The sequence below is a fragment of the Meles meles genome, chromosome 3, assembly GCF_922984935.1.
Source record: "Meles meles chromosome 3, mMelMel3.1 paternal haplotype, whole genome shotgun sequence".
Classification (NCBI taxonomy): domain Eukaryota; kingdom Metazoa; phylum Chordata; class Mammalia; order Carnivora; family Mustelidae; genus Meles; species Meles meles.
The window spans coordinates 79,225,019-79,513,376 of NC_060068.1; the positions used below are offsets into that span (position 1 = coordinate 79,225,019).

General features: G+C 37.0%; 2 protein-coding genes across 2 annotated transcripts in view; one reads left to right on the forward strand and one right to left on the reverse strand.

The window, feature by feature from the left end:
- Nucleotides 1-1,015: 1,015 nt before the first annotated feature.
- SCAMP1 (secretory carrier membrane protein 1) lies at nt 1,016-142,277 on the reverse strand. The gene is made up of 9 exons (XM_046000136.1): nt 142,083-142,277; nt 108,257-108,334; nt 83,470-83,568; nt 81,974-82,082; nt 79,216-79,344; nt 74,694-74,853; nt 31,866-31,967; nt 29,219-29,336; nt 1,016-3,832 (listed from the first exon to the last, which is right to left on the reverse strand). Exons 1-9 carry the CDS (start codon nt 142,137-142,139, stop codon nt 3,668-3,670), a joined length of 1,017 nt encoding a protein of 338 aa, XP_045856092.1. The 5' UTR covers nt 142,140-142,277; the 3' UTR covers nt 1,016-3,667.
- A 64,192-nt stretch (nt 142,278-206,469) lies between these two features.
- AP3B1 (adaptor related protein complex 3 subunit beta 1) overlaps nt 206,470-288,358 on the forward strand; it is a 284,643-nt gene continuing 202,754 nt past the window's right edge. Inside the window, exons 1-7 of the mRNA XM_046000421.1 lie at nt 206,470-206,757; nt 237,640-237,715; nt 249,164-249,238; nt 269,061-269,156; nt 270,012-270,172; nt 272,897-272,963; nt 281,249-281,431. Coding sequence (XP_045856377.1) covers nt 206,630-206,757; nt 237,640-237,715; nt 249,164-249,238; nt 269,061-269,156; nt 270,012-270,172; nt 272,897-272,963; nt 281,249-281,431 — 786 coding nt within the window. The 5' untranslated portion in view covers nt 206,470-206,629. The remainder of the gene's footprint in view (nt 206,758-237,639; nt 237,716-249,163; nt 249,239-269,060; nt 269,157-270,011; nt 270,173-272,896; nt 272,964-281,248; nt 281,432-288,358) is intronic.

Here is a 288,358-nt window from a genome sequence, read left to right on the forward strand (position 1 = left end):
GTAAGGCATTTTTTTATTTTTAACCATTATTTTTACATTAACCACTTTTATTTCACTCCTAAAGGTCTTAATCACATGGAATCAAAAAATCCCTCTAAACATTTTCTTTAAAGGAAAAAATGGAAGGAAATACAGTGAAATGGTGTTTGATGGCCACAGTACTTCTAATGGGGGAAAATGTGCAAAACTGTTACAAACTCGGCATATAAACAGTTTGAACATAGATTTTTACCAGTAAAGACATAAAATTAAATGTTAATGTGTCAGCATTTTCAGAAAAAGATATAGCAATAACTATGAGAGCATTATACTAGTACAAAAAAATTACAGAAACAGCTAATAAACTCAATTTAACATAAATTCCCCATAAAATGTTAACTATACATTAGCTCAGCATGATTTATAGAAGATATACCCAATGAAAATCCAAACTCACTTAGATAACACCCAGAAAATTAAAAATGCTGTTCCTACTTTAATTTAACACATATTGCTCAAAATAAGATTCACCATGAACATTTTAGATTTTTACATCCTCTTTAGATACCCCAAGTGAAAAATCCAACAATACACAAATAGGTACTTTCATCAGTACATAAAATAGCAACAGGTAGCTAGGTTAGGAAACAGAACACAAGTTTAAGCTAATCAATACAATACTAGTACAGAGGCATCCATTTTAACACACAGGAAAAACCTGAGCCACAAAACAGGTTTTCCATTTTGAATCTCACTAACTTCTAGATGGTATGTGTATTTTGACCTTAAAGTGATCAAAATATGAGTGAAGCTCATGTTCTATCACCTAAAAAGTCTAATCCAACAGAAAAACTGTCATTTCATGTTGCTCTGTTTTTAATGAAGCCTTTTACATTATTTATTTTGTTCAGCACATGATAGAATTATACAAATATTCTTTAAAAATCAAATGTGACATTTCTATATACATTAAGCCCACAGCATAATCTCTACCTCTGAAATGCTAATATCGTGTTTAAAATTAGACAAACTAACATCCAGTAAACAGCATTTTATTTTATGACACTCTGTGTTAATACAATAAATATACAAAACTTCCAAACCACTGAAAACATGCAACATTAGAGGGACAGATGGAGGGCATTTATAGAGAACCATGACGCTCATTATGATGGCAGCGCAATATTACTCACTGACAAAATATACAAACATCCCTAGATAAATAATCCAAGTCCCAAATTACAAATCATTGAGCAATGATTTTCCAGTGTTCAAATTTTAGTTTGAAATAAAGTAGCCACAATTTAATATTACAAACTGAAAAAAGACACGAATGCTTACACCAATGAAGACCAGTTCATGACTGTGATACTGGGTCATGTTAGTACTGAATATAAAATATTAACAAATGCCAATCTCTTGCCGGAAAAATGTGACCATTTACCCATTATTGTCAGGAGAATAGAGAATGTAAGAATTTAAAAGTCCTATACCTTATCAAACTGTTAGTACTGCCATCATTTTAATGCACATTTGTTTTTAAAAAGCAATTTTCTCTCATAAGCGTGTATGAACCCAAGGAAATAGATTTTAAAACATCTCTATCCACACACCAAAAGGTACTGTTGTTTTTAATTATTTGCTACTTAACAATGCTAGCTTTGGGGACTTCTACAAGACAGAAGCCTTTCTATTTTTGAAGGAAAGTATCTCAGTATTTTCCAAGTCTCTATATTCATTTGTAGTTAAAAAAAAAAAAGAGAGAGAAATGGATTTCAGATATAAATTAATGATGAACATAAGTACTCCTATTATATTTTGTGGTTAATGTTTTGAATGTTTGTAAAATACACACTCAGTAAAGCACACTGTGATAAAACAGATTTTCAGTAAGATTATAGAATCTGACAAACTTGAACTGGCTTATTTGAGAAAACAGGGAGATTACCACTGATCAGAAATATTCATAAAAACAGCTTTAAATTCATATTCTGAATCCTATTTTAATCAGAATAAAGGAAATATCTTCTAAGTATATTACTTCAATAAATCCCAAATAAATCAAATGTAAACACCATCTAGATGAATCCCTGTGACCTAGTATCACACAAAGTTTATCTCATAAATAGTGAGAACTCATCATCCCACCCCCATCATGAAATTCATTCATCTCCAGATTTGGGGAAAACAATTAAAGTGATTTAACCATTTATGCCCATTTGATTCTTTTTAAAAAGGTTCTGCAGTCTCAAATAATATAATCCAATAGACTATCCTTACTTAAAGTCAAGTTGAATAAATCACTGATTATTCTGCAACCTTAAGTAGCTAATGACTTCCAAAACACAGTATATAATGACTTTACAAATGTCTTTGAGTCATTTAATCAGTATTAAAAATGATTCAAAGTTTCAAACCAAGTATACTGTAAGAATTATATCCTATGGTGCATAGTAACAATTTTAATGTGGTTGTAGTCATAATTAATGCATTTAACTATATTTGTATTTTCTTGTTTGGTGCAGGTTAAATGTTTCTTCTATTGCTGAAAAATTTTAATGTATTCAGTCTGTCTCAAAAACTGAAAGACTGAGGTTCATTAGGGATTCAAGTATATGTGAACCAACAGCGTCTTTTTCTTTTTAATCCCACTACAGATGAGAGGCTAAAAGAAAAATTCCCTGAAATACTGTATGTTCTTTTTGGACAAGAAGTTAGTCTAGACTTTAATACCTCTGTTAAAAATTACACACTCCCCAAAAAAGAGCTGCCAAACACAATCCCAATTCAGTTAAAATGAGTAGCCACAAGAATATACCAAAATTTCCATACAGTAATATTTTACTATGACACGAATACTGAAAATTAAAAAAAAAAAAAACAGTATTATCATTACTACATTCTATTCCATTTATTATCTACCCTTTTTTGGATAATGCACTGCACATTATGTTCTCACATCGCATCCTGATAAATTTTTATTTAAAAAAAAACTACTGCAGAAAACCACTTCTTTGATTCTACCAGCACTCCCTAATCCTACAACCAAAAGCAGTGCAGAAGCCAAAATACTAATTCTTTTAAGAAATGTGGTGCCCATGCAAGATCAGAGATTGATATCAAAATATCAACTACTCTAAAAAAGAAAAAAGGAACAAAAATAAAAGGATAAAATTTACATGATCTACTACAAAATGCACACAGGCTCTTCACTGGTGACTAAAACTGCTAAAAAGCAAGCCAATTTTTAAGATCCCTAAGTCCCTGATGGCCTATTTCTTCCAATATAAATGGGGAAAACAGAATGAAGTATCACTTTAAAGCTCCAATATGTAATCCTTAAGTCTAAGATTTTTGAAATAAAGACTGCAGCTAGTACTAAATGCATTTTTAATCGTAAGTACCATATTAATTTCAGTGTGTCAACACTGAAATAATTTGCTGAACATTCATCCCCCAAAAAATATGGAGAATATTTATTTAGCATGTGATATTTTTTTCTGCAGGAGGCACCAAAATATTAAATTGCTAGGTAAATAATAAGACAAGAAAGTTTTTCTGGTTTTAGCCCATGCACAAGTGAACAGGAAATATACATGCCGTGTGTACTGTTTTGAACATAAAAATATTTATAGAATACAGTAACTAGAGAAAGTCGGAAGGTACCAGTGTGTTTTAGGAGGGCTCTCTAAATCTGGTTACCCTTGAAAGCATTCTGAGCCGCACTAGTTGCTGCACTTGAAGCTGCATTTGCAGCTGCAGTCTGGACAGTTTTGTTGGACATCACACCTGTTGCAAATTCTTGTTGGGCTTTCTCAAAACTAGCACCTGTTGTGCGGTATAGTCCATGTACCTATGGAGGCACAAAAAAGTGGGACAAGGTAAGTGGTAATCTACACAGTCATTTTCAGCAACTCTTCCATTAATCTCAACCTTACCCAGAAATAAAAGGACTAGACTGTAGTCATGATTCTTAAGGTCAAGAACATCAGCCACCAACCACACTGGCATACCATATTGTATTAAAGTATTTTCCTAACGCAGTCTTTTCCATTTTATCCTCCATGCAGAAGAGGTACTTATGCTTATGCCAAACCAAAAATAGTTTTTAAAACTTCTTAACCAAGTGCAAAAGGTTATGTTTCCCACCGTACCTACTTATTTAAGATATTACAGAAAATGGTTTAAACACAACAAGAGACATTCAGAATTTATTAATTTACTACCAAAGACAATTCAAAAAGAATAATACCTTATCTATTTCTATGTTGGTTACATGTAAACTACTAACCCTATTACAATCAAGTGATATCATTTTATCATTTAATGTATCAAGCACTACTCATGTTCTTAAAGATACTTCTGCTATCCTCTCTCACTCTGTATACCATTTTACTTTTTTTTTTTAAAGATTTTATTTATTTATTTGACAGATAGAGATCACAAGTAGACAAAGAGGCAGGCAGAGAGAGAGGAGGAAGCAGGCTCCCTGCTGAGCAGAGAGCCCAATGTGGGGCTCGATCCCAGGACCCTGGGATCATGACCTGGACCGAAGGCAGGGGCTTTAACCCACCGAGCCACCCAGGCGCCCCACCATTTTACTTTTTGTGTACAGTGAAGTCCTAAAGGATTTACATGGAAAAACTTTTGGGGGACACCTGGGTGGCTCAGTTGGTTAAGCAACTGCCTTCAGCTCAGGTCATGATCCTGGAGTCGGGGGATCGAGTCCCGCAACGGGCTCACTGCTCATCAGGGAGTCTGCTTCTCCCTCTGGCCGCCCCCTTCTCATGCTCTCTCTCTCATTCTCTCTCTCTCTCTCTCAAATAAATAAATAAAATCTTAAAAAAAAAAAAAAACTTTTGGGACTGTCCACCCATACTGATTTATCACTTAAATCTTCGGGATTTATTTGCAAGAGCAAGGTTAAAAAAACTCAATTAGCATATGTTTCAAGATGCATAAACTATGAAGTGCAACAATACAGAACATCAGCCAATTTAATGTAAGTTTGGGAAAAGAAATAATAAAACAAATTAGAATATTTATTTATTACATGCCTACAAACTTGGGAGAGGCAGGAAGAGACAAAGGGAATTTATATTATACTGCATTTTGATGAGGTCTAAATAAAGCCTGCCTGAAATGCAATTAAAGCAGATTTGGAACATTGGGGCAGCACCCAAGTCAATCTTTTTCCCAATCCTGGATAGGGACTCATACTTGTGGAGTAAATATGTAATGAGGAAAACGAGAATGAATCAAAGGCTTTCAAGTCAAGCTTAGATACACTGAAGTTGTTTCAAGAAGACAGAGAATAGACAAGACAGGTTGGCTTAGAGGGGAAAGGAGATGCTAAGTTCTAAACATTTGTACATTCATTCCACAGATGTTTACTGGACACCTACTCTAGAACTGGTACAGTGGGCAGGGGAAGATTTGGTTTGAAGCTCAAGAGAGGAATGGGCAGGAAACAAGGACTTGAAAATCAACGCCACATCAGTAACAGCCACAACTCTGTCTGACATAAATAAATAAAACGGTCCATGGAGGAAAAAAAGAAGAAGTGTCAAGGACCAAATAAAGTCTGTTAAGACACCAATATTTAGGAGGTGCCTACAATAACAAGGAATAATTAAAAGAGGAATGGGAAAAGCCAAAGACTTTTTCCACAGGTGCCATGGGAAGAAAGCCACATTAAGGAATGAAAAGCTGTCCAGGGTGGAAGATAAAAAATATCCAGACAGCCCTAAGTTCTTCTGACATAGTGGTGAAGGCAAAAGCCATCTTACAGTGGGACAAAGTGTAAAAGGGTCAGGGAGTAAAAGAGAGCAATGACAAGTACACTTTAGATAAACCCTAAAATTCTTTTCTTCTGGTACTATAGCACTATCATAATTTAATTCTTTTAATACTTTGAGAGAATGATGAGAAAATGACTTTTTTCCTTGTTGGTTAACTGAATGTTATAATGCATCTCTTTTGTATTCCCTTCTCTCTCCAGGGATAATCTTTATGCATTACTCAAACTTTGTGTGTTATGACACACAAAAATGGTTCCAAACAAAATTGCTGATCCTTGCTTATAAACACAAAGGGATCTGAAATATTAATTTTGATAATAGTCCAGTTTGTCAAACGTCATTCCATCACATGATCACTTCCTGTTCTGTAACTGTGATCAGCATCTTCAAAAGCATTTCCTCATGTTGGGAATTTTCAGAATCATAAGTAATTATTTTAATTCTTTTTTAAAAATTATTTAAAAGATCTATTTATTTGAGAGAGAGTAAGCGAGTGGGAGTAGTGGCAGAGGGAGAGAGAGAATCTCAAGCAGACTCCTTGCTGAACAGAGCCCAATGCAAGGCTCCATCCCACAACCCTGAGATCGTGACTTGAGCCAAAACCCAGAGTAGTCTAGACGCTCAACAGACTGAGCCACCCAAGTGCCCTAATCCATTTTTAAAACCAAGTTTTCTGTGGAACATAAAAGATACAGGTAACTTACCACTCCTCTGTTCAAGAAAATGATCTCAAAACAGAGTTCATATGATTACGTCCAAGAAAATGAAGTATGTTATAGAAATCTAATAAACCTTTACTTACTGGACCCTGTTACAGTGCAAAGGCACTACAGTTTCGTCTGTCTCTCCTCCTTCCCCCCAAAGTTTTTGGGCATGTAATAAACAAATATTTGTTCTAACTTGCTTTGTTATTTCCTTTCCCAAATGTGTTTTAAATTGAGTGCCTGCTGTTACATAGCCAATGGATTTCATATTTCATTACTTTATAAACGTAATGCATAGCCCCAGAGCAGGAGGGCAAAATAAAGGTAGAAGAGCACACATTTCTCAGTAGTCCAAATCTATACAGACTCAGCCACCTAGAGGGAAAAGATTACATGTGTATTCAGTGCATAATGCTCAAATGCTGTATGAAATCCATTATATCCATGTGAAAAGGGTGATTCTTTCATCAGTGCTCCAACAACATGACAGGCTAATTCTAAGTATCACCATCTCAAAAAGCTCATCATTTCCCTGGTATGTTTCAGGAGTGATATCTACTGATAGCTCACATTCCTTATGAAATCAGAGATAAAGCTTTAAGATAAAATATTATAATTTTAAAAAACCAAACAGCTTAAGTACTTGCTATCCTTCCAGTTATGAGAACTGCATTAACCTAAATATTAGTTCTAGGAGCAACACACAAAGAACACTAGATTTTGTATCTACTGTTTCCACTACTTTCCACCTGGCTGGTCACCACTAAAAACCTCAAGTTTAGGGGTTCCTGAGTGGCTCAGTTGGTTGAGGGTTGAACATCTGCCTTGGGAATCCCAGGATCCAGGCCCACTTCGGGCTCCCCACTCAGTGGGGAGTCTGCTCCTCCCTCTGACCCACCCCCCTCTCAGGCTCTCTCTCTCTCTCTAATAAATATTTTTTAAGAAACAAAAAAACCCCTCAATTTTACTTCCCATGAAACAAGAGTATTTGTTGCCCTGTCTCTCAGTGTTTTCCTAAGGATCAAATGAGAATTATGTAAATACATAATATGTAAAATGTAATAAAAATTAGAATTTATATTTAAATATTTGTAGAAGTGTCATAGCCAACACACAACTTCAGAAGGGAATCTTGCTTCCTTAGTGTATCTTCAAAAATATTCCAGTATATACTGTGGTAGTATATGACACAAAAAATTATGTACTATATACTATGGAAAGTAAAGAACCATGGTACAGTACTTAAAATAGTCCAAACATGCATTTCCATCAAAGCTTACAGAATACAATTTCAAGAAATAATGCTTTTATAAATATAAGATGCCTGCTATGCCAGAATTATCTTAACTTTTTTAAAGCCTAGGGAAAAAAACAAAGAAATGAAATTTTGAAATTTTGATTCTTGTTTTGAGTTTTTAAAAAAACATCAATCTCTTAGTCTAACATTTTCAATTAAACCATTTCCTATAAACCATCTGTGAACTGCCCATAGATCGGGGTCAGATACCCCTTTGGGAACCTCCTGAATTAATGGTCTAGTTTCATACTATTGAAATTCCACTCATCCTTCGAGGCCTATCTCTTTACTGCTGCCCTTCTTCTACCTGACCTAGCTCTGGTTCTCCCTATTACGAGCACCTCCAATACCATGTATAGCATGCTTTTTGTTTTATAGGGTTTGTAAGTATACATGTCTTATATGCCACATGACTTTGGTTCCTTGAGGGGAAGGGCTAATTTCCACTCACTACCATATACCCTGTAAGACACAGTAACTTGCTGGGGGACCTGTCTGGCTCAGTCATAGAGCATGCAACTCTTGATCTTGGGGTCATTAGTTCAAGCTCCACACTGAGTGTAAAGCCTACTTTAAAAAAAAAAAAAAAAAAAGACATAGTGACTTGCAGTAGAAACCACTATATAATTACTTACTTATCTGTTAGGGATTAAATAAATGGCCCCAAATTACCCTATTTACAAGTTACCAAAGAAGTACAATACTGCTCTAGCAGGCTGTACCTGTGTTACAAAGTAAATTGCACATACAGGCTGTTTTAAAAGTGAACATACTAGGGAACTTTTAACAAATCCACTTACATCAATGATCAATAGATAGATCATTCAGGCAGAAAATCAATCAAGGAACGAATGGCTTTAAGGACACATTACACTAGATGGATTGAATATACACAGAACACCCATCAAGAACAGCAGAACACACATTCTCTTCAAGTATACATGGAACAATCTCCAGGTTTACATATTAAGCCATAAAACAAATCTCAATAAATTTAAGAAAACTGAAATCATATCAAGTATCTTTTCTGAATACAATGGTTTTTTTTTTTTAAGATTTATTTATTTATTTATTTATTTATTTATTTATTTATTTATTTGACAGACAGAGATCACAAGCAGGCAGAGAGGCAGGCAGAGAGAGAGGAAGGGAAGCAGGCTCCCTGCCGAGCAGAGAGCCTGACGTGGGGCTCAATCCCAGGATCCCGGGATCATGACCCGAGCTGAAGGCAGAGGCCCCAACCCACTGAGCCACCCAGGCGCCCCCTGAATACAATGGTTTTAAACTAGAAATCAATTACAAAAACTAGACAAAAACACAAATACATGGAGGCTAAGCATGCTACCAAACAACCAATGTGTCAACAAAGAAATCAAAAAGGAAATAAAAAAAATACATTCAGACAAATGAAAATGGAAACAAAGCAGTTAAAAACCTTTGAGACAAAGCAAAAGAAAACCTCAAAAAAAAGTTTAAAGCTATTCAAGCCTACCTCAAGGAAACCAAAAAAATCTCAAACCATCTAACCTTACACCTAAAGGAAGTAAAAACCAACCAAGTAACAATGCCCAAAGTTAGTAGAATCAAGGAAATAATAAAGATCAGACTGGAAACAGACAAGGTAGAGACAAAAACAGGAAAAAAAATCTATGAAACTAAGAACTGATTCTTTGAAAAGATAAACAAAATTGATAAATCTTTACCAGACACATCAAGCAAAAAAGAGAGAGGACTCAAATAAATAAAATCAGAGACAGGGCGCCTGGGTGGCACAGTCAGTTAAGCGTCTGCCTTCGGCTCAGGTCATTATCCCAGGCTCCTGGGATCAAGTCCCATTATCAGCGGGGAGCCTGCTCCTCCCTCTCCTTCTGCTGTTCCCCCTGCTTATTCTCTTTCTCTGTCAAATAAATAAATAAAATATTTTAAAAAAATAAAAAACAAAAGAGGACAAATTACATCCAACACTACAGAAATAGAAGGGATTGTAAGACTACTATGAAAAATTATATGCCAACAAACTAGACAACCTAGATGAAATGGATAAACTCCTAAAAACATACAAATCTTTGAAGACTAAATCAGGAAGAAATAGAGGATCTGAACAGACTGATTACTAGTAATGAAAATGAACCAATAATAAAAAACTCCCAACAAACAAAAGTTGAGGACCAGGTGGCTTCACAGATGAGTTCTACCAAACATTTAAGAAAGAGCTAATACCTAGTCTTCTCAAACAGTCTGAAAAACTGAGGAGAAGGAATGCTTCCAAATTCATTTTATAAGGTCTGCATTACCCATTTGGTATCCAAAACCAAAGACACTACAAAAAAGAAAAAAGAAAACTACAGGCCAATATTCCTAATGAACATAAAGGCAAAAATCCTCAAAAAAAATTAGCAAACTAAATTCAGCAATACATTAAAAGGATCATTCACCATGACCACATAAGATTTATCCCTGAGATTAAAGATGGTTCAGTATCTTCAAATCAATCAACACGATACACCAGATTAACAAAATGAATGATAAAAATCATATGATTATCTCAATAGATGCAGAGAAATCACTTCACAAAATCCAACATCATTCATGTTAAAAACTCTCAACAAAGTGGGTAAAGAGAGAGCATACTTCAACATAATAAAGGCCATATAAGACAAACCTGCAGTTAACATCATACTGAGTGGTGAAAAAGTGAAAACTTTTCCTCTAAGATGAGGAACAATACAAGGATGTCCATTCCTGCCTTTTTCATTTCACATGGTACTGGAAGTCTCAGCCACAAAAATCAGGCAAGCAAAAGAAAAAAAAGGCATCCACTCTGTTACTACTCAAAAATAACATGGTAATATATATAGAAAATCCTAAAGACTCCAACAAAAAACTATTTTTTTTGCAAGTTGCAAAGACAGAAGTTGCAAGACAGAAAATTAATATATGGAAATTTTACACTAATAATAAACTAGCAGAAAGAGAATTAAGAAAGTAATCCCATTTACTTGCAAGACAGAAAATTAATATATGGAAATTTTACACTAATAATAAACTAGCAGAAAGAGAATTAAGAAAGTAATCCCATTTACTATTACACCAAAAAAGAAAAAAAAAAAGGGCGCCTGGGTGGCTCAGTGGGTTAAGCCGCTGCCTTGGGCTCAGGTCATGATCTCGGGGTCCTGGGATCGAGTCCCGCATCGGGCTCTCTGCTCAGCGGGGAGCCTGCTTCCCTCTCTCTCTGTGCCTGCTTCTCTATCTACTTGGTCAAATAAATAAATAAAATCTTTAAAAAAAAAAAAAAAGAAAAAAAATACCTAGGAATAAACTTAACCAAGGAGGTAAAAGACCAATATAATGAAAACTGTAAGACACTGATGAAATGAACTGATGCTGATACAAAACAAATGGAAAGATATAACATGCTCATGGACTTGAAGAATACTGTTAAAATGTCTAAACTATCCAAAAGGCAATTTAAAAATTCAATGCAATCCCTATCAGAATACCAACAGTGTTTTTTACAGAACTAGATTAATCCTAACATTTATACAGAACCACAAAAGAACCCAAATAGCCAAAGCAAACTTGAGAAAGAAAGAAACTTGTGATAGTGTAAGTATCACAATTCCAGATCCAAGGTCTACTACAAAGCTATGGTAATCAAAACAGTACAGTACTGGTGCAAAAAGACACACATAGAATAATGGAACATCATACAGAGCCCAGAAATAAACCCATTTTTATATGGTTACTTAATCTGTGACAGAGAAGGCAAGAATATATAGTGGGGAAAAGACAGTTTCTTCAATAAATGGTGTTGGGAAAACTGGACAGCCACATGCAAAAGAATGAAATTGGACCACTTTCTTTTACCATATGTAAAAATAAATTCAAAATGGATTAAACACATAATATAAGACTTGAAACCATAAAACTCCTAAAGGAAAACACAGGTAAACTCTTGGACATTAATCTTAGTAATATTTTCTTGGCTATGTCTCCTTAGGAAAGTGTAACAAAAACAAAAATAAACAAATGGGACTACATCAAACTAAAAAGCTTTTTCTCAGTGAAGGAAACCAACAAAATGAAAAGGCAATATCTACTGAATGGGAGAAGATATGTGCAAATAATACAAATGAGAAGAGATTAATACCCAAAATATATAAAGAATCAATACAACTCAAAACAAACAAACAAACAAAAAAATCAACTAAAAAAACTGGCAGAAGAACCTGAACAGACATTTTCCCAAAGACAACAAATAGCCAACAGCTATATGAAAAGATGCTCAATATCACTAATCAGCAAATGCAAATGAAAACCACAATGAGATATCACCTCACACCAGTCACAAAGGCTATCCTTGAAAAGACGAGAAGTAACAAGTGTTGGCAAAAATGTGGGGAAAAGGGAACCTTGCTGAACTATTGGTGGGCATGTAAACTGGTATAGCAACTTTTGGAAAACGTATAGAGTTTCCTCAAAACACTAAGTCATTCCACTTCTGGTTATTTACCCAAGGAAAACAAAAACACTTATTGAGAAAGATGTATGAATGCCTGTCATTCCTGTTGTATTATTTACAAGAGCCAAGATATGAAGAAATCTAAGTACCTGCTGATAAATGAATGGATGAAGAAGACATGGTATATATATACAATGCAATATTACTCAGCCAAAAGAAGAATGAGATCTTGTCACTTTCAACAACATGGGTGGACCTAGAAGGTATTACACTAAGTGAAAGAACTCAGAGAGACAAATACCATATGATTTCACTTATATGCAGAATCTAAAAAAACAAAACAAATGAGCGGACAACAAAAACCCAAAAGAGACTCAAATACAGAGTACAAAATGATGGTTGCTGAGGGTGGGGAGTGAGAGGGGTGGTACAGAAGTGAAGCGATGGGAAAAATAGGTGAAAGGGATGAAGAGGTACTAACTTCCAATTACAAAATAAAGAAATCATAGGGATATAAAGTACAGCATAGGAAATAGTCAATAACATTGTATAAACTTTTATGGTGACAGATGGTTAACGACTTATCATGGAAAGTATTTCATCATGTTTTTTTCCCCCCAAGAGAGAGAGAACATGTATGTGCATGTGAGCTGGGGGTGGGGCAGAAGGAGAGGGAGAGAATCTTAAGCAGGCATTACATGCAGCTCAGAGCCCAAAGTGGGGCTCAATCTCATAACCCTGAGATCGTGACCTAAGCTGAAATCAAAAGTCCAACACTTAACCACTTAAGCCACCCAGGAGCCCCCATAATGTTTATAAATGTCTAATCACTATGTTGTATACCCGAAACTAATATAATATTGTATGTCAACCATAATTCAGTTAATAGAAAAATAAAAAGTATTTAGAACAGAAAAAATTTTAGTGTCCTCAACAAATGTTAAAAATATTATTATGCAAAAATATATATATATTATTATGCTTGGGGCACCTGGGTGGCTCAGTGGGTTGAAGCCTCTGCCTTCAGCTCAGGTCATGATCACGGGGTCCTGGGATCGAGCCCCACATCAGGCTCTCTGCTCAGCAGGGAGCCTGCTTCCTCCTCTCTCTCGGCCTGCCTCTCTGCCTACTTGTGACCTGTCTGTCAAATAAATAAATAAAATCTTTAAAAAATATATTATTATGCTTATTTATTTTTAACTCCTTATTTATATTTGTTTCATTTCATTGATTATAAGTCTCAATGTTGAGTGCTCTGCCTTTTTTAGGATTTAAGTTTATATTAATACATACACATGATTTCATATAGATGATACAAAATATGAATACCTATCTCTGTAATAAATAAGTTTAGAAGACAGCATAACCTATTTGTGGAAACCCTGAACCTATATGTAATCATTTGTACCATACTGAAGTGATTTCAGTTTTGGAAAAAAAAAATTGAAAAATTAAAAGTGATCATACTATACTTCACACCTACTCAGATTGCTATTATCAGAAAAAATGGAAAATTACAAATACTGGCAAGGATGTGGAGAAATTAGTAAGTACACAATGCTGACAGGAATTTACAGCCACTGCAGAAAATAGTTTGGTAGTTACTCAAAAAACTGATTGCTGAATTACCATTTGACCGCCAAGTAATTCCTCTTAAGCATAACCCAAAAGAATTTGAAGCAAAGAGATTAACATGGGTCCCGTGCACCAATATTCAGAGCAGCGTTACCTACAATAGCCGAAAGGTGGAAACAACCCAAGTGCCCATCCGCAGATTAATAAAAGCAATCCAGTATATACATGTCATGGATTATTACTCAGCTATGAAAAGGGAAGGAAATACTGATACATACAACATGATGAACCCTGAAAACTTCATGTAAGTGAAATAATCCATATACAAAAGTAAAATATCCAACAATTCCACTTATATGAAATATCTAGACTAGTCAAATTCACTGGGGCAGAAAGGAGATGAGAACTTACCACAGGCTGGGTATAGGGGGAAATGGAGAGCTATTGCTCTATGACTGCAGAGCACTGCTTGGCATGATAAAAAAGGTCTTAGAAATAATGGTTTCAGTTATTTATATCATACAGAAATATGAATGTAATTAATGTCACTGCACTGTACATTTAAAAATGATTAAAATGGCAAATTTTATATTATATATATAAGTATATATATTTTGCCACATTTTGAAAAATTATCAAAAACCATGAATTGTATATTTTAAATGGGTAAATTACATAATATATGAATGATCTCTGGACATGTTAAAAATTAATATATAGAGATTACTTAGATAAAATATCCTATGTATAGCATTATAAATATTAGCAGAGCCAACAAATTTGAACATGCCTATAAAGATGGTTTTCAATCATTTAGACATATCAATCTTGATTCAGGATCTATTAAGTACTTATAGAAAAGAATAACAAAAAAATAGGGGGCAATCAGAAAAAAGTGAATATACTAAGGATACCACTTGAGGGCAGGATATAAACAACTTACTCAGAGTGCCAATTTTTCTAGGGATTCAAAGGTATCACTGTACCTACTGTGTATCCCTTGGGTGAAGATAACTAGTATGTGGACCTGCATTTTAATAGGCAGTGTGAATCATCTGAAATCAATTTGTAATCAGGAAAAATTATAGTGTTGGATGATTCAGAGAAAGACAGAGATAAAAGAAGTATACCTATTTGTGACTATAAAAAAAAGTGTAGTAAAATTATCAGCATTCTGTCCTAGATCCAAATAAAGCAGAAAGAAAGAAAGAAATGAAAAAGAAGAAAAGAAAGAAAGAGGGAGTGAACAATAGCAGTGCTTTCAAGGAAAGTGAAAGCATCAATTTTAATCTAAGAAGACTATTACTTAAATGTAAGCTTATGTTTACAAAGCATTTACTATAAAACACCAATTTAACAATCAATGAGACGTCATTATTCTGGACCAATACCCAAATTCTATAGTCTCACACAAAAGTATTTTCATAATGGGAGCACCTGGGTGGCTCAGTGAGTTGAAGCCTCTGCCTTCGGCTCAGATCATGATCTCAGGGTCCTGGGATAGAGCCCCGCATCGGGCTCTCTGCTCAGCAGGGAGCCTGGCTCCCCACCTCTCTCTGCCTGCCTCTCTGCCTACTTGTGATCTCAGTCTGTCAAATAAAGAAATAAAATCTTAAAAAAAAAAAAACTTTTCATAATGGACAGATTGCCATTTAAAAAAATTTTGAAGGATTTAGAGAAACGTGTGTGTGTTTTTTTTCTTAAGATTTTATTTATTTGAGAGAGTGAAAGACAGAGAGAGAGCATGAGCAGGAGGAGTGGGAGAAGGAGAAGCAGACTCCGATTGCGCAGGGAGCCCCAATGTGGGGTTCAATCCCAGGACTCCGGGATCATGATCTGAGCCGAAAGCAGATACTTAACTGATTGAGCCACCAAGCACCCTGGTAAACTTGTTTTTTTTAAGTGAAATAAGTTTTTTCTTTTTTTGTTTTTGAAAGATTTTATTTATTGGGACAGAGTGACTAAGAGAGAGAGAGATAGAACACAAGAGCGGGTAGGGAAAGAGGCAAAAGGAGAAGCAGACTCTGAGCTGAGCAGGGACCCAAGCTGAAGGCAAATGCTTAACCGACTGAGCCACTCGGGCATCCCAAAGTAAGTTTTTTTTTGTTTTTTTTTTTTTTAATTTTTATTTTTTTATTTATTTGACAGAGAGAAATCACAACTAGGCAGAGAGGCAGGCAGAGAGAGAGAGGAGGAAGCAGGCTCCCCGTGGAGCAGAGAGCCCGACATGGGGCTCGATCCCAGGACCCCGGGATCATGACCTGAGCCAAAGGCAGAGGCTTTAACCCACTGAGCCACTCAGGCGCCCCCAAAGTAAGTTTTTTCTAAAATTCTTTTGAAATGTTTAAAAAACCACTGTTAGTAATTACTTTGTTAATGCGAACACAAATGTCTATGAACAGTTTCTTAAATTTCATCAGAAAAATCATTCAAAAGTAAGTCCCCAAAGGAATACAAATTAGGTATCATCTATTTATCTCTTCCATACTAAGTTATTCTGGCTCTTATACCAATGAAAAGAAGGAAATTTCTGGATTCCCCATTATGACCCATTGAAAATTCCTACCCTTTAGTCCAAAACTATTACTTAATTCTATTTGGTTCCTAAAGAAGACCTTTTTAAAAAATAAGTAATTTCTAGAAACAATCAAAGTGAAAGATTAAGAAATCTGTGAAAGGTAAGAGGTGAACTGTTCCTTTATCTGTGAAGAGACAGATATTCTTACATTTCAATTTTTTCAAATGTCAATTATAAAATGACATAGGAGGAAACAAAGATACCATAGCACTCAATGCTTACTTTCTCCAATTATGCAAGACCAAATCAGAATGCCAAAAGAATTCTCAAAATTGTATTCATTATAAATTGAAATAAATATATAACTACCAAGCATGTTTAGCTGGGGCTGGAGATACTGAGTAGTCTAACAAACTGCAACAATTCTAGAGTCAAATAGTGTGCATTGGGAACTTTTGGAGGGTATTAACTGTTTATGAAGAGCCTGACCCCTAGTGGCTAGCAACTATGGCTACATACACACAGAAGAAACAGCCAGTACTTTTTCAGCGGTTTGTCTGGTGTTTTTACTGGATCTCAATTTCTATCAAAAGTAAGAGAAATCGGGGCACCTGGGTGGCTCAGTCAGTTAAGTGTCTGTCTTCAGCTCAGGTCATGACTCTAGGGTCCAGGATTGAGCCCCATTTCAGGATCCCTACTCAGTGGGGAGCTGCTTCTCCCTCTGACTATGCCACTCCCCATGCTTGTGCTCCTTCTCTCTCTCAAATAAATAAATAAAATCCTCTAAAACAAACAAAAAAAGTAAGAGAAATACTTGCTACTGCAAGTATGAAATCTGAGCTCAAATTATATTTTAGCTTATTATATTGTCCCCATTTATTGTACTTCATAAAGTCATATAGAAAATTAACTCATCTAAATTCCTATTTCATTAGAATATGAGATTCAGAGAAGTTCAGGGACTTGTACTGTACTGACTGACAGTGAACATATATAAAAGGAGTTAACTGGTAATGTCTTCAACAATGAGGTTAAAAAAAAGAATGGTCAACCAAAAAAGAGTATGCTGCACAATTCCCATATAAATACATTTATTTAGGAAGCAGTCCTATTTCTTTTGAATGCCTGGCATACAATCAGCACAGCTCTAAAACTCTTCCTTTCATGGGTTGGATCTTACAGAATTGCGTACCTGGGGGGAAAGCTGCACATCAGAGACTTGAGTGCTGCACATAGCAGCAGGAGAATAAACACTGTCTCCACACTCTGACTGTATTAATCATCTGTGCCACACACGCCTCCATCACCCACCGGTTAAAAATCCCTCCACATTCTTTCCTCAGCAGATCTGCAGTGTGTTCTACCCTCACCTCATGACCACAACCACTTTCCAGGCTTCATTTACATCAAGAAGTCATTACTTCCCAAGTCCAGAAATCAGCCTAAAGCTCTTTCCTTTGCTCCCAACTCATACATCCAAAAGCCTATGTGTATTTATACTTTGATGCTCCAGCATTATTTTAAACTCTCTGGATTCAAAGCTGAAAACAACTTGATGCCCACATATCTTCTCTCTCTCTCTCTCTCCATATACATATCTGGAGAGAGATATATATATATAATATATACTTACATATATAATATTTATGTACATATGTATGTATGTATCTAGGCTCCATTCCCAATGTGGAGCTAGAATTCACAACCCTAAGAGTAAGAGTTGTGTGCTCTAGTGAATGACCCAGCCTGGTGCCCTGATGCCTATATTCCTCTTCCTGTACTCTCTTCCTGAATGACCCATCATCTAAAAAGCTCTGTGTAATCCTTGAGTATTCCCTCAACCTCCAATCCTAGGCCCAGGTCCAATCAATACGAATTGCTCATTTTCCCTTGACTATAGTGACTTCACACTGCCACTTCATTAGTTCTGGCCACCATTACTCACCAGCTTCTTACTTTGTCTCCCAGTCTTCATTTCTCCAAGTACCACATCCCTGCCCTACAAATGCCAAATCTATTTGAGAACACACTTTCTAAAGCTCAAATTGACCAATTCAATTACTTTCCTCTTTAAACCTCTTCTTTGGATCACCACCACTCTGTAGAGAAAGTCCAACTTCTTTTTTTTTTTTTTTTTAAGATTTTATTTATTTATTTGACAGAGAGAGATCACAAGTAGGCAGAGAGGCAGGCAGAGAGAGTGAGAGGGAAGCAGGCTCCCCGCCAAGCAGAGAGCCCGATGCGGGACCCGATCCTCTTAATAAGTTTTCCCAGTTTACAAGACTCTGCAGAATGTAACTTATGGGCGCAGCCTCCTCTTTCCCTGTCCTCCACAAGCAACACCCTACATTTCTCCCTGCCCAACTCATACCCCAGGTTTACCTCCCATCTATTCTGAGCTATTTTTAATTCCCCAAATACACAACATTATTTCCTGCAACTAGATAAGAAAACAGTATTCCTGCTACCTGGTACCTACTTATCCTCTTCCTTCCTTTACTTAGATAACTCTTGTTCATCATGCTATCTCAGCTAAGATAGTATTTTTAAAAAACCTCAGGGGCACCTGGGTGGCTCAGTCAGTTAGGCATCTGCCTTCGGCTTGGGTCAATAATCCCAGGGCCCTGGGATCCAGCCCCGTGGTGGGCTCTCTGCTCAGCAGGGAGCCTGTTTCTCCCTCTCTCTGCCTGCCTCTCCCTCTCTCTGCCTGCCTCTTTCTCTCTCTCTCTCATAAATAAATAAAACCTTAAAAAAAAAATCCACCTCACTACTAAAAAGATCACCAAACTTAGGTGTCTCTCCTCTGTGATCCCTATACTTATCCCTATAAATAGCTACTAAATCAATGAACTGTGGGGCCTAGCCACTTGTTTCTCTTTCAGGCCAAAATGTGAGCTCCTTGAGCTCATGTATAATATAGTACTTGACACATAACACATGCTCATAAATGGTTAAGAAGTGAATGGAATCTGCAACATATCACAAAACCCTCCACTGTACTCTGAACTTACTACATTTCTAGTTTAATAAAGCACCCCCAATGATACATTAAGTAATAATTAAAGAAATGTTCAAAGAGATGTTGTCATGGTCACATTTCTCTGGCTGGCTATAGTCTATGGATCAAACACTAACCTAGATGTTGCTGTAAAGGTATTTTGTGCACGTGATTATTAATCAGATGACTTTAGGAAAATGAGTGTTCTGAATTATCTGGGTAGGCCTCATACAATCAGTTGAAAAGCTTTAAGGGGCGCCTGGGTGGCTCAGTGGGTTAAATCCTCTGTCTTCGGCTCAGGTCATGATCCCAGGGTCCTGGGATCGAGCCCCACATCGGGCTCTCTGCTCAGCAGAGAGCCTGCTTCCTCCTCTCTCTCTGCCTGCCTCTCTGCCTACTTGAGATTTCTGTCTGTCAAATAAATAAATAAAATCTTAAAAAAAAAAAAAAAAAAAAGAAAAGCTTTAAGAACAGAACTGAGGTTTCTCTGAAGAAGAAGAAATCCCACCTTGGACTGGACTTCAGCTTCTGCTTGAGATTTTCAAACCCTGTCTGACTGCCTGCCTGATGGATTTTAGACTAACCAAGCAAGCTCTCACAACCATATAAGCCAATTCCTTTCAATAAATCTCTTCATTCTGTTTCTCTGATACAACACCGATTGACACAAGCATCTACTAAATAAAAGGAGACACTCAACCAGATTCTGCAATAAACTGATAAGGGGCTCAAGAAGACCAGAAAAAAACAGTTAATTTTAATTGAGAAAGCCCTTTGCTCTGGAACCTATGTTCCCTGTCTCACTCAATCCTCACCCCAGCACTATGGTCATAGTTATTATTTCCATTCCTTCCTTCATTCAACAAATACTTTGAATCCTTATCGCAGCCTATTTCTGTCAGTCACTGTTCTAGATGTAGGAAATATAACCTCAAAGAAAACAGACTAGGTCTCTGCTCTCATGGAGCTTAGAGGACAGGTGATGACACTGAACCTGAGTGGTTACAGAAGACTGCCTCAGCTCACAAAGCACTAAGTCATGGCACCAGAATTTCAACCTGAGTGTATGGTTCCAAAGCGCTTGCTCTTCTAATTCCAATGCTAAAAGACATGTTCACCCAGAGGAATTTTAACAAGTTGGGTACCCAGAATATAAGGTATATAAAGTGGCTTGTGCCCAGATGCTTCAATGAGTAATGCCTACAATACGTTCCCCAAGAAAACAGACGATGACCTAATCCTGTAGACATGGGTAATGAGAAAAATTCTGTGAAAGAGGTATGAAGATTTGAGCTAGATCTTGAAAGAACACTCATAGGTCTTCAACTGGCAAAGAAGATGAAGCAACCCAGGAGTCAAGAGGCCCAGCAGGAACAAAAACGGGGACAAAGGAACATATGTGATATATATAAAGAAACTTAGAAATAGTTTGGCTAGAGGAGAAAGTCTGGCTCCAGAAGCAGTAAAAGGTGACTAGTAGCCTACTTCCCACAACCACCAAAATCCCATTCCCAATCCAGTCCACTTCAAAAATCTTCAGATTGCTGGGTTTGGGGTTTTTTATATTAACATAGTAACTACAAACAAAATGGACAGAAGGAAGTTGGGAGTGTGAGTGATTTACAAAACAGTTCTGGGCTAGCTGAGACTGGGAATGGAAGGGAAGAAAAAGATTCTAAGAAATTATCTAGGAAAGTGACTTAAAAATTAACGGAAACACTGACAAAAGCAGTCAAAGTGCTGAAATAAGTTTAAATGGAATCACCAGAAAATACTTAGGATCACCAAATTCATAGTAGGTACTTAACAAATGTTCCTTTTTCAAAAAAACAGCTTCCCTGAGATAGAATTTGCATAATGAACTATTTGCCCTTTTGAAGTGTAGAATTCAATGGGGTTTAGTATTTATTTATAGTGTTGTGAATATATCATCTATAAATCTAACTGTAGAAATTTTCATCACCACAAACAGAAATTTTCTAACCATCAGCAATCTTCTCTGCCCTAACCCTAACGGAAGTCAACCAACAATCTACTTTCTATTTCTAGAGAGTTGCCTGTTTGGGACACTTCATATAAGTGAAATCATATAATATGTGGTATTAATAAACATTTTTGACTATGAATCAGAACTTCTAGTAAAAGCTAGTTCTGAGAAGGAACTGACAAGTCGCGGCTGCATTACTGTGAGATGATACTGACCAACCGGAGACCTAAACACTCACCTGATCAAGCAAGTAAATTTTTTTTTTAATTTGTTTATTTTCAGCATAACAGTGTTCATTGTTTTTGCACCACACCCAGTGTTCCATGCAGTACGTGCCCTATTACCCACCACCTGTTCCTCAACCTCCCACCCCCCCCCCGCCCCTTCAAAACCCTCAGGTTGTTTTTCAGAGTCCATAGTCTCTTATGGGTCATCTCCCCTTCCAGTTTCCCTCAACTCCCTCTCCTCTCCATCTCCGCATGTCCTCCGTGTTCTTTGTTATGCTCCACAAGTAAGTGAGACCATATAATACTTGGCTCTCTCCGCTTGACTTATTTCGCTCAGCATAATCTCTTCCAGTCCCGTCCATGTTGCTATAAAAGTTGGGTATTCATCCTTTCTGATGGAGGCATAATACTCCATTGTGTATATGTACCACATCTTCCTTATCCATTCATCCGTTGAAGGGCATCTTGGTTCTTTCCACAGTTTGGCGACCGTAGCCATTGCTGCAATAAACATTGGGGTACAGATGGCCCTTCTTTTCACTACATCTGTATCTTTGGAGTAAATACCCAGCAGTGCAATTGCAGGGTCATAGGGAAGCTCTATTCTTAATTTCTTCAGGAATCTCCACACTGTTCTCCAAAGTGGCTGCACTAACTTGCATTCCCACCAACAGTGGAAGAGGGTTCCCCTTTCTCCACATCCTCCCCAACACACGTTGTTTCCTGTCTTGCTAATTTTGGCCATTCTAACTGGTGTCAGGTGGTATCTCAATGTAGTTTTAATTTGAATCTCCCTGATGGCTAGTGATGATGAACATTTTTTCATGTGTCTGATAGCCATTTGTACGTCTTCATTGGAGAAGTGTCTGTTCATATCTTCTGCCCATTTTTTGATATGATTATCCGTTTTGTGTGTGTTGAGTTTGAGTTCTTTATAGATCCTGGATATCAACCTTTTGTCTGTACTGTCATTTGCAAATATCTTCTCCCATTCCGTGGGTTGCCTTTTTGTTTTGTTGACTGTTTCCTTTGCTGTGCAGAAGCTTTTGATCTTGATGAAGTCCCAAAAGTTCATTTTCGCTTTTGTTTCCTTTGCCTTTGGAGACAAATCTTGAAAGAAGTTGCTGTGGCTGATCTCGAAGAGGTTACTGCCTATGTTCTCCTCTAGTATTCCAATGGATTCCTGTCTCACGTTGAGGTCTTTTATCCATTTCGAGTTTATCTTTGTGTACGGTGTAAGAGAATGGTCGAGTTTCATTCTTCTACATATCGCTGTCCAGTTTTCCCAGCACCATTTATCGAAGAGACTGTCTTTTTTCCATTGTATATTTTTTTCCTGTTTTGTCGAAGATTATTTGACCATAGAGTTGAGGGTCCATATCTGGGCTCTCCACTCTGTTCCACTGGTCAGTGTGTCTGTTTTTATGCCAGTACCACACTGTCTTGGTGATCACAGCTTTGTAGTAAAGCTTGAAATCGGGTAACATGATGCCGCCAGTTTTGTATTTGTTTTTCAACATTTCCTTAGCAATTCGGGGTCTCTTCTGATTCCATACAAATTTTAGGATTATTTGCTCCAGCTCTTTGGAAAATACCGGTGGAATTTTGATCGGAATGGCATTAAAAGTATAGATTGCTCTAGGCAGTATACACATTTTAACAATGTTTATTCTTCCGATCCAAGAGCATGAAATGGTCTTCCATCTTTTTGTGTCTTCTTCAATTTCTTTCATGAGTGTTCTGTAGTTCCTTGAGTACAGATCCTTTACCTCTTTGGTTAGGTTTATTCCCAGGTATCTTATGGTTCTTGGTGAATGGAATCGATTCTCTAATTTCCCTGTCTTTCATTGTTAGTGTATAAGAAAGCCACTGATTTCTGTACATTGACTTTGTATCCTGCCACGTTACTGAACTGCTGTATGAGTTCTAGTAGTTTGGGGGTTGAGTCTTTTGGGTTTTCCATATAAAGAATCATGTCATCTGCGAAGAGAGAGAGTTTGACTTCTTCCTTGCCAATTTGGATACCTTTTATTTCTCTTTGTTGTCTGAATGCCGTTGCTAGGACTTCTAATACTAGGTTGAACAAGAGTGGTGAGAGTGGGCATCCTTGTCGTGTTCCTGATCTCAACGGGAAGGCTGCAAGCTTTTTCCCATTGAGGATGCTATTTGCTGTGGGTCTTTCATAGATAGATTTTATTAAGTTCAGGAATGTTCCCTCTATCCCTATACTTTGAAGTGTTTTAATCAGGAACGGATGCTGGATTTTGTCAAATGCTTTTTCTGCATCAATTGAGAGGACCATGTGGTTCTTCTCTGTTCTCTTACTGATTTGTTCTATCACATTGATTGATTTGCGAATGTTGAACCAACCTTGTAACCCAGGGATGAATCCCACCTGGTCATGGTGGATAATCTTTTGAATGTGCTGCTGGATCCTGTTTGCTAGGATCTTGTTGAGAATCTTAGCATCCATATTCATCAGGGATATTGGTCTGAAATTCTCCTTTTTGGTAGGGTCTTTGCCTGGTTTGGGGATCAGGGTAATGCCGGCTTCATAAAAAGAGTCTGGAAGTTTTCCTTCTGCTTCAATTTTTTGGAACAGCTTCAGGAGAATTGGTGTTGTTTCTTCTTTGAAACTTTGGTAGAATTCCCCAGGGAATCCGTCAGGTCCTGGGCTCTTGTGTTTTGGGAGGTTTTTGATCACTGCTTCAATCTCATTACTAGATATCGGTCTATTCAGGTTGTCAATTTCTTCCTGGTTCAATTTTGGGGGTTTATAGTTTTCCAGGAATGCATCCATTTCATCTAGGTTGCTTAGTTTATTGGCATATAACTGTTGGTAATAATTTCTGATGATTGTTTCTATTTCCTTGGTGTTAGTTGTGATCTCTCCCTTTTCATTCATCATTTTATTAATTTGGGCTTTCTCTCTTTTCTTTTGGATTAGTGTGGCCAATGGTTTATCGATCTTATTGATTCTTTCAAAAAACCAGCTTCTAGTTTCATTGATACATTCTACTGTATCTCTGATTTCTACCTCATTGATCTCTGCTCTGATCTTGATTATTTCCCTTCTTGTGTGTGGAGTTGGTTTGATTTGTTGTTGATTCTCCAGTTCTTTAAGGTGTAGAGACAGCTGGTGTATTCTGGATTTTTCAATTTTTTTGAGGGAGGCTTGGATGGCTATGTATTTCCCCCTTAGAACTGCCTTTGCTGTATCCCATAGGTTTTGGACCGAAGTGTCTTCATTCTCATTGGTTTCCATGAATTGTTTAAGTTCATCTTTGATCTCCTGGTTGATCCAAGCATTCTTAAGCAAGGTGGTCTTTAGCTTCCGGGTGTTTGAGTTCCTTCTGAACTTTTCCTTGTGATTGAGCTCCAGTTTCAAAGCATTGGGATCTGAGAATATGCAGGGAATAATGTCAGTCTTTGGGTATCGGTTGAGTCCTGCTTTGTGACCCAGAATGTGGTCTATTCTGGAGAAGGTTCCATGTGCACTTGAGAAGAATGAGTATTCTGTTGTTTTAGGGTGGAATGTTCTGTATATGTCTATGAGGTCCGTCTGGTCCAATGTTTCATTCAATGCTCTTATTTCTTTATTAATTTTCTGCTTTGATGATCTATTTCTGATAGAGGCATATTAAGATCTCCTACTGTTATTGTATTCATATCAATATGACTCTTTATCTTGATTAATAGTTTTCTTATGTAATTCAGTGCTCCCATATTGGGGGCATAGATATATTTACAATTGTTAGATCATCTTGGTGGATAGTCCCTTTAATAATTATGTAGTGTCCGGGACACCTGGGTGGCTCTGCCTTTGGCTCAGGTCATGATCTCAGGGTCCTGGGATTGAGCCCCGCATCGGGCTCTCTGCTCAGCAGGGAGCCTGCTTCCCCCTGTCTCTCTGCCTACTTGTGACCTCTCTCTGTAGCAAATGAATAAAATCTTAAAAAAAAATAAAAAAAAGAATTATGTAGTGTCCTTCTGTATCTCTGACTACAGTCTTTAGTTTAAAATCTAATTTATCTGATATGAGAATCGCTACCCTGGCCTTCTTTTGAGGCCCATTGGCATGAAAGATGCTTCTCCATCCCTTCACTTTCAGTCTGGGTGCATCCTTAGGTTCAAAATGGGTCTCTTGTAGACAACATATGGATGGGTCCTGTCGTTTTATCCAATCCGCAACCCTGTGTCATTTTATGGGCGCATTTAGGCCATTCACATTGAGAGTGATTATTGAGAGAGAGGTTTTTATTGACATCGTGTTACCTTTGAAGTCTTTCTGTCTGTAGATTGTTTCTATATTTCTGTTCAATGATATTCTTGGGATTTTTTCTCTTTTATAGGAAATATTTCCTGCAGTGTCAGCTTGGTGGTTGCATAGTCTTTTAAGCCTTGCCGGTCTTGGAAACTCTTTATCTCTCCATCCATTTTGAATGTCAGTCTTGCTGGATAGAGTATTCTTGGCTGCATGTTCTTCTCATTTAGTACTCTGAATATATTTTGCCAGCCCTTCCTGGCTTGCCAGGTCTCTGTAGACAGGTCTGACGTAATTCTAATAGGCTTTCCTCTGTATGTAAGGAGCTTCTTTGTCCTAGCTGCTTTTAAGAGGGTCTGTCTTGAAACATAATTCCTCATTTTAACTATAAGGTGTCGCGAGGACTTTCGAGAATCTAAAATCTTGGGGGGAAATCTCTCTGCCTCTAGTACATGAACATTGTTTCCATTCGTGAGATTGGGAAAATTTTCATAGACAACTTCTTCCACTATATCTTCTAGACTTCTTTCTTTTTCCTCCCCTTCAGGGATTCCAATAATTTTGACATTGGAACATTTCATGGCATCATTTATTTCCCTGATTCTGTTTTCATGGCTTCTGAGCTCTTTGTTCCAGGCTTCCTCCTGATCCTTTCTCTCTACCTGTTTGTCCTCCAGATCACTAATTCTATCTTCTGTCTCAGTTACCCTAGCTTTTAGAGAATTTAGATTAGATTGGAACTCATTGAGAACATTTTGAACATCATCTCTGGTGGCTTTCAGTTCTGCCCTAACATTGTGAACATCATCCCTGGTGGCTTTCAGTTCTGCCCTAATCAATTCCGTTTGGTCATCCATGGCTTTCTCCAACCTAGCTATTGCCTGGATAATTGTTAGTCTGAATTCCTTTTCCGACATATTGTCTATGTCGATAGCCATTAGCTCTGTTGCAGAAGGTCCATCCTCTGTATTTTTCTTCTCTTGGGTATTCCTCCTCCTAGTCATTTTGGTAAGAGGTGACTGAACAGATGCAGCTGGATGTATCGACTGTGGTGCAGTCAAGGTGCATCCTGGAACGCTTCTGTGCAATGAGGGTTCCCCACCCAAATGAGAGAAAAAAAAAAAAAAAAAGAAAAAGAAATAGAGAAGAAGAAAGAAGAAAAAAAAAAAAGGAAAAGAAAAAAGGAAAAAAAGAGAGAGAGAGACAGGAAAAAAGGGAAGATAAAAGAGAAGGCTCAGCCCAAAAGGGCCCCAAGGTAAGATTTATGAAGTATACAAACAAAAACAGACAAACAAAAAGACTGCCACTGGCGTCTTCTGCTCCTGTAGAGATCCAGATGTGTATAATTCTGATCTCAGGCTGATTTCATGGGTGGTCGGAGTTCCTTGGTAGGTAATCAGCTCACTTTAGGGTAAAGGTTGAAACAGCGCCTCCTCCTACTTCCCCACCATCTTGACTCCTCTTCTCTTTGTCCTCTTCCTCTTAAGGTCCAGGGTCCAGTCTGTTCTGACACAGACACTCTCAGGTTCTGTGGCTTAAGATGTCTTCCATACACTCTGGTCCAGCTCAGACTGGCCTCCAGTCCTCCAGTACTTGGTTTCCCTGGTCTCCTATCCTCTCATTCACCTCCGTCTACCCAAGTGCTTTCTCCAGACCGCGCACCCGCCACGTGGTCTCCCCCCCCACAGAGCCTCTGCTGTATCACATCGAACGGGAAAGTTTCAAGTCCCAGGTAAAAAAGAATGGGTTCTCTCTAAGTGTATAACATCCATATCTCAGCACAGACTCTGGCAGAAATCACCACTGAAAGAGAACTAGGGTAGGAAACCCCGAAGTGTAGTCGCTCAGTTTCTACAGGCTCAACACAACACTGAGTTAAAAACTCCCGGAGAGCAAGTAAATTTTTATGTAAAGCATTATGTCTTCCAACTCCAAGATTCTAGGTCACCCATGATAGAGAAGAGAAGGAATTTAAAATTGGAGAAATTAAAATCTCCAAGGAGAAAGATTATATAGCACAAAGAGCAGAGAGCTGATTTCATTTAAGAAGACCTGTACACAGGAGTTGGACAAAGAAATGAAGAAGAAAGAACAGCCTCAAAGGCAGGAGAATCAGAACGAAGACTGAGGAAGAGGGGCCACCTGTAGTGTAGAAGACTGCAGAGTTGAAGGAAAAAGGTAACTGCAAAAAAGGCTACAGAATTTAGTAACTTTGGGAAGCTGAGTTTCTATAGTACATGTGTGCAGTTCAGAAAAGAAGTAATAGCTTTTGAGAGAAAATGAGTAGCAAAATATGGACAGAAAGAACACAACGTGGTCTTCAGAGTTTTGAGAAGATAAAAGGCAAATGCACAAGTAAAATATTTCAGGAGTGCAGAGTGTTCTTAAATATAAGGTACAGTTACTTCTAAGTATTCCTTATACACATTCTCAAGTTACCAGACAGTAAAAAATAAAGAAAAAACTGTTCTAAGGAATTATCTTCTTTAAAGTGAAACCCACCAAAAGGTCTTTATCATCTTGAAACATAGGGTTTATTCCCATGGTTTCTGTATCATGTAGAATCTACGTTTGAACACACGCAGAATATCAAAAATATGTATCTGAGACACAATTAAAACTTTATATAAACAGGGGCGCCTGGGTGGCTCAGTGGGTTAAAGCCTCTGCCTTTGGCTTAGGACATGATCTCGGGATCCTGGGATCCAGCCCCACATAGGGCTCTCTGCTCAGCTGGGCACCTGCTTCCTCCTCTCTCTCTGCCTGCCTCTCTGCCTACTTGTGATCTCTGTCTCTGTCAAATAAATAAATAAAATCTTTAAAAAAAAAAAAAAACTTTATATAAACAAATGAAACCACTGATTTCTCTCTCACCCTATGTATTTATTTTTTTAAGGCGATGAAAACAGCCATGGGAATCTTATACAGAGAAATACAGCCAAGATAACTGGGAAGTCACTAAAAACAAATTCATGTTATAACTCAGCCCAAATCTGTCATCAGCTTATAGTCATAATTTCATGCCTTTCAATTTTAAATACAAACAAAACACACATTCCATACAAATTTACTTCTATGTATTAATCAGGCTAATATGCTTTATATTCAAAAAAAGAAATTAGATAAAATTTTTTAACTCCAAAAATTTTTAAGTGAGATTGCCTATTTATCAAAAAAACCTTGAGCTAACAGGATTTATAAATATTTCCTTTTTACAGAAGTTAAAAATGTGATGACATTTTCTTTACGCTTAACTTACAATTGTAAAAGGTAATCCTCAGAGAGCACAGTTGCTCAAGAAGAACAACAGAACAGCTTGAGGTTACACTGAATTAAAAGCAAAATGGGAAAGATGGGAACTGAACGTGATTAAGTACAAAAATTTACAGATGTAAAATTCGCTTACCTTTTTAAACATAACTAGTGAGATGACCGCTGATGCTGTGAAAAGTGCTGCTATGATTATCATCATAATTCCAACAGGAATACTTTGGTTGAGACCAGTAAGGGATGATATCCAACCACTAAGAAGTAATTACAAAAAAAAAGTGTGATTAGACAAGTAAGTGAATGACTGCTTTAAAAAAAAAAATAGTAACCAATATATTTTCAGCACTTATAAGCCAGGCAATATTCAAGTTATTCATATTAACTCACTTAATTTTCACAATTCCATAAGACAGATGCTGTTTGAAATTCCTATTTTGCAGATGAGCACCTGAGTCAGAGACACTCATTAACCTGCTCAAAGTCACACAGCTAAAAATGCCATAGTCTGAATTCAAATCCAACACTAAGTACCAGAGCCTTAAGTGTGTACCACCAGATTTTGCTTTTTTTAAGCAAATGTGCTCATTATTACTTTCATTTCTTTTTAAATTCTGCTTAATTACGAAAGAAAATATTTGCAAACTGTATACCGAACCAAGAATTAGCATCCAGAATATATGAAGAACTTTCAAAGCTCAATGGTTAGAAAAAAAAATTCCATTAGAAAATGGGCAAAAGACATGAAAATATGTTTCATCAAGGGGATATAAAGAGGCAAATAATCAAAAGAAAAGAAGTTCAACATTATGAGTCATTGGAGAAATACAACTTAAAAACCTCAGTGAGCTATCACTATACATCTATCAGAATAGCTAAATTTTTTAAAAATGGTAACACCAATCCTGGTCAGGATGTGGAGACTGAGTCACTCATACATTGTTAGTGGGGTTGTAACCTGGCAGGGTCACTCTGAAAAACAGTTTGTTAGTTTCTTAAAAATGACTATATATGCAACTTCCATATGAACCAACAATTATACTCTTGGGTATTTATCACAGAGAAGTGAAAGTGGAGTTTCACACAAAATTTGTTCACTAATGTTTACAGAGGCTTTATTTATAATAGCCTAAAATTAGAAACAGTCCAGAGTCCTTCAAATGGTGAATGATTAAACTGTGGTACATCTACAGTTTTACTCAGGAATAAAAATGAACAAACTATTGATACACACAGCAACTGAGATGAATCTCTGGAGAATTATGCCAAGCAAAAAAAGACAAAAATTACATACCCGGTGATTCCACTTATATAACACTCTTGAAATGACAAAATAATAGAAATGATGAACAGATTAGTGATTGCTGGGGTTAAGAAGTAAATGAGGATGGGAGGAAGTGAATGTGCTATAAAAGGGCAACATGGGAGATTCTCTGGTGATGGAAAGGTTCCTTATCTTCACTCTACGAATGTCAAGATCCTGGTTTTGACATTACACCATGGTTTTGCAAGATGTCACCAATGAGGAAAACTGGGTAAACAGTATTATTTCTTGTAACTACGTGAACCTGCAATTATCTCAAAATAAACAAATTTTTTAAATTTTTTTTTAAAATCTGCTGAATCATATGAGGTCTAGGTATCTTAAAACATGTCATCCTATATGCCCCCTCACTAGCAATCTCCTTTGCTATGAAGCCACTACACAATGTTATGCTTAATTTTAACACATTTTTCTAAATTTGTGCTAAAAAGCAAAAGAAATTACTTTAATTTCATAAGAATAAAAAGACTGGTTCTGTTAACATAAGCAGTCTATTTTTTTAATTAAACATTTAAAACATTTCCTTTCCCTCATATGCCAAAGACTAAATACACTATTTGAAATGAGAATGTATTTTTTAGAACTAATTTAAAGTATCCATATAAATTCTCTGCATGTATGCATGACCACTAGAGGATCCACAAAGCTACCTATAGTCTGATAGGTAGTCTGATAGCTGCCATTCTCCACTGATTCAGAACTAGCACACAAAATTTAAGTCCTCTATGTACTCTAGTTATATCCTTAATATTTATAAACATTGCAGCAAAGTTGCCTTGTACATGCTTTTGCTTACAAGAATTCAACTGTATGCAACTCAATTAAAATAGAAAAGAAGAAGGTTAGTTTCAGAGATCTGTACTCTTCACCCACCATTTCATTCAAGGAATGTTTGCTCCAAAGTGTATGAAGAGAGATACCAATCTGCCATTATCTCCTAGCCTGAGTCTAAATAATTTAGTTTCAGTTTCTGAGTGTCTCCTACAAAGTGAACACTGCACTGATCCCATTTTCCAAAGATAAGTATCCATGTGCATATGTGTGTATTTGTGTGTGTATGGAAATATATGTCACTATACCTAAACAGTGCTTTACACATAACAGATAACTTTTTCCTTAAGTCCTAGAAGTTCTTTTCTCTCCCTTTCACAATCCTTGGCCCTGCTATTTGACAACTCTTCGGTATTCTTTTTACTCTTCCTCTTAGTGCCCGTTACATACACATTTCATTTAAACTAGATACAATATGCTATTTTTAAAAATGACAACATAATTTTCAGTAGAATGGTTTGCCCAAAGGTTATGCCTTTGACATTTTTTTAAATGCATTTTTTACTATTTTCACATTTGTTTACTTTTGCTAATCTGGCTTTTCTATGTCAACTATTTTTAGGAAGCCAAAATTATGTAGAGATACTAGATAAACAGATTAAAACTAAAGTAATTAAAGTAAATGACTTACCAGTTGCCCCAATTATGAAATCCTGCAGCTTGGAGTACATGAACAGCAAACTGACAAATATAGACGAAGAAGAATACAAAGAATCTGAATGAACTGTCACTCCTTTAAAAAAAAAAAAAAAAAAAAAAGGAGGGGAAAGAAAGAAGAGTAGTGTCATTTTTCTCAGTAACTTTATATTACATGAAGAAAGACATTCAAACACTGAGAAATAACAGTATTTTTTAAAATACCACTGGCAACTATTTAAGGTTATCAAGATAACGTATGTGATCCCTTTTTCCAAATACTCAATAACATTTTAACTCATTTTTTGGTCCTTTCACTTTTCAACTGTAACACACATACTTTGGCAAAAAAGTTTTTGTTTTCTTCTAAATTATTAAACAGTTTCCTTGAGTTTAATTAACATACAATAAACTGCAACTATTTAAATACACAATTTGATAAGGTTTGACATATATATATATATTCATGCATCTATTTCAATCAAAATAGTAAGCATTTCCCAAAAGTCTCCTTGTCCACCTTGATAATCCCTCCCTTTTCATCCCACCCACTGCTTTCTGTCACTATAGTTTTCATAGTTTAGAATTCTAAATAAATGAGATCATACAGTATATACTTTCCTGTCTGCCTTCTTTCACTCGGCACAATTATTTTGAGATTTGCTCAAATCTTGCAACATATCAAGAGTTTCATTCCTTTTCACTGAGTAATAGTCTACTGTACAGATACACCACCGCCTGTCAATTCATTCACCTACAGATAGACTGTTAGGTCATTTGTAGTTTTTTTACTATTACAAATAAAGGTGCTATTAACATTCATGTATAAGTCTTCCCATGAACGTAAATTTCCTTTTCTCTTGGATAACTACCTGAAAGTAGAATGGCTACATCCCATGATGGGTATATGTTTAACTTTTTAAGAAACTGCCAACTTTTCCAATGGGGTTATTCTATTTTATAGTCCCAGTGGCACTGTAGGAGTATGCCAGTTCCTCCACATCTCACCAACACTTGGTACGGTCAGTCCTTTAAATTGTAGCCATTCTAGTAGGTATATACTACTATCTCATTTGATTTGAATTTACATTATCCTACTAGCTAACATTGAGCACTTTTTCATTGCCTTTTGCCATCCATCTTCTGTGGTGAATTGTTAACAATCTTAAAAAAATCTTTTCCCAATGTTTTAACTGTTTTTTTCTCTTATTGTTAAGTTTTGTGTGCTTGCATGTATCAGTCCTTTATCAGATATATGTTTGGCAGGATTTTTCTCCCACTCTCCGGCTTATCCTTTCATTCTTTGCAGAATGTCTTTTAAATAGCAAAAGTTTTGCCTTTTTATGAACTCTGATTTGTGAATTTTTTCTTTTATGGATCTTGATTTATCTGAGAAATCTTTGATAAAGCCAAGAACACAAAGATTCTTTTTCATGTTTTTCTCTAATAGTTTTATACTTTCAGTTTTGCATTTAAATCAATGTTCCTTTTTGAGTTAATTTTTTAAAATATAGTATGAGGCATGGATTAAAGTTTTTTTCTCATTTATACAACATCATTTCGTTAAAAGACTGTCCTTTCTGCACAACATTACCAGTGCATCTTTTTAAAAATCAGTAATCTGTATATGGGTGGATTTATTTCTGGATACCCTCTTCTGTCCCATTGTTCTACCTGTCTACCTATATGTCAGTATCACACTATTATGATTACTGGGGTTTTCTAGTAAGTCTTCAAATTAAGTAATGTTAGCTCTTCAAATTTCTTGTCCTTTTTCAAAGTTGTTTTGGTTATTCTAGGCTTTTACATTTCTATATGCCTTTTGAATCATCTTATTTAATTCTATAAAACAACCTGCTGGGATTTTTATTGGAATTGCATTGCATTTACAGATCCATTTTGAGAGAATTCATATCACAGTAACATCAAGTCTTCCCAACTATTAACAAGGTATATTTCTCCATTTATATTTTCTACACAAATGGCCAAATGATCTGCAAATAAAGATGGTTTTACTTTTTCCTTTCTAGTCTAGGTGCCTTTTATTTTTTCCCTTGCCTCTTTATACTGGACAGAACTTCCATTACAATGGAAGTGTTGAGAATGAACATCCTTATCTTGCTCTTGATCTTAGGTAGAAAGACTTAGTCTTCACTATTCCGTATTGTGTTAGCTGTTACAGTTTTTCATAGATGCTCTTTATCAAGTTTAGAAAGTGCTCTCTTTTTTTAAAGATTTATTTATTTATTTTAGAGAAAGGGAGAAAGACCATACACGGGGGAAGGGGCAGAAGGAGAAGGAGAAATAGTATCAAGCAGACTGGATGCTGAGCGCAGAGCCAACACAGGGCTCGATCCCACAGTGTGAGATCAGGACCTCAGCCAAAACCAAGAGCTGGACACTTAACCAACTATGCCACCCAGGTGCTGCTAAAGTTCTCTTTTTTCTATGTTTACTGAGTATTTTCATCATGAGTTTTATTTTGTCAAATGTTTCTTCTACATTAAGATAATCATACGCTTTTTCTCTTTTAATTTATAATATGGTGAATTATGCTAATTAATTTTTAAATGTTAAACCAGGAATTGAATTCCTGGAAAAGCTCTACCCACTTGATTATAACATGGTATCCTTTTAACAAATTATTGCATTTGATTTGTTTGTCAAGATTTTCCACTCTCTTTTCATTGCAGTGACCATTCCAACCCCAAAACACATTTTTCAAGGCCCTTTAACATTTCAACTTTCTCAGAGTCAACATAAAATTGTTTCCTTCCCCAGAGATAAAAATAGAAGCCATAGAAATAAACCTCAACTTTCTTCTCCATATAATGACTTTCGAAATTTATATATACCGCCAACCTTCCTTATTGCTTATCTGTGAGGAGGCAGTATCACTCATTTCAAAATTAACACTTGCATAAAAATCTTCAGTCCATCATTCCAGTTCCTCTGGAACACTCTCCTTAAGTAGTTACTTAACTTCTCCCCTAACACGTGTCTTCAGTTCTTCCACTAAGATCTTTTCAGTGTATAAACACAGTTCTCATCTTCAACTAGCCCTCCTTTAACCCTATCTCCCATGCTAGACTTCCACCTACTTGATCTCCCTCCTTCCCATCAATAAGAAGTCTTGATTTCCTCTCCTTCCCTCTTCTCATTCACTTCTCAACCCACTGTAACTTAGCCTTTCCTCATCTATTCCTCCAGAGGTACTTCAAAGTCACAGGCAGTCTATGAATTTCCAAACCAAATTTCTCAAGTCTGTCCTTATTGTGTGTGTGTGGGGGGGGTTCTTTTCTTAAAGGAATCTCCCACTGAAGATCTTCCTTAAACACTCTTTGACCTTGGCTTTTATAATATTACTCAGTTCTACTTCTGTTTCTTCTCTAATCTATATTACTTCTCAGTCTCTTGTTTCAAGATCCACCTTCATGTCATATTGTAAAACTGTCAGGAAGTTTTGTATCCTCTAATGTTTGACCCACCAAGAACAGGATGAAATCCAAATAATGTAACCCAACATACGTATATCTTCGTAACAGAAACTGAAGAACATGCTTTGCTATCTCAATGCTTTTATTTACACTGTGTCTAAAATGCCCCATACAGTCCTCTTTTCTGCCTGGCAAACATGTACTCAGCTTTCAAGATGAGTTGCTAAGTGTACCCCACACTAAAATAAAGGACAATTAAGCTCTATCCCTCAAGAGTAGACTCCACAATTATATTTGGAATTCTGTATGTAAGATTTGTCCTTTCAGCTCCATCTGTTTATTCATCATTTGTTTCCATCAGTATGGACTCATGGATATTTATTTTATTCTTTAGGTTAAAATTAAACACTATCATTATTTCAGTTTTAGCCTTTTAGAATCTATTTGCTTAAGCATTTGGTCTCTGCTCATTTTGTATTCTCCTTGCTTTAGAATCACCCATTTCTCCGAAGTGCAAGAAGGCAAACTTTAATAGTTCATGAATAATGTTTTCTATACTAGATTTAAATCAAATGGTTCCACCTTTCACAGTAATTGATCAGTAATATATTACACCAAAGTGGTATTACTTACTGACCATAAAACTCAGAAAACTTCAACAACAAAATACAAACAAGCAACAAAAAGTTCACAATATAAAATTCTATTTTTATTAATACCAAATAGAAATACCATGTATGCTTCATTTCTCCAGGCTAATATATGGTAAACAAATACCATTTTTAATAAATCAATTTCTTTACTCTTTTCAAATAGGTACTCCTGAAATATATTTCTATTTCCCTATCCCTTTAGTAGAAAAAGATTCTAACTTATAATTTTCTTGTTCTTAAGTTTTTACTTCATTACCTGTGTACCAAGAAACCATATTATCAAATGGTTAAAATTATATATGGAATATATACTCTGAAATAAAAGCTTCCTACATAATATTTAATGGCTTCACAACAGTGATTTCAGTTCCGTAAGAAGGCTCTTTCTTGGTTCCAAACTCACAGATAAATTCTAGAAGCTACAACTGCCTAATAACCACCTCTGGTTAAGAAATCTATTAGAAAATACAGAATATGTTTTCAAGTCCTATGAAAGAAATCCTACTAAAAAGCAAGTATTTCTAAAATACTGCTTTCAGATAGAAATTGAAGAATGTTAAAACTGGTTCACCTTTCTCTTTTATACATACAGTTAGCATGTATAAAAGTAAAGTTAGCATTCTAAATTGATCAAATAAAACCCCAAAGTCTTTGAAACGCATTTGGTCTACTTCTACTTTTTGAACAGACTAGACACCTTTCTCAATATATCTTGTTTGTTTTATGTGATTAACCCATTCTTCTGTTTGTGGACAAGGAGACAGTAAAATTCATGTCATTGTACACCTACCAAATAAATATGATTATGTTAAGACACTTCATATTTCTCTGAGATATAAACTCCATACACCAGCAATTAGTTAACTACCTAAACTCTTACCTCCAAGAATACATAAATCTTCTATATAACCCATCCAAATTATTACAAATGCAATATTAGTCAAACTCAATTTTTAAAAAGTTGCCTCATTTTTAAAAAATATTTATTTAAGAGAAAGAAAGGGAAAGCAAGTAAGAGAAAGTGAGAATAGGGGGAGGGGAAGAGGGGGAAGTGAGGGAGAGAGAGAGAGAGAATCCCAAGTAGACTCCCCACTGAGCAGAGAGCCTGATGCAATATGGGTCTCAATACCACAACCCTGATATCACAATCGGAGCTGAAATTAAGAGGTGGACGGGCAATCCACTGAGCCACCCAGGTGCCCCAGGTTGCCTCATTTTTAACTAAACAAGCAGTCACTGAAAATATAACTCTTTATATCAAAGGGACATTTAAACATGTGAGTCTGACTATCCTGTGAAAATAATTTTACAATACAGGATTACATTCCCTGCCAAAAGCCTAAAAATTATTAAAAATTCATATGCAAAAAATTGAGCTAATCAGTTTTAAAAGTCTATTAAGTTTAAATAACTTCCCATATACTGAAGAAAGGAAAACTCTATAAAGTGTAAATTAACAAATCTGACCAATACAATCATCAGATGAATACCAAGTTCTTTTGAGATGCTTGAGGGAAAAGTCAGGTAAGGCTGCCAGAAGACACCGAGGTGGAGGGCTGTAAAGGGACAGAACCAAAATGAGAAGTCCAGGAGAAAAAAAATCATCAGGGGTATAGAAGAACTTCTACTGGCACCCAGAACCAAAAGCAGTAGGTCTTATATAATAGGAAAGATTAGGAAATAAACTGCTCAAATAACCCAGCTTGTATATAGCTATTTCAAGCCAAAGAAGAAAAAGTACAAATACACTTGAAAAAACTGCTATCAATTGATTTAAGCTAAGCACTTTTAAATTGTAATCTACTTCAGTTTACAATAAACTATTTATGGTACTGTGAATCTGTTTTTATAATAAACTCACCTACAGAATCTATTTCCTCATCAGAATCAAATAATAAAAGCTTTCTACTACTTGTCATCCTAGCACTTCCAGATCAAAGTCTACTAGAAAACTGCATCTCAAATAAGTCAGTTGGCTTTGGCTTAATGTCTTCAAATAATACACTGCCAAGTTACAACATACTTTTTTTTTTTTAAGAAGTATTTATTTGAGAGAGAAAAAGAGAGTGGGAAAGCACACAAGCAGAGGAGGGGCAGAGGGACAGAAGAGAATCCTAAGCAGACTTCCCCCCCAGGGTGGAGCCCAACCATAAGGCTCAATTCCACAACCCATGAGATCACAACCTGAACCAAAATCAAGAGCCAGATGCTCAGCCAACGAACCATCCACGGGCCCCAGAGAGTGAGAATCTTAAGCAGGCTCCATATCCAGTGCAGAGCCCCACACAAGGCTCAATTTCAAACCTTGGGATCCCAACCTGGAGAGCATGACCTGAGCCAAAATCAGGAGTCAGATACTTAACCAACTGGGCCACCCAGGTGCCCTGTTACAACACCTTAAAACAAAAAAATTCTCCCCTAAATTTTCATAATAAATTCTCAGAAAATAGATTTATATGATCTTAAAAGTTTATCTCACATTACCTATCAGTATCAGAGATATTAATTACAACTACAGTTTGGGAAGCAGAGAAGAAAAGGTATTTCATCATTTCAAAAGAGCAAACAAAAATTTTACATTTGTAAAATGTATAAAGGAGCTCCCATGATAAGGGAAGACAGCACAGCTTAACTAAAATACTAAACATTTTACATTCGGTAACTTGGCATAGGAGGTAAGAGCGTGTAGCTTTATAGACAGACTTGGGTTTGAATCCAAAAGCCTCCCATTAAAAGTTGTGTAACCTCAAGCAAAATCTAAGCCTAAATCTGAGATTTTCTATTTACAAAATGGCATTAAGAGTGGAATCTACTGGAGAGGAGTCAAGATGGCGGAGAAGTAGCAGGCTGAGACTACCTCAGGTAGCAGGAGATCAGCTAGATAGCTTATCTAAACATTGCAAATACCTACAAATCCAATGGAAGATCAAAGAGAAGAAGAACAACAATTCTAGAAACAGAAAATCAACCACTTTCTGAAAGGTAGGACTGGCAGAGAAGTGAATCCAAAGAGACGGGAAGACAGACTGCAGGGGGAGGGGCCGGCTCCCAGCAAGCGGCGGAGCAACGGAGCACTAAATCAGGACTTTTAAAAGTCTATTCCACTGAGGGACATTGCTCCAGAGGCTAAATCGGGGTGAAGCCCACGCGGAGTCAGCGTGGCCCCAGGTCCCACAGGGTCACAGAAGGATCGGGGGTGTCTGAGTGTTGCAGAGCTTGCAGGTATTAGAAAGGGGAAGCCGGCTACAGAGACAGAGCCCAGGAGTGAGCTCTCAGCTCGGGGTTACCTTGAACCGGTCGCAGGCTAGGTGAGCTTGGAGCGCAGCCAGAGGCCAGGGACATGGGAGTGATTGGGCACTATTCTCTGAGGGCGCACTGAGGAGTGGGACCCCGAGCTCTCGGCTCCTCTGAGCCGGAGACTGGGAGGCCGCCATTTTCATTCCTGTCCTCTGGAACTCTACGGAAAGTGTTCAGGGAACAAAAGCTCCCAAAAGCAAACCCGAGCGGATTACTTAGCCCGGCCCCTGGTAAGGGTGGTGCAATTCTGCCTCGGACAAAGACACTTGAGAATCACTACAACAGGCCTCTCCCAGAAGATCAACAAGAAATCCAGCCAGGACCAAGTTCACCTACCGAGGAAAGCAGATTCAATACCAAGGAGAACAGCGGAATTCCAGAGGAGGGGAAAGAAAAGCACAGAACTCATGGCTTTCTCCCCATGATTCTTTAGTCTTGTGGTTAATTTAATATTTTTTTCAATTTTTTTTCTTTTTTCTTCTTCTAAATTTTTTTCAACGTTTACCCTTTTCTTCTTTAACGTTTTTTAACTAGTTTATCTAATATATATATTTTTTTAATTTTTTATTTATTTGTTTTCTTTTTTTATTTTTTTTTTCCCTCAAACTCTTTTTATTCCCTTTCTCCCCCCCACGATTTAGGGTCTCTTCTGATTTGGTTAAAGTGCATTTTCCTGGGGTCTTTGCCACCCTTTTAGTATTTTACTTGCTCCTTCATATACTCTTATCTGGACAAAATGACAAGGCGCAAAAATTCACCACAAAAAAAAGAACAAGAGGCAGTACCGAAGGCTAGGGACCTAATCAATACAGACATTGGTAATATGTCAGAACTAGAGTTCAGAATGACGATTCTGAAGGTTCTAGCCGGGCTCGAAAAAGGCATGTAAGATATTAGAGAAACCCTCTCTGGAGATATAAAAGTCCTTTCTGAAGAAATAAAAGAACTAAAAATCTAACCAAGTTGAAATAAAAAAAGCTATTAATGAGGTGCAATCAAAAATGGAGGCTCTCACTGCTAGGATAAATGAGGCAGAAGAAAGAATTAGTGATATAGAAGACCAAATGACAGTGAATAAAGAAGCAGAGCAAAAGAGGGACAAACAGCTACTGGACCACAAGGGGAGAATGCAAGAAATAAGTGACACCATAAGACGAAACAACATTAGAATAATTGGGATTCCAGAAGAAGAAGAAAGAGAGAGGGGAGCAGAACGTATATTGGAGAGAATTACTGGAGAGATTTTTCCCTAATATGGCAAAGGGAACAAGCATCAAAATCCAGGAGGTGCAGAGAACCCCCCTCAAAATCAACAAGAATAGGTCCACACCCCATCACCTAATATTAAAATTTACAAGTCTTAGTGACAAAGAGAAAATCCTGAAAGCAGCCCGGGAAAAGAAGTCTGTAACATACAATGGTAAAAATATTAGATTGGCAGCAGACTTATCCACAGAGACCTGGCAGGCCAGAAAGAACTGGCATGATAGATTCAGAGCACTAAATGAGAAAAACATGCAGCCAAGAATACTATATCCAGCTAGGCTATCATTGAAGATAGAAGGAGAGATAAAAAGCTTCCAGGACAAACAAAAACTGAAAGAATTTGCAAACACCAAACCAGCTCTACAGGAAATACTGAAAGGGGTCCTCTAAGCAAAAGAGAGACTCTAAAAGTAGTAGATCAGAAAGGAACAGAGATAATATACAGTAACAGTCACCTTATGGACAATACAATGGCACTAAATTCATATCTCTCAATAGTTACCATGAATGTTAATGGGCTAAACGTCCCAATCAAAAGACACAGGGTATCAGAATGGATAAAAAAAAAAAAAAAAAAAAAAAACCATCTATATGTTGCCTTCAAGAAACTCATTTGAGACCTGAAGACATCTCCAGATTAAAAGTGAGGGGGTGGAAAACAATTTACCATGCTAATGGGCATCAGAAGAAAGCTGAGGTGGCAATCCTGATATCAGATCAATTAGACTTTAAGCCAAAGACTGTAATAAGAGATGAGGAAGGACACTATATCATACTCAAAGGGTCTGTCCAACAAGAAGATCTAACAATTTTAAATATCTACGCCCCTAATGTGGGAGCAGCCAACTATATAAACCAATTAATAACAAAATCAAAGACACACGTCAACAATAATACAATAATAGTAGGGGACTTTAACACTCCCCTCACTGAAATGGACAGATCATCCAAGCAAAAGATCAACAAGGAAATAAAGGCCTTAAATGACACAGTGGACCAGATGGACATCACAGATATATACAGAACATTCCATCCCAAAGCAATAGAATACACATTCTTCTCTAGTGCACATGGAACATTCTCCAGAATAGATCACATCCTGGGTCACAAATCAGGTCTCAACCGGTATCAAAAGATTAGGATCATTCCCTGCATATTTTCAGACCACAATGCTCTGAAGCTAGAACTCAATCACAAGAGGAAAGCTGGAAAGAACCCAAATACATGGAGACTAAACAGCATCCTTCTAAAGAATGAATGGGTCAACCAGGAAATTAAAGAAGAATTGAGAAAATTCATGGAAACAAATGATAATGAAAACATAACAGTTCAAAATCTGTGGGACATAGCAAAGGCAGTCCTGAGAGGAAAATATATAGCGGTACAAGTCTTTCTCAAGAAACAAGATCTCAAGTACACAACCTAACCCTACACGTAAAGGAGCTGGAGAAAGAACAAGAAAGAAACCCTAAACCCAGCAGAAGAAGAGAACTCATAAAGATCAGAGCAGAAATCAATGAAATAGAAACCAAAAAAAAAAAAAAAAAAAAAAAAAAAGAAAAAAGAAAAAAAAAATCAATGAAACTAGGAGCTGGGTCTTTGAAAGAATTAATAAGATTGATAAACCCCTGGCCAGACTTAACAAAAAGAAAAGAGAAAGGACCCAAATAAATAAAATCATGAATGAAAGAGGAGAGATCACAACTAACAGCAAAGAAATATAGACAATAATAAGAACATACTATGAGCAACTCTACGCCAACAAATCTGACAATCTGGAAGAAATGGATGCATTCCTAGAGACATATAAACTACCACAACTGAACCAGGAAGAAATAGAAAACCTGAACAGATCCATAACCAGTAAGGAGATTGAAACAGTCACCAAAAATCTCCAAACAAACAAAAGCCCAGGGCCAGAAAGCTTCCCAGGGGGAATTCTACCAAACATTTAAAGAAGAACTAAATCCGATTCTCCTGAAACTGCTCCAAAATATAGAAATGGAAGGAAAACTTCCAAACTCATTTTATGAGGCCAGCATCACCTTGATCCCAAAACCAGACAAGGATCTCATCCAAAAAGAGAACTATAGACCAATATCCTTGATGAACACAGATGCGAAAATTCTCACCAAAATACTACCCAATAGGATTCAACAGTACATTAAAAGGATTATCCACCACGACCAAGCGGATTTATTCCCGGGCTGCAAGGTTGGTTCAACATCCACAAATCAATCAATGTGATACAACACATTAATAAAAGAAAGAACAAGAACCATATGATACTCTCAATAGATGCTGAAAAAGCATTTGACAAAGTGCAGCATCCCTTCCTGATTAAAACTCTTCAAAGTGTAGGGATAGAGGGCACATACCTCAATATTATCAAAGCCATCTATGAAAAATCCACCGCAAATATCATTCTCAATGGAGAAAAACTGAAAGCTTTTCCGCTAAGGTCAGGAACACAGCAGGGATGTCCATTATCACCACTGCTATTCAACATAGTACTAGAAATACTAGCCTCAGCAATCAGACACCAAAAGGAAATTAAAGGCACCCAAATCCGCAAAGAAGAAGTCAAACTATCCCTCTTCGCAGATGATATGATACTATATGTGGAAAACCCAAAAGACTCCACTCCAAAACTGCTAGAACTTGTACAGGAATTCAGTAAAGTGTCAGGATATAAAATCAATGCACAGAAATCAGTTGCATTTCTACAAACCAACAACAAGACAGAAGAAAGAGAAATTAAGGAGTGAATCCCATTTACGATTGCATCCAAAACTATAAGATACCTAGGAATAAACCTAACCAAAGAGGCTAAGAATCTATACTCAGAAAACTATAAAGTACTCATGAAAGAAATTGAGGAAGACACAAAGAAATGGAAAAATATTCCATGCTCCTGGATTGGAAGAACAAATATTGTGAAAATGTCTATGCTACCTAAAGCAATCTACACATTTAATGCAATCCCTATCAAAATACCATCCATTTTTTTCAAAGAAATGGAACAAATAATCCTAAAATTTATATGGAACCAGAAAAGACCTCAAATAGCCAAAGGAATATTGAAAAAGAAAGCCAAAGTTGGTGGCATCACAATTCTGGACTTCAAGCTCTATTACAAAGCTGTCATCATCAGGTCAGCATGGTACTGGCACAAAAACAGACACATAGATCAGTGGAACAGAATAGAGAGCCCAGAAATAGACCATCAACTCTATGGTCAACTAATCTTCGACAAAGCAGGAAAGAATGTCCAATGGAAAAAAGACAGCCTCTTCAATAAATGGTATTGGGAAAATTGGACAGCCACATGCAGAAAAATGAAATTGGACCACTTCCTTACACTACACATGAAAATAGACTCAAAATGGATGAAGGACCTCAATGTGAGAAAGGAATCCATCAAAATCCTAGAGGAGAACAAAGGCAGCAACCTCTTCGACCTCAGCCACAGCAACGTCTTCCTAGGAACATCACCAAAGGCAAGGGAAGCAAGGGCAAAAATGAACTATTGGGATTTCATCAAGATCAAAAGCTTTTGCACAGCAAAGGAAACAGTTAACAAAACCAAAAGACAACTGACAGAATGGGAGAAGATATTTGCAAACGACATATCAGATAAAGGGCTAGTGTCCAAAATCTATAAAGAACTTAGCAAACTCAACACCCAAAGAACAAATAATCCAATCAAGAAATGGGCAGAGGACATGAACAGACATTTCTGCAAAGAAGACATCCAGATGGCCAACAGACACATGAAAAAGTGCTCCACATCACTCAGCATCAGGGAAATACAAATCAAAACCACAATGAGATACTACCTCACACCAGTCAGAATGGCTAAAATTAATAAGTCAGGAAATGACAGATGCTGGCGAGGATGTGGAGAAAGGGGAACCCTCCTCCACTGTTGGTGGGAATGCAAGCTGGTGCAACCACTCTGGGAAACAGCATGGAGGTTCCTCAAAATGTTGAAAACAGAACTACCCTATGACCCCGCAATTGCACTACTGGGTATTTACCCTAAAGATACAAACGTAGTGATCCGAAGGGGCACGTGCACCCGAATGTTTATAGCAGCAATGTCTACAATAGCCAAACTATGGAAGGAACCTAGATGTCCATCAACAGATGAATGGATAAAGAAGATGTGGTATATATACACAATGGAATACTATGCAGCCATCAAAAGAAATGAAATCTTGCCATTTGTGACGACGTGGATGGAACTAAAGGGTATCATGCTTAGTGAAATAAGTCAATCGGAGAAAGACAACTATTATATGATCTCCCTGATATAAGGAAGTGGAGATGCAACATGAGGGGTTGGGGGATAGGAGAAGAATAAATGAAACAAGATGGGATTGGGAGGGAGACAAACCATAAGTGACTCTTAATCTCACAAAACAAACTGAGGGTTGCTGAGGGAAGGGGTTTGGGGGAGGGGGTGGGGGTTATGGACATTGGGGAGGGTACGTGCTATGGTGAGTGCTGTGAAGTGTGTAAACCTGGCGATTCACAGACCTGGACCCCTGGGGATAAAAATATATGTTTATAAAAAAAATTTTTTAATTAAAAAAAAAAGAGTGGAATCTACTTTTACATGGATGAAATGGATGTAAAGGGCTTACCAAGGAACGTACAGGCACATAGTAAGTAATCAATCAATAAATGTCTTGTTGGTACCTCTACTTCACTAGTACAATACTACACTAAAACGGTTTTGTTCACAGAATATTCTTCTCATACAAGTGATATCTGGCCTTTGACAAGATCCTGGGCATTTCTGGGTCATGACTGGTAACTTCATTACTACTAAGAAAACAAAGTAATATTTAAAATTCTTACAGACGTAAAGACATTGCAATAAAAAGCAACCTACAAATTACAGCTACTTCCCTTGTCTTAGTTACTTTGGGATGCAACCCCATCTTCCTTCTAATAATTTTGGGCTGAAATCAATTCTTTCTCCAAGAACAGGTATTACACCGATAAGCTTTAAAAGGATACAGCATGAACCCATCCAAGTTGTGTGTAAAATTTTGCAAACGTGTATTTTCTTAAAAAGAGGACTCAAAAATTTTAGATTCATAATGGAGTCTGTAACATAAAAACCATTAAAAGCCACTCACTAGGGGCGCCTGAGTGGCTCAGTGGGTTAAAGCCTCTGCCTTCGGCTCAGGTCATGATCCCAGGGTCCTGGGATCAAGCCCCGCATCGGGCTCTCTGCTCAGCAGGGAGCCTGCTTCTTCCTCTCTCTCTGCCAGCCTCTCTGCCTGCCTCTCTGCCTACTTGTGATCTCTGTATGTCAAATAAATAAATAAAATCTATTAAAAAAAAAAGAAGCCACTCACTAGATTAGTCTAAATGAAAAAGCATAGAAATGGGATGAAAGAGACCCTAGACCCCTAGACTTTGTCTTCCTCCCATCTATGCTATGCCAAAAGCAGAGGTGCATAATAAAAGGTTCACATGTGGGGCGCCTGGGTGGCTCAGTGGGTTAAGCCTCTGCCTTCGGCTCAGGTCATGATCTCAGGCTCCTGGGATCAAGCCCCACATCAGGTTCTCTGCTCAGTGGGGAGCCTGCTTCCACCTCCCTCTCTGCCTGCCTCTCTGCCTACTTGCGATCTCTCCTCTCTGTCAAATAAATAAATTTAAAATAAATAAATAAATAAAATAAAAGGTTCACATGTAATGAAATTTCAAACCTAGACCTGGGTTCAAGGTCTATATCCTCTACACTTAATGTTCTATCCTCTACATTTAACTGACTCTGTATTTTGTAATAATAGCTAACATTTATTGAACATTATGTGTCAGTGGCCATAGCAAACACATGCATTATCCATTTAATATTTACAATACCCACTGTGAGGAGGCAATGATATTGACTCCATTTTACTGATGAATAAACAGATTTAGAGAGGTTAAGTGATCCAAATGCAGAGCTGGTAATAGAAATGCTGAGACTCCTCTGTGTAACTGTGAAGCTAATGTTTTTAACCATGGGATAAATCTATCCCTAGGCTATTATTTCAGTTCCATTTTGCACAAGAAAGTCAATTATCTATCAATAGGATACCACTCTCTAAATTAACTTCAAATCCTCAATGTAGTGTTTTCTATATAAGGGGAGATTATAAATTTTCTTTCCATTTGTAATAATTTAGGTGCTTTAAAATACTCCCTTTTAAGAAAAGTTGGGGAGGTTACGACTGACAAAATACTATTTTGTAGCTAATCAGAAAATAAGGATTAAAATTTACTAAAACTTTTACTTGATTAAGCAAAAATTTTTCTAACAACTAAAATTTCACAACTGAATTGCCATTCAATTTAGAAAGCATAAACAGCTAAAATCAGCCAGGAGTTAACCATTTAAACAACTTAATATTAATGCCTATAGTCCTATTATTTCCACACTATAAGTTTCCTAACTACTTAATTTACTTTGAAATATCCTTTTATCCCTTCAAGTACTTCCTTAAATGTTCACATATACTTAAATTCTAAATCAATTATTTTAATTTCATATTGCAAGTTAATAAGTATGTACTGCTTCTTCCTTATAGTAAAATGCCAGAGAAAAATAATATATCTCATAGAGTATTACCCAAAGCAAATAACTCTTTTATTAAAAATAAACTAAAAACCTTATCACCAATATCAATTCATCCTGAATTTCTTATTAAAGAGGTTTTACCTATTTTAATATAAATTATGTATGTTACAGATACATTACATATGTTTACTTATATACATAAGTAAATATATGCACATGTATCATTCTGCTCTGTTCTATATCTAAACTACTCTTAACTATACCACATATAAATGTCTCTTACCTGCCGGTTTTTGCCTTTTAAGGAACAATGTTACTCAATTTATTTCTGTTCTCTCTTATTATCAGGTGTGTGCAAAATAACCAGCTAAGAGAACAAAGAATCTAGAACTGACCAAAAGATATTTTAAAAACATTTGTCTTACCAATCTTAAATTATTTACGTATTTACTGAAAATCTCTAGAATTAAATACAGTGCTAGGGATTTTAAAACTCTACAGCTAACACCACCTTCTGCATCTCAGCTGGACTATAAAAGGCACATTTGAAAGTACACTTGACCCTTGAACAACACAGGTTTGGCCTGCGTAGGCCCACTTATACATGGATTTTTTTTTCAATAAATGTATTGGAAATTTTTTTTTGGAGATTTGCAACAATTTGAAAACACAGACAAACCACGTAGCCTAGAAATATCAAAAAAAGAAAAAAGCTAGGTCACAAACACCAACTAAAAGTAAATACTAAAGACATTGCTTTAGAAGCAAAATTATTTTGCATATTTTTATGGTAGTAAATGACAAATCTATTATAAAAAGTTATCACAACTTATACATACAACACTTAGACTGTACATGATACCATTTATAGTCAAGTGACACATAAACAAATGTAAAGATATGGCATTAAGTGATAACAGCATCTAATTAACTGTAGTACATACTGTGCCACTGTAACAGTTTCATACCCACCTCCTGTTGCTACTGCGGTGAGGTCATGTATTGCCAGTACCACTTAAAATACCATGTGACATTAGCATCTCTGGGTAAGCAGTTTATCTCTCTAGTAAGCAGCATACTGCAGTAAAAAGTGATCTCTCACAATTCTTGCATATTTTTCATTATGTGTAGTACAATATAGTAAACTTGAATAACACCATAGGACGCATACAAACCGCCTCTAGTGATGCTGGAAGTGCTTCCAAGAACAGAGAAAAGTCATGACAAGAAAAGTTGAATTGCTTGATATGTACTACAGCTTGAAAGGTCTGCAGTTATCCATCATTTCAAGATAAATGAATCCAGCATAAGAAAATTCATGAAGCCATCATTGCACCTACACTAGCAAGTGCAAAGACCTTATATTTTTTGCTAAATACCTTTTCATCTCATACTGAAAAGCAGCTTTTATGTGGGTGCGGGAATGCTTATAATAAAGGCATATCTATCTAATACGATCAAGAAGTAAAATAACTTGAAGCAAAAGGAAAGTCAAGGATCTAAAAGCTGGAGAATCTGACGCTAGCAAAGAATGGTTTGATAATTTTAGAAAAAGGTTTGGCTTTAAAAATGTCAAGATAACAGGAGAAGCAGCTTCTGCCTACCAAGAGACAGCAGACGAGATCCCAGATGCCATTAAAAAAAAAATCATTGAGAAGAAAAGGTATTTGCCAGAATAGGCGGTTAAGGCAGATGAAAGTGCCCTATCAAAAAAAAAAAAAAAAAAAAAAAGCCACAAAGTACATATATTAGTAAGGAAGAGAAGCGAGCACCAGGATTTAAGGAAGGAAGGGACAGACTAACTCTACTGTTTTGTGCAAATGCCATCAGGTTTATAATCAAGACCACCCTTATCTATAAAGCTTTTAACCTCCAAGCCTTCCAGGGAAAAGATAAACACAATTGCCAATACTTTGGTTATACAACAAGGAGACCTGGACAATGAGAACCCTTCTTCTGAATTGGTTTTATGGATGTTTTGTTCCTGAAATTAACAAATATAGTAATTCTAATACAGTATTATGAATATGACTGTAATACTGTATGCCAATAAAAATATTATGATTCATTCATTAGCACACAGGCTAGGCTACTAAAAGCAACCATCCTGCTGCTTCCTCAGTATCAATGCATGAATTATTATACCTATAAATAAATGTGAATTTCATTTTCATTACCTTTTCATTTTTGATACCTAGTGTAATACATAAAACATCTAGAGTATTTTCAATCATGTAAGACAATATTGACATATACACTGACAGACAATTCACCTTGTCTAAGGTCATGTTTCATGTCAAAGAAGGAACTTTCCTATATCTCAAATTAAAACCAAAATGTAGTGGGGAAAGGATTCTGCTTAGTATACAGAAAAACGGAAAGAGCACTGCTCTCAACCATAAGAATAAAACAAAAGCTGGATGATGTGCAAAATCACAGTTGTATTACAACTTACCAAAAGGCAACCAGCCAACTAGAAATCTAACTCAAGGAGAAACAAGAAACTAGCAGTTATTTACAGAGAGCAGACCATGAGTGACAAAGTCAGGAAAGAACTCAGCAAAAGCTTAAAAATGTATTATTGAAGGCTGAAAACTGGCTTGAGTAATGAACCCCTAGGAGCCAAAACACAGAGGGATTCACAACCACCTATAGGCTCTTCTCCATACATTCCCTTTGGGGCTCAGAAGAAAGCCTGGAGGCAGGCCTCACTCCACGTACAAGCCTGAAAGAAAGGAGCAACAGTACCTGTAAATTCCTCTACCTTTCCTCAACACAAAACACTTCAGTGGAGGAAGAAGGAAAAGAGCAAGTATCATCTTCCTCAGGACGGGGAAAGAGAGCAGGTAAGGAAAGAGCACAGAAAAAATATCCTCTAACACTGGAGGAAGGACATGGGTATGTCAGAGTCCAGACTATTACAAACACCTTACAGAATGGAGAGAGGGAGGATCATTGGTAAAATTGAACCACCCCACCCACCCCACCTCACCACAGAGACAAAGCCTGCCCTCAGACTGTGGCTGAATCAGAACCAGAAGGAAGAGTATCTTCCACTCTTTGACTAGACTCCACCCCCTTACCACTAGGCTAGCCATTAGGCTAGCAAGCAGAATCAACAATTCAGTCCCATGGAGGAGAAAAAAAGAGTGCAGAAAATCCTTCTCAGAAGGACAGACACAAAGAGGAGATACAAAGGAGCAGATGCTAAAAAAATGACTCTGGGAAACTAGGCCTCACTCCAGACATAAAGTAACAAAGGAATTTGAAGACTGTGAGACACCTGTGAGCAATCATAAACCATACCAACAAAAAAATCCCCAAACTTCAACCAATTCTTGACTGAATTGCCTAACTGTCCCCTCTACACAAATACACTAAAACGCTAACAGAAAAGACATATGCTTGTTTCCATACATAAACCCTATTTATCTCAGTCTCTATTGTCTTTGATACATACTCAGTTTTTAATTTTCTTTTCTTCTTTTTTTTTTTTTAGGAATTGCTATACCCAACATGGGGCTCAAACTCATGACCCCAAAATCAAGAGATAAAACTCTGTCCAACTGATCCAGCCAGACTGGATGTATCCAGATCTGAGTAAGAAAATTGTAAGGTATAAAAAGAAACAAGAAAAAACATACTGACAAGAGACAAAACAATAAAAAAAAAAAACTCAGATATAGCTTAGATGTTAGTGCTATAAAAAATTTAAAATAACTATGATTAATATATTCAAGACTAAAGTCACAAAGGTGAACAACATGAATGAACAAAAGAAGAACCTCAACATATATATGTTATAAGAAATAACTTATTTCTTCAAACAGACATGTCAGAAAGAAAAACATGAGAGCAGACAGAATACCTCTGACAAGCTCATCAACACATTCAAAACATCTGAGGGTGAACTTGTAGAAATTATACAAAATGAAATGCAGAGATAAAAAAGAGTGAAGAAAAAAGTAACAGAGCACCCAAAAGATGTAAGGCAGTATCAAACAGTCCAAATTATGCATAGTAAAAACTCTGGGAAGAAAAGAAGCAAAACAATTATCTGAACAATAATGACTGAGAATTTTCCAAAGTTAACAATAGACTCCAAACCACATCCAAGTATATTATGGAACAGTAAGGATGCAAAACAAAAAATACATACCACCGAACACACATAGGCATACCACACACAATCACATTCAAAATGCCCAGAGCACACTGGGCATTAGACACATTAAAAAAAAAAAAAAAAAAAAAAAGAATAAGAATTACAGGAAGACTTATGAAAACATTTACAAGCCAGAACATAAAATGATGTGTTTCGAGTACAGAATAGACAAAACTGTGAAGCAAGAATTCTACATCCAGTGAAGGTATCTTTAATAAAATGAATGGAAAATAAAGATTTTTTTTTTCCAGGCAAAAAACAGAGAACTGGTTATCAGTATGTCTATATTAAAAGAAATATTAAATAGAATTCTTTGGACAAAATAATTTTAATGAGACAGAAATAGGGATGGAAATTTTAAAAAGAAAAATAAAAAGCAGGCTTCCTGGGTGGCTTAGCTAGCTAAGCAGCTGCCTTCCATTCAGATCATGATCCTGGAGTCCTGGGATAGAGCCCTGCATCGGGCTCCCTGCTCAGCAGGAAGCTGGCTTCTCCCTCTCCCACTCCCCCTGCTTGTGTTCCCCCTCTCACTGTATCTCTACAGCGAGATACTTTATTTATACTTTATTTATATTTATACTTTATTTATTTTATACTTTATTTATTAAGTAAATAAAATATATATAAATCACATATGTATTATATTTATGATATATATCATAAATATGTATCTACCTAACATAGTATCAAACTACATGAAACAAAAACCAGTAGAACTAAAAGAAGAAACCAGAAAATCCACAAATAAATTGGAAATTTCAACCTATCACTCTTGGGAATTAACATAACAAGTAGACAAAAAATTAGGGTGGTTATAGAAAACTGGAGCAACACTATCAATCAATAGGACCACACTTATATTTACGTAACATTCTTCCCATCTAAAGCAGAATATACATTCTTTCAAGGGCACACAAAAGAGGTGTTCCTTTCAGAGTTTTAAAATCCTTAGCACTGCTACATTTTATATGAGTTTTCAAAATAGCTTCTGCACTCAATCTGTTACAAGGTATGTTATTTTGGTTGAAAATTAAGAAAATTAACTCCACACCTATAACTAGAAAAGGATAACCTTAAGCTCCCTGAAAGAGACTCAAGTGTCTTAACATCACACTTACAAAAACTATTATGAAATCAGCTGCATAAAAAGTAACAGGTCATTTTTCTTCTCCATACTCTCAACATTTAGCTGGCAGAGATCTTTATAATGAATAGGAAGTTCTTAACTATCTTGGATAAAAAAACTATTCAAGAAATAAGCACTGCTAGTCAATATATATATATATATATTAGATTTTTATTTATTTGACAGACAGAGACCACAAGTAGGCAGAGAGGCAAGCAGAGAAAGAGAGGAGGAAGCAGGCTCTCTGCTTGAGCAGAGAGCCCAATGTGGGGCTCGATCCCAGAACCCTGAGATCTGCCCAAAGGCAGAGGCTTTAACCCACTGAGCCACACAGGCGCCCCACTGCTCGTCAATATTCTAAAACAAATTAACTCACTGGGTGAAGATCACTGAAATACTTGGATTCACCACAAATTAAATAATAATGTAAATGTAACAAATTAGGAACAAACTCATGAGCCCTATTTAGTCTGAAGGCCTAGGTGGAAAATTTCAGCAACTAACTACCCATTCAAATGCTTGTAAATATTAAACATGACTTGTAGACTATAAAGCACCATATATTCACATACAGATGTAAGAAAATATGATAAACAATAGGTTCTCCATCAGGTACAGAAAGAATATTTTCTTTCCATCAGATAAGTTTAACGTTATACTTCACTCTGTTGTCAAAAAAGAAAAATTCTCAAGTAAGACCTAGAATAGTCAAAGCAATCTTTAATAAAGAAAAGCAAAGCTGGAGACATCAAAATTCTGGACTTCAAGTTACATTACAAAGCTACAGTAATCAATATACTATGGTACTGGAACAAAACAGACACACAGATCAATAGAACAGGAGAGAAAACCCAGAAATGAACCCGTAACTGTATGGTCAATTAATCTTCAACAGAGCAGGGAAGAATATCCAATGGGAAAAACCACAGTCTCTTCAACAAATAGTGTTGGAAAAAATAGAGAGCAACACACAAAAGAATGAAACTGGACCACTTTCTTACACCATACACAAAAATAAATTCAACATGAATTTATTAAGACCTACATTTGAGACCTAAAACCATAAAAATCCTAGAGGAGAACAGAGGCAGCAGGTAACCTCTTTGGCATTGGGCACAGCAACTTCCTTCTAGATAGGTCTCCTAAGACAAGTTGGGAAACAAAAGCAAAAATAAACTATTGGGACGTCATCAAAATAAAAAGCTTCTGCACAACTCCTTTTGCTCACATATGATTATGGCTTGAAAGCTGGCCCAAAGAGTCATTCAGCTATTTCTGACTGTTTCCATGGGCACGGGATAAATCTCTGGGTGTTCGTCTTACTTGAGCTTTTCCTCTTAATCGTTGCACTGTTGCTCCTGCCCTATTTTCATCATGGTTTACTGCTCTTCTGAGCCCTTCTTTGTTCACTGCCACCTTCTGTGACCCTACAACTATCTTTATGTATTTACACTGCTCATGTCTCCCACTGGTCTGGTCAGCACTGCTACTATCTGGGAGCAAATAATTTGCTTTCTGCTTCTATTAGAAGACTAGCAAAACTTCCTGAATTTGGAGGGTGGCCCTATCACTTCCCAAAGCTTCACCCCTCCCCTCGCCATCATCCTCTGCTCTTCTACATCCACAGATTCCTGCCTTCTCCCTCTGTAAGAGCTTACTTTCAGCAACAGAACTCCTCTGAGTGTCTCTAAACATAGGATTCTATTCCAAATGGTTTTACAGAGAGAAACACTTATTCCCATAGTCCAGGCTTCAGCAAACTATGACTCATGGGCCAAACCCGTTGTCCATCCATTTTTGTAAAGAAAGCTTTACTGGAAAACACACACCCACATACACAAAAAGCTTCTGCACAGGGAAGTAAACAACCTACAGAATGGGAGAAGATATTTGCAAATGACATCTCTAAAAAGGAGTTAGTATCCAAAATGCATAAAGAACTTATACAACTCAACACACCTGGGATGCCTGGGTGACTCAGTCCAGTAAGTGTCTGCATTTGGATCGGGTCATGATCCCAGGGTCCTGTGATGGAGCCCCACACAGGCTCCCTACTCAACAGGGAGCCTGCTTTTCCCTCTCCCTCTGTTATTCCCCCTGCTTTTGCCCTCTCTTTCTCTAATAAATAAAATCTTCATAAAAAAAAAAAAAAGGGCAGAAGACATGAACGGATATTCCTCCAAAGAAGATATGTAGATGACCAAAAGGCACAAGAAAAGATGCTCAATATCACTTCTCAGGTAAATACAAGTCCAAACTACAATGAGATATTACCTCACATTAGTCAGAATGGCTAAAATCAACAACACATGAAACAACAGGTGTTGGCAAGGATGTGGAGAAAGGGGAATGCTCTTGCACTCTTAGTGGGAAAGAAAACTGGCAAAGCTACTCTGGAAAACAGTATGGAGGTTCCTCAAAAAGTTAAAAATAGAACTACCCCATGATCCAGCAATTACACTATTAGGTATTTACCCAAAGAATACAAAAACACTAATTCAAAGGGATACATGCATCCAAATGTTTACAGAAAAAGCTAAATTTAACTTCCTGGCTCATTCTTTATTAAAATATGTTTTTCAAGATATTAAAATGGTGTTATAGTTCAATTATATTTAATGTCTAATCCCAATGAGCGAAATAATCCAGTGTAAAAGGTAAATAACCCCATGCATATTAGAAAGAAAGAAGACAAATATAACAAAACAAAACTCTGTCTAATGCCCAGAGACAGCTTACTTTTAAAAAGTATACCTGGAAGCAAGTTAGAAATAGTCAATCTATCCTAACAACAACTAAAAAGCCAAACAAACTGAAAAATCAGCAACTCTTCTTAAATCCCAAAGAAAGTGAGGTCACAGAGCAAACTGCTACCCCAAAACTGGAGAGACAGGTAAATACAGAGGATCAAACCTTATATGAGCAGAAACCTCTGCAGGAACCAGTGCCAGGGTAGAAAAATCTCAACTGTAAATGAATTGCTAGATGCGCAGAACAAACAACTCTTGGAGTTAAAATCTCCAGGGAGACCTAGTCATGGAGGAGCCCCACATGTTTGTTTTACCAACAGCCCAACCTGGTTCTACCAGTGAAAACTGGGGGAAATCCCCTCATGCTTGTGGCAGGAAAAGAAAAGGAACCATTTGAAAATTCTCCAGGGCACTCTGTTCTTAACAAGGTCTGCCCTCAGCAGAAACTAACCAGAGCCTAATTTGCAGAGGGCTGTACTAGAGCCTAACCCACATTAGGAAAGGGAAATACCCAATTCTGGCCAATTCTAGCCATACTGTTCCATCTAAGGGGGTAGGGAGCTTAAGAAGCATCAGTGAAGTTCACAGTCTAGAGGCACAGGCTCCCTAAAAGACACCTAATCTTAGGACTAAAGAATATTTCCCCTCCCCCACAACCATAAGTCATATTACTAAAGGCAAAATTTACAGCAGTTCCTTTTACCTAGTGCATAAGTCTAGCACAAGTAAAAATTACAAAGTATACAAAAATGCAAAAAATACAGCAAGCATCAGACCAGAGTCAGATATGGCTGGGATGTTGGAATTATCACAACAGAAATTTCACAACTATGATTAATATGCTAAGGGCTCCAATATATAAAGTAGACAGCATGCAAGGTGAAATTAGCAATATAAGTAAGCAGAAAGGTGGAGAAACTAAGAGCAAGCAAGCAGAAACTATCAACTGTAGCAAAAATAAAGATTGCCTTTGATGGGCTTACTAGTAGACTGGACATGGTTGAGGAAAGAATGTGAGCTTGAGGACATCTTAACAACAACCTCCAAAAATAAAAAGCAAAGAGAAAAAGACTTTAAAACAAATTAAAGGATATCCAAGAACTATGGGACAACTACAAAAGTTGTAACATATGCAAAACAGGAATGCCAGAAGAAAGGAGGAGAATATTACAAACAATTATGACTGAGAATTTCCCCCAAATTAATGTCAATTACCAAATAACAGATCCAGGAAGTTCAGAGAACACCAAACAGAAGTACATCAAGGAAAATTACATTCAAACCAAAAAACTCAAAGATAAAGAGAAAATCCTGAAAAAAGCCAGAGGGGGAAAAACACATTAGCAATAGAGAAGCAAAGATAATAATTACATCCAAAATGTCCTTAGAAATCATGCAAAGAAGTAGATAGTTCAGTAAAATATTTAGAGCTGAGGGGCACCTGGGTGGCTCAGTGGGTTAAAGCCTCTGCCTTCGGCTGGGTTCATGATCCCAGAGTCCTGGGATCAAGCCTGGAATCAGGCTCTAGCTCAGCGGGGAGCCTGCTTCCCTTCCTCTCTCTCTCTGCCTGCCTCTCTGCCTACCTGTGATCCCTGTCAAATAAATAAATAAATAATCTTTTAAAACATATATTTAGAGCTGAGAGAGAAAAAAAGTCACCAACCGAGAATTCTGAACCCTCTAAAATTATTCCTCAAAAGTAAAGTAGAGAAACTGACATAAAACAAAAAACAAAAACTGAAGGTATTTGTTGTTAGTAGACCACCCTTGCAAGAAATGTTCAGGTTTTCAGAGGGAAGGAAAATAATGTCAGAAAAAGAGATCCACATAAAGGAAGAGCATCAAAGAAGGAGTAAATGAAGGGAAAAGACTTAACTATGTGTAGATAAATGCTTATATATAAGTGACAAAAATGACAGCAACTGATAAGAAGGAAAGGAGGGAGAAATTAGGATTTTCTTTTTAAAGATTTTATTTATTTATTTGACAGAAAGAGAGATCACAAGGGGAAGCAGGCTCCCCACCATGCAGAGAACTGAATGCGAGGCTCGATCCCAGGACCCCGAGACCATGACTTGAGCAGAAGGTGGAGGTTTTAACCCACTGAGCCACCTAGGCGCCCCAGGATTATTTTGATATTATACAGTACTCCCAGGAAGTGGTATATGTTACTTAAAAGTGGATGTGGATTAGTTGTACATGTATATTGTAGACTCCAGGAACCAACAGATTGAGAAAAAGCAGTGAAAAATCCAACATTCATTCATGATACAAGCTCCCAGTAAACTGTCTACAAAAACCTACAATTAGCAATCACATTTCATGGTGAGAAACTAGGAAGCTCTCCTTCTAAGATGAAGAATAAGACAAGAAAATCTCTCACCACAACTTGTCAAAATCAACCGAAAGTCCAGGTTAATGCACTAGAACAAGAAAAACAAACAAAAGGTATAAAGACTGAGAAAGAAGGAATTAAACTATTTTTTGTTTGCAGATAACATGATCATCTACATAGAAAATATGAAAGAATCAACAAAACCTCCTAGAACTAATAAGCAATTAATGTAAAGTGGCAGGATACAATGTTAATATACAAAAATCAATTGCTCCATTACATAGCAGCAATGAACAAGTGAAATTTGAAATTAAAAACACAATACCAGGGGCGCCTGGGTGGCTCAGTGGGTTAAAGCCTCTGCCTTCGGCTCAGGTCATGATCCCAGGGTCCTGGGATCGAGCCCCACATCGGGCTCTCTGCTCCGCAGGGAGCCTGCTTCCTCCTCTCTCTCTGCCTGCCTCTCTGCCTAGTTGTGATTTCTCTCTGTCAAATAAATAAAATATTAAAAAAAAAACACAATACCATTTTTTAATATCACCCAACAAATGAAAACCACAGGTATAAATCTAACAAAATATGTACAAGATCTATACGAGGAACATTACAAACTCTGATAAAGAAATAAAGGAAATAACTGGAGATATATTCCATCTTCATGAATAGAAGAGTCAATAATGTCCAGATGTCAGTTCTTTCCAACTTTTCTGTAGATTTCCTTACTTGAAGGAGTTGAAAACTTTTATCAACACAAAAACCTACACACAAATGTTGACAGAAGTTTTATTCATAACTGCCAAAAACTTAGAAGCAACAAAGATGTCCTTCAGTAATTGAATAAGTAAATGAACTGTGGTGCATCCAGACAAAGTAATCTTATTCAACACTAGAAAGAAATTAGTTATCAAGTCATGAAAAGACGCAGATCAGGGCGCTTGGGTGGCTCAGTGGGTTAAAGGCTCTGCCTTTGGCTCAGGTCATGATCCCAGCCCGCATCGGGCTCTCTGCTTAGCAGGGAGCCTGCTTCCTCCTCTCTCTCTCTCTGCCTGCCTCGCTGCCTGCTTGTGATCTCTGTCAAATAAATAAATAAAATCTTAAAAAAAAAAAAAAAGACACAGATGACATTTCTAATAAAGAGGCCAATATGAAAAGGCTACATACCACATGACTCCAACAAAAGGACCTTCTGGAGAAGGCTAAACTATGGAGATAATAAAAAGATCAGTAGTTGCCAGGCGGTGGTGGAGAGGGAAGAATGAAAAGGCAAAACACGTAGGATTTTTACAGCAGAGAAATTAATCTGTATGAAATATATATAGTGGATATGTTATTATATTAATTCAAACCTCTAAAAGGTACATCAAGAGTGAACCCTAATATAAAATATAGCCTTGGAGTGATAATAATGTGTCAATGTCAGTCTGTCAATTTTAACAAATGTACCTCTCTAGTGGTGATACAGGTAACAGAGACAGCTATGCATATGTATAAGCAAGAATTATATGGGAAATCTCTGCACCTTATTCCCAGTTTGGTTGTGAATGTAAAATTGTTCTAAAATATAAAATTAATAAAAAATTAAAAATAAAGTGTACCTGGATCTCCAGTTAAACATACACGTTTACCTCTACTCTCTCGCAAAGTGCCACTAAAATTACAGTAAATAATTTTCATTATTTTGGGTTTTTTTTTTAATAAAACCACAGAAACAAAAACAAAGAGAAGATGATGGTAAACAAAATTTTATAAGCTGGAAAGGAGATAAGCAAGTAGTAACTGATCAACAGACAAAACTGAAATTCAAGTCAACAAGAGAAAAAGTTAAGAAACATGCTGCCTGAAAAGGTATTAACCTAAGAAAACCTCAAAAATTAGAAACAAGCTATTGCTGCAAAGTAACATGCAAGTAGAGGTAAAGACTTCAAGAAGACTGGCTTAAAGTCTATATAAAAGGCAATCTGACCTCAGGTTCTTGTTCCCCGTTCCCACAGAGCAAGTACCATTCTAAAACCAAGGCAGAAGACTGGACACTTACTTCCTAGAGAAACTGAACCAAAGGGAATCTGAAACCAAGATACCAGAATCAGAGAACCATAGTCATACTGAAAACAGAAATTCAGTGAACATTCATAGTCTGAATGGCAAGAGGATCCCCAGTCACCTTCTCACCCTACTCTGATAACAACAGTAGCCAGATTAATCTCATGTTAGAGAGTAAAAAAAGCATTCTGAAACAATTATTTCTGAGGAAAATAAGTCACTGCAAGAGGCCAAAAAAAAAAACCCCCAAAAAACAAAAAAAACAAACCACCTACCAATATAGGCAGCACATGAATGGAATGGTCCAACTCTATCATCCCACTTTACAGAGGCTACTCAAAGGTCCTAGCCACACTCAAAGAACTTGTATTAAACTTCATAGTGCAACTTTTTTTAAGTTTTTGTTTTTGTTTTTTTTTTTAAATAATTTGAGGTTATATGTTTAATAGTTTAAAGAGTCAAATAATCTACTGGTTGTTTCAAAAAACAAGTTATCTTCTAACACCTCCACAACTCTTCCACAATCCATTGCCCTTCTTTAGATGTAACCACTTTTAATTCTTAATTTGGATATTTACCTCCATAACCTTGAGCAGTATACTCATATTACTACTACTTGATTTTTCTTTTGAACATTAAATAGCAACTTATTATTCCAGAAATAAGGATTTTGCTTTCTTTTAAATCCTTCTTCTCTACCTCTAGCCCCACCCTATACACAGACACTTTGTTTCCATTTTCTAAATATAGCTATAACTTAGCTCACTTTTTATGACTAAGTAAAGGTTATTCACAGCTGAGACAGGAAATAAATCTACTCTGCACAGCCATTTTAGATTTCCCTAGAGTTAGCAACTATCTTTTATATATATATATACATATTTATCAGTAATTGATCACTAATTTCCCCTTAATTTGTGAAAATCTGCTCTTAACACATTCAAATTTATTAAAAATTCTATCAATCTTATCTTCTTTTCAATATTCTTAAAAATATTTCTCTTAAAATCTTCTGATCAGGGGCACCTGGTGGCTCAGTCATTAAGCATCTGCCTTCAGGTCAGGTCATGATACCAGCATCCTGGGATCGAGCCCCACATCGGGCTCTCTGCTCGGTGAGAAGCCTGCTTCTCCCTTCCCGATTCCCCCTGCTTGTGTTACCTCTCTCTCTGTGTCTCTCTCAAATAAATAAAAATAAAATCTTTAAAAAAATCTTCTGATCAGCTAAAATATGAATTGATAAAGCCTCAGGATGGCCACTAACTTCTATCTTGAGACCTCTCTTCAACATTATCTTGGGAATAAAGTAGTCCTCTCTCTTGTATTACAAGTCCTGTTTTCTGGACCCCATGTTTTCCTTTTTCATGCTTTACTCTCTCATTTTGGCAGGGATCATCTTATTCCAGTAGAGTCCTGAGAAATGATACAGGAAAGATATGCTTTGTGAAATTCTGTTGTCCACATTATCAGACACTGAATTTCATAGTTTATTTAATTCCAGCTCAGAAATTATTTTTCTTTCAAAATGACAGCACTATTCAACTGTCTTCTAGTTTTCAGTGTTGGTATTCAGAAGATTAACGTCATCCTGATTTTTAAAAAAATTCTAGAAAACAGAATAAAACAAAAGGATGAAAAATACAAGAAAAAAAAAGAACACCAGATTCCCAATATCTGATTAACTAGATATTTTATTAAAAAGAACACAAAACAGAAAGGGAAAAAAAAAATCAATGAAACAATGTAATAAATTTTCCCAGAAATTAGGCCCTAAGTCTCCAGAGTAAAAAGAATCAAAGAGTAACTAGTGTAATAAATGAAAAAGATACCTAGGGATAAAAAGAAAATCTTAGACACTTCCAAGAAAAGGAAAAAAGAAAATGAGCTTCATGAAAAGATTAAGAATCAGAATGATATCAGATTTCTCGATAGAAATAATGACACTAAAAGCCAAGGAAATGATGCTTTCAAAATTCTGAGAGCTATAATTTCCAACCTATATCCAATTAAACTATAAGCTGAATGTGCGGTAATAAATAAGCACGTCCATAGGTGCTGAGACTCAAAAAAAAGAACACTTTTTCGTATACCCTTTTCTCTGATGAAGATGTATTAGGCCAAAAAACAAAACAACAACAACGGAGTAAATGGAGAGAGACGGGTTGGGTTCGGGGGTAGTGGCGAGAGGTAGAGGGGGACAGGGAGAAAGAGTTGGAGAGACAGGAGACAGGACCCTGGTATAGAAATATAATACTGAAGACAAAGAAAAGAAAATACAGGATTACACAGAAACTAACCAGTTCAAATGAAGAGAGGAGGAACAAGAACTCTAAAAGGAATGTCTTCATGGCGGCTGGGGGAGTGATGATGAAACAGATCACCTAATATATTTGAGCACTGTTTTTCAATTATGCCAGGAAATCCACAAAGATTCAGAAAAAAGAAGTGTGTGTGTGTGTGTGTGTGTGTGTGTGTGTGTGTGTGTAAAAAGAAGACACCAAAACAAGGCAACTCTTTATTGCAGTAATGGTAGTCGTACAAAAAAAAAAAAAAGTCCAGTTGTAAATACTATTTACATAGCAGTAAGCAAGGAACTTCAAATATCAGCCTAACCTAAAATTATCTTACATGTAATGGAAGGACTGCAGGGAGACAGGGTAAATATAGGAGGGTGAAAGGGGGACCCTACAAGCTATGGAAAAGTTGAAATATCATTATGAATAGTAGGAAATGAGTGCAGGACACCTGAAACTTAAAAATCAAGAAGCAGAAATTCATTTCTAACATGACAGAGTGACAAAGTCAACAAATCCTCTCCTCAAAAAGTTAAAATTTTAAAAAGCTGGATAAAACAAAAAACAATTTCAATACCCTGGCATACAACTGAGAAACAGTTTTATTCTGGTTAAGAACAGCATGAGTCTGTAGCATTTTCATTGGAACTGTTCCCTTCCCTATACTATGCTGGGATGACATTTCAACCAATGTAAGGTAAGGCATGAAAATCAGCACCTTCACTGCAGCCGTCAGAAGGGATTCGCAAAACTAAATAGGACTTATCCCCAAAAGCAAGGTTGGTTTAATATCTAATAATCAATGTAATGTACCATATTAATAAAGGAATAAACCACATGATTATCTCAACAGACACACAAAAAGCATCTGGAAAAACACACTATCATTCATGATTAAAAACTCTTAACAAGGTACAAATAAAGGAGAGGTTACTCAAACCAGTAAAAGGCAATTATAAAAACTCTAGAACTGTATCATACTTAATGATGAATGCTCTCCCCCTAAAAAGGGGAACAAAGCATACCTTTCAACTTTCTACTTCTGCTCCCATTTTACTAGAAGTATAATCAACAAAAGGAAGGAAAGAAAGGTACATTGATCACAGATATCCAGTTAGGATATTAAAACACAAAACCTTTTATCTGCATATGATATAATCCTACATATGAAGAAAATCTCAAGACTATACTTGATGAAGGAGTTCAGCAAGGCAGAAGAACACAAGATCAATATACAAAATCCCATTGTATTTCCAACTACATATGACAAACAATCTTAAAATATTTTCACTCAGAATGACATACAAAAGATAAATGACTTAGGAATAAATTCAACAAAGTAAGTTAAAAATTTGTGTAATTAAAACTTAAGAACAATGCTGAAAGAAATTAGAAGTATTTAAATAAATGGAGAAATATCGCATATTCATGGATCACAAAACTCAATATAGTTAAGATATCAGTTCTCCCCCCAAAGAGGCTTACAAATTTAACTCAAGCCCTATCAAAATCCCAAGGGGCATATTTATCTTTTAGTAAAATAGAGAAATTGATTACAAAATTTAAATGAAGTCAAAGAATCTTGAAATAGCCAAAATAATCCTGTATTCATCAGGGCTATTGGTCCCTAATTTTCTTGTAAAGTAACTTGTCTGATTTTGGTATCAGAATAATGTTGGCCTCATAAAGTGAATTTCAAAGTGTTTCCTTCTCTCTCTCTCTTTTTTTTTTTTTTTAGAAGAGTTTGGTACTTTTTGGAAGGATTGGTATTAATTCTTCTTTAAATGTTTGTTAGAATTCGCTAGTAGAGCCACGTGGTCCTAGAGTTATGTTTGTTGGGAGGTTTTCGATGACTGATTTAATCTCCTTGTGAGTAATGGGTCTGTTCAGATTTTCTGTGTGTTCATGATTCAGATTTGGTAGTTGGTATGTTTCAGAAATTTATTTCTTCTGTTATCTAATTTGTTGGGAGTAGAATCTTATGTACTGACTTCTTAATTTTGTTAGTTTTTCCCAATTTTATCATGTATACTAGAACACTTTAAAAAATATTCTTTAGGGGCGCCTGGGTGGCTCAGTGGTTTAAGCCGCTGCCTTCGGCTCAGGTCATGATCTCAGGGTCCTGGGATCGAGTCCCGCATCGGGCTCTCTGCTCGGCAGGGAGTCTGCTTCCCTCTCATTCTCTCTGCCTGCCTCTCTGCCTACTTGTGATCTCTCTCTGTCAAATAAATAAATAAAATATTTAAAAAAATATATTCTTTAGTGAAATTCTGTTGATTTGTTTGTGTGCACATTTTGAATCAAGATCACTCTGTGGGTCTGTTTATTTGTGTTTTTTTAAGTGAATTTATAGAGTTGTGCAATCATCACCATAATCAGTTTAGAACTTTTTTTCATCACCCTAAAAATTTTCCTGGATCTCATTTGCAATCAGTTCCACTACCACTTCTTAGCCCCAGGTAACTACTGATATGCTGTCTATCTCTCACATTTCTGTTTTCTGGACAGTTTATGGAAATGGAATTAGAATATGTAGTCTTTTGCTGTATTCTTTTACTAGAATAATGGTTTTGAGGCTCATCCAGTTCGCAGAAATAAATAAAATATTAAAAAAAAAAACCAAATTCAACTATACATGAAAAGGATCATAAACCATGATCAAGTGGGATTTATTCCAAGGATGAAGGGATCCACATATCAAAGTGATAAACCATGTTAACAAAATGAAAGATGAAAATCATATGATCATCTCAATACAGAAAAAGTATTTCACAAAATTCAACATACATTTATTATTAAAAATCTGAACAAAGAGGTGCCTGGGTGGTGGTGCAATTAGTAAAGCATCTGACTCCTGGTTTCAGCTCAGGTCATGATCTCAGGGTCTTGAGATCAAGCACCACATTGTGCTCTGTGTGGAGTCTAATTGAGTCTCTAGAGAGACTCCCTCTCCCTCTGCCCTTCCCACCCCCAAAATAAATAAAAAAATCTTCAAGAAAAAAGTTCCCAACAAAGTGGGTGTAGAAGGAATATACCTCAACATAATAAAGGTCATATATGATAAGCCCATAGCTAACATAATATTCAGTTTATTAAACTGAATGAAAGCTGAAAGCTTTTCTTCTAACAAGACAAGGATGGCCATTCTCACCACTTTTACTCAACACAGTACTAGAAATCCTAGTCAGAAGCATCCACAACAGAAGGAAGAAATAAAATTATCATTATTTGCAGATGACATGATTTTATATAGAGAAAACTCTACAGACTCCACTGAAAATGTGTTAGAACTAAAAAATTCAGTAGAGTTACAGATACTAAATCAATACACAAAAATCTTTTGTTTCTCTACATTTACAACAATCTATCAGACAGAGAAATTAAGAAAACAATCTTATTTGCAACTGCATAAAGATAAAATACCTAGGAATAAATTTAACTTAGGAAGTAAAAGACCCTTACACTGGAAACTGTAAGACACTGATTAAAGAAACTGAAGACACATAAAACTAAAAACACAAATAAATGGCAAGATACATCATGCGTGTAGACTGGAAAAATATTGTCAAAATGTCCACACTCCTCAAAGCAATCTACAGATTCAAAAAAATCCCTATCAAAATTCCACTGGCATTTTTCACAGAACAATCCTAAAATTTGTATGGAACTACAAAAGACCTTAGCAATTTTGAGAAAGAAGGACCAAACTGGAGGCATCACAATTCCTGATTTCAAACTATTATTACAAAGCTACAGTAATCAAAACAGTATGGTCATGGCATACAAACACAAGATTAATTAATACAAGATTAATTTGACAGAAACATAGATTAACTGAACAGAACAGAGAGCCCAAAAACAAACCCATATATATTTGGTCAATTAATGTACCACACAAAGGAGCCAAATATATACAATGGAGTAAAAGAGTCTCTTCAATAAATTGTATTGGGAAAACTGGACGGCCACATGCAAAAGAACAGAAATTAGACCACTATCTTACATCATACACAAAAACTAACTGACAATAGATTAAGGCGTGAATGAAACACCTGAACTGAATGAAACACCATACAACTCATAGAAGAAAACACACATGGTAAGCCCCCTGACATCATTCTTGGCACTATCTGGATTTGACACTAAAAGCAAAAGTGACAAAAGCAAAAACCAAGTGGGACTACAACAAATAAAAAGCTTTGGCTTAGCAAAGAAAACCATCAAACAAATGAAAAGGCAACCTACTGGATGGAAGAAAATATCTGCAAATAATTTATCTTGCAAAAGATTAATATCCAATATATACAAAGAACTGATACAACTCAGCTGCAAAAAAAAAAAAAAAAAAAAATCCAATTTAAAAAATAATGGGCATAAGATCTGAAGAGACAAGGGCACCTGGGTGGCTCAGTGGTTTAAGCTGCTGCCTTTGGCTCAGGTTATGATCCCAGGGTCCTGGTATGGAGCCTCATGTGGGCCTACCTGCTCAGCAGGGAGCCTGCTTCTCCCTCTCCTTCTTTCGCTTCCCCTGCTTGTGTTCTCTCATGTACCCTCTCTCTCTCCCTCTCTGTCAAACAAATGATAAAAATCTTAAAAAAAGAAATCTAAATAAACATTTTTCCAAAGACAGAAAGATGACCAACAGATAGATGAAAAGGTGCTCTGGGGCGCCTGGGTGGCTCAGTGGTTTAAGCCGCTGCCTTCGGCTCAGGTCATGATCTCGGGGTCCTGGGATCGAGTCCCGCATCGGGCTCTCTGCTCGGCAGGAAGCCTGCTTCCCTCTCACTCTCTCTGCCTGCCTCTCTGCCTACTTGTGATCTCTCTCTGTCAAATAAATAAAATAAAATCTTTAAAAAAAAAAAAAAAAAGAAAAGGTGCTCAAAATCACTAATCATCGGGGAAATGCGAATCAAAGCCGCAATCATTTAACACCTCTCACCTGTTAAAATGGCTATTATCAAAAAGATAAGAAATAACAAGGTTTGACAAGGATAAAAAGCTGTGCACTGTTGGTGGGAATGTAAATTGATACAGCCACTATTGATAACAGCATGGAGGTTCCTCAACAAATTAAAAATATAACTACCATATGATCTAGCAAATCCATTTCAGGCCATTTATCCAAAGATAACAGAATCATATCTCAAAGAAACATCTGTAATCCTATGTTCACTGCAGCATTAATCACAATAGCCAAGGTGTGGAAACAATCTAAATATCCACTGATGACAAGAATGGTTTATATACAATAGAGTACCATTTCAGCCTTAGAGGGAAATTCTGCCATGTGGGACTATATGCATGAACTGGAGAGCATCATGCTAAATGGAATAAGCCAGACAGAGAAGGATAAATAATGGTATCACTTATATGGGGATCTTAAGAAAAATAGGAAAGTTGAACTCACAGAACAGTAGAATAGTGGTTGCCAAGAGTTGGGGGAAATGGACAAATGTTGATTAAACGGTATGAACATCTAAGGGCGCCTGGATGGCTCAGTGGGTTAAGCCTCTGCCTTTGGCTCAGGTCATGATCTCAGGGTCCTCGGCTCGAGCCCCGCATTGCGCTTGCCACCCTCTCTCTGCCTGCCTCTCTGCCTATTTGTGATCTCACTGTCTATTTGTGATCTCTTTGTCAAATAAATAAATAAAATTGTTTTTAAAAATCCTTTTAAAAAAAGGTATGAACTTTTATTACAAAATCAGGAAGTTCTGAGGTTCTGACATACAGTATAAAGACAATAATTGATAATACTGTACTATATAATTGAAATTTGCTAATAGGGTAGATCTTAAGAGTTCTCAACAACAGAAGAAAAAGGTAAATATGTGAGGTGATGGATGTGTTAACCCACATGTGGGAATTCTCTCATGTGTATGACTATCAAATCATTACATTTAAAAAAATCATCATATTAAACAATTTAATGTATTATAACTTTGCCAATTAGACCTCAATAAAGCTAAAAAAAAAATGAAGGTGAAATGAATATATTTTGGAAAAAAAAAAAAATCTGAGAGAATCCGGTGCCAGCAGACCTATATAAAAACAAATGAACCATAGGGGCACTTCGGTGGCTCAGCTGGTTAAGTAACTGACTCCTGATTTCAGCTCAGGTCATGATCTCAGGGTTGTGGAATTGAGCCCTGAGTCAGACTCTGAGCTCAGCAGCGAATCTGCTGGAGACTCTCTCCCTCGGCTCCTCCTCCTATACACACTTAAGCACGCTCTAATAAATCTTAAAAATAAAAAAAAGAAAAGAAAAAAAAAAACAGAGAAATAAATTAAAATATATTTTAAAAGTAGAACTTACTGATCCTAAAAGCAAAGAAAGAAAAAGGTATATAACAGGTATGTTTTATACAGTAATTAGTACATATAAATAGAAGGCAGAACTCTGGGAAACAGTGTGGAGTTTCCTCAGAAAGTTGTAAAGACAGTTACCATATAAGCCAGCAATTGCACATTTACCCCAAAGATACAAACGTGTGATCCAAAGGGGCACCTGTACCCTAATGTTTATAGCAGCAATGTCCACAACAGCCAAACCAGGGAAAGAGCCCAGATGTCCATCAACAGATGAATGGGTAAAGAAGATGTAGTATACATACAACGGAATACTATGCAGCCATCAAAAAATGAAATCTTGCCATTTGCAATGACATGGATGGTACTAGAGGGTATGAGGCTAAGCAAAATCAGAGAAAGACAACTATCATGTGATCTCAGTCATATGTGGAATTTAAGAAACAAAACAGAAGATCATAGGGGAAGAGAGGAAAAAATAAAACAAAACCCAACCAGAGAGGGAGATGAACCACAAGAGATACTTAATCCTAGGAAACAAACCGAGGGATGCCAGAGCAGAGGGAAGTGGGGGGATGGGGTAACTGGGTGATAGGCATTAAGGAGGGTATGTGATATAATGAACACTGGTTATTATATAAGACTGATGAATCATTGACCTCTACCTCTAAAACCAATAATACATTATATGTTAATTAACTTAAATTAAAAAAATAAATTCAATAACAAAAAAAATTAAGGTACCCTCTGGATGAGTCAAGAAAGAGGCACTAAGAAATTTTCTGGGGTGATGGTAATAATGTATTATATATTGATAGAGTTTGTGAATTCAGATTTTACACTAAAAAAAAACACACAAGAACAAATCAAAACTGTAAACAATTACTGAGCTCTAGTTACTAATGTCAATTTACCTTATAAAGCATCTATATGTTACAGATAGAATTTAGACAGTGTATATATGGTGTTTGATGTTAAATTCTTTCAACTTTGCTATTTTTTGAAACTTTTCATAATTAAATATAAGAATTATTCCTCTTCAATAAAAATAGAAGCAGATATAAATCCATATAAATAATTATATTAAATATAGACAAAAAACCTCCAATTAAAAGACTAGATTATCATACTGGGTTTCTTAGTGTTTATTTTTATCTCTCAACACAAGGATATACATACACCCTAGCATAAATTATGATTTCCTCTAGCTCAGACTGAGGCATTAGAGGACAATGAACTAAAAGCAGCAAAAGATGATTTATAACAAGTAACATTTTAATGGACTAAAAGTAAATAATAAAACCTAACACAAAACTAAAACATTAATTCCAGCTATCATTGACAACCTATAAAACATAGTATTTTGCATATATTATCTCTAATCCTTTTATCAACTCTGCAAATATTATCCCCTATTGACATTCAACAAACTGAGGCCGAAGTTTTGTTCTGCATGATCCTAGGAGCTCAATGCTTTTAAGCAGAGAAGCCAGGATTCTTACCCGTTTTCAGTCTATTTCCAATAAATACTGCCTCATTAATAATGACTTAATATCTTAAAGTATTTACATAATGCTTAGTCATTTGCAGAAACACAAAACTAAGATCAAAGTTATAATCTTTTTAAAATATATAAGTGACAACATAACAACTGCAGACTTAATTTTGAGCTATTTAACAGCTATTAAACTTAACTTTTAAAAATACATATCTGAAACTTCTCTACATGGTCCTTCAGATTCTGGTGGAGGGATAAACTTATGAAGGACAAAGTCATATAAGCCTAACAGTAAAACCAGTTTCTTGGTGGAAAACTAAAAATAACTCATACAGAACAGTATTTTACACAGTTTGAAAACCATCTCTTTTTTTTTATAAATACATGCATTTTTTTTTTAAAGATTTATTTATTTGACACACAGAGAGAGAAATCACAAGTAGGCAGAGAGGCAGGCAGAGAGAGAGGGGCAAGCAGGCTCCCTGCTGAGCAGAGAGCCCGATGCGGGACTTGATCCCAGGACCCTGAGATCATGACCTGAGCTGAAGGCAGAGGCTTAACCCACTGAGCCACCCAGGTGCCCTGAAAACCATCGTTTTCATGAACATTGTGATAGTTCAATGGTGCCAATAAAAGCAGGGTTTTCTTCCCCTGATTTCAGAGAAAAATATTTACTAAAAACTGAAATCTTCAAAAAGGTAATGCAAGAAGACTAATTTGAAGGTAGCTGATCTACCTTGAAATAGAACACAAGGTATGTCACCAATATTATATTCCTTTGGAATTCAAATATTCTGGGTGTGTCTGAATATCATCCAATTTTTATATATAAATTTTATGAGCCAAAGCTTCAGAAATGCCTATTTTCAAATCAGTTATATATTATACATTTCTAAGGGCAAGTACCATGTATCCCTTGTATCTCCAGCTTAGTATATGGTCATTGTTCAATGAATGATTCATTTAACCTTAGGATACTTCATGATTGTAAAGCAGTTGGAAAATGTAAGTTATTTATCCTAATATTAATATTCCCCTGAAAGACTCCAGTGAACTCAATAATGAGCATGCAAATACTTCAACAGAAACTCAGATGACACTGGAAAGCCAACTTCTCATTCATAACTAAAAAAATTATTATTGCTAAATAGTCTACCTTTATTACATTTTAAAATTATGTTTAGGGGCGCCCGGGTGGCTCAGTGGGTTAAAGCCTCTGCCTTCGGCTCAGGTCATGATCCCAGGGTCCTGGGATCGAGCCCCGCAGCGGGCTCTCTGCTCCACAGGGAACCTGCTTCCTCCTCTCTCTCTGCCTCCCTCTCTGCCTAGTTGTGATTTCTCTGTCAAATAAATAAAATATGAAAAAAAAAATTATGTTTAATTATCATTATGATGTGTTATATGTGATTACTACATATAATCACTTAAATGTATATTTAAATTTTCCATTGGGCTTTAAAAGCATTACCAAACACTTTAATTCAATCTAAAGGCATTTTATAATTCAGTTAAAACAATTATATTTTTCTTCTCAGATTAGAGTTAATATAAAAAAAGGTTTACTCAGCCATCATATTATTAAGCAAATTACAACAAATTCGTGATAACAAAGTAAACTGTTAAACTTTAAAAAGGAATTTCTTGAGATACTGAATTCATTTATTTTTACTCTGAGTTGAAAGGCCAAAGAGATAAACCACATATGGCAATTAAAAATACAACTCCAAATGACTAAGGAACATTTCCATTGCATTCTAGAAACAAAGGCTTCCTGATATATCCTCTAGTTATTTTTAGCACTCTACTACAAAGCTAACAACTACTCCAGAAACGTGAAATTACCTCCATCTATAAGAAAAAAATAAATTCACTGAACTAAAAGAGGAAAAATCTAATCACATTCTCAAACCTAATGCCCCCCTCCAACTTCTATGTTTGCAATGACCAGTTTATTCTAAAATCAATCCAGCCAAGTTTTTCTTACTGCTTACCATTCTTTTTCTTTTTGGGGGGGGGGGGCACGAGAGAGAAGGAGAGAGAAAATCTCAAGCAAGCTCCCTAACCACAGTGTGAGCTTTGAGCTGGAGGCAGGGCTTGATCTCACAACCCTGAGATCACGATCTGAGCCAAAATTAAGAGTCAGACGCTTAAACAACTGAGCCACCCAGGTGCACCTTACTGCTTACTAGTCTTTTCTTCACTTCTAGAGGGATACCTGGAGAAATAAAATTCAGGAAATATTTAAATAATTCTATGGCAGAAGAGCCAAATATACCATTAGCCAGAGAAGAGTAAAACTTGAGAACTGTGAGGGGCACCTCGGTGGCTACTACTCTCCCTCTGCCCCTCCCTCTGCTTGTGCGCTCTTGCTCTAAAATAAGTAAGGAAGGGGAGGCACCTGGGTGGCTCAGTGGGTTAAAGCCTCTGCCTTCAGCTCAGTCATGACCCCGGTGTCCTGGGATTGAGTCCCATCCGACTCTCTGCTCCATGCAGAGCCTGCTTCCTCCTCTCTCTCTGCCTGCCTCCTGCCTCTCTACGTACTTGTGATCTCTGTCAAATAAATAAATAAAATCTTTACAAAAAAGAAAAGTAAGGAAGGGTCACCTGGGTGGCTCAGTCGGTTAAGCATCTGCCTTCAGCTCAGGTCATGATTCTAGGGTCCTGGGATCCAGCCCTACATAGTATGTTCAGATGCTTGTTTTCATTTCTTAATCACCAGTCTTGAAACAAAATATGAAACACTTGCATATCCTGACTCTGCCCTTTCTCAAAGGCAGTAATCCCTATCAAAACTGATCTAAAATAAAGCATTTATGTGAATAAGGCTATTTAAAGCCCTATATTTAATATCAAGAATCACACCCAATGTATCTGTGTTTGAGGTTTTCATTTAAAGGAAAAAGCTGTCGTCAATACAGGTTTAACAAACTACCAGATACAGCAGGAAAGACAGGCTCAGAAATATGTGCAATGTGGAAAAAAGAAATGCCAAAGTTACATACTGAGAAGGTACAGTAATGATGTAACACACTTTAATTTCAACTTTCCCCATTAAACATTATTCCTCTCAGTTCTGCTCTGAACAGGGAAACCCAGAAAATTAATCATTTGTGATAAACTCTAAAGGACTGAGATGCAGCTAAGCACTTAACTTACAGATTAATAATGACAGAAGTAAAAATGTTCCACAAAGCATTTTTATTTCAACTGGCAAAGAAAGGAAATAAAAGGAATGAAGCGACTTCAAGTAATAAAAGGCAGAAAGCTAGGTTTTTTAGTGGTTTGTTTTGGCTACATTAGTTATAGAAGGTTTAAAATCAGGTCATTAGTCTTAGGTCACTATATTTTTTAAGATTTTATTTAATTATTTGAAGAGAGAGTATGTGAGAGCAATAGAAGGTGCACACACACCTCCACAAGTGGTGGAGGGGGAGGAGGACGTACAAAGAGAGACGCAAGCTCCCCACTGAGCAGGTAGCCCAATGTGGAGCTAGATCCCAGGATCTCAAGATCATGACCTGAGCTGAGGGCAGACGCTTAATTTAACAATTTAACCAGCTGAGCCACCCAGGCGCCTCCTCTCGTCACTTTTAAAGTCTCAAGAACAACCCCATTCCTACCCACCAGCATCATTACAAATATATTAGTAACATGATGGAAGCAGGCAGGCAGAAGCCAAAGCCAGATGTCAAAAAAATTTAAAAACCTTGTACACCAGGCTTAGATGACAAGCAAAAGAGCACCAGTAACTGTCTTCCTAGATCATGGAAAGAATAAATAGGTCCTTTTTATTCCTCTCCAACCCACATCCAAAGGGGACACCTCTTCCCATTCCTTCATAACTAATCTCCATATTGTAATATATCCAAAGATTCTTTCCTCCTTCCATCCATTTTCTTGCCTTCATTACAATTTTAACCAATTTAGTTTTCTGTTGAATGACCACTTTTCTCCCCACATTCCCTCACCTTTGCCCCTTTCCTTCTGGGTTGGTTTTTTTTTTTTTTTTTTTTCATCTGTTTTCATATCTGGGTTCCTAATTCCATGACGAAGGAATACACACTGTGATTAATCAAAGAAATTCTATGTTGAAATGGAAAAACAAACAAGCAAACAAAAAACAACCTGAATGTGGCCCTCTAATTTCCCCAATATAACATCTGCACAATACATACCTTTTTCCTAGTAATGCTGCCCCTCACTCATAAGAGTTGAAAAAGGTTCATTACTCATAAACAAGTTTACTCAAAAATAAGTTGATAAATGATCGAATATATGGATTCATAGAGAACTATTATTTAAATCAGCACCTTCCAACATTTATTTCTTAAAACAATAGTCCAACAAGGTGTTCCACAAAAAAATGGTTTCAGTCAAATCACAAATCACATGAGGCTCTTAAAAGAATCTAAGCAATCCTGAATTGAAGAAATTTAACTTTACTGTCCAGCTTTTTCCAAACTTAAGCTCATGAGTCCCTTTTTCAACAACATTTATTAATACCTCATAGAACATGCATTTAGGAGATATTAATCCTAACCACTGATTAAAATATATCATGCAAAATATTACCTTATAACCTTAATAGTTCTCAAATGCAAGACCATTTGAAGAGCCAAAAATGAATTTACATAGAAAATAATTACCTTGCTAGGTGAAAGTGACTCACTTTAAATATCATAGGTATATTGATCTTACCTAGGTTCATTTAAGAATTAGACTGTAATCACCATTTGTGATTTTTTTGTTTGAAAGGGGAATGAAGAGCAAAATTTTCCTTAATGTCAAGTGTATCATACAAAATGGAAAATTTATTCTACAAATATTAAGATATAAGACTACTGTCATTTCTCTATTTTCGTGTTTGATCCTTCTCAAGTGGGAGAAAAGAACGAGATTCTGTGACTTACAAAATCTAATTACTACAAAGATATGTTACATATGATTTATCAGAATGTATGCCACACAATAACAAAAAATTTTAGTAAAAATGTATCAATTTCCCCCTTAAGGTTAATTACCAATTATTTACTTCACAGGTTTTAAAGAGTATATTTCAAAGTACACACATTTTACCTGAAAGCTCCGTAAAGTGGTCTGTACCAACAGACAAATGAACAAGGAGTAAAAAGCAAGAACCACAGGATACTCAATCCAAAATCAACCCCTCTTGAAGCATCAACACAAAACCAAGCCAAGCATCCGAAGATATTTAGAAAGAGTGTTACAGCGTGGACTGTGGAATCAAAAAACAAAATAGAAATGTTTACATTCAAGTTATGAATTCATTCAACAAAAATTGTAAATGAAAAATTTCTTCCTTAGAGCAAATGTATTCTACCCCTTGCTTCCAGCTAGTATCTTTCAAAAAACATTGCTGTTTCTTACACATTTGGTTTGAAAACAGTAAATACAGGAAAATGAGTCCTAACTTGTGCAGTGTTTGGCAACAATTTGTTTGGTCCTCTCCTAATGGGCCATTACCGGAGAAGCAGTACCTTAAGGGATTCCTCCTTGAGAAGAAAATACTTGATGTGGCCCCTGATTCAAGGCCCTGCCAGGGAAAAGAACCAGGGCTTGGGAGGAAAAAGAGCCTAAACACTGAATTACATTTTTACAGAGTAGCTGCTGACTCCTCCCAGAGTGGACTATACAAGGAGGAGAAAACTGGAGAAGTGCTCTGTGCAATCTCATTGTAACATTTTTAAGCAATTAATTAGAATCATTGAACTAAAAATACTAATACAGTAGTAATTTCACTCTCTCAGGATTATTCATTCTCATAAGGTTATCATTTTTTAAATTTTTTATTTATTTTTTATTTTTTTCATAAACATATAATGTATTTTTATCCCCAGGGGTACAGGTCTGTGAAGGGGTTATCATTTTTTAAAGTGCTGGGATAAATACAGTGTTTTGGTAGAGGATCAAACTTACTTTCTTAAAGAAAGAAAATAATGCATTTCAGCTGTTGTGGCGGACCTTTCATTTAATTAATGCACACAGTTAATGGGAAACTCTTCATATGTTGTTAATAATTACATATCCAGAAAGACCTAAAACAAAAAATCTGAGAACCATCTAACTATACTTTGATCCTAAAGAACTACACTTACTCATTATAATTAGTAACCTTTTTAAAGGATTTTTTTAAAAAATTATTCATAGGCTGAATTAAAAGAACGTTTTCAAAAGTTAAAATAATGTTCAATGTAAATACAAGAAAAATATACCAACTCCTACTTGAATTAAAAATAAATGAAAAACCTAGCAAATCCAAATACAAAAATCTCAACTTACATTAAAAACTTTAAAATCTTTTCAACTTATAATATAAAACTAGTAATTAACAAAACAAGATGAAGACATACATTATAGGGTACCTCTAAATTTGGTGTAACGACTAGCTAAATATACAAACTCTAGAGAGTAAGAGAAAGGGCACCAGAGGAAGAAGGATTATAGAAATGTACTACTGAGCTAATCAACCTCTACATTTCAATTTTTCAGCTAAAAAATACAGGAGCTCTTCCACGTTTAAAACTTCATTCCATTATATTACACAAGGAAGAATCTTCCTTATTAAATTTATTTAGAATTAGGATTTCTAACTTTCACAAAAGCCAGTTTACTAATAAATTTACTCATGATCTTTTTGCCTCAGAATAAAAGTAGTTTTTGTAGAAAGTTATTATTTTTTAACGTTAAATGGGATCCAACTGCCTGAAAAAGTTTTATGTATTCACAACATTATACTTCAAACTTCAACCTTAAGAGAATTTTTAAAGGTTTATCTCCTAATTTGCCTAAGGAAAGAAAGAAAAATATGGATATGTGTATTAAGGTTCATTAAAAATTCCTCCAACAGGGGCGCCTGGGTGGCTCAGTGGATTAAGCCGCTGCCTTCGGCTCAGGTCATGATCTCAGGGTCCTGGGATCGAGCCCCGCATCGGGCTCTCTGCTCTGCAGGGAGACTGCTTCCTCCTCTCTCTCTGCCTGCCTCTCTGCCTACTTGTGATCTCTCTCTCTGTCAAATAAATAAATAAAATCTTAAAAAAAAAAAAAATTCCTCCAACAATTGATAAAAATATCAATTTAATTTTGTGTAATCTATTAAAATTCCTTTCACATGTTATCATAGTAACCAAAAACCATGATCAATAAGTAATTTATTTGTACCCCAAAGAAAAGTATAATGTCCGGGCCTACTTACTAAACTATCAGTCCACTTACACACAGATCTAAAAATACACAGAAAGGCAAGGTAATATGAAACACATGATTCTCTCTGTTAGTAATATCAATCCTGTTCTAAACTGCTTGGATTGGATTCCAGGTGTACATATAACACTGAAGAAATTTTTAGGGCATTTTGTTTACATGATTTGTAAACTGAATGACTCAACTTCACAGGAACTTTCCATCTGCTTTATTAAGCACTCAAATCTGTTATTAGTGGACCTAAATTTGCAACTATCACTATAATATTCTTCTTGATAAGCTCTGCATTACAACACAGACACCTAACATAAACAGATTTTAAACAATATAACTATCTTCTTCACTAATTCATCTTTAAATGGCTTGTTTTTCTTTAAATTCAAGATTATACTCAAAGAGGTTAAGATTCATTTGACAGTAGATAGTACTAATTGCTTCAGTTCCTTTACAGAGTAAATTATTTATTTCAAGTAAGGTACCTTTGAAAGTATATCTTCATCTTATTTGGGTTTAAAGCACAAATTACTTCTTCATTTTGGTACTCTGTAGGTTGTACAACATGGAAATCTAGACTCTGGGCTCTGGAGCCAAGCTATCCAACTGCAATCCTAATTGTTGTGTAGTCTTGAACAAGTTACTCCAATTCTCTAAGCTTTGGATTCCGTATCTTAGGTAATATAGTACCTGCTCATAGTGTAGTCAGGAGTTAATAACATCATGTATATAAAGCGATTAGTACTGTGCCTGGCACAAATAAATCCTCAATAAATGTTCTCTTCCATCATAATTATTACTACAGGGTGAAAGCACTCATCAACTCTGAAATCATTAACAGGTTGACACTGCCTGAAAATAACTTATTAAAATAATCTCCATTCTATGAAATTTAGAAACATCACCGAGCTAGATCTTACCTTATTCCAGGTAATGTTTCTTTAAATATTGAGACCTCTTTAAATACTTTAAATCTGTCAATGCAACAGGATTAAGAAAAACTATATTCTAAAAACCTCAGAAAGTTATATATTTCTAAAACAAAACAGACCTATTTTGAAACAATTAGCAATAGTAACATAGCCATTCAGTTAAAATTAATTACCTTTCCCAATCAATCTTTATTTACTCAATTCCTTGTAGAATTTTCTTCCAACACCTATCTCTCCCATACAAAGCCTATTTTCCCACTAGGTCAAAGGATTTATACTTAAAATGCTAGGCCAGGTCTGCCCATTAAGAAATAATTACTATATATATGCACATATTATATATTGATTAAATAAAATATATGGCTTGTTTACCTGTACAAATATAAAATCAAAACCTTTAGTGTTAAAAATATACAATACTACCTACACTGGAGTTTAGCAAGATACTAGACGAACAACAAAATCTCAAAGAAAAACTAAGAGTTAAGAATGTACTATCCATCACTTCTCGGCCTTTTGGCTAAGATCAAGTGTAAGAATGTACTATCCATAAGAAATCACTACACACATTCTAAAGTAGCTTCACATATGTGAAGAATGCTCTGGAAAAATTTGGAGGAAAATAGTCCCATTTATCTAGGAAGCGGAAAAAACGGCTCCCCAAATATACAGTAACACATATAGATTTCCTCCATCAAGGATGCACTACAAATTCTTCATTTCCCAGCAGTTACGCAGGTGAGAAGTCATAACAGCTACACCTCTCCTACTAACATAATAACATTAAAAGGGGCTGAGACTACTGTTTGGAATAAAAGTGAAACACACAGTAAGCTGGAATTCTATGTACACAGAACAAACTGTTAAAGAGCTTTACATTTTATTTTAGTTATTACATGAATTGTAATTATACTCAAAACAATGCAAGCACCACAGCCTGACTATATGTCCTAATGTTCTATTTAGTTAAATATCCTAGATTAACTAGGTACTTCCAGTAATAAAGGTACTTATCAACCACTTGAAAATGAAAACTAAATTGTGCTCAAAGCTTTAAGAAAATTATAATACTATTTTATGGCCATTTTAAAAAGTCATAATGCTTTAAAGAATTTTTAAACAGCCTTCATTGCATAAAAATAGAATAATTTTTTCAAAACAAATATAACCTAGATAATATTTTACAACTATTCCTTTTTCCTCAAAAAATACTATATGTGACAAAGAAGTCCTTTCCTCAAGAATGCCAGTTCTCATATATGCTTTCCTCAGTTTAGATTGTCACATAGTTTAATTCTGCAATACCTAAATATGTTTCACTCTGAAAATTAAGAGCATACAAAAAAAAAAAACCATTTGTGATACTATCCTTAATATCTGAATTCCAAAAAGGGTGGTTTTTGACAATAAAACATACACTCTGTTGAATATACAATTTATTTTATACTTACACATCCACAAGTAGTACATAATCTTTACTGTCTTCTGGAACTCTACAGGAATGTCTACAGAAAAATCCTGATAAAAACAAGGTCCCACAGGAAAATTGCCAGGGAGAGGTGGCCAATTATTTTTTCTTCCTGCAAATTAAAAAAAAATTATATTAGGACCAATATGGGCTATTCTTATTTTTGGTTTCATTATAAAGAACATTATTTGTTCTTTTAATAGATGTTTTATAAATCGAATGCTGTATCTCTACATTCCTGCTGTATCTCTACATACATTTTTAAAAATTTTCCCAAAGTAGGGCCATGGCTGGCTCAGTTGATACAGCATGCAACTTTTTGATCTAGGGTTGTGGGTTCAAGTCCTACCTTGGGTGTAGAGATTACTTAAAAATAAAATCGTTAAAAAAAAAAAAAAAAAAATTCCCCCAGAGTATCACTTTAGAAAACATTGGATGGTAAAATATTTTTCCAGTGTCATATAACGCTTACCAGGAACCATATATGTACAGTTGATACAAGAAGCAAAAAAAGAGCACAAAGACATACCCCTGTGACTCTACCCTAAAAACAGACTTATTTCTCAAAGTCCCAAGAGCCTGCATGAGAAGGTCATGCAGTTTTTAAGTATCTACAATTTCCTCTTCAGCATCTTAAGTCTTTGAATATAATTCCTAGCCCATGTGGAGAGGGAAGACCAGCTTCTGAATCTTGAGTTTTCTACTGCTAACTACACGAAGAAACACATGATTAACTAATACCAAGGAATCAAATTTGGAAATCCCAAAGTCTGAAAAAATAACACTCTAAATATCCATGTAAGAAAACCATAAAACTAGGAGAAAATATGAAACAGTCAGAAGAAGGAAGCTAAGGAATTATAACACTTCAAAAAACCTACAGGAAAAATAAATTCAAACTATCAGAAGGAAAAATGTGTCATAAAGAAATGAAACTGAAAATAGGGCTTTGGAAGCAGTGGAAGCAATAAAATCACTAAAGTTAAAGAAGTCAAAACATTAAAAACAGAAGGTAAACACAACACTTAAAGGCCACTTCTCATTTTGGAAATGATATGCCACAATTTTTGAAAATTCAAATTTATATACTTTGTATAGAAGAAGAAAACTTTATAGTGGGAGAAAAAAAATGACATATGTCTGACTCTTCCCAACATGTCTGCGCTATTTATAATTCTTTTCGAATTTCATATTCATTTCTCATACAAGTCCCATACTATCTGAGAAGAGCAGAGAATAGCAATGTAAGAATCAGGATCTGAAAACAGAAGTGCCTAGCCATTTATTGGCTAGGGGGCGCCGGGTACCTTAAATTCTTGAAGACTTGGTAAAATCTGAAGACGTCTATAAAATCTTACACTTCTTCATAAATTTAAGAGTGGAAATAACAAGAGAATAACAACTATACCACCATTCAGGGAATTATACTGATAATTAAATGAGTTAATAGATAAGTACTTATATGTGTAACGCACCACAAAGTCTAACTCTTAATTTCTCACTGTTTGTTACTATCTTTACTTCTAAAAATATCTCCCATAGAAATAAATTATATTAGTCAATACTAAGGACATAAGACAGATTTTATTATAGGTATTTCAGTAATACTGATCTCAAATAAACCTTTAGTTTCTCCTTTTACTGATGTTGTCTCTGATGTCACAAGCCAACAAAATAGCCAAGGATGAATGTGTCCTCATGAGGCCCTAGGCTTACACATTTCTTTTAATAGTCTTTGAATATATAAATTTTATTTTTCATTTTTATTTAAATTCGCTAGTTAACATACTAGTAATACTAGTTTCAATGGTACATTATAATGGTTCAACACTTCCATAGAATACCTGATGCTCATCACAGCAAGTGCCCTCCTTAACCCCCAGCACCACCCACCTCCCCCTGGTAACCAGCAGTTTGTTCTCTACAACTGAGTGTGTTTCTTAGTTTGCCTCTCTTTCTTCCCCCATTTCTCCCAATGATCATTGGCTTTGTTTCTTAAACTTCACAAATGAGTGAAATCATGCAGTATTTGTTGTTCTCTGACTTAGGCATACACAATCTAAGATAAGGAAAAAATAGTTCAGTATATTGTTGCTGACCTAGCCCTGTCATTCCATCACTATCCTAGATAGAGTAACAATGACTTGTCTAGATCTTTAATCCCTTAGCCAGATACTGCTATCTTTCTTTAAGATAAACCCTGGAAGTGGCCTTTGGTAGTCACAGTCTAAACAGATGTCAAAGCAAATGATCAATTCAGTACTTATTTCTTTGATATAATTGAGAAACCCGAGGCTTCCCAGAATCATGCCACACATTTTTTTAATATGATTTGACGGGTTGGTTATATTTCTGAGGACAGGGGCAGATAATTAGAAACTGGGCTGACTAAACAAAAAGAGTCAAATTTAGGGCACACTGCCATGTACTCTTAAGGCTTCAATAGATTCAAAGAGGGCCCAAGTGCAGAATCAAAGGCTCCCGGCCAAACCCCAAAATTATCATATTCACATTCACTTTCTGTGTGATAAGGCTAACACTGTCATAATCTATCAAAAGACATGCAAATCAGCCAAGATCAGAAAGCTACAGAGTAACAAGTAGGATATCTGCTGTCTGATCTTGCTAGAACAGGAAAAAACAGCATGGCTTTATCCATAAACCAAATGAATCAGAGCTAGCACAGGCGTAATTTAAAATGTTTAAAAGTTATTTTTATTTCAAACTTCTTTGGATACTACCATGTTGACTGAGATTTTGCATTTCCCGTTCTCGACGATCTAATTCTGCTGCTTTTCTTTCTAGTTCTTCTTGACGCTTAAGAAGCTCAGCTTGGGCCAAAGCATGTTCCTTAAACAAACAAAATACCAATGAATGAATAGGTTGTCAGAGTTGGAAAATCCTATAACATGACTATGCTATCTACCCTCTCTCTCCCTCTACAATGCCAGAAACTTTAAGTTTATTTATTTTTTAGTCCTCTCTATACCCAATGTGGGGTTTGAACTCACGACCCTAAGATCAAGAGTCGTACACTGTCAGAATCTCAATTCAAATGCTCTTCCAAATTACAGGAATTCAGGGGCGCCTGAGTGGTCACTATCACCCGGCTCCCTGCTCAGTGGGGAGCCTGGTTCTCCCTCTCCTCCCTGCTCATGCTCTCTGTCTCTGTCGCTATCTCTGTTTCTCTCTGTCAAATAAATATATAAAATCTTAAAACATATATATAGGAATTTACTCAAGGTTACTGTTTCAGAAGATATTATGGAGCTATTTGACTGATTTTGGTTTTTTGGTTATGAAAACCGTCAGTGAGAATACTGGGTACATTTAGAACAAGACAAAATTCTCTCGGTAAGAGTAGTCAGAGTACTATTTGGGAAAATAAAATTAAGGTGACTTCTGTGCTAAATGAGGAACAAAGGGAACAAAACAGACAAAGGTAGAAAATGACAACTCAATTGACTCTTAAGAATTGGTTTGGGGGCACCTGGGTGGCTCAGTCATTAAACATCTGCCTTCAGCCCAGGTCATGATCCCAGGGTCCTGCGATTGAGCCCCACATTGGGCTTTCTGCTTGGCGGGAAACCTGTTTCTTCCTCTCTCTCTCCCACACCCCCTGCTTGTGTTCCCTTTCTCTGTCTCTCTCTGTCAAATAAATAAATAAATCTCTTTTAAAAATTGGTTTGAATGGTACCTAGGTTTCCAATGCGAGAATATACAGTATCTTCTATTTTAGAAGATAATAAGATGAAAGAAGAATACAATTAAGAAATTCTGGTTTGTAACTTCATCTGCCCTTATGTAATACAAGGCATCCTATTCATCTCCTTTATTGTCATATTTTTACCACCTGCTACTTCCTACCATAGTCCTTTGCTTAGCCATTACAACCCTTTTCCAATGTTTTCTATTGGTACTATAATAGCATTGTGCATTAAAGAGTGAAACCAACAAAAGGCAACAAAAATTTCAGAAAACAAATTGTTCAAGAGGATAAGTGAATTCAAAAACTTAATAACAGAATAAATATTATAAGCTGAAAAGAACTATGCTATTAACATAGTTAATATTAACCCTATTAAGGTTGAAAACTAGCTAACTCAGACTCAAAAGTAAGTTAAAAATTAAGTAGGGCAAAAAAAAAAGTTAAAGCAACGTATAAATAATTCTACTCTGAAGATCTTATTGATAATATAATTTCCAATACAAATTTACACATATAACATCAACTAACCTTTGCAATCTGTGTATAAGCTGGATGTTCCTCCGTTGGTTTCATTATTGCTGGTTGTGTACTGGGTACATTAGGCATTTTCACAGTGCCTGGTGGAGGCTAGGAAAATTAAGAAAAGGACAAATTATATAACATAGAGATCCAATTTTAACTTCTTTCAAAAGGCCTAACCCCAATAAAAAACAAAACACCAAGAACTCCTCTCTTCCTCTGCTCATATGCAGTAAAGTGCTGCTTCAGCTCTCCATCTCCATTTTCTCAAACTCACTCATTCCTCAACTCTCCAATTTGGCTGCTACCTCTACCACTATAACACAAACACTCTCCTTGAGTGTTCCACATGTGAAAACACACACACAAAAAAAACAAACCTTGAAGGATTGTTTTTTAGTAAGATAAAGATAGTGCCAAATCGAAGAATTTACATCAAGGTTAACTGTTAATCTTTCCACCAAAGAGAGGTACGTCCACCATTGTTTCCACCTAAAAAGTTAATAGGAAAGGTTGGCTGGAAAGATGGCAGAGTAGGAGGACCCTAAACTCAGCTCTTCCCACAGATACAACTAGATAACACCCACAGCAGCGGAATTAACCCTGGAAACAGCCCAAGGACTTCCAGAACACACTCCACAACGAAAGGCAGGGAAGAGTCCACATCAGAGGTGATATGAAGGGCGAAGACACAGTCTAGGAGCAAAAGGGACCACAGTCAGTCGCAATGGAGAAGGCGCCAGTGGCACGGAGAAGACCGGCAAACAAACCTTCGGACTGGGGAGGCTGCTAACAGGAAAGATGAATCTCCATAGTTGCCTCTGAAATTTCATGAATTCTTAAAACCACCAGGACTTAAAACCTAGAATTTTAAAAACCAGCATGCTCAGCTCTGGGTGAGCCCAGAAGGTGTTAGGAAACAAGAGTCCCTCATCTTTTAGAGACAGCATGAAAAACAACCTATGCAGATGCAGGCAGAACCAGCAGTTCAAAAAATGCCATGGGCAGACAAGAAGGAGAGAAACTTGCTCACTCAGAACATGGCCTGGAGAGACAGGGATCATGCGGAGACCCTTCCAGGTACAAAGGAGCTGGGAGGTGACATTCTCCTCCCTTGCTCCCCGGCATAAATAACAGCCACCTGCGGAAACTATCACCGTGCAGACACATGCTGCTTAACTTGCTCACACCAAACCAACCCTGCCACATGTGCTTTGGCAGATCAGCCCTTCCCAGCCATGCTCCCCCGAGTCCTGGTGCTGTGGAGTCCCTCCCCCAGAAGATCACCCTGCCAATACCACATCTCGTGAACTGCTTGTTTTGTGGGTGAACTGCGGACTGCAGTTCCAGCAGTGGCAGGTATTGTTTCAGAAGTAGACCACTGTACACCTTGCTATTCACCATGTTTGTTAATGCTAAAGACAGCATTAGCAAACATCTGGCCTGAAGGGAAAAGATGCCAGAACTCATCAGCAGAGTACACACAACATAACCTGGGGAACATGGACACTGCACTACAGGGCACTATAATACCTCTTCTTCAACGGCTACTGTTAAAGAGTAAGGTAAGTAGCTGACTTCTCTAGCACAGAGAAACAGACACAAAGTCAAACAAAATGAGAAGACAGAGAAACATCTCCCAAGTGAAAGAACAGGATCAAACCACAGCAAGAGACCAAATTAAAATGGATATAAAAAAAATACCTGAAAGAAAATTTAAAATAATGATCACAAAGATACACACTGGACTGGAGAAAAGAGTGGAGGACATAACACAGTGAGACCCTTAACTCAGAGATTTAAAACAAACAAACAAAACCAGAGGTCAAGAACACAATAAGTGAAATTAAAAATACACTTAATGTAATAAATAGTAGGCTTGATGCAGGAATGAATTAATACCTGGAAGACAGAGTAATACAAAGTAACCAAGTTGAGCAAAGGGAAAAAAAGTATACAAATTGAGAATAGTATTAGGGAACTCAGCAACTCCATCAATCGTAGTTACATCCACATTACAGGGATCTCAGAAGAGTGGGGCAGAAAATTTATCTGAAGAATTAGTAACTGAAAACTTCCCTAATGTGGGGAAGGTAACAGATACCCAGATTCCAAAGGCAGAAAGATGCCCCCAAAAATTCAACCCAAGAAGGCCCACACCAAGACACAAAGCAATTAAAATAACAAGAAATAGGAATAAAGAAAAAATGTTTAAAGCAAGAGAAAAGACAACAGTTACATACAAGGAAAATCCCATAAGGCTATAAGTGAATTTTTCAGCAGCAACTTTGCAGACCAGAAGGAAGTGGCATGATACATTCAAAGTGGTAAAAGGGAAACATCTGCAGCCAAGAATACTCTACCCAGTAAGACTATTATTCAGAATAGAGAGCTGAAGAGTTCCTCCAAAAAGCAGACCACTAAACCAGCCCTTTAAGAAATTTTAAAGAGGGGGCGCCTGGGTGGCTCAGTGGGTTAAAGCCTCTGCCTTCGGCTCAGGTCATGATCTCAGGGTCCTGGGATCGAGCCCCACATCGGGCTCTCTGCTCCGCGGGGAGCCTGCTTCCTCCTCTCTCTCTGCCTGCCTCTCTGCCTAGTTGTGATTTCTCTCTGTCAAATAAATAAAATATTAAAAAAAAAAAAAGAAATTTTAAAGAGAACGTTGAGTTAAAAATAAAGACCATAAGTGAGAGTATGAAAAGTAAAAAGCACAAAAGCAGCAAAAATAAATATTTCTGTAAAAATCATTGAAGAGGTTCATAAAATAAAAATATGTGAAATACGACAGTATATACGTAAAAGGTGGGAGGAAAGGAACAAAGAATGAGTTTAAACTTAAGCAACCATCAACTTAGTATAGACTGCTATATGCAGAAGATGTTACAAACATAATGGTACCACAAATCAAAACCCAATAATAAATATACAAAGACTGAAGAGAAAGGGATCCAAGCATATCACTAAAGAAAGCCAATGAACCATGAAAGACAGCAAGAAAAGAATCAGGAAATCTATAAAAACAACCACAAAACAAGTAACAAAATGGCATAAACACATATCTATTAATAATTACTTTGAATGTAAATGGACTAAATGTTCCAATTAAAAGACACAGGGTGACCAAGTAGATATACAAGTAAGACCCACATATATGCTGCCTACAAGAGACTCATTTCAGATGGAAAAACACTTGCAGATTGTAAGCGATGGGATAGAAAAACATTTATCATGCAAATGGATGCCCAAAAAAGCCAGGGTAGCAATATTTATATTGGACAAAATAGACTTACAACAAAGACCACAAGAGACAAACAAGGACGCTATGTAATAATGAAGGGGACAACCCAACAAGATAGAACTGTAAATATTTATGCACCCAACATGGGAGCACCCAAATATATAAAACAGTTAACAAATATAAAGGAACTAATCAACAGTAATACAATAATGGGGATAGTAAAGGGCTTTAAGACCCCATTTACATCAGTGGACAGATGACCCAAACACAAAACCGACAAGGAAACAGTGGCTTTGAATGACACACTGGACCAGGTGGATTTAAGACATATTCAGAACATTCCATCCTAAAAGAGCAGAATACACATTCAAGTGCACCCTGGACATTTTCCAGAATAGATCACATAAGAGGCTACGAAAAATATATATATATATCAACAAATTAAAAAAAAAAAGTCTTACCATGCATCTTTTTTGACCACAATGCTATAAAGCTAGAAATCAACAACAAGAAAAAATAAGGAAAGAGTACACATACATGGACATTAAATAACATGCCATTAAACAATGAATGGGTCACCAAGAAATCAAAGAAATCAAAAATTATATGGAAACCAAAGGAAATGAAAACACAGTGGTCTAAAATCTTCAGGATTTTAGATGTCATTTAGGCGCCTGAGTGACTCAGCTGGTTGGGTGTATGACTCTTTTTTTTTTTTTTTTTTTAAAGATTTTATTTATTTATTTGACAGAGAGAGAGAGAGAGAGGTCACAAGTAGGCAGAGAGGCAGGTAGAGAGACAGGAGGAAGTAGACTCCCTGCTGAGCAGAGAGCCCCATGCGGGGCTCGATCCCAGGACCCTGAGACCATGACCTGAGCCGAAGGCAGAGGCCTAACCCACTGAGCCACCCAGGCGCCCCTGGGTGTATGACTCTTGACTTCAGTCATCAAGTCAATGGTCATGGTCTCAGGGTCATGGGATTGAGCCCTGTGATGGGCTCCAGCCCTGTGATGGCTCCATGCTCACCATAAAGTGAGATTCTCTCTCTTCCTCTGTCTCTCCCTCCGCCTCTTCCCCTCACTCATACGCTCTCTGTTTCTCTTTCTCTAAATAAAGAAATTAAATCTTCCAAAAAAATAAAAATAAAATCTTTGGGATGCAGCAAAAGTACTTCTAAAAGTTTAGAGGAATACCAGCTTACCTCACGAAGCAAGAAAAATCTCAAGTAAATGACCTAACCTTACACCTAAAGGAGCTAGAAAGAGAAGAACAAAACCCAAACCGAGGAAAAAGAAGGAAGTAAAAATTTGACCAGAAATAAATGATAAACCAAAAAAACAACAGAACAGATGCATGAATCTAGGTAGGACCTGGTTTTGTGACAATATCAATAAAACTGATAAATTCCTCAAGACTCACTATAGGAAAAAAGAGAAGAGAACCCAAATAAAATAATGAAAGAGGAGAAATAATAACAAACACAACAGAAGTACAAACAATTTTAACAGAATATTATGAAAACCTACACGACAAAAAAAATTGGACAACTCAGAAAAAATAGATAAATTCTTGGAAATATATAGCCTGCTTTAAAACTAAAGCAGGAAGCATTGGGGAGGGTATGTGCTATGCTGAGTGCTGTGAAGTGTGTAAACCTGGCGATTCACAGACCTGTACCCCTGGAGATAAAAATACATTATATCCTTATAAAAAAATAAGAAATAAATAAAAAATAAAATACAATAAAATAAAACACTAAAGCAGGAAGAACTAGAAAATCTGAACAGACCAATCACTAGCAATGAAACCGAATCAAATAGTAGTAGCCAAAAAACCAAAATCCAGGACCAGAAAAATCTCACAGGCGAATTCTACCAAACATTAAAGAATTAATACCCATTCTTCTCAAACTTTTCCAAAAAATGCAAGGGGAAGGAAGACTTCCAAATTCATTCTATGAGGCCAATATCCCCAATTCCAAAACCAAATAAAGACACCACCAAAAAAGAGAACTACAGGGGTGCCTGGGTGGCTCAGTGGGTTAAAGCCTCTGCCTTCGGCTTAGGTCATGATCTCAGGGTTCTGGGATCGAGCCCCGAGTCGGGCTCTCTGCTCAGCCAGGAGCCTGCTTCCCCCTCTCTCTCTGTCTGCCTCTCTGCCTACTTGTGATCGCTCTTTGTCAAATAAATAAATAAAAATATTTCAAAAAATAATAAATAAATAAAAATAAAAATGAGAACTACAGGCCAGTATCTCTGAGGAATATAGATGGAAAAGTCCTTAACAACTACTAACTATGTATTTAACAAATCATACACCATGATCAAGTGAGATTTACTCCCAGGATGCAAGAGAGGTTCGGTATTTTCAAATCAATCAAAGTGATACATCACATCAATAAGAAAAAGGATAAAAACCACATGATGATTTCAACAGATGCAGAAAAAGCATTTCGCAAGGTACAATATCCATTCATGGATAAAAACTCTTAAGAAGGTAGGTCTAGAGAGAATATAACTCAATATAATAAAGGCCTTATACTAAAACCCCACAGCTAACACCATACTCAATAGGGAAAAACAGAGCTTTACCCCCAAAGTCAGGAACAACACAAGAACGTCCACTCTCAACACTTCTATTCAACATAGTATGGGAAGTCCTAACCACAGCAATTCTACAACAAAAAGTAAAAAAGGGCACCTGGGTGGCTCAGTCATTAAGCATTTGCCTTTGGCTTAGGTCATAATCCTGCAGTCCCAGGATTGAGCCCCACATCAGGCTCCCTGCTCAGTGGGGAGTCTGCGTCTCCCTCTGCCCCTCACCCTGCTCATGCGTGCTCTCTCTCACTTAGTCACCCACTCACTCTCTCTCAAATAAAATATTAGGGCACCTGGGTGGCTCGGTCAGTTGAGCATATGATTGATTTTGGCTCAGGTCATAATCTGAGGGTTGTGAGATCAGCACACATCTGGCTCCACACTCAGGGTAGAGTCTGCTTGAGATTCTCTCTCCCTCTCTCCCTGAGCCACCTAGTGCCTCTGTTGCATTTCTCTACACTAAAAATGAAGCAGCAGAAACAGATATTAAGAAAACATTCCAATTTATAATGTACGAAAAATAATAAGATACCTAGGAATAAACCTAACTAAAAAGGTGAAAGACTTATACTCCAAAAACTATAAAACGCTGATGAAAGTAAGTGAAGATAACACAAAGAAATGGAAAGATATTCCACGCTCATAGATTGGGAGAAGAATTATTGTTAAAATGTCTATACTACCCAAAGCAATCCATACATTTAATATAATCCCTATCAAAATACCAATAGCGGGGCGCCCAGGGTCCTGGGATCGAGCCCCGCGTCGGGCTCTCTACTCCGCGGGGAGCCTGCTTCCTCCTCTCTGCCTGCCTCTCTGCCTACTTTTGATTTCTCTCTGTCAAATAAATAAAATAAAATACCAATAGCATTTTTCACAAAACTAGAACAATCCTAAAATTTGTATGGAACCACAATGACCTCAAATAGCCAAATCAATCTTAAAAAAGAAAAACAGAACTGGAGTTATCACAATCCCAGATTTCAAGTTATATTATAAAGTGGTAGTAGTTAAAACAGGATGGTACTGGCATAAAAACAGATACATTAAATCATAGAACAGAAAATCCAGAAATAAACCAACAATTATAAAGTCAATTAATCTCTGACAAAGGAGGAATGAATATACAGTGGGAAAAAGACAGTGTCTCCAACAAATGCTTTTGGGAAAGCTGGACAGCTGCATGCAAAAGAATGAAACTGTACCACTTTCTTTCACCATACACAAAACTAAACTCAAAATGGATTAAGGACCTAAATGTGAGACCTGAAAGAATCAAAATCCTAGAAAAGAGCACACGTAGTGATCATTCTAACATCAGCTAGGAATATTATTCTAGATACGTCTTCTGAGGCAAGGGAAATAAGAGCAAAAATAAAATATCATCAGCATCAAAATAAAAAGCTTCTGCTGAGCAGAGCAAACAAAAAAGCAACCCACACAATGGGAGAAGATATTTGCAAATGACACACCCAATCAAGAGTCAGCATCTAAAATACATAAAGAACTTACACAACTCAACACCAAAAAAAAAAACAAGTAATCTGATTAAAATGGGAAGACATTAACAGACATTTCTCCAAAGAAGACATCCAGATTGACAATAGGCACATGCAAAGGTGTTTGAAATCACTCATCAGGGACATGCAAATCAAAACTACAATCAGTTGCGACCTCACAGAGGTCAGAATGGCTAAAATCAAAACCATTAGAAACAAAAAGTCTTGTGGAAGATGTGAAGAAAAAAGAACACTTTTGCACTGTTGGTGGGAATGCAAATTCATGCAGCAATTGCGGAAAACTGGAGGTTCCTCAAAAAATTAAAAATAGAACTACTCTACAATCCAGAAATCACACTACTGGGTATTTACCAAAAAATACCTAAACACTAATTCAAAGGATACATGCACCTCTATGTTTATGGCAGCATTATTTACAATAGTCAAATTATGGAAGCAGCCCAAGTGTCCATTGATAGATGAATAGATAAAGAAGATGTGTATACACACACACACTGCAGTATTATTCAGCCATAAAAAAGAAGGAAATCTTGCCATTTGCAACAACATGGATAGAGCAAGAGAGTATAATGCTGACTGAAGCCAAAAAGAGACAAAGATATTATGATCTCACTTGTATGTGAAATTTAAGAAACAAATAAGCAGATTTTAAAAAGATAGAAATAAACCAAGAAACAGACCCCTTACCATAAAGAACAAACTGATGGTTACCAGAGGGGAGGCAGGTGGAAGGATGGGTGAAACAGGGGATGGGCATTAAAGAGAACATTTATCATGATTTTTTTTTTAATGATTTTTTTAAAAAAAGTAAATAGGAATGCTTTTGACAGAACTCCACTAATACCCTTTGGAAAGACTAAGAGGGGAGTCATTAGGGAGATGGAAAATAAACTGCAAAACCTCCACTTTTCCAGTTGGATCCAGGAGTATTTGAAAGCAGCTGCAAGATCAAAGAGCAAATAGATACCCACAAGTCTATCAAAGGGGAATTGGTTAAATTACTGTATAAACATACCATCCAGCCATCAAAAGGAATGATTTAGAGTTACAGAAGACAGCCTTTTAAATAATTAAATAAAGTGAACTACAGAAAGCATACGACCATTTTTTTGCTATAATAAACACATACTTGTACACACCCAGAAAAATATCTGGAAGCTCTTAGCAAACTGGTATCAGAGAAATCTGCACCTTTTGCTTTATACATTTCTATTACTTACCTACCCCCCAATATATTACTTGTTTTTTAAGTTAAAAAATATACTTCTAAAAAAAACCACCTGGGTGGTTCATTCAGTTTAACGTCTACCTTCAGCTCAGGCATGATCCCAAAATCCCAGGATCGAGCCTGCACCAGGCTCCCAACTCAGCAGAGAGCTTCCTTCTCTCTCTGCCCCTCATCCTGCTTGTTGCTCTCTCTCTGAATTAAATAAAAATCTTCTTAAAAAATTAAAATACATATTTTTAAGTATTCTTTTAAGTGGCCATAGGAAAAGGAAAATAGAAAGGAAAAAAAAAGGAAAAGAGAAAGAAAGCACATGAGCAAGTGGCTGCGAAGGGAGGTTCAAAGATTGAAACTGTCAAAGCCAGAAGACCCCACCAATGTATCAGGATTCTACCCCGACACAACAAGTAGCAGTCCTGAAAAGGAAGCCAGGCACAACTGAAGAAATAACTGAAGAATACAGCTAATTATAAAATTCATATGAAAAAGCCAAGGGCTAAGAATAGGTCAAACAATTTTGAGGAAGAATAGAGCAGACCTGTGATATTAAAGCTTATTGTAAAGATAGTTATTAAGAGGGTGGTACAGATGGCAAAGATAAAGAAATATACCAATAAACAGAAGAGACACAGAAATAGACCCACACAAATGCAGAAACTTGATACCCAAGAGAGAGGACACTCACTATACAACAGTGGAGAAATAATGTATTAGTCAATAAATGATGTTAGGAAAACTGACCACCCACATGTAATAGTGAAACTAGATTTCCTACTTAACACCACATGAAATAAATTCCAGGTAGATGATCTAAGAATGAAAAAGCAAAAATTACACACTTTTGAAAAAAAAAATAGGTGAATATTTTTATGAACTTAGGAGACATAAGAGCTTCTTGAATGTGAGCTCTAGGAATCACTATGTATTTTGTCAATAATGTATCTCCAGTGCCTAAAACAATGCTTGGAACACAGTAAATGCTCATTAAGTGCTTGTTAAGTTAACATGAGAAAAACATACAAACAATAAAGATAGGTAAGTTCAACTATACGTATCCCCCACTTTCTGAAAGTTTCCTTTACACCGCTTCAGAAGACCTACATTAGTACGGTGACAGCTTTTTTCGTAAAATCAAAGAAAATCAGATTTCTTTAGGTTAGCGAAAACAGGTACTAATGTAGGTCTTTCTAAAAGTAAAGTGGTGTAACATCAAGTTTGGGAAAGCAGGGAATACCTTTTACTTTATGTCTTTTGGGGTTACAAAAAGTTTCATAGGTGTGCTCTACTTTTCAATAATGGGGGAAACCTGTATAATCAAACTTAACATTGAGTGAAAAGTCAAATCACAGACTAGAGAAAATTGGTTATAATGCATATATAATGCCACCCAGAATCCAAAAAGAATTGCTACAAATTCATAGAACTCTAAACTACTAATAGAAAAATAAGCACAAGATCTGAACAGGCAATACAAAGAAGAAAACAGGAATGGTAAACAAAAATATTAAGTAATGGTTCAAGCTCTCTAGTAACATATTCTCAAATCTCAAATGGGTATTTTTTGTTAAACTATAAAAACACTAGAACATAGCATAGTTCTATAATATAGAGGACATAGATGATATATAGATGACTTTTTGATCTAGGGTTGGAGCAAAAGTATTCTAAATATTTAAAAGGGATGAGGGGAAAGAAATCATAATGAAAAGGTAATATATCTAGTAAATACTTAGAAGCTGGATGATATAACGTGCTTCGTAGCCAAGATTAAAGGGCAAAATCTAGTAAGTAACACATATAACTGTCAACTGATTAATACACTTCATTACATACAAATCAGTAAAAAAAACCCGATGAACATGTTACTGAGGAAAAATGCATTTTAAAAAGCCTTCAACAAGCAGGTTACAAAATACATACAAAAAAATAGACATATTAAAAATGTTAACTCCTCATTAGTGATCCATAAAAATGTAAGCTTCTAATTATTTTTTAGGTTACTACTACCATAAGATTATCACATTTTGGAAAAGATGTAAAATGGGTGTAAATTTATACACATTGATAATAGGTACAAACTTGTTCATATAATAATCCTGGAGCTTAATTTAGTATTATGTACAACAGCCATAGAAGTATTTATACTCTATGACTCACAAATAGTGTTAAAAAAATATAAGGAAATGATCAAAGATAGGCACAAATGTGTGTCTGCCAAGGACGCTTACCATAGCATTATTTACAAAACCAAAAAGCTGGAAATAACCCAAATGTCCAAATAAGAAAATAAACTGTTTTATCCATAGGAGACCATTTTAAGCATCTATTTAAAAGGCTTGAAAAAATATTTAATGAAACCAGAAAAGCTGGTACCAATAATAAGTGATAAAAGTTATAAAACTATGTCAGTTTTTAATTTTAAAATTTATTAAATTCATCAAAATATTAATAGTGATTATTTCCAGATAGTGAGATTAAAAGATCTTTGGGTTTTTTAAAAAATCTCCATGATAGGGGCGCCTGGGTGGCTCAGTGGGTTAAAATCTCCATGATAATCTTTTGTTATCACAAAAGTTATAAATTCTCTGTTCCAATTTCTTGTTCCCCTCACTCCAATAGCTCTTAAAAAGCAGCAAAACTGAAGCTGATCAATCTTAACTGTTCTTGACTAGAAAAGATTGGCCCTTAAGTTTCACTCTCTTGGTTTAATATGTTGAGACAACAGAATAATGACCCCCAAAAAAAGACTGGCAAAGTTAGTTTGGCAGCACGCTTCAGAAAAACTACATAAGAAATTATCCAAAAATTCACTCAAGTTGAAAACTTACTATAAATTCTTTACTGTTTTAAATAACAAATGAGGCATTAAGTATAATCAATTCATAAGATAAAGATGAAGGCTGGACTAGAGATAGTAATTTGATATATGTGAGGTCATAGTTGCTTGCAGTATAGCAATGATGAGAAAGGTTGGAAAGATACAAATCTCTGGGAGCAGTTATATTAACCCACTAGCTATTTACCTAATAATTTTTTTCAAATCTGTAGATGTTAGCTAGATCATTGTCCATTTCTGGGACCCAGTATTTTCTTCAGCCACAATTTACTTGATTAGCCATCTCCAAACAAGTAAAGCTCTAGACACAATTTTTTTTTTTAAAGATTTTTATTTATTTGACAGAGAGAGCACAAGTAGACAGAGAGGCAGGCAGAGGGAGAAGAGAGGGAAGCAGGGTCCCTGCTGAGCAGAGAGCCCAATGAGGGGCTCGATTCCAGGACCCCAAGACCATGAACTGAGCCAAAGGCAGAGGCCTAACCCACTGAGCCACCCAGGCGCCCCTAGACATAATTTTTAAAGACCTATTTGATGATGGCTCCTAATTCTATTTCTACTTTTCACCTTCGCATATACAGTAAAAAGAAAACTAATGAAACCATCCACTCAAGACTTTCATTTCTGCAAAAGGCATCCAATTTGGAAAGGAAGAAATAAAAATATCATTTTTATTGATGTTATGATCTTACACACAAAAAATCCTAAAAAGCCTATCAAAAACTGCTAGAATCAATGATTTCTATAAAGTGATAGGATAAAAAATCAACACATAGAAATCAGCTGCATTCCTTTACATTCATAATGAAGCAACAGAAAAAGAAAACCAACCCATTCACAATAGCATCAAAAACAATAAAATACTTGAAATAGGTGATGGGGATTAAAGAGTACACTTATCATGATGAGTACTGAGCAATGTACAGAAATGCGGAATCATTATATTGTATACCTGAAACTAATATAACACTGTATACTAGGTATCCTGGAATTAAAATTGTAAAAACAGAAGGCCTGGGTGGCTCAGTGGGTTGGGCCTCTGCCTTCGGCTCTGGTCCTGGTCTCAGGGTCTTGGGACTGCTCAGTGGGGAGTCTGCTTCCCGCCCCACCTCTGCCTGCCTCTGCCTACTTCTGATCTCTGTCAAATGAATAAATAAAATCTTTAAAAATAAATTAAATTAAATTATGGGGTGCCTGGGTGACTCAGTGGGTTAAAGCCTCTGTCTTCAGCTCAGATCATGATCCCAGGGTCCTGGGATCGAGCCCCACATCAGGCTCTCTGCTCAGCAGGGAGCCTGCTTCCTCCTCTCTGCCTGCTTCTCTGCCTACTTGTGATCTCTTAATAAAATCTTAAAATAAAATCTTGTAAGTAATAAGATCTTAAAAAAATAATAATACAATAAGATAAAATTGTAAAAACCTCAATTTTAAAAAACTGGTGTTTTAATTGGGACTTCATCAGGATAAAAAGCTCTTGCACAGCAAAGGAAATAGTTAACAAAACTAAAAGGGAATGGGAGAAGATATTTGCAAATGTCTTATCAATAAAGGGCTAGTATCCAAAACATATAAAAAACTGAACAAACTCAACACTCAAAAAAGCAAAAAATCCAGTCAACATGGGCAGAGGACATGAACAGATGTTTCTCCAAAGAAGACATTTAAACAGCCAACAGACAAATGAAAAAATGTTCAACATTTTTCATTTCGAAACATACTTTAGCTCAACAGAATCAAAAACAGTATAACAATCATGGCAATAAATAGTATAGAGATTCTTCTGTAACCTAATGAGTTCTCTGCACTGAAAATTCTCAAGATGTTTCATTATTAAATAAATAATATATAAGATCCCTTCAAGGCACTGGTCCATGAGTTATCTTTCTGATGCACAATTGTATGTTCTCCTTTCTGGTTTTCTTCCATATTCTAAACACCTATTGAAGAAAATTCCCCCTTGTTTTTTCCTGTTCTTTCTCTTCCATCTGTGAACCAACAAAGTTCGTAAATTTACTCAGGGTCTAAAGCAAGGGTTCTTAACATGTTTATATCTATAAACATGTAGAAAACCCTGATGCTTATTGAATACACAGACCCTGGGGCACCGGGGTGGCTCAATTGGTTAAGCATCCAACTCTTGATTTTGGCTCAGGTCATGGTATTTGGCTCTTTGCTCAGAAGGCAGTCTGCCTGAGATTTTCTCTCTCCCTCTCCCTCTGCCCCCAACCCAGCTCACTCATTCTTGCTCTAATAATAAATAAATAAATCTTTTAAAAAATGCAGCCTCTGGTCCCCACTCTGGACACGCAGGTTCAAAAACTCAGGGGAGGGGCGCCTGGGTGGCTCAGTGGGTTGGAGCCTCTGCCTTCGGCTCGGGTCATGATCCCGGGGTCCTGGGATCGAGCCCCGCGTCGGGCTTTCTGCTTGGCAGGGAGCCTGCTTCCGTTCCTCTTTCTCTGCCTGCCTCTCTGCCTACTTCTGATCTCTGTCTGTCAAGTAAATAAATAAAATCTTAAAAAAAAAAAAAAAAGATTTAAAAAAAAAAAAAAACTCAGGGGAATGAAAAGATGTGCATTTTTAAAATAGCTCTCTAAGGCAACAAAGTTTAAGAGACTGCCAAAAGAAACCTAAAACTTTTGCAACTTTCATTGACTTTTTCAGTCTCTAAGCAAACAAGAATGGACTGTAGCTATGCTTAACATAGATTTTCTTGTTATTAAGAGTGGTGAAAATTACACACATTAATGGCAGAATCAAGACAAATAATTTTATCAGAATAGATAACCATTTTAAAACAAGGTTTTTAAAGATTAGAATACTTGGGGGAAAAGGTGTACTACAGGAGGAAAGAAGGAATATATATGTGCGGGAGTTTCCAAGTAAAGAAGGGTAAATGAAGGAAGAGAAGTGTGACCATACATATTCATACATACATCAAATATTTATTGATGAACTACAACATCCAACAGTTATAGTCACTTGAGATACATTCATGAAGAAAACATGTAAACATCCTTACTCTCATGGAGTTTACATACTAGCAATGGAAGATAAATAATTTACATAATAAACACATTTTAGAATAAATGTTATGGAACAACAATAGCAACAAAAAACAGGGTAAAGGTATCAGAATAAAGGTTGAGTGGATTTAATTTTACAAAGGTGATCAGGAACTCGATATCTGAGTAAACACTTTGAGGAAGTGAAGAAGTCGAACCCCGCAAGTATCTGGGGGAAGACCATCTTAGGTAGAGGGAATCAACAGTCAGTACAAAGTGAGGAGAATGCCTGACATATATGACCAAGACCAGTGTGCTGGATACAGGAATATATGAGGGAAAGAGTATGAGGAGATAAAGAACAAAGAGTTGTTAAGAGCCAGATTCTTTTAAGGACTCTTGGTTTTATTTTGAAAAAAATTAAAAGCTAGTGAAGAGTTCTTGACAGGAGACTGAAATGGTCAAATTCAAGGGGTCATGTGATTACTGAGTTGAAAAGGGACGAAACAGGGCAAAGGTAGAAGGAGAGAGAGTAATTAGGAAATCACCCCTGCAGTAATCCAGGCAAGGGATGATCACAGCTCAAGCCAAGTGGCAGCTATGGAGAAAAAGGATCAGATCAGGATGTATTTTTAAGGGAGAGCCAACAGGATTCCCTGACAGAAAGACATGAGATACAAGGAAATGCAAACAGTGAAATTTAAAACCTTAGGCCAAGGTTTTGGCCTAAGTAACTAGTAGGATAGAGAGGAGAAAGACTGAAAATGAGCAGGTTCACAATCAAGGGATTCAGTTCAATTTTCATGACACTGAATTTGCAATTTTTCAGACATCCAGGTAGACATATCTAGTAAGCAGTTAAAATATGAACCTGGTGTTCTGAAGAGAGATCTGTACTGGAGATGTAAATTTGGAAGTCACCCACATGTATTTAAAGCTGTAAATACAAGTTAAAGCTATAAAACTGGATGAAGTCACCATCTGAGCAAACGCAGATGAAGAAGAGAAGCAAAGCCTAATTCCAGGTGCCCTCCAATACTGCAAGTGAAAATGCAGACGGGAGGAGACAAGCCAACAAAGGAGACTGAGAAGGAAAAACTGAACTGCTCTGAAAGCCAAATGAAGAAAATGTTCTAAGAATCATATAATGAAGGTTCCTGGGTGCCTCAGTCAGTTAAGCGTCTGCCTTCAGCTCAGGTCCTGAGTCCTGGGTCCCGGGATTGTGCCCTACATCAGGCTCCCTGCTCAGTGGAGAGCCTGCTTCCTCCTCTCCCTCTGCTGCTCCCCTTTCTTGTGCTCATGCATGCTGTCTCTGTCAAATAAATAAAATTTAAAAAAAAAAAAAAAAAGAATGAGATAGTGATCAACTCTCAATGCTGCTGATTAAGGTTAAGAATGAAAATTTAGGGGCGCCTGGGTGGCTCAGTGGATTAATCCGCTGCCTTCGGCTCAGGTCATGATCTCAGGGTCCTGGGATCGAGCCCCGCATCGGGCTCTCTGCTCCGCAGGGAGCCTGCTTCCTCCTCTCTCTCTGTCTGCCTCTCTGCCTACTTGTAATCTCTCTCTCTGTCAAATAAATAAATAAAATCTTTAAAAAAAAAAAAAAAGAATGAAAATTTACTATTGAATCTCGCAACATGGAAGACTGGCTACCCTGACAAGTACATTTTGGTGGAGTGTTAGAAGCAAAACCCTTACTAAAGTATCTTTCAAGAGAAAGGGCTGAGGAACTAAAATAAGTAGAGTATCCTTCAGAAGATTTCTGCAGCAATGGAGAGCAGAAAAAGTTTTGCAGGAAAGAAGATGCCATAAATGAACTGGACAGGGAAATAAGATTAAGTTTTACTACAGAGTTATAGTAATCAAGACAGTGTGTTATTAGAGTAAGGATAGACATGGGTATCAATAGAATAAAGTGTCCAAAAATAAACCCCTAAATTATCAATTGGTTTTCAGCCTGAGTGCCACGATAATCCAATAGAAAAAAAAAATAGTCTTTTCAACGAATGTTGATGGAACAAGCAGGTGTCCAATGCAAAAGAATGGGGTTGAACAACTACTGCATACATACCATGTGCAAAAATTAACTCAAAATCAATCATTAACCTAAATGTAAGCACTAAAACTATACAACTCTTAGAAGAAAACATAGGAGTAAATCTTTAGGACCCTGAGTTAGGCAATGGTTTCTTAGAACACCAATAATAAGAACCCAAGAAAAAATAAACAAATGTGACATCAAAATTAAAACTTCCATGCCAAGAACACTATCAATAAAGTGAAAAGACATCTCACAGAATGAGAGAAAATGTTTGCAAATCACGTATTAATAAGAGAGTTGTATTTAGAATATTTAACAAACTCTCACAATTCACTATTAAAAAGACAATTCCTGGGGCACCTGGGTGGCTCAGTGGGTTAAGCCTCTGCCTTCGGCTCAGGTCATGATATCAGGGTCTGGGATCGAGCCCCACGTCGGGCTCTCTGCTTGCCAGGGAGCCTGCTTCTCTTCCTCTCTCTCTCTGCCTGCCTCTCTGCCTACTTGTGATCTCTGTTTATCAAATGAATAAAAAAAAAAAAAAAGACAATTCCATTAAAATATGGGCAAAATATCTAAACATTTCTCCAAAAAAAAAAAAAAAATACACACAGGAAAAAAATGGTCAATACTGGGATGCCTGGGTGGCTCAGTTGGTTAAGCAGCTGCCTTCGGCTCAGGTCATGATCCCAGCGTCCTGGGATCGAGTCCCACATCGGGCTCCGTGCTCGGCGGGGAGCCTGCTTCTCTCTCTGTCTCTGCCTGCCACTCTGTCTGCCTGTGCTTGCTCTCGCGCGCTCTCTCTCTCTCTGACAAATAAATAAATAAAATCTTTTTTAAAAAAAATGGTCAATATTATTAGCCATCAGGGAAACAAAAATCAAAACCACAAGGAGAAATTACTTCACAACCACTAGGATGGTTTTAAGCACAAAGTCACAACAGCCAATGTTGGCAAGGATGTGGAGAAAGTGGAACACTTACACACTACCAATGACAATGTAAAATGGTACACCCACTTTGGAAACCAGACTGGGCTACATACGACACTACAATTACACTGCGATGTGTTTATCTACAAGAGGAATGGAAACACAGGACTGCAGAAAAAGTAATAGAAGCTCCTGGGAGCCAGAAACTGGAAACAACTTAACTGCCGATCAACACATGAATGCCTAAATAAAATGTGGTATAAAAATCAAAAAAGGGGAATAAAGTACTGATGCTACATACCACCATACAGTTGAATATTTAAAATATTATCCTAATATCCTAGTGAAAGAAACTATTTACAGAAGACCACATACTATATAATTCTATTTATATGAAATGCCCAGAAAAGACAAATCTAGAGAGACAGAAATTAGTAGTTGCCTATGGCTGGAGAGGGAAAGGATATGTGAAGTGACTGCTGAAAGGACCGACTTTTGGGATGAAACAAAAATATTCTAATTTTTTTTTTTTTTTTTTGACAGAAATCACAACTAGGCAGAGAGAGAGAGAGGAGGAAGCAGGCTCCCTGCGGAGCAGAGAGCCCAATGCTGGGCTCGATCCCAGGACCCTGGGATCATGATCTGAGCTGAAGACAGAGGCTTTAACCCACTGAGCCACCCAGGCACCCCACAAAAATATTCTAAAATTAGAATTTGACAATGGCTGGGCAATCCTGATAGCACCATAATTATATACTTAAAATGGACATATTAATTTTATCTCAATGAAGCTGTTAAATAAATTTTTGTGATTTTTTTTCTAATATGGGAGAAAACACAACATATTTTTATGAAGATATGATGATCCAATAGAAGGAAAAACTAATGAGGTAGGAGGGAGCAATTAAGCAAAGTTCCAAGGTGAGAATGCATGGATTACCGAGACATAGAAGGATGACATCAGACAGAAGAACAAATAGGTAGCTCATTTATAAATAACAGGCAAGCAGAAAACATGGGTAAAATGCTGATAGGTAGATATGGTGATAGGAGTCTGTGGAAGTTCTCTATGGACTGTTTCAAGTTACTTAGTGAAATAAGCAAGGTCATCATCTAAGAGTGAGCATAAAGGAAGAGATTTTACAGATGAGGAGAGAGGAAGAAGAAGCTGGACAATTACATAACCAGAATATTCGGTGTTCTAGTACTCTACTGAGCTGGTCAGTAACCGAAAGTGAGACCCTCTGGCACACTTTCTCCAGCCATATTTAGTTGCTAGGGTAGGGTAGAAAGCAGAAGTAGACAGAACTGTATATAACCAGCACTTGGGTTTTAGCCCAGAAATTATGTCAAAGTAAGGGAGAGAAGGGAAGGCAAGGGAGTGACAATAATGACTGAATGTGGGGCACCTGGGTGGCTCAGTGAGTTAAAGCCTCTGCCTTCGGCTCAGGTCATGATCCCAGGGTCCTGGGAGCCTGAGCCCCACATCGGGCTCTCTACTCATCGGGGAGCCTGCTTTCTCCTCTCTTTCTCTGCCTGCCTCTCCCCCTACTTGTGATCTCTCTCTCTGTCAAATAAATAAATAAAATCTTTAAAAAATGGGGTGCCTGGGTGGCTCAGTGGATTAAGCCGCTGCCTTCGGCTCAGGTCATGATCTCAGGGTCCTGGGATCGAGCCCCGCATCGGGCTCTCTGCTCCACAGGGGCAGGAACTGCTTCCTCCTCTCTCTCTGTCTGCCTACTTGTGATCTCTCTCTCTGTCAAATAAATAAATAAAATCTTTAAAAAAATAAAAATAAATAACAAATAAATAAATAATAATAATAATGACTGAATGTAGAATTTAAGCTGAAAGGAGAGAAACTGGAGAAAGGTAAAGTAGATAGGCCATTGTATTATTTCACACTGAGTACTTGAATTAGGGTGGTTTAGTAGGAATGAGAAGGACAGACAGGTAATATCTCCTGAAGATACAAGTGACAGGATGTGGCAAATAGAGATAGGAAAAGAAGCTATTTGAGCCAAAGAAGACTCAGATATTTCTAGCCAATGACACTTGGCTAGATAGGAGGATAGAAGGCAATAGTTAACATTAAATAAAAAGAAAAACAAAGAAGATTGGTTCCATAAGGGACAGATAATCAGCTCCAACAGAGACAAGACAGTAAGAAGCAAAGGAGAAAAGATACAAAAAGAAACGAAGAGCAAGAGAAAATACAATTATTACAGTGTAGAAAATGCTTTTGCAGTATTAAAGATAGGTAAACTACTGTGTACAAATATATTCAGTTAGTCCCTGAGCTAAAAGTTTCATCCATTTTCAAGAGAAACTGATCTTAAAACTATTTACCTCAACATCTTCCTCTCCCATCATTACCCATTTAAAAAAAAAAAAAAAGGATTTCCAAAGACACTAGGTGGTTTGCCTAAAGTCACCAACTTACCAGTGGTAGGGTCTAGTTTAGAATCCAAGTCTTACGACTCTCAGTCTAACTAATGTCCAGAATTATGTTAGAAGCAATTCTTATATAAACCAATTATTTACTTTTCCTTATGGTCGGAAATATCAGCATGCCGGGGTGCCTGGCTGGCTTAGTCAGTACAGCATGTGACTTGATGTTGGTCAGAATGGGGAGTTCAAGCCCCATATTAGGCACAGAGCTTACTTTAAAAACTAGCCTTTAAAAAAACAAAAAATGTGGGGCACCTGGGTGGCTCAGTTATTAAGCGTCTGCCTTTGGCTCAGGTCATGATCCGTGTCCTGGGATGGAGCCCCATATTGGGCTCCCTACTGACAGGGAGCCTGCTTTTCCCTCTCCAGTTCCCCTGTGCTTGTGTTTCCTCTCTTGCTCTCTCTGTCATAAATAAATAAAACTTAAAAAAAAAAAAAATGTGGCCATGCCAATACTCAGAATTTTTTTCTCTGTATCCAGAAGATACAGATCCTGTTGCTGGTTTATGTGATTGAAATCATATATGGCAACAACTGGCAGAACAGAAAGGAGGCAACATATTCCTGAAGGAAATAAAAATGTTACAGTATACTAGGCTCTGAGATATGTCACTCAGAATCTATATTAAGGAGCACTACACTCCCCTCCACACACACACAGGTGACCCTAATTCCTATGTTTCAATACCTACCAGAAGATATTCTGTTTGAAGCCATAAATGCCATTACCAGTGGCTGAAACTAGTGACAGTCACACTGTAGTAGACATTTTAAACTATTACCTTGTTTCAAAGGAAAGCATTCCCCCATAAATACATAACAGTTCTCAAGGATGAGCCAATTTTTCTAATATTTTATTCACTAAATTTTAGAAGGTAGGCAAGGGAACCTACCCACCATGTTCAACATAATTTTCAGCAGGAAAATGCATTTTGAGTTCACACAAAAAATTATTTTGTAACTCAAGACTGCACTCCATTTTAAAGCACATTCGATTCAGACTAGCCACATTTCAAGTGCTCAAGAGCCCTCCTTTATACTGCCAACACAATGGCCAGTCTATATTGTAATGTATCTTGGGACAACTCCTTTCTCTGAATTTGTAACATCAAGTGAGTATGTAAATTATTATTAAAATATTAACAGGATGCCTGCGGTGGCTTAGTTGGTTGAGTGTCTGCCTTCAGTAAAGGACATGATCCCACTGAGCCTGCTTTCCCTTTCCCTCTGCTTCTCTCCTAGACTTATGTTTTTCCTCACTGCACTCTCTCTCAAATGAATAAATAAATGAAAACTCTTTTGAAAAAAATTATTTGTTGGGATGACTGGGTGGCTCAGTGGGTTAAAGCCTCTGCCTTCCGCTCAGGTCATGATCTCAGGGTCTGGGATCAAGCTCCACATCCCGCTCTCTGCTCAGCAGGCAGCCTGTTTCCTCCTCTCTCTCTCTCTCTGCCTGCCTCTCTGCCTACTTGTGATCTCTGTCTGTCAAATAAATAAAATATTTTTTTAAAAAAAGTTATTTGTTGGGCGCCTGGGTGGCTCAGTGGTTTAAGCTGCTGCCTTCGGCTCAGGTCATGATCTCGGGGTCCTGGGATCGAGTCCCACGTCGGGCTCTCTGCACTGAAGGGAGCCTGCTTCCCTCTCACTCTCTCTGCCTGCCTCTCTGCCTACTTGTGATCTCTCTCTGTCAAAATTAATAAATAAAATCTTTAAAAAAAAAAAAAAAAGTTATTTGTTGCCTCCATTAAATACCTTAGGTTCCATTCAAACATAAAATTATAAAAGGAGACATAAGTAAGAAACATAAAACAGGAACTTTTTCTTTTTAATATTTAGGTTGATTTTTTTTTTTTAAAGATTTTATTTATTTATTTGACAGAGAGAGATCACAAGTAGGCAGAGAGGCAGGCAGAGAGAGTGAGAGGGAAGCAGGCTCCCTGCCAAGCAGAGAGCCCGATGCGGGACTCAATCCCAGGACCCTGAGATCATGACCTGAGCCGAAGGCAGCGGCTTAAACCACTGAGCCTAAATCTTATAGTTTAGACATTCAATCTGCTGATGGATCTTCTTTCCTGACCTTAAATAGTTCACCACACCTTTACGCAACAATTCAGAAGCTTGATTTTCACTAATATTTTTCTAAAACAAATATGAATACCACTAATCAACTAAAACAGTATCTGGATTGAGTTCTAACATATCATTTAAATCAATTATCCAAATATATCTAAACTGTTTTGGAAAATAGTCACAACAATTAAAAAAAAAAGAAAAGAAAAAACAGACAAGTTTCTGATACCATAGAGAAAACAAATGAATTTTTTTTTATTATTCCAATTACAATTTCAATTGTAAAAAAGTTCAGTGGAAAATGCACGTGTTACAATAATTTACATTTCCCTGGTTCTGATACTCTCTCAAATCTAAGTGTTTCATTTTAAATTGGCTTAGTCCGTATTGCCTAGCTACATACATAGACTATTCTCTTTCAGAAAATCTTTTCTTCACTGCAAAAATTCTATGTTTCAAACTATATTTTACACTTTTGTGTTTTATTTTTCCTGGATCTTCTTTGTGTAATTGTTTTAAATTCCAATTAGGTGAGAAATTTTTCGTAGATTAGGACTGTACCTTCTATTCTTAAGCAACTTTCCTAAAGACAGAACTAGCAAAATGTAAAAGGTAAAAGTTTTAGAGAAAATAGATAAGTCAGTTAAATCAATTCTGCCACTTACTATCTGGATGACCAGTGTCTCAGACTCTTTATCAATAAAAAGGAAATTAAAAATATCCATTTGAAATAGGAATTCAGTAATAGGTAAAGCACAAGACACAGAATAGACATCCTGATATAAAGGACTAATACTACTGATAAGAACAACCCACAGTTGCTACTTCAAAAAGGTTTACAACACTTCTTGCTAGTAAAATCTTACAAAAAATTACATGAAAACATCTTTTCATTCTTTACCAACAAATTTTAATGAGTCTGGTTCCCATCTCCAATCCACAAAATCATATTAAGAGAACTACAGATGGTGGAATAAAATATACAGCTCTTCTTTTTCTCCCTTTCAACTACAACCAAATGCACTCTCATACATTCATAGCACAAATTTACTATATGGTTGAATCATATGAAATTGCCATTTTTACATGTCAAAACTGGTCAACTTATTGGCTATCTCCAATGGTTCAATCTGAAATTTACTTGTTCAATGAACAGTTTAGTAAACCCAGGCTGGGGTGTAGTTGCTATATATAAGCAAAGTCTGTTAAATAAGGGCTTTGAGGGTGCCTGGGTGGCTCAATTGGTTGAGCAACTGGCTTCGGCTCAGGTCATGATCCTGCCACATCAGGCTCCCTGCTCAGCAAGGGGTCCTCTTCTCCCTCTGACTCCCCCATCTCATGCTCACTCTCTCTCATTCTTTCTCTCTCAAATAAATAAAATCTTTTATAAAAATGGGGGGGAGGGCTGTGAAATAAAGTGAAATGTAAAAGTTCATTCTTATTTTATTATTTTTTTTTTTAAGATTTTATTTATTTGACAGACAGAGATCACAAGTAGGCAGAGAGGCAGGCAGAGAGAGAGGAGGAAACAGGCTCCCTGCAGAGCAGAGAGCCTGATGCGGGGCTCAATCCCAGGACCCTGGGATCATGACCCGAGCCGAAGGCAGAGGCTTTAACCCAATGAGCCACCCAGGCGCCCCGTTCATTCTTATTTTAATGCTTTTACTTTGTACAAAGCTCTTCCTAAACTAAAATGTTAATATAAAACATTTTGAATAAATTTCTAAGCTAAAACCTACAATATCTTTGAGAATTATTTTCCAGACTATGGAAAACACACATCAGGAAGAAATGATCAAGTAACAATAATTACACTGATCTGCAAAACTAAGCATACAACTTAAGAACTTCAGTATCTTGGGGTGCCTGGGTGGCTCAGTGGGTTAAGCCTCTGCCTTCGGCTCAGGTCATGATCTTGGGGTCCTGGGATCGAGTCCCGCATCGGGCTCTCTGCTCAGCAGAGAGCCTGCTTCTCCTTCTCTCTCTCTCTGCCTACTTGTGATCTCTCTCTCTCTCTCTCTGTGTCAAATAAATAAATAAAATCTTAAAAAAAAAAAAAAGAACTTCAGTATCTTCACCAGAATGAGTTATATTTCAAAAGCCAATGGTGTTTAAACTATGAGACCTCTTGAGTGTATGAATTACACTAAAGACTCAAAATACAGTAACAAAATTATTTGCCAGAGAAATTTTGGGGAAGAATTCTCAACAGAACCTACCTCAATAGTTCTCAAAACTGGTTCAGTTTTGAGTGAATAAAATCAGTTTGAATTCAGTTTGGTGAATAAAATCAGCAAAACAGCTACAATAAAAAACACAAGTGTCCTAATAGTGAGAGAGTAGGGTCCTAATGAGAAATGTAATAAAATTCTCCAGGTGCTTCTAATATGCATCCAGGATGGAGGAAACCTGTTTCTTAAGGCTTTTTTTTTCATACCCCTACATAAATCAAGACTAAATTTTGAGGAGAGTATGTTCCTAAGCCAGGTAAAGTTCCAGAGGTTCTAGTCTGTCTACCACAGAGTAGAATGTTCTGTTTTATAAGAAAACATCACCCCTACTTTACCATGAAGACAACACTTATACCAAAAAGTAGCTTCCTCTCCTATTTAAAGAACTGTAGTAATATTGACTTATTAGAGGGAATAGTAGCAATGTAGAACATAAAAGAAAATCTGTAGTGTTTCACTGGGACCATCATGGTAATTTCCAATTATTACTGATATTCCTTTCTGTTTAAAAAAAATTTAACTTTCTAAATTATAAGTTAAACACTAATAGCTTATTTGATACAAGTTTAATCCATTGACTAAAAAAAGAAATTATAACCAAAATACAAATTTCTATTTAATTTCAACATTTAAAAGTAGTCCAATTAAGATAGTCTTACTGTTCTAGAATCCGAGAATGGATTATATTCATCAAGTCCTGGTGGAACATTTCTTGTCACTTGTGTAACTGATGGATCCTGGAATAAAATTCAAAGGAGAAAAAAGATTACTTATCCTTTAAGGCACTGTTTTGATAGTTACAAAGCACTTGCTCTATCTGTACTTTTGGTCAACGAGCAAAGCTAACAGAGGAGAACAAAGAAGATTATCAGATTTACTCAGTCCCGTTCCAACAAGGTTGAAATTTATACCCACAGCCCTCATACCCTCAGTGAAAAAATGGGTTAGATACAAATCAGCTGCTATTATATAAAGAATGAAAACAGTTATGTGGAACTGACTGCACAGCGTCTTAGCAAATCTTGGGCAAACCCACCATCCTTTCCTTTGGATTCCACAATGAGTTCGTGTTCCCCCCAACCCCCCTCCTCTTTTACAATATCTTCTATCAGTTTTCCCTACTGCTGATACAAACACCATATTACAAATCAATGTCATATACAGGCAACATCTACCACATCCAAGATTAAGCACCACTTGTATTCTACCCAACAGTTTTGTTTGACTATCGTTTACTTTGCCCTGTACTGTTTCCCCTTTTCCAACTATAATATATTACCATACTATCCCAGCTTTTCCAATTAGGCTTTCAAATAAGCAAGTCCCCAAATCATAGAGAGTTCATCTACTTTTCTTGTGAATAAATGTAAGACACAAACATAATGGACATCTCAACAAAAACCAACTATATAATTAACATGAAAAAGCACTGCAAACTTTAATACAGCCTCATTGACTTTTCAATCCCTAGGCCCAAGCTTTGGCATGCATCAGAACTAAATACAGATTGCTGCACCCACCCCCAGGGTTCTGGAATGGGGCATCAGAATGTTCATTTTTAAAAAGTTACCATGTGATGCTACTTCTGCTTGGAGAAGCACTGCTCTCTCACCTATACTGCACCTTCTCCAATCCATCTTCCTCAACACAGTCATCAAAATTACCTCCCAAAATGAAAACCTTATCTTGTCATTCCCCTCCTCCAACCCCTCTCCTCAGTTCCCCACCCATTTCAGGTTTTTTAAAGGCTCTCTCAAGACAAAATACAAATTCCTCAAAATGAGATACAAGGCAGTTGACCACCTAGCTTTCCAGAATAATAAACTTTCCAGACTAATAAACTCTGCCACAAGGTCCTTCCCCTAGCCAGATCTTCACTCTCTACCAAGTCAAACAAGCTATTGCATAAGGAGCCTTAAACTTGGCAAAAAGGAAGATGTAATAATAAATTTAAAGTATGGCACAGACAAAAGTAAAAACTTTAAGCTTGCCAAAAAAGGAGGGAAGGAGGGAATGAAATCACTCTACTTCCCAGCATTCTCTTCCCAAGTTTATTCAAAAACGTGAGGAGCAGGAAGATTATCAAGAGACAATGTATGCCTCAGGGAGAAAATTAATAGAAACATGAATATTTGATCTCAAGGTTTTGCGTTTGAGCCCCATGCTGGGTGCAGAGATTTCTTAAAAAATAAAAAGTAATTTTAAGAAGTGGGTTTAGGATCAACAGGTAGAGACTTACTGTGGTAAGTCTCAATTGTCCCATTGGTCCCAAGTCCCAAGTCCCATTGGTCCAGATGCAGTCTCAATGCCCATACCCCTTATCCCTACCCGCAAAACCAGGTGACCTAGGAGTCCTCAGCATCATATTCTTCCTTGGCATTGCTTCCTCTGGCAGGAATACACAAAGGTAGGATAACCCTAGTGATCTCCTCTTCCTTAAAGATTCAATCTGAAGAACACTTCACATGCTAACTAATAAAATTGCTGATACCGAAGTAATTGCATTCCACTCTAAGTGCTTCCAAAGCGCTTGGCATTTATTTTCACCAGCATTTATTTCACTGACTCATGATGATCTTCATACAAGTCCCCTTTCCCAAACTAAAAAGGTCACGTCTTTAAATACAAAAAATACATGAATAGGTCCCGTTTATTTAATCATACATGCATAGTAATACTGTTTGAGTGATAATTGCCATTCCCAAAGAGGAAAAAAAAAAATCCAAAGAGTAATTCTTCAGGATAGTAGCACCAGTATTAATCAAGAAATACTCCCTGAAGATATTTGCAAATGACAGTACAGACAAAAGGTTGATATCCAGGATCTATAAAGAACTCCTCAAACTCAACACACACAAAACAGATAATCATATCAAAAAATGAGCAGAAGATATGAACAGACACTTCTCCAATGAAGATATACAAATGGCTATCAGACACATGAAAAAATGTTCATCACTAGCCATCAGGGAGATTCAAATTAAAACTACATTGAGCCACCTTACACCAGTTAGAATGGCCAAAATTAGCAAGACAGGAAACAACGTGTGTTGGAGAGGATGTGGAGAAAGGGGAACCCTCTTCCACTGTTGGTGGGAATGCAAGTTGGTGCAGCCTCTCTGGAGAACAGTGTGGAGATTCCTCAAGAAATTAAAAATAGAGCTTCCCTATGACCCTGCAATTGCACTGCTGGGTATTTACCCCAAAGTACAGATGTAGTGAAAAGAAGGGCCATCTGTACCCCAATGTTTATAGCAGCAATGGCCACGGTCACCAAACTGTGGAAAGAACCAAGATGCCCTTCAACGGACGAATGGATAAGGAAGATGTGGTCCATATATACTATAGAGTATTATGCCTCCATCAGAAAGGATGAATACCCAACTTCTATAGCAATATGGACGGGACTGGAAGAGATTATGCTGCGTGAAATAAGTCAAGCAGAGAGAGTCAAGTATCATATGGTTTCACTTATTTGTGGAGCATAACAAATAACTTGGAGGACATCGGGAGATGGAGAGAAGGGAGTTGAGGGAAATTGGAAGGGGAGGTGAACCATGAGAGACTATGGACTCTGAAAAAGAACCTGAGGGTTTTGAAAGGGGAGGGGGGAGGTTGGGTGAACCAGGTGGTGAATATTAGGGAGGGCCCGTATTGCATGGAGCACTGGGTGTGCTGCAAAAACAATGAATACTGTTACGCTGAAAAGAAATTTTAAGAAAGAAAGAAAGAAAGACAGACAGACAGACTCCCTGAGGAGCATCTGGGTGGCTCAGGCCATGATCCTAGTATTCTGGGATCTACCAGTCCCCCACCCCTCAACCCCCCACCCCCACATCGGGCTCCCTGCTCAGTGGGAAGCCTGCTTCTCCCTCTCCACTCCTCTGGCTTGTGTTCCCTCTCTTCCAAATAAATTAAAATCTTTACCAAAAAAAAAAAAAAAAAAAAAAAAAGAAGAAGAAGAAAGAAAGAAAAAAAATACTCCCTGGGGGGAAAAAAGTGAACTAATATGAAGCTAGTTCAAAAATGTAAGGGAAAAGGTGATCTTACTCATAAGGGAAATACTAATTAAAGCTACCCTAACATAGTATTTCTCATCTATCAGACTAGAAAAAATCTACAAGTCTAACATAGCCAAGTGACAAAAGTGTAAGAAAATAAGAATTCTCCTACATTACTAAAGGAAAGAGAAATTGTTACAACTCTATGGAGGGACAGTTGGCAATAGTCAGCAAAATTACATCTATATTTATACTTTTTTTTTTAAAGATTTTATTTATTTGACAGACAGAGATTACAAGTAGGCAGAGAAGCAGGCAGAGAGAGAGGAGGAAACAGGCTCCCCGCCAAGCAGAGAGCCTGACGCGGGGCTTGATCCCAGAACCCTGGGATCACGACCGGAGCCAAAGGCAGAGGCTTTAACCCACTGAGCCACCCAGGCGCCCCCTATATTTATACTCTGACCAACAATCTCACTTCTAGGAATTTAGCAAAAGACTGGAAACAACCTAAATATCTATCAATAGAATATAGTTGAATAAACTATGGTACACGCACATGATAAAGTACTATGCAGCTGAGCATTACACGGTTGTAAAATACTATAAGAACATCTATACACTGCCATAGAATGAGTGGAAAAGGTGCCAAACAATATAAATAAAATGTTACTTCTTATTCTTATTTAAGAAGAAAATTAATGTGTATGTGTTTACGTAAATGGTTAACAAGATGAAAAAATCAGAGGTGCCTGGGTGGCTCAGTCATTAAGCATCTGCCTTGGCTCAGGTCATGATCCCAGGGTCCTGGGATACAGCCCCGCATCAGGCCCCGTGCTCCTCAGGAAGCCTGCTTCTCCCTCTCCCACTCCTTCTGCTTCTGTTCTCTCTCTCCCGGTCTCTCTGTCAAATAAATAAAATCTTTAAAAAAAATTTTAAAAAAAGATGAAAAGATGTCATTCTTTCAATACTAGCAAAATACAGTGAGTCCAAGGAGTCCAAATTCTCATTTTATAAATACACAGAGCAAATTATCAAGTGTCCTAAAATTCACATTAAATTTTTTTAACTCCTACCTAAGGTATAACTTAGCTCCAAAGAGATTTAGAATGAAATCATTCTTCCAATTTTCTACTTTTAACTACATACTGAAAATGTACTTGGTTTCCCTCTAGATTCTAGAAGGGTTTAATCCAGGCTGAGAGTTAATGGGCAGTTTAACAAAATCACTGTCAAGTGAACTGAGTTCACTTCTAGTTGGTCTGGAATTTCTCCTCAATGTAGTATTACGTGACAAAGCAATAGAATACGTACAGGATTTGCCAAGAATGATTTAGGAAGAACTGTTATCTCTGAATTACTACATGACTATCATTTTCAAATTTGTTTTAATACATGTAAACAGTATTGAGGAAGCAATAGTCTGTAAACTGGAAGAAAACAACAAAGCTTAAGATTTAATAACGAATAATCTTTTTTTTTAAGATTTTATTTATTTATTTGACAGAGAGAGAGATCACAAGTAGGCAGAGAGGCAGGCGGAGAGAGGGGGGAAAGCAGGCTCCCTGTTGAGCAGAGAGCCCAACTAGGGGCTCGATCCCAGGACCGTGAGATCATGACCCAAGACAAAGGCAGAGGCTTAACCTACTGAGCCACCCACGTACCCCTAAGCTAAGGCTATTCTGCTAACACCTAGGTAAGACAATTACTTCATAGTCGTATTTCATTAAAAACTAAGATGCCTGGGTGGCTCAGTGGGTTAAGCCACTGCCTTTGGCTCAGGTCATGACCCCAGAGTCCTGAGATCAAGTCCACAATGGGCTCCCAGATCCACAGGGAGTCTGTTTCTCCCTCTGACATTCTCCCCTCTCATGCTCTCTTTCACTCACTCTCTCTCAAATAAAGAAATAAAATCTTTTTAAAAATTCCATCTTCTAAATCATGATATTAAAATATAAGGACGAGAGCACACCTGGGAGCGGAAGCTGGCCTTTTTTCTACGAATGCACTACGTTAAAGATGTGTGACACGCAAAAAAAACAAAAACAAAAAAAAACATTTAGTTACTCTCTTTGAAAAAACATTTATAAGGCAGTTATAATGTTATAAATGTTTTTTCAAAGAGAGTAACTAAAATTTCACATGTAGTATAATTAGCTATTTTACATCTTTAATCCGGGGTTCTTTACCAAACCTTCTAAGGTAGTGTGCCTTCATTATATTTCAAATTATTTCACCCACCATGCATTAAATTGGACATTTCTCCATCACTCCATACATAACACATAACACCCTCCTGAGAGGTTATGTGTGGAGTGATGGAGAAATGTCCAATTGAGGAAGATTCTAAGCTAGCAGAAAGTACACTCACCTTCAGCTAGATGCAAGGAGATGAAGTAAATAAAAAAGTTTTGTAGCTAATCAACTTCAATACCCTGCTTATTCTTCTCTTCTCCATATATATACTATCTTCAAGCTAAATAGTCTAATAACATAATAGCCTAGATGGACAATTGTGTACAACCATGTATTATGTATCCACCCACTTTATCTGCTAACACTTAACAGGTTTGAGTTTCAAGATCAACACTAAAAACCTCATGTATCGTAGGTACTTGCTCTGTAATAGAGTACTAGTCTAGGAATTAGAAACTCTGAGCTCCTAACAATGACTAGACTCTGTGACCTTAGGCAAGACACCTAACCTGTCAATTTTCTCATCTGTAAAGTAGAGAAAAATTCTGATAGATACTGTCTGGTCAGCTGAAGCTCTGAAATGTTAAGCTATAGATTTTAAGTCTTTCCCATTTGGAAAAAAGCTGCCTATATTCAAATCCCATTCACACTAAAGAAAAGCTGTAAACTTTGAACAAGGCAATTCATACATCAATGTGACTCAGTTCCTTCACCAGTAAAACGTATCATAGAGCTCATGAGTTGCTACATATAAAATGATTGCTACTATTCCTGCACATAGAAAATCCTCAGTGATAGTTGAGACTATTATCATTACCACTACTACCAAGCTAAAGATAAAACAAAAATGGTTTCCATTTATAATTAACTGAGATATTAAGAAAGTATAGCACATCATATATGGTGAACAGGCCAAAATACCCACAGACACCTTGTGAGGAAAGCAACCAGACATTCTTTGCTCACCTTTGTGTCATGTGACCCTGTTACCTCAGCTGCATGTTAAAGGATGAGGAATAGGCTTTTGTGCCAAAGGCAGCCATTTTCAGAAGTGGAGGGGGAAGCCTGACAGACCCCAACAGAAGTGACTCTATATTGGACAATAGCTGATTAATTAGATGCTATTTCTTGAGCTACTTGAATAGGATACATAAAGATTGGTAATTAGTAGCAGCAGAAGAAGCTAACAGTAGTCATGGTAAAAAGACAAATAGAAGCTAAAAAGGTGACCAGAAAAGGGAACAGCAGGAACAGAATCTGAGGGGAATGTCAATTACCAGGGTTGCCAGTGGGTGAACAAAGCAAAACAGGGCCAGCAGAGTTACTGCTATTCCAGTTGGTGAGGAATGACTTGGTGTTACAGGAGTTTTCACTGTCCGGAAGATCTCAGAAGGGCCTCAAAATGAAGGAAAAAGAAGTAGGAGAAGAGCAGAAGAGGGAAAAGAGGATGGCAGAGATCAGCCCCCTAACCTTCACTTAAACCAGTACAGTGCAATTTTTATGTTTTATAAATGCTGATTTCACATGAAAATGACCTCCACTCCTTGGTGGGAGGGAGGCGAATCGTGGGGGAGGAGAAGAGGGTATTTGAAGAAACACATGGTTAGCTTCCAGAGACTGTTTCACTACCACTGCAGAGATGGACTCTGTTGGGGTACCTTTCCTCCCGCAACAATCCTTTCAATAAATCTCTGTTACCTGAGGTAACCTGAGCATGTCTCCATGTTTTAAAACAGAAACTGGTGGATATCAATGTTCTCTGCCATTTCATGTTCCTGCTAAAACTATGTAAAGACAGTTTACTGCCACTAACTATATTTCAATAAAATCTGCTATAAGAAAAAGATTTTTTTTAAGCATGAACATTTATCGATCGCTAGTATACATGACTCTTGAAACTAGTCCAAATTGATGTTGATGTATATATATATACATGTGTATATGTACATATACAAATGCAGTATGTATAGAACATACCATGTTTCTGATTTCAAAGATCTGGCACAAAACAAGTACAATATCTGATTAATGATTTTTTTTAAGATTTTTTTATTTATTTGACAGACAGAGATCACAAGTAGGCAGGGAGGCAGGTAGAGAGGAAGGAAAGTAGGCTCCCTGCTGAGCAGAGAGACCCATGCGGGGCTCAATCCCAGGACCCTGGGATCATAACCTGAACCAAAGGCAGAGGCTTAATAACCCACTGAGCCACCCAGGTGCCCCTCGTTAATGATTTTTATGCTAATTATGTATTGAAAAATTATTTTGTACGTATGGAGTAGAACAAAATATTATTAAAATGAATTTCACCTGGTTTTTCCCAAATGGCTACTAGGTTATTTTAAATTACATACATATCACAAATTATATTTCTACTGGATAATTTTTTTTTAAGATTTATTTTAAAGAAAGAGCACAAGAGAGCACACCAGTAGAGGAAAGGTAGAAAGAGACTCCCTGCTGACTGGGGAGCCAGTTGAGGGACTCTCTCTCATGACCCTAAGATCATGACCAGAGCCAGAATCAAGAGTTGGATGCTTAACCTGAGCCACCCATGCACCCCTCCACTGGACAGTTCTGAGTGAAGCAGTGCAATTTATTCAAGATTGGCTTATAATTTCACTTTCACCCATTTGGACAAATTCAATTGTGTTAGTCACACAGAAAACAAGAAACTCGTATTTAAAGCCGAGTTTCCTGTAAGTTTTTCAAAATCACAAACGATGACAAGAGCGGCACCTAGGTGGCTCAGTTGGTTAAGCATCCACCTTCAGCTCAGGTCATGACCCCAGAGACCTGGGATCAAGTCCTGCATCAGGCTCCCTGTTCATCAGAGAGTCTGCTTCTCCCTCTCCCTCTACTGCTTACGTTCTCATTCTCACTAATAAACAAATAAAATCTTAAAAAAAAAAAAAAGACAAGAGACCTGATCAGAAGCTCCCCAATCCACTGTCTTCACATAACACAGCAGTAGACTTTTACTACACTTTTTCACTTACCTCACACCTTTTTATACATGAGATGCTAGAAGACAATAATTTGAATATTAAAAACATTTAGAAGAAAATGCATATTTTTAATTCTATCAAGCATGCCTGTGAAAACTAAAGGCTAAAGCAAAGACAGATTCAAGGAGAAAAAGAGAATTCATCTATTTTAGCACACTACTAGACTATTTAATTATGTCATTTAATCCTCAGAACAGCCATATGACTTAAATTCTATATCCTTTCCTTCACTGCTAACAATACTACCTCACACATGTTAAAAGTAATTTGGCCAAAGTCATATAACTTTCAAATTCAAATCTGACCCCAAAACTGAGTTCTCAGGGGGCGCCTGGGTGGCTCAGTGGGTTAAAGCCTCTGCCTTCGGCTCAGGTCATGATCCCAGGGTCCTGGGATCGAGCCCCGCATCGGGCTCTCTGCTCGGCAGGGAGCCTGCTTCCTCCTCCCTCTCTCTCTCTCTGCCTACTTGCGATCTCTCTCTCTGTCAAATAAAAATAAATTTAAAAAAAAAAAAAAAAAAACTGAGTTCTCAGAAGAAAATGTAATAAAGAAAACAAATTTATGTTTAAAACAATATCTCCTCAAAAGAAAAAGGCTGACTTAAACTTGGCATTGCTCCACAAAACTTAATTAAAATACTCTTCAATAGCTCTACTTAATCCAACCAATATTATACACTAGACTAGGCAACTTGATTAAATAAAAGTCCCAACCTAGGGGCTCCTGGGTGGCTCAGTGGGTTAAAGCCTCTGCCTTCCGCCTGGGATCGAGCCCTGCATCGGGCTCTCTGCTCAGCAGGGAGTCTGCTTCCCTTCCTGTCTGCCCATCTCTCTGCCTATCTGTGATATCTGCCTGTCAAATAAATAAATAAAATCTTTAAAAAAAAAAAAAAGTCCCAACCTAGAGGTTATGAGAGGCCCTGCCTTCAGAGAGTTAATTTTTTTTTTCCTACTTTGTACTTCTCAGAGCTACTATAACCACATGAATTTAACAAATACTGAGAATTTCACTTACCTGGAGAATTACTTATTTCTAGATGCCCCAATTATTCTTTAAAAACCAAAGGAACTATAAGAAGCCATTAAAAATCTCAGCAAGACTATAAAACAACATGTATTTGGCAAATCTTTTATAAGAGATCGAAAGAAGTGCTTAATAATTACTAGAAATTATTCAGTAAGTCATAACTTAAAAACTGGTTGCCATTTTCATTACAAGTCCTGACAGTCTTCGTCAAATCTAAAAGCAACTCACAGACTAATTTTTGTAAACCCAAATCAGTACTTAGTAAATTTAAATAACTGAAGCAATCACACCCAAGCAGATTTAATAAGATACTACTTCACACCTACTAGAACGGCTACAAACAAGGCAGAGACAAGTGGTGGTAAGGGTATGAAAAAACTAATGTGCTGGTGGGAATGTAAAACGTTACAGTCATTTTGGAAGTTACCAAAGTACCTAGCAATTCCACTCCTAGGTATACAACCAAGGGAATGAAGACATGGGCCCACACAAAAACTTGTACACAAATATTCCTAGCAGCACTATTCCTAACAGCCAAAAAGTGAAAATAACCCTCTCATTTATATCAACTGACAAATATACTGTATATCCATGCAATAAAATTGCTATTTGCTAATAAAAAGAAATGAAGTCCTGCTACATGCTACAATATGCATAAACCTTCAATACATTATGCTCTGTGAAAGCTGCCAAAGACTACATAGGGCACGATTCCATGTATAAGAAATCTCCAAAAAGCATATTAGTGGCTTCCGAGGGCTAGTGGAATTGGAGGAAAATGGGGAGTTATTGCTGCCAATGGGGTTTCTTTTTGTGGTGATGAAAGTTTTTAAAGTTGATAGTGATGACTGCACAACTGCAAATATACTAAAAACCACTAAACTGTATACTTTAGGTGGGTGAACTATGCAGTATATGTATTATATCTCAAAGCTGTTTTTTAAAAAGGTAATCAGATGTAATATTTCTTAGAATAAATGTTGCCAACCAGCTATAAATCTCTAAGTCTTCAAAATCTAAATACCACATCATTCATTAAAGAGAAATACTCATTAGTCAAGAAATCAGGATAGAGGGGCAGGGGTATTAGGCTATCAGAGACCAAAATAACATCAGAATTTCCTGTTATACTAAATCACCAAAATTTCTTCTGATATTTGAGAAACTGGGTAACTAATACAGCTATGTGCCCCAGTACTAATGCACTGAAATCTAGAGACCTAAGAAGAAAAAAAGGTAATCATGAAGAACATGATTGGTCATATATCTGTCAATGACCTGCAAGTTCAATCACCTTTGACTATGATAGCCTTGTAATCAGAGAACAGCACTCTTCCCACAAAAATAGCCCCCATTTTTCAGTGAACTGTTAGATTTTTGTACGGAAAAAGTTGCTTTATCATACACAGTAGTTCTTCACAAAGACTAATGAGTTTTTGATCATTATCTTTTAACATACCAAATACTGAAATTACCAGAACAATTTACCACTAAACATGACAACCAAAGACCTATGAACAAATTTTAAAAGGTCTTGGGTTTTGTTTTTTTTTTGTTTTATTTTTTGGGTTTTTTTGTCATATTATGGGCAGTGAACTTTTAAATTAATTTTTCCATCTGAAAATAAATGTATACTTCATAGAACACTACCTTATGAAACAAAATCTGGCTAAATTAGCTTCTCTTGTTAACCACCAAGTTAACCACCAACTTGGTAGTTAACAAGAGTACTTAAAACCCAGTACAAGTACCCAGGCCAGTACTTAAAATCAAAACACCACCAAAGCCAGGCATTCTGTACAACAATATTCCATGGGAGGTAAATGTTTGAAGTTCAATTGTGACATAAGGGATTCATCTCCTGCTAGCTTCCCATGACTTCAAAAAGCAATCATAAGCTTTCAAAACTATTAGGTCTTAATGTAATAAAAAATAAAAAATTAATAAATAAATAAAACAGATGACCTCTCCAAAAATCAACATTAAGCAAACAAATGCAAAACTTTCTAACATTTAAACAAAACTTAAGTCATAAAAATACAATGACCTTTCCTTATTACCCTCAGTTCATGTTCTGATGTATAACAACCTCTAAAAGGTCTAAGCTTTGTAATACAACCAGTAATTTGTATGTTTTGTTTTTGTTACTATTTCTGTTAAAACAAAAAGTTTAAAAGTTAATAAAAATTCATCTGAGAAAAAAAAAAAAAAAAAAAATAAAAAAAAAAAAAAAAAAAATTCATCTGAGAAAATATAGGCAATTTAGGGATAAAATAAAAGAAGAATAAATCACATGCTATAACCAAAGATAATCTTGCACCATTACTTCCTCGGTTATTTTAAGACCTTCCCATGTTTGCCTTGATTCAAAAGAAATATTCCTATAAGAAATATTTTTTAAAAAATCAAATATTGAAGGCAGAAAAATTCAGTAATTCGTCTAAGGTCACTCAAGGAAGAGATAGAGAAGCAAACCTAGACGGCCTGGTTCCGGACCCACCCTTAACAAGTGAGGACAAACCTCCGCAAATTTGATTTACCCCTTCCCCTAATGCCCCTAATACCAGGCTAAAAATACAGAAATGCCTGTCTGTAATATATGTACTTCACAGAACATTTTCTTATGAACTCAATGCTAAATGGTGATTAAGTTCCCCTGAGACTCAAACACAAACGTTTCCATAAAAAAAATTTTTTTAGGGGCACCTGGGTGGCTCAGTGGGTTAAAGCCTCTGCCTTCGGCTCAGGTCATGATTCCAGGGTCCTGGGATTGAGCCCCGCATCTGGCTCTCTGCTCAGAGAGGGAGCCTGCTTCCTCCTCTCTCTCTGCTTGCCTCTCTGCCCACTTGAGATCTCTGTCTGTCAAATAAATAAATAAAAATCTTAAAAAAAAAAAATTTTTAGGGGCACCTGGGTGGCTCAGTGGGTTGAGCCTCTGCCTTCAGCCCAGGTCATGATCTCAGGGTCCTGGAATCGAGCCCGGAATTGGGCTCTCTGCTCAGCAGGGAGCCTGCTCCCCACCCCCACCCGCCACCTGCCTCTCTGCCTACTTGTGTTCTCTCTCTGTCAAATAAATTAAATCTTTAAAAATTTTTTTAATCAAATACAAGTATATAATACACTTCTTTTAACCTTGGGGAATACATTAATTTGCATTTTTACAATACACTATTGACTTGTAAACAATTCACTAAAATTTACGATTACTTCAGATGCCAAAAATTAAGTGTGCTATGCCATAAATAAAACCACAAGACTGATGAAATCAACCTAAGACAAGCCTCAAAAGCTTTAGTAAAATTGCTAAATGGTGGTAACATTATACTAGAATACTAGCCCTTGGCCGTCTCTAACCAAGATTCCTGATGCTCTTTTCCTATACCTCCTACTTTCATTTCTCACCACTTTCCACATGTATTCCAAATCACCACATGAGGATTCTAACCACCATTAGAAGATAGCCATAGGAAGGGGCACCTGGGTGGCTCAGTTGGTAGAGGGTCTGACTCCTGGTTTCAGCTCAGGTCATGATCTCATGAGTCCTGGGATTGAGCCCAACACTCAGCATGAATTCTAATCGAAGATTCTCTCCCTCTGCACCCACCAACCCACGGTTGCTCTTGCTGTCTCTAAAATATAGAAATCTTGGGGCGCCTGGGTGGCTCAGTGGGTTAAAGCTTCTGCATTCAGCTCAGGTCATGATCTCAGGATCCTGGGATGGAGCCCCACATTGGGCTCTCTGCTCAGCAGGGAACCTGCTTCCCCCCTTCCCACACCCCCCCCCACTGCCTGCCTCTCTGCCTACTTGTGATCTCTGTCAAATAGATAAATAAAATCTTTAAAAAGAAAAAAAATAGAGGGCAAGATCAAAGTCTACTTTATCTTTGAGTCCAACCCCCTCCACCTTCTTCCTAGGGTCCACTTGAGACTTTATATATACTAACTGCTCGACAGAGAAGGAAGTCCCTCGTGTAAACTGTCCATACTTTGGAATATTATTGTCTCCCTGTGTCCCCAGGTAAAGTCACTTTACAAATACTCAAAATGCATCTTATCATATACACTCCTACTTTAGTAGTTAAAGAGGCTAATATTTTTGCTTATCTGCAAAAATAAATCCAGTAATTCATCTATATTCTGTAAAATATATGTAAGAAGTATCAAATTGATAATATTGATAATGTGTTCCTAACTGCATTCCAAAAACAAGTATAAACCCATTACATTAAACTTTTTTATATATATAAAAACATACTGATGCAAGCACAGATTTACAAGCAATTGCAACACTAGCTCTGGCAACTCTGGAAGGTAGGCAAGCTAATATATATACTCTATAGACACTCAGGTAATTGGGAGCAATTCTGCATAAAGTATGAGGGCTTTCTTAGATAAAAGTATTTCTTATGCAAGAAGATTAAGAAAGAATACAGAAATTTTTGAAGAGGGTGCCAAGATCATTCTATGGGAAAAGAACAATCTGTTCAACACAACTGGATACCCACATTTTCAAAAGAATGAAGTTCAACCTTACTTCAACTTTGCTTCACACCATATACAAAAATTAACTCAAAAAGAATCACAAACATAAATTTAAGAGTTAAAACTATAAGACTCTAAGAAAAAAAACATAAGGATAAATCTTCATTACCTCAGATTTGGCAAAGGATTCTTAGATACAACATCAAAACACAAACCACAAAAAAAAACATAAATTTTGATTCAGTCCAAATTATAACTTTTATGCTTCAAAGAACATTAACAAGAAATGTCATTGACATTGACAAGATCATTGACAAAATAGGAGAAATTATCTACAAATCATTACAGTTGACACATGAACAATGCAGGAACTTAGGGGGGCTGGTCCCACCCCCAGGGGCAATAGAAAGTCAGCATGTAACTTTAGACATCCCAAAAACTGATAGCTTAACTACAGAAGCCCTACTGGTAACAGTCAACTAATACATATTGTGTATGTTATATATATTATATACTATATTCTTACAATAAAGCTAGAGAAAAGAAAACATTAGGAAAATCATATGGACAGGCAAATACATTTATAGTAACAGTATATATAGTATTTAATTAAAGATAAGTGAACAGGGGCACCTGAATGGCTCAGGTCATGATCCCAGGGTCCTGGAATTGAGCACTGCATTGGGCTCTCTGCTCAGCATTGAGCCTGCTTCCTCCTCTCTCTGCTTGCCTCTCTGCCTACTTGTGATCTCTGTCAAATAAATAAATAAAATCTTTAAAAAAAAAAAAAGATAACTGAACATGTAGTTCAAACATTGTTCTTCAAGGTCAACTGTACTTCAGTAAAAGACTTGTATGGAGGGGCCCCTGGGTGGCTCAGTCGTTGCCTCAGGTCATGACCCCAGGGTCCTGGAATCAAGCCTGCTGTTGGGCTCCCTGCTCAGCAGGCAGCTAGATTCTACCTCTCCCATTCCCTGTTTGTGCTCTATTATTGTATTTCTCTGTCAAATTAATAAATAAAAATCTTAAAGAAAAAAAAAGACTTGTATCAAGAATGTATAAAAATCTCTTACAATTCAGTGGTAAAAAAGACAAAAAACTGAACTTAAAAATAGGCGAAGGATCTGAATAGATATTTCTCCAAAGAAGATATACAAATGACCAATAAGCACATAAAAAAGCTCAACACCGGGGCACCTGGGTGGCTCAGTGCGTTAAAGCTTCTACATTCAGCTCAGGTCATGATCTCAGGGCCCTGGGATGGAGCCCCACATTGGGCTCTATGCTCAGTGGGAAGCCTGCTTCCTCCTCTCTCTTCCTGCCTCTCTGCCTACTTGTGATCTCTGTCAAATAAATAAAATCTTTTAAAAAAAAAACCACAATAAGATATTCCAAACCCACTAGGATGGCTAGAATCATAAACAAATAATAACAAGTGTTGACGAGAATGTAGATAAAGCAGAATCCTCATCTGCTGTTGGTTCCAATATACAATAGAGTACCCGTGTGGAAAACAGTCTCGCAGTTCCTCAAATGATTCAACATAGTTACCATATGACCCAGAAATTCTGCTCCTAGTTACATACTCAATTTACAACAAGCATCAGGGCACCTAGGAGGCTCAGTCCTTAAGAATCTGCCTTCAGCAGGGTCATAATCCCAGGGTCCTGGGATGGAGTCCCATGTCAGGCTCCCAGCTCCACCGGGAAACTTGCTTCTCCCTCTCCCACTCTCCCTACTTGTGTTGCCTCTCTAGCTGTGTCTCTCTCTGTCAAATAAATAAATAAAAATCTTTAAAGAAAATAATAAAAAGAAAAACAAGTATCAAACGAAAACTTGTACAGAAATGTTTACAGCAGCAGTATTCATAATAGTCAAAAGGTGGCAACTACCCAAAAGTCCATCAAATAGTAATGAATGGGCATTACTAATTTTTTTTAAGATTTTATTTGGCAGAGATTGAGAGAGCACAAGCAAGAGGAGGGGAGTGGCAGGTGGGGGAGAAGGAGAAGTAGACCCCCCCCCCCCGATCAGGAAGCCCGAAGCGGGGCTCGATCCCAGGACCCCAGGATCATGACCTGAGCTGAAGGCATCCACTTAACCAACTGAGCCACCCAAGTGCCCCTGGCATTACTAATTCTTAAAAGCACTCAAAACCAAATGCCAGAGAGATTACTGGATTGCTCTCTTCGTACAGGTTGACAAAGAGTTCTTGTGGCAATTCTTGCACAAGGAAGGGGAACACAGGCCTCCAACACTTGTCTATAATGTGAAGGCAAAAGCTATATAGCACTACAGGCTGTCTTGGTAGGAACAGATGAAATGGAATAAAAGTGGTAAGGGGACTTGGTACAAAGTCAAATCCAACCAACCTTTACACATTTTTTTTTTTTAAGTTTTATTTATTTGAGAGAGACGGAGTGTGTGAGTGAGAAAGAAAGACCACAATCAGGGAAAGAGGAGAAGCAGACTATCTGCTAAGAAGGGAGCTTCGATGTGGAGCTTGATCTCAGGACCTGGGAACAAGACCTGAGCTTAACCACTTAACCAACTGAGTGGTACCCCTACAAATCATCTTTTAGTTCCTTCACGTATTCAAAGTTGGAAAATGCCCCCCTCGTGATTTAAAAACATCTCCTTGTGTTTGGGTTTTCATTACCTGTTACCAAAAACTAAGCACAGTTTTAATTATATCATGTAGACCTGTATTCTCTCATTTACCATACTGTCCTCACTTGACTAATCTTAGCAAAGTTACTTGGCCCAAGGAAAGCTAAATATAGCTTTAGATCTATATTTGATCTAAATACACGTTTAACTCTATCATGCTTTTGTCAAGAAAATATAACTTTGCAATAACCTTTTGGCAATTATGACTGAAAAAAACAGACTCAAGTCACATAGAATGCTGGGGAAAGGAGGATATTTTAAAGATACATACAGGAAAAAGGGTGCCAGGTTTCAAAGACTAGAACTCTTCAAAATGTGGTAACCTTTCTTGTAGTTCAAGAGCAGCTCTAATAATACACAAGAATTATAGAAAATTAACCTCAAAAACCCTGGTCAATTAGTACTCCAGTCTTCTATAATTAGTTAATTTGGCCCCTTCCCCTTATCATTCCATGGTTATTCCCACCATAACTACGGGATTTTTTCTCTGTGCTTTCAGCTCAAGTCCCTGAGACAGATAGTTCACTTAACTATCACCATTATTGTTGGAGCAAAATTTTGCACCAAGCAATCTTATCTCTTCCTGATCATCTCAGAGAAAGGCTTTCCTTGGGCCAAGTAACTTTGCTAAGATTAGTCAAGTGAGGACAGCATGGCAAGGGTCACACAACAGAGGACATGATCATCTACCATGTTAAGCAACCACTTGAGCTGCTTCCTCAGTGGACTGAGGCTCAGAGTATAGCACGCTCCTAAAATATAAAGCCACCTCTCCAGCTTTTATGATCAGATGCAATCCCAATATCTAACATATTACAACAGGAAAGAATTTATGCGCTCACAAAATGATCCACACAGGTATAAAAATTCAACAACTATATGGTTTCAAAGTAGAAAAAAACCTTGCAACACAAAAAACTCTACATTAACATCTCTGGTATATCAAATCCTGCTTGAATTCCTTCAAATGCTGGGAACTCCATACCAAAAAAAGCATCATCAGGCTATTCTAATAGATATTTAAAAATCTTTATGTTAGGAGCACCTGGGTGGCTCAGTCGGTTAAACGTTAGCCTTCTGCTCAGGTCATGATCCTGGAGTCTCCAGACAGAGCCCCCTTTCCGGCTCCCTGCTCACCAGGGGTCTTGCTTCTCCCTTTCCTTCTGCCCCTCTCCCTGCTCCTTCTCTCTCTCTCTCTCCCTCACTCTCTTTCAAATAAAATCTTTTTTAAAAAAATTTTAGGATGAAGTTGACCTTCATGTAAACTCTGCCAATTAACTTAATTTTTTTTTTCTGAAGCAAAAACAGGTTATTCACCCCCATAAGAACCCTTCAAGTATCTGAATATCTCATACTTCTCTTTAGCCTTCTGTAGACTACACCCCAGAGTAATTTAATTACTCTGATTCCAGAGCCATGGACCTAGGACCTGATTCCAGACCCATGGCCATTCTCACTTCTTTGGGCACATCCTGTTTTGTTCAAGCCACTCTTTAAATACACATTTGGAACTGAAGACAAAACCTGTGGGTTGGACAAAAACAGAATATTGTTGATTCATCGTTAGAACCATCACTTATTTCATTAATCCAATAAAAATTTTTCAGAAACTATATGATTCCAGTGATTTATCTTAAGAAAATACCCTGTAAATTTCCTGGATCTGCATTTCAGCACTACTAAATATGAACTGTATGCCCAAAAAATCATTTTTAATATCAGCAACTGTTTACTTTCAAAATTTTTACCATCACCATCTCAATTACGATTGTTAAAATCATGATACCAAAATAAAATCACATTCAAATATTAGTTTTGCCATGTAGCATCTCTAAGAGGTACTCCACTACACTAACAGCCTCCCACTGAACCTGCCTGAGAGCCTTCAGTAGCCAAAGGAGATGCTCAAGCTGGACAAAAAGTTTCCTACATGGTTAAATAATACTGATGCAGGGACGCCTGACTGGCTCGTTGGTTAGGCGGCTGCCTTAGGCTAGGGTCATGATCCCGATGTACTAAGATCAAGTCCCACATCGGGCTTCCTGCTCAGCAGGGAGCCTGCTTCTCCCTCTGCCTCCACCTACCACTCTGCCTGCCTGTGTGCTTTCTCTCTGACAAATAAATAAAAAAATTTTTTAAATATATTTAAAGCAATTTAAAAAAAATAGTACTGATGCAGAGCACCCTAACACTCTACTTTAAGTAAAAAAAGATGGTCTCAAAATGAATTACAGATGTGTTTTAAGGGATCCTTTGACCCTGGTAAAATTAACAAAAAACTGTTAAGAGAAATGGACCACACTGGACTAAAAGGAACAGTGATACTTCAAAATGAAAAGAAGCTTCTGGACTCCCAAATTCCAGTGCATAAGCAACACCATGAAAACACTTCTCCTCAGCTGCAAACACTTCTATAAGTAAAAAAGGACTTACTAGTGAGTGGAACCAAAACCAGAAGAAAATAATAGATTAGGGAAAGACCTCCAGGTAGCAGACAAAACTGGGCCCTATTCAAGGAACACTCACTGTCCCAGTTAGGAGACCCTCAAAAATGGGCCTGGATGGGCCTGGATGGATTTCAGACTTGCCACAGACCAGCAACTGCTAACTGTTTCCCATTCCTCCCCTACTTGAATGGGAATGTCTATTGGGGTTATCCTGTACTTGTCTCACCATTTTATGCTGGGTATTATCTCTTCAGCTCTTACGTCTGTATCAGGAGGAACATAACCTCCTCCCATCAAGGAGTACAATCTAATCCGTCCCATTCTTTTTTGAATATGGTCTGGCTTTTTGTCTTGTTTCACTAACACAATGTAGCAGAAAAGAAATGACTCAAGAAGTCTTTAGCATCCCTTCTTGACCTCTTCAAACACTACTCTCACTTTGTAAAAAGTCCATGCTATTCCTAGTAGAAAGGCCATGTGGAAGAGAACCAACTGCTGCCCCGAATGACAACTCCAGATAATTGCCAGATACTTGAGTTGAGGACATCTTAAACTATCTAGCCCAGTCAAGCTGCCAGATAATTGAAGAGACATAAGTGATTCCAGGCAATAACATTCAAAACCAAACTACCCAACTTAGTCCAACTGGAATAACAATAGTGAGCAAATAATTGTTGTTTTAAGCCACTAAATTTACAGATTATTTGTTATACACCATTAGGTAACTGAGACAATGATAAATAAAATAATGATGCATCTTATTTTGATGAAATACAATAGGCAGCTAAACACATGCTTTTTAAAAATATCAACTTGAGGAAGACAAGGAAATATATACTGAAGTATTGGGGGGTAAAGAGGCATCATATCTGTGATTTAGTCTCAAATGGCTGAACTTATGCAGTTGACATTACCATAAAATAACACAGACCACAAATTACTACTACTATGTCCCAGATAAATGTTGAAAGATAAAGTTTGCAATGTTAGACTACCACAGAAGAAATCCTCAAAATTCTTTCCTAGTGCTGTCCAACCTCCAGTCACAAATTTTAAACGGATGAGGCAAGACTGACATCAACTAACTAATATTTATTATAAATAATAAAAACAATTTTGATAACATTCTTGAACTATGGGTCAATTTTTTTATTAACATATAATGTATTATTTGCTTCAGGGTACAGGTCTGTGATTCATCAGTCTTACACCATTCATAGTACTCACCATAGCACATGCCCTCCTCCTCAATGTCCATCACCCTGCCACCCCATCCCTCCCATTCCCCCTCCTCTCCAGCAACCCTCAATTTATTTCGTGAGACCAAGTGTCCCTTAAGGTTTGCCTCCCTCTCTGGTTTCATCTTGTTTCATTTTTCCTTCCCTTCCCCCATGATCCTGTCTTCTTTCTCAAATTCCTCAAATCAGTGATATCATATAATTCTCCCTCTCTGATTGACTTATTTCGCTTAGCACAATACCCTCTAGTTCCATCCACATTGCAAATGGCAAGATTTTGGTTTTTTGATGGCTGCATAATATTCCTGTGTGTGTGTCTGTGTGTCTGTGTATAAATACACATATATGTATACATACGTATATACATACATACTACATCTTCTTTATACAGTCATCTGTTGATGGACATCTAGGATGAGTCAATTTTAATGATGAGGTTTTCAATTTTCAACTCCAATTAAACTCTTAGGATACCATTGGTATTATTCTAACTTAAATATCATAAATAAGAATGGTGAACTGTAGCCCATTTTTAAGAGATTATTTTTTAAAAGAGTAGAATTTTTGAGGCCCAAAATAAAAGAACAGAGTTATTAGGGAGGAAGCCTTTGCAGTGACAAAGCACTAAAATTCAGACAACCAGGGTCAGGTCTAGGGCAAACCACTTATGTTTGGCCTTGACTTCTCAACTATGATTGGCCCAACAGATAACAGCACCCTTGAAGAATCTAAAGGAACACAAAGTTTTATGAAATGAGTAAGTCTTGGGCAAGTACAGCATAGGGAATGTAATCAATCATATTATAATAGTGTTGTATGGTGAAAGATGGTAACTTACACTTGTGGTGAGCATAATATAACATAGACTTGTAGAATCACTATGTTGTACACCTGAAACTAATGTAACATTGTATGTCAACTATACATCAATTAAAAAAAAAACAACCATGAACTTCACTAAATTAGTAAGCTAAGAATATGGTTCACTGTAATTAAATCAATTTCTTGAATTACTATTAACACTACTTACTATGATCTAATTAAAGCCACCATGCATCAAGCACTTATTACATGCTAAATATATGATTATCTAATCCGATTAACAACCCTGTGGGGAAGGTCCTATTATCCTGCTTTACAGAAGGATAAACAGACATATGGAGAGGCTAAGTAACATTCCAAGGTCTTACAGCAAGTTAGTAGCAAAGCCAGAATCAAATGCAGGATTTTTTTTTTTAACTCTTAAGCAGATTTTGTAAGAGAATGTTCTTGTTTTTTAGGAAATATATACTGAAGTATTGGGGGGGAAAGAGGCATCATATCTGTGATTTAGTCTCAAATGGCTGCAAAATACAAATGTGTGATATGCATATATACACACACACACACACGTGTGTGTGTGCGTATGTGTGTATGTTGGAGGGAAAGAATGATAAAGCAATATGATAAAATGTCAAAGTGGTAACTTTCAGGGAATCTGAATAAAAGATACATGCGGGGAAAAAAAATGAACTTCTGAGCAGAAACCTTTAACTACTACCCTCTGCTGTCTCTGTATGAGAGCCTCAAGTCCAAAGTCCCAAAACAAAACAAGAATTTGGTGTCAGAAATGCAATCAACAAGCAAACAGAGTGCCATCAGTAACAGACTAGGTATAAGATTTAAATTTTAATGCCAATTCTGTACCACCTACACCTGGGTATAAGATACTGAGCAAGATAGCAATGAAAATGAAATAGTTTTTAATCAAGAAGAAATTATTTCACATTTGGCAATCATCCTATCTCTGGGCTTTTTTCATACATAGAATGAGTCTGAATAAATCCATTATAAGATTTTTCCTTTCCCAGCTACAAAAATTTGATTCCATTTTTTAAAACTACATAAAATATTATTTCCAAAATGAATTTCCAATCCAATCAATAAGCATATTAATATGCTAAAACATATTAAAAAGGTATGAAGGTTTTATCACTTATTGATTTTTCTATCCTTTGAGTAAACTGCACTCATTCTGGCACTTACTCATATATTTACACTGACTTGTAAAAGCCATATTATATAACTAATGTCTGATGATTATTCTACTTTTTACTTTCCAAACATTTTTGTCTACATGTTAGATGAATAACCTTAAGGATATAAATTTCTTCAATATCTACTGAATAAATGAGTAAGTGAATGGAACAAGAGGCATAAAATAATTAATAAATGTTGGCTATGTGAAAACTATTTTTTCCTCTCTAGCTTTACAGCCAACTAATAACTCAAGAGTGGATCTCAGAAACATTCACATAACAATCTATTTTGCAGATTATTATATATTTCCAGTTATTCCAAGTTTCTTGATACACAATAAAAACTATTCAAATTCCATAAACTCTTTCATTTAGCCTATCACAACCACTAGAATCAAGCAGGAGCTAAAACAAACAAACAAACAAACAAAAAAAACTGAATCCAGCAAAATTATTTTACAACAGCTGATAAAAACAAGTAAGCCATTACAGTTAACATTATCTAAGAAGATTATCCTCAGAAATTATTTTCATGAGAGTTCAAATGAAGATGCTGGCAAAAGTGCTAACATAAAAGTGAAGGAAAAGAAATGTTGAAGACTAAAAAAGCAATAGAAACCAAATAGTTTTTGATCATTTACTTCATTCCGCCTACCCTATGAGATGAGGTTTGGAGAGCTTCCAGGTTGAACCTATGGAGGTACTGGGAGACAGCTAAGCCTGGAGGCCAGATGTTCACCTCAGGCCTTGCTCTAGGCATCTCCTCTGTTGGGCCATTCCTGAATTGTAGCCTTCATAATTAACCGGTAATCTGATCATTCATTAAAAATGGTAAAGCCGGGGGCACCTGGGTGGCTCAGTGGGTTAAAGCCTCTGCCTTCAGTTCAGGTCATGATCCCGGCGTCCTGGGATCGAGCCCCACATAGTTGTGCAAAGCTTCAGCTGGAGTGGATACAGCATCAGGTCTTTTTTAGCAAACAGACCAGAGCACACCTACTTAAAACTCACCAGATGCTGGCCCATGTCCAAACACTCCCCACTGCAGGCAAGGAAAAACACTGCAGAGGACTGACCTCAGGGAAAGAGCAAGCAAAACACAGCAACACAGCACACACAGCATACACCGGAGACACTTCCTGAAGCGCCAGGCCCTGAATAGTATATGACCTCTTCTTTATAAAGTCAATACTCTCAGGAACAGGAAACATAATAGGTTTTCCGAACACACAAAAGAAGATGGAGATGAAAATGCCAAGACAGAGGAGGAATTCATCCCATAGAACAGGAAAAGGTCACGGCCAGGCATCTACTTGAAATAGACCTAAGTAATATGCTTGATCCAGAATTTATTTTTTAAAGATTCTGTTTATTTTAGGGAAAGAGAAAGTGTGAAAGCACAAGTGGGGGAAAGGAGCAGAGGGAGAAGCAGAACCCCCACACCCCCTGAGCCCAATGTGGGGCTCAACTCCAGGACCCCAAGATCATTACCTGAGCTGATGTCAGATGTTTAACCAACTGGCCACCCAGGTGCCCCTTGATCCAGAATTTAAAGCAACAATCATAAGGATATTAGGTGGGCTTAAGAAAAGCATAGAAGACACCAGAGAGTCCCTTATGCAGAAACCAAAGACCTAAAAACTAGTCAGGCTCAACTAAAAAACACTGGAAACTGAGATATGAAACCAACTGGATATAATGGATGGAAGGATGCAGAGGAATGAGTAAGTGACACAGAACATACAATTATGAAAAATAATGAAGCTAAAAAGAAGAGAAAAGAAAAATATTAGATTGTGAATGCAGACTCAGGGAACTTAAAGACTCCTTAAGGCAAAGTAATATTCCTATAATAAGAATCCCAAAAGACAGAGGGAAAATGGGGCAGAATGTTTAATTGATGAAATTATAGCTGAAAACTTCTCTACTTTGGGGAAGAAAACAGACATTCAAATCCAGGAGGCAGACAGAACTCCCACCAAAATCAACAAAAGCAGGCCAACACCAAGACAAATCAGTTAAATTTGCAAAATACAGAAATAAAAAAAAATCCTAAAAGCAGTAAATGAAAAGAAATCCCAGATCTCTCCACAGAAACTCGGCAGGCCAAAGAAAGTGGCGGGATATATTCAATGTGCTAAATGGGAAAAATATGCAGTCGAAATACTCTATCTAGGAAGGCAGTCACTCAGAACAGACGGAGAGATGAAGTGTTTCCCAGACAAACAAAAACTAAAGGACTTCGTGACCACTAAACCAGTCCTGCAAGAAATATTAAAGGGGATTCTATGAGTGAGAGAGAACGACCAAAAACGACAAAGACTAGAAAGGTACAGAGAAAATTTCCAGAAACAACAACTTCACAGGTAATACAATGGCACTAAATTCTTATCAGTAATCACTCTGAACATAAATGGACTAAATGCTCCAGTCAAAAGACACCAGGTACCAAAATGGATTAAAAAAAACAAGACCCGGGGCGTCTGGGTGGCTCAGTGGGTTAAAGCCTCTGCCTTCAGCTCAGGTCATGATCTCAGGGTCCTGGGATCGAGCCCCGCATCGGGCTCTCTGCTCAGCAGGGACCCTGCTTCCCTTCCTCTCTCTCTGGCTGCCTCTCTGCCTACCTGTGATCTCTGTCTGTCAAATAAATAAATAAAATTTTTAAAAAATTTTTAAAACTTAAAAAAAATAAAAAAAAACCAAGACCCAACTACATGCTGCCTACAAGAGACTCATTTTAGACCTAAAGACACCTGTAGATTGAAAGTGAATTGATGGAGAAATATTTATCATCTAATGGAAGTCAAAGAAAGCTGGAGTAGCCATCCTTATATCAAATTAGATTTTAAATCAAAGACTGTAACAGAAGAAGAAGGGCACTATATCATAACAAAGGGGTCTATCCAACAAGAAGATCTAACAATTATAAATATTTATGCCCCCAACTTGCAAACACCCAAATATATTAGACAATTAATAACAAACATAGGCACTCATTGATAATAATAATAATGGGGGATTTCAACACCCCACTTAGATCATGAACAGATCATCTAAGCAGAAAAGCAAAATGCAAACAATGGCTTTGAATGATACACTGGACTTAACAGATATATTCAGAACATTTCATCATGGGACATTCTCCAGAACAGATCACATACTAGGTCACAAATCAGGCCTTAACAAGTACAGAAAGACTGAGGTCATAACATGCATATTTTCCCAACCACAATGCTATGAAATTTCAAGTCAACCACAAGAAAAAAATTTGGAAAGACCACCAATACATGGAGGTTAAAGAATATCCTACTAAAGAATGAATGGGTTGACAGGAAATTAAAGAATAATTAAAAAAAAAATACATCGAAACAAATGAAAATGAAAACATGACAGTCCAAAACCTTGGGATGCAGCAAAAGCAGTCATAATAAAGAATTATATAGCAATACAGGCCTACCTCAGGAAGCGAGAAAAATCTCAAATATACAACCTTACACCTATAGGAACTACAAAAAGAAATGAAGCCTAAAGCCAGCAGAAAAGTGAATAAAGATTAAAGCAGAAATAAATGATAAAGAAATAAACAAAAAAACAGAAGAACAGACCAATGAAACCAGGAGCTTGTACTCAGAATGAATAAAACTGATAAACCCCTAGCCAGACTTATCAAAATGGAAACAGAAAGGACCCAAAGAAATAAAATTACAACTGGGTGGCTCAGTCAGTTAAGCATCCAACTCTTGATTTCAGCTAACGTCATGATCTCAGTGTCAGGAGACTGAGCCCTTTGTCAGGCTCCGTGCTCCACCTGGAGTGTGCTGGAGATTCTCTCTCTCCCTCTCCCTCTGTCTCTCCCCCTACTCATTCTCTCTAATAAATAAATAAAATCTTAAAAAAAATAAAACCACAAGTTAGAGAGATCACAACCAACACTGCAGAAATAAAACAATTCTAAGAGAATATTATGAAAAAGTATATGCAAATAAACTAGGCAATCTGGAAGAAATGGATAAATTCCTAGAAACATATAAACTGAGCCAGGAAGAAATAAAAAAATTAAGCACACCAATAACCAGCAAGAAATTGAATCCATAATCAAAGTCTCCCAACAAACAATAGTCTAGGACCAGACAGCTTCCTAGGAAATTCAACCAAACATTTAAAGAGTTAACACCTATTCTTCTCAAACTGTTCCCAGTAATAGATGTGGAAGAAAAACTTCCAGACTTATTCTATGGGCCAGCATTACCTTGATTCCGAAACCAGACAATTAAAAAAGAGAATTACAGGCCAGTATCACTGATGAACATGAATGCAAAAATTCTCAACAAAATACTAGCAAACTGAATCCAACAGTACATTAAAAGAATCATCCATCACAATCAAATGGGATTTATTCCTGGGTTGCAGGGGCGCTTGGATATTCACAAACCAAAATGATACACCACAGTAACAAAAGAAAGAGTAAGAACCATATGATCCTGTCAACAGGTGTAGAAAAAGCATTTGACAAAATACAGTGTCCTTTCCTGATAAAAAGTCTCAACAAGGTAGGAATAGATGGAACATACCTCAACATCATAAAGGCCATATACAAAAGACCCACAGAGAATATCCTCAATAGGGAAAGACTGGTAGCTCTTCTTCTACGGTCAGGAACAAGACAGGGATGTCCACTCTTACCATTGTTATTTGACATAGTACTGGAACTCCTAGTCTTAGCAATCAGACAATAAAAAGAAATAAAAGTCCTCCAAATCAGCAAGGAAGAAGTCAAATTGTCATCATTAAAAGAAGATACGAGGGCGCCTGGGTGGCTCAGTGGGTTAAGCCACTGCCTTCGGCTCAGGTCATGATCTCGGGGTCCTGAGATCGAGTCCCGCATCGGGCTCTCTGCTCAGCGGGGAGCCTGCTTCCCTCTCTCTCTCTCTGCCTGCCTCTCTGTCTGCTTGTGATCTCTCTCTGTCAAATAAATAAATAAAATCTTTAAAAAAAAAAAAAAAAGAAGATACGATACTCCCTCCATATAGGAAACCCAAAAGACTACCAAAGAAATTTGCTATAACTGATACACAATTCACTAAAGTTGCAGGATACAATATCAACTTACAGAAATCTGTGGAATTTCTATACACCAATAATGAAGCAGCAAAAACAGAAATCAAAGACTCAATCCCATTTACAATTGCACAAAAAAACCTGAGATACCTAGGAATAAACCTAACCAAAGAGGTAAAAGATCTGTACTCTGAGAACTGTGGAATATGTATGAAGGAAATTGAAGAGAAGACAAAGAAATGGGAAAACATCCCAAGCTTATGGATTAGAAGAACAATTATTGTTAAAATGCCTAGGATATCTAAAGCAATCTACACATTCAAAACAACCCCTATCAAAATATCACCATGGTTTTTCACAGAGCTAAAACAACCCTAAAATTTGTATGGAACCAAAAATGACCCCAAATAGCCAAAGCAGTCTTGAAAAAGAAAGGCAAACTTCAGAAAACAGTGTGGAGGTTCCTCCAAAAATTAAAAATAGAGCTACCCTATGACCCAGCAATTGCACTACTGAGTATTTACCCCAAAAGATACAGATGTAGTGAAAAGAAGGGCCACATGCACCCCAATGTTCATAGCAGCAATGTCCACAGTAGCCAAACTATGGAAAGAGCTAAGATGTCCTTTAACAGATGAATGGATAAAGAAGATGTGGTCCATATATACATTGGAATATTACTCAGCCATCAGAAAGGATGAATACCCACCATTTGCATCAACATGGATGGGACTGGAGAAGATTATGCTATGTGAAATGAGTCAAGCAGAGAAAGAGAACTACCATAAGGTTTCACTTATATGTAGAACGTAAGGAATAGCATGGGAAGGCATTAGGAGTAGGAAGGGAAAAATGAAGGGGGGAAATTAGAGGGGGAGATGAACTATGAGAGACCATGGACTCCAGGAAACAAACTGGTTTTACAGGAGAGGTGGGGGGGGGGGGGTTGGGTTAGCCCAGTGATGGGTATTAATGAGGGTATGTGTTGTGATGAGCACTGGGTGTTATACGCAAACAATGAATCATGGAACACTACATCAAAAACTAATGACGTGGGACACCTGGGTGGCTCAGTGGGTTAAGCCTCTGCCTTCAGCTCAGGTCATGATCTCAGGATCCTGGGATGAAGCCCCGTATCGGGCTCTCTGCTCAGCGGGGAGCCTGCTTTCCCGCCCCCCATCTCGGCCTGCGGCTCTGCCTACTTGTGATCTCTCTGTGTCAAATAAATAAATAAAATCTTAAAAAAGAAAAATAAAACTAATGATGTACTGTATGGTGATTAACACAACATAATTTAAAAAAAAGAAAAAGAAGGGCAAAGCTGAAAGCTTCACAATTCTGGACTTCAAGTTATATGACAAAGCTGTATTGATCAAGAGAGTATGGTCATGGCACAAAAAACAAAGATCAATGAACAGAATAGAAAATCTAGAAACGGATCCACAACTCTATGGTCAACTATTTGACAAAACAGAAAAAACATCCAATGGAAAACAGTCTCTTCAACAAATGCTGTTGGAAAACCTGGACAGTTACATGCAAAAGAATAAAACTGGACCACTTTCTTACACTATACACAAAAATAAATTCAAAATGGATGAATGACCTCAATGTGAGAGAGCAATCATCAAAATCCTAGAGGAGAACACAGGCAGCAACCTCTTTGACATGGGCTGTACCAACTTCTTACCAGATACATCTCTGGAGGTAGAGAAACAAAAGCAAAAATGAACTATTGGAACTTCATCAAGAAAAAAAGCTTCTGCACAGCAAAGGAAACATTCAACAGAACTAAAAAGCAATCTTCTGAATGGAAGAGGATATTTACAAATGACATATCTGATAAAGGGTTAGTGTTCAAAATCTATACACAACTCATCAAACTCAACACCCCAAAAATAAATAATCCAGTCAAGAAATGGGCAGAAGTCACAAATAGACACTTTCCCAAAGAACACATCCCGATGGCTAACAGATACGTGAAAAGATGCTCGCCATCACTCAACTTCAGGGAAATACAAATCAAAACTCCTATGAGGTTATCACCTCACACCAGGCAGAATGGCTAAAATTAGCAAAATTAAAATTAACAGGAAACAAGTGCTGGCAAGGATATGGAGAAAGGAGAACCCTCTAGTACTGTTGGTGGGAATGCAAACTGGTGCAGCCACTCTGGAAAAACAGTATGGAGGTTCCTCAAAAAGTTAAAAATAGAACTATATTATGACCCAGTAACTGCACTATTAGGTATTTACCTAAAGGATCCAAAAGTACTGATTCGAAAGGACATATGCTCCCTGATGCTTATATCCGCGTTATAAACAATAGCCAAATTATGGAAAGTGTCCAAATGTTCACTAAATAATGGATAAAGAAACTATAGTACATATATATGATGGAATATTACTCAGACATCAAAAAATGAAATCCTGCCACTTGCAATGTGGATTGAGCTACAGTGTACTATGCTAAGTGAAACGAATTAGTCAGAAAGAGACAAATTCCATGTGATTTCACTCACATGTGGAATTTAAGAAATAAACATTAACATAGAGGGAAAAGAGACAGGCAAACCACAAAATGGAGTCTTAACAATAGAAAACAAACTGAGGGTTGCTGGAGGGGAGGCGGGCAGGGGGATGGGTATTAAGGAGGGCACTTGTGGTATTGTATTTAAGTGATAAATCATAAAATTCTACTAATGAAACTAATATGACACTATATGCTAACTAGAATTTAAATACAAAACTTTAAAAAATTTAATAGGTTTTGTTTTATGGTTTCGGGGGTTTGGTTTGGATTTTGTTTTTTTCTTCAGAGAAGGAGAAAGAAGAGTGGGGGAGGGATAGACAAAGAGGGGAAGAGAGAATCCTAAACAGGCTCCACACCCCGTGTGGATGCCAGGCTCAAACTCCCAACTCTGAGATCATGACCTGAGCCAAAATCAAGAGTCAGATGCTTAAGTCAGGCACCAGAGCCACCTAGGTACCCCAAAAATCGAATAACTTTTAACCAAGAAGAAATTAGGAAGGTTGCCAAATGTGAAATATCATAGTTTGAAAATATGAAATTTTTCAATACTGCGATACTGAAAATGAGAACAGGTCTGAAAAGAAAGGACCATGAGTTAACAAAAAGATAAAGCCAGGCACTTTTTTTATTTTATTTTATTTTATTTTAAATTTACAGACAGAGATCACAAGTAGGCAGAGAGGCAAGCAGGGTGAGGGGGGTGGGGAGGAAGCAGGCTCCCTGCTGAACAGAGAGCCCTATATGGGGCTCCGATCCCAAGACCCTGAGATCATGACCTGAGCCAAAGGCAGAGGCTTTAACCCATTGAGCCACCCAGGCGCCCCAAGTCCAGGAACTTTTATATTTAAGTACAGAGGACGGGAAATGCTATTTCAAAAATCACATATAGGAAAGACTATGCAGTAGATGTAAAGCTTCACTTTTTTTTTTTTTCTCATTTTATTTATTTTTTCAACGTAACAGTATTCATTCTTTTTGCACAACACCCAGTGCTCCATGCAAAACGTGGTAAAGCTTCACTCTAAGTAGCAGGGCAGATAGACACAAAAGGAAAGATAAACGGTCATATATACAGTCCTGTGACAGTCACCAAAAACAGGGTAAGGCCATAAACAGGAATATGTGTACAACCAAATCTTTAGGCCTAGATTATCCATCCCTTGAAACATTTTATGGATTTAATAGTCATTGTCCTCTGAGTGCATCCACCTTATAAGCAACAAAAAAGTTTTGTAATTTTATGCCACCACAAATGAGTACTTAAAACTACTTTTGGGGGGCACCTGGGTGGCTAAGTCTGTTATGCATCTGCCTTAGGCTCAGGTCATGATCCTGGGTCCTGGGTTTGAGCCCCACCTTGGGCTCCCTGTTCAACAGGGAGCCTGCTTCTCCCTCTCCCTCTGCTGCTCCCCGTTTGTGTTCTCGCACTGTCAAATAGAAAAATAAAATAAAACTAGTTTTGGAGGGGCACCTGGGTGGCTCACATGGTTAGGTAGTCTACTCTTAAATTCAGCCTAGGTCATGATGTCAGGGTTGTGGGATTGAGCCTCACATCAGGCTTCACTGAGTGTGGAACCTGCTTAGGATTCTTCCTGTGCCTCTCCCTCCTCACATGCTTGCCCTCCCCCTCTAAAATAAAAATAAATAAATCTTTAAAACTACTTTTGGGGAAAAAAATTAAAAATGAAACCACTTTTGAGTTTAGAATTACTACAAAGACCATACCTATGGCAGAAAAGCAAAGTGTCATGGTAACATCACATCACAAAAAAGCAGTCCAGGTTAAGAAGAAAACAATGTCTTGTCCTAACAAGGGACTCAGCTACACAAAATGAGTCATGAAATGGAATGACCAAATAGAAAAGAGCCAAACTGTCAGATCCTGAATAAATAACATCAACAAAGTATCTGAATTAGGAAAAGCTAACAGGTTCTCAATATTATACCTTCAAAATATTTTAAAATGACACCTATTTTGCAAGTTATGAAACATGTATTCAGAATGTCTATAATTAAAGAATAATCAGATATTCCACAACATGGAATGATCGAATACCAAATACTAAATGGGGGAAAGAGGGGTGCGGAAGGGAGGAAAGTACTCTCCTTAAAGTGCAATCGTATCAGTTATAAAAGCCTGAAAAATTTCAGGCCGTTTGCACAGAATCTTCTTAAAGGACACTAGTAGCAAAAGTAGACTGAGTTGATTCTACATTCCTACACAGTGAATCAAGTTGTCAAGAACCATCACCATTTAATTAAAATAATCCCCCATGAAATTAAAAGGCCAATAATAAAAAAAAAGATATTTTTCCCTTCAGAATTTTTTAAGGTTTTATTTATATTTTTTAAAAAGATTTTATTTATTTGATAGAGATCACAGTAGGCAGAGAGGCAGACAGAGAGAGAGGAAGGGAAGCAGGCTCCCTGGTGAACAGAGAGCCCTATGCGGGGCTCGATCCCAGGACCCTGAGATTATGACCTAAGTCGAAGGCAGAGGCTTTAACCCACTGGGCCACCCAGGTACCCCTTAAGGTTTTATTTTTAAATAATTTCTACACCCAACATGAGGCTTGAACTCACAACCCCAAGATCAAGAGTAGTATGCTCCACGGACTGAGCCAGGCAGGTACCACCCCCTTCCAGGATTCGTAATAAGAGACAAAACCAGGAGTAATGAGATGTAAACTCAAGGCAAAAGTGACACTTGTGAGACCACAAAATAAAGTTACTCTTTCCTATTGTTTGACTACAAATTAAAGTTACTATTGCACATATCCAGAAAAAACAATTAATAAACTTTGACCAGCAGTTGGAAACAAATTATACTTGTAAGCAGCTGAGGCTCACTAAGAAATCTAGACTATTATTCTTTAAACAGGTATTTACTCAGATGTTGCAGGAGTTTAAGAACTGACCATAAACATCTTAGCCTCCTCCCTCATTGCCCGTCTCTGTGCCAAGCCCTTCCAAAGCCGGGGTTGATAAGGTTCACTCCAAGAAGGAAAGAAGCTCATGGACGAAATGCTATCCTCACACAGCCTAGAGAACCGGTGACGCACCAGGAGCTTGGAAAACATCCCGTCGTTCACCTTACTAAGAGCAGTTAGGTAAGAAGATGGTCTTCCACGTGCACTATTGTTTCCCAGGTGTGTTTATTTATTTTTCACTTCGGCATCGATATCAATACTCTCAACCTCAATCAAATGGGGGAGGGGGGAGCAGCGCCGCTGGTGGTATGTGGACGCAACACAAGTTTAAAAAATAAAAACACAAGCTTTTTTTTTTTTTAAATTGCAGCATACTCGACGCCCTCACCTCTCTTCTACACCTCTGCCATCACCCCCCACGCAGCTCTTCGCAGCCGCTGCGGGTCCCCATGACAACCCCACCCGAAGGCGATCCCCTCCGCTGCCTCCCGGCCCCCGGCCCTCGCCCGGGCCCGGCCCGCCACACTCGCCTGTCAAGTGACAACTCCACCTGCCCTGAGCTCTACTCTCCTCGCTCCCTAGAGACGGGCCGGGAACCCTCCCGACGCGCGGGCCCACTCCCGGGCGAGGGCACGACCGTCCCCAGTCGGCAATGTGCGGAGGGGGCGGCGGGAGAGGGAGCGGAGGACGTTCCACTACAACCCCCAAACGAGCGGTGCGAGGGCCCGGACGCGACCCCCAAATGGGGAGCGGGCCGCCCCGAGCCCCTGTCCAGGCGGCTAAGGGGAGCCGAGGGGCGGGCTCGGTGGGCGCGAAGGAACTTGCCGTTTTCACAAACAACAACGCGTCGCGGCGGCGGAAGGCTGCTGGCGACCACACGCTCACCTTGAAAGGGTTGTTGAGATCCGGGTCCGCAAAGGGGTTACTGTCGAAATCCGACATCTCTCTGGCGCTTGGCGTCACCCACCGGACCCAGGCGCAGAGAGGGAGACGAGGCGAGGCCGCCGCCCCCCTGCGCGCTCACGTCGCCGCCGCCGCCGCCGCCAAGCAGATCCGGGTGCAACTCTCGGGGCCACCCAGCCGGCCGCGCCACTGAGCATGCCCGGTGCCACCGGCTCCCGGCCGGCGGCGCCGTTCTCGTTCGTGATCCCGTTCTTCCGGGCCTGGATCCATCGTTCCGGGCTTTGGCTGCGACCGAGTGGGGACCAGGGGCGGAGGGAGTTGGGAGAGGAGAGGGTGGTGACCCGTCGCACGCTCCATGGGCCCAAGATTACGTGTCTTGCTGAGTTTGGCTAGAATTATATTACTATCCATTTAGGATAGGCTGCCGGTGTGCGAACGTGACTTGGGGAAGAGGTAGTATTCTATGAGCAAGACACACACTGACCCCATTTCCCCAGGTTGGGAAGGCAGCCTGAGAAGTACGCCGCACACCATGGGAGGGGGCAGCTATTTAACCACGCTTCCAGCACCTGGCTGGAGAAGCTCCGCACCGGCTCCAAAGACAACGTCCCATGGGGACCTGACCTCGCTAATGAGTTCTGCACACACACCCCACCTAACCCCACCTGGGAATCGCAGCCTCTCGCCTTCCGGTCCCTGGACTCTAGGTTACTAATAAATCACGGAGACTCGTCTCGCGTTACCGATCTGGAATGGCTCCACAGGGGTTTCGGAAAGTGAAAAGATCCAGTACTAGGTTCCAGCCCCTGCTCCCATTCTCCGGAATCTGCAAAATGGCTACTTTTCCGGAAACGAATGGGGCTGGGATGAGGGTGAAACGAATTTAGAAATCAAGGTCCTCAAGTTAATGTTGGTGGTGATAAAAGGATGTTTTTGTTGTTGTTTTTACTTTAAGGCATTTGGGCGCAAAATATACACCTCTGGTTTTTTTCCTTAACAGCCCCCAACAGCAGGGATGAGAGCACAGAAAAATGGGTACGTGTAAAGAATTTTTGTACTATTTGTTATCCTACCTCTGAAGTTAATGAGAGGGCATCCCCTTCCCCACTTTCATCTTTCTGCTCTAACAGAAAAGCACTTAGCAGATGAAGCAATGACGAGACAGAATTCTCACTTGGTCTGTCCCTAGGATCTGGGGAAAAAACTAGAATTATTAGTCTTACTAGCTTGTGAGGGGGGCTGGGGGAAGGGGAGCTTGCACTATGCAAAGTCACCTGGGAAATGATACTTCTTCCCCACTCTGAAAACACTAGTTATAGGAATGATGACAAAAAACCATATTTATTATAATCTCTTGGCAGGATCCTAGTTGAAATAAGGACAAAGAAGCTGCTTCTAGGCATCTGACTAGGAGGGTCAACTGATAAGTGAGGACAGAGAAGATCATGGCAGAGCTTCAAGATTCTAGATATAAAAAAGAGCTAACGGATTCACCACCCTAACCTCCGCAGCTGCCTGGTGTTTGGTTCATTAGTTTAGTGCTCAAAACATGTGTGGGGTTCAAATCCCGGTTCTGATGGGACTAGTGTTATCCCTTAATATCTTTGAATCTGTAAAAGGTTATTTGGGAATTATGTAAGAGTTAGAAAAAGTGTCCTGCGTGTATTTAGTGCCTCACAAATATTGGTTAAATGTCTGAAAATGGCAAGAAGGCCCAGTCCACTGTTGTCAGATGCTTTTTTCCTCAACTCTCCTAAGATTGACTTTGCCCACCTGATCTGCTTGTCTCACCACTTTGGACCTTACTCCCTCCACCTGTCCTCCAAATGACTCAAATAATCAGAAGCTATTTATTATGCATCTACTATGTTCCAAGACAATGAGTATCAGCTAAGCCTGCATTGCAGGATGGAAATTTCCAATATAGTGTGTTTACAGCTAATGATATTATCACATAATGCAAAGACTTAACAGACTTTATTGTTACAGAATCCTGTTAATGATGCAGACACCCACCTCTGCACATCTTTTATCTTTTAAATTCTGCTTTAAGGAATCTCAGATAGGGGGCCTGGATCTGCATACATACTGGTGTTCTCAATTTTTTTCTCTTTATTCTTTGTTTTCCCTTCTCTCTTCCCCTACTTTAACAGCCAGTATGATCCTTTCAGCATTCTTATAACATTGTATATCTACATGCACATAATACATGATCATACACAATACATAATACATATTCATGTAGACATATTGCACATACAAAGTTTTAGCATTGTCTTGAAAATGGATCACATATAATATTTTCCTGAAACTTGTTTTTCACATTCAATGATATTTCTGGCAGTTTCTCAGTGAAATGTGCATTAGCAAAGAGACAGTCTAAGCTTTCTTACCCCAATACACCTCATAAATATTACTACTTTTTTAAAGTTTTTATATATTTTAAGTAATTTCTACCCCCAAAGAGGGGATTGAACTTTGCATGATCTTCTGGCTAAGCCAGCCAAGTATTCCAGTATTCTCACTTTTTATGTGTACCATGACTATAGAACTGAAAAGCCCTGGGAAGCATTGCCTGGTGGAAATCCCTCCAAATCAACAACTATGTGTCTATTTTAGTCTATTTTAGTTGCAAGATCAGCATTTTTAAATGACTGCAGGTGACTCTGATAGAAGTGATATGCTAGGGGCACCTGGGTGGCTCAGTGGGTTAAGTAAGCCTCTGCCTTCAGCTTAGGTCATGGTCCCAGGGTCCTGGGATCCACGCATGGAGCCCCACATTGGGCTATCTGCTCGGCAGGGAGCCTGATTTCCCCTCTCTCTCTGCCTGCCTCTCTGCCTACTTGTGATCTCTCCCTCTCTCTCTGTCAAATAAATAATTAAATCTCAAAAAAAAAAAAAAAAAAAAAAGAAGTGATATGCTGACCACACTTTAAGAACCCTGATATAAGGATGTTCAGACACATGGTCCATGGGTGAGCTTATTGATTAACTTTCATGAAATCTAGACTCCTAGGACATGAGAAATGAAAGGGAGCTGAGCTCTTTCATGACAGGAGAAGAAACTGTCTTTGGTCAGGTTACGTAATTTGCCTCAGTGGCAAAGGGAGTGAGGGAATAGAGGAACTAGGAACAAAACTCCATTCTTGCAGCTCACATTTCAGACATTAAATTGATAGATTTGGTTAGTGGTATATTTCATAAAGGAAGACGAAATGCTATATGGAAGACAAAGTCAGCATGTGGGAGGCTTCACTGGTTAGACTTGTTCATTTTCAAGCAAGTGCCCCTAAATTTGGTAGAACAAAGAATGAAGAATTAAAACTAGTTTCTGGATCCAGATCTGCCATAAACCAGCTGTGTGACCTTTCTCAAATCAATTCCCCTCTCTGATCAGAAGTTTTACACTAATCATTCAGCAAGTATTTATGGAGCACCTACTAACTGATAAACAGTGTTTTAGATGTTAAGGATAAAGCAATGAATGAGATAAAAAATGTAGAGACTGTTCCCAGGAAACTTCCTAAAAGGCCTACAACATAGCTAAATGATATTTTGGGTCCTTTGAACAGCTCAAATATTTTATTAACCCGTGGCAATGTGTCACCCCTCCCTAACTCTGTTTTGTTTTTGTTTTTCCTGTAGGGTATGCCTCACACCATTATGCTGCTGCTTCCTCAGTCTAACAAATTAAATTTGAGAATCTGTTGGACGGGGTTTATAAGCTACATTCCATGTTTTCTACACTGCTAACATATAGCTGGTAAATGCTGATAAAATGTCAGGTTAGAAATTTACATTTTTTACTTCAAAAGGTTCATTGGGCTCTGGGTTCACTAATGTGTTAAAACTGAAATTCATCATCTGTCACAGTGGACCCTGTCTGGAGATTTTCTGCTGTGACTGCTGCTATTAACAAAGTATTCAAGAGGGGCACCTGGGTGGCTTAGTCATTAGGCATCTGCCTTCAGGTCAGGTCATGATCCCAGGGTCTTTTTTTTTTTTTAAAGCTTTTTTTTTTTTAAGATTTATTTATTTATTTGACAGAGAGAGATCATGAGTAAGCAGAGGCAGGCAGAGAGAGAGGAGGAAGCAGGCTCCCACTGAGCAGAGAGCCTGATGTGGGGCTCGATCCCAGGACCCTGAGATCATGACCTGAGCCGAAGGCAGAGACTTAACCCGCTGAGCCACCCACGCGCCCCTCCCAGGGTCTTGGGTCAAGCCCGGCAGCAGGTTCCCTGCTCTGTGGGAAGTCTCTTTGTCCCTCTCCCACTCTCGTTGCTTGTGTTCCCTCTCTTGCTCTGTCTCTGTCAAATAAATAAATTAAATCTTTTTTTTTATTGTTTTTAAAAAAAGAAAAAAGTATTAGAAATGATTATTTACAGTTAACATTTCTTAGTTTATAAAAAGAAATCCCACATAACATCTTTGCTCAGAATAAGCCCAAACACAAGATTAAGAACAACCATTTTAGTAGTCAATATAAACAGAGTTGTACAAGTACTATGATAAAATCTTCTGGATTGAAACTCTAAATTCCAAACAATGATGTCATAGAAACATTGTAATGGTAGGCCAACGAAATGCAGAAACTAACCTGGGTGGCTCAGATGGTTAAGCGTCAGAGGAGAGCCTACTTCTCCCTCTCTCTCCACCCCTTCGTGTGCTTCTCTCAAATAAATAAATAAAATCTTTAAGAAAAAAAAAGAACTAACTGTAGAGTTCATTTTATTGGCTAGAAGAGTCTGCATAAGAACATTATGGTGAAATTATCCTCATTTTGCAAGACAAAATGCATTTTGCAAAACATTATTATACATACATGTATGGGCACCTGGGAGGCTCAGTCTTAAGCATCTGTCTGCCTAAGGCTTAGGTCATGAACCCAGGGTTCTGGGATTGAGCCCCCATTGGGCTCCCTGCTCTGCCAGAAGCCTGTTCTCCCTCTCCCACTCGCCCTGCTTGTGTTCCCTCTCTTGCTGGTCTCTGTCAAAATAAATAAACAAATAAATAATACATAACATGTATGTTATACACACACACACACACACACATATATACCTAAATATTGAGGCATTAACCAGTGATCATATTTAAAACAGTATAAAAAAAGGAAAATAAAGTAAATTGTGTTGTAGTAAAATATATAAACTATATAGTAAATTCTGTAGTATATAATATGTGCTATATTATATATTATAGTATATACAGTAAATTATGTAGTACTATAGTAGTTATATAATAGTAAAATATATAATACATAGTAATATATTTAGTAATGATTAGTAATGTATATATAGTAATATATAAATATAGTAAAGTAGTAAAATAAGTGTTACAGTCCTACAACTCCTTTGGACATTAGTGTGAGAAGCAGAACTAGGACTACTGTTATTTTATTCTAGGTACGTGTTCAGAAAACTGATCTTGGTTTTTTTTCATGAACAATTAATTTTATAATTACACCTGATATTATCTAATGTCTGTGCAGTTTCATAAAAGTCTTCGAAGTAAGGGCAGTTTACAATTCTTAAGCTGCAAATTAGGCATAAATCTTCAGGGAACTCTTGTAAAAGAAGAAATAATCACAGCAATCTAACCCATTTTCTAATCTCCCAAAATAAATACCCCAAATCTGACTATTGGGCTTGGTTGTTTTTTTCTTTCTTTTTTTTTTTTTTTTTAAGATTTTATTTATTCATTTGGCAGAGACACAGCGAGAGAGGCAACACAAGCAGGGGAGGTGGGAGAAGCAGGCTTCCTGTGGAGCAGGGAGCCCAATGAGGGGCTCAACCCCGGACGCAGGGATCATGGCCTGACCCAAAGGCAGACGCTTAACTACTGAGCCACTCAGGTGCCCCAACTATTGATTTTTTTTTTTAAGATTTTATTTATTTATTTGACAGATCACAAGTAGGCAGAGCAGCGGGGGGTGGGGGGGGAAGGTGGGAACATGCTCCCTGCTGAGCAGAAAGCCTGATTGGGTGGGAGGGCTTGATCCCAGGACCCTGAGATCATGACCTGGTCAACGGCAGAGGCTTAACCCACTGAGCCCTATTGAGTTTTTATAGAAAGAAAATTTACTTTAATTTTCTCCCTCTTCAATTAGCTAAGAATTTTGAAAAATAAATCAGTTTTATTTAGAATAGCTATTGTAGGGGCGCCTGGGTGGCTCAGTGGATTAAGCGCTGCCTTCGGCTCAGGTCATGATCTCAGGGTGCTGGGATCAAGCCCCGCATCGGGCTCTCCGCTCCACGGGAGCCTGCTTCCTCCTCTCTCTCTGCCTGTCTCTCTGCCTACTTGTGATCTCTCTCTCTGTGTCAAATAAATAAATAAATAAAAATCTTTAAAAAAAAAAAAAGAATAGCTATTGTAAAGAGGGAAAAGAATATAGAGACAGTTCAGATTTCTTGTATGTCTGGCATTGGTCAAGCCCTGAAATTCTAGAGGCTCAACATACATTTTCTCCTATACAATACATCTTTGGGAAGCAAATATTATTATCATCAGTTCACAAATGAGAAAATGAGAACTCAGAGTGGAAGTGAATCTAAAAGTTGTTTTTTTAAAGATTTTTATTTATTTATTTGACAGAGAAAGAGATCACAGGTAGGCAGAGAGCAGGCAGAGAGAGATGGGGAAGCAGGCACCCTGCTGAGCAGAGAGCCTGATGTGGGGCTCAATCCTGGGATCATGACCTGAGCCCAAGACAGAGGCTTAATCCACTGAGCCACCTAGGAGCCCTCTAAAAGTTATTTTAAGAATTATGTGAAACAGAGGCCTCATGTCTAGGGTTTCGTATTGTTTGTTCTTGCATTCTACATGAGGCTTTATTATATTGCCCAAGGATAGAATTCCACGTTGGGTTTTGTTTGTTTGTTTGTTTGTTTGTTTGTTAAGAGAAGGGGCAAAACCTTGTTGGTTCATTATGTATGCCATTGTAACCCAATGCCCAACTACCAGTTGACTGGGGAGAAATACTGACAGGGATGTGGATAACTACGTCCATTGTCTCTAGGTCTGAGAACCAAAGCTCTCCTCCATCCCCACCACATCACCTCCCTTCACTGAAAGAGTCCTTGGGGCAGCTGCCACAGCTGGTTTCCCTCCACTTTCCCCCTTGCCAGTTTTCTGCCTGTCTCTTGGTATGGTCTTAGGCCAGGGGGCTGAGGCAGGATATTTTTTCCTCCCACAAATCCCAGTACAATCCTGCTCAAATCTCATAGTCTTTAGACATCTTAGCCAAGGCACTGGGTTCACCTAGGGGAGGGCCTTACACAGGGAGGTTTTCATGATTTTAGTTTTTTTAAATAATGCTTTGATGAATCACAACTTTATCTTTTGGCCCTCTCTTTACATTTTCACAGCCCCTCTCTCATGGAACCTGACATACTGACCTAGGAGCTTGGTTACAAGACAATAGAAAGCCACCACACAGTGGTGAGAGCAAACACAAAAACGGAGAGCAAACTCTCCCTTTATCTTTAAGCACACCAATATCCCTGGACCAACCCTGGCCATCATGACATTCTTTTACCTTGAGCCATCCTCATGAATCAAGAGATGGTTTCAAAGGTCAAAGCATAGATTTGTTCATATTCTTGGTTCTAAAAACTGCTGAATCCATGGGGCGCCTGGGTGGCTCAGTGGATTGGGCCACTGCCTTCGGCTCAGGTCATGATCTCAGGGTCCTGGGATCGAGCCCCGCATCGGGCTCTCTGCTCTGCAGGGAGCCTGCTTCCTCCTCTCTCTCTGCCTGCCTCTCTGCCTACTTGTGATCTCTCTCTCTGTCAAATAAATAAATAAAAAATCTTTAAAAAAAAAAAACTGCTGAATCCAAGGCCCAGGCATTAGCTCCAACTTGTCTCATTGACTCCTTCCAAAAGCCATAAGGTCTTAGGCAAATATCATTCATTCAAATAACAAGAGATATGCAATTTAGCCTCCATTTTTATTAAATAAACATCTCCTATTGAGCAATAGTTAAGACATTGGAGAGCCTTACCTTTCAACTATCAATTTCAAACTTCTCCCCTTCTTTTGGCTTCTGCAGTTGACCTATAGTCTCTCCTGGCAGCTCCTACTCAAGGAATTAGTTGATCCATCTTCTATAGAACCAGAGAACTCTGTTTCTATATTTATCATGCATAGAAATCACTACTTTATATTGGTAATGCAAAAATCAGATTTTGCCAAAATCAGGACCTTGATTTTGGTGAAAGTGACAAGGAACTTGGGTATAAATAGCTTATTTGAGTGGTGTTTCCTGGAACCCAAAGTGAGGGAGAGGGAAGAACAAAACAGCTAGAGAGGAAAATCCAATAAATGAATTTTTTTTTTTTTTTTTAGAGAGAGAGAGAGGTCACAAGTAGGCAGAGAGGCAGACAGAGAGAGAGGGGGAAGCAGGCTCCCCGCCAAGCAGAGAGCCTGATGCGGGCCTCAATCCCAGGACCCTGAGATCATGACCTGAGCTGAAGGCAGAGGCTTTAACTCACTGAGCCACCCAGGTTCCCCAAATGAATTATTTTTTAAAAGATTTTTAGTTGAGAGAGAGAGAGAGAGAGAGCACACAAGCAGGGGGGAGGGGCAGAAGGAGAGGTAGAGAATCTTTAGCAGACTCCAAGCTGAGTGTGGACCAAGTGTGGGGTCCAATCCCACAACCCCAAGCTCGTGACCTGAGCCAAAACCAAGAGTTGGACACTTAACCAACTAGGCCACCCAGGAATCCCTCCAATAAATGAATTATTAAGAAATTTACAACTAGGGGCGCCTGAGTGGCTCAGTAGGTTAAAGCCTCTGCCTTCGGCTCAGGTCATGATCCCAGAATCCTGGGATCGAGCCCCGCATCGGGCTCTCTGCTCAGCAGGGAGCCTCCTTCCTCCTCTCTCTCTCTGCCTGCCTCTCTGCCTACTTGTGATCTCTGTCTGTCAAATAAATAAATAAAATCTTTTAAAAAAAAAAAGAAAAGAAATTTACAACTATAAGTAATTGGGGCTCATTCCCAGTGGGGATCCTCTGAGGAACCATGTAGAATATTCCTTATAATTGTTCTCCAAAGGACAGAGGCATTTATCCACCAACTCCTAGCCCTTATTGGTAGGGAACTTCCCAGGCACGTTAATCACACACACACACAGAGGCAATCCCTGAGGCAGTAAAGCTCAGAAACTCAGTGAACACTAGTAGTGAGAAACCATCAACATACATGGTTACTGTCTACCAGAGCTCAAGTCAGAGGTTGCCAAAGGAATGCAACCATGGGCTTCAATGATGTCTATCACCCCTTTGGCATACTTCTGTCTCCCTCCAGAAGATGCTGGGGCACACACCATACCTTGATTATTTTCACATTCTTGATACCCAGCATAACGTCTGGTATAACGCTGAAGATGAATGATTTCATGGATGGGTGTAGTTAAAGCCAAAGAAATTCCTTTCACATCAAATTTGCACGCACCTAACAGTTTTCTAACCTCTTGTAATTACTTCCATTGTTTGTTTATTTTTAATATTTTATTTATTTATTTGGCAGAGAGAGAGCAAGAGAGGGAACACAAGCAGGGGGAACTAGAGAGGGAGAAGCAGGCTCCCAGCTGAGCAGGGAGGCTGACCTGGGGCTTGATCTCAGGATGCTGAGATCATGACCTGAGCCAAAAGCAGATCCTTAATGTCTGAGCTACCCAGGCGCCCTCTGACTTGCATTGTTAATAGTAGTTTGTACAATGTATTCTAGATTTTTGTCCTTTAATGCTTTATTTTATCATAGCACATAAAACCTATAACAAATGTTTCTAAAAAAGATTTTTTTAGGAACGATGAAACTTCTGTATAAAGACAAAATTGGAAAACAACTTGCCTTCCCTTTGCCTGCTTTGTCACCCACTTTTCACCATAAAGGGCACAAGAAGGTCAGTGACAGAACCATAAGAATAGAGAACATCTTTGTTGTCAGACAAGATTCTGAAGAAATTAATCACATTTTCACAAGGGTATTAGACCAGTTTCTTGATTAAATTGTACTTTGGTATACAAATGAATTTGAAACGTAAAGTCAATGGAGATTTGGTGATGTGAATTTTTTAAAATTAATGTTAACACAAAAATAATCAAGTCCAATAATTTCTAAATCAATGGAGTGAGGGTCCCAGAGCATTAGTTCAAGTTAAGAAGTTGAGAACTCAGGCAGGTCTAAACATGTCAGGGTAGCCGGCAAACAGACTCACCAGAGCGCAGCCGTAATAGGACTGAGAAACATAATGGGAGGGACAGTAGGAGATGCTGACAGCCAGCTCGAGGCCTGAGGCCCTGAAGCCACTGGGGAAAAAAACCTCTTCCTTTATCCTCTCACAGACAGTGTGCTTGGTGGGAAAAGAGTTTAGTCCCAGAGGAGAGAACGAGAGAGCCCAGGCTTATTCTATGGACAGGGGCTAAAGCCTGAGAGAAAAGATAATTCTGGATACAGCATAAGATGCATCACTCATTTGTCTTCAGGTCTAGCCTTCAGGAACTCATGCCAAATTCCTAAGGACCAGGAGGCCGTAATAGAGAGGAAACGAAATAAAGAGATATTATCATTAGAAGCACAGTGAGGAACTGAGAACAGATAACTCTGCTTCATGTGAGGAAAGAAATACCTCATTTTAAAACCAATAACTGCCAGTATTGGGAGAGTGCAGAGAAGAGGTTAGGCTGAGCAGCAGAGGGGCAACGTGGCGTACTTCCAGTTTCTGGGCAGAAGAACAAGGAGGTCATGATGGAAACTACAGAGAAAAGTAGTAACATCAAGTGGAGAGGGCAGAGACGTCAAGGCCACCATCAACAAAGGGGCAGAGTTGAAAGTAAAACCATACTTCATGCCTTCTGGTCAGCGGAATCATAAAGGACTAATCCTCCAACCCTGTGACTACACATCTCAGGCCAAACCACACAGACTGAGACAAATTTCGCCGATCCTTACTAGGCAACGCTGATTTCTCTTCCTTCCTCAGGTGCAGAGTTTCTGGAAATTCAACTCCATTAAACATACACATGAGACATAGTATTAAATATGTTATAATATTTGTCAAGGTTAAGAAAATTATAAATTAAAAAAATGACTCGATTATTAAAATATTCATACATAAATGTGTGTGTTTGATCATACAACCATCTGACATCTGTTAGAAGAAAGGTTCTGGAATACCCTATCAGCTTGTATAAATTTGAAAAAAAGATTCTGGAATAACATGAAAAAATAAGATAATGTGAATGGGAAGAGGCAGGCTATTTAGGGTGTAAAGAATAGAAGTATAGGGGCTGGGTCAGTCAGTATAGCGTGTGACTCCTGGTCTCGGGGTTATAAGTTTGAGCCCCATGTTGGACATAGAGATTGACATAAAATCTTTAAGAAAAAAATACATATTTTTAAGCCTAAAATCCAAAGATAGATAAGACAATGGACAATTTTTCTTTTTTCTACTTATTTTCCATTTATTTAAAGACCATCCATTTCACAAACTAAAAATAAGTTTAGAAGAAAGAATATGGCTTAGTTTTTACTTAAATGATGTGTGTAAAAACCCCCAAATTTTTACAGGACTTATAACAGATACTGGCTTTACAAACTAAAATAAACTGTTCTGAAGCAAATGAATCTGTGCTTTAGCTTATTTATCACCTTTGTTCTCTCTCATGGTCCAGAACAGATAAGTGAAACATTGGAGAACTGTGTGCCCAACAGTTACTTTGCAGAAAGGAGACCCTCTGTAAAAGTGTATTGATGGTATTAAATCCCCTTACTATTGGCTCCAAATTTGGTCACCTCACTTGGTGAAAAACAACCAACATAACATCCAGAGGTTTAAATCCAACCCCAGCCAGAAGATCTCATAGATATTATCCTTTCTCTTCCCAGTATAATTTGTCCCTGAATGTCTTAGGACTAGACATTGACACTGACATTAACTATATTTTAAATTTGTAACTAACTTATATTTGATCAACAGGTGCAAAAATGCTTCTGGCAGGTGATCTCTGCCATAACGAATAGCAGTGTCTTTGTTTAGCATGCAGGCTGGCCATACCAAAAGACCAACCACAGGATTTAGGGTGAGGGTTTTGAGTCACATGGTATCAATCTGGAGATTTGAGTTCAACTTTGTAGGCATGCATTAAATCAATCAATTATTCCTAATGAATGAAATTCCAATGAAACTCTGGACACCAAAGCTCAGGTGATCTTCTCTGGTTGATAATAAAATTATTATTATCAAACATCACTTATCACAGATAAATGGGCCATTACTTCACGAGAGAGGACGAGGAAAGGTTTGCTTTTGGAACTTTCCCAAACTGTCTTCTGTGTGTCTCTTCCTTTGGCTGATTTTAATCTCTGTCATTTCCCCCTAATAGACCATAATCCTGAGTATAACTTTCAGTGAGTTCTATGAATCCTTCTAGTGAATTACCAAACCTGAGGATAGTTCTGGGAATCTTTCTAACTTACAGGGGTTGCAGAAGTGATAGTGGTCTTGGGTACTCTGCCCTCAAACTAACTCAGAGCATATAGAGAATATGTAAATGAACACGAAATGAACATCTCTAGTATAATTTAGTCTTCAGGCCATAGTTTGCCAACCCCTGCTCTAGCTCATTAAAATATCTGTCCAGTGTAAGTACACATCTAATTTGTTGTATTGCACATAAAATTCGTAATTGTGTCCAAACAACCTGGAATATTCTACCAATCAAAACAGAATCTATAATTATAAAAATCTATAGATGTTTTACTTATATTTTGGTGTTTACATATAATTTATTATAGTCTCCATGTCTGAAAGGTCTATTTCAGGCAAATTTCAATCTAAAACTGTGTACTACTTCCTAATAATTGTGGTGGATTCTTAATTTCTCTCTCTCTATTTTTTATATCTGATTTCTAAATTCAAATATAATTAACATAGTGTTATATTTCAGATGTACAATATAATGATTCAACAATTCTATACATTTCTCAGTGCTCATCATCATAAGTGCACTCTTGATCCCCTTCACTTGTTTCACCCATCCCCCACCCACCTCCCCACTCAACTACCAGTTTGTTCGCTGTATATAACGGTCTGTTTTTTGTCTACTTTTTCTATTCTTTTTTTTTCCCTTAATTTCCACATATGAGTGAAATTCTATGGTATTTGTCTTTCTTTGACTAATTTCACTGCAGTTATTTTATATATACATAGAATCAGTTCACTTCAGTGAACTGCAACATTTTGTGACAGAATCAATGCTGAAAACAAATACATATGTGTGTGCTTCCCTCTTGGCTGCTCATCTCCAATTAGATGTTTTCAATGTTTGTGTCTTTAAAGAACTGCAGTTCTTTGTAAATCAACTGAAGTTTCCTACAGTGCTATTGTAGTAAGCAAATAATCCCCTCAGCATGCATTTAGGACTAGAGAGCACCATAATAAGAATCCTAACACATCAAAAAAAAAAAAAAATCACAGAAAACACTGTGATTAATAATTCAAGATTAACAATCTTGAATGCTTTCTCAGGAAGGAGGAGGAATTTATACCTTTGGCCCGTAAACAAAGAAATGACAATCAACATCTGTTTATAACATATAAATATTTGCTCCATGTCTTGATGGTCCACGTGTTCCTCTAGTCTTATCAAAGGGAAAATGTCATATGGGGAAACAGGCTGCATTCATTTTTGAATCTGGTTTCCTTTTAGTATAAAATCAATTTTCTGTTCTTATCATATTCTTCTCAATACTAGACATTTTAAGAAGATAATCTTTTATTTTATAATTAATTATTAACCATGGGTAATTTATTTCTTCCACTGAATTTTCTATGCTTTTTATACAGTACCACAAGCTACCATGATTTGATTACCAAGTTATCTTAGCAGGCACTAATGACTCTTTCTGTGTGATTGATATGCTATAACGAAAATATCTACTGATCAGATTGTCCCATCTATAAAATATCAGAATATGTCTGATCACCTAACCAAGTTCCTCCCTTTGTAATATTGATGGGTGAACTGTGTCATGCTGGCAAGAGTGTCCACTTGCACTCAGCTATTGCCTGGCATGGGACAAATACTCTCTACTCAGCCAGGATGTCCATTCAATTTTCTGATATCTACCACCAAGCTGATTCCACAGAAGAAAGCAGAGTGGGGGAAAACTTCATTCCTACACTACTTTGTTTCAGCTACACATACAGGCTTATTCCTAAGACCCCACAGCATGGATAGCACTGGACTGTAGCAGTTAAAATTTTACCAAAAGCTCAACAATATTAAAGGGGAATCAGAAGAAACAAAAGAAAAAATATAAAATGGGAATTTAGATATTGGTTCAGAAGTCAATCAGCCATTACCTTGCACTGAGCCATTTCCCTCCTCACTCCTTGGTATGTCACAAGTAGCCAAGGTCATCTTATCTTCCACAGTCGTGTATCTTTACCATGTCCTCCTCTACCAGAGTCAGGTCCCACTGCTACTAACCAAGTGAGAGAACAAAGTTCTTCCTTCCCTTAATTCAAGGCCATCTTTATTTTTACTCCAGGAAATTGGTAATGGGTCTACCATTTTCTTGAGGAGAAATATTCCTACCCTCACCCTCAGAGATCCTTTGGCCCCCACAACCTATCTGCAAAGTAAGTGAGTAGTTGACAGTGCACTTTCCAAACTCTGCCTGATTCAGTTATAAATGGCATCCCATGGGAGACACAAATTATCCAGTACAGGGTGGGCTGCAACAATCCAGTGCAGTTTCACTTCACAGTCTTAACGTGTGCAGAGAGGAAGAAATTAGACCTATGGGATTCTCTAGTTTCATGATTTTCTGTGAGGAAATAACTGAATAAAAAGGCACTCAGCTCACAAAAACAATTATTTCTGAATTAGTAGAAAGATTTCCCTCCTTAACCGCTTCATTCTAGAAAGACTTAACACAATTTAAATTGCTAAACAAAATTTACTATTTCAGTCAGGATTTCCATAAAAACAATGGCCAGGGGGCTCCTGGGTGGCTCAGTGGGTTAAAGCCTCTGCCTTCCCCTCAGGTCAGGATCCCAGGGTCCTGGGATCAAGCCCCTCCTCCCCCATCACATCTGCCTCTCTGCTCAGCAGGAAGCCTACTTCCACCTCTCTCTGCCTGCCTCTCTGCCTACTTGTGATCTCTGCCTGTCAAATAAATAAATAAAATCTTAAAAAAAAGAACAATGGCCAGGTACTGGTTTACAACAAAATCATTGTAAAAGTTCATCACAGTAGCCACACCCAGAACAAAGAGCAAAGAGTTTCCAGGTTCAAGGACAAATTCCACTGACAAGAAAGCAGAAACTGCTCACACCAGAGTCATATGATTTTCTAGTTTCAACAATTTCCCTGAGGCACCAGTTACTCTAGTGTGTGGTTATAGTCCATTTTTGCCCTGGCTGGTTGAATTCTCTGGTGCTTTAAGTTGCCAGAAGTTCAGTTAGTCTTATAGCATCCAATGTCCAAAAGCCCCATTTACACTGAGAAACATGTTTGTTTGTTTGGTTTCAAACAATGCTTCTTTCTTGACAGTATTTAATTCATTCTGCTATGGAATTGTTCCTAAACACACTCCTACCTAGACATGACTGAGAATGTAGGCACACTGCCACTGTATGGGTTATTCAAACATATGGGTGTGAATGAAATAGAAATGCTATCAAGTAAAAACTATTAAATATCAATCATTATTACATAAGGAGAACAATTATTGTAATATAGCCTATGTAAGGCCTTTTATGGCGTGGTTTGTCTATGAAAGATGCCGCATGAAAGAACCACTGACCAAAATATCCTAATTTTATTGGTCCTTATAAAGAATCAAATCGAAAAACAAAAACACAAGATACAATTTTTAAAAAGTACATTCTGGAGTTTATAGATTGTCTTTTTTTTCCCTTTCTAATTCACTAATGTCTATAATTTTCATTAATTCTGTTTTTAAAATTTATTTTGCATTTCTGTTCTTAGATTCTTAAGATAAATGTTTTGTTTATTTGAAAAATTTTTTAATGATAAAATCACTTACAACTATAGATTTGCCTCTAAATATAGGAACCACTCCCATGTGTTTTCAGTGTCGTATTCTCATTATCATTAATGTTCAAATGATCTTTAACTTCCATTTTTATTTCATTTTTTGAATCCAATAGTTACTTAGAAGAGTGTTCTTTCATTTTAAAGTGATTAATTTTTACTGTATTTTGTGATCTGAGGATGTAGCCAATATAAATTACATAAATTAAATTTCAATATTCTCTTTTTGGCCTAAAATATAAGCCTGTTTTTTAGTAAATATTTCAGGACAAAGAGAAAAAAGTAAGTGTCCATGTTACATATGTATCGATATATTTTTTTTAATTTTATTTGTTTATTTGACAAACAGAGATCACAAGTAGGCAGAGAGGCAGGCAGAAAGAGAGGGGGAAGCAGGCTCCCCGCTGAGCAGAGAGCCTGATGTGGGGCTCGATCCCAGGACCCTGAGATCATGACCTGAGCCGAAGGCAGAGGCTTTAACCCACTGAGCCACCCAGGCACCCTGTATCGATACTTTTAATAAAATAAATTTTATTAGTCATGCTCAACGGATTCAAAAGCAGATTTGAGCTGGCAGAAGAAAGAATCAGTGAGTTTAAAAGAATGAATCATTCAATTAAGATTTTCCAGTCTGAGGAATAGAAAGAAAAAAGAATGAAGAAAAATGTCCACATCCCAGGCATCTGGGTGGCTCAGTCAGCTAAGTGTCTGCTTTCAGCTCGGGTCATGATCCCAGGGTCCTGGGATCCAGTCCCAGTCAGGTTCACCACTCAGCAGGAAGTCTGCTTCTTCCTCTCCCTTTGCTCCTCCGCCCCATGTTCTCTCTCTTTCTATCTAACTTAAAGAAAGAAGGAAAAATGTCTACATTCATTTTTTTAAGTTTATCTATTTATTTGTTTATTTAAGTAACCTCTACACCCAGTGTGGGGCTCAAACTCAGGACCCTGAGATCAAAAGTCTAATGCTCTTCTGAGTGAGCTAGGCAGGTGCCCTCCAAAAAGAACAGATTCCAAGAGACCGTCAAAATATCATAAAGCAAACGAACACATGCATTATGAAAGTTCCAGAAAGAAGGGGGAAAAAAACCCAAAAAACAAAAGAAACAGAAAAAGAAATATTACTCTAAAATTAATCAAATTTGATGAAAATCACTAATGTACTACACATAAAGATATACAACAAAAGATAAACTCAAAGAAATCAAAACCTAGATAGTTTAGACAGTTTAGACAAACTGTCTAAACACAAAGACAAAGAGAGAATCCTGAAAGCAGCAAGAAAAAAAATGACTTATAAGTACAAGGGCTACTCAATAAAATTTACAACTGACTTCTCATAGACACTGTGGAGGCCAGAAGACAGTGAGATGGCATAGTCAAATGTTTGAAAGATTCAATCAAAAATGTTATATCCTACAAAACTGTTCTTAAAAAATGAGAATTTCAGACAGTCCAAAAACAAAACAAAGCAAAAAACAAAACAAAACAAAATCCAGCAAATTTTTAATAGCAGGCTTGCCCTACAAGAAGTACTGAAGGGTGGAGTGCTAGGGTGGCACAGCTGGTTAAGCATCTGACTCTTTTTTTTTTTTTAATTCATTTATTTGACAGAGATCACAAGTAGGCAGAGAGGCAGGCAGAGGGGGGAGGGGAAGCAGGCTCCCCACTGAGCGGAGTGCCTAATGCGGAGCTTCATCCCAGGACCCCAGGATCATGACCTGAGCCCAAGGCAGAGGCTTTAACCCACTGAGCCACCCAGGCACCCCAAGCATCTGACTCTTAATTTGACTCAAGTCATGATCTCAGGGTCATGAGATCAAGCCCTGCATTGGGCTCTGCGCTCCGCACGGAATTTGCTTGAGATCCTCTCTCACTGCCTCTCTCCACTTGTGCTCTCTCTCTTTCTCTCTCTGGTACCAAAGTTACTCTGGTACTAAGGTACTAAAGGGACTCCAAGCTGAAATGAAAGAACACTAGATAGTAACTTAAATTCACCTGAAAAAGTAAAAGAACACTAGTAAAAAGAAATATAGGTAACTATAAAAGTCCACAAAAATGTATTTTTGTTTATAATGCTTTTCTTCTCCTACTTAAATTAAAAGGTAATTGCATAAAGCAATTCAAACACTAAGTTTTTACTCATTCCTGAAATTAAGTTGTTACTGATCCAAATTTGATTGTTTTGAGCTAAGATACTAGTTATCATTTACTACAATTAGTGTCTTAGTGGGCGGCCACTAAGAAACTAACTCAAAAAAGATACAGTAAAAGAAACAATGCATGAAATAATGTTCATCAATAGTCATTGGGGAAATGCCTATCAAAACCACAATGAGATATGACTTCAGATCCACTAGGATGACTGTAAGGAAAAAGATGGGCAATAACACAAGTATTAACAAAGATGTGGAGAAGTTGAAATCCTCATACATTGCTGGTGGGAAAGTAAAACATTTAGAAATGTTTAGAAAACATTTTGGCAGCTCCTGAAAGGACTAAACATGGAGTTACCATATAGCCCAGCAATTTCATTTATAGGTATATAACCACAATTGTTGAAAACATATAGCCACCCAAAAATTGCATGAATATTCATAGCAACATAGTATGTAGCATTCAAAAACCAGGAAATGTTGAATGCGGTTTTTGAAATCATCCTCCATTACAAGCCCTAGGTACTGCTTTATATATGAAGCTATTGAACAACGCTGGGCAGAACTTAAGGGGTTAGTGAATGAAGGATGGAGAAAACAGAAAGTAAGAGGTAGAATGAAAGAAGGTAGAACGGAAGGTGAATGATAACTAGTTAGAGAAGATAAGTGAAGAAATAGAGGAGAAAAAAAAGATGCTCATGTATTTCTTCATCATGATGTCTGTGTCCTATACTCTCTTCTCCCACATGAAAAGGGATATTTAAACATTTAAATCATGGAAACATAATCAAAAGAATGAAGCTAACATGCTCAATAGCTCTATGGCTGTTCTTACCCCACCACTGGTGTTAACATACGAAATACATTCTCAGACTTTTTGTTTAAATAGGTATGAAGATTCCTTGTCCAGACCCTCTCCAAGAAAGGACTTGATGCCAGAGCAGTGGGGAATGTAGCCAGCAGACAACTAACTTCTAGCTGTGAACTTTTTCCAGAGAGCTGCTTTGCCTGAAACCTTTATCTTCCTAAGGTATTCTGGATCTGGTGATTGAGCAAGGGAAAGCTATAGTCTTGGTCATTTGGGATACCATTCTTCCAGTGTTCCTTGCCATGTCGGATGAATTTTTTGGACCTGCACAGGAGTTCTCCTTCTCTCTCTGCCCAGTTCTGTTTCCCTCCCTACTTTTCACAAGTATTGATCCTAATGAAACATCTTGCTCCTAAAGCTCTACCTCATATTTTGCTCCTAGAGAACTTAATGTGTAAGATAATCATTTTCGTTTACCTTCATGCCTGAGGGAGAAGGAAGAAAGCTAGTAATTCTCTTCTGGTCAACAAAGAAAATTCACAAGTATTTCTGCCTTCTGTAAAACAGGGACGTCAACGTAAGTATTTAAGTTAGGCAACACATTATAAAGACAACCAGTTTATAACCTTTTAAGAATTAAAATTACTTTCACAGGCCATAGCAACAATTTTTGGAGTCCCGATGTCTAAGAGGAGTTGGCAGGTAATAGGGTCAGCAAACTACTGCCCAGTCCAACTTCCTGTTTTTGTAATAAAGTTTTATTGGAACACAGCTATGCCCATTCATTTGGCTGCTTTCATGCTTCAACAGCAGAATTAAGTAGTTGTAACAAAGGCTACAGACCTGCAAGTCTCAAATATTTACTTTCTGGCCACTTAGGAAAAGGAGATTCTTTTGATGGAATTAATTTCTGCAAGAACAGTTTCATGATGCAAAGTACTGTTTGATTTTCTCTTCAGCTGCATTGAGAGGGAGTAGCCACACATGCCCCCCAGTTTTTAAAGGCCAAGCCCTAGGATCCCACTAATTTTGGCATTGAGGGAAAAAAGGCAATTTCAAGAAATCCAACATGATATCGAAAGAATAGGGCAAAACAGTACTATTAACAAATGAAATAAGGAGTGTATAATATTTTGAATCAACATAATCACAAGTTATAAATATGAACATGGTTTTTAGAAGTCTCAGGTCCAAGACTGACAAGATCAGGTTTGGGAATGGAATGATAAAAAGGAAATCCATGTATAATGAGTTGTTCTATCATAAATTTTACCAAAAGTCTAAAATGAAATGCAAGCAGTGTAAACAAAAATCCATTAGAGTGAGCAAGACCTTCTGGTGACTTCTTTCTGGTCCTCTTTGGGATGTGCTAAGGCAGAGGCACAAGGTGAGGAATTATTTGGGTCCAGTGTGGCCCTGACAAAGTAACCCTAAGGAGAATTATGGTCTCTCTGACCACAGAGCCACAGCTGTGCCTGTTAACAATTTATACTACACCCAGGCTCCATGTCTGGACTTGCCCAGTTCTGAAATTCTTGCTACCCCACACTCATTCAATCCGCCCATTCTGCTCCTTTGGTATGGAACCTATGAATGTTCTATGTATTGCCCATTTAGGGTCTCTACCACAGCCAGGTATCATGGGAAGAGACAATCAGGGCTTGCAGCATGTTCTGAAATCTCTGTTTGTCTCACTTAACTGCTGTTCTTTTGAGGTTCCCAGGCTCCCTTCTTGCTCTAGGACCTGAGTCATCTGTTCTCTTTCAATTGCTCTTTGCAGATACAGGAAAAAAAATATATCACTTATTTATTTATTTTCTTCAACTGTTAGTTATTGCAGACAAATGATAGTTTGATACTTGGTACAAAACCTTTGAAATACTTTCAAATCATACCTAGAGCTGTCCCTACCAACTTTCCTGTGCCTTCCAGTAACCGCTGAGATTCAGCCTGATCAAAGCAGATTACCAAATACCATGTCTTCAGTGTGTGTGTTTTCCAAGATACAGGGTTAAAAAATCTTGATTTGACCTGTGACCTGTGCCACTTCAGTCCCATGTCATGTTTTCCTGGCATTATTCTCTTTCATTCTTTGAGGCAGCATGTATCCACCATTTATAATGATCTCACTTTTTAATGTGATACCTTCCTTTTCCAAAACCTATTTATGTACTACTAAATCAAGCTGTGATAAGACACTACTTTTTCATTCCAGTCCGATTCTACATAATAATTTCCCATTTGAAACAACAATTATTTTATCAAGAAGAAACAGCTGCAAACACAGCAATTGCCCTGAACTACCTATTAACTGAATGTTCCCTGCTGTCAAGCCAGATGTTTAACTCTAAATACTGAGCTTTCTGTTTAAATGGGTAGGAAGCCTGGAGATGAGTAGATGCTGGCTGTGTTCCTCTGAGATGAGGATACGGTCCCTCTGCCAGGCTCCCTAACACTGGAAAAGATGCCATTCCCCTCAGTCCTTGCCTTTTGACCCTATTCTAATTGGAACGCCTGCCCTGACTTCCTCAGTAAGTTCTCAAAAGCCAGTTGTATCCTCTAAGTTCTACTGCTCTCATCTGTCATTCCAGAGAATTCTAGTGTAGTCAAAATTATTAATGCATTAGGGTTCACGGTCTCTTTCTCTCTTCCCAGAAGCTAAGTAAGATTCAGGAGTTGTTCATTCTCTAGGCATTTTCTCACTTGTTTTTCCTCTTGGGCCTTATTAGAGAGATGGGGAAAGGGAGAAGAAAGTCTATAGCCTTTGACATGAGTTACATAGATGTTTTGATTGGGAATTGACAGTGGGGGTGAGAATTTTCAGAAGCAACTGAGTCCAAGTTTGAGAATGACTGAGGTATAGACAGAGGATTTTTTTAATACATTAGGTGCACCTGCTGAAATTTATGAAAATTATGATTATAAAATAGGAGTGACTATTTTAAACTGAGAGAAGGATGAAGAGTTGGGTAGGAGTGTGAAGTTGTTAATGCTCTCATCTTTTTTAAAAGATCTTATTTATTTATTTGACAGACAGAGACACAAGTAGGCAGGGAGGCAGGCAAAGAGAGAGAAGAGGAAACAGGCTCCCCGCTGAGCAAAGAGCCTGATGTGGGGCACGATCCCAGGACCCTGGGATCATGACCCCAGCCAAAGACAGAGGCTTTAATCCACTGAGCCACCCAGTGCCCCAATGCTCTCATCTTTTAGAGCAGGGAGTCATTGATGACCATACACAATCAAAATACATGTTTGTTTGTTTGTGTGTTTTTAAGCACATTGAGCATAGCCCTTTAACATTTTAGAGTATTTAAAACCCTTTAGGAAATAATATATCTGGTGCTAGAGAAATGTTTGGAGTTCAACAATTCCTTTGAATTTTGAATCCTAGTTTCTCTTCAAATTATCCTTTCTTAAATTCAAGTAAGTAGGGGTGTTTGGCTGGGTCAGTCAGTAGGGCACACAGCTCTTGATCTGGGGGTTGTGAGGTTGAGCCCCATGCGAGACCTAAAACTTACTTAAAAATAATTAAATAAATTAAAGTAAGTTTAAGTTAAATGTATTTAATATAGTGTGATCCCTTTTTTATAAAAATATTTCTTCTGTGTGTATACTTAGGAAGATATATATTATAACCTAAAGCTAGTAAAGGACATCTCTACGTGTTAAATTTGAGGTGGATTTTTGAACTTTTTGCGCAATTCTATCCTTGGAATTCTTACAGTAACTATGAGAATAGACCAATTTTTCTTTTTTAAATATGGGAGGAAACATGCCAACATGGTAATAGTGATTAGTTCCACGTGCTGGGAATATGGGTGAGTTCTTTTTCTTTGTGCTTATTTAAATCTGTGCAGGTTGCTATCACAAAATACCAAAAACTGAATGGCTTATAAACAACAAAAACAAAGAATAAATAACAAAATTCTTGCAATTCTAGAGGCTGGAAGTCCAAGTTCAAGGCATCAGCCTGGTTGTCTTCTGGTGAGGCCTTTTTCCAGGTTCATAGTGCCTTCTGGCTGGTGCTTACATGGGGGAAGAATGAAGGGAGTGCTTTGGTACCCTTTAATAAGAATACTAATTCTACGCATGAAGTCTGTACCATCACAACCTAAGCACCTTCCAAGGCCGCACTTCTAACACCACTACCCTGGACGTCTGAAATTCAACTTATGAATTTGGGGGGGACACAGGGATCCTTCTCTATTATATTTGTTTACTCATTCCATGGCCATTTTATGAAAATGCTAATAACAGAGCATTAGGTTTTTACACAGAACTCTCCAACCAAAGATGTTTTTTATAGACATGCTTTAGAAAAGTGCCACTGATTTTAAGATAAATCATTATTTATGTAAGGACTGGTGTGTACAGGTTGAAAGAAATAGCAGCAATAATTGCTGTGTCTAAGAAAGAAACTTTGAGAAGGGCAAACTTAGTCCAGGAGAAAGAGAACTAGAATGTGAGGGGATTCAGACCTCTCATGAAAATTATCCCAGCAACCAAATAAATGACTAATAATGAATAGCTAAGACATTCAGATACCTAACTGGTAACGTGTACAGGTAACCTTTTCATACGTTTATATTTATATTTCATGCATCTATAAAAAAGAGATAATGATTTCTTTTCAGATTGAATAACATCAGGAGGTTAAGAGAGTGCTACATGGGGAAATTCAGGTTCTCAAGAGAATTTAACAGGCATTACTAGCAGTTAGCTGTCACTTGGAGATTTTATCATACATACTGTTCAGAATCTACTGTCCCCCATGAATTAATGCTCTATTTTTCAATACATTCTTTTCAAAGCTTAATGCTAGTGTGTGTAAAATGAGCAGAATAAAAATAAAAATTTAAAATCCATTGATATTTTCCTCTACCTCCTCTTACTTTCCTTCATCCATTTTTAAAAATATTTTTCTCTTATTTTTCCTTGCAGATACATTTATTACTGGCTCTTTTTTCTTTTTTCTTTTGGCTACCGCCAAAATTTCTTGGATGATCATTCATACCAATACACTTGATGGAAAACTGACTCTCAGACTTCTGGCTTCTTGCTTCCCCATCATGACAGACAAGGCAGAGACCCTGCCATGGTTCACATCTTTCTAACATCTCTGCTCTCCTCCACCTGTGGATCCAGCATGGCTGCCTTCACTTGGGTAGCCACCACAGTTCTCTCAAGTTGGCTCACTTCTTTTCAGTCTCTGCACTTTCACCTTAATTCACTCTTCTCTCCACTAAAAAATCACTTTTTGTAAAAATGAATTTGGCCATTTGCAGCCCTGCTTAAAGTCTTTCAAAAGCTCCCCATTATGGGCCAGGATAAAGTCTAAACAACTGGCATCCTAGGCCCTCTGTCCCCTGACATCCCTTTACTTCTCTGAGCTTCATTTTTCTTTAAGTCACCCTATCATTCCCTATCCTAAGTAATTCCAGTCCCTCTAAACCATGGTCGCACTGTGCAATTAATAGATCTATGCTTTTGCTCACCAATTTCCCTCTGCTGAACACTGGTTCATCTTCTAAGATTAGATTCAAAGGGATATGTGAAAGATGCTCAATCCCACCAAAAGTCAGGGAAGTGGAAATTAAGATAATAAGTGTTCTCCTTATCTGACAATCAAAATATTAAAATATTTAAAATATGTTGCTTCTGGTTTCCAGTTCTACATGTACGGAGCTTGGAAGTTGCTACTCCATCCTAACAAGGGAAAAGTTGAACGTACTGAAAAATCAGCAATTCCTCTTGGGTTCATAAGAGATGACACAAGGAAAATCATTGCCCCCAAGATGCGAATGACAGACTGGAGAATACAATGTCCTGACTTACTGGAGCAGGACTCACAGCAAAAACTGATAGGGGAACCAGTGCCAAGGTGGGAAAACTTGGAACAGTAATTGATAAACTGCTTGGGACTCAATGAGGACAAATCTGAGAGTTGAAAACTCCAAAAGGTCTTATTCATAGTGGAGCCCTCATGCTTTTGTGACTTTTGCCTCTAAGATTTTAACCATGTTCCCACAGTGAATGTTGGAGAAAAATTACCTCATACTTTTAGCAAAAGAGGGCCGTGGGAAGGGACTAGTTTGACATGTCAGACAATTCTGTTTTTGACAATGTCTGCCCTCGGGAGAATCTAGATAACCATAGCCTGATCCTTATCCTGCTGTGGTATTATCAGAGCCTGACTGACCTGGAGGAAGGGGAAGAGCCAACTCCAGCAACTCCCACTCCCCACCATCTTGCCCCATTTAACAGGGGAGAAAAAAAATCCAGAGAAACACTTGTGAATTTCACATTCCAGAGACATGTGCTCAATAAAAGACTGAGACCTAATCCTAGGACTACAGAATGCTTCCTCTCCCCAGCACTTTACCACTAGATCAGGCATATTTACAGCAGTTCTTTTCAACGGACACATCATGTCCAACTATCAAAAAAATTCCAAGGTATACCAAAAGGCAAAAAAACAGTTTGAAGAGATAGAACAAGCATCAAAACCAGATATGGCAAGGGTGTTGGAATTATCAAAGCAGGAATTTAGAAGAGCTATGATTAATATGCTAAGGGCTCTAATGGATAAAAAAATAGACAGCATGCAAGAACAGATTGGCACTGTAAGCAGAGATGGAAATCCTAAGAAAGAACCAAACAGACAAGCTAGAGTCCAAAGCCACTGTTCAAAAATGAAGACTACTTTTGATGAGTTTGTGAGTAGACTACACACAATTGAGGAAAGAATCTCTGAGGTTGAGGATATATCAGTAGAATCTTCCAAAACTAAAAAGCAAGCAGAACAAAGATGAAAAAAACAAAGCAGGACATCCAAGGACTATGGACAACTACAAAAGATGCAATATATGCAAAATTAGAATAATAAAAGGAGAAAAAGAATAATAAAAGGAGAAGAAGAAGAACAGATGAAATATTAGAAATGATAATAGCTGAGAATTTCCCCCAAATTAATGTTAGTCACCAAACCATAGATCTAAGAACCTCAGAGAATACCAAGCTGGATAGATGCTCTTAAAAAAACTACACAGAGGCCTATCATATTCCAACTTCAGAAAATCAAAGATAAAGAAAAAAAAATCCTGAAAGAAGCGGGTGGAAGAGGGAAAAAAATGCCTTATTATAATGTGGCAAAGATAAAAATTACATCCAAAGTCTCCTCAGAAATGGTGCAAGCAAGATGAGAGTGTAGTGAAATATTTAAAATGTTGAGAGAAAGGGGCACCTGGATGGCTCAGGGGTTGAGCATCCAGCTCTTGATTTTGGCTCAGGTCATGATCTCAGATCTGTGAGCTCGAGCCCCATGTTAGGCTCTGCACTTGATCAGGGAGTCTGCTTCTGTCCGTCTCCCTCTCACTCTGCCTTTTCCCTGGCTCAATTGCTTTCTCTCTCTCACATAAATAAGTAAATCTTGAAAAAAATAAAGTATTGAGAGGGAGAGGAAATAAAGCCAATCTAGAATTCAGTACCCTGTAAAATTATCCATCAAAAGTGAAGGAAGAAAAAAAAATATTTTCTCAGACAAATAAAATATTGAGGGAATTTATTGCCAGTAGATCCACCTTGTAAGAAATGCTAAAAGAAGTTCTTTTTTTTTTTTTAAGATTTTATTTATTTATTTGACAGAGATCACAAGTAGGCAGAGAAGCAGGCAGAGAGAGGAGGAAGCAGGGTCAATGCTGAGCAGAGAACCCGATGAGGGGCTTGATCCCAGGACCCTCACATCATGACCTGAGCCGAAGGCAGAGGCTTTAACTCACTGAGCCACCCAGGTGCTCCAAAGAAGTTCTTTAGAGGAAAGGAAAATACAGATCTACATAAATAACATCGAAGAAGGTATAAGTAAAGGTACAATAAAGATTTTATTTCTGTTATTTTAATTGAGCTAACATAATATTTTGTTCAAGATAATAAAAGCAATGATGCGTTCAATTATGTCTGCATATATAAATATATATATATATATATATATATCATGTGTATATATGCATATATATATAAGTAAAATGAACACCAGTAATGATACAAGGGGCAAGATAAAGGAATTAGGATTATTTTGTTATTATGAGGTATTCACAGTACCTGTGAAGAGATAGAGTGTTCTTTGAAAGTGGACTTGGGTTAGTTGTAAATATATATTGCGAACTCTAAGGCAACCACTGAAAGAAGTTAAAACAGGTAACTAATATGTAAATAAAGGAAAAAAAATGGAATCAGATAAAAAGGTAATTCAAAACCACAAATGGCAGAAAGAAATAGGAACAAGAACAAGGCAACCAATATAAACAGTAAAAAATATGGTAGATGTTAATCAAGAAATAGCAATAAATCACTTTGAACATCAATGATCTAAATGCAACAATTAAAAGATAGAGATTGTCAGAGTAGAGTGAAAACCTAAAACCTGGGGCACCTGGGTGGCTCAGTGGGTTAAGCCTCTGCCTTCGGCTCAGGTGATGATCTCAGGGTCTTGGGATTGAGACCCATATTAGGCTCTCTGCTCAGCGGGGAGCCTGCTTTCCCCTCTCTCTCTGCCTGCTGCTCTTCCTACTTGTGATCTCTCTCTCTCTCTGTCAAATAAATAAATAAAATCTTAAAAAAAAAAAAAGGAAAGGAAACCTAAAACCTAACTGCTTTCTGTCTTTAAGAAACCCACTTTAGGGACGCCTGGGTGGCTCAGTTGGTTGGACGACTGCCTTCCGCTCAGGTCATGATCCCGGAGTTTCCGGATGAGTCCCGCATTGGGCTCCCAGCTCCATGGGGAGTCTGCTTCTCCCTCTGACCTTCTCCTTGCTCATGCTCTCTCTCACTGTCTCTCTCAAATAAATAAATAAAATCTTTAAAAAAAAAAAAAAGAAACCCACTTTATTTTTTTTTTAAAGATTTATTTATTTATTTTCATGGGGTTGGGGGTGGGGCAGAGATGCAGGGCTAGATTCCATGACCCTGATCAGTGGTTGCCAAGGGTTGGGATGTGGGGAAGGGGGGGTCAAACTGACAAAAACCAGGATTTTTAGGGCACCATAAGTACTCTGTATGATACTGTAATGATGAATACATGTCTTTATGTGCTGTCCAGACCCATACAACAAAACCAAAAGTGAACCCAAATATAAACCACAGACTTTGGGTGATTATGGTGTGTCAGTGTAAGTTCATCAGTTGTAACAAATGTACCCTGGTGAGGGATGCTGATAATGGGGGAGGCTCTGCACATAGTGGGGTAGGGGGTATATATGGGAAATCTCTATACCTTCCTCTCGATTTTGCTGTGAACCTAAAATTACTCTAAAAAAAAAGCCTTTTCTTTAAAAAAAAAGACTTACAATATTCTCAACCAGTAAAAGCATGGGGAAACAAGCAGTCTTCTACCAAGTTGATGTATGTACATATTGCTTAAATGTCTTTTAGAGACAATGTGACAATATTTATCATGATTTTAAATCAATTATTCCACTGTTTGGTGTATGGTAAAAATGTGTGTAAAAATGTTTGTGGGTAAAATGTTTGTAAAAATGTGTGTAAAAATGTTTGTGTGTAAAAATGTTTGTGGGTGCTCATTTCAGTATTTCTAATAGTGAAAATTTTTTTTTTTTAAGAGAGAGGCTCTTTTTTTTTTTTTTTTAGATTTTATTTATTTATTTGACAGAGAGAGAGGTCACAAATAGGCAGAGAGGCAGGCAGAGAGAGAGGAGGAAGCAGGCTCTCCGCAGAGCAGAGAGCCCGATGCGGGGCTCTATCCCAGGACCCTGAGATCATGACCTGAGCCGAAGGCAGCGGCTTAATCCACTGAGCCACCCAGGCGCCCCTAATAGTGAAAATTTTAAAGAAAATTGTAAATTTCTATCCATAGAAGATTGGCTAAATAAATATGATAATCCCATATCATATTTATGGGATTTTCCTACAGAGTACTGTAGTAAGACTATATCCACGATAAATTGTTAAGTGGAAAGTAGAGTTAAGTGGAAAGTAATTGTTAAGTAGAAAAACAACACTTATTTTACCATTCGTATATAATTATATATGAATACAGGTACATACTTGTATATATGCAAATGCAAATATATGTGAATATGTGTAAATATACAGAAACAGTTCTGGAAACATACATACAAAGTGTTAAAAGTGCTACCTCTTGGGGCATCTGGGTGGCTCAGTTGGTTAAGCATCTGCCTTTGACTCAGTCATGATCCTAGGGCTCTGGAATAAAGCCACACTGCGGGATTGATGCTCAGCAGGGACTCTGGTTAGTCCCTCTGCCCCTCCCACTTCCCTTCTTGCGCTCTCTCTCTTCCTCGCAAATAAACAAAATCTTCTTTAAAAAAATGTTACCTCTAAGTAGAAGAGTAATGGGGAGCAGGGTGAAGAAATACTTCCACTATTTAAATATTTTTGTATTACAATATTTAAAAAAATTGAAATGCATTCATGTATACCTGAAAATGTGTACATGATTTTAAAATTTTTTTTTTAGGATCCTGGAATTTATTTTTTTAATTTAAAAACATTTTTTAGAGAGGGAGGGGGAAGGGCAGAAGGAGAGAGACTCTCAAGCAGGCTCCATACCCAGCATGGAGTCTGACAATGGACTGGATCTCACATCCCTGAGATCATGACCTGAGCAGAATCAAGAGTTGGAAGCTTTAAGAGATTGAGCCACCCAGGCACCGTGTACATGATTTTTTTAAAGTTTTGAGCAAATGTTAGCTTAGTCAAGAAGAGAAGGAAGGAGGGGGATGGGCACCTGGGTGGCTCAGTGGGTTGAAGCCTCTGCCTTCAGCTCAGGTCATGATCCCAGGGTCCTGGGATCGAGTCCCGCATCGGGTTCTCTGTTCAGCGGGGAGCCTGCTTCCCGCTCTCTCTCTGCCTGCCTCTCTGCTTACTTGTGATCTCTGTCAAATAAATAAATAAAATCTTAAAAAAAAAAAAAGAGGTGAAGGAAGGGTATCTTGGGAAGAGGGAACAGAATGATAAAAGGGGACAAAACACCAAAGTTTCAGCAATTCCTTTTCTATAGGCTTTCCATCTTATACTCATCCATTCCTTCATTCTCCACTCTCCCCTCATGCCCCACCACAGCCTACAGGTACTTGTAACTTGGAAGCCATAACAACAGTGGCATTCATCTATTTACAAATGTGTCCCCTCCAACCAGATTGTAAACTACTTGATGATAGGGACCTTATCCTATTTGTTTTTATAACCCTAGGTCCTAGGTCAGTGCCTGGAGAAGAACCAGGTGGGCATCCAGGGGTTTGATGAATGAGCAAATGAGCCAATGCATGAATGGATAAACACACTGATACAGGGTCTCCATCCAGGAGAGTTTGGTTGTGAGAGCACAAACTAATTTCAGTATAAGGCACTTCTTTTTTTTTTTCTCTTTGTGTTGAGTAATGATAAATAACACAGGTTTTAATAATTTGTGTGGGAAAAATATCCTGGGTTAACTCCAGCCCAAGGCTGTGGTGTGCAGTCACAGAAGCTTAGAAAGAGCAACAATATAATGAAGAGTCAAATATAACATTAAGCATGAGCACCCTCCGGCATACTTAACACAAAGTATGGACTTGTGAATTACACACAGCTTTCAATGGGCTTTTTACTTCATTTATGGCTACTTCTACCACTCCATTATAGAGGGAACTGTCCTCTAAATTGCACTTACATGTTCTCCAAGCTATTCTGAAATTGTACTAAAACTGCTTTCATATTAAACATCTGAAATTTTATTTTCTGAAAGTATTTTTTCGCTCACTTAATTAGTTTAACCAGTGGAGCTAATTACCACTTGGTTTTCATTATAATCTTGGTAATTATTGTCCTGAAGTTTTCCTCCCAGGCACATGGCTTGTTCTTGTTTCATTATTCATTTCCCAATAACCCTGGAGATAAATTCACCGGTGATTTACATCTGGAAATCCTTGGGTTCTCTTTGACAATGACAGTTCTCTAACCCCTCACACTCAAGGAAAGCACCTCAGACAGATCTTTACTGACTGCTATGCTCTGGTACTCCATGGTTCTCTAAAACCTATTGTCACCGTAATGGGTAAGTTTATTTAGTATGCAGTTAAGTGAAAAAACAGGGTTGGCATTTGCATGTTAAAGTAGGGGAAAGTATAAAACAATCTCACCTTTTATTTTTTATTTTTATTTATTTATTTTATTTATTTATTTGAGAGAGAGAGAGAGCATGAGCAGGGGGGAGGAGCAGAGGGAGAGAGAGAAGCAGACACCCCGCTGAGCAGGGAGCCTGATGTGGGGTTCAATCCCAGGACCTTGAGATCATGACCTGAGTCAAAGGCAGATGCTGAACAGACTGAACCACTCAGACACCCCAATCCAACATTTATAATTGTGAAAACTTTGTGGCGTGAGAAAAGGAAGTGTTAAGGTTTGGTGCTGCAGTCAAGGTACGTCAGCAAGTTTTGACTGTTGCAGTTTATGGGACCACTAGGCATCTAAGTACAGGCTTGCGGGCCTTTCCTTGTGGCACTTTAGCTGGAAGTATTCAGGCAATGGGAAGACTGAACTCAAATGATAGTTGTGCCCATGGGAGAATTATTTCTCCTTGAGAACTTGTTCACTGATTTTATATTTGGATATTTTTTAAGAACAAAATGCTGGTCAGCTCATGAGACGGTTCCAGAGGGCCAGGACTCAACTTGACTGCATATGAATACAAATCCTGTTTAAAGATTTTTTTCTGGTTGGAACTTTGGGGAGAGGGAAGGCTGCAAAAGTATTTTCACTGCAGTCTGAGAAGCTAGCTGTTGACAATATGGAGCAGTTCAAGTCTTCTTTTTCAGTAAAGTCTATTCCTATTATAGTCTGTCCTCTTTACTTCTTTCATGAATAATAGTGCTGTCCAATACAAATTTCTGGACACACTATATAATTTACCAGTTATAGTGCAAAAGAAAATGTAGGGTCCTTTGTTTAAAAAATATTAATATATTAAAATTATTAATATATATTAATAAAATTATATATATAATTAATATATATAATATAATTAATATATATAATAAAATTAATATATATTAATAAAATATATTAATATATTAAAATATTAATAAAAGCAAGACAGCCAAGTGCAAAGTATTAAATCAAACACAGGCCCTTTTAGGTTTGAGGCCATGTACAGTTCTACAGGTTACATACCCTTGAAGCTGGTCCCATCTGTAATGATGGGACCAATGATGGAACTGTTGAATATGGCAGCCATGAATCACTTATGGCTTGTATACTAATATAATATAGCTACTGCAAAAGTGGAACTGAATTTTACTTAATTTTAATTAACTTCAGTTTAAATAGCCATAGTGGCCTGTGGCTACCACATTTGATAGCGCAGTGCCGACATATAAGAAATTATTACTGGCAAATTACTTAGTTCTGTCTTCAGTAAAATGGATGTAATAATAGTACCTATCTTCCAATTTTATTTTGAGAATTCAATAAATTAAATCATCTAAAGCTCTTTTTTTTTTAAGATTTTATTTATTTATTTGACAGAGATCACAGGTAGGCAGAGAGGCCGCCAGAGAGAGAGGAAGGGAAGCAGGTTCCCTGCTGAGCAGAGAGCCCGATGCGGGGCTCCATCCCAGGACCCTGGGATCATGACCTGAGCCGAAGGCAGAGGCTTTAACCCACTGAGCCACCCAGGCACTCCAAATCATCTAAAGCTCTTAAGCAACAGTGCCTGGTATATAATTGTTCGCTTTTTTTTTTTTCAGATTTCATTTATTTATTTGACACAGAGAGAGAGAGATCACAAGTAGGCAGAGAGGCAGTAGAGAGAGAGGGGGAAGCAGATTCCCCACCAAGCAGAGAGCTGATGCAGGACTCATTCCCAGGACCCTGAGACCATGACCTGAGCCGAAGACAGAGGCTTAACCCACTGAGCCACTCAGGTACCCCAATAATTCGCTTTATTAAAAGAGATTTTTAAAATTATTTTTAAAGTAATCTCTATACTCAATGTGAGGCTCAAACTCACTACCGTGAGAATCAAGAGTCACATTCTGACTGAGCCAGCCAGCCACCCTGCTAGCTTTTTTTTTTAAATTATAGTTTAATTAACATGTAGCATTTTTTTTAAAGATTTTATTTATTTGAGAGAGAAAGAGAAAACGAGCAAGCAAGAGAGCACAAGCAGGGCAAACAGCAGAGGGAGAAGCAGGCTCCCTGCTGAGCAGGGAGGCCTATGCAGGACTCCATCCCAGGACCCTGAGATCATGACCTGAGCCAAAGGCAGATGCTTAGCCACTCAGGCACCCATACAGTGTTATGTTATGTTTGTTGCAGGTGTACAATAAAGTGATGCAGGGGCGCCTGGGTGGCTCAGTGGGTTAAAGCCTCTGCCTTCGGTTCAGGTCATGATCTCAGGGTCCTGGGATCGAGTCCCGCATTGAGCTCTCTGCTCCACAGGGAGCCTGTTTCCCTCTCTCTCTGCCTGCCTCTTTGTCTACTAGGGATCTCTCTCTGTCTGTCAAATAAATAAAGAAAGAAAAAAAAATTTAAAATAAAGTGATTCAGTGCTCATCAAGATAAATGTGAATCCCATTTACTTATTTCACCCATGTCTTCACGCACCTCTCCTCTGGTAACCATCAGTTTGATCTCCACAGTTAATAGTCTGTTTTCTGGTTTGTCTTTTTTTTTTTTCTTTGTTCATTTGTTTTGTGTCTTAAATTCCACATATGTGTGAAATCATATGGGGTTTGTCTTTTTCTGATTGGCTTATTTAGCTTAGCATTATATTCTCTAGATCATATTGTTGCAAATGGGAAGATTTCAAATTTTTTAATGCCTTTTTTAAAAAAAGATTTTATTTATCTATTTATTTATTTTAAAGATTTTATTTATTTATTTGACAGACAAATCACAAGTAGGCAGAGAGGCAGGCTCCCTGTTGAGTAGAGAGCCAGACACCGGGCTCTATTCCAGGACCCTGGGATCGTGACCTGAGCTGAAGGCTGAAGCTTAATCCACTGAGCCACCCAGGCACCCCTCAAAAAAAATTTTTTTTAAAGATTTTATTTATTTATTTGACAGACAGAGATTTCAAGCAGGCAGAGAGGCAGGCAGAGAGAGAGGAGGAAGCAGGCTCCCTGCAGAGCAGAGAGCCCGATGCGGGGCTTGATCCCAGGACCCTGAAATCATGACCTGAGCCGAAGGCAGCGGCTTAATCCACTGAGCCACCCAGGCGCCCCACCCCTCAAAATTTTTTATGGATGAACAGTCTTCCATTGTATGTATACCACATCTTCTTTATCCATTAATCTGCAAATGGACACTTAGGTTGCTTCCATATTTGGCTACTGTAAATAATGCTGTAATGAACATGGGGGTGCATGTATCCCTTCGAATTAGTGTTTCTGTATTCTTGGAATAAATACCCAGGAGCACAATTACTGGATCATAAAGTAGCTTTATTTTTAACTTTTTGAGGAACCTCCATACTGTTTTCCAGATTGGCTGCACTAGTTTGCATTCCCACCAACAGTGGACGAGGGTTTCTTTTCTCCACATCCTCGCCAACACTTACTATTTCTTGGGTTTTTCATTACAGCCATTCCGACAGGTATGAAGTGATATCTCACTGTAGTTTTGATTTGCTTTCACTGATGAGTGATGTTGGGCATCTTTTCATGTTTTGAAACATGAAAAGATTTATTGGCTCTCTGGGTGTCTTCTTTGGAGAACTGACTGTTCATGTCTTCTGTCCATTTTTAAATGGGATTATTTGGTTTTTGGGTGTTGAGTTCTATCAGTTCTTTATATATTTTGGACACAAAACCTTTTTTGGGTATATCATTTGCAAATATCTTCTCCCATTTGATAATCTATCGTTCAGTTTTATTGATTTCTTCCTTTGTTGTACAGAAGCTTTTTATTTTGATGTAGTCCCAATAGTTCATTTTGGTTTTTGTTTCTTTTGTCTCAGCAGACATTTATAGAGAGACATTGTTACAGCCAACGTCCGAGAAATTACTGCCTGTACATTCTTTGAAGATTTTTTTATGGTTTCAGTTCTCACAATTTGGTCTTTTATTCATTTTGAATTTGTTTTTGTGTATGATGTTAAGAGGGTGGTCCAGTTTCTAATAATTGATAGGGTTAAGGATATGTTTTTATTATTAACAGAACCCCTTTGCTCACCTGGAGTAGATCTAGCAAATCATAATAATCCTATTACCCCTGTCAAAGACTGGTTTGGTCAGGGCATAAGCTGAGATCTGTTTAGGGAAAGGTTTTGAGGATCTTAGTATTTGCAAATAATTTGAACAAGATGGAATTGGGTAAAGCAAGAAGTAAAGTGCCTGGAAAGCAACACCACCTCGCCTCCTCAAGACACACATATTTTACCTTTTTGTATACGTAATTTTGCCAGATAAAATATAGGATGACCCATTAAATTTGAATTTCAGATAAACAATGAATAGTCTTTTTGTATAAGTTTGTCCTGAGTATTGCATGGGATATACTTACACTAAAAAGTTATGCATCAGTGATCTGAAATTCAATTTTAATCTCATGTCTATATTTTTATTTGACAGGCCTAGATGTATGGCTTCCAAAACTAATTATATTGTTATTTCTCTGAACTAAGTTAGACTGGGCTAATTCATAACTCATGTTAAGATATGGAAGGGAAATTATCATCCTGTTCTTCCTTGTGTGGTATTGAATGAAGAACAAGAACATGGAGTTGGAGTTCTGGGAACTTTACCACTGTGGGCTTCAGGCAATTTGTTCCTAAAATGGATGTTAGATAAGATTGCCCCAGAGGGTTAATATAGAGTAATGGTTAGCAGCACAGGCAGGAGAATCAGACTTTCTGATTGTTAACCACCAGGGGCTTTGGTTTCTTCATCTCAAAGAAAGGGGTTCATTATGATCCATATCTCACTGGCTGCTGTGAAAGTTCAATGAGTTAGCATACTTCAGCTTCTTAGAACAAAGCCCAGCACATCGTAAATGCTCCATAAATGTTAGTTCACATTATTCTCAGTCTGGCTTTCATTTTTTTTTTACAATGTTGAACAGCCTTCCTAAGACTCAGAGACATAAGATGTCAAGTCTGGATAAAGAAAATGCTACCAAGAAGAACTCTTGAGTGTGAAGCACAACTGAACTCTTAAATTACATATTTGCCTGGAAATAAATTTAATTGAGAGTCCTATAAAAATTACATTAAAAACATTTGTTTTAAAACTGTAGAGTCTAAAGAATTGCTACTGAAGACTGAAATAGCTAGACTTTATTGGAAGGCAGCCTTGCCATTGATCTCAACATGAAGATTTTCATCAGAATGTGTTTTCTACCCAGAAAATGAGCACAATTTGTGATCCAAGTTATGACACAGAAGGAGGGTTTATCTTCAGTTATGGAAGGAACTATGCAGATAAATGTATTTAAGGAACGACCAGTGTTTGCATCTCTTTTTCTAGGTAGAAGAAAAGAGCCATATAAGTCATTGGTTTAACCCTGGGGGGAAAAAACCCCAGATGTCAGGATTCAGAGATTATTATGTAATCAGTAATTTGGAGAGGCTGCAGCCTTTTGTTTGGCTTTCAAAAGCTCAGATTCAAAGGCTAAAAATTCAGCTTTTATTTTCCTTTTATGGTAGCTGGTTCATTTTCTGTAGAGGTTCAGTTTGTTACCAGAGAGAATCATCGCTAATTTGAATAATTACATACTTAACTGTAGGGTAGAACTGAAATTGGGGTTGATTGAGAGGGTTAGAAACAGAGCAAACTCCTTCCTGCCACAAGAATTAGAGATTTTACATAGCAAAACATGGCAGTGCAAGCAAGCATTTTCCATGAATTAAGTCTGTTTTGTAGGAAATAGGCAAAAAGCAAACAAACAAAAAAAACAAACAGTACCAACTCAACTTCACTCATAGTAGGAGGGCAACAGATTAAAACAGCACCAAGATACCACTTTTTAAATCTATCAGATTGATAAAACTCTGTAAGTTTGACAACACAGCTGTTGAATGCCAGTGGGGAAACAAATCTTATAGATGTTGATGGGAATGTAAACTGGCATAACACCTGGAGAAAAATGCAGCAAAATCTATGCAAATTACAAATTAAAGTGCGTCTGCCCGTTGACCCACCAATTCCACTTCTGGGATTTTATCTTATAAAAATACCCATACTTGGGACACCTGAGTGGCTCAGTCAGTTAAGCTTCCACTCTTGATTTTGAGTGAGGTCATGATATCGGGACTGTGAGATTGAGCCCCAACATGGAGCCTGTTTGGGATTCTCTCTCCCTCTCCCTCTGCCCTGTCCCCTGTGTCCCCCTCACACTCCCCAAAAAAACCCATACTCATATGAAATTATTTATATACAGTTATTTTTTAATTGAAATAAAATTCACATGCTATAAAAATCAACATTTTAAAGTGTATAATTGGTGATTTTTTGTTTATTCATAAGTTTATGCTCTCATCACCCTTATCTATTTCCAAGACATTATCATCACTCCTAAATTAACTCTGTACCCACTAGCAACCACTAATCTATTTTCTGTCTCTATGGACTTGAAAGTAGGTCTTTGACTCTAATCTCTAGGGTCTTTTGGTTATGTCAGGCTCTGTCTGTTTATTTACCTACATAAGCATTTTTCAAAATACCATTCTTATACTTCAGACTTGATTGGCCCACACCTAAGTGGGCTCACTAGGGCCAATTTCCATAATGTTTTTGCTTAACCTAACTTTTTTTGGTACCGCTAAACTGGATAGTAGAAACTATCTAGTATTTATATATATTAACATCAAACAACAATGTATTTCCAACATATTTTAAAGCTGGCTGTTGGTAAATATCTAGAAGAGGCCTTCCCTTCCTCTGAGCCCAGAACTGCAGAAAGATGCACATGGAAGAGGGAGGTTAGGGAAACTCGGTCTATAAAGACAAATTAACCCTTGTGACTAACATGGAACAAGCTTTGTAAAATATTCTTCATAATGTCATTCCATGTTTGTTCATGTTTGAAATTTCCTATAATAAAAAACTAAAAAAAAAAAAATTATAAATGTCTGGTAACTTATTTGAAATTCACCATAGATAAAATGGTGGTTAGGGAAAGCTTTACAGACGAGTAAGAATTTAACCGAAATTCTAAAGGAAAGAGATTAGAGAAGACACATGAGAGAGTGTTGTGGGTGGGCGGGCACCTGGTTAACTCAGGTGGTGGAGCATACAACTCTTGATCTCGGGGTCATGAGTTTAGGCCCCATATTGGGGGTAAAGCTTACTTAATTAAAAGAAAGAAGGAGAAAGTATCACGCAGGAGGAATCAAATTTAATTCCATAAAAATACTGAGCATGATGCTGAGCATAATGTACTATGTCTAAGAGTTAGGAATAAGTTCATCTGTCTTCAAGGAGATGGAAGTTTCCTTCTTGCTCATGTAAAAGAAGACTGAGAGTGGGCAGACCAGAATTGGCATGGCATCTCCATGATGTACTTAGGGAACGTTAGGATAAGCTCTTCCATCTTTGACATGCATCGTCAAGGTCACCTGATAGGTCAAGATAGCTGCTAAACCTCCAGGCATTATACCTACATTTCATGAAGCAAGGGTGGAGTAAGGAGGAAGAAGTTCTATGAAATATTCCATTTACATATTACCAACTATAGACTTTATATACTTTCTAGTCACATGTTCATCCTCAGATACTAGGGAAGCTGAAAAGAGGTAGCTGAAGTACTCATTCAGCTAAAATTCAGGTTTCTGTTACAAGAAGGAAGAGAGAATAGATACTTGGTAGGCAAAGCAGCCTCTGCCACATCATGCTCTGTAGGGAGTGTCTCATCGCAGGTAGGAGTGCTGGATGGGGTAACAGAAGCCAGACTTTGACTCCAGGACCTGCAACTTATTAGTTATGTGACCTTGGAAAAGTAGTAACTAAAGCTCCCTAAGCATCAAATTTCTTGTCTGTAAATAAAACATAGCTTGTTAACACCAGAAAGCTATATGTATAAATTACCTGGCACAAAAGAGGTGCTCAATAAATCACTGTTATTTTACCTGTGATTTGTGATTTGTTAGAGATTTAGTGATTTTAAAGATTTTTTCTGCCCTTAAGAAGTTAGCAAGACTGTTGTATTAGAGAAAGAAAATATACCACTGATAAAAGCTGTTAAGATTATAAGTTGTTTTTCCCCCAGTTTCTTTCATCTATAAATAATATAATGGCCAGGAATATTATCTTCAAATGTGGAATAAAATAGAACTTTATTGCAATGTTTACTGTTTCTGCAACACCTTTAATACATAGTCTACAGAATTTAAGAGGTATTAAACCAAACTCCATTCCCTCTCAATCCACTTGCCCAAATAAAGTAGAAATAGGCATATTCCCCATGGATTTAAGAGTGAGATTTCCAAGATTTGGTCTTTTGAGAAACCATAAAATAAACCCTGAGAGACCACAACAGTCTAGATTAAAAAAATGTGGAAAAGGAGGTATTTCTAATTTATTTATTTTTTTGATGGAAGTGAGGGCAAATAGTGGAGTTGCCAATAATGGGAATTCAACTTTTTCTATTAGGAAGTTTAAAAGGGAGGAGAAACTGAGATGTGTGAGAAATTCAGGTTGTAACGAGTTTCACACTTGTCTCAACTCAATGGGTTTACTAGTCAAACTACTGCTTTTTCCCCTGATATTTTCAACTCTACTGCTCTCCTTTATAGATTTGCTTCATATGAATTTATTTCTGAAAATGAAAGAGGACAGAATAAAAAATGAATGTGAAAGCAGTGACAAAACTTTTGTGTTTTCATTGGATTTAACTTATCATAAGCCAGATTTAATTTTCTCTCCTGGGATTGTGATGACTATCTTGGTTATTTTTATTAAGGCGAGAATTAATCTTAGATTTTCCAAAATAGAGTAGACTCAAGGATTATATAGTCTGTTTTTCCAGTGCTTGAAATCATCTCTGCATGATTCCTCCCTGTCCTCTTCCCATCCCCCATATCCCAAACCATGAGCACATACTTCACATGCCAGGGCACTCACCCTCTGTCAAGACAAGCCATTTGTCTTGTCTTGTGCCTGGTGGCTCAGGGGGTTAAGCCTCTGCCTTTGGCTCAGGTCATGATCTCAGGGTCCTGGAATCGAGCCCCACATCAGTCTCTCTGCTCAGCAGGGAGCCTGCTTCCCCCTCTCTCTCTGCCTGCCTCTCTGCCTACTTGTGATCTCTCCATCAAATAAATAGGTAAATAAAAATCTTTAAAAAAAAAAAGACAAGCCATTTGTGCTCTTGCACTAGAAAGCTCTGCATCTATCTGCTAACTTCCACTCTCAAACTCCCAATCACTTGTCCTGACTCTCCCTACTGTATCTCTGCAGAGAAAGCTTAATCCCTCTTCTACCTGAAAGCCTTTAAAAATATTTGAAGACATACAGTTACTATATATCCAACGTCTTACCTCCGCCAGGTTAGACATATATACCTAGTTCCTTTAACGGTTCCCCTAAGCTCTTCTTTAGAACCTTGCTTTGCAAGTGGCTCTTCCAAGGGAACTCTGGTTTGTCCACATACACAGATTTGTTAGTCCTCTGCTCCATATTTACAACACTTCTTACCACACATAAAATGGGACCCAGGCTTGGGGATTTTTAAAAAAGACTTTATTTATTTATTTGACAGACAGAGATCACAAGTAGGCAGAGAGAGAGGAGGAAGCAGGCTTCCCGCTGAGCAGAGAGCCCAATGCAGGGCTCAATCCTAGGACCCCAGGATCATGACCTGAGCCAAAGGCAGAGGCTTTAACCCACTGAGCCATGCAGGTGCCCCAGGATTAAGGATTTGAAGTAGACCTGGAGATGCTCCACCCACATATCCCTTCAAGGAATGACTTGTTGCCCCAGTTGCCGGCCGTATGGTCAGCAGAGAGCCTTGAGCCATCCGCCCTTTGAGGGATTGCCTCAGAGGTAGCAAGCTACCATGCCCAAGTTCATGCCCTTCCTAGGGAGGACGACATCCAATGACTGATCAGGGTAGGGTATAAATACTTGGCCACTTCAGCCCAATGCAGGACAACTTTTACAGGCCATTTTTGTTCTAAAAGTCATGGTGTTATCAGTGAGTTTGTCATTGGTCCTGTAATGTAACATGACTTCTCCCTCTGCCTAATCATGCTTCTGTTCTTTTCCTTACATAGGGGCTGATCACAAAGGCATTTCCTAATAAAAATTCTGCACATGAAACTCCATTTCTGCCAAAAAACTCAACCTGCAACAGGACCCATGAGTGCTTCTCCCTCACTCAGAATTACGCCTCTAATTTTAACCTCAGTCTTAATATCGTACAGTGTGGTAGAAGGTTGATACCCTAGATATGCTTTATAAGTAAAACCTACAGGATTTGCTAATGGCTTGTTTATGAAACAGAAGAGAAAAAAATGACTTTTTTTGGCTTGAGCAACTAGAAGAATATTGCCATTTTTTTTTTTTTTTTAGAATATTGCCATTTGCTGAAATGGAGAAGGCTGTGGGAAAAGTAGGTTGAGGCGGTTGGTAAATAAGATTTTGTTTTGTATATGTTTGGATGTAAGTTTGAGATGCCTTTAGAAATTTAAATGGAGGGGCACCTGGGTGGCGCAGTTGGTTGGGCCTCTGCCTTCGGCTCAGGTCATGATCTCAGGGTCCTGGGATTGAGCCCCGCATCTGGCTCTCTGCTCAGCCGGGAGCCTGCTTCCCCTCTCTCTCTGCCTGCCTCTCTGCCTACTTGTGATCTCTCTCTCTCTGTCAAATAAATAAATAAAATCTTAAAAAAAAAGAAATTTAAATGGAGACATCTAGTAGGCAGTTAGATATAAAAGGGTGGATTTCAAGGGAAAGATCAAAGCTAGAAATATATATTTGAGAGTTGTCAAGACAGACATCATTTAAAACCATGAGACAGAATGAGACCATTTAGTAATGGACTACAAAGGTAAGATGACTGAAGACTAAGCCCTGAGACACTTGAACATTCATATATTGGGGATATGAGAGGAAGTAGCAGGGGTGCCTGCGTTGCTCAGTTGGTTAAGCAACCAGTTCTTGATCTCCGCTCAGATCTTGACCTCAGGGTCATGAGTTCAAGCCCCACCTTGAAAAGAAGGAGAGAGAGAGAGAGAGAGCAAGTAGCAAAGGAGACAAGGTAGGTGAGTAAGCTGAGTGAAAAACCAAGAGAGGATAAGTGAGCCAAAAGTCATGTGAAGAAACTATTAAAGAGAAGAGAACAATGAGCTCTCAACATTAATCAGAAGACTTGCAGGTGCAATAAAGGTGGCACTGTCCCCTCACAGGAGGATGCAGAAAGGGGAAAGGGTCACATGGTCCCTGAAATGTTCTTGGGGTCAATTAGTCAGGCAATGCCAAGGCCCTGGGTAAACAAAGTGGTTTAAAAAGGATGTGGCACATTCTGGATGGGCACGCCCCCTTATCCTGCAGAGAGTAGTGCAATGAGAGGAAGACCTGAGTGGGGCTTTTCTTGCCCGAATCTAAGAGAAAGAACCACAGCTTGTAAAGATTGAGTGGATTGACCCATGTAAAGAACTTAGAATAGTGTCTGGCACACGGTGATCACTCAATACAGGTTTATTGGTTGCTGTTATTATTTATATTTTCTGAGTCCAGCATAGTAACTTTGTACAGCAGAAATTCAACACGTTTTAAAATGAATTTTAATACACTTTAAAATGAATATAGATTTATTATTTTTTCGGATCTTTTAGATGCTCATTGAATAGGAGTGAAATTTCAGATTTCGACTGGAAAAAAAGGTTATGTTATGTTTAAAAACCACTGTTGCAGTGTGTGTGTGTGTGTGTGTGTATGTGTGTGTGTGTGTGTGCGTGTGTGTGTTACCCTGATCCCTGATGATCAACATTTTGATTTATTGGTGGCTCTTCTAAGGAATCATAGAGTTTTGATGGCCATTGACCCAAGCTGCCTAACAGGTTTACTGGAGCCTCACCAAATTAATTAGCCTGTTGACTGGGAGTTAGGAACCAATGTTAATATCCCAAGGGCAATTAAAGCAAGAGGAAAATGCAGCAGAGCCATCTTAGTTACAAAATAAGAAGATAGACTGAGTCTCTGTACATAACCCTATCCTCAGCCTTGCCAAGAGAGCATTTTAAAGTCCTTTGCAGCAAAATATTGCTTGTCATTCAGACTTGTCTAATGTCTTAGCAATACAAAAAGAAACTAAGGAAAGCCAAATGTTGCAGTTTGATTGTTCATGATTTGATTGGTACCATGATTTAGTAAATTACTTTTTTTGAGGGTTCTTTTTGTGGTTTGTTTAAAGCCAAGGACTAAATGTAGCAATAAAAATTTAAATTACCTTGGCTCTTGCCCGAAATGCTCAATATTCCAATCTCGTGCTTCACTGTAGTGCCAGGAAGAAGAGCAGAAATAGTTCACAATGATTCTGCATTACCGATTCACTCTACTCATTAGACTATATTGAAATGTTATGATTTGCTGGGCTCAGAGAGTAATTTCGTTTTGCCTCCAGCCATTTCAAGTAATTTTTTCTACTACAAAACAAAATATAAAATTATTTGGAGTTAGACTTTCTAATTGGAAATAATAATTTTTAGATAGGAAATGAAGTCCTTTACTAAATAATGTTAGATTATCATCAAAATTACATTTCCATGAATGATTAACCAAGACCACCTCAGCTATTTAGCTATTTTAGTATAGCTGAACTCTAGTGATTATTAGGTTTAATTGTTTTTTCTTGAGCTCAGCAGAAAAAATAAAATCAGATCATATGTTTTTCACTGTAAAATATTATCTTGTTAGATTAAAAAATTTTACCAAATAAAAATATTCCAAGGAAATATGCTCTTGGTAAACATATACCAAAATGTTACACTTATGTTAGTTCTTGCCACTTCAATATTTGTAGAATTCTTTTACTTTAATTATAGCAAAGCAGAGGTTTTCTCCTATATAGTTCCTATATAGCTTCCATGTCATATATTCCATAAATTTTTCTATATTTATTTTTTTAAGTTTTAACCTTTTTATTTAAGTAACCTCTACACAAACATGGGGCTCAAACTCATGACCCTGATATTAGTAGTCACATGCTCTTTTAACTGAGCCAGCCAGGCACCCCTGTATTTATTTTTAATTGAACTCATGATCAGCATAACAGACACCAGGTTTTGGTTGAATTATTTATTTGTTCCCTCTCTTAAAAGAGGGTAAAAACACTGGGCTGTTCTTACTAACTTGCCTAGGGCTTCAAAGATATGAGATGAGGATAGCACACACTCGTATCTACTTTAGTGTAAAAATGTTATAGCTCATCATGGATATGGCAAAAACAAACACAACCTAGTTAAATAAGGCATTATCACCATCTCTGGACTCTTTGGCAATGCCTTAAAATGATTCTTAACATACTTAAAGTGATTAAAGTATTTGTTTTTCTTAGGAATCTTGCTCAATTTTCCCAAATCAGAGAAATGAAATATGTTAAATTGCTATTACTCTTATTCCTGTCTTTGCTGTTAAGTCACCATCAAAATTATTCTTTATCAAGTTTGTATTCTTTGCTGTGTTATATCTCCAACTTTTCAAACAGCTGAACTTTATGAAAATAGGGCACTCATTGGGAAAGGAGACTTGTTATGCTGGGATTCTCAGAGTAGAGTAGAGATTGAGGAGCGAGGGGAGCAGGGGGAAAGGACACAAATTAAATAGAAGAAAATTATCTGACATTAAAGCTTCAATCAGGGCGCCTGGATGGGTCAGTTGGTTACGTGTCTGTTTTTTGCTCAGGTCATGATCCTAGGGCCCTGGGACCCAGCTCTACATTAGGCTCCCTGCTCAGTGGAGAGTCTGCTTTTCCCTCTCCCTGTCCTTCCCACTTGTGTTCTCTCTTGTTCTTCTCTCTCTCTGTGTGTCAAATAAATAGACAAATAAATCTTAAAAAAAAAAAAAAGCTTCAAAGTCAGACTCGTAATGGTGGCAGCTAGAATTATGACTGCCATCACCCTAGCATTGTCGTTTATCTTTGCCTACTGCCTTGTGGTCCAAAACACGGACATTCCAGTATGGTAGATGTGCAGTTGGGAGACACTTAGAAAGAGAATTAAGAACTACTATTTAGGGGAACCTGGGTGGCTCAGTAAGTTAAAGCCTCTGCCTTCGGCTCAGGTCATGACCCCAGGGTCCTGGGATCGAGCCCCACATGGGGCTCTCTGCTCCGTGGGGAGCCTTCTTCCTCCTCTTTCTCTGCCTGCCTCTCTGCCTACTTGTGATCTCTATCTGTCAAATAAATAAAATCTTAAAAAAAAAAAAAAAAAGAATAGTTAAATAAGCCACCCAGAATCCCAACTGATTATGCATTAAACAGAGCTAATTGCTCTAGCAGGAACATAAATGGGGGAGGAAGAAGGTAGTAAGTAGGTCAACATGATTTGGTCTTGTCCATTTAAATGTTGACATGAGAGTCTTATCTCAGGGAGCTATGTCCCTAAGATAGAGAAGATTTGGAATTAAACAGTTTTCAGAGGTTAATGTCTTGTATTCATTATCCACAAACTCTTGCTTTAAACCTCTTACGTTAGGGTACGCATTTGTTCATCTTTATTTTTCCCATGCCACCTTCCACAGTACTTTGCACATTGTGATTATTCAATAAATATTTGTTATATATAATTTAAAATCTTCTTATAAGAGCAACAAGAAACAGTTATTTTTAATAGTGGTTTAATTATAATAATGTCCACCCTGGGATATTTATGCTTGTCATAATAATTGAGGACCTCAATTGGGGAGTTAAAAATTGAATAAACAAAAAATAATTGATAGTGTTGACCTGTCTAGGAAAAAAAAACTTGCTGAAGAAAGGCAAAAAGGAGAGAGAGAAGGAATTATAATACTTAAGATCAACAATTAATAAGATTTTAACATTTGAAATTATAATTGGGGGACAATGTAAATATGAGCAATTAGTACCTTACATTTTCTGTGAAAACAACTACCTCTGCTGCTTACAACTGGAATTATCACTTATATGAGACAAGAGCTTCTTTCACTAATTGGGTCAGATTATATTTTTAGTACCATCTTATTGTAATGAATGCGGGCCCTTTCTATTAACCTTAACAGTCAAGAAACATGAAACAACGGGAGAATATATCGTTTGGGACTTCAAACTAACTGTATATGCTAATGTGACAGGAATGACTGCTTGAGGACAATTTTATCATATCGATTGCAATTATGAAGGGAAAATAAAATCTTCTCAAGTATCCTTCACTCTCTCTGAGTTAATTAAATTTTATAACCTTTTCTAAACTCTTCAAACAATAGAATCTTGTGTAGGTAATATGAAATAATTATAAAGAACTTTATCATCTTCCAAAAATTCCACTGGGCTAATAGATTTAGCCATTTCCTTTATTTTTATTGCAAGAAATTATCATCAATATCATCACTGTTGCAAACATGATCACCAATAGCATTTACTGAGTCTCTAGGGCATTGTGCTAGGTAGAGACATCAAGAAGTGTAAGATACACTTGTCCTTGAGAAATTTATAATCTAAATGGGGACATTCAGATTAGTTAAAATTGGTCCAAAACACTTTATTTAATCTTGTAATTTATTAGAATCATTCAGTGGGGACACATATGGGAGTAATATTGGACTCAGTTATGTTAAAATAAATTCTACCTTCTACCTTTTCTAAGAGATACACATAGGGTTTGAAAGATAGGGCAGATGTCATTAGTCACCTTTCTGCAAGGAATGAAATCCATTGATCCCTGGAGGATACAACATTAATTCTTTGAGCATTTTATTTGGGTGACTTGGGAAAGCAGTTTAAGTCCCATCTCTGCAACTAATTGGCAGTGTAACTATCACTTGTAGCACATTACTGCTCCAGCTGCTACACTAAAGGACAGGCTCTCAATGTCTTTGGCTTGAGAGAAATCCTGTATCTTTGAATAGAATGGTGCATTTGCATTAGTAGACCACAGCATCTTACTTTCCTCCCTTCATTACTAAGCTGGCCAATAAATAACATTGAAATTATAATGGACTGTATGCCTCTCATGTATTTTTTAATCAGTTTGATGTGTGAAAAATTATTCAGCATTTCCATGATTTAGACATCATGTATAAAGTTGGAGTTTTCTAATACAGTGTGCAATAGTATAAAAAAGTATTTAATATCATGAGCTCTTTTACATTGATTTTCAAGGCTTGAATTTGAGAAAGGGGAGGGAAAAGAATTTTTTCCCTCCCAAGTTGGGCATATGGAAACAAGTAATGGGGTAATTGGGCAAATGCATTCCCTAGAAAAATGCTGTAAGTGTATCTTTCTGGTTTATTTTGTTTGCTTGGTAATAAAGCCTTACATGACTATCAAATTTTTTTATAATCACATTTAATTGAAAGTTAATAATGCATTCCCTTCATCAATGGTATTAGTGGATGACTTCTACAACATAATGTGCACTCACATAGATCAATGGTTTATGTGGGTGAAGCAGGTCATTTGAAGCTTTCCAATTTATACTGCAATCTATTCTCAATTAGGTACACTGAAGAAGTTAGAACTTTCAGAGACTTTACAACCTTGAGATACGAGATATAGTGTTTTTGCTTTATTCTTTTAGTTTTTACAATAAATTTTCAAACTTACAGAAAAGTTGAAAGGACAATGAATACATATATGTACACTCTTCATCTAGATTCACCAAATATTAACATTTTGCCACATTTTTCTTATATATATACATGTATATGGTGTCTACTGTGTGTATATATGCACATATATATTTACTTTTAAAACTTTCTTTTCCTGATCCACTTGAAAGGAAGTTGCATATATCATTACACATTACCCATAAATGTTTCAGCATGAATCTCCTAAAAACAAAGACTTTATCTTATGTAACTGCAGTACCATTATGGCACCCAAAAAGGTGACATTAATTCAATAATATCATCTAACATACAGTCCTTATTCACATTTGCCTGTCTCAAAGATATCTCTTACGTTAGTTTTTGTTTGTTTGTTCCAAATCCAGAATCCAATCAAATTTCACACATTGCATTTGGCTTTAGCTCTTTTAATCTCTTTTACTTGGAAGCAGTTCCCATGACTTTTATACTCATATCTTAGAATTTTTTGAAGAGTCCGGATTTATGTCTTCTTCCTTTCTTTTTCCCTTCCTCCCGCTTGCTTGCTTGCTTGCTTTCTCTCTCCCTCTTTCTCTTTTTCTTTCCTCTCTTATTTATTTTTAAAGTGGAGCCCAACATGGGGCTTGAACTCACGACCCTGAGAGTGAGACCTGAACTGAGATCAAGACTCAGACGTCCAACTGACTGAGCCAAGCAGACATACCGTGTTCTTTCCTAATTAAAAAAAAAAAAAAAAATGAAATAAAAAATTGAAAAAAAGAATGCTGAGAAATGGACTGTTACTGTTTTCTGTTACCAATGCCTGAGAAAGAGCCTAACTCTTGTGCCTACATTCTTTAGTCTAGCAATGTGACTCATTTTATACCAAAAATGTTGATTAAAAGAAGAAATCCTATAATGTGTCTATGAATACAAGGGATGCCAATATTTAAAACTAGTCACGAATATGCAGATCATTAAAACTTGATTGTCTTTTTCCTGAATCTCCTTAACTATCTAAGAAAATGTTAGAATTTTTGAGCTGGAAGAACCTCAGAGGCAAGTTAATTAGCTTGATTGCTTGTATTACCAGTGAGAAACCATAAACTCCAAGAGTCTCTGATTAGCCATGTCGCACTGCCAGTTAATTGTAGAGATAAGACTAGAGATAAAGTATCTTGATTTTCGACATCCTGTGTCCCTGATTCTTCATCATCTTCTCTACAACCACCTTCTCTTTCCTTCCTTTTTCTCCTTCCTCTGTAGAGCAAACAACAGAACCTTTTAAGAAGACAAATCACTTCTGTTTCGTGTCTGCCAGAAACTTCTGTTTCTCAATAGCAGCATTACTGACATTTTGGTCTAGATAATTCTTTGTTGTGGGGCTGCATTGTAGGATGTTTACCAGTATCATGACTTCTACCCATTTGATACCAATAGCGCTTCTCCATTTGCGACAATCAGAAATGTCTCTAAACATTGCCAAATGTCCCAGGTTGGAGGTTAGTGTAGAGGGACACAAAATTGCCTCTGATTGAGAACCATTGCCAAATGGTTCTTATTTGGGTGGTGGTTCTTGTTTTAGGTATCAGCTTTCCTTATTCTCCAGTAAATATGAATTCAAGTTTTTCTGTACCTGAAATCACGACATAGATACAATTTTTATTCTACCCTTTTTACCTAACATTTTGTAATGAGTATTGTTTTTGCCTAGCTAGCATCCCTGCTCCCCCTTGCAGTATCAGCAGTTCTTCTGGAACTGTTCTTCCCTTACCCCGATCATTTGATTCTAGGGTCCCTCCTTCTGACAAGGTTATAAGTGGGTGACCCAGACCTATCCAGTCATAATCATTCATCTCCACAGCCACAATAATGACTCTCAGTGATAGGTACATGACCCAAGTTAAGCCAGGCAGTGCCTTTTCCTGGCAATTTCCAAGCAGTGTCCTTTCCTGGGAATTTGCTAGAGGAAAGGTTCTACTATGTGTGGGTTGCTGAACTGTGATTTTGTACAACCGAGGCTCCCTGCAGCTATGTATGCCCTTAGCTTACCCGCAGTTTAAGAGAATAAAGTCGACACCGACAGAAAGCAGAGCTGAGGGGCGGGGCAGGAAATCCTAGTGGTTCCATTTGAGTCCTTAGATTCACTCATCTTTGTCAATAAATCTCTTCCCCTACATCCTTTTATTTTCTCATTTATTTTTTTTGCTAAATTGGTTTGCCAGGTGTTCTTTTGCTTGCAACAAAAATAGTCGTGATTAAGAAAATGGTATTTGTAGGGGCGCCTGGGTGGCTCAGTGGGTTAAAGCCTCTGCCTTCGGCTCAGGTCATGGTCTCAGGGTCCTGGAATCGAGCCCCGCATCGGGCTCTCTGCTCCGCGGGGAACCTGCCTCCTTCTCTCTCTCTGCCTGCCTCTCTGTCTAGTTGTGATTTCTCTCTGTCAAATAAATAAAATATTTAAAAAAAAAAGAAAATGGTATTTGTATTTATAATATTTAGTGGCGCATATATCTTCAAGTTGTATGGCCGTGGTTTTCTTAACTGTTCTGCTAACACTGAACCTTAAAGTGATTTGAAATATTTTCTATTATAAATGCAGTTTTCTTTTCCAGTGCCTTTTGAATGACTTCTAGTAAATTTTCCATTAGTTTCCTTAAACATAGGGCTTGGTTTGAATTCTGAACTACAAGATTTAAAATTGAGTGATTTACCACGTAATTGAAGGCCATTTGGTTTTACTTCATCCCCTTTTGCTTTTTTACTTCCATTATAATCATTCCATCTGCGATTATACCAACTGTTGTAGCTCCAGCTGCATGGGCACATTTGAATGCATTAGTGTGTATGTCAGTGGTTTAGGAAATTTTCTATGGTATCATGAAGATTTATTTCCTACCCTTGTAGGGCCTGCTTTATGATTTCTTTTAACTGTTATCCTCAAAAACAATATTGTTCAATTTTAAGCCTTCAGAACTTTACATTCGCTTAAGACATAGAATTACTCTGTCATCCTAATGTCTGTGAAAATGGCTCCAATTGTTGCATTACCATGAAGTCTGTGTATACTTCATTTACCTGCATACGTTCACTTTTCCATATATTAACATCTAGTTCAGATGTTACTGTCTTCTGTGTGATTTTTTATCGCTTTGTTCACAATTTGTTTTTACCTCTTACTATATTTACTCATCTACCTCATATCTATCAAAAGTAATGCAATAATGGGAGTAGTGCCATGTTAGAGTCCTATAGTAGCCTCAGACTCGCCTTCCAGAGACTCATCGGTAGCAATACAATATAAAATATATTAACATCAAATTATTTATGGAAGTATAATTAAAGATAACTTGTAATAGCAAAAGATTAAAAACAAATCAAAAGCTCATTGGGGTCCAGTTTTAATGGATTACGATACAGCCATAAAATGGAATGCTATGCAATTATAAACAAGAAAAGGTGTTTCTATATATTGATATGGTATAATCTCCAAGATATATTACTAAGTATCTGAAGAAGTGGTATAGCAGAGTAATTAGAAGTGTGGACTCTGATGTCCAGTCTAGGTTCAAAGACAGGCTCTCCTATTTACTAGCTATGTAACTTGTCCCAGGTCCCGTTCCTCAATTTTTTCACCTGTGAAATGAGGATGCTCTTGATAACTACCACACAAAGTTCTATGAGGATCAAATGAGTTGATCCATGCATACGCTTAGAACAGTACCTGGCCCATAGTAAAATAATTGAACTACAATGAGATGTGAACAAATGATATTTAAATTATGCAATACTTCATAAAATGAAAAATTAAATCTCTGTTAATGAATTGACATTAAATATTTTCCCTGTTACTGCTTTGTGCTGTAGTATTAGGCGTCCTTATCTAGAGGACTGTCTCTTCTATTATTATGATGTTATAATGTCCTCTGCACAAGGCTTGGCTTTTCTTCAAGTGTGTACCCTGCATGATCTCCAGCATGTTCCATGTACAAGGCAAGTTCGGCAGGTATTTGTTGATGGAATTAATGAAACACTCAGATTCCTCTCTGCCTATAAATATGATTTCAGAGCTTTCATAATCAGAGAGTAGTTTAGATGTCTAAGAGAGTATATGAGTTTACAATACCTATAATTTCAAAATCGAGGGGCAAGCCCAGAGATCTGGTTACAATAGAAGTTAGGTAGTCTATTTTAACCTGGAATGGGATTCTAAAAGTGTTATTTTCTTTTCCTTTTTTTAAAAAAAATTGTTTTAAATGAGTATTAGAATTAATAGATTTTAGAAGCTTTGAGTCTCAGAAAGGTTAGTAAATTGCATGCCTTTGTGGATCTAGCTAATGACATGGTTGGAGATCAAATCTGGATCCGGTTGTTGTTTTTTCAGCCAAAACAGAGTGGCAGGAAGGAAAATTATATTCCCTGACTTTGTAAATGAGCCAAAGAGACAGGACGTAAGGGAGGAGATTTCTGGGGCACCTGTCCTTCAGCGGTGCTTCACTTCCCTGAACATATTACCTACTTACTTAACTTTCTTTCAAGACGCAGGACTGAATAAAAATATTCAGTGTCTTAGGTACATGAGAAAAAGTATAACAGCAAGATAATTTTACATAACTTAAGCCTTTGCCTCTGAGATCAAGGCCATCTAAAATGCTTAAATAAATTCAGAGAATTATAAGTGGCTTAAAATGTTCCCTTTGTGTTATTAAGTGATACACTCTCTTCATCCATAGATCATCATTTTTAATACATATTAGTCTTTGCCTGATGTAGGGTTGATCACGTGGCATTTTTTCCAGATCAGTTTCACTATAAAATACAATAATGAAGTCATGGCATTTTCAAGGAGAAGTTTGCAGGTATGTACTATTTTAGAAATCCTGAAGTACAAAAATCCCCAAATGCTTGGTAAATTGGAAGATGGCATAAATTCAATTACAGAAGTGTTCTTCATGTTCCAAAATAATTAGTCATGGGGTTTCTTTAAATAGGAGGGCCTGACAACTCATGTTCATTTGGTGAAAGAAACTTCATACTTTATCTGGGAATATTATCCTCTTTAACATGCAAGACTTCCAAAGGGATATGTATCAGAGAGTGAGGCATAACTAATTAAACAAATCAGCTGTCTCTATCAATTCTGTAACCAATAAGGATGGGGATTGGGAAGAGGTGCCATATTAGATTGGGCGCGGAGGAAAGACATCTCTGAGTAAGAATAAATGATATTTGAGCTAATACCTGAATAGAATAAAACCTAAATAAAGCTCAGAGAGACAGAGTTTGGAAGACCCACTGGAAGAATATTCCTGGAGAAAACGCAGTAACTAAGGTCTCTTAGGTTAGGGCAAGCATGGTGGATCAAGGAACAGAAAGACCAGACTGCCCAAAGTGTAGTATTCCAGGTAATGTGTGTCTCAGTGAAGGCAAGAGGTACAAATGAGGGCCAGTTGCAATAGAATCATGGTACGTGCATGTAAATTCCTTACCTTGGAACTTGAAACACTTTAAGAGCTCAGTAAATGAAAACTCTTAGTTATTAGAGATCATACTACTGTTTTATTCATAATTCAAACTTAACTATTTTTCAAATAGGAGTAGAATTAATTCTTACAATAAATTCAAACAAACACTTGGAAAATACGCTTATTTTTTGAGCTTCATGTCTTCACTAACTTTGTAAAATGTCAGTTCCATTTAAAACCATAAGAAGAGTAATTTTCTAATTGTAAAGGGGGCTAAAACCATTTGTATAGAATTTATTGTATTATAAATATTTGTTTATTGTTTCTATAATCAGTCATGGGGTTTCAGATTTGTGCTAAGAGGCTTTCTTACTCCATTCCTCAGTAATGACACTCTTTCTTCAATCCTGCAAATAGTTTCCTAAAATTCATTCAGTTTTTGTGGTTTATTTTTAGCCAACCTGGAATTTATTTTTTGGTATTATGTTAGAGATTGTGATAGGCAAAATGATGACTCCCAGATTTATACAAATCCTAATTCCTGTAAATTATGGAAAGAGGGAGATTCAAGAAGGCAATGTGAAGATAGGAGAGAGATTTCACGATGTTATGCTGCTGGCCTTGAAAATGAAAGAAGGAGCCAAGAGCCAAGGAATGAAAGGAATGTAGCTCTAGAAGCTGGAAAAGATAAGGAAGGGCAGATCTCCCTTCCAGCTCCTAGAAGGAGTGGCCCAGCCCATACCTTAGATTTTGTACCTTGATTTCAAATCCTGGATTCCAGAACTGTAAGGGAATACATTTATGCTGTTTCAAGCCATTAAATTTGTGATTATTTATTATATCAGTCATTGGAAACTAATATAGAAATCTAGTTTTCCTTCATGATGCTGTACTTTTTTTTTCCAAAAAAATTTTTTTTGGTTTAAAAACTGCATTTATTCTTCCAGATGAACTTTAGATTCAATTTGTCTAGTAAAAAAAATTTTTGAATTTTGATTGAACATGCACTAAATATGTGAATATTTCTATTCAGAAATACAGACTCTCCTTCCAGGTCTCCCCTCTCCCCCCATATTTAAACTATAAAATTTTATAGTTATTCTTCACTTAGATCTTATACATTTCTTAAGGCTTGTTTCTAAAGCCTTATTTCTTGCTACTGTGGAATAGGATCATTTTAAGAATTCCCTTTATCTATTTTACCCATCCCCCCACCTGCCTCCCTTCTGGCAACCACTAGTTTGTTCTCTACATTTAAGAGTCTAGGTTTTTTTTTTCTTTTTTCTTCATTTGTTTTGTTTCTTAAATTCTACATATGAGTGAAATCATATGATATTTATCTTTTTTTTTTTTACTTATTTCACTTAGCATTATATCCAATAGATCCATTCATATTTTTGCAAAAGATAAGATGTCATTCATTTTTTTTTAAGATTTTTATTTATTTATTTGACAGAGAGAGAGATCACAAGTAGGCAGAGAGGCAGGCAGAGAGAGAGGAGGAAGCAGGCTCCCTGCGGAGCAGAAAGCCCGATGCGGGGCTCGATCCCAGGACCCTGAGACCATGACCTGAGCCGAAGGCAGCAGCTTAATCCACTGAGCCACCCAGGTGCCCCGATGTCATTCATTTTTATGGCTGAGTAACATTCATACATACACACACAGACACACATATGTATCTATAGATATACTAAATCTTACTTCATTCATTTATTAGTCAGTGGACATTTGGGTTCTTTTCCATAATTTGGCTATTGTTGATAATGTTATAAATATAGGAGTACGGATATCTTTTTGAATTAGTATTTTTGTTTTCTTTGGGTAAATACCAAGTAGAGGAATTCCTGGATCATACAGTAACTCTATTTTTAATTTTTTGAGGAACCTCCATACTACTTTCCACAGTGGTTGCACCAGTTTGCATTCCCACCAACAGTGCAAGAGGGTTCTTTTTCTTTTTTCTCTACATCCTTGCCAATACCTGTTGTTTCTTGAGATTTTTATTTTAGCCATTCTGACAGGTATGAAGTGAGATCTCATTGTGGTTTCGATTTGCTTTTCCCTGATGAGTGCTATTTAGCATCTTTTTATGTATTTGTCCGTCATCTTGGTGTCTTCTTTGGAGAAATGTCTATTCAGGTCCTCCACCCATTTTTATTTATTTATTTATTTATTTATTTTTTAAAGATTTTATTTATTTATTTATTTGACAGACAGAGATCACAGGCAGGCAGAGAGGCAGGCAGACAGAGAGAGGAGGAAGCAGGCTTCCTGCAGAGCAGAGAGCCCGATGCGGGGCTCGATCCCAGGACCCTGAGATCATGACCTGAGCCGAAGGCAGCGGCTTAATCCACTGAGCCACCCAGGCGCCCCTATTTATTTATTTTTTAAAAGATCGTATTCATTTATTTGAGAGAGACAGTCAGTGAGAGAGAGTAGAGCAGGAGGGAAGGGCAGAGAGAAAAGCAGCCTCCACACTTAGCTAGGAGCCCAACACGGGACTCTATTCAGGACCCTGGGATCATGACCTGAGCTGAAGACAGACACTTAACTGACTGAGCCACCCAGGCACCCCCAAGCCTGAATTAATACCCCCCAAAAAAACAAAAAGCAAAAAACAAAAAAGAACTACAGATCTTCTAAATAAAATACTAGATAAATATTAAGTGAAAACATAAAATTACCCAGTCAGCTTTATTATGTAATAACTGAATTTTTCAACATTAAAACTCTTATTGTATTTATTGTTATATAATTGCATTATATACATAATAGACATTGGAAATGCAATTCATAACACTTTATCAGCTCTTTTTAAATTACCTTTTTTATTTTAAAGATTTTATTTATTTATTTGACAGAGATCACAAGTAGGCAGAGAGGCAGGAAGAGAGAGAGGAAGGGGAAGCAGGCTCCCTGCTGAGCAGAGAACCCGATGCGGGGCTCAATCCCTGGACATCGGGATCACGACCTGAGCCAAAGGCAGAGGCTTTAACCCACTGAGCCACCCAGGTGACACTTAACAGCTCTTTTGATTTAAAGAAGTACTCAATAACATAGAAATAGAAATATCTTTACCATTTTTATGCATGTACAAAGTGATGTACATATAGATTATGTTAAAATGCTTCCACAAAATATGAAAAGTATAACACACATTACATTTAATAGTGAAATACTGAAGATATTCCAATTGAATTCAGAAAAAGGACAGATATTTCTATTACCACCATAACCATTTTTTTTAAAGATTTTATTTATTTATTTGAAAGACAGAAATTACAAGTAGGCAGAGAGGCAGGCAGAGAGAGAGGAGGAAGCAGGCTCCCTGCCGAGCAGAGAGCCCGATGCGGGGCTCGATCCCTGGACATCGGGATCACGACCTGAGCCGAAGGCAGAGGCTTTAACCCACTGAGCCACCCAGGCGCCCCACCACCATAACCATTTAACACTGTTCTGTATATTCTAGCTAATGCAATAAGACAAGAAAAATAAATTAAAAAAATAAGTACTGCAAAAGAAAATAAAGATTATAATATTTATAGTTGATGTAATTGTCCTGTTGGAAAATCCAAAAGAAAAATTATTAGACCTTTAAAATGATTCATCAGAGTGACCACAGAGAAAATCCAATAGCACTTCTAGGCATAAATAATATATAATTAGAAAATGTAGGGGTGCCTGAGTGGTTCAGTTTGTTAGGCATCTTTCTTTTGGTTTTGGCTCACATCATGATTTCGGGGTCATGAGATCAAGTCCTGTGATGGACTCTGCACTGGGGATGGAGCTTGCTTAGGAGTCTCTCTTGCCCTCTCTCTCTGCCCCAGCCCTCTGTCTAAAATAATAATAATAATAATAATAATAATAATAATAATAATAAATTTGTTAAAAAAGAAAATGTAATTTTAAAAAGATCACATAACTAGAACAAATAATCCTAAAATTTGTATGGAACCATAAAAGACCCCGAATACCCAAAGCAACTTGAAAAAGAACTAAGCTGGAGGTATCACAATCCCAGATTTCAAGATACACTACAAAAATGTAGTAATCACAACAATACATACAATACTGACACAAAAATAGATAAATGGATCAATAGAGTAGAATAGAGAGTCTAGAAACAAACCCACACTTACATTGTCAATTAATCTACAACAGAAGAGGCAAGAATATACAATAAGTAAAAGACAATGTCTTCAATACATGGTTCTAGTTACATGCAAAAGAATGAAACTGGACCACTTTCTTACACCATATACAAAAATAAACTCAAAATGGATTGAAGATTGAGGCGCCTGGGTGGCTCAGTCAGTTAAGCATCCAACTCTTGATTTCAGTTCCGGTCGCGATCTCAGTGTTGTGAGATTGACCCCCATGTCTGGCTCCACACTGGGCATGGGGCCTATTTGGAATTCTCCCTCTTCCCCTCTCCTCTGCTTGCACATGCGCTTGCTTCTCTCTCTCTCTCTCTCTAAAAATAAATAAATAAATAAAAATAAACAAAAATAAAAATTAAACAAAAAATGGATTAAAGACTTAATGTGAGACATGAAACCATAAAGGTCCTGGAAGAAAACACAGGCAGTAATTTCTCGGACATAGGCCTTAGCGAAGTTTTTCTAGATATGTTTCCCAGTGGGTGGAGGGGGGTGCCTGGGTGGCTCAGTTGGTTAAGCATCCTGGGATCAAGACGTGTGTTGGGCTCTCTGCTCAGCAGCGAGTCTGTCTGCTTCTCCTTTTCCCTCTGCGCTTCCCCAGCTAGTATTCTCACATTATTTTTCTCACTTTCACTCTCCCTCTATCTCAAATAAATAAATAAAATCTTTAAAAAATATAGAGGCTTGGATCTTAGTCATGCTAATCTTACAGAATGAATTCGAAAGTACTTTGTCTTTTTCTTTTTTGAAAGTTAATAATAGTTTAAAATAACAGAAATAACAAACTCCTTATAGACCTAATAGAATTGCATTGGTTTAGTTCCTTTTTGGTTATAGAATTCTGTCTTTCAACTTTTTCTGTAATTATTTAATCTATTCAGGTTTTCTACAACTTTTGGAATCAATTTTTATAACTTAGGCTTTCCTAGAAAATAATGAGTAAAGGTTAACATTTACTATCTATAATAATATAATATAATGTGCCTATCAACCAAAAAGATGGATAACCCACTTAAAAATAAACAATTACCAAGTCTGCATAATTAACAGAAGAAACATTCGGTTGGCCATTTAATATATGCTTTAACTCCATCATATCTAGGGCAATCATATATCTATGTTTGCCTGGAAAAGTCCTGGTTTATATGTGCTTTTCCAGGAAAATTATGATTTGTATCACCTTTTAGTTTCAGAAGTTTCCTTAGAAGTCCTCCTAGCTCTACTTATTCATCCCTCTTCTCCCCTGTGCAACCCCTGGCAAGTTTCTAAGTTTAGTCTTAGAAGTTTGCTAGCACCATGTGTCGAAGAGACACTAAATTATATCGTTTCCCTACTTGAAATAAACAGAATGAAAGTTTAAATAATAGTGAGGGTTTTATTTATTTTTGACAATCAGATTAACAAACATTAAAAAAAATTTATAATATCCATCACTGGAAATGGTATAGTAAAACAGGGTAACAGTGGAAGAGATAATTGGTACCCTCTTTTGGGGCTATAAATTTGGCAATATCTATTAAAATTTTAACTGTGCATGTCACTTAATCTAACTATGGACTTGCAAATTCTTAACTTCTGGAAATATTGATGCTACTGTACAATAACATGTATGGGCAAAGTTGTATATGTTGCTGATTGAATAAAAGAAGGTATGCTTATAAAATGAATATTATGTTATTGTTTAAAACAATGAGGTGACTATATCAGGATGGAAAGATTTCTATAATATATTAAGAGGAAAAAATTAAGGTACAAATATATAATCCATAACATATTGAGAGAAGACATACATAATATGTATATACATAATATGTATGTATATATTAATATATTATACATTATAATATATACATTAATATATTACACATAATAAATTAAGAGAAAAAATTAAGACACAAAATGGTATTATGGTATAAATTGACATTTGACAAAATATACACATATATAGTTTGTTTTTCTATGCTTAGAAAACAAGTTTGAAAATATACGCACCAAACTTAATGCCTATTATCATGAGAGTTTAGTTGAATAGAAACTAAAATGAAAGAATCCAATAAAAATTTTGTTAAATGCTAAGGGAAAAATCATTTTTGAAAAAACATAGCCTACTCAACAGTAATCCTGAAATACAGTATATGCTGGTAGAAAATAGAAAATTTGGTTTTGGCTTGGTAACATGCATCAAAGGATAATCCTTTGTTTTTATTAGAGCTGCTGTTTCTTCTGGTTGGAAGCATGACCTTTTTCCTCTGTCAAAAAACTCATGACTATATAAAAAGTTTTGGAATTCTGAAGAGACAAGAAATAGTAGATCGCAAACTAAGTAGTTACTATTTTTGTATTTCTAGAATATAGTATTTAGTATCTTTCGACAGGAAGTGTCCTCAAGTCTTTACTTTCCAATTTTTTTTTTAGTAATAAAAGGAAGTTTTATCTGTTTTCCCAAGGAATATACGCTTTGCATCTTATACAAAATAATCCAGAGAAGAGAAAAAAAAGTTACCCAATCACCATTTTGAGGAACTTATAACCATAATACCTACACCATTCAAGGTCAAAGATATTACAGGTCAATCTCCTGCATGAATAAATATTACCAAATAAAATGTCAGCAAGTAAAATCAACCAGTAAATTAAAAATGACAGACTGAAGAATAAAGAACTTCAAATCTATTAGAAAAGCAAATTACTGAATGTAATATTGGGTAAATATGTTCATGTTCAATTCCTAGAAAGTAAAATGCAAGTGGAACAATAATTATATAAAAATACTCAAATTCATTATGACCATGAATATGAAAATTACAAAAATAATATTCATATCTATCATACTGATGACAATAAAAACTTTTTAGAAATCCAAGTGTTGGTAAGAATGTGAGGAAAGATCTTTTTCTTTAAAAGATTTATTTATCTGAGAGAGAGAAAGAGTGGAGGAGAGGGGCAGAGGGAGAGGGAGAAAGGCTCTTTTTTTTTAAAATTTAATTTATTTATTTGGCAGAGAGAGAGAGCACGACAAGGGGGAGGGTCAGAGGGAGAAGCAGGCTCTCCGCTGAGCAGGAGCCGGATGTGGGGCTCTATCCCAGAACTCCAGGATCATGACCTGAGCCAAAGGCAGACGCTTAACTGACTGAGCCCCCCAGGGACCCCATGACAGGGAGGGAGAGTCGTTTTTTTTTTTTTTTTAAGATTTTATTTATTTGAGAGTGAGCAAGAGAGAGAGAGCACGAGTGGGGAGGAGGGGCAGAGGGAAAGGTAGAAGCAGACTCCCTGCTGAGCAGGGAGCCTGATGTGGGGCTTGAACCCAGGACCCTGAGATGGTGACCTGAGCCTAAAGCACATGCGTAACCGACTGAGCCACCCAGGTGCCCCAGGGAGAGAGAGTCTTAAGCAGACTCCCCACTGGATCTCATGACCCTGAAACTGCAACCTGAGCCAAAATCAAGAGTTGGACCTTTAACCAACTGGGCCACCTAGGTGCCCAGGAAGATCTTTTATACACTGCTGTGGGACGGTGAACTACTAAAATTATATTAGAGAAAGACTTGGGCTATTCAGTAAAGGTGCATGTAATCTACAACCAAGAAATTCTATACGCAGATATATATGCCAGAGATTCTCTAGGGTATGTATCAATCTCCTCATTTTACAGATTAAGGAAACCAAAGCTAGCTTCTTTTACTATTAAATGAATTATATATGTAAATCACTTCTGTGCTTAGTACATATTAAGCCATCTATTAAGTATATCTATGATTATCATCATTATCATCATCAAGAATAATCGGCAATAAAAATTAGCAAGACAGGAAACAACGTGTGTTGGAGAAGATGTGGAGAAAGGGGAACCCTCTTACACTGTTGGTGGGAATGCAAGTTAGTGCAGCCACTTTGGAGAACAGTGTGGAGATTCCTGAAGAAATTAAAAATAGAGCCTCCCTATGACCCTGCAATTGCACTGCTGGGTATTTACCCCAAAGATACAGATGTAGTGAAAAGAAGGGCCATTTGTACCCCAATGTTTATTGCAGCAATGGCTACGGTCGCCAAACTGTGGAAAGAACCAAGATGCCCTTCAACGGACGAATGGATAAGGAAGATGTGGTACATATACACAATGGAGTATTATGCCTCCATCAGAAAGGACGAATACCCAACTTTTGTAGCAACATGGACGGGACTGGAAGAAATTATGCCGAGCGAAATAAGTCAAGCAGAGAGAGTCAAGTATCATATGGTCTCACTTATTTGTGGAGCATAACAAATAACATGGAGGACATGGGGAGATGGAGAAGAGAGGGAGTTGAGGGAAACTGGAAGGGGAGATGAACCATGAGAGACTATGGACTCTGAAAAACAACCAGAGGGTTATGAAGGGGTGGCAGGGGGGTGGGGGGTGGGAGGTTGAGGAACCAGGTGGTGGGTAATAGGGAGGGCACGTACTGCATGGAGCACTGGGTGTGATGCCAAAACAATGAACACTGTTATGCTGTAAATAAACAAATAAAAATAAATATTAAAAAAAAAAGAATAATCGGCAATAGGTAGTTACATGAATTGATCAATATCATCAATATTGATATATAACAAATTTCATCATTACATTTCTGGAGGGGTATTTTATTTTATTTTACTTTTAAAGATTTTATTCATTTATTTGTGTCAGAGCGTGAGTGAGAGAGAAGCAGAGGGAGAGGGAGAAGCAGACTCCCCACTGAGTAGGATGCCTGATATGGGGCTCTACCCCAGGACCCAGAGATAATGACCTGAACTGAAGTCAGCTGTTTAACCAACTGAGTCCCCTGGGCTCCCTGGAGGGGTATTTCAATAGCTGAAAGAAAAACCTGCCAAGTTTTATCCATACTATGAAGCTGGGAGAATGTTCCCTCCTCTCCAACTGAAGACTCAGTCATGGTCATGGGTACTTACACAGTAACAGTGTAGCCTTTATTTTTTAAATTTATTTTCATTTGTTAAATTAAGACTTTTTTTTTTCTTTTAGCACTTTTAGGTTTACAGCAAAACTGAGAGGAAAGTACAAAGATTTCCCATGTACTCCCTACCCCCACAAACGCATAGCCTTCTGCATTATCAACATCCTCCACCAAAGTGATACATTTGTTACAGTTGATGAACCTACATTGACACATCATTATCACCCAAGTCCCTACTTTACATTTGGGTTTACTCTTGGTGTTGAACATTCTCTGGTGTGGACAAATGTATAATGACATATATCTATTATAATGGTATGGTACAGGGGTATTTTCATTGCCCTAAAAATTCCTCCTCGCTCTGCTTATTCATCCCTCCTCCCCCCTCTCCAACTCCTGGCAACCACTGATGTTTTCACTGTCTCCATAGTTTGCTTTTTCCAAAATGTTATATAGTTGGAATCATACTGTATGTAGCTTTTTCAGATTTGCTTCTCTTACCTAGTAATGTACACTTAAGTTTCCCCTATGTCTTCTCATGGTTTGATACTGCCTTTCTTTTTAGCGCTGTATAATATTACTGTCTGGATGGGCCACAGTTTACTTATTCATTCACTTACTGAGGGGCATTTTGATTGCTTCCAAGTTTTGGTAACTACAAATGATGCTTTTAAAAACATCCATGTGCAGGTTATTGCGTGGGTATATTTTTTTAAACAAGTTTTTTTTTTTTTAAGATTTTATTTATTTATTTGCCAGAGAGAGAGAGCGCGCGCGCACACACAAGCAGGCAGAGTGGCAGGCAGAGGCAGAGAGAGAAGCAAGGTTCCCGCTGAGCAAGGATCCCGATGTGGGACTCCATCCCAGGACCCTGGGATCATGACCTAAGGGGAAGGCAGCGGCCCAACCCACTGAGCCACCCAGGCGACCCGCGTGGGTATATTTTCTAACCCCTTCAGGTAAATGCCAAGGGGTGCTATTGCAGGGTTGTATGATAGGATAACTTTAATTTTATAAAAACTGACGAATTGTCTTCCAAATGACTGTACCACTTTGCATTCCCACCAGTAACGAGTGAGAGTACCTACTGTGTCACATTTAGCCTTTTAGTGTTCCAGATTTTGGTTATATTAATAGGTGTGCAATGGTATTTCATAATTTTCTGTGTGGCCTTTTGAGGAGTTGACCCTTGAACAGGCTCCACCCTCCTCCTAGAGGGGCTGGGCCCCCGGTCTGTGTTGCACTGGGCTTCTGACAGTTCCTGGCTCCTGGGTCTCCAGGTTTCAATGCCTGCCCAGAGGGAGAAAGAATAGGAAAGATAAGGAAGGCTGAAATTTTTCTGAGCCGGCAGCCTGGGGGAGATTATGCCCGGAAAGAGGCTTTATCAAGTGCTACTGCGGGGCCAGGCAACATTCAGTGCAACATCCCTGACAGATGTTGGGGGGTGCTAACAGTGAGAAAGAAAGAGGTAAAGACGTGTCCAGATGATACACCACTCCAGGCACCCTATGTGGCTCTATTTTATTTATGGTAGCCAGAGGCCAGTGGGAAGAACTCCTTTAGCTCCTGGGAACTGCTGGTCCTGGATTTTCATTCAAAGCTTTCAGTGGAACGAACACTTGTCAGTGGATCCCCAAAGGCACAATCTGGAGAGGTTTCCTTTAAGTGGAGAGATTTGGGAGAGGGCTTCGTGGTGACAGTTGTGAATGTAGGGCTGGAGGAAGAAGAGTAGAAATCTGCTCACAAAAGGAAAAGCAATCGTCAGGGATTTAGGAAACTTGATCAGGTGTGTTAACTAGTATTTCAGAAGAAGTCTGAATGCTACTGGTTTACAGCAAGAGTCAGGTAAAACTGACCGGGCTGGGGAGCAAAACGGACACAAGCAGTTATTTCTCTCCAAAAAAAACCCTTTAAAACCGGAGAGGCCCAGCTCGTTCCGCCCAAGACGTCCCTTCCGCACTGGGTCGGAGCCTCTCAGTCACTTCAAAAACCCGGAGAAAGTAAATCCAGTCAGGCCCTGGAGAGGCCGACGGTGGGCTCCGGCCAGCCTGCGCACTGGGCATGCGCAGGGGGTGGGCCGCCAGGTCGGTTTAGGGAGCCGTGACGAGTCCGGAAGCGGCTGCGCGCGCCCCTCCGCTCGAGAAGTAGTTTTGTTCCTGGTCCTCGGCACTGGAGCCCTTCAGAAAGAACCCTCGGCAGGACCAACCAGACCCCGGCCAGCACCGCAGCAATGTCCAGCAACAGCTTCGCTTACAATGAGCAATCCGGAGGAGGGGAGGCGACGGAACTGGGTCAGGAGGCGACTTCAACCATTTCCCCCTCCGGCGCCTTCGGCCTCTTTAGCAGCGATTTGAAGAAGTGAGGAGAAAGGTTTGGGGTGTGGGGTTGAGACTGAGGAGCTGGGGACCCGGGAGGAGCGGGCACCGGACTGAGCTCCCGGGAGAAGGGTGAAGTCGCCCTGGGACCGTACTGGGGCCGGGCGGTAAGGCTTCCCTCTGGGGGTGGGGTCGGGTCGGGTCATTGGGGAGTGGTGGGAGTCGTTGGAGAGTTTGGGGTGAGTGTGCGTAGGGGTCTTTCGTAGTTTTCAAACTTTAGTGAGAAAAGAACTGTTTGCAGAGCTTCAGGTCTCATTCCTAAGGACTCTGATTAAGTTAGTCTGGGCTGGGGCACAGAAATCTGAGTTGTGAACAAACACTTCTAGCTAATTTAATATTTGCTGGGTCAAGCGTGGAGAATGGGCGCGTTATGGTGAAAGAGGTGTTTGGGGAGTTAAGAGGGCGCGTTAGAGTGTTGCTTATGGGAAACTGTCCTCTGACCATGGAGTGTAGGAGCATGGAGGTCTTTTAGGCGCTTTATGAATGGACAAACCGTTCATACGAACATTCATGTTCTTGGGTAATATCCTTTGCTTTACAGGAAAAAAAAAAAAAAAAAGCTCAATTCCAAACAGAGTAATAAGCATACGAGTAGAGAATATTTAGAATTTGACTGTGAACAAACTTTGAAGTTTTACAAATTAATAACGTGAATTTTAAAAAATACTAAATAGTGTATAGTTTTTTAAAAAAAAGATTTTATTTGTTTTTTTGACGGAGAGACAGATCACAAGTAGGCAGAGAGTCCGGCAGAGAGGTGGTGGAAAGCAGGCTCCCTGCTGAGCAGAGTACCGGACGCGGGGCTTGATCATAGGACCCTGAGATCCCAGGACCCTGAGATCGAGACCTGAGCCGAAGGCAGAGTCTTAACCCATTCAGCCACCCAGGCGCCCCCAGTGTATAGTTTTTAAAAGCAAAATATTTAAGTACCATCGAAAACTGAAGAGAAAACCTCCCTGAACCTTTTGGTGGGAGGGGTTTTAAACTTACAGAATTCTGGTAACTTTGTATTTTATTGGAATCATTTTTACATTTCTCTTATATTTAATGTCTCATTACTCGTCTGGGGTCACATAATAGGCTGTCACTGGATTCATACTGAATTAGGTGAAAGCTGTGCTGATGGCTTTGCAGGTGTCAGAAGAGTAAAATTAAAATGTAATTTAAGTTGTACTAATAAAATCGGGTAGTCTGCAAAACTGCTAGTCTTTGACATTGGGGTTTAAATTTTGATTGTACTAAGCTGACTGAAATCTTATATACAGCATATGGAATACAGTTTTCTGCCCCCCCCCCCCCCCCCCCGCCTTGTTCTCAGGTAAGATAACCAATTTCTTTTCATTTTTCATTCAGTGTATTTGGATGATGGGTTGTTCTAATAGGAAGCTTGTTGTAGCTTTACACGTCTATTAGCAAAATGTTCAGTTGCTGAATTACCCTATAAGTCAGTATCAGTCTGTTTTGCCTGTGATTTACTTACAATTAATTTACTTTTATGGTTTGTTAACATCTAACACGTTTTTCTCTTAGAAATCTGTTTTGTCAGATTTGGGCCTGGTTTGGGGAAAGATGTACAGCTTTGACTAAGAACTGGTGAGGTGACCAAGCAGGTTGGATTTAAAATAAAAATAGCTAACATTTATGGAGTGCTTGTGCATTTGTGCACATTATTCTACATTTATTGTCTCATTCAGTTCTCCTTACAACCTCAGTGGCTTGTTAGCAGGTACTTATCTGATTCTGCTTTGCAGATGAAGAAATTGGAGCACAAGTGGTTAACTTGTCCAAGATCACAAGGTTATAACATTGGACTCTCTGAACTTGAACACAGACATTCTAATCTGAAAGCCCATTTTCTCAAGCACTTGGATATGCTGCTTATTACCTGATGAAATTTATGGTGCTTTCCTTAGAGAATGCACAGAACTCATTAAAAGTCTAAAACTTTGAAAAGTAGCAGTAGACAGTGTATTTCCTGGAAGCTTCCAGGAATAAGAAACATTTTGGCCATTGAGTTGCAACCTAGTGGGGTTGTATAGGAGCAAGGAGATACCTGAAAGGGGTCTTTTAATTTCTCTTGAGTTTACGTTCTTTTATAAAATCATGATAGTTCTTTTTTTTTTTAACTTTTTTTTTTTAAACCAAATGACAAAATTTATGTAAAAAAACTTAAAACTTACCCTGTTTCTCTGCTGTCATTTTTAAAATTGAGGTATAATTGACATACAACATATTAGTTTCAGGTATATAACAGTGATTTGATACTTGTACATATTCAGAAATGATCACTACAGTAAGTCTAGTTAACATCCGTCAGTATACCTAGTTATAATTTTTTTTTTTTTTTTTAGATTTTATTTATTTATTTTGACAGAGATCACAAGTAGGCAGAGAGGCAGGCAGAGAGAGTGAGAGGGAAGCAGGCTCCCTGCAGAGCAGAGAGCCCGACGCGGGACTCGATCCCAGGACCCTGAGATCATGACCTGAGCCGAAGGCAGCGGCTTAATCCACTGAGCCACCCAGGCGCCCCAAAAGATTTATTTATTTCAGAGAGAGTGAGTGTGAGCAGGAGGTGGGACGGGGGGGGGGGGGGCGGAGAGAGAGAGAGAGAGAGAGAGAGAATCCCCAAGCATACTCCCCACTGAGCACAGAGCCCAATGCAGGGCTTGATCCCAGGACCCTGAGATCACGACCTGAGCTGAAATCAAGAGTTGATCCCTTAACTGCCTGAGCCACCCAGTCGCCCCCTCTCTGGAACCATTCTTAACCACAATGGCTGCAAAGTGTTGATTTCTAGCTCTTTGACTTCCTCTCTTCTTCTCTTTGTCCTCTTGTCCTAAAGTTATATGTCCTTTGATCCTTCACTGACCATCTCAAGGATGTCTAAACACTTCTTCATGATGGAATTATTGATGATTTTGTTTTCTGAATTTAATCTTATTTATCAACCATTTTTGTTCCTTTCTCCCTTCAAATAAAACCAGAATTAGGGAATTTTAGATCATTTCAGAAAAACAGATCCTGTATATCATTATTGATTAATTAAGACTGTGTATTTGATTATTGGCTTCAAGATTTTCATTTTTTTCATTTAGTAAAGAGTTATTTTTCTTTGCATTCTTTTCTTTTGCAATTGTCAATATTTATTGCTTTTAGTTTTTTTCTAAGTTATTTTCCTGTTTTGCCTTAAAGAAGTTCTTTTGTCTTAACCAATTTGGTTATTTGTGTGTAATTAAAAATAATTTTAGTAACTTTTTTTCTAGATTAAACAATTTCTAGAAACAGAGGAAACCAGTTTTTCTTAACAATAGTAAAACTACTAAATTTCCAAATCTCCTTTCTTTTGAGAGTATCATGGTATATTAGAAAGAGTATTGAATGTGGAGTGAGGCAGCCTGGGTTTACATGCCTCTTCCCATTTGTAGTAATGTTTCCTTGTACAGGTTGCTTGATCTCTTCAAACTTAAGTGTCCTCTTTTTTAGAAAGGTTTGATACTTGCATATTTTATGAGGTTCTCATGAGATTGCAGAGGGGAAAGCGATTTCTAACACTGGAAAAGTGGTGGAAGCTTCACTGAGGTGGTGACATTTTAGGTCTTAACTGAGCAGTTTTTGCCAGGTGGAGCAGAAGGGGAGTTCCTCAGAGTTGCAAAAGAAAATGCATACTCGGATGAGACAGATTTGGGCATAAATATTTATTGCCCATTCCCATTAAAGCATGGGAATGGGCAAATGATCCCTCCATCCCCTTGCCCCAGGAGAACTCTTGTTTAGGAAAAAAGGCAGTTTAGACAAAACCTGAGAGAACACTGACATTTAAGATTGAATGGAAGAACTAGGGAAAGAGACAGTGCTCAGAGGGGTAGGACACCAGAGGAAGGTTAAAAAAAAATAATGGGTGGGGGGAGCTAAGAGGATTGTTAATAAGAAGAAATGACAACTGTGTTAGGAGTTGCATAATGAGGATAATTAGAATGAAGGCTGAAAAGAGGCCATTAGGTTTAACAATAAAGGATGACCTTAGCAACCAGTAACTCAGCAATATAGTACCTCCTCAACAACTTTGAAAGGTAGCATTCTTAGTTTCTGCTGAGATTGGGGTGGGCTTTTCATTTGTTTAGATTCACAGAGCTGATTTAGACCCAAACAGGGGGCTACAGTGTATTCCTGTAGTCATACTATGTCATGTAGTATGATGTAGTCAGTGTTACAGCAGTGTGTTTGTATTGCATTAATGAAGCCTGGCTTATTTTTTTTAACTTAAGTTTTATTTATTGTCAACTTTACAACATCAGCCATGAAAATTACGTATAACCCTTTAACCTTTTGTATCAGTGTTTATCAGGGAAGTCTTGTAGACAGATTACACGAGTCTGTGGTTTCTATGTAATTACAGCAAATTTAATGTTATCTCTGCCACTTGTTCTCTCATTCAGGAAGGCATATGGAAGTGCAGCTGAATAAAAACTTTTTAAAGGATGTTCTTGAGTTTACTCTATTAAAAATAAAGATAAACAAGTCCCAGATGTTAGTACTTTATAAATAATAACCTATTTTTTGGGGCATGCTAAAAAGAGTCATTGTATCTCTTAAGAGATTCCAAACGTTTTTGTGTGATTGTTTCCATTTTTTATTTATATTGTTATTATTATTATTTTAAAAGATTTTATTTATTTATTTGAGAGAGAGAGAGAGAGAGCACAAGAGAAGAGAGGTCAGCAGGAGAAGCAGACTCCCTGCTCAGCAGGGAGTCCGATGGGGGACTCGATCCTGGGATTCCAGGACCATGACCTGAGCCAAAGGCAGTTACTTAACCAACTGAGCCACTCGGGCGCCCCATATTATTTTTTAATTCAGGTTTATACTATATTTTTGTTATTTTTTCATTTAATGCATTTTTATAGTTACTGTTGTTCAAAGTGTTCTACTTTGTTTTCACTTGTACTAGTATTTCTCGTTGGTAATTTTATTTCATTCAGTCACCCTGTATTTTCAGGTTATGTAGTTACTAAATGAATATTTGTTGACTACTATATAAAAGAATCTATTGGGGCATCTTGGGGCTCATGTGGTTGAGCGCCAGACTCTTGATCCCAGCTTAGGTCTTGATTCCGTGGTTGTGAGTTTGAGCCCCAAGTTGGGCTCTGTGTTGGGCAAGGAGCTTATTTAAAAAAAAGAATCTATTTCATAAACTCAGCTATTATTAGGTAGTATAATTTATGTGAAGGAATATTCCCCCCCACCCCCCAGAGAGCATGTGCAGGAGGTGGGGTGAGGGGTAGAGACAGAGAGAGAATCTTAAGCAGGCTCCATGTGTAACATAGAGCCTGAGCCCAATGTGGGGCTCCATCTCACAACCCTGAGATCATGATGTGAACCGAAAGCAAGAGTTGGAGGCTCAACCAATTGAGCCACCCACATGTACCTATGTGAAGGAATAATTTATGAGTGAAGTGTTTGGCTTATATTTTTCTTCTTCTTTTTTTCTTTTTGAGAGAGAGAGAGAGCGTGTGCAGGGGGAGAGAGGTGAGGGAGAGAGAGAATCCCGTGCGTAGCTTGGAGTCTGATGTGGGGCTTGATCTCATGACCTTGAGGTCCTGACTTGAGCTGAAATCAAGAGTTGGACACCCAGCTGAGTGAGCCACCCAGGTGCCCCTATAATTTTTCTTAATAAATATTTTCATGGCCTTTATTCAGTTGAATGATTCAGATTCTATTGATATTTATTGTCTCTGTAACTAGTGTAGTTTAAAAAAATAAAGTGTGATTGATTTATTGGACCATCCATGGAAGGAAAAACCTTGTCTGGTATCCTTACTGTATTGTACAATATTGATATCTTATTGCATCACTCTGACTTAATTGTATATAGTTCCAGAATAGCCATTTTCTTCATGGCATTGCTTGAGTCTTTACTGTGTTAGGGTTAATTGACTTGAAAATGTCATGAAGTTTTGAGTGAACTTTCCAATCAGGATTTTTTTTTTTTTAAGATTTTGTTTATTTTATTTATTTGACAGAGAGAAATCACAAGAGAGGCAGGCAGAGAGAGAGGAAGGGAAGCAGGCTCTCCGCTGAGCAGAGAGGCTGATGGGGGACTCGATCCCAGGACCCTGAGATCATGACCTGAGCTGAAGGCAGCGGCTTAACCCACTGAGCCACCCAGGCGCCCTCCAATCAGGATTTTTAAAGTCTCTCTTCTAACTGTTCAAAGGCATATTTACTTGCAGATTTGGGATTATTCCATATGTGTATTTCATTCTTCTGTATTTTTAGCACAAAAATACAAAGCGATTATAAGACCTTTATGTTGTCTTTAAGAAACTTAAAATTTAGTTGGTGAGATAAGTCTGAAAGTGAGCTAATAGTATTATCAGTGTATCAGTGTATAGTTAATGTTAAATTGTATAATATGTCTCAACTTTTCAGTGTGCTATACCTACAAAAGGTATTTATTTTAAGCTTTCACTTACATTTTAGAAATAACGGGCCTTCACTTCTTTCTTCTGAAGAAAATAGAAATGCTAGAATTTTGAAATGTCAAACATTTTAGTTTGAGATGCTGGAAGTGTTGGAGCCCTGAGCTGTTAGCATATTATGAAGAGGCACAGGCTTCTCATTGTAAATTCTCTGTGCTCATAAGTCCAGATTGCAAGGATGAAAATACACTCCACTTAGGATTTCTATTGTATACTGTTGTCCTTCATTTGAAGGACATATGTCCAAATATATTATTGTCTTTAACAACATATTTGCCATGTTATATATGTAAGTTGGATCCATTTTTGTTTGTTTATAAAGGGCACATAAAATTCTAGGCAATTTCAGTATTTTATTGATTTTTGACTTAGTTAATTCCATGTGTTCCAAGATGGCTATTAATGGAAGAAGAAACTGTATAATGGTATCTGCATCACATTCCCAGCTAGATGAGCTGGTTGTTTTTATCTTCACATAAATAAGATTTCTAGTTTTATTAAAAGGACAACTACATAAGGATGGCCAGTGGTGCAGTAGGGTTCTTATAATGTAATTTTTGAAATATACTTTAAATCAAGTAAGATTTTACCACATTGAACAAAATGATGAAATACTGCCTGTAAGCAGATTCCTGCTTTCTATCAGATTATAAAAGTGCTCCATTTTATTGTTTAGCTTGCATCTCTTCTTGGAGATTTTATAATTTACTTTTATATTTTACCTTTTATAATTTTTTTAACTGACTTTTATAATTCTGACTTTTATAATTTACCTTAATAAATGTTCAGCCAAGAAATATTCATCTTTTGCTGGAGTATGTTAAGAGCATTGATCTGGTGAAATCCAAGGAGAAAATCTGGAATACTTAAATTCCAATCCTTACAGTTAAAATCCAAGATGTGACATATTTCTAGGCAGGTTTTTGTTTGTTTGTTTTAAATAAACTCTTTCCCAACTTGGGGATCAAGAATCAGATGCTCTACCAACTGAGCCAGCCAGGCGCCCGTTATTTCTAAAAAGTATTTAGAATTTAGAACAACGTTCCTAGAACAAATGATTAAAACAAACATAAAAAGGAGACAGATGGTTGGTTGAAATGTTCTTTTTTACTGCATGAAAAGTTACAAATGATCATGGAATGACAAATGTATTATAGTGAAATAATTTGACAGTATTGTAGCTGTATATATAAATGAACTACTGACAAAAACAAATTGCCTGTAATCCAAATTCTGAATTTAAAGTGAAGCACCCAAAGTAGAATAATCAAGAAGGAAATGATTTTCCCTTATTTCATATTATTATGAATAACGTTCATTTGTATATTTAGGTAAGACTTACTTAGCTTATCAGTTGGAAAGAGTTCATAGGTATAGAGAAATGAACAATTTATAGTAAGTGTCTGCTATTGATGGGCTGATTATTTATATTGCTGATAGGATCTGATCTATTTAGAAGGCCAGTGTCTTTAATCTTTCAGTTGAGCGAGTTGGCATGGTAGCTGGGCAAGGGAGAGAAGCATAAATAAAGCTAGTTTCAAATCCTGGGTTGGCAGAGCTACACATCACCCAGCTTTACTCTAGGAATGGGTTTTCTCAAAATTTCTTTAAGCCTAGGTAGGAATGTGGTAATGAAGGATGAGGGGGAAGTTAGTACTTTGAGGGCAAAGAGGTAGGTAGCAGATTGGAAGATGGGGGGCTAGATTGTGTAGGGCCTTTGGATTTTATTTTGAGTCAAAGGAGCAGCCAGTGGAGGGTTTTGAGCATTATGGACATATAGAAGTCATTCAGTTAAGTGCCCTTTGTGTACCAGCTATATTTCCTGCTTCAAAAAGCTTATAGTCTGTGGGGGTGCTTGGGACCTGCTTGTACATTTCCAATGTTTATTTAATAACTTAAAAAAGTTACCTAAGTAATTTACTGATTTAACAAATATGAATGTCTTCTGTATGCTAGGCATTGTTTTTGATGCTGGGGATAAAGTAGTGGAAAAAAATGTCTACTTTCATGGAGCGTATATTCTAGTGGAAGGAAGATGGTCAATAAAGAAGTCACTATATAGTTGATCATTTGATGATAAGGAGTGTAGTGGAGAAAAGTAAAGCAGAAAAAGAGGACAAAGGATTAGGATGGAGATTGGGTTGGAGTTTAAAATATCAGGGTCAGGAAAATGTACCCTTGAGAATTTGTTAATGGAGCACACACATGAAGGAAGTGAGCAAGTGATAAGCAGCTGTCTTGGGAAGACTATTTAGTCAGAAGAAATAGCAAATGTAGGGCCCCTGAAGCAGGAGAACATCTGACCTGTGTGAGAATCAACAGATAGGCCAATTTGGCTGGAGTAGAGTGAATGAAGAAAAAGGGGGAAGTTGGTAGTTGAGGAGGTCAGAGAGGTAAGGAACCAGTTTGCATAAGGCTTTGTAAATCATTGTGAGGACTCTGATTTTACTCTGAGTGAGAAGGGAAGGTATTGGAAGGTTTTGAACATAGAAGTGAGGTGATACAATTTAGCTTTTAAATGGATTGCTTTGTCTCCTGAACTAGTAATAGACTCCAGATCTAGGGTACGGAGACTGACAAGGAGACTGTTGCAATAATCCAGGTAAGTGAAGATGGTGACCAAATCAGATTGGTGTTAATAGAGTGAAGGGGTTAAATTCGGGATTTATTTGGAAGGCAGAACCAATGAAATTTGCTAATGATTTGGGTGTGGTATGTGAAGGAAGAAGATATCAAGGATGAACACAAGGCTTTTTGCCCAAATAGCTGTTAAGTTTGAAATTTGCTGTCAACTAAAATCCAGAAGTGTGAAAAGGAAGTTTTTAAAGGAAAGCGGAATCAAGAGCTTGAGCATGTTAAGTTTGAGATGCTTATTAGATGTCTAAGTGGACATAATAAATAGGCAGTTGGGTGAATGAGTCGGAGGTTTCAGATTAGAGATCTATATTTGGGAGTCATCAGGTTATAGATGGTAGTAAATTCCATGGATTGGATGAGACACCAATGGAGTGAAGGTAGGAAGAGAAAAGATGAGAGTACTAAGCCCTGGGGCTATTCCTGGGAGCAACTGGGTCAAATAGTACCAATAGTGTCAAGTAAGACGATTACTGACAAGTGGGTTTCGGATTTGTCCATGGAGGATTTTGGTGACCTTGACAAGTAGTTTAGGTGCAGTAGTGGGGCTGAATGCCTGAGTGGACTGGGCTTGCAAGAAAAGAGAGGACTTGCTGTTAGTATGTACTGGAGCAGAGAAATGGAGTGGTACTTGGAAAGGAATGTTAATAAGTCAAGGGATTTTTTTTTTTTTTAATGGGAAAAACTGTATTACCCTGTTTGCTGATAGAACCATCTGATGTAGAGGAGGAAAAATTGGTGATGTAACTGGCGATGTTACAAGTTAAGTAACAAATTTATTTGATTTAAAGACTCACTGGACTGATATTTCTTATCCTTATAGGAAATTTAGCAAATACAGATGAAAAAATAACAACAGATGCAATACGTACATATGAATATGAAATAACAAAAACAGATGAAAAAAATAACAACCCTAATTTAAATATCCAGATAGAATCCATTAACATAATATAGATATTCCCTTTTCTTTTTTCTTTTTTTTTTTTTTACTTTTGCATGTATGTATATTATGTATTTTAAAAGCAAACTGTATGCTTTTGTAGTGTAATATGGTGTTACGTTTTGTTCTTTTTATTTGCTAGTATATGGAGTCTGTTCATTTCTTTTTTTTTTTTTAATTTTTTTTTAAAGATTTTATTTATTTATTTGACAGAGAGAGATCACAAGTAGATAGAGAGGCAGGCAGAGAGAGAGAGAGGGAAGCAGGCTCCCTGCTGAGCAGAGAGCCGGATGCGGGACTCTATCCCAGGACCCTGAGATCATGGGGCGCCTGGGTGGCTCGGTGGGTTGGGCCGCTGCCTTCGGCTCAGGTCATGATCTCGGGGTCCTGGGATCGAGTCCCGCATGACCCGAGCCGAAGGCAGCGGCTTAACCCACTGAGCCACCCAGGCGCCCTGGAGTCTGTTCATTTCTTAAAGTGATAGTTCTTTTAGGACAGATTGTAATTAAGCCACTAATTTGTAAGAAGCACTAAACTTTTAGAAAAGTGAACAATTACTATAATACAAATGAGATTATATAGTTAAATTTCAGATATTATTAAATTTCACACTATTGTTTTACTGAATCACATTTCACAAACATTTCAAACTACTGAATTATATGGAGTATCTTTAATTTGCACCACATAAAAGTAAAAGAAGTTAACAAAGACTAGGTGAATTCTGTTTGGATATCAAGGATTTGGGAATGATGATTTTAGATGGTATAGGGAAGTAAAAATGTGTTTGTTTTAAGCTTTTTATTTAACCTTCAGTGTTGTGGATATTCTGTTACTTTTAAACTGTTCTTAAAGGAAGGAGTTCCTTTCTCATTTTTCCTAAAAGAAGAGGAACTTATGTATGTCTTGCTTAAACAGAAACCAAATAAAGAGTGTTTCATGAAGGAGATAAGTGGTGAGCAGTATGAGCTGCTGCTGTGAATAGGCCAGTAAAATAAATTCAGAGGAAGTTTTTCTTGGACTTAGTGATAAGGCACTTGTTGGTGACTTTGGTGGTAGTGCTGACAATAATGTAGGGAAATCAGATTGCAGTGGATTGACAAATGGGTGAGAAGTGAGTAAAGAAAGGAGCACCACTTCTCCAAAGAACTTTGGCTTTCATGGAGATGAGAAAGGGTAGAATTATAGGAACATGGAATCTAAGGAGCTTTTTATTTTAAGGATTGAGAGTGCTGAGAATACTTAAATGCCGATTGGAAGGAGGCAGTAGAGAATGGTGTTGGAAAACAAGAGAGATGGGTCTAGAGCATGATAAAGAAAAGGAGGAAAGGTTGGAGGCCAAATGTATAGTCTTTTGTTAAAAAATGAGAGGGAGGGCTCCTGGGTGGCTCAGTGGGTTAAGCCGCTGCCTTCGGCTCAGGTCATGATCTCAGGGTCCTGGGATCGAGTCCCGCATCGGGCTCTCTGCTCAGCAGCGAGCCTGCTTCCCTCTCTCTCTCTCTGCCTGCCTCTCTGTCTACTTGTGATCTCTCTCTGTCAAATAAATAAATAAAATCTTTAAAAAAAAATAAATAAAAATAAAAAATGAGAGGGAAAAAATGGCTGGATCGCCTGATGAGTGGGAGAGGAAGTGGTAGGGATGAATATTTTAGAAAAAGTCTGAAGTAGTTGGTAGAGACAGTGGGGAAGGCTTGTCCTGACAGAAAACCAGGAAGGCTTGTGGGATGATATTGAGGGGTTGCCTAGTAGAGGTTAGAAATCATTGATTTATACTGTCAACAGTCTGATCTTTTTCTCTAGTAGCACTCAGCAGTCCTTTCATAAATATGAAGAAAATGGTCAGTTCGTATGGCAGGATTGAGGTTTAGCTAGGTGGGTGCTATGAATGACAGTTCAGCAAGAAGTTGAGGATATTGGTAAGAAAGATGCTGAACTACTTAAAGATGGTATCTAAGCTGGAGTGGGAAGAAAAGTTAAGGTAGTAGAGAGCTGATCGGAAGAAAATAGAGTATCAGGGGACCAGAAGTGTTTAAGAAGTCAAAGGACTAGATGGTGTGGGAATAACTGAATGAGAGTGCTGGAAGGAGAGGAGACTGATCAGAAAGAGTTGTATGAATTTAATATTTCAGAATAGTTTTGGGTGTTCACAAGGTTTGGGTATGATTTAGGGTATGACTGTGGCAGTTAATGGCTGAAAGTTGCCTGGAGCTGAGAATCAGTAAAAATGATTAGGACAGGAATTTAGAAATCAGAGTATTGGATGGGCTTCCAACTGGATGTTAAAGTCACTCAGAATAATCACCAGTGGCTAAAATGTCTTGAGTAAAGAGTAGCAAATCACAATAGCAAGGATAAAAGAAGTAGTTAATCTCAATGGTGTTTATTTTTGAAGATTTTTTTGCTATGAATGCATTAAGTCTAGTATCAGAAATAATGATTTCTTCTGATCCTCCCTTTCCCCCTTATTTATCAACAGTGAATATCATTGTTTCCTTTACACAGGGACTGTTAGAAAACTTAGAGCAAAATTTGTGGTGTGTGACTAGCAAGTGTAGGGAGCTTTGTGGCGTATTAGCCTTACTCTTGCTTTTATTTATTTTTTTTTCTTGCTTTTATTTTAATTTCCTTATTTTTTCCTTTCCCCATTAAAATTTTAAAGGGTTGCTCTCTATTATGAGTAATTGAATAACCCTCTTAAAGTTGGGGAACAGGACAGTACATAACTAAATGTACGTAAGTAATTATGGGAGACAATAACAGTTACTTTTTTTTTTTTAAAGATTTTATTTATTTATTTGACAGACAGAGATTACAAGTAGGCAGAGAGGCAGGCAGAGAGAGGAGGAAGCAGGCTCCCTGCTGAGCAAAGAGCCCGATGCAGGGCTCGATCCCAGAACCCTGGGATCATGACCCAAGCTGAAGGCAGAGGCCTTAACCCACTGAGTCACCCAGGCGCCCCTAACAGTTACTTTTGATACTCACTGCTCCTATTCCATGCCACCATTGCCATATTATGTCAAGCCTTTATTGAATGGCTTCTCTGTTTTGTCTCTTCTTGGATTGGGGACACAAACCAGCATTGTAATAGTAGTAATAACAGTAATAATACCTTATATTTTTAGAGTACTTTCGTATTACGTAGTTTTCTGGCCATCCATCCCATATGCCTCAAGAATTCGTAAGTTCCCTGGTCTTCATAGTAACATACTAGTCCTGTCTTCTGTCCTGCCTGTGGAATCTTGGTGACAGAAGTAAGTCTAGATTCTTTCTGTTCAAAATCACCCATTGTCGATAGACTTGGTACTTTTTTTTTCCCCATCCTTAAACCCCACACTGCAGACATCTTTACATTCTCCTTAACCCAGGCTTCTTTTGCCTTGATTATTTGCATCAAATGCAAGGTGCAAACAGACCACTCTTCTGCTTACTAGATACTCTTAGGTTCACTTGTTTTGGATTCCACCTTCGGTTTTTATAGGACACCATGCCTACATACTTGTACTATTTCTCCTTTTTTTTGAGTTCTGTTATGATCCCATATGTGTAATTATCTGTAGGGTCTCTTAGTTTCCAAAATAGAGAAGTAGTTTGCATGTTGTCTGGGTTCGTGGGTGCTATTCCCTCATTCTTCCCTGGCTTTGGAACTCCAGGACTTTTATATTTGTTCTTTGAAAACAGTATTCCATTGGTCATATATTAGTTTGCAAAACATTTTCTTCTTTTTTTCACGAGGACCCAATTTTAATAGTGGCTTATATGACATTGCAGTGTTTGTTAAATCATAAAAACTGGTTTAAAAATGTGTTGCATCGGGACACCTGAATAGCTCTGTCAGTTAAACATCTGCCTTGTGCTTCGGTCATGATCCCAAGTCCTGGGATTGAGTCCCAAGGACTAGCAAGCAAGGCTCCTTGCTTAGCGGGGAGCCTGCTTCTCTCTCTCTCTGCCACTTCCCCTGCTTGCACTCTCTCACTCTCTCTCTCAAGTAAATAAATAAATAAAATCTTTAACACCCCCCACCCCCCAAAACATGAACATTACAACCTGGGATAGGTAACTTCATATTTGTCTAACAGTGTTCTCATTTAAATTTAAACTAATGGTTAATACATTAAATTTTATTGATAAAATACTACATTCACATATTCATAAAACCAGGGCTAGGAGGCCCTTAGAAAATTCCTATTTGAGGTGTCAGAATGCTAACATTAAGGAAAAAAGTTAATACTTGCCTAGTATCAAATGGAATAAGGAGTGCTCCAGGATATTGAAGGAGACAATGGTCTGTGAAGGCTTGGAGCTGCTGGAGAGTAGGACTTTGATTTAGGCATTGATATAAGGAAGGAAAGAATGAAGAGTGTTCTTTTCTTTTTTTTTCTTTTTTAAAAGATTTTATTTTTAAGTAATCTCCACATCCAGTACAGAGCTCAAATTCACACCCTGAGATCAAGAGTTACATGTGCTACTGACTAAGCCAGCCAGGTACCCTGAGGATGAAAGATGTTCTTAGTAGGGTATGATACGGGTTCACAGTATGAACGAAGGTAATGTATTTTGCCTTTTTTTTCTGACAACAGTGAATGAAGCAGTATGGATAAAGAGGGGAGTTCCTGGAAAAGAGCAGTGGAAAATTTGAGAAGTAGTTGTTAGACTGTGAAGAAAATTGAACTTTAACTTCTGTTCTAAGAATAGGAGTTGATGATTACAAGTGACTTTTGCTGTGGTGTTTTGGGAAGATTAATCTGGAGTTGTATGGAGAATAAATCAGAGAAAAGAATCTGGAGGCAGAGGGGGACCATAATGGAGGTTGTTATAAAAGTCCAAGAGTAATGTGATGATGATTTGGAGTCTGTTGGTGTAAGTGGGTATGAAGAGGAAGGAAGTTGTGAGCACATTATGAAAGGGGAACTTAGAGGTTTTACTTATTGGATTTGGTTGAGGGGAGGAAGGAATTGAGAAGTGAGGGTTTTTAGCCACGCTAGAAGAATGTGGGAACTGTTGACTGAAATGGGAAATGGGGAAAGGTTGAGAGGACCTTTGGGAAGGAAAAAGACATTTTCATTGGTGATGTTGGACTGTAGTTAAGAGAGATCAGGAGAGATCAGAACTGTCAGTGTATATTTGGAAATGTTTTGAGGTGAGAGAGCAGTACTTATTGTCTGTGACTAAATGCACTTGTCATTAGATTTAATGAAATTCTGTCAAAAATCTGTTCTTGAGATAGGTTTGTGGTAATAGGAAAGGTCAGTGTAACATTGGCCCAGAAATATTTGGGAATGAAAAAAAGGTAAAAGCATAGTATCTAAAGAACATTAGCCCTTGGGGCGCCTGGGTGGCTCAGTGGTTTAAGCTGCTGCCTTCAGCCCAGGTCATGATCTCAGGGTCCTGGGATCGAGTCCCGCATCGGGCTCTCTGCTTGGCAGGGAGCCTGCTTCCTCCTCTCTCTCTCTCTCTGCCTGCCTCTCTCCCTACTTGTGATCTCTAGCTGTCAAATAAATAAAATCAAAAAAAAAAAAAAAAAAAAAAAGAACATTAGCCCGAAATATTGTGAGTAGTTAGATTACTAAAGAAATACAAATGGCTTCTAGTAATCAAAGGAATGCAAACATACTTCCTATTTCCATATATGAAATAATAGTGTCCATAGAGAGTAGTTTTTGTTATATTTTTATGTGGGATACCACAAAGTGGGCAACTGTGTGTCATTGTCCAGAAATTTTGTTGAAATCTTACCCAGTCCTTGAAATCCAGAAGCTTGGGACACTCTTCTGAATATATAAACTCAAAACCATTGGGGGCAGTAAGAATTTCACACACTTTTATGTACTTTAATAAAATAAAAATAGATGACTCTTATTTAATAGTACATATTATAGAAATGCTAGGGTTAATTGAAAGTAAATTAAAGTTAGAAACACATAGTTCTCATAATTTCTATCTAACCTATTGCTGATATCTAACAATATCAGCAATTAAAAAATAATAGATTGGTTTTCTTAAGATGATTGGATACTTGAACATTTCTTCAAAGAGAAAATGTGCCTGAAAGTCAGAGATGTTTTTGTTTACACACACACACACACACACACACACACACACACACACGCGCGCGCGCGCGCGCGCACGCAGAATGCTGTATATACTGGTACCTTATATATTTCTTTTTTTTTTTTTTTTTTTTTTTTTAAATATTTTATTTATTTATTGGACAGACAGAGATCACAAGTAGGCAGAGAGGCAGGCAGAGAGAGAGGAGGAAGCAGGCTCCCCGCTGAGCAGAGAGCCCGATGCGGGGCTCGATCCCAGGACCCTGGGATCATGACCTGAGCCGAAGGCAGAGGCTTAACCCACTGAGCCACCCAGGCGCCCCACCTTATATATTTCTTAACAAAGGATTTTGGATGATAGTCACCACAAATGTTTTTTTCTTACTTTCTTTAGTATTCGTAGTATTTTGAAACCTTTCATTAATGTAGTAAAAAATTATAAAAATTTTCAGTGTGATTTGGTCAGTAGTATGTTTTATATTTCAAAAATTTAAAATCACATAGAAATAATTTTTTGAAGAGATGACACTCTTTTTAAGAGATGGCAGAATTTAAAATAATAATGTAAATTTAGGTGATTTGTACTTTTAGATTCTATTTCTGTCAAATAGTAATTTATAGGACCTTTTTTCTTTTTCAAGGCCTACACAGCCAACATCAGGAAACACGACTTTTTAAAAAAAAGTGTAAAAAATACATAACATTAAATTTACGTCTTAACCCCACCTACAGTTCAGTAGTGTTAGGTATATTCACATTGTCATATGATAGATCTCTAGAACTTTGATGTCTTGTAACACTGCCATGTGACTTCTGAAAACTAAACTTTTTAGTGAGATTTTCAAGTGCTTCAGGGACAAAGCTTATCTAAGGTAGAGATTGCATATTGGTTTCCTCAATTCCCTACACAGAAGGCTGATCCAAACTCATCAGATGGAAAACTTGCCTTCTGTGGCCTTGGAAAATTGTGTGTGTGTTTTTTTTTAAGAATTTAAAAATTAATCTAGCTTTGAGTTGGCATATCTTATTAACATAGTTGTAGAACACTTATATTTATTCTACTATAGTTTATGAATTTCTTGGAGGAAAATCTAATACTAATACTCAAACTTGATGCACATACTGACTCTTTGGCATGTCTGTGTTTATGCCCATCTGTTACTGTGGCACCATGCCCGTTATTGTGGGGGCATGCCAATAGCAGTGAGGCATGTGAGCCAACAAAGATGAATTGTTTGGATGGAATACACTGTTCTGTAATACTAATTAATTTTGAGCTGATGAATCTACATGAGATAAAGTTAACCAAATACAGTCAAAGTAATGTCAGTGAAAATAAAATTTATTTTGACTTATGCAGAAGTGTATCACAGATGTTTTAGACTACTATTGAGAATAGTTAGAATTAGTGTTCATTATGATTCCAGGGATCAGTTTTCTTTCCGTAAAAATTGTGAGTTTAAGAGAAAAAATATACAACAGTTCTCCTGTGGTAGATTATTGACTAGAGAGGAAGTACTGTGGCACTGGCAGTTACAGATCTTATTCTTACAGGATATTACTTTATAGTTTTTGAATTATAACAGAAGTTGATGGCAATGTGGTAAATGGAAGAATGTTGGATTTCAAAACAAGATTCACATTTAATTTCTTGCTTTGCCATTCCCTAGTTCTGTGGTGGTATACTTAAAAGCTGTGTGAGTTCACAATTTCTTATGTCTGTATAATTTCCTGCTTGTATGCTGTCTTGTATTTCCTGAGCTTCAATTTTCTTATCCTGGCAAGTGGGATTAATAAAGCCAAACATGTGTCATAGAGACTTTGTTGTCCTAAAATAATGTGGTGTTATAAGTTATAGAAAACAATACCATTGTCAGGTAGCTAAATATATTAATTATATGTTAGAAATGCAAGGCATATTAGTAGCAAGGTAGAAGGTAGTGTGGAAAATACATAACTCTTTCCCATACTCTCAGAGATAACTGCAAATGAGAAAGTTCTTAATGTACCCTTCCACGAAATTTTTAAAAAACATAATGATAATATATATACTGTTCTCTAATGTGTCTTGCTTATCCTTTAATACATCTTGGAGGCCTTTCCATATTAGCATATGAAATCATGTCAGTGTTTTTTTAAATCACTATATAATATTTCTTACTGTTCCCTTTATTTAATCTCATTTTGAGGGGCATTTGATTGATTTCACCTTTTGTTAAATATAGGCAATACGCGACATAAGCTTTTGTGAGAATTTATCTATTTGTAGTAAAAATTTCTAGAAATAGAGTTGTAGGTCAAAGGTTATTGCATTTTAAATTATGATAGATATTGCTAAATTACCTTCCAGATGGGTTGCACCAGTTTTCTCCCTCCACCACCAGTGAAGTCTGTTTCCCTTGCACCTTTGCCAATACTGGGTACCATCCAATTTCATAACATTTGCCAGTCTTAAAGTGCAAAATGTTATTACATTGAGTCTTCATGATTGTGAGTGTATTAAGTCTTTTTCTTCATATTTATTGGTTTATTCTTTCAGTAAATACTTTTAAGTGTCTTTTATCCATTTCCCTGTTTGTCAGCTCTTAATTGATTAGTTAAGGCTCCTATATAATTTAAGAAAATTACTCATTTTTTACTTAGTTGTGGCATTTTTTGCGTGTAAAAGTTTGAAACTTTCTGTTTATATATTTCTTTTTTTGCTTCTGAGACTCCCCCAGTCCTTTTTCTTTTATAGAAAGTGGCATTTTGGTTTATAGTGCTCTTCAACAGTGAAATTTTTCCTTGTGCCAATCAGTTTTTTTGTCTCAGCACATATAAACTCAGCTGGCTCAGTGCTCTGTGAGATTTTCTTGAAAACTTTAAGGATGAGTTGTCATATTCTGGAAGACATCCTAATGTCCTGAGCGAAAGTAGAATTTACTTTTTGCTGCCTTTCAAGAAAGCAAGTAGCTGAGGTCATTGATAAAAGGTTTGGCAAACATGGAGACTTGCTGTGATATATGTGTGGCATCATGGTTTTTTAAAAAAACTTGGATGCATGGGTTGTATACCTAGAAAATGTAATCCTAGTTTTTAATCTTTATTGGGTCATGGAGCCTTTTGAGAATCCAGGGAAAGCTTGGAGTTTTTCTGTTTCTAAGGAACATGTTAGTGTGTAGCAAATACTCATTTATTCTTTAAACTAATATTTATTGTGTGCCTTTTATGGGCCTGTAAGGTGTTAAGTGTGCTTGAGAAAACAACCATAGCCTTCATTTATAAATCCTTTGTAGATCTTCTGTTGGATCCTCATATATCCAGGTTTGTTTTTGCCATAGTATCTGCAGAATTTCTTTGGTTGACTCCTTCTCCTCATTTGAGACCTCAGCTTAAATGATTACCTACCCAGAGAGGACTTTTATGATCACCCAGTCTTACTTTATTTCATTACCCTATTTTAATTTTTTTCAGTACTACTATATGGTGTTTCTCTCCACTTTTGTTGTTTTCCTTCCTTTTTCCTTCCCTCCCTTTCTTTCCTTCTTCTATCATTTCTGTCATTCCTCTTACTCCCACCCATTCTGTGTTCAAACTTAGAATGTAAGTCCCAAGAAGTCAGGGATACCAGTATTTTGAACAGATTCTGGGGCATGTGGATATTGAATTAATGAACTTGCTAGACATGGTAATGAGTACTTTACAGTGATCTCATTAAGTCTTCATTACAACATATTCAAAGTACATACTAACCTTATTTTTTATTGATTTTTCTCTGTAAATAAATCTTTTAAAAAAAAATTATCATTTGGTCCTTTACAGAAAAGTTCTGCAGACTTTTTCTTAAGGAAATGTCTTTTTTTCTCTGCATACTTTTAAGATTTTTCTCACTTCTTTGATTTTCATCAGCTTGACCACACTATGCCTAGAGTGGTTTTCTCTGCGTGTGTGTGTGTGTTTTCTGTTTTCTTCAGGTTTTAAAATATGTGGGCTTATGTCTTTCATTACTTTGGAAAAATTCTTAAAATCTTAATTGAAAGGCTGGGATATATACCATACCTCTGTACTTGCCAGAGACTTGAATTCCAACTCCTCTACATAGCAGTGCATAGTTGCTGAAATCCCTGCACAGATATTTAGCTTCTGAACTGTTTTTTGCTGGATTTTCTGGAATCATGCCCTGTGAAAATGTAGATGAGTACTTGAAGGGATTTTTGTGTATCTTTTCATTGGTTCTCTCTTTTGTAATTTTGTCCTTCAAGTTCCATTTCCTTTATTACCTATAAATTTCAACATTTGTCTCCTCAGTCTGTTAAAACTGCCATTTCTTGTTGAGTTCTAGTCTCCCAAATGGCGGTTTGGGAAATATATTCAAGGAAAAAACTGGTGTAAATAAGGAGTTCATTTTGTTGTCTGCTTCTCTTCTTTGCAGGATTTTGTCCCCTTAAGTCCTGACTGCATTGGTTGGTTGCTCTCTAGTGCCTTCAGAAAGTTACTTATTTCTTCCAGCTTTTATACTTACTTTCTGTGGCAGGTTTAGTTTCTTACAGACCCATGGGCAGATGTGGAAATCCCTGCAGTGTATTAAAAACATAGCAACCAGAATGATTCTGTCACATATATCAGATCATGACTCTCCTTTAGTCAAAGCCCTCCCGTGGTTCCTTTTTTCATTTGGAGTAAACATATTATTTACTCCCCTTTCATTGTCTCTTTTGCCTAGAGTGCTCTTCCTCCATACCCTTCACTCCCAGTGTCTGCATGACTGACTCCTTTACTTGGAAATCTTGGTTCAGATGTCTCTTTATTTAGCTTACTCTGACCACCCTCTTTAAAATTGCCTCCTCCATTTCCTACTGCATTTTCTTCCCTCTGCTCTATTTTTCCCTCATATCACCTCATGATTTAAAATTTATTTATTATGTTTGTTATTTTGTCTCTTTTAGTTATTAGGATGAAAACTCTATAAGGGTGAGGATTTTGATCATTTTTGTTCACTGGGGTGGCACAAATATAAGTGGTAGCCAGATGAGAGTAGAGTTACAGAATCTGAGAGGGGAGGGAATTTAAGATGGAGGAGTAGTAGTTAATTATATCAAATGTAGAGGAATAATTTAAAAGTATTCATGGAATTTTTGCATGGATTTTTAAATTAGGAAGTTGTACCTTTGTGAGAGAAGTTTTAATGGAGGAGTAAGAGAGAAGAAAATTACCCAAGGTTGAAGAAGTGGTGATGGCAATTGTACACTGTTCCTTTTTTAGTTTTGTGAACAATATAGAAGGAAAAGTTCGTATTTACTTGGATAATTTGTGTTCTTTTTTTAGGGGGTTAATAGATGGATGAATAGGTAGTTGGGAGTTTTTGTTTTATTTACTCTTGTATTATTAAGTCAGTACTTTGTCCCCAAAACTATATAGTGTTTTGAGTGTCATTCAAGGAAAGTATAGGCCATAAATGAAGTGTAAGTTACTAATAAGTTTTTATGTTGTGCACATAAATGTATCATGAAGACCATTCCCTTTGGCTACTTAGCACTAGAAAAAAGTAAATTCTGACTCTTGTTCCCAGCTGTTTTTTTTTTTTTTTTTTAACATACCTATTTGTACAGTGTAACATTTAAGTAGAAACATTTTTCATTTAAGTGGTTCATAAAGCATGCAGAGGTGCCTGTGTTTTAGAATTTTTTTTATTTTTTTGGCAGGGCTTGAAAAGGCCCACCTTCCTCTCAAAGATTTGATATGTCGTTTGGGGGACATACCTCCAACTGGAAATTGTTATTCCATGTTACTTTCCCTAGTCCATCATTCCTGGGTTTAAGTTTCAGATGTTGCTTTTTATGGTACACAAATTTTGGTGAATGTTTTGAGGAAAAAGAAGGTGATTGTGTATATTGCAGTGCTTTCAAACTGATGAAAGAATTATTATTTTTTTCTTTCAAATTTCTAGTCCATCGTGGATCTTCTGTAAAATACAATAAGAATTAAATTACTGGAAAAATGGAATGAAAGAAAGCATGCAAAATGCAAGCCCCAATTTTTTTTTATTAGATTCAAAAGATATAACATTATACTGTTGAATTATTGTCAAGTTTCTAGCTTTGCTTGCTTTCAGTTTCTGTACATGTCTCCTCATGGATTAGTAAAAAGAATTTGTGGATTAGAGATGGTTCTTGGACTGAACTTTCTTGGATCACACTTTGAGTATCACTGATACAGTGTATAAGGCTATATAGTCTTAATCATTCCCTTAATTCACATTCTTTTTAAAAGGAGTGAAAGATTTAAATGAATTATGGATTATAGACATTTTATTATTATTTTTTTAGTACTTTCTACACCCAACATGGGTCTTGAACTCATGACCTTGAAATCAAGAGTTGCATGCTCTTCTGACTGAGCTAGCTAGGTGCCCCTGGATTATAGATTTTTTTTTTTTTTAAAGAAAAGAGGTAATTTATACAATGTTAAAGCTCTCCTACCTCTTAAGTTCTTATGTATAATTGGTAACATTTTGCTTTTTGATTATAGGTGATGTTTTTTACTGGCGCTGATGAGAGTGACTTTCTGGTAATAGTAAGATATTCTCTAATTCCAGTTACATATTTTCCTTTAAACTATAAAAAGATATATTTTGAAAATGAAAGGAAAAGCTATACCACTTATTACCACAAGATGTCACTTATGTAAAAATAAAGCTGGTATCCTAGTACTCAAAGCTGGAAAGCTGCTGGTCAGTAGGTAAATAAAAAAGCAGGTAAATTAAAAAAAAAAAAAAATTGAAACAAGTATTGTTTTTCACCTGTCAGTGAAAGTATTGCCAATTCAGCATTATTTGAATCAACTCTCTTAATGTTTAGCAGAAGGAATTTCTTAATTTCTAAGATTAATGAACTAAGTGATACATGTTAATAGGCCATATTTGAATCCAGATAAGGAAGGAGGTAGACCTAAAATGACCCTATACGAGTGTACTTATTTTGAGGGTAAATGAGGTGTGTTCTGTTTTGTTTTGTTTTTTGAGGTATTTGGTTTTTTTTAAAAAAGATTATTTATTTGTCATACAGACAAATAGAGAGAGACAGACAGAGAGAGCAAAGGCAGGCAGAGGCAGAGAGAGAAGCAGGCTCCCCGCTGAGCAAGGAGCCGATGTGGGACTCAATCCCAGAAGAACCCTGGCATTATGGCCTGAGCTGAAGGCAGTGGCTTAACTGACTGAGCTACCCAGGTGTCCCTGAGGTGTTTGTTTTAACTCTCCCAAGCCTTTACTGTTTTGGTGACAAAGGGGAATTTGAGAAGAAATAATGTAATTTGTATCAGAATTTTTAATAGTTTTCATGATACACCTGTGTGAAGTTGAATATTACTTCAAGTTGAAGCAGTGCCTGGGGTATTTCTAGTATCTTCTCTGAACCTCAAACTTACTATCGGCCTGTGTTAAAACAAAAAATACTTATATTTGTTGTTGAAGACTTCATTAAACATGAGCTGCAAAACCTTGGCTTTAATATTGGGATCTTGTTTTCTTACTTTTAATTTGAGAGTGTGTGTCAGTACCTAAAAGTGGTTGGGAAGGGGACTCTGGTATCTCATACTTGAAGGGAAAAAACCAAGTTTCCATTAGGCCCTGAATAAAATGACTCCTAGGATTGGAGAGGTTGGGTTGTCCTAAAAATTAGTGCCTTGTTATTCTTCATTGCTCACTTCTCTAACACTGGTGAAGAATGGTGGAGAGCTCTTGGGGAAAGTGTAAGGGGGGCAGACATGAACAAATGAACTTTCTTTTACTTTTGATATGTGTATATGTGATCAAATAGTCTTTTTTCCCCCTATCTAATTACTTCAGTTTTTTTGCTTTCTTACCCCACTAAGATTTTTAAGATTTTATAAGGAAGGGTTTAAATTTTTTGTTTATGGAAGTATACATGGTCATTAAGTCAAACAAAAATAAAAAGTAGAAGGAAAATAAAGTAGATGGGGAAAAAAAAACCTTTCGTGTGGTTCCATTTTTTTTTTTAATATATTGTATGTCTACTTCTCTAATTGAAGCAAACTTACCTTTTTTTTTTAAGAATTCATTTATTTGTCAGAGAGAGACAGCACAAGCAGGGAGAGCAGTAGGCATAGGGAGAAACAGGCTTCCTGCTGAGCAAGGAGCCCAATGTGGGACTCTATCCCAGAACCCTGGGATCATGACCTGAGCCAAAGGCAGATGTTTAACTGACTGAGTCACCCAGATGTATTATTTTTAATATTCCCTTTCAGTTACCTTTGCAGTGTAGAAGAGTGACAAGTTTTAAGAAGGGATTCTAAATGTAATCCAGTGAACGGTTATGGTATTTTATTATTTGGTAGTTGTATATCCTCAGATACAGTTTTTATGTATTGCTTTCTCTACTACTTGTGTATTTTCTAACTGTAAGTTTAGAGAAAAGTCACTGTTTTAATTATTTAACTATTTTTCTGTCCCATTAGTGGTCACCATTGCATTTAATTTTATGAGCTGCTTCGAAAAGAAGAGTGATTTTTTTTTTTTCATAATAAATTTCATTGCCTCTACTCTTTGGAAAAAAATGTACTTAGTATTTATTTGTTTATTTATGTTTTTATGTAATGACCATTTGTAACATTTACCTTCCATATTAGTTTGCTATGGCTGCCATAATAGAAAGACACAGAACCTATGGCTTAAAGAAACTTATTTCCTCCCAATTTCTGGAGGCTGTAAGTCTAAGATCAAAATGGGCAGTTCTGATTTCTTCTGAGGCCCCTCTCCCTGGCTTGCAGATGGCCACCTTCTTGCTGTGTCCTTACCTGGTCATCCCTTTGTCTTTGTCTGTGTCTTAATCTCCTACAAAGACATCAAGTCATGTTGGATTAAGGTCCACCCATGCTGATCTCGTTTTTTGGCTCAATTACCACTTTAAAGGCTCTGTCTCCAAATAGCCACATTTTTGGGGTTAGGACTTCATAGGAATTTTGGAAGATACACAACTTAGCCGGTAATAATGATCTGATTGATCATTCATTCTTGGTAAGTGCTTACTGCCTACATGAGGCTTAAATTCGTAAAGTGTGCAAAAACTAGTTAGTAGTTTTGTGTCCGGGCTTTCTATGTATAGTTAAAGAAGCTTATCTGGTTTATTCATAGACCTAAGCAAGGGTTTCTCATACTTTCTTTTTTTTTTTTTTTTAGATTTTATCCATTTATTTGGCAGACAGAGGTCAGAAGTAGGCAGAGAGAGAGGAGGAAGCAGGCTCCCCGCTGAGCAGAGAGCCCAATGGGGGGCTTGATCCCAGGACTCTGGGATCATGACCTGAGCCGAAGGCAGAGGCTCTAACCCACTGAGCCACCCAGGCGCCCCTCCTTTTAGTTTCTTTGGGAAGATTTTGCTTTGATGTACTAAAATACAATATGTAGTGATTTAAATTCTTGAGTAAGCATGAGTGACACTTAAATATAATATCTTGATTTCTGAGTGTAAAGTGGTGGCTTATCTGATCCTTCATAATGTTTTTCTGAGAAGTAGATTTATGTCTTTTGGTCTTCTTTTGGAGAACTCGGCATCTTATTCACACATGTGAATAAAACATTATGAATGTTTTTACTATTAGTTTTACAGAGGTATGATTTGCGTATAATAAATTATCCACCCAAAGATGGTAATTAGATGTTTTGACAGATTATCTATACCAAGTGAAGTCACCATCACAGTGAAGAAGATACAGAACATTTCCACCGTCTTATGGAATAAAGTTTTCTTACGTTGCTTGGCTCTCCATTTCTTCCTCTACTCCATGGCCCTGGGGTATGACTGATCTGCTTTCAGTCTCGATTAGTTTGCCTTTTCTGTAAGTTTAAATGAATTAAATCATGCTGTTTTGTGTCTGACTTCTTTCACTCAGAATAATGATTTTAAGAATTCATCCACTGTGTTGCATCTATTAGTAATTAGTTTTCATAGCTGGGTAGTATTCCAGTGTTTGGCTAAGTCATATTTTCCCAATAGGTATTTATATTTCTTACAGTTTTTTACTATTATAAATAAAGCTGCTATGAATGTTCACGTAAGTTGTTATGTGGAAATATGTTTTTATTTCTCTGAGGAGTGGAATCGACTGGGTCACATGATAGGCTTATGTTTAAATTTGTAAGAATCACCCAGCTTTCCAAAGTGTGTGTGTGTGTGTGTGCTTATTGTTGTTACAGTCCTACCAACAATATGTGCGAATTCTCATTTCTCTAGAGCCTTGGCAACATTTGTTATTGTCAGTCTCTTAATATCAGCTATTCCATTGGGTGTGTAATGATATCTCATTTAATAATGGATTTTCCTGATAGTTAATAATCTTAAGTGGGTTTTAATATGCTTACTGGCATTCCTGATCTTTTGTGAAATGTCTTCACATATTTTAACCATTCTTTTTTTTTTTTTTTTTTTTTGAAGGGTTTATTTTTTAGTAATCCCTTCAGCCAAGGTGGGGCTTGAACTTATAACTGAGATCAAGAGCCACATGTTCCACTGAGCCAGCCAGGCACCACTTAACCATTTTTTTTTTTAACCATTCATTTTTGATTGGCTTCTTTGTCTTCTTATAAATGAACCATTAATTGTTATATAACTGATTTTTTAGATTGAACTTAAGACTTTACTTGTACTTACTTGTGTGTGTGTCTTCTTTTCTGTTTTGTGTCATGTATCGTCATCACACCAGTAAAGATGCATAACTGTTCCATCTTGTCTTGCCCTTTTATAACCACCTTTCCCTTTTTTGATCTTAATGTGCAGCAGCCACTGATCTTTCTCCGCTTCTATAATTTGTATTTATTTTTTTATTCTATAATTTATAATTTTGTTATTTCACAATTATATAAATAGAATAATACAGTATTTAGCCTTTTAGAATTAACTCTTCTTTTTTTTTTTTTTTTTTTTTTAATATTTTATTTATTTGACAGAGAGAAATCACAACTAGACAGAGAGGCAGGCAGAGAGAGAGAAGGAGGCAGGTTCCCCGCGGAGCAGAGAGCCTGATGCGGGGCTCGATCCCAGGACCCTGAGACCATGACCTGAGCCGAAGGCAGAGGCTTTAACCCACTGAGCCACCCAGGCGCCCCAGAATTAACTCTTCTCACTCAGCGTATTTCTGTGGAGATTAATCAGAGTTGTCTTATGTATCAATAGTTTATCTAACCTGATGAGTGGTATTCCATGCTAAACCATTCATCTGTTGTTGGACATCTGGGTTTCCATTTTGGCTAACAGGGATGAAAGCAGCTATGAATTCCCGTGTGCAGGTTTTTGTGTATCAGTTTCCATTTCCCAGAGATAAATACCCAACAGTGAAATTACTTGGTTGTCCAAACTGCCAGAGTGGCTGTAACCCTTTAAATTCCTACCAGTAGTAAATGAGTGATCCAGTTCCTCTCTGTTCTCACTATCATTAGGTGTTGTTACTGTTTTTAACTTTAACTTAATCTTTTTTTCTTTCGAGAGAGAGCATATGAGAGTGGGTGGAGGGGCAGAAGGAGAGGGAGAGAGAATCTTAAGCAGGCTGCACACCCAGCGAAGAGCACAGTGCGGGGCTCAATCTCGTGATCCTGAGATCATGACCTGAGCTGAAATTAAGAGTTGGTGCTTAACCAACTGTGAGCCACCCAGGTGCCCCATTTTTTTTTTAATTTTAGATGAGAGCCATTCTGATATATATGTAGTTATATCTTGCTGTCGTTTTAATTTGTATTTCCCTAATAGGTAATGCAATTATCTTTTCATATGCCTTTTGCAATGTGTATTTCCTTTAGTGAATTGTTGATGTCTATATTAGTTTGCCAAGGCTGCCATCAGAGAATGCCACAGAACGGGTGGCTTGATTAACAGAAATTTATTTCTCACTGTTCTAGAGGCTAAACGTCTACCGTCAGACTAAAGGCAGGTTTGGTTTCTTCTCAGGCCCCTCTCCTTGGTGTACCAGTGACTGACATCTCTCTGTGTCCTCATGCTGTCCGGTTGTGTAGAATCCCGAAGTCCGACAGACTTCCCTCATTTTGTTTCTTCTCTCCCTTTTACTCCAAGCTGGCAGTGTCTCTGTGGTATAATCCCATCTCTCTCTGGGCTTCTGCTCTGTCACCTGATTATATTCATGAGTTAGTACCCATGATATCTTGGTGAAATAATTTTCTAGCCACACTTTTGAAAAAGGTTCGATGATGAGTTCTTGTATTTTGCAATATAGATAGGCTGAAAATTTTCCAAATCTTCAAGTTCTAGTTCTTTTTTGCTTAACATTTCCTTCAGTTTATCTCTCTCACTTTCATCATAAGAAACAAGGATAAACCAGGCTGTGCCTTTAATACTTTGCTTAGAAATCTTGTCAGCTAAATATCCAAGTTCATCACTTTTAACTTCCACTTTCCATACAACACTAGAAGAAAATTAGAAGACAAGTTCTTTCCACTTTATAACAAGGATTGCCTTTCTTCCAGTTTCTAATATCCAGTTTCTAATAACATGCTCCTCATTTCCATCTGAGATCTCATCGTAATCACCTTTAACATCCATATTCCTACTAACATTCTCTTTAAGGCAATCTAGGCTTTTTTGTTTTTTTGTCTTTTTGTCTTAAATATGCACCTCCAAACTGTTCCAGCCTCTATCCATTACTTAATTCCAAAGCCATTTGCACATTTTTAGGTTTGTTGTAGCAGCATTCCTTTTCTGGGTACCAAAATCTATTGGTTTGTTATGGCTGTCATAACAATACAGACTGTGTAAACAGCAGAGATTTACTTCTCATGGTTTCTCATAGTTCTTCCAGGATACTGGAATCCTGGATTGATTACTCTTGAGGCCTCTGCTTGGCTTACATTTGTCTCCTTTCTCTTTTCTCACATGGCCTTTTCTTTGTGGGTGTGCATCAGTGTTGTCTCTCTCTTTTCTTAGGACAACACCATTTTTACTGGATTAGAGCTCTACCCCTATGACCTTATTTAACCTTGCTGATCTCTTTAAAGTCCATAGTAAAGTCACCTTTGGGGTTGAGGAAACATAGTTCAATCCATAGCAATGTCTCTGTCCCTTTTCTAATTGAAATTTTTTTTGTTAACTGTTGATTTTGAAATTTGAAATATAGTCTGGATATTAGTCCTTTATCGAATATGGGCAATATGTGCAATATGGTTACAGATATTTTCACCAGTCTCTATTCTTTTTCTTCCTCTTAATGGGGAGAAAGAGGTTTTTTTTTTTGTTTTGTTTTTTTTTGTTTTGTTTTTAAAGATTTTATTTATTTATTTGACAGACAGAGATCACAAGTAGGCAGAGAGGCAGGTAGAGAGAGAGGGGGATGCAGGCTCCCCGCTGAGCAGAGAGCCTGATGTGGGGCTCGATCCCAGGACCCTGAGATCATGACCTGAGCCGAAGGCAGAGGCTTTAACCCACTGCGCCACCCAGGCGCCCCTGGGGAGAAGGAGTTTTAAATTTTGATAAGATCCAGTTTATCAGTGTTCCCTTTTATGGACTGTACTTTTGGTGTCAAGTGTGAGAACTCTTGGCCTAGCTATATAACTGTTTTAAAAATCAGTCCTTCCGTTTTGAAGGAAAAATGATTAGAGATTGCAAATTACAGATTTTCTTTAGCTAGGGGGAATATGTTGGGAGAATATGCTGGGAGGAGTTTCACTTAGGATAGGAGCAGATCATTTGTGAGCAAAATAATTTGTTGCGGATTGGGGGATGCCTGGGTGGCTCAGTCAGGTTAAGTGTCTGCCTGTGCCTCTGTCCAGTGTTTGGCTCCTTGTTCAGTGGGGAGCCTGCTTCTCCCTCTCCCTCTGCCTTCCATTCCCCCAGCTTGTGGTCTGTCTGTCTGTCTCTCTCAAATAAAATCTTAAAAAAAAATTGTTCTTACGTTTTTCTTTCTTTCAGTTTTTCTGTGTAAGGTAGTGATAGTTTTTGTTCTGCACTGTCTTTTAAGGATGTTTATATAGCAATTAGTTTTGGGAAATAGGAAGTGTCTATTTTATCTTACATGGTAGCATTGTCATCTGCTTGGTCAGTCCAAATTGGAAACAGAGTATTCTTACTGAGTGCCCCAGTCTCATTCTTCCCCGCCACTGCATCCCACTGATTTCAATTTCTAGGTAGTTCTTTCATCTATTCTACATTTTCATCCTTACTGCTAACTAACTACTCTGGTTCATCACCTTGTCTTCTCATTCAAGTGTTAAAATTGCCTTTACATCATTCTTTGATTAGGGAGTATCCCTGGATCCCTGGGTGTTTGCCCCCATGTTCAAGTGCTTTTTTTTTTTTTTTTTTTTTTTTTTTTTTTTTTTTTGGTGGAGGAGAGGTAGAGATTAAAAAGGGAAGGTAGGGATTAAAAAGGGATGGTGTGAGTGAGCCTTTCTTGATGAGTGTTCTTTCTTGAGAAAAGAAAATTCTTACTTTTTGGTTTATGAAAATATTTTAGTAGTGATTCAAGAATTTTTCTTTTTTCTTTTTGATAATTATGCAGAGGAGATTTTGAGATGAGAGAATCTTTATGCCTATGTTCACATAGATATTTTGCTCAGAACTGATGTACAGTTTTATATTTTTGTATGACTGTTGGGCTTCATTATAATGTAGCACTTCAATATTTGTAGAGTAGATGAAAATATATAATTAATTATATTTAAGAATGAAGTTTTGTAATATTCATTGTTTCTAATTTTTAGGAAATATATTTTAATAACTGTGTAACTTAAAAATTGAAATATGGAGGTTTTTTTCTTTTCTTTTATATAGGAATGAAGATCTAAAGCAAATGTTGGAAAGCAACAAAGATTCTGCTAAATTGGATGCTATGAAACGGATTGTTGGGGTAGGTAAAATAGATAATTTCAGTTTTGGAAAAGGGACACGTAGTGATTATATTAAATACATGTTAAATAATATATTAAGTACCAAGTCAAATATCTCATTTTCCCTTTATATTAACTTAGTATTTCCGGTCTAAAATGTTTTAGAAGAACTTTGGAGTGTCACAATTCCAATACTTGAGTTTTGCTTTTATTATTTTTGTTTGTTTTGTTTTTTCAGAGCTTAAGTTTTAATTCCATCTTTTCTGTGTTCTAAGTTCCCCATCTCTAATATCAAGATTTTTCTCCTCTGAGATAGAAAGAGCTAATCATTTTAAAGACAAAATAAGATTATTTACAAGATTATTTTGACTTCCTACATGGAGGGAGTCTAGATTAGTGAAAGGATTTTCTTGTGTCATTTAATGGCCTAATAATTGTGAGCATTCTTCTGTGTTTCAAGTTCCCTTACTACCAATAACAATGCGTTATTCAATTTAGTATCAGAAGTTTTTTGTTTTTTTTTTTTAATTTTATTTATTTATTTGAGAGAGAGACAGCACAAGCAGGGGTGGGAGCAGAGGGAGCAGGAGAAGCAGACTCCCCGCAGAACAGGGAGCCTGACACAGGGCTTGATCCCAGAGCCCTGAGATCAGCGCCCAGCCCAAAGGCAGATGCTTAACTGACTGAGTGACCCAGATGCCCTGTATCATAGAAGTTCTAATGAATATTAGTAAGTGTAAGAACATTAACCAATTTTCAGTTGTAATGTAAAATTCACACAATTTACTAATAAGTTATTAGAGGAGTTCAGTTATCAGTAAGCTAAAAATATAACGCAGTTCCTAATTGTATATAAAATTTTTAATAAAATGTTTTTGCAGTTTGTATTGTATGCACACTCTTTTTTTTGCATTCATAGTGAAAAACTGTTTAATTCAGTGATTGTCTAATGCTAAAGAGTTTTGATTTTTTCTCAGTGGAATTAAATTCACAAAACCTTTTTTTCTCATTGCTTCTTTGCTCTTTATCACTACCATTATTGATTTTATTTCCCACATATTTTTGTAAAATGTCAAAGTGTAATATACTTGTATAATTGCACAAATAAACTCTTATAATAAGGTGGCAACACAAATGAAACAGTATAATGTGACAACACAACTGAAACAATACTGTTTTCCAGAAGGAAATGGCTACCAAATGAGACTTTGAAATCTCCTTTCTTTTCTTGACATATTAAATTCAAATCACCTTTATGAAAGGTAATTATCAGTATCAATATGTTGTGTTAAAAAATGACTTGTTATGAAAATCAGATTTATAAAAATTAAGGACTTACTGTATCTGTAGAATACTTGCAGGTTATTTGATTCTTAAATTCAGGTTTATGTCATTTGGTAATGTAGGGGACATGTTCAAGATTCTTTGTAAATTTTTCAGTTGTTAACACTAAGCCATATAAATAATTGCATTTCTCGACAAGTAGTTCTTGCTTTACATGGCTTTGATAACACATAGATTTCAGTTAACATAGTTGAGTTAAATAATACCAATCCCACAACAACATGGTTCAAATTTCAGTTATAGGGCATATTAACAGAGTAATTGCATAATGTGCAAACTTCACCAGTAACTCTTTTTTTTTTTTCACCAGTAACTCTTAAATTCACAACTCACTGTATAGATAACAAATATGCATCATGATCAGTGACCAGTCATGTCACTTCTTTCAAAGTCTTTTATTGATTTGTCACTGTGTTCATTACTTGGTTTATGTACAGACAGCAAAACATGTAATTGTGTTCCCTCCTTGCTTCCCAGTGAGAAACTCACTTGACATTTTATAAAAGTAGATAATGAGAGATTTGGTCAGCAAAGATGAAAATGCAGCAAAGAAATAAAAAATGTTAATACTTGGGATGCCTGGGTGGCTCAGGCAGCATCTTTCTCCGTTCTACGGTCAGTTCAGGTCATGATCCCAGAGTCCTGGAATCGAGTCCTGCTTCTCCCTCTGCCACCTGCTTCCCCTGCTTGTTCTCTCTCTCTGACAAATAAATAAAATCTTAAAAAAAAAAAGTAGTAACATTGGAAATTAAAATCAGGTAGAATGTAAATGGAGTTATAGAGAAAGAGCCAAGAGTGGGAATGGTGACACACCCATTTTTTGAGAGACTCTAATTATGTAGCTGGAAGAATGTAGTAAAGGTGAGCTTTTCAACATAAGTAAGGGAAATGGTTGTGATGAAAGGATGAAGATATGCCAGAGAAAGAAATGCTGCCAAAAAACCTTCACATTAGAGGAACTCTGGGAGATAATTTATAATATTGGAAGTGCCAAGAATTAAATGTTGGAAGGTGATACAAATTTGGACAGGAGTGTGGTAATTTACTAAGACATAGAAAAGATGCTTGCTCTGTATCTTACATGGTGAGAATAGGCAAACCCATTCAGACCACTCTTGCTATGTTAATTTCCAGTGTTTCTAATGTTCTAAATTACAAGGTACTAAATAAATGTTAGTTTAACTGTTTTTCAGTTTCCTATACATTATAACAGAGTTTTAATATTTTTATCAAAATTTTAAAAGTTAAAGATTGATTGCAAGAGTTATAATTGATTATCAGGTTTGCTTTGCATGGTTTCAGCTTGCTCTCCTGCAGGTTACGATCCCTCACTACCATATAAAGCAAACAGTGCTCTTAATTTCATTAAATTTTGGCTTTTACATTCCATATAGAAAAAATTATTTCACTAAATCTGAGGATACTGTGGAAATTCCTAAATCTGAAAATGTGGGATTTGGTAATTTTTGAAATTACTCTTTCAAACTGATAAATAAAAATTGATATTCTCATAATCTGGATTATAAAAATATAATTTAGGTATAAATAATGTATCATAAAGAAATGTAAAAAAATATATAAATACAGCCATATATGCCTAGTACTTACAGACTGTCTCTCATTAAGAAATTTGCATAAAGGTAAATTTTATATTTGGTTTTTTAACTATAGAATGATGAGTAATTGAAAATTATTCTTTCACTTTGTATAATACCCTCAAGATCTATCCATTTTGTCACAAATGGCAAGATTTCTTCTTTCTGATTTCTGAATGCAAAACTCCATTACATCTATGTATCTATATTTATCCATTCATCTGTTGACAGATTTTTGGGTTGTTTCTGTATCTTGGTTACTGTGAGCAGTGCTGCAATGAACATGGGAATATAGATATCTCTGAGATAGCGATTTTATTTCCTTTGGATATATACTCTGAAATGGGGTTGCTGAATCATATGATAGTTCTATTTTTAATTTTTTGAGCAGCCTCCATACTGTTTTCCATAGTGACTGTACCAATTTACATTGCTACCAGTAGTAGAAAGGATTCCCTTTTCTTTACATCCTAGCCATCACTTGTTATCCCTTGTCTTCAAGGTGATAGTTATTCTAAGAGGCTTGACAGTAATACCTTTTTTTAAGTGTATACAATGTTATATGTCAGTTACATCTCAGTAAGTGTGAAAGAAGTTATTCTTCGTTATACAAGTGTAATATATATTATACAAGATGTAAATATATATATGTAAATTTTCAAATAGTATTGAGGCATAAAAAGTGAAAATTTCATCCTCTGGATAAAGTTTAGAACCAAATTCTCAAGTTCTGTTAAAAATAGTTTTTAAGGGACTCCTGGGTGGCTCAGTGGGTTAAAGCCTCTGCCTTTGGCTCAGGTCATGATCGGGTCATGATCTCAGGGTCCTGGGATCGAGCCTGGGATCGGGCTCTCCGCTCAGCAGGGAGCCTGCTTCCCCTTCTCTCTCTGCCTGCCTCTCTGCCTACTTGTGATCCCTCTCTCTGTCAAATAAATAAATCTTAAAAAAATTTACAAAAACACCCGAACTCTGAAACTACTTTTAATTTTTTTACTTGTGATCTCTCTCTCTGTCAAATAAATAAAATCTTTTAAAAAAATAAAAAAATTTAAAAAAATGCATTTAGCCATGTTGCAGCATAAAATAGTCAACACATAGGAATTAATTGAATCTATACACTAACAATGAATAGTCCGAGAAGGAAATTAAGAAAATTGTCCCATTTACAGTAGCTTCAAAAGGAATAAAATAGTTGGGAATAAACTTACCAAGGGGACAAAAGACTCATTCCTTGAAAATTATTAAACATTGCTGGAAGAAATGAGAGAAAATATAAATAAATGGAAAAATATCCTCTGTTCATGGATTGGGAGTCTTGGTATTTTTAAGATGTTAGTATCAAAGTATGTATTCAGTGTAATTCCCTTCAAACTCCCAGTGATGTTATTTGTGAAAACAGAAGAATCTATCCTAAAATTCATATTGATCCTGAATAGCCAAAACATTCTTGAAAAATTTATAATTTTCACACTTCCTGATTTGAAAACTTAATTCAAAGCTACAGTAATCAAAACGGTGTGGTAATATGACAAAGACAGAACTGACATAGCATGCAGAAATAAACCCTTATATAATATGATCAAATGATTTTTATCAAGGGTGAGAGACCATTCTCTCATTTGTTAAGGATAGTCCTTAACAAATGTTAGAATCTGGATATCCACTTGCAAGAAAATGAATTTAGACCTCTGCCTCATTTTGTATGTATGTGTTTATACACACACACACACACACACACACATATGTGTATGTATATACATATATATATACTATAGTAAAGGCAAAATGAGTTAAAGACCTAAATGTAAGAGCTAAACCTATCAGTCTTATCAGTCTTTATTGGTCTTATTAATTCTTTCAAAGAACCAGCTTCTAGTTTCATTAATGTGTTCTACTGTATTTCTGGCTTCTAATTCATTGATCTCTGCTCTAGTCTTAATTATTTCCCTTCTTAAGTGTGGGTTAGGTTGAATTTGTTGTTGATTCTCCAGATCTTTAAGGTGTAAAGATAGTTTGTATATTTGGGAATTTCTCTGTTTTTCTTTTTCTTTTCTTTTCTTTTCTTTTTTTTTTTTTTTTGAGTGAGGCTTGGATGACTATGTTTTTCCCCCTTAGGACCACTTTTGCCATATCCCATAGGTTTTTGGATCAATGTGTCTTCGTTATCATTGGTTTCCATGAATTGATTAAGTTCTTTGATTTCGTGGTTGACCCCAACATTCTTTTTTTTTTTTTTTTTTTAAGATTTTTATTTATTTATTTGACAGAGAGAAATCACAAGAGAGGCAGGCAGAGAGAGAGGAAGGGAAGCAGGCTCTCCGCTGAGCAGAGAGCCCGATGTGGGACTCGATCCCAGGACTCTGAGATCATGACCTGAGCTGAAGGCAGCGGCTTAACCCACTGAGCCACCCAGGCACCCAACCCCAACATTCTTAAGCAGGATGGTCTTTAGCTTCCAAGTGTTCGAATTCCTTCCAAACTTTTTCTTGTGATTGAGTTCCAGTTTCACAGCATTGTGGTCTGAGAATATGCAGGGAATAATCTCAGTCTTTTGGTATCAGTTGAGACCTGATTTGTGACCCAGTATGTGGTCTGTTCTGGAGAACGTTCCCTGCACGCTTGAGAAGATTGAGTATTCTCTTGTTTTAGAGCGGAAGGTTCTGTTTATATCTATGAGGTCCATCTGGTCCAGTGTATCATTCAAAGCTCTTTTTTCTTTGTTGATTTTCTGCTTAGTTGATCTGTTTGTTGCTAAGAGTGGAGTGTTAAGGTTTCCTGCAATTAATGTGTTATTATCAATATGTCTCTTTCTTTTGGTTAACAGTTGGCTTATATAGTTGGCTGCTCCCATGTAGGGGTCATAGATATTTACAATTGTTAGATCTTCTTGTTGCATAGACCCTTTAAGAATGATAGAGTGTCCTTCTGTGTCTCTAACCACAGTCTTTTCTAAAATCTAATTTGTCTGATATGAGAGTTGCTACCCCAGCTTTCTTTTGAGGTCTGTTGGCATGAAAGATAGTTCTCCATCCCTTCACTTTCAGTCTGGATGTATCTTTAGGTTCAAAATGAGTCTCTTCTAGACAGCATTCTCATTTTTTTTATGAGTCCTTTCTTTTTATCCAGTCTACAACCCTCTGCCATTTTATGGGAGCATTTAGGCCATTCACATTGAGAGTGATTATTGACAGATAAGATTTTATTGTCATCATGTTACATGTGAAGTCCTTGTTTCTATGGATGGTCTCTATATGTCTCCCCCCCCCCCCCCCTTAACATTTCTTGTGAGGCCGGCTTAGTGGTCACATATTCTTTCAGTCTCTGTCCTGGAAGCTTCTTAACCTCTCCATCTATTCTGAATGACAGGCTTACCAGATAAAGAATTCTTGGCTGCATATTCTTCTCATTTAGTACCCTGAATATGTCTTACCAGCCCTTTCCAAGTCTCTGTGGACAGATCTGACGTTATTCTGATGTTCCTTCTTCTGTACATAAGGACTCTCTTCCCCCAACTGCCCTTAAAATGCTTTCCTTGGTTCTAAAATTTGTGAGTTTTACTATTATGTCTGGGGGTTGATCTGCCCTCATCGATGTTGAGGGGTGTCCTCTCCACCTCTAGGACACGATTTCTTGTTTCTTCCCCAGATTAGGGAAGTTCTCTGGTAAAATTTGCTCAAATAAATCTTCTGGTCCTCTCTCCACCCCCTCAGGGATCCCGATAATTCTGACATTGGAATGTTTCATGGCGTCATTTATTTCTCTAATTCTGTTTTCATGGATTTTAAGCTATTTGTTCCAGGTCTCCTCCTGCTCCTTCTTTTCTATCAGTTTGTCTTCAGGGTCACTAATCCATTCTTCTGCTTCACTAATCCATTCTTCTGCTTCATTTCCCATAGCTGTTAGAATATCTAGATTAGATTGGGTCTCCTAATACAATACAAAAATGATAGCATTTTTAAGTTCTGCCAGATGTGCTCACACTTCTGCCTTTAATGAATCTATGTTGCCATTAATAGTTTCCTGTAGCCTGACTATTGTCCTCATAACTGCTACCCTGAAGTCTATTTCTGACATCTTGTGTCGATCTATATCCATTAGATCTGCTGAGAGGCCATTGTCTCTGGGTTTTTTCTTTGTTGGGAATTCTTCCTCCTTGTCATTCTGTTGAGTTGTGGTTGAGGGGATGTGTAGCTGAAAATATGAACCACTACCTAGGCAGAGTGCACCCTGGGAAGTTTCAGAGCAATCGGAAGTCACTGCCAAAAAGAAAAAGAAATGAAAACAAAAACCCAGCCAGAATGAGCCCCAAGAGTAAGATTTATAAAGTACGAAAACAAAAGCAAGCAAACAAAAGACCGATAAAAGAAGAAAAATACCCCCCACAAAAACCCCAAAATAAAAAGAGGATGGTGACAGGAAGGTGGTTGTAATCCTTCGATATGAGGAAGAAAGGGTATTTCAGTTCTTCCTGGGAATATCTTGTTATCTTTGTTAGAGAACTCAACTTTCCAGAGATAAGTGAAATTAAAACTGCTCTATATATAAAGGTAGTATTGAATAGGGAAAAAAAAGTACTACATTAAAGCTTATATCTGTATATATTAAAAAAAGGAAAAAGAAAAAGTGTACGTATGAAAAAGTTACTATGGAATATGTTGTATTAAACACCTATTTGAAATGGTAAATAGGTAAAAAAATAAACAAGAATCATGAAAAAGAATTTAAAAAAAGAGAGGGAGAGTAAAGTATCTAAGAAATATACAGGCTGTGAGGCAATACCAGGAGCTTAATACACTGTTTTCCCCAGGTGTTGGGATTTTACAGTTTTATGGGGACCCTATGGGTGTTTTCCTCTTGTTTCCCCTTTTCAGCTTGTCTTTGCTGGGAGGGCAGCTGCATTGTTTTTCAGTCAGTCCTGCTTGGCGTAGTTGTCCTTCCTCCTGTAAAGGGGCTGGGTCCCATGGAAACCGGTTTCTCAGGCTCTTGTTCTCTGGTGGCTTTTCCGGCCTTTTCAGAGGGTCAGAGCAAAGTAAACTGTTGGCACCCAGGCCTCTGCCTCAGAGAGAAGACACAGTCTCCTCCTCTCTGAATGATCCAGAACACACAGACTCCCCCTCTGCAAACTCCGTTGAGTACTGCAGCCTCCCAAAGGTGATGCACACCCCCAGCAACCATCTCAGTGGTCAGCCAAGGCCCCTTGCCTGTCTCTGTACCCACATGACACCAAAACAGCAAGTGATGCTGGTCTGGGTGAGCCCGGTCCTTGTGGCTGCCATTCCTGGGACCACTGACTCAATTCTGCTCCAGGTCCTGCCTGTGGTCCTGGGACCTTGAGCTTAGGTGCTGCATGCCTCTTGCTGCCAGGTCCCAGTAGTTGTCCCTTAAACCCTTTTTTTCTGTTTGAGTGCTGTTATCAGTCCTTTCCCATCTTGCAGCCACTGGCCCCCAAGCTATCGTTGGTCCCCAAGTGCAGGGCACTTTTGTATTGGACTATTACTTTCCAATGGCTTGCTTCTGGTGCCTCCCTCCCCCATCTGTTTATCCTCCGATATCCTTCTACGTGATCCCAACTCCATCCTTTGTACCTTTCTCCCTACGTGATTCCAACTCCATCCTTTGTACCTTTCTCCCAGCTCCATCCTTTGTACCTTTCGGCTAATGATACTCTGCCCCATTAGAGATCCAGAAATGTATAAGCTTACATCTCAGGCCGATTTCATGAGTATTCAGAGTGCTCTGGTAGTTATCCAGCAGAATTCAGGGGACTGATTGAAATAGGGTGCCCTACTCCTCCACCATCTGGCCCCTTCCTTCAGAAACCCACTTTTAATATAAAGATGTATATTAAAAATATAAGGATGGGAAATATATACTAGCAAAACACTAAAAAAAATAAGAGGGCAGCTCCCATCTCCACCCTAGCACTTTGATTTCTGATACAGTCCCTTTTTTTTTTTTTCTTTTTAACCGGTACTCTCTTTTACCATCTCACATATTAAATTTATTTATTGTCCCTCACCGTCATTAGAAAGTAAGCTCTAATGGGCAAGGATTGTGTATTGTTCACAGTTGTATCATCAGTGCAGTAGTCCCTGGCATGTAGTGCTCTCCCAGCAAATATTGTTAAATGATTTTGACTATAGGATTTTTTTCTTCTGTCATCTGTTAACATTTTTTTGAATAGTAAGTGTTCTATAGAGCATTTGGGGAATCCTTAGGATAGGATCTCTGACTTCAGGTAGTCATTGAATAATTGAAATAATGGGCCCCAGAGAACATTTGGTCCCTCTCTCCTTATTTTACAGATGAGGAAATTGAGGGAGGTGTAAAAATCATTCAAAGATGTTTTAGCTGCAGTATTTTGTGAGCTTTTTGTACTGGTCAGCAGATTTACAAAATACTTAAGTCAGAGTGCCTGGGTGGCTCATTTAGTTAAATGTCTGCCTTTGCCTCAGGTTGTCATCCCCTTGCTTCTGGCTCCCTGCTCTGGGGGGAATTTGCTTCTCCTCTTCCTCTCTGTTTGCCCTTCCTCCCACTTGAGCTCTCTTTCTCTCTCTCTCTCTCAAACAAATAAAATCTTTTAAAGAACCCAAAATACTCAAACCATAATATGACAGGTAAGGAAATAGAATATAAAAAGACTAGCTTGTATAGAGTATTTTTAAGCTATCCTGTAGAAAGGTCTTATTGGGAAATTGCTAGCTGGGATTATAATGGTCAAAATATCAGATAGTATATTTTAAAATGTGTCATAAATTTATAAAACTAATAGTTTCCATAGTTTTTGGTAGTTTCCTAGATATAGTGTGTAACAAAAAAAGAATCTTTTTCCAGGAAATTATCTTATAGTTTAAACTTTATTTTGTAGCTATCAAAGTCTTGACTATTAATAGATATAAAGACATTCTGGGAATGAGAGTATAGGAAATGGGGATATAGGTAGACATACAACTAAATTAATAGAAATAAAACATAGCACATAGAAACTTCCAAATGAAAAATGTGAATTAAAAAGATTCTAGGGGAAATTAGAAATAGATGACATGGTAGGCCGGGTATTAGGAGATGACTCAGGAAGGGAGTGTGATTAGAATTTGGGAGGAATGTGGAAAGTAAAAAGAATTGAGTTGGGGGTGTGACATAAGTAAAGGCATAGAGAAGCCAGAGAATGTTCCGGTAGTGGTACGTTTTTACTTTGTCAAAAGCATTTGTGTAGAACAATAATGATTTATGTGCTTAAAAGGGATATTGCAGACTTTGAGGGCATTTAATATTAAGTTACATGGTTTGGATTTTTTTTTTTTAAGATTTTTATTTATTTGAGAGAAAGGGCATGAGCAGGGGGAGGGGTAGAGGGAGAGTGAGAAGCAGAGCAGGGAGCTCAGTGCAGGACTTGATTCCGGGACCCTGAAATCATGACCTGGGCTGAAGGCAGAGGCTTAACTGACTGAGCCACCCAGGTGCCCAACAGTTTAGATTCTTAGGCAGTCAGGGGTTTTGAAATCTTTCAGAGTGACTGATTTTTACAGTAGTGTTTTAAGCTTGTGAAACTGTCAGTGATATAAATTATGGACAGGAACAGGAGACTGTTAGAAAAAGTCCTGTCTGACGTGATAGTGACATATTTTAGGGTAGTAAGAGTGAGAAAGGATTAATGTGATTGTATTAAAAAATCACAATGGGACCTAGTTATTTTATAGATTTGAAAGAGCCCAAGATAATTCTTTGGTTTCTGGTATCTGGGAAAATTGGTGGAAATAGGAAGTTACAGCATGAATGTCATTTTATCAATGAAAAATAAGTTTGGTTTTAGACAGCAAGTTTGAGATGAGAGAGATATCTAATGATGTCCAGTTATAGAAGTGGAGCTAGGGCTCAGAGTTAGGGCTAGAGTTTGGGAAATTGATCCCCATAGTGTGTGAAAGTTAAGTCCAGAAGGTGAATGAAATGTTAGGAGTTTTAGAGATTGTAGATTAGTATAGCCTGAAAAGATGGTGATGCCCAGAATTTTAGTGGGCAGAGAAGAGGACTTGGTGAAGGGAACTTTGGAAAGTAGTGGTTGGAGTTACTAGGAGGGGGGACCCATGAAAAGAAAGCCAGAGGAGAAATAGCTTGTTTAAAATAACATTTATTCCACCCTCACCCCCGCTTCCATTGCAAATGCAGTATAATTTTAATATAAGAACCTGGGAAATAAAGAACAGTATAAATATTTAAAAAGTATTTATACCCTCATTAGCCAGAGAAAACTACTGTAAATATTTTATTATATGTCTTAAACTACTATATATTCTTCTTTAAAGTGTCTATGTATTTGTATATTTATATTGTTACAGAAGTCACTGGTTCTTGATGCAGGCAGTTGAGATGAGTAGTAAGATAACTCAAAAAGACTTTAGCTTGTTAATTCCATAGCTTATTTGCTGATTCCATTTTCTAAATATTTAAAGTATGTAGAATTTATGTTTTATTTTCAGATGACTAATTTAAAAAAGGTTTCAGCTCTAATGCTCCACTTTTATTCTTCAGATGATTGCAAAAGGGAAAAATGCATCTGAACTATTTCCTGCTGTTGTGAAGAATGTGGCCAGTAAAAATATTGAGGTACTTTTTTTTTTTTTTTAAATATTCTATTCATTTATTTGAGAGAGAGGGAGTGAGTGTGTGCACATGTTTGCTGAGCCAGTGGGGGTGGGCTTGGTAAGAGCAGAGGGGGAGGGAGAGAGAGAGAGAGGGAGGAGGGGAAACAATCTTAAGCAGACTCTGTGCGAGTACGTAGCCTGACCCCACAATCTCGAGATCATCACCCCATCAAAACCAAGAGTCATGTTCAACCACTTAACAGGCTGAGCCACCCAGGTGCCCCTTGAGTGCTATTTTGTTTCATAGTTTTCATGATTCCTTTTGTTGTAAAAGAATCATACTTTTCAGTTACTTAGAAATGCAGCATAAGATCCTTATGTATAACTAGATTTTTTTTGTTATAATTTAAATGTCCATAATCTTAAATAAATAAATACAGTATTTGGATTTTTGGATGGAGAATGTGAAAAGTAAATTGAGATCAATTCACCTTGGTGAATGATAGCAACTTATTGTGTAATCTTAGAAACCAGTTTACTTGAAATTCTGTCCCAGGGACTTAATTTTAAGACAGCACATATTGCATGAAATGGACCTAAGTTCAGGCAGTTTAAGGGCAGTGTTTGAAACCCAAGTTATTATCATTCCATTATCATTCCAAATGTAGTGTTCTTTTTGAAACATTTTTGCTCTGGTATACCCTGACTCTGTACAGCAGGAGGTGGGCAGAGGCAGGATGTGTTGTGAGCCTTCAGTTACTTGTCTCTGTGTGGGTTTTTAAGTGGTGTTTGAAACAGGAATTCAAAGAACTTTGAGGCCAAGGAAATGGGTTGGATGGACTAATAACTTTTGATAGAGTACAAAAGAAAAATAAGTGCCCTTGAGTAGGATGAGTAGGATGAAGAAGAGTTCCATGACAGGGATAAGAGATTGATCTGAGCAAATGGCTTGTTTTTAAAACAAGGATTGAATGACCATGTCTGTCATGGATCTCACTGTCAACTAATGTGGTAGTGATGGTCTAGAGGATATGTTTACTCCGTAACAAGTATAGATATGCGCATGAGAATGAAAATGCCAGCACACATGCATCCTCTTTGCCCATTGCTAACAGCTGTGAATATCAACTATAGGGAATGTGCTTGGCTCTGTTTTTGAGTCTGGAAAGTTTGATGGAAGGGGCAATCTCCCCTGGAGAATATTTTCAAGGACTTAGTGACACTTGAATAATATGCTGTATGTGGTGATATATTTTAATTTTTCAAAAATTTTTTCTTTTCTAAATATCTAGGGATAGATCAGTTGCATTGTCTGGAAAATGTATATTTAATTTTTAGAAAATAGTTTATGAGTTTTCCAGGGAGGCTGAACCATTTACATTCCCACCAGCAATTGTATGGGAGTTCTAGTTGGTTCACATCCCTTCCAAGACTTGATCTTGTTAGACTCTTTTTAACATTAGCCACTTTGGTAGGTATTTAATGGTATTTCATTGTGCCTTTATTTACATTTTCTTATATTTAGTGATGTTGAGCATTTTTTCATGATTCATTGATTAGTCATCTTTCCTCTAAACTGTTTAAATCTTCAGCCTGTTTTTAATTTTTTTTTATTAAAGTGTAAAAATTCTGGTACCAGAATAATCAGAAGATGGTTATTTACTATTATTTATTTTCTCTTGATGTGTGGCTTGCCTTTTTCTTTTCTTAATACCTTTAAAAAAACAAACATTTGATTTTGATAATGTCCATCTTATCTGTTTTCTCTTCAGTTATACTTCCTGATTTTTTATGTGATCTGTTTAAGAAATCTTTGCCTAACCTAATGTCAAAGATTTTTCCGTATTGTTCTTAAAGTTTAATGGTTTTAGCTATTATATTTAGGTCTGTGATCTATGTCACTGGTGTATGATCCACAGGTTCTGTGATTCACTGGGAGGATTCATAAGACTCAAGATATAGTCATAGCTATGATTTAGTACAGTCAAAGACACAGCAAAATCAGGCCCCGAAATAGTTGCGTGGGGAGAAGTCCAGAGGAAATTAGATGCAAGCTTCTAAGATCCTTTCCCACTGATTTTCCCAGTGACAATTCCTCCAGCATCAGTTGTGACAAAAAGCGTCAAGTGTTGTCCACTAGGAAGACTCATTAGTGACTCAGTGCCCAGGTCTTTCACTGGGGGCTGTTCATGTAGGCATTAACTGCCTAGCAAGTACCAAAATTCCTGACTCCCTGAAAGAAAGCAAATGTTAGAGCATAAACCATATTGTTGGTATGTAAACCATGCTTCTCAGGGAATGTGGGAATACCCCTGAGATTCAAGTTCCCAGATGCCATTAGGGCCAACTTTGTAAGCAGACTTTCTAAGGATAGCAGTCTCTGGCCTGCTCTATTAACTCTTTACTGTGCAAAGAGTTTTTATTTTATTTTTTATTTTTTAAAGATTTTATTATTTATTTATTTGACAGAGATCACAAGTAGGCAGAGGCAGGCAGAGAGAGGCGGGGGTGGGGTGGGGGAGAAGCAGGCTCTCTGCTGAGCAGAGAGCCCGATGCGGGGCTGGATCCCAGGACTCTGAGATCATGACCTGAGCGAAGGCAGGGGCTTAACCCACTGAGCCACCCAGGTGCCCTGCAAAGAGTTTTAAATTAGAGTTTGCGTGTGATATGAAGTAAGGTTTGAGATTTCAAGATACATTTTCCCCCCAGATATTTAATTGTACTAGTATCATTTTTTAAATTAGCATCTAATGTATTATTTGCTCCCAGGGTATAGGTCTGTGAATCATCAGGCTTACACATTTCACAGCACTCACCATAGCACATACCCTCCCCAATATCCATAACCCAGCCACCCTATCCCTAACAACCCCCTGCCCCCCGCAACCTCAGTTTGTTTTGTGAGATTAAGAGTCTTATGGTTCATCTCCTTCCTGATCCCATCGTATTTCCTTTTTTTAAAAAGAAAACTATATCTTTTCTGCCTTGAATTATCTTTCCATGTCTTGTGAAAAATTCTTGATCTTATGGGTGCAAGTATATTTCTGGACTCTGTTCTGTTCCATTGATCTGTTTACCATACCCACTGCCCAGTTTACTATAGTCTTGAAGTCAGGTAGTATAAGCACTCCAGTCTTGTTCCGTTTTTAATCTTATTTTGGCTAATCTGGGTCCTTTGTCTTTTTATGTAAGTGTTAAAATTAGCGTGTCAGTTTCTTCAAAAGCCTGTTAGAATTGATCTTGTTTGCATTGAATTTATAGGTCAGTTGGGAAGAATTGCCATCTTTACTGTATTAAGTCTTCCAATCCTTGAATGTGGTCTTCTATAATTACCTTTTGCAGTGTCTTGTAGTTTTTGGTATACAAGTTTTGCACGTACTTTAAATTTAGCTTTTAGTAGTTTTAAATGCTTTTTTTTTTTTTTTTTTTTTTTTTTTTTTTAGAGATTTTATTTGAGATAGAGCATGAGCACAAGCAGGGGAAGCAGCAGAGAGGGAGAAGCAGGCTCCTCGCTGAGCAGGGAGCCCGAGGCCAGGCTCCATCCCAGGACCCTGGGAGCGTGACCCAAGCTGAACGCAGACACCTAACAGACTGAGCCACCCAGATGCCTCTTGAATGCTATTTTAAACAACATAGCCTTTTAAATTTCATTTCCCAATTGGTTATTGCTAGCATACAGAATTGATTTTTGTATATTGATCTTGTGTCTGGGTTAAATTCAGTTATTAGTTCTGATAGCTATTTTATAGATTTCTTTGACTTTGTTACATGATCATATCATGTGCAACTATAATTTTACTTTCTTATTTTAAAAGATTTTATTTATTTATTTGACAGAGAGAGACACAGTGAGAGAGGGAACACAAGCACGGGGAATGGGAGAGGGAGAAGCAGGCTTCCTGCCAAGCAGGGAGCGGGATGCGGGGCTCGATTCCTGAACCCTGGGATCATGAACTGAGCTGATGGCAGACACTTAACAACTGAGCCACCCAGGCACCCCTAATTTTAGTTTCTATTCTTTTTTTCTTGTCATATTATACTGAGTACAGTTTACGTTACAGTGTTGAATGGAAGTGATGAGGATGGTTATCCTTGCCTTATTTCTCATTTAGAAAGCACTGAGCCTTTTCCCATTGATTATAATATCAGCTATAGGTTTCTTTTCTTCTTTTTTTTTTTTAAACAAGCTGTCTGTAATCATGTTGAAGAGTTCTTTCTATCCCTAGTTTGCTGGAAGTTTTTATAGTGAATGAGTTTTGAATTTTTTTCAAGTGCTTTTTCTGTAACTGTTGAAATTATCATATGATTTTTCTCTATAATTTTGGATAAAGTCAATGACTGGGATTAATTTTCACTTATTAAACCTTTTTATTCATGGTGTATTAAACTTTTGTCTATATTGTTAGACTTGATTTGCTAACTAACTTTTTGTTAAGGAGTTTCACAGCTATTGTGTGAATTGAGGGATTATTGTGTTATTGAAGGATTTTTTTTCTTTTTACTTTCAGTGGCTTTTGTTTTGATATTAGGATAATCAGGTTAGTACTAGCTTTATAAAATGAGTTGGGATGTATTTCCCCTTTGTTGTCTTAAAGAATATGTGTGGAGTTATTTCATCTTAAATGGTATTATTTTATCCTTACTGTGAAGTTATCTAGGCTTTGAGTTTGTTTTGTGGGAAGGTTTTAAATTATGAATTTAAGTTGTTTATTGGGCATAGACTTCTTTGGGAAATAGTTAACTCACCAGGCATGGGTTGCTCAAATAGTCATAAGAAAGGTCTGTTTTCAGGACAGTCCCTTGTCTGTCTTGGGCAGACTGAGCTATTGGACTGTTCTGTGTGATAAAAGTATTTTATGTATCTGTTGTCTTGAGCCATGGTGTACCAGTTTGTCCAGATAGTGTATACTAAAATTGTAATTTATGGTAAACACCTGCTTTTTCTTTTCCTGTTCTGGAGCTTCAGTTACTGATCTCTTATGTAGTGATGATAATGTGTGTAGTTGTACAGTTATCTACATGACTGAACCTTAATAAATGCTCTGGACTGTCTTTCTCAGTCAAGTTTCCCCAGTTGGATGTACTTTGTGTATGTCATCACACTGTTGTTCAAGGAATTAAGCAGATCTTATGGTGATTCCACTGGTGGTAGGACTCTTGGAAGCTTGGGCCTGGTTTCCTTTGACTTCCCCCATGTAACTTCTCCTTTTACTAATTTAACTATGTATCCTGCTGCTGTAATGAACCGTAATCCTAAGTATAACAAGTTTTTGAGTCCTGTAAATCCTTCTGGCCAATCATCCATCCTGAAGATGCTCTTGGTGGACGCCCAACAGGGGGGTAATTAAGATTTTCTATTTCTTCTGGGATCTGGGTTGGTAATTTGTCTTTCAAGAAATTTATTCACTTCATCCAGGTAGTCAGTTTATTAACCTAAAGTTGTTTATAATATTCCCTTAGTTTTTTTTTTTTAAAGATTTTATTTATTTGACAGAGAGAGAGATCACAAGTAGGCAGAGAAGCAGGCAGAGAGAGAAGGGGAAGCAAGCTTCCTGCTGAGCAGAGAGCCCAATGCGGGACTCAATCCCAGGACCCTGGGATCATGACCTGAGCTGAAGGCAGAGGCTTAACCCACTGAGCCACCCAGGTGGCCCTCCCTTAATACTTTTTAGTGTCTGCCTTCTGCAGTGATATTTTCTCTTTCCTTCCTGATATTGGTAGTTGTTGTCTTTGCTCTATTTCTCTTGATTAACTTAGAGCCTTATCAGTTTTATTGAGCTTTTGAAAAATAGCTTTTGGTTTTATGAGTTTACTTTTTTCTGTTTTCTATGTCATGGATTTTTTTTTTATTATTATTGAGTTTGTATTTATCTTTGATATTTCAGGCTTATACATAATTTTGTTTTTTTTTGATATCTTGAGTTGGGGACTCAGATCAAATCTTTTTGTTATTATAAACCTTTAACACTATGTATTTTCTTCTAAACATTACTTCGGTTGCATTTTCCAAATTTAATTTTATGTATTTTCATTGTTTAGTTGAAATTTTTTATTTACTTAATGATTTCTATTTTGACTCATGGATTATTTAAAAGTATGTTGTTTAATTTCCTCATATTGGGGGTGAGAGGGTATCTTAATGATCTTAACATTGATTGCTTTGTAACATAATTCCATTTTAGTCTCAAAACATACCTAGTATTATTTCATTCTTAAACTCTATGAAAACTTGGGGCACCTGGGTGGCTCAGTAGGTTAAGCCTCTGCCTTTGGTTCAGGTCATGATCTCAGGGTCCTGGGATTGAGCCCCACATCAGGCTCTCTGCTCGGCAGGGAGCCAGCTTATCCCCCTTTCTCTGCCTGTCTCTGCCTACTTGTGATCTCTGTCTCTGTCAAATAAATAAAATCTTTAAAAAAAAACTCTATGAAAACTTGTTTATAGATCATCAAAGTTTATTATAGTGTGCATACCGTGTGCAATTAAAGAGAATGTGTATTCTGCTATTGTTGTATATATATTCTATAAGCGTTATTTAAATAAATGTGGTTGATAATGTTGTTTATTTATATTTTTAAAATTGTTTTTACTGACTTCTCTAGTTGTTCCACTGATTGCTAGGAGAGGAATTTTGAATCTCCCAATCATGATTCTGAAATTGTTCATTTCTCCCTTTAATTTAGCCATTTCCTAGCATATATTTTAAAGTACTCCCATTAGGCAGCATTCCTTTTTTGTCTTCCTGATGAATTGACCTTGTTATCCTAAAATAAGTCCTTCTTTATCTCTGGTAATGTTTTTTGTCTTAAAGTCTATTTGATCTGTTATTACTATTGCCACTCCAGCCTTTTCATCTCTTTGTATAGTGTATATATTTTTTTCATCTATTTGCTCTCAACCTCTCTGTGTCTTTGTATCTAATGTACGTCTCTTATTGACAACATGTAGCTCCATCTTTTCTTTATCTATTATGTTAAACTGTGCCTTTGAGGATTGTTTATTCTTTTAACACTTAATGTCATTATTGATGTGTGCAGATTTGAGTGTACTGTTACACTGTTTCTTTTCTATGTGTTCCTTTTGTTTTTCTTTTCCTTTCCTCTTGTTTTGGAGGAAATCCCGTTTTAAATGTTCTTGTTTTTATTATTTATTTATTTTTAAAGATTTTATTTATTTATTTGACAGAGAGAGACACATACATCAAGAGAGGGAACGCAATCATGGGAAGTGGGAGAGGAAGAAGCAGGCTTCCCATTGAGCAGGGAGCCCAGTGTGGGGGCTTGATCCCAGGACTCTGGGATCATGACCTGAGCCGAAGGCAGATACTTAATGACTGAGCCACCCAGGCGCCCCACTTGTTTTTATTTTTAATATGTTTATCTCTGCATTATTTTTACCATTGACTGTATTCATTCTTAACTTTTTGTAGTTTCATTTAATACTGCATCTGTTCACTTAAAATACATAAATCTTGGGGCGCCTGGGTGGCTCAGTGGATTAAGCCGCTGCCTTCGGCTCGGGTCATGATCTCAGGGTCCTGAGATCGAGCCCCGCGTCGGGCTCTTTGCTCCGCAGGGAGCCTGCTTCCTCCTCTCTCTCTGCCTGCCTCTCTGCCTACTTGTGCTCTCTCTCTCTGTCAAATAAATAAAATAAAATTTAAAAAAAAAAAAATCTTGCAACTATATACCTCTACATTCCTCTTATCTTTTTATGTTTTAGTTATTATGTGTGTCAATTTAAAAACATCTTAAGGCAATGCAATTTTTGCTTTATATACTCATGATTTTTAAGTTTTTATTTTTTTTTAAGTTTATTTGACAGACAGAGATCACAAGTAGCCAGAGAGTCAGGCAGAGAGAGAGGAGGAAGCAGGCTCCCTGCCGAGCAGAGAGCCCGATGTGGGGCTCAATCCCAGAACCTGGGATCATGACATGAGCCGAAGGTAGAGGCTTTAACCCACTGAGCCACCCAGGCACCCCATACTCGTGATTTTTAAAGAAATTCAGAGAAAAAACCCAAAAAAGTGATTATCATTTACTCAGATATTTACCATTCCTGTTGTTCTTTGTATTGTTAAGATTCAAATTTCTAACTATCATTATCTTCCTGCCTTAGGAAGTACCATTAGTTTTTGCTGTGGTGTAGATCTGCTTGTAATGAAATCACTTGATTGAAAGTATTTCCATTTTATCTGTTTCTAAAAGATTATTTCATTGGTCATAGAATTATGGGTTTTATAATTGTTGTTATTGTTGTTTTTCTTTTAGCATTCTAAAGATGTTTTAAAGATCCTCTATAATTCCTTATATAATGTCACTATTAACTGAAAAATTGATACAACTTAGATAATTTGTCATTTTTCTCTCGATACTTTCATGTTTTACTCTTTATCTTTGACTTTCAGTTGTCTTGCTTTGAGCTTCTTTGTGTTCCTTTAGCTTGGTATCTGTTGAGTATCTTAGATCTGTGAATTTCTGCCTTTGACCAAACTTGTGGAAATTTTGGCTGTCATTTGTCTTTTCTTTTGCTTTCTTATCTTTTGTTTTATTCTCTTTCTTTTCTTTTTTTTAGTCTTGGGCATACAGTATAATAATTCGACACTTCCAAACATTGCCTTGTGTTCATCACAAGTGTACTCATTCATCCCCATCACCTATTTAACTCATCCCCCTACCCACCTGCCTAGTGGTAACCGTTGTTTTATTCTCTATAGTTAAGAGTATATTTCTTGTTTTGTGTCTCTCTCTTTCTCTTTGTTTGTTTTGTTTCTTAAATTCTACGTGAGTGAAATCATAGGATATTTATCTTTCCCTGACTGACTTATTTCACTTAGTATCCTGTTCTCTGGCTCCATCCGTGTCATTGCAAATGGCAAGATTTCATTCTTTTTTATGGCTGAGTGATATTCCACATATCTGTATGTATAGGCGCATGCACGCACACACACATACACACACACACACACACACCGCCTCTTCTTTACCCATTTGTCACTCGATGGACACTTGGTCTGCTTCTATATCTTGGCTATTGTAATTAATGCTACTATAAACATCAGCGTGGCCATTATATCTTTATTTAATCTTTTGCTTCATTCTCTTCTTCTGGTATTGAAATTATATGTGTGTTGTATTTTTGATAATCTCTAACAGTATATGAAGCTTTATTGGTTTTCTTATATCTTTTTTGTTTTCTTCACATTGGATTTTTATTCATGTTTTCCAGTTCACACTCATTCTTCTGCCATCTTCATTTGATTGTACATTCAGTGAACATTTTTTCATTTTAGAATTTCCATTTCTTTCTTATTTTTTCTATTTTTTTGTGAGATTTGTTTTATTTTTCATTAACTGAGAACACAACATTTTCTTTTACCTAATTAAGAATAAGTATAATAGCAGCTCTAAAGTCAATGTCTGCTGGTTCTAATGTCCTGTTTTTCTTAAGCTTTCATTTGGTTGATTTTCTTATGTTTTCTTATGTCTATGTATATGCACACATTTCCTTAGTTATTCTTATGTTGGATAATTTTGAGTTCTGTTCTTGTCATTACATTAAATTCTGGAGATTCTGTATTATTTTATTTTTCCTCCACAGGTGGAATTTTTGAAGGTGGTAATCCTGACTGGGTTCAGATTGGAAATTCTATTTCTTAAGTAGCAGCTTCAATCTCATTTTGTATTTTTTGTTTTTTGCTGAGCTGCTTTGAGTCTATTCTCTCTGCTTGTGTGGTTCAGGATTTAGTCAGAGATGTGGGTGGAGGAGATTAAGGATTGTTTGAGGAGCCCATCTCTACCTCTCTCCCTGCTGGGATTCCCCTACTTTCTTCAGTGGCCAGAATTTTCCCAAGTTCTTTTTTTTTTTTTTTTTTTTTTTTTTTTTGGTTCCTTTTGCTAGAGAAACTGGTTTGTCCATCAGTACCTCTACTTGGACTTCATCCACTATTCGCTTGGCCTTGCCAAAAAGCCATGGAAGTGGGAAATTTACTTTACATGGCTCTCTTTTTTGTCATCTTTGCGCATATACTCCTAACTAGTGTATAGTTATATACTGTCTACTGCTGTTTCACCACCAGGGCTCACAGTGTTTTTGTAACATGTCTAGTTTTTTTTTTTAGTTTTCTGTGGGAAATTGTTCTGGTGCAATTTTACTCCAAAGTTACCAGAAGTTCAGTCATCTCTTAAAGAGATTTAAAAATGAGTTGCCCGCTCCCCAAAGTCTTTCATGTGTTCTCTCATGTTTACCATTTGTGGCTCACTTCATTCCTTTGTATAGGCCCAAATATTATATTTGATATTATTTTCCTTAGGATAGAGGACATTTCTTGTTTTGCTGGTAATGAATTCTTACAGCTTTTGTTTTTAAAAAGTCTTTATTTTGCCTATAATTTCAAAATATTTAGTAAAATTTACAGTTGTACATTTACAGCCTTTTTTGTTTAGGATTTAAAAAATATTTCATTGTTTTCTGTCCTGCAAGTTTCCTGTCATTCCTGTCATTGTTAATCTCTGTTTCATTGTGTGTAATATGTCTTTCTTTTCTCTTGTTGGTTTTAAGATTTTTCTCTCCAGCACTGGATCTAAACTTGATTGTGATATACCTTGACTTTTTTTTTTTTTTTTCATGTTTATCTTCCAAGTCTGTGGAGCTCTTCTATTTTGTGGGCTTACGGTTTTCTTAAAATTTGGAAAAATTTCATCCATTAAATTTTCAAAACTATATTTTCTCTCTTGTCTCTCCCTCTGGCACTTCTAGTATACATATAGACTAATTGATGTTGTCCTACAGGTGCCTGTTACTGTGTTTGTTTTTTTTCCCAAGTCTTTTCTCTCTCTGCTTCATTTTGATAGTTTCTCTTGCTGTATATTCAAGTTAACTGACTTTTCCTTTTGCTGTGTCTAACTCGTTAATCTCTTCCACTCTATTTATTGTATCAGCATTTATATTTTTCATCTGTAGATGTTTCATTGGGTCAGTTTCACATCTTGTAATTCTCTCCACAACATAGTCATATTTTTGTATACCTTCTTGGGCATATGGAGCATATTTACAAGTTATTGTAAAGTCCTGCTTCTTTTTTTTTCTTTTCTTTTTTTTTTAACGTAAACTGTTCCCAAAGTGGGGCTCAAACTCATAACTCTGAAATCAAGAGTCACATGTTCTACTGAACAGGTGCCCCTTTGCTATTTCTATCACTTCTGTCATTTTGAGTCTTTTTCTATAGATTGATTTTTCTTATGGTTATGATTCATATTTTTGTAATTTTTAAATATCCTTAGTAAATTTTAATTGGATGCTAAAAAATACAATGTTTGTGTTGTCTTTTGTTGGATCTTGTTGTATTCCTTTAAATTGTGTTGATTTTCTTTTGATACACAGTTAAGTTATATGGAATCATTTGATTTTGCAAAGCATACATTTAAGCTTAATTAGGGAATACAGAAATATTTTTAGTCTAGATTAATTTAATCCCACTCCTAAAGTGATGTTCTTCTTAGGATTCTACTCAAAAACCTATGTATTTATTTATCAGACATTTTGTGTCTGCCTGATAAGACATGAATTATTCCTAACTCTTTGTGATTGTCTTTTTCCGGTGTTTGTTTTTGGTGTTCTGTGTTCTTTTGTTGTTATTTTTTTGTTTGTTTTTTGTTTTTTGTTTTTTTGATCTGGCCTCAGGTAGTTTCATCTGTCTTGTGCATGTCTAAGATTTGGTGGTTGTCCTCTGCAGTGTGTGTGCTGTCTCCTTCTCACTATCTTTGTGAAGTTTCCTCCTGTTTGTTTTTCTGCTCTACAAATTCTAGCAGTCTTGGCCTCTAAACTTTGATCTCTCTCTCCTCAGCACAGTGAGTCTTCAGTATTCTTTTGAGTTGCCCCTGGTGTGCTGGTGGATATATAGCCCTCTTCAGTAGCACTCACTTTGACTTTTCCCTCTGAGGACTCACAGTACTGGGTTGCTTGTTGTCCAACATATGAAAACTGTTTTTTCCCCGATCTTCTATTTGGTTAAGGTAGGAGGGTAAACCAGGTCTCTCGGTTATTATTAAATTACAGCTTCGTATGAAAATGACACACTAGTCTCAGTTTCCCCTACTTTGTATGTGGAATTGTGAATTTATAACCTGTGACATACTTGAAAATTCACATCATTTTTTCTAGCCTCTGCATCAGATTTCTATAGCAGTGTCTTATAGTGCTTTATGGCCAGAATATACTGAATGAGCCATAAATCTTTAGCAATTTTATAGTCCACGCTTAAGTATTTTTAGTTTCAGAAACAAAGCATTTTTTTTTTTTTAATGAAGAGATTGGGTAGATACAGAAAAAAATGAGTGAATAAAATAATCTTGAAAATGATGGTAGAATTTTTTAAGTAGAACAGTAAGATTAGTGAGGTTATACTTCAGTTATTATATAATACAAATACAAGATTGATGTGAAGTAGACTCTTAGCTATTATTTTAATACTATGACAGTGGATTGGGTGTTACTGTGTCTCTAATATAAGGTAAATTAGTTTAAATAGTTTTTCCTAATATAAGGTAAGTTAGGTTAAATAATCTTTGATTTATGTATTCAAAATCTGGAAAGGGAGTGTCTGGGTGGCTCAGTGGGTTACACTCAGGTCATGGTCTCAGGTCATGGTCTCAGGGTCCTGGGATCGAGCCCCGTGTTTGGCTCTCTGCTCAGCAGGGAGCCTGCTTCCCCCTCTCTCTCTGCCTGCCTCTATGCCTACTTGTGATCTCTCTCTCTGTCAAATAAATAAATAAAATCTTTAAAAAAAAATCTGGAAGAGTAAAATAGGAGTCTATTTTATATAATTTCTAAAGCCCACATTTCCATATATAAAAAGAAACATTTTCCCATCGCCATTTTAACTTTATTAGAATAATTTATATTATAAGATTTTGAAGATAAGTACTTTAAACCCATTTTTAGATACTTTATAAAGTATCTAAATTTTTTTTTATGAGATAATGCATACATTTTTTTTATGAGATAATGCATACATTATATATTTTGGATAAGTGAATTTTGCTACCAAATGATTTGTTATCATAAACTCAGTTTGACTAACTTGGGAAAATTAAAATCAAAACACTTAATTCATTTAATATTGGACTTAAATAGGGTCTCTATTCCTAGGAACAATGATTGCTAATATTTAAAAGATGTTGTTTGTGCTTACATATACCCTCATTTTATCCTCACAGATAACGCTGTGAGGTTGATTCTGTCATTTCCCAAATTTTATATATGAGGGCAAGATAGCAGACAGGTTAAATTATCTGACCAAGGTCACACAGCTACTGTGTTTCAGAGTCAGAATCCAAAGCCAGGTGGCTTGTCTTCAGAATCCATCTTAGACGGTTACCCTTTTAGAGCTGTCCTTCCTATTTGGTGCTTCCTTCCTCCTCTTCTGCCTTAATGACTTTGGCCCCAAATCAATATCTGGTATTAGCTATATTTGGGAGGTATCTGGCATTGGTATAATTTTTTTTTATGTTTTAGAGATTGGTAGAAATGAGCAAGTCCTTAGTAATTGGCAGTAAATTAGCTAGTTTCCCTTGGATTTATAGTCTTCTTATAAACAGAAAATCCCGTGTTATTTATTGTTCATCCAAAGCTGTTTGTACTATTCAGGAGTTATAATAGTAGAACGTCCCTGTTTGTTCATCTTTTCCCTTCACACTCAGATTCTCTTATACTGCCTAATGTTCTGCAACAAAAATGTCACTATAAACATAATTAGTGGTCTATTTGTTGGATTTCTTTTGTTCTCAAAATACCTTGTTTTTTGAAATTATACTTAATGCTCTAATGTTGTGAGAAAACTGACATAAGCTTCTTAAAATTTATGTTTAGAGAATTGATTGATTGATGTTTCATTGCTATTAGCTGCAAAATTTCATTTTTATTAGTACATGCTGCCTTAGACACACAGTTAAGCTGTACGTCATCTTCATTTGATGTCAAATGATACCAAAAGTTACCTAGTAAGCAATCAGTGATTATAGTACAAAAATAATCAAAGGTTTAGTCAATAACTCATGAAGTTTGATGTACTAGTATTGATAAACTAATTAAACAGATCTGCCTGTGTTCTTCCAGCCTACTGGGGCTCTGCTATGATTAGCTTTACAGCAAGGAGTGTTGTAACATTGAATGAAGGTAACTGATCAGAGAATGGTGTAGTCACGGAGCTTTAAGTACTCCCATTTCTGGTCACAGAATGGTTTCAGGGAAACTAGGCTTTCTCTGCACACCTGCAGCCAGTCAGTGCATAGGCCTCTTGTGGTCAATATTGATTGATTCTTATAACAGAACTCGAACAAATTTGGTGTTTTGCAACCTTCTGTGATTTAATATTGTTATGCTTTTTGCTATAACAGTCACAAAAATCCTTCTCCAATAGTGAGTAATTACAGCAATGCCTGCTAGCTCAGCTGTAGATCTGAATGTTTCAGTGTTGCCAATATAAACCCCTGGATATATTCTGGAGTTCATAATTCTGCCTTAAAAGTTGGCTGTACAGTTACTTGATAAATAAAGGTGTTGCTGAGAAATAAATCACAGGAAGATGAGGGGATGGGTGGACTCTAATCCATTTTCTTTTGAAACTACAGAGAATTGTAGACTGGATCTGAATATAATTAGTAAGGCAAAAGAATATTTGAAATGATTAAATTTTTTTTCTTAAACCCACAAGTTAAAGACTTTGGAGGCAATCTTTGTAATACCTGTCATCTCTTCATAATATGTTCGTGTTTTTCTAGGCCTTTATTTGGTGAATTATAGTCACTGTGGTAAGTTAGATTCCTGATGTAGCAATTATGGGAAATGTCTTGATAAGTTTTTTCAGTTTACCACTGGGCAGTGATGTTTCATTCAGCTAATTATTGAACTCTTACTATATGCCAGACATGTGATACAGATCCTGAGAATATACAGATGAATAAGGAATGGTTCCTGTATTTAAGTAAACTCTTGTTCATTCTAAGGTGGAGTTGAGAAATATCTTACTTAAAAATGCATGTGTGTTGATTTGATTTATTGAAAATTCTATAAATCAGTCAACTAGCAGTGTTAATTGCTTTTTGGCACTGTTGTAATCTTAACTTAAAAATCTGGTGGTGGAAAAAGCTATCTCTGCCTCAGACAATTAGATAAATGCTTCTTAAACTATAATTAAAAACTTTATATTTCCATTTAACTATAATATAAAACATTGGGTATATTTTGGATCATATGGTTGCCATCTTATATAATAGCATTACATAATTTTGGAACCTACTTGTATTCTTGTGTAAGACTGCTTGCTTCTAAGTGAACATTGAAACGGTTTGTGGACTTTCAGTGGTCTAAGTGGGTTGATATCATCTGTGGATGTCTGATCACTTGGCTGAGACTGCTTTTGCTTGATTGGCGCTCAGAGGTGGTGGTGGAGGTGGTGGTGGTTGTGAGTGAGTTTGTTCCTGATAGGCTGATGTTCCAGTTGAAGAACTGTCGCAGGTTGGTTGACTTGCTAAAGTTTGTTCATTTAGCTTGAGTTTTTGTTGACCTGTTGGAGAGGTTTAAAACAGTTTTAGTGCCTGTATTTTATCACTACTACAGAAAAAGCTGTCTTTGTGGAAATGTAGGAACTTAAAAATATTTTACGTTTGAGATTTTTTTTTTTAATAATGAAAAAGTTTCAAATACAGGGGCACCTGGGTGGCTCAGTGGTTTAAGCCGCTGCCTTCGGCTCAGGTCATGATCTCAGGGTCCTGGGATCGAGTCCCGCGTCGGGCTCTCTGCTCGGCAGGGAGCCTGCTTCCCTCTCACTCTCTCTGCCTGCCTCTCTGCCTACTTGTGATCTCTCTCTGTCAAATAAATAAATAAAATCTTAAAAAAAAAAAAGTTTCAAATACTTTTATAATCCACAAAAGGACTATGTTTTATAGTAGAGAAAATTTAGAAAGATGAGATTCACCCCGAAGTAAAAATATCTTTGTTTTATCTGAACACACTTTTAATATTCATTGTAAAAAAATTAAATAATAAAGGCGTAAAGAGTGAATACCTCAGATATACTCACTGCTAACAATTTACTACATAGATTTCTTAACTTAGGCTTAAGTTTGAATCCTAGTTCTTCATTTAATAGATGTGCCATCTTGGTCAAGTTACTGAACCTCACTATGCTTCAGTTTCTTCCTGTGTAAAATAGGAGTAATAGTACCTGTTTATTGAATTGTGAATTTAAAATCAGTTAATTTAAGTAATACATTGATAATAATACCTGGGATGTAGTTATTGCTATATATAAGGTATTTGCTATTATTGCCATATTATGTCCATTCTAAGATGTTGGTTTTGTATTTTAAAGTTTCTGCAAGTGAGACTTAATGTTAAGAACAAGATGGGATTGGGAGGGAGACAAACCATAAATGACTCTTAATCTCACAAAACAAACTGGGGGTTGCTGGGGGGAGGTGGGATTGGGAGAGGGGGAGCGGGCTATGGACATTGGGGAGGGGTGGCGAACCATGAGAGACTATGGACTCTGAAAAACAACCTGAGGGTTTTGAAGGGTCAGGGGTGGGAGATTGGGGGGAACAGGTGGTGGGTAATGGGGAGGGCACGTTTAGCATGGAGCACTGGGTGTTGTGCAAAAAGAATGAATACTGTTATGCTGAAAAAATAAATAAAATGGAAAAAAAAATAAAAAAGAATTGATGGTGACTTATAATTGGCAGGGTTTGTTGTTTATAAAATAATAGGACATCCTAAAATTGATGGTGTACCTTAGATTAATAAATAAAATATGTGTGCATTTTTTATTAATATAGAAGTGATATCATATAATGCATATGATTTTGCACCTTAAAACATTTTACAAGGACTTTTTTTAAAAGATTTTATTTATTTGACAGAAAGATCACAAGTAGGCAGAGAGAAAGAGAGGGGGAAGCAGGCTCCCCACTGTGCAGAGAGCCCGATGCGGGGCTCGATCCCAGGACCCCAAGATCACGATCTGAGCCAAAGGCAGAGGTTAACCCATTGAGGCACCCAGGTGCCCCTGCAAGGACATATTTTTAATGTCAAGTGCAGATTTACTTAAATCTATTTGGTGGCTACATAGTATAATGTTATATGGGTATCCTGTGATTTATTGTACTTTTCATCTTTAATGGGCATTTTATTGTTTCACTTTTGCTTTGTGGAAAATATGATTAGCAGAACTTGGGGAAGGTGGGGTGATAACCTGAGTGGAGATTGAGACAAAAAAAGTGCAAGTTATATCTGGTTACTGTTCCTCTTTGACTGGAAAGGAATTTGGGGGCAGACTATGGACAGCGTTGGATACTGAGTTACAATTTTTTAAGGGTTTTAATTTTGTTTTTAAGACTTCGTTGATCCATTTACCATGGAAGGGTATTTGTAAATAAATTTTTTTGTTACTTTTACCTATAACCCTATCCTTATACTGTAAAAGAAAGTCTCTGCCTTCAGCTCAGGTCATGATCCCAGGGTCCTGGGATTGAGCCCCACATCGGACTCTCTGCTCAGCAGGGAGCCTGCTTCCTCCTCTCTCTCTGCCTGCCTCTCTGCCTACTTGTGATCTCTGTCTGTCAAATAAATAAAATTTAAAAAAAAAATGGATTAGTATCAACTTAACACGGTATGTTTAGCATTTTAAAAAAATGATGCAGATGTAGAAAGTATGCTCATTAAGTTTTCACTTTTACTTATAAAATTATAAAGAATATCCAAATAGTTTGAAATACAAGGTAAGGTCTAAAATTATCTTAAGAGGGTGCTGTGATGGATTGAATCTAGATTGTTGACAATTTCTATAGATAAATGTAAGATCTTGCCCTTTTTTTAAAAGAAGAAAACCTGACTAGGACATTTACTCAAATATGGCTTGGTTTAGTCAGTGTGCATTTAGAAAAGGTATATCGTATGCTTAAGAATAAGTTCTATCAGTGGAAGCCCCTCACATGGAACATGGCCTTAACTTGTTCTACTTCAACTTCATTTGTAGTTTGAGGTACTACACTGAAAGTAATGTGGACAAATTGGAGTGAGTTTAGAAAGAAGCAAACAGGATAGTGAAGGAACTCCAAAATATGCTGTGTTGGGGTTCCTCGCTGGCTTACTTGGTAGAACGTGTGACTCTTGATGGGGTTGTAGGTTCAAGCCCCACATTGGGCCTAGAGCTTACTTAAGAAAAACAAAACAACTGCATTGTGTCAAAGGAAATTGGAGGATGAGGGAAGGAAGGCCATAGCAATTATCTTTAAAAAATTTCACATTGGTTAGTAGGACATAAAATGTGGCCTGATGTAGCATTCTTTTTCCTTTTTCAGCATCAATTCCACCTGTTTCCAGCTACGTCCCCTCATTTCCTGTGCTCTATGAACATTCTATAAACTTTTAGATCTGTACTCTGTTGATATACTAAGAAATTAATCAGACACTGATATCTTAAGATACTTGAGAAGGAAGATATGGCTGTGAGCAGTGTCAGAAAGAAGCAGTTGATGAATTTCAACTCAAATTCTTATTTTTATTTTTCTTCATCATAATTCTGTTATATAGACTTAGTGATTAAATTGCTGTTTGAAACAGTTTTTGGAAGACACTTCCAGTCTTTTGGAATTTTTATTACATTAAATTGATATTTTGGTCTACCGTATTCTTACTAAGCTGAAAATATCATGTAATATATATCGGAATGTGACTGTTACCATATGGTCAAGGTTGGGGCTCCAGCACCTTTTGATTGATGAGAAAACACAAGTTCAAATACTATGTATTTAGTGGACAGAACCCAAGGTCTTTCTAGTATTTGTAGCCTCACTTTGAAAATGTTTTTACAGTTCAGTTAATGTTTTTTTTTTTAAGATTTTATTTATTTATTTGACAGAGAGAGATCACAAGTAGGCAGAGAGAGAGAGAGGAGGAAGCAGGCTCCCCGCTGAGCAGAGAGCCTGATGTGGGCTCGATCCCAGGACCCTGAGATCATGACCTGAGCCGAAGGCAGAGGCTTTAACCCACTGAGCCATCCAGGCGCCCCAGTTCAGTTAATATTTTAATATTCTTGTTTGAGTTTTGCTCAGGGATTTTTTTATTCCCTTCAAGAGAAAGTGTTATCAGACAGAACTGGCTCTGAACTCAGGTTCACCTGCTTGGTGCTTGAAAATCAAGAGAGACAGGTGATGGTGGGAAATGAAAGGTTGCTTTATTCAGGAAGCTGGCAGCCTGGAAAGATGGTGGACTGATGTCCCAAAGACCATCTTCCATGTCCAGGCAAAGCCAGAAAGTTTTAAAGGGGAAGGTATGGGATGTTGGGGGTGGTGCTGGGCTAACTGCAGGAGAAGGTGGTTCCCAGGCAAATAGTCATATGTTGGCATAACCCTGAACAGACTTGCTGGCATCAGCAGCAGCTGTGTACCAGTGTGGTCAGGACTTCTCCTCTGGGGAAGTCTGGTCCTTTATTCCTTAAGGCCGGTGGTCTGCAGTTCTCAAGGAAAGTAGGTTAGTTCATCTGTAGACCAAGGGACTTAGGTCAGCAAACGAGGAATGCATAAGCTTGAAGCAAGTTAACCCTTAAGACCTGTTGGAGTGTTGTTACAGAACACCTTGATAGAATGCTTCTATTATAGATTAGATTATTAAAATGCTTATTTTATAAACTTTTTTGTTGCCATTCATTATCCTACAATATATTATCTTTATATTACAATATAAGCTATTCAGTTATTTACTTCAGGAAAATTGAGAATGGATTTGGTATTCAAAACATTGAATTTTTAATTTTGGCTAGGATTAAACGATTTTTTTTTTTTTTAAACAGATCAAGAAGTTAGTATATGTTTACTTGGTCCGGTATGCTGAAGAACAGCAGGATCTGGCACTTTTGTCCATAAGCACTTTTCAGCGAGCTCTGAAGGTAAATAATAATGTGAGCCAGCAGATAGCTACAAGGTTTGTGCACAGTTGAAGGTGTGTGATTTAAAGAACTGGATCCATAATCTAAATGGCACAGTAGTGATCTGAAAGAGTTGAAAGGCCCCTCACATTGCCTGTTCAGTGTCCTTAGAAAATAATATATATAACCAACTAGACCTTTCCCAGTGTGTTTCCTTTTCTGCAGGTTCCTTTATATTTTATTTATTATTGTGCATCAAAGAACTCTTCGTCATTATACCAACTAGTTGTTGAAAGTGTGTAATGAAGGGACATGACTTTTTTTTAAAAAGATTTTATTTATTTATTTGACAGACAGAGATCACAAGTAGGCAGAGAGGCAGGCAGAGAGAGAGGAGGAAGCAGGCTCCCTGCTGAGCAGAGAGTCCGATGTGGGGCTCGATCCCAGGACTCTGGGATCATGACCTGAGCCGAAGGCAGAGGCTTTCACCCACTGAGCCACCCAGGCGCCCCGGGACATGACTTTTTAAAGATAAAATTTATAACCTGTAGCATTTGTAATTGTGAATCTCTAAAAACCCAACATGCTTATTAATGAATGATTGACTAGAATTACAACCATTACTTTTCTTGTTCAAACATTATTCAGAGAAATAAACCTTTATTTAACTCTTTTTTCTTACATATTTCCATATACTAATCTTTTAAATTAAGTAGCTTTTTTCTCTTGTTGTATTTTATCATCGCTTCTCGGCCTTTTGGCTAAGATCAAGTGTTGTTCTATTTTACCCTGTGGGCATCAATTAACTGTGTCATAAAGATATAATTGGAATGTTAAACTTGAAATTTTGATGAATATTTTTGCATTATTTTTTAGGACCCAAATCAACTAATCCGTGCAAGTGCTTTGAGAGTTCTATCGAGTATTAGAGTACCAATTATTGTACCTATTATGATGCTTGCTATTAAGGAGGCTTCTGCTGATTTATCACCATATGTGAGGAAGAATGCAGCCCATGCGATACAGAAATTGTACAGGTTGGTGCTTTGTTAATAATACCAACAACCTCTAATGGTATGTAGAATGTTAACACCTCATGGAGGCTTGTTTAATTAGCTCTTAGAGTTAGTCTGTCCTTATAAACCCAGTGACAGTTTTTTCCCTCACAAACGTTCTTTAGACATCTTTAGCTTTATTTTGGTTATAGAGACCCTATGCTGGTTTTCACTTGTGAGCCTTTTAGGGCCTATGATAATTTTATAGATTTTATAACTTAAAAATGAAGGGAATTTGAATTCTCATTTATATATTTCTCATGTACATAAACATGTGTATTATTAGAAAATTAAGACTTTTATCTTTATTATAGGGTAGAATTTAAAGTGTATTATCCTCTTGATTCACTTTGTTTTTTTAAAATTTCTTAAACAGTATTTAATTTTGTATTTAAAGTCAATTAATTAACATATAATATATTATTAGTTTCAGATGTAGAGGTCAGTGATTCATCAGTTTTACATAATACCTAGTACTCATCATTATGTCATGTGTCCTCCTTAATATCCATGACCCAATTACCCCATTCCTGTACCCCTTCTCCTCCAGCAACCCTTAGGTTGTTTCCTGTGATTAAGAATCTCTTGATTAAGAATCTCTTATGGTTTGTTTCCCTCTCTGGTTTCATCTTGTTTTATTTTTCCCTCTCTTCCCCTTGATCCTCTGTTCTGTTTCTTAAATACCACATACGAGTGAAATCATATGATAATTGTCTTTCTCTGATAGACTTATTTTGCTTAGCATAATACCCTGTAGTTCTATCCATGTTGTTACAAATGGCACGATTTCATTTTTTTGATGGTTGAGTATTGTTCCATTGTATATATATACCACATCTTCTTTTTTTTTTTTTTTTTTAAGATTTTATTTATTTATTTGACAGAGAGAGATCACAAGTAGGCAGAGAGGCAGACAGAGAGAGAGGAGGAAGCAGGCTCCCTGCAGAGCAGAGAGCCCGATGCGGGGCTCGATCCCAGGACCCTGAGATCATGACCTGAGCCGAAGGCAGCGGCTTAATCCACTGAGCCACCCAGGTGCCCCTATACCACATCTTCTTTATCCATTCATCTATTGATGGGCATCTGGGCTCTTTCCATAGTTTGGCTATTGTGGACATTGCCGCTATAAACATTGGATGCTGGTGCCCTTTCATATCACTACATTTGTATCTCTGGAGTAAATACTTATCAACTCACTTTATTCTCCTTTCTTCCATCTTTGTCCCTGATGTTCCCTTCTTTGTCTGATTCTTTTATAGAGCTCTTTTATTGATTTTTAAAATGCTGGTTTTGAAATGCAGCACCATACCATATTGGTATGATATTTCATACATGCCTTGATCCTTTTGGAAAACATATTGCCTGAATAAAAGAATTATTATCTATAATAATTTGGTATTATTTTCTGTTACCATTGATTCCACAAGCTTTTATCAAGATCATTTTGTGTTTTGGTGTTGGGTTATACGCATTAAGTTGTATGAATGGTAGACGATGTATTATCACATATTTGAGGAAAAAATCAAACCAGTGACAATGAATTAAAGGGGATCTATAATTAAATAAGATATTAGAATATGATATATATGTATATAGAAAGGCATACTAACAGTGACTTTGTTAGGATATGGTTCGGAGGTTATCATACAGGGCTTCATAATGTAAAGATGTAATGAAATGGTATTAGTTAGGAAAGACTGCTTGGAGAAGGAAGACCAGAGCTAGAATTTGAAAGAAGTACAAAGTTTGTTCAGATAATTATAATGGTTAGCAATAAAGTTACAGTAAGTATGTGAAAAGTAAAAATTCATTTTCTTAGGTTAACTGTCAGACAAAGTTATATCATACTTCTCACTATCTTTTCTTGCTTATGTACTTGCAGAATAGGTTCTAAGTTCACTGTGACAGATTTAAAGTCCCTCACTGGAGCCCATTTTACCTCTCCAGCCCCAACCCTTATTCTCCTTGCCTGAAATTTACTGTCTAATAGCTGAGTACTGCCTGTTAGTCCTCTGCATAAAATGTTTTTAACTTAAAACCATCTGTTTAATTTCAACCTAGGAAATTTCCTCCTTTTTTCAGTTAAACCCAAATTGTTAAGATTCATCTGTGATGTCACTTCTTGTTAGAAACCCTCCATAATCTTTCTTACTCCATTGGTGCTCTTCGTATACCTGTTATCCTTTATACATGTTTCTGTTATATGCAATGATTATGTTTGGGACTTTCTTTACTAGACTTGTCTTACTTGTCTTTGTATAACTATTCTTCAGCTTCATAGTAAGTGGACAACAGTTGAATTCCATGTTAGGAAGAAATTATAGTTATCAGTATTTCAGTGGTTAGAAATGCTGATAGGATTCATTTCTTAATTCTGTATATATGTAAGCCTTTGCTTGTATTTTTTTGGCTTTAGATGGCAGGTTTTTTTAATGCATGTCTCTATTACGGAACTGAAACGATAGAAAATTCTTATTTGGGAATTCTCTTGTTTGTTTTTGACCATTATATATATATATTTTTTTCTCTCAGTTAAAAAAAGAATTCAGGTTTAATTAATATAAGCAACTTTTTCTTTCTATCTTTACATAATTCTTGCTTTCCCTATCCCCTAAAAAATTTTCTTAATATTCTTGAAGTGACTAGCTTGATTTTAAAATTTGAATTAAAGGAAAAATTTTAATGTATGTTCTTTTCATGTTTTAGCCTTGATCCAGAGCAGAAGGAAATGTTAATTGAAGTAATTGAAAAACTTCTAAAGGATAAAAGCACAGTAAGTGATAACCTTTTTATGTCAAAGTAAATTTGTGTTTTATTTACATTGTATCATTTTGCCATTGTATATGTGGTAAAATTATTTTTACTGATCCTGAAGTGGTATAAATATTAATGGAGTTCATTAAAATCTTTGAAGAATAAAAATGTGTTTATAAAGAGAAATGTTATATTTAGAATTTTAGCTTGTTACGTGTTTCTTCGTCCGGAATCAGAAGAACAAATGGTGGGGGGGGGATCTTTTCTTTATTCTGTCGCTAAATTTTTGACTGCTTTGAGTGTAAAAGCTTTTATTTCAAGCAATGATTTATTAGGATTTTTAAAGGCTGAATCACCTGGGAACAAATAGATTGTTTTAAAATGAAGTATTAGTAAGTATTACAGAGATATTTAAAAATTAGAGTATTATAAATGTGTTTTAAAAAAAATGTTCTAAAACATTTTTTTTATTTGTAGGACTGTTTTATTACTAGTAAGAGTCATCTTACTGGCTACTTTGAGTCATCTTTTGTGAATGTACTTAATCTCCTCCTCGTCCCTTCCCCACTCCCTTTCTTTTGTATAGTGATAATGAAATCTAGGAATAGGGATGACCCATGGGATCTGCCTATTTTGTCTGATACAAGTACAGCTATTTTGCCTTCTTATAGTTGCTGTTTAAATGATCTTTTTCTTTGCTTTTACTCTCAACCTGTTGGTAATTTTGAATCCAATGTGTATCTCCTGTAGAGAGCATATAGTTGGATATTGTTTTTTAATCCACTGTGACAATATGTACGTTTTGGTTAGATTGTTTAATCCATTTGCATTTAATGTTATTGATGTAGTTGAATTTATAGCTGTTATTTACTTGTTTTCCCTATCATATCTCTTTTGTCCCTCCTTCCTCCTTTACTGCTTTCTTTTTACATTATGAATATGTTCTTTTGAACATTTTACTTCCTTTAATGAGTTTTCACTATGTACTCCCGCCCCATTAAAGTATTGTATTATACATGAAAATATGGTTGGGGATTTCATTCCTAAGCCATTCAGCAAAATTAGTCTATAATATAGCAGAAATCTTCATTGTTGTTGTTCTATAATGCTTGATGTAATTTAGGAGCTAAGTAAATATAGATTTGCCCAATAAATAAAGAAAGAAATTTTGATTTCTTTCTGTATGGTGTACTTGTTATCTGCTTCTAGGACCCAGATGTGGAATCAGTATTATTGGTATTATGGTTAACTTGATTTTATAATAATACAAAAACATTTAGTTTCTTTGACATGCAAGACATTTGCCAAGAATTGTGAAGAATATAGTAAGGTCTTTAAGAGACAGATCCTTTACTTTAATGTAGTTTACCATGATTTCTGTTACATTATAGACTAAAAGAGATTTGTTGCATGGCCTGGGAATGAAACCTCCATTTAAAATGTGTGCATGTCTTCCTAAAAAAAAAAATACATCACAGGTGAAAATTGCAGTCTGTGTAATAAGGCAGAATGGGGTTTGTGTCTGAACTTCTGCCCCTTGCTAACTATATATTAAGCCTTCATAAATTTTAGTTCCCAAATTTGTATAGCTTGTAATTTCTAATGTATAAAGTTCTATTTGTTTTGAACGAGCTGCTGTATATATAACTGGGATCATAGCACCTGACACCATAGAAGGGGGTTAATACATATTACAAACAAGAAATACATGAATGAAAAAGGAATGTAGAAGATAACTTCTTTGTAGATTTGCAACAGTTGGTTATTAATTTTTGATCATTTATTTCCAAAATACAATAGAAAGCATTGAGTACTTGTTCATAGTAGGTATTTAATATTTGTTGAATGATGGTGGAATTAATTTGGTGATAGTAATTAGGTATTTACTATCATTTTTTGGTGATAGTAATATAATTACTAATTTTTTTGGTGTTAATAATTAGGTGTTTACTATCATTTTTAACACTTTGCTTCCCAAATGGTGTATGTTATATTCAGTGTTTGCAGGTAGAGCTTATGGGAGCTTTAATGGTCTATCACTTATGAGACACTCCTTTTTCCTAAAGTGTTGCATGTTTATATATTTTTAAACTCAAAAGACATCTATATCTATTTTTCTGTGTTAAATGGCAGTAGTTTATACTGATGCCTCTAATTCCAGTATAGTAGTACAGGGTTCCTTCTAGCCTCCTACCTTTTCAGCATCTTTCTCCAACATTAAAAAATGTGGCTCCCATTGTCCTCAGTATATCAGTCGTCCCAAGATGAAGAGTAAGGGTTTCAGAATTGCTAGCATGTACCTTTGTGGGGAGTGCTGAGATGGGGATTGCTAATTAAATTAAATATTAGTTCTGGCAAAGTGTGTGTGTGTGTTTTAAGATTACAGTTTTAAACATTAATTCTGTTCAATTGTTACTTTAATTTGTTCAGGGACTTCTATTTTATGTAGGTTGGATCTTCTTTGCCTGTCTTACATTTCAACCACTGTCTCTCCAAATCTTGTTACTTCTTTCTTTACCTCATTTCTGTTCACTTGGTTCTTTTTCTACTTTTCTTTAATTTACCCTTACTAAATTTTTGTTCAGCAGTTCTCTTGCAAGGACACCTTGCAATTTAATCATCATGTTTGATTATTTTCTTCCCCTCTAAGTTTCTTGCCTGGTTTCAGTCAACTTCTGTTCCATTTCTTCCTGATATCTTTTGTTTATTTCTGTTGTCTTTTATGAATTTCTGATTCATATTCATTTTTCTGATTATCAGATGCTTCTTTGAGGGTGATTAGTTCAATTTGGAGTGTTATGTTAGATAGTTTTCTTTTGCTTCATCATTAATTTTTTGGAGGCTACTTTTCATCAGTTGAATTGTTTTGATTTTCACTTTCTGTTTTCCATATGTTGTTAGTTTACCTACATCTTCACCTTTCTTTGGAAGGGCTAGTGGTTTGAATTTGAGGTTGTTTGCAAAATTCTAGTATAAGAACAACATTTCTGTCAGAATAGCGAAGTATGCTTTTCTGTTAGTTGGCTTTTTTAAGGGAGAGCATCCCTAGGAAGGTGTGAATGTCCTAAAGTTATTTTTATTTTTATTTGTTTGGTCTATTAGGAGCTAGATTTCCTCCTCTTATTTTTTTCTGTCACCTTATAGCTTCTAAGGGACTCCTTTTCCTCTACCTCATTTTTCAACTGTTATCTTCTTTAAAATGTTCTTTTCCAAGATACTCTCATTGAATCCTTCCTCCACCTCCAACCCTCCTGAAATTTCTTCTTTGTAGTCCACTGGACCCATTGGGAATCTTATGCAGTATTTTTGCACTTAGAGTACTTTTTTTCTTTCTCCTGTTGATTTTAGTTCACTCTTTTGCTTACCACCAACTCCTTACTGCTTTGTTATGGAAAGTTTTTTCCAGACTGCCATAGGTCTTTGTGAAGTTTTATGATATAGGCTTGAAAGAGAACTCTCTGGGATTTAGGCTTAATTTTCTACTTACATGTAATTTGAAGTTTGGAGATTCTCTCTTTTTTTCTTATGCTTAGGGCAGAGGTTTTCATCTTTGATTTTTCTGGGTTTAGTTTGGGAGATTCAGATTTACTAAGGTATATAACTTGTCTAACCCATTATTTAAGTTGATTATGTTTTAAGAACATTTTATGATAATTTTTTCCTTTGTGTGATTATCTATTATAGAAAGGCTTAAAATATTCTGCTATTTGTGCATATGTTTATGGATCTTAGCTTTATTATTACTTTGTCTCTTAAAATTCTTTATTGAAGGAAGACAGATGTATTTCCTTCCTCCCCCAAATTAATAATGTCTGTATTGACGTTTGAAACAGTAAGAATCAGGGCGCCTGGCTGGTGCTCATTAGATTAAGCATCTGCCTTTGGATCAGGTCATGATCTCAGGGTGCTGGGATTGAGCCCCACGTCAGCTTCCTACTCAGGGTGAGTCTACTTCTCCCTCTGTCTCTGCCCCTCCTGCCTGCTCTTGCTTGCTTTGTCTCTGTCTCTCTCAAATAAATAAAATTGTAAAAAAATGAAATAGTAAGAATCCCAAATCAGGGGCGCCTGGGTGGCTCAGTGGGTTAAAGCCTCTGCCTTCGGCTCAGGTCATGATCCCAGGGTCCTGGGATCGAGCCCTGCATCGGGCTCTCTGCTCAGCCAGGAGCCTGCTTCCCTTCCTCTCTCTCTGCCTGCCTCTCTGCCTACTTGTGATCTCTCTGTCACACAAATAAATAAATAAAATCTTAAAAAAAAAAAAAAAAGAATCCCAAATCATTTTTGTTTAAAAATTTCCCAATTAAGTGAACCATGCATGTCTAATTTATTTTTGCATTTTGAAAAGGAATTTGTTATCATCAGGAGCTTCTTGGGATCACTGTTGTGATATTAATGTTGCTATTGCTGCTGGTAAATACAATTTGAAAGGCTTTAATGTACTTGAAACTTTTCTTCACTTAACATTTGACTTGGAGATACACCTTCTGTTGCTTCTTTTAGCCTAAAGCAAGATTTCCTGACAATTAAGATCTCAAAGACAGTTCTGTAATTCTCATTTTAAGGAAAGGTGGGCATATAAACATTATTAAAATAGAATGATTTTTCCATTTTACTAAGGTAAGACCAATATTTATCATAAAAATAGTCCTTTTCTAAAAATACATTGTGGGGTTAAAGAATATAGTTATGGTAAGATAACTGGAAAAACATTTTAGGGCTACTGAGGTATAACTATTATCTAAAGGTTATCTATAAATTTTGAAAGACACCCCACAACTATAGTCAGTAAAATTAAAAGGGAATATTTTATTAATGTTCCTTTATCCCCAGTCAGCTGTTAGAGCTTTCTTTATATAATTTCTTCATGGTATGTTCCTAGCTTTACTGGTATCCTCCTATACTCTCTATTTAACATATCCTAAAAATACTCTTTTTCTGGTGTTCAGTTACAATTCATTTTTAAAGTATATAGTGCTTTCTCTGGTTTGTCTTTAAAAGGTAGAAATCCATATTTGTTGAGCAACTTAAGCATAGCGGTGGACAGTATTATTTAGAACACCTCAAAAGCAAGGTAGCATTTATTTCCTGTTTCTTTCAGGTTAATTTTAAAGAAATTCCTTGGAAAGCTTTTAACTTTCTAATAGAAAACAGAGTTTCTTAAGAAAATAGATTAGGTCAGTGCTTACTGAAAAACTCAGTATATATATTTTTTATGACAAAGTTTCTCCCTAATTTAGCTACAAAATGATTTTTAATAAATATATTGGTAGTTCATAAGTAAACTATGAGGATAAGACACCATTTTATAAGTTACTGATTTAATGTTGGTAAAAGCTTCACTGTTGTGGGCAAAAAAAAACCCCATACCTCTGATTTTGTGCAGATGTTTTATTGTGATAGATCTATTATCCAGCTATTAGAAGATAAATGACTGATCTTTCCCATTTTCCATGCCTCAAGAAAATTGAAATAAGAAGGGGAATATCATTTGGGCTGTATGATTAGGGCGGGTTGGATGGCCATTAATTTAAGAGAAGAAAATCTTGGCAGCATTGGCCAACTTATACCATATTATCAATCAAACCTTGATGCACTTCTTGTGATGACCCAGCACTCTCAGGTTTTTGCAACGTTAATTAGAATTCATGACAAAATAGATGCAAGGAAACGTTTTGTACCCTTCATAATTTTATAGAAAATTTATTGTTATTAGAGGAACCATTTGCTTAGTGTGATTTTTTTCATTACCAGCTTGTCAACTAGCATAGATAATCTGGAGAAAATATGAACTCCATAGATGGGGTGTCACTTTTGTTGATGGTTCATGTAGTTTACCTTGGAGCACAGCTAATGGCTGAAGTTCATAGCAACAGCACAGAAAAACGTGGCAACCAAGGGAAGATAAATGAACCATGTTTATAGCTTTAATATAAAAAATACATAAATGGAAAACTGCATTTGAATTTGATGAGCTCATTGCTAGTTTTGTTGGAGTGATTTATTTTTCCCCATATATAAAAAGCTACTATTGACACAGTGAGATGGAAATTAACTGTCTGTTTTGGGGAGACCAATATTTTTGGTTTTAAAATCGGAGTAGATCATTTTATTTTAATTCTGGAAGTTTTATAGAATATTGAATGTTTAATAGACCAAAATTATCAATTCTGGCATTGTTTAACCTAGGGTCAGTTGTTAAATCCATACAATGAAATACCTAAAATGGTCAGTTTTATTTTGTGAGGGTACTTTTCTTTATATTCTAAGTATTTTTGTGTTTCCTTAAACTTTATTTATACTTAAATATTTTTTTTTCATGTTATTGGTTAGCACTTTAGAATTATGTTGTACCTATAGCTTTTAGTTAGTAAATTTAATAACATTTGGTAGCTGATTTTTCTTTTAATTGGTGTCTCTAATAAACACTTCAAAAAATCTTCTAGACTTAGGCAAAATACTTGATTTTACATAGTATGTCTTAAATTGAAACTTCATTGCATTGCTCTTTCTGTTTCATGGACTATTTTATTCTAAATGGTATTATTTATTTTTGTACTTTAGTATCCTATATCAATTGATATGTGTATCTTCTATTAATGTAAGATTGGCCTATATATGAAATATATATATTTCATATATATATATTATATATGAAATATATATATGAAGATATATAGATATATAGATATATGAAATATATCTATGGATAGATAGATCTATGGATAGATAGATCTCACAAATACTAAGTTATTCTGTAGTTTGATGTCATAAACTTCAGTTGTTTTAAGAGATTTTTAAATGGTATTAAATCTAACTGTTTAGAAATAACACAGAATACAATTTTTGAAGAGTGATTTGTATAGGAGATATCAAAATGTGGAGATGAAAACATAAACTTAACTTCCTTTCCATATCAATAGCAAATAGGAAATATACGTATAATACATTTTTTATTTAGTTCACACAAATAATCAGTTCTTTGCTTTTTCGATTGAAGTACATTCATGCTGGGACCAGCAGGCACCAGTACATGGGCAGGGCTGGAGTCAATAAATGCGGCTTCACGTTTATACTGATTGGTAATTCATAAAATCCCCACAGGACTAGAAACTTGTTTAGCATAATAGCAAGTCTATATTCTGAGCTGTTTTCTTTCAATTGTATTGTTGGTTGCATATTAATAAACTAAATGTCAGCCAAGTAGAGGGACAAACACTAAAAATACAAATATCATTGTATCTAATATTTTTCAGAAAGTACCATTTCTGTAAGTTACATTTCTATTTAATTGCTTATTTTAAGTCAGTGGGGAAATTTTAGACACTAAAATGAAGATCCCCAGTGTTTAGAAAAAATACGATATTAATTTATTTTTTCAACAGCATTATATTGTTGGCTAACTGCACATATATCAGTGCTACATATATAGAGGTATTTGTATATTACGTATTGTGCTTAGCTTGTATCTTTATCCCAAAGATATCTTAATTTTACTGCTTTGCCCAAGTATGACAATTACAAAAACAGCATTTATGGTTCATTAGTTGGTCTTGGTGGGAGCTGAGTTTTGTTGGTTCTACATTATTTCATTTTATATACATTGTTACATACATTATAATAATGCAAATAAACTAATTGAAACAATAATAAAAATAATAAATAATTGCAATAATGCAAATAAAAAATTATTATAATGCATACATTATAATAATGCAAATAAAATAAAATTTTAGCCTGTATGTTTTCTTTGTAAATGAAATATTGGTAAAAATTAAGAGGTAGATTAAAATGTTGAAGATTTGAAAGTGTTCTCTACCAAAGCACTTTAGAGTTTCTCACACACTTTAAAATAAATTCATTGTCTTTCTCATTTTAAACTGACATGATCTGATCTTTATGATTGTCTTGATTATTTTTCTGAATGCTGTTATATACTAAATAATGAATCTTTAGATCGAAACTTAGGTTAGCTTTAAAAATGAAAAAGATATATGATGAATAGATTGAATCTATGTATGAACAATTTATTAAAATTTAACTTGATGAAAAATTGTTGGAATTTCTAATACTAAAACTTCTAATTGTAATATTTCAAGAAGGTACTAGCTTTTCAGACATGTTACAGCTATAAAAATTATTCTTTAAGGGAGTGACACCTGAAACTTGTTATTGATACATGAACAATCATTTTTTAAGTTAAATAACTGAATATTGTCGTAACACTGATTGCATCTCTGTAATGCCTGAGTAGAATCTTTGATGGAGGGAAAATGTTTTTTAATGAGTTACTATTTCTTCCTTTTCTAGCTGGTAGCTGGCAGTGTCGTGATGGCTTTTGAAGAAGTATGCCCGGATAGAATAGATCTGATTCACAAGAATTACCGCAAGCTCTGTAATTTACTAGTTGATGTAGAAGAGTGGGGACAGGTTGTCATAATCCACATGCTAACTCGATATGCTCGTACACAGTTTGTCAGTCCTTGGAAAGAGGTAAGTGTTGAATGGTCTTCCATTTATAAAGTATACTAAGAAAATGGATGAGCTTTTAAAAATGTGTATAGTTGTAAAATATAGAGATCGGCATATTTATGGAGAACTCCTTTTTTTCATGTTCTTTTGGAAAGCAGGAAACAAATGCAAGGATAATTTTTCATTATTTTGGTACTGATTGATAGATACTTAATGATGTAGTATATAAACTTTAGTATAATACTTGGCAAGAGGCCCTTGTTAGGAGCAGAGCCTGGTACATTGTTTGTGGTGATATTGCCAAATCATGGATTTTTTTTGAGGCTAGTTGCTTTCCTATCTTTAAGTCTCAGCTATTCAGGTGACTCACTTGTACAAGTGGGTAATGTGATTTTAGCAGATGGGAATTTATAACTAAGAGAATTTCTTGCCCTGTAGGTAAATATTGCCAAACCTTTTTTTTTTTTTGTGTGGCTTTTTTCATTTGTTTATTTCAAATATTGCCAAACTTTTAACTACCTTTTCTTGTTTTATCTTTTAAAATGTTTGTTTTCTTTTTTTCACTTAAGCTGATAGAATTTTAGTAAAATTTAAAATTAAATAAACATTACATTGAAGTTGTTTTCATTGTGCATATTAACACTAGAGGCATACTTAATACCTTGTCTTTGCTTAATTAATAGTTGAAAAAATTTTATTACATAATTTGCAATAGAGACCTTTGTATGTGTATATTTAATATTTAAGTGTAAGTTTTAAATTTGTTTAAAAAAAGAAATATTACAAGAATAGCACATTCATTCTAATCTTTTTTTCTTTTTAAAAAGCAAGTAGAGGGAGGTGGGAAAGTGGGCAAAACGGGTGAAGTGGAGTGGGAGATAATAGGTTTCCCGTTATGGAATGGATAAGTCACAGAGGTGAAATGTACAGCTTATGGAATATACAGTGAAATTGCATGGTGATGGCAGCTACACTTGTGGTGAGCACAGCGCAATGTATAGAGTCGTCAAATCATTATGTTGTACACCTGAAATTACGTGATGTGTGTCAACTTATATTTCAATTAAAAAGGAAAAAATAGTATTGTAGATTTTTAAAATCAACTGCCTAAAAGTAAAAGAACAAAAATACCCCAATTATATCATAGTGGTTTGTATACAAACTTATGTGTACATACACTTTAGTTGCTCAGTACTTTGGAGTGTTCAGTTCATTTCACTTTTGTTAATTAGAAATAAAGTGAGAGGAAAATGTGTATCAAATAGAGGAGTGTCCATAATATGTATTTTAGATGACGTGTTAAGCGTTCAGATGTTTAAGGGGTTTAAATATTTAAAATATTCATTGATGCTTTTTACAGAGACTTAGTATTGTCAGTATTAAAAAGTATTTTAAAATTTTAAAAGTATATCTTTATCCATAAGACTGTTTGTAATATTGACTCCATCTTAATTTTAATATTATGAAAGTGTTGTTATTTCAAATTGAAATGTTTTGGGGCGCTTGGGTAGCTCAGTGGGTTAAGGCCTCTGCCTTCAGCTCAGGTCATGATCCCAGGGTCCTGGGATGGAGCCCTGCATCAGGCTTTCTGCTCAACGGGGAGCCTGCTTCCCCCCTCTCTCTCTCTCTGCCTGCCTCTCTGCCTACTTGTGATCTCTGTCTGTCAAATAAATAAAATCTTTTTAAAAAATAAAATAAAATTGAAATGTTTTGAATTACTAATATATAAAAATCTTATGCTATATAGGGCACTTAAATTAATGATTGCTTTTTTTTTATAAAGTTAATTTTATTTGTCATTGAACAAAGTCGACGCTTGATGACTCTTTTGCTGGATTAAGCAACAACATGCCCATGCTGCAAATGTCTTGGCCCTTTGATATACGTGATAACTTTGACAAGAGATTTTTGTTGCTAGTAATAAGTTGTTTGATTTCAGCCAGTTCTTTTCCAGAGTGCTGTTCAGATAATTTTTTTTCCCATTAGAAGGTTATAAAGTAATTTTGCCTCATCTAACCACTGTCACTATTTAATAAGATTTAAAATTTTACTTTCCTATCACCATCAGATCATTTTCAGTATCTCTGTGCACATAATCCTTTGCTTTGCTGTTATGTAGAAATTGGAGTTAAAATATATCTTTCTTTGCCGTATCTCCTAAAAATATGTAATAGACTTTAAAATCTCTATGTTTTTAGTTTGTCTATTTGTGTTTCTATTCCTTGAATTTTATTTCATCTTATTTTAGATAAAATTTGTATTAAAAGCTATTTGCAAATCAGGGAGGTTAAATTTTAATTTAAAAAGTTAGGGCTATTTTTGTGTATTCTGTGTTTTTACATGTGGGTTCTTTGGACATTAATTATTACAAACATAAGATAAAGTCTGGTCTTTGTCCTGGGTACACTGAAACTAGGCTAAGTAATTTCTTACTTTCGCCACATATTTGCATTCTGACCTTTGCATTATTCTAGATTATGTGGTTGATAGACCAATTCATTAGTTTTCAGATGTGCATCTCAGGCCCCAACACTGCCACAGGAACAACCACAGGGGGCAGTGGTGCTCTAGACTGCAGCTCTTTGGGTTCTTGCCTCTGTTCCAAACAGAGCAGCCTTCATCTTTGTCTACCTTTCATATACAGCTATGAATATGATTTCCTTTGAGAAAGATTCCTCCTGGGCGAAAAGAAGAAAACCCCAATAAAATAGGAGATTTGTAAGGGTGTAGCTAACTGTAACTCTAACAATTTTTTTTAATTATAGAAGGAATTCATGCACACACTGAAATAAAAGGTAAATCTTCCTTCTTATAACCTCTTGGTTGACCCCTTAGAGGTATTTACTGGCAACTGTTTAATTTCAGTTGTTCTAGTGCTTGTAAACTTTACTTTGGATAACACATTTCTCTTTATTTATTAATTTATAGTAGTATCGGTTGATTCCAAAGTAAGACAACAGGCCTTTGTCTTTTCATATACATATGTATTCTGTCCCATACCAGCAGGAAAGATTTGGAAGGGTTATCCTTTATTGCAGTATTAGAGGTTAGAGATTGTCCAAGATGTTAGACTTGGTACAAATACATTTTATAAAATTAAGGTTTAAATGAATTATCATCATTTAGACCATGTTCATGCTTACTCTTCAAGTTAACTCATCTTTCTCTATAGCTTGTTAGAATTCTGTTTCACTGAGCAACTTTTCAGTGAGCAGTCCAGCCACTTGTAATCTTGGAGGCTTTCTGGCCTAGACTTAAAGTTGCATCCAACTTTTTAGGACTACACATAGTAGTTTTAATTTTAAAAATTAAAATTTTTAATTTTAATTAAAGGGGGTACCTGGGTGGCTCAGTCAGTTCAGCATTTGCCTTCAGCTCACATTATGATCTCAGGGTCCTGGGATTGAGCCTCACATCACATTGGGCTCTCTGCTCAGTGGGGAGTCTGCTTCTCCTCCCCCTCTACTCCTTCGCCCAGCGTGCACTCTCTCTCAAAATAAATAAATATCTTTTTAAAAAGTTGGCAAGCTGAATTGTAAAGCTGGAAGAAACTTAGGCGGATTCTGCATTCCTGTCTGCTTCCATTTTTCACTTCTCATGCTTGTAGAAAGCATACCATGTAGTAAAGAATTGCTAAGAATACTATAGGATAGAAAGACAAAGTGGAACAGTATTCTAGCATAGTCAGTGCTTACTTGTTACAATCCTATTTTATCCTTTTACCATCAGGTCTTGAATGTATTTTTTTCACGAAGTTAGTAGAGTGTAAAGGTGTTCATTCTAGCCCCTCATCCCCTTTTACATACAGGCAGAAGTCACTTGTATAAATGCTGTATGAATACCATTTTATGATATATAAAGGGTCATTTGTCTTGAAAGATTTTACAAGTGAGAAAACAGTCTCACTAAAATAATACAGTGATTTAAAAGTTGTTTAAAGTAAAAATACTGCCTAAACATACCAAATTCATTAAAATCAAGGGATTTCTTTCTCAAGTACTGAGATAATACAGGAAAAATAACCTTGTGATACCTTAAATTTAGCAGTTTGTTCTTTTGCTGCACTTATGTAGTATTTTATTTGAGATAGGACAGTGGTAATTATTACACCCATTTTATAGATGACAAAACTGAGACATACAGATTTTTAACAACTCACCTAAGATAATACTGTTTATAAAATATGGAGCCAGAAATATAAACAGAGTAATCTGATCCCTAGGTCAACAGTCTTTCCTTTACTTTCTTTTACCTTATCACTTTTTTTTCCTACCTCATGACTTTTTATTATCTTTTTGCTTACTGTAATAAGTTACTCTGTGTTTGCTTATTGCATTGCAGTTGAAGCCATTTTTGAAGCCCCCTCAATCCACAGTGCCTAGACATTGCAATTAGGTAACAACTGTAATTAAATTTGTTTTTCAAAGAGAGAAATCATGTTTCTCATTGAATTTTTAAAACATTTGTTTATGCTTATATGCTTGAAAGATGACAAAATTGTCTTTTTGAGGAATTGAAAATTAGTAGAAATACTTTTTGAGATGAGCTGATGTAACATGCTTTTGTCAATAAGTTCTCAAATGAACACATCATATACAAACAAGCTTCTTCAGGACAGAAGAGATTTTTAATTTAGCTTATTTGCATCATTATAGATCAGTATTTAGGCTGTTTATATGTAAATGTATGATTTGAGGAACAATTAAGTGTTGACAAAGTAGATTGCAGTCATATCAATTGCAGTGCATTTTCCATAATTTTTCTAACTGACATCTTTGATGATAAATAGTGGATGCCAAGTCAAAGCCGATTATACAGTGCACTAGGAATTCATGGGGCTGTCAGGGAGAAGACCGATTGACTTTAAATTTACATATTAATGAGAAGATTTGTTAAGAGGGTGCTTGACTATAGAAAATAACAGCGTATTTATAGGGCACGACATTTTATAAATAAAGCTGATGCAGGAAAATGGAAATTAAACCTTTTAGGTTAATAAATCCAAGAGACTGCTAAAATGCATATTTGCATTTTTATTTTCTCAAATTTACCTTACTCTTTGCAGTCCATGTAGGTTGGTCGGTTTTTTTGGTTTGGTTTTTTTTTGTTTGTTTGTTTGTTTTATTCTGGGTCAAGTTTGTATAATTTTCAAGGATATAAAATTACTTAAGTATTTTCTTTGTGTCATTCAAGCCGATTATGGGAGAATACTTGAAGCATAAATGTAAATCTCTAAGACTAAAGTTGCTTTGGTATAAATAATGAATTTTTTAAAAATAAGTAAATTTTAAGAGTATCAAAAGCCTTTAGTGGTGTTAAGTATAAACTGAAAGAAACCTCGGGCACTGCAGCTTGACAGAAAGGTTAATTTTATGAATCTAACTCCTTAAAAAAACTTTCTCTAGGAGATGACAGTTTTGCAAGAATTATCAAAATTTTTTACTTTCATGATTGTGAACTTGAAACTTTGTGTACTCAGAGTTACCTTTTACTTATGAATCCAGGTGATAAGATTTTAGTGGCAGTATGCATTCCATTTTGAAATTTTGAGTGATGAATTTACTTTTATTTCTCTCAATATATATATGTACTTCAGTTATAAAACCTTAGGTGTAAAAATGTTCCAAGTTTAGAATTTTGTTTAAAGTATTTTGAGATAAATTTCTTAAGTTTTTTGGGGACAGCTATAAAATAACTCATCAGAACACAAAATTCATATGCATAATTCTTGATTAGCAATTTTTTGAAAATACAAAGATGGGGGAAAGAGTGCATCATGTCCTGTCTTCCAGGACCTACAGGATAGAGATTATTTTTTATTGAATTTTAATTTTCTTTACAGGTTAATTTTCTTTGTAAAATAAATTTTATATGTTACTAATGAACTATTTTTGAATCTCACTGTTGTGAAATTTATTTATTTATTAAAAATTTTTTTTAAAGATTTTATTTATTTGTTTGATTGAGAGAGACACAGCGAGAGAGGGAACACAAGCAGGGGGAATGGAAGGGGGAGAGGCAGGCTTTCTGCTAAGCAGGGAGCCCGGTGCCAGGCTCAATCCCAGGACCCTGGGATCATGACCTGAACTGAAGGCAAATGGTCAACAACTGAGCCACCCAGCAGCCCCTGTTGTGAAGTTTTTAAATAAGAGTAGTGAGGAGTTATGGTAGAATCTGTGCTTCACAATACAAATACAAAAGTTTTTGTGTACTTTTTTCAGGCACCTATTGATGGCAAGTTCAATATGCAGTTTATTGGGAAACCATGGACCATGTGTATATATTGCTGTGAGGTCTCTCTTCCCTTCCCTCCATTAGTTATGGAATGTTTATCTTAAAGAGTCCTTATTTTTCTCGTTTATAATTTATTTTTGCTTGAATTTTTTAACTCATCAAGTTTCTTTTTAAAAATATTTTAGATTTTGGGGCATCTAGGTGGAACATTCGATTAAACATCTGCCTTTGGCTTAGGCCATGATCTCTGGGTCCTGGGATCAATTCATTCCTCCCTGCTGAGCAGGGAGCAACCTTCTCTCTCTCCCTCCCCCTCTCTCTCCCCTCAGCTCTGCTCATTTGCTCTCTCTCTCTAGATCTCTCAAATAAATAAATAAAATCTTTACAAAATATTGTAAATTTTATCCAAGTAAACATGTACATGGTTATAAAAAAGGTAAATAATACTTACATGGCTTATAAGAAACATTTTCCTGTTCCACCCTTCCCCACTCCTGAATTAGTTACCTCAAATTCTTTTAGATGTGTATGTATTTAACTTCCTCCATTTCTAAGTAATGTGCATTTTTTTAGTAATGTGTATGTTTTGCTCTTTCTTGATTTACGAATTTTAGACATTTTATATTGATTTCCTATTATAGAAATGGAAGATACGGCATTCTTCTAAATTGTCTCATGCTTTTATTATTCCATCTTTGCTATATTGTTGTATTA

Coding starts and splice junctions, on each gene's coding strand:
- SCAMP1 (XM_046000136.1), bottom strand. CDS start 142,139: ATGTCGGATTTCGACAGTAACCCCTTTGCGGACCCGGATCTCAACAAC. Junction 79,345..81,973: donor GCAAAATCTCAGTCAACATG/GTAGTATCCAAA, acceptor TTTAATTTGCAG/GAAGAAAAAATAATTGGCCA. Junction 74,854..79,215: donor TATGTACTACTTGTGGATGT/GTAAGTATAAAA, acceptor TTGATTCCACAG/TCCACGCTGTAACACTCTTT.